We start from the raw sequence: 288358 nt of genomic DNA on the forward strand, positions 1-288358 counted from the left end.
TCTATATATAACGGACACTGCAATAAGTAATGGCACAGGTCCTTGACGCAGGGTTGTCCACACGAACAGAGTCTCTCTTCGTAATGTACTTTGCCATACAGTCCATCCAACACCACCGAGGGCATCAATTGGAATCGTAGTTCTGTAAAAGAGATTTGTAGTACAGCAACTGGGAGCTTTGACAGGTATCTTGCTTGGGCACGCTCCATTTTGATAAATGAGAGCCATGGTGAGCTCTTGGTAGAAGCAATCATGGTTAGATCCCTTTCTGCATCAGACCTAAAGAGACAGTCTCTTAAGTGCCTCTTATCCATCTTCATGGTCACCTGAAGATCTTGTAATTGATATTGGGACAAGAGGTGTTGGATGCCAGCCTTCCAGCATTTGGTCTGTTCCCATTCTGTGTAAGACATAGCAGGGAATCTGTCCTCTGAAAGAGATTGAAGTCTTTTCACATAATTTAGGCACAGGTAATCAATTCTAGCCTGTATTGTCATCACGTCAGCTTCAGCACGAAGAAGCGCAGCCGGGGGCCCGTTGGGGAGTGAGAGCACTTTCCTGAGGAATTTGTTCTGCACTATTTCTAAGGCTTTGTTAGCATTTGGGTCCATGCCACAAATGGAGCATCTGGGAAACCACTTTGCTGGCAAAGATCTCTTAGCAGACCACAAGCTTAACATGAGTCAGCAGTGGCATGCAACAGCAGCAGCAAAACAACAACAACAACCCTAATGCAATTCTAGGCTGCATCAACAGAAGTCTAGTATTCAGGGAAGTCATGGTCCTTCTCTATTCTGCTTTGGTCAGGCCAAACCTGCAATACTGCGTCCAGTTCTGGGTACCACAATTTAAGAAAGATGTTGGCAAGCTGGAATGTGTGCAGAGGAGTGCAGCCAAGATGATCCGAGCTGTATGAAGAGCGGTTGTGGGAGCTGAGAAGATATGATAGCCATCTTCAAATATCTCAAGGGCTGTCACATGGAAGGTGGAGCAAGCTTGTTTTCTCCTCAAACCAATGGATTCAATTTACAAGAAAGGGGATTCCAACTAAACGTGAGAAACAGCTGTTTGATAGTGGAACAGATTCCCCCAGCAGATTGCAAACTCTCCTTCACTGGAGAATTTAAAGCAGAGCATGGATGACCATCTGTCACGAACGCTTTAGCTGAGATTCCTGCTTAGAAGGATCCCTTCGAACTCTACAATTCAATTCTAATGCCACTATTCTAATCAGGGTAGTTTTGGCAGTGGCTGTGGCAGCTTGTGTGTGGGCACAGAACATAGTGCTTGCCTGCTACTGAGCAGGGAAGGAAAGGGGTCTCAAGCCTTTATCAGCAGACGCCACTAGGAGGAAGCAGTGGCTGGCAGTGCAATTTCACGCATGCAGATTTTGAGGAGCAATTCCGGGTGCTACTGGTCACTAAACTGCCATACATCTGGACAGTGCAGCCCAAGCCACTGTCTGCTTCCACTACAGCTCTATGGTGGAGGCTGATAAAGACACACCCACAAGCCTGAGCAGATCATTGCCTTCAATTTGGGTCTCATAAGTCTGTTCCATCCCATTCTGTCTGATTAGGTGCTGCTGTTTCCCATTCCGTCCCATATTGTGCATTTTTATGTGCACCTTTAACATAGAACGTACATCTTTCGACACTTGTACGCATGTTCAAAACACATGGATCACACAGCTGATGCTCCTAATTCATGCAATTTGTGGTCCATGCTATTTGTACACATGAAGGCACAGCTCAGATGATCTGTCCCTACATGAGCAGGATATGTGGAGGCAGAAATAGCAGACCAGGATGAGGAGCCATGAACACCTCTTCCCAGTAGGACGTGCCATTATGGGGTTGAAACTTAAGTTTTGCAATAATAATAATGATAATAATAATTCAGTGAGGGGTCTTTAAAATATGTTTTTGGGTGTGAGGAATTCAGATCTGCTATTGGACAAGATTTAGCTTGGTAAGTCTATGTTAGGGTTGGCATACTTCAAAAAGTGAAAATCTGGACACAAAAGTTGTTGACATTTTTTTGCAATTTTTGAGCTTTTTTTTTGCAACATCTTTAAAAAGATACATTTCCCCGAAAATTCTGATTTCCAGCTGGACACAGGTTTCAACGGCCAAATCCCTGCAATGTCCAGGAAATTCTGGACGTGTGGCAGCACTAAGATGATCAAGCACATAAACTGCTTTCAGAATACCAAAGAATTTAGATTTCTGAAAATGTCAGGTAATGCTTAATAATTGATTGATTGATTGATTGATTGATTGATAACTGCAAGTACTTGGCAATCATTTTCATTGATTTCTGTGCAGTTTTAGAGACATTTTACTTGCCAAGCAAATCTAAATTGTATTAATTTAATCAAAATATATTTTGAATTCCTAAGTCATGTTACATTTTAGTGTCCCTCATTTTTTGAATTTGAAAGTTGAAAAATTCAACACGCCCTATTCTCCCAGTATTGAGATGTGAGGTGAGCATTGTCCAAATTGGTCCATTAAGTCTACCATGTCCTGCCACTCCTGGGTTCTGCATGAAGTGGACTGTGGCTGTAGAACTGTACCTGTAATCCCACCCACCTTTTGACCAACATGTCCAACACCCTACTGACGTACCTCACCCTACCCCCACCCCCAATCCAACCAGATGAAGTACTTTCGGCTATGCCTTACTGCTCATAAGGAACATAATAAGTTGTTTTATACTGAGTCAGACCACTGGTCCAACCAGCTCAACATTTACTAGTGGAAGCTCTTCGGAGTTTTAGTCCCTGTTAATTTGTTTGGCTTTGCAAGAAGCTACAGGTCTATTCTAAAATATTATGGCAACGGCCTCCCCCCCCCCCACCTCCACCAAAAAGGGAAAAAATCCTGGAGTTAAGCACGTTAGATTAAAACGCACACAAATCATCATCAGCACTACTTTGCATTACTTATCGGAAGCTATAAGCTAATGACAAGACTGTGTAGGCTGGGGAATGAAACAACTGCTTTGTGAATCGGAGGTATTAAGTACCGATCCTTTTAAGGTTATTCTTTTATTACAGTTTGTGCAGCCTGAACTCTGTTATTTTTTTTTAATGCAATTACAGAGTACGTCTTGCTGCTTTTCTGAAGAGCTCCCAATTAAATATGATTTTTAAACCTCGCACAGATTTGTGGTTTTTTGCGTGTGTGTTATTTCTAAAGAGAGGTTTAGAAAAAGAATACCTCTACAGTAGCATCATTTTAAGGAGGTTTCGGTAGCACAAAAGCACAAAACAAAGCAGGCAGGGTGGGAATTGTTAACTGTGATATCATGCAGTGTCTGTTACCAGCCTTATTGTTTCTTTATCAGGTGCTGAGGCTGTTGCAATACCATGCATGTCATCATTCTGTAGCTGGGAGTGCATGGAAGTAGTTCTAGACCCTCCAAGCTGAAAGTCTGCTCTGGTATAGATTTTGGCCCCTCTCCAGTAAGAGAGAGGAGTATTAGATACACAGTGTTTGAAATTCTGGAGAGCTGCTAACAGTAATGTGTATGCATTACTGAGCTGTTCCACATTTTCAATTTACAAATATTATTGTGTCCGATTGCATTTTCCTTTTTATAAGCAGCTTTTAATTGGGGGTAAAAAATGATTCAGGAATATATCATCAGCTTGCAAATGTATTAGGAAGCAGATTTTGTTTTGCCATCAGGTCAAAACCTTTTTGTTTGTCCAGGCACTCTAAATTAGGGCATTGCTTCAGCTGGTTGAAGAGTTTTGTTCGTCTCAATTTTATTGTAGCGTCATGCAATGTTCTGTCTTGTTTTGATATTGTATTAATGATACCTGTTCTACTTGTGGGTTGAGCACGCTGCTTTATGGAAGTGAGTTGTGGGCAACTTACAACAATCAGGAATGATGCGTCAATGCCTTCTGGGTGTGCTGCATCAGGAAGATTTTGGGCATAATGTGGCAGAATAGAGTTTCAAACAAAGACATGCTCTCCTAAGCCCACAGTCCCAGCATCTTCACACTCCTGTCTCAGTGATGTCTATGCTGGCTTGGTCATGTTCACAGAATGGAAGATGGCAGGATCCCCCAAGGATGTGCTTTACAGGGAGCTGGTTTCAGACACCAAGCCCGTTGGCAGATCAACTCTATGTCACAAAGATGTCTACAAATGCAACACGAAGGCTGGAACCATCAGCCCAGCCATGTGGGAATCCCTTGCAGATGATCGCAGTGCCTGGAGACAGACCGTAAGGTCTTTTCCACAGCAGTGACCAGAGGAAGCATGACCTCTGGGAGGAGCAAAGAGAGAAGACACACCATGATGCATCTTCAGCAGTACAATCAGATGCCCTCATCTGCCCCAGTTGCAACAAAATATGTCTCCCTGTATCAATCTCTACAGCCACAGCAGGCACTGCAATCTTCCAACAGCTCAACTTCACCCCCAAAAGGCACAATCCTCCATTTTCTCCTGAGACAGACAGATGCCAACAACTAGTCAGGGCCAGACCCAGGGTGGTAGTCAATTAAGTTTTACTCAGAGTATACCCATTGAAATGAATGAGCATGACATTTGTTGTTGTTGTTGTTTAGTCGTTTAGTCATCCATTAAATTGAATGGGTTTCTTCAGGGTGAAGCTTAGTTTAATACCACCCCTTTTAGTAGCCCACCATCAGAGATTCATAGTTGGCCAAGCTTTGTCGTTGCTTAGTTGTTTAGTCGTGTCCGACTCTTCGTGACCCCATGGACCAGAGCACACCAGGCACTTCTGTCTTCCACTGCCTCCCGCAGTTTGGTCAAACTCATGCTGGTAGCTTCGAGAACACTATCCAGCCATCTCGTCCTCTGTCGTCCCCTTCTCCTTGTGCCCTCCATCTTTCCCAACATCAGGGTCTTTTCCAGTGAGCACTCAGGGCTGATTTCCTTCAGAATTGATAGGTTTGATCTTCTCGCAGGGACTCTCAAGAGTCTCCTCCAGCACCAGAATTCAAAAGCATCAATTCTTTGGCAATCAGCCTTCTTTATGGTCCAGCTCTCACTGGCGAAGCTTACCCACATGTCAATCATCTGACGTCAAGCTAGAGCCGCAAAACCAAGTTGTAGTCCACTTTCTTCCTTTACATCCCCAGCTTGATTTCAAGTTGCACCTGCAAAGGAAAAATAGGAAGCGCACTCTGAATAAATAGAAGCACAGTCCGCAGGTGAAATATGGTGGAGGTCGATGAGAGAAGGTACTAGGTCTTAAAAGTGCTGTATTTAGTCTGCAGTGGAAGAAACTGAGGTAAACTTCTGATTCTTCTTCCTTCAGCTGTGGCTTGACGTTTCAAGCAGCAGGTTGGAATTTCCTGTGCCTGACATTGTATATGACATCAGGCCCAGGAAAAGTAGGGGTGCCATGGCTGACAGCCATGATTTAACAGTGGCACTCCCACAAATACAGAACCATCTCAGCTTCTGATTTGATCTGGGAATATTCCAGAAATGGAGCAGGGTCTGGACTGCCTGGGTACATGCAAGGTTGTGAGCAAGGGTTTATGGGGCGTTGGGAAGGAGGTAAGAGAGTCTGCATTTCCCTATTTCACCCTATTTTCATCTGCCCCAGTGCTATATTTAAAATGGCCTGGTGGCCCAACCTCTGAGGCCTAGCAGGCCTCATTAAACCCCACCAGTAAAGTAGTAGCAGCAGTGTAGGGGCTGGAGGTAAAAAATAATAATAATGAGATGCTACTGCTCATCTTTTAGTGGGACGCGGGTGGCGCTGTGGGTTAAAGCCTCAGCGCCTAGGGCTTGCCGATCAAGAGGTCGGCGGTTCGAATCCCCGTGGCGGGGTGCGCTCCCGTTGTTCGGTCCCAGCGCCTGCCAACCTAGCAGTTCGAAAGCACTCTCGGGTGCAAGTAGATAAATAGGGACCGCTTACTAGCAGGAAGGTAAACAGCGTTTCCGTGTGCGGCTCTGGCTCGCCAGAGCAGCGATGTCACGCTGGCCACGTGACCCGGAAGTGTCTTCGGACAGCGCTGGCCCTCGGCCTCTTTGAGTGAGATGGGCGCACAACCCTAGAGTCTGTCAAGACTGGCCCGTACGGGCAGGGGTACCTTTACCTTACTGCTCATCCTTTGAGAAAATGGCCGACACAAAATGGCTGCCATGGACAGCAAAAGGAGATGTACCAGTGAATACTGTCACACACACACAAAAAGCCCTGAGGAGGTATAATATTTTCTTGATGGAAAATTGATTAAAAATGTGGAGTGACTTCTTTCATTAAGGACAAATGCTTACTTCAGCAGTTTAAAGGTATTGACAGTTCTTCCAACAGTAATAATGACTCCCGTGACATTGAAGCATGCTATCCCTGCACTACATGGTCCCGGAATGTCGTCATTGCTTCCAGAGGTTAAGCACCTCAAAGCTCCTGCTGTGCAAATGCCCTGTGAAACATGGCAGCTTTGGGCCATTCTGACGCCCTAAACTAGAGGAGAGAAAACATCTTCAGTCAAAACATTGTGTTCCCTCAAAGACAACATGCTAGGGGCCACATGTCAATGGTGGACAGGGCAAGATGCAAAAGCAAGGGGAGCCAGGACACTGGAAGTCACAAACCTCCCAATGGAAATGAGTATGCAGAATACTGCATTTGTAATTTGGTTTTTCCTGTTACTGAAAGGCTGTAGATGCAAGGATAGGCAGCTTGATTTCCTCCAGAGCCAGTGTGGTGTAGTGGTTAAGAGCGGTAGACTCGTAATCTGGGGAACCGGGTTCGATTCCCTGCTCCTCCACATGCAGCTGCTGGGTGACCTTGGGCCAGTCACACTTCTCTGAAGTCTCTCAGCCCCACTCACCTCACAGAGTGTTTGTTGTGGGGGAGGGAGGGAAAGGAGAATGTTAGCCGCTTTGAGACTCCTTCGGGTACTGATAAAGCGGGATATCAAATCCAAACTCTTCTTCCAGATGTTGCTGCATCAGCCCCGACCAGCAAGGCAAATGGTCAGGCATGATGGGCATTGCTATTCAACATCTGGAGGGCCACAGGCTCCATATCCCTGCTGCATACTATGAGGACAGAGGAAGTGCAATGTGGGAAATGACAGCCCCTCTGATCTTGATAACTCAGACCTAAATCAAATTAAATATCAGAAAGTATAAAGAGAGTGTGCCCCATACGCGAGGAGGGAACAGTATGGATGAGCCACATGAAGAAAATTAAAGTCAGAAAATTCACTAGGGAACATTCGCTGCATTGAATATGGAATTGTATTTCAAATGTAAGAGCTTAAGTTCATAATTACCCATGATTACTGAAATATTACACTAATGGCATGCAAATTTGAATGCACCATCTTATTAAAGGCAATCATTACAGGAGAAAATGTCTTCTATTAGATTTGTGAAGATTTTTTTAAAGTTCTTAAATAAAATGGCATGCAATCTAAGCAGATAAGAAGTATGGATTCCAGCCTACATATGCAGGTGACATGGATTTAAGTTCATTGGCGGAATTTTCAGCACACTGTATTCAGTCCCATGGATATTATACAGTGTTTGTAGGCAGTGAAGTATCTGAGATGGTTCGGTTGAGCTGTTGTGGTGCAATGGAATGTTCAGGGGCATTCAAATTGCTCAAGATGCCGGAATGTCTGCAGTCCAGCTTCTGTGCAGAAAGGTCCAATTGTCTGGTCTAATCTAAAATAAATTTGTATTAGGCCTGATGCCTCCAGGTGCTGGAGTAGCATCCCGGCACCACAAGGAACTTTGTGCACCACAAGGAATTTTGTGCACATTAGCTTCAATCTAGGATAAAGAGCCTAAATGACCACTTAGAAGTAAGTATTGGGCTCTTATGAGTGCACGTGTAGCATACACTAAGAAAAGAAAAGTACAATTTATGCCAATACACATTGTCAACAAACCACCCGCGTGGGACTGAACAACGGGAGCTCACCCCATCGCAGGTATTCGAACCACCGGCTTTCTGATCGGCAAGTCCTAGGCTCTGTGGTTTAACCCACAGCGCCACCCGCGTCCCAAGTAGAGGTGCCACTGTATAAATCTACATATGGCATCCAAATGTCTGAATAAACACTCAAAGCAAAATTGGTGTTTATAAAAAGTGCCTTCAAATGTACCAAGGGCGTTAACCTCCTCAGTCCATTTTTATAATAGTTGGGAAATATTTATCCTTCCAGACTTGAAGTACAGTGGACTTTGGGTAACGTAACTTTCGGGTTATGATAGTTGCTTTATTTCCTTGGCATCTGATGGGAGGGTATTCCACAGGGCAGGCGCCACTACCAAGAAGGCCCTCTACCTGGTTCCCTGGAACCTCACTTCTCACAGTGAGAGAATGGACCTCAGAGTCCAGGCTGAACGATGGGGGTGGCGACACTCCTTCAGCAAGGAACCTTCGCTATTGTTTAGTGAAGTCTCCCCAGGTGATTTAGATTCCTGATGATGCAAAGTTCTAAATCATGCAAAGGCCTTCATGTAGGGTTCTAACTCATGCAGGGAGCTTCCATCGGTAGAGAGCAGCTGTCTCCCTGCTTCAAATGTCTGCCTTCCAATGTATTGAGGCTGGCAGGGCAGTGTGACAGAGATGTGAGCAAGTAGGTGGGGCCAGTAAGTGTATCCCCACTCTCCATTTCATAAGGGCAATAAGGGCAATTTGTTGTTTTTTAGTCGTTTATTCGTGTCCGACTCCTCGTGACCCCATGGACCAGAGCACGCCAGGCACTCCTGTCTTCCACTGCCTCCCGCACTTTGGTCAAACTCATGCTGGTAGCTTCAAGAACACCATCCAACCATCTCGTCCTCTGTCGTCCCCTTCTCCTTGTGCCCTCAATTTTTCCCCACATCAGGGTCTTTTCCTGGGAGTCTTCTCTTCTCATGAGGTGGCCAAAGTATTGGAGCCTCAGCTTCAGGATCTGTCCTTCCAGTGAGCACTCAGGGCTGATTTCCTTCAGAATGGAGAGGTTTGATCTTCTTGCAGTCCATGGGACTCTCAAGAGTCTCCTCCAGCACCATAATTCAAAAGCATCAATTCTTCACCGATCAGCCTTCTTTATGGTCCAGTTTTCACTTCCATACATCACTACTGGGGAAACCATAGCTTTAACTAGAGGACCTTTGTTGGTAAGGTGATGTCTCTGCTTTTTAAGATGCTGTTTAGGGCCATAGCTCAGTAAAAAAAAAAAAAAAGTATCTGTGTTTCATGCAGAAAGCCCCAGCATCAGTCCCTAGCATCTCCAGATAGAACTGGGAGAGAACTATGTCTGAAATCTTGGAGAGTCACTGCCAGAAGGTGTAAGACAATACTGCGATGGATGGGCCAACAGCCTCACTTGGTATAAGGCAGCTTCCTCTGCTCCTAATGTCTGAACAGAGCTTTTGTTGAGCAGTTTCCTGTCTGCCTTCTTGCAGTCTAACAATGAATCACTTTCACCTTGCTGGAAAAGTTCCAACGGCTTTGTTTAACCATGGCTCAATGCTTAAGACTCACGTTTAGTTCTTCCACGGCTCTGACGCAATTATCCATGCAGTAGTAGTAAGATTTAAGACAGTTTCCTGGAATGACCTATAGATAACCCAACAGAGACAACTTCCACAGTGCACAGCTCAAAGATCGCTCTCCCCTCCCTAGCCAGCCCACCAAAAAACCAGACCACCTCACACCCCGTAATATATGACACCTTCTTTACTCTGCCTGCCTGGAGAGATTTGTAAGCATAATTTGATCTTCCCATGATGGTATGATGGCACACGTTGTTGATCATGATGAAATCTCAGGTTCCTTTTCTTGTCATAAATGTAACCTATTCCCACCATGCCATCATGGGGATATTAAATTATGCGTACACATCTCTGCAGCCAGCCAAGGTTAAGAATGAATTGCATATCCTGTACGATGGAGTTGCAAAGAGGTCTAGCTGTTTAGCTAGGGAAAGGGAGCAGGCAGAGTGATCATAACCTATATACTGCTGGAATATTTCTGTTCTTTTTCTTGGCTTATATTTAAGACACTTGGCTTTGTGTTTCAGTGCTAAGAGTATGCCCAGTACTAAGAGCAGTGCTCTCTTTTTTTGAGAAAAAAGGGGCAGAAACTCTCGCTTTTTCTGAGGTTTTCTTAGGGTGCCATTAAACTTGTTGAGCTTTATTTTAGGAAGCACTGAAGTTGTTGAGCCACCGAAAACACACGCCTCCCTTAAGAAGATTCTTTCCGAAGAGAAGGAGAAGGAGAAGGAGAAGGAGAAGGAGAAGGAGAAGGAGAAGGAGAAGGAGAAGGAGAAGGAGAAGGAGAAGGAGAAGGAGAAGGAGAAGGAGAAGAAGAGTTTGGATTTGGTATCCTGCTTTATCACTACCCGAAGGAGTCTCAAAGTGGCTAGCATTATTCTTTCCCTTCCTCCCTCACAACAAACACTCTGTGAGGTGAGTGGGCCTGAGAGACTTCAAAGAAGCGTGACTAGCCCAAGGTCACCCAGCAGCTGCATGTGGAGGAGCGGAGACGTGAACCCAGTTCCCCAGGTTGCGAGTGCAGAAAACGTGCAACACACCAACTCCCGCTCCATCCAAATTTCAGCACCCAGAAAACGCACTGCCTGCTGGAGCCCTCAGGAGACATGCCAGAACTATGTTCTGGAGTGTTCCAGCTGGGGTAAAAGCCCTGACTAGGAGGCTAAGTGAACATCTGCACTATACATTTAAAGCAATATCATGCCACTTCAAACAGTCACACAGAATCCTGGGAACCATAGTCTGTTAAGGGTGCTGAGAGTTGCATGGGAACTCCTGTTCCCCTCACAGAAATCCCATAGCCCTCTGGGAAATACAGCTATGTGAGGGGAATAGTAATTCCAAATAATTACTGCCGTTTTCTTTGGTCTGCTATTGTTATTACTGAAATCTGTAGAACTGACTTTTCCAATAAGGAGTAACATAAAACACTAACAAGCAAAGTGCATAAATGCATGCTGTCAAATGCTAAGATTTTATCTCTGATTCTTTCCCTTAGTTCGGATTAGTCTCTTTGCCCTGCGGTACATGAAAAACAATCAGTGTTTGGGAAACGTATTGAGCATATTCCTAACATCTCTTTTGTCATTGTAGCTAAATACCTTGCAGTCCTGAACCCAATATATCCACAAAAGGGTGGATATATTGGGTCAATTTCTGTTTCTGTCTAGGAAAAAGAGCTGCACAGATAACTGAGAGATTGAACAAGAGAGAATTTTTGCATCCGAATATAAATGTTGGGAGGCAGGTGTCTATTCGCCCTCCTTAGAACGGAGGATGGCATAACGGAGGGGAGGAGTGCTAAAGGCAAGATGGCAACTAGACAAGTAGCACAACAGATGGCATAAAACATTAGTGGAGAAATATTCCAAAGCATAAAAAACAAATACATGGGCAAAACATAGCCTTTTCTTATTTATGTACTTAGCATAAGGGAAATTCATGGAGGACAAGGCTATCGGTGGCTATGAGCCAAGATGGAAATGTTCTATCTCCACTGTCAGAGGCAAGTAAAAAAGGTAAAGGTAAAGGACCCCTGGATGTTTAAGTCCAGTCAAAGGTGACTAAGGGGTTGCGGCACTCATCTCATTTACAGGCCGAGGGAGCCGGTGTTTGTCCACAGACAGCTTTCTGATGTCATGTGGCCAGCATGACTAAACCGCTTCTGGCACAATGGGACATCGTGATGGAAACCAGAGCGCATGGAAACACCATTTACCTTCCCACCGCAGTGGTACCTATTTATCTACTTGCACTGGCGTGCTTTCGACCTGCTAGGTTGGCAGGAGCTGGGACAGAGCAACGGGAGCTCACCCCGTCACAGAGATTCAAACCTCCAACCTTCTGATCGGCAAGCCCAAGAGGCTCGGTGGTTTAGACCACAGTGCTACCCCTGTCAGAGGCAAGTATGTTTCTCTGAATACAGAGGTACCTTGGTTGCCAAATTTAATCCATTCTGGAGTCCGTTTGACTCCCAAAACCATTTGAAAACCAAGGCGCTGCTTCCAATTGGCTGCTGGAGCTTCCTGCACTCAAGTGGAAGCCATGTTGGACGTTCGGCTTCCGAAAAACATTCGCAAACCGAAACACTTACTTCCGGGTTTGGGAGCCAATTTGTTCAGGAGCCAAGCCGTTCAAGTACCAAGGTACCACTGTATGAATTTCTGGGAATCACAAGGAGGGAGAGTTGTCATTTCATTCAGATTCTTCTTGTCAGCTTCCCATAGGCATCCGGTTCGACACTATAAGAAAAGGCTAATTGTTTGGAATGTTTGCTATAAGACACTTTGGGTGCCGCTCATTGTGGAAAAGTGGCATATAGGTTTTTGGTGAAAACAGCCTGCAAAAGAGCACAAAAACAGCAAAATGGTGCAGAAACAGCATCTAGCAATCCCATGAGCCTTTGCAAGTGCAATCCCAGGAGTGCTGCTGGTTTTTTTAAGGGTTTTTCAAGGGTTTCCAGTGTCTTAGAAGGTATTTACAGGCTTTCTCAGTGGAGTTCCCAATATACATGATTTCACTTAAGCGTGTGGTGCCTTGGAATGTAATCCCCATGTAAATGGGGAGTTGCCTGTGTAATGGCATTCTTCCAGAGGTGAAAACAATAATATATGGTTAGTCTTTTTCTTCTGAGCTGGGCTGAACTAAAAAGCTTTGAATGTAGAAAGCCTGATGTCTTGTTCATGGTTTTCAAAGGCAAATCTTAGATATAGGGCGTCAATATCACTTCTGTGGTGTGATAATGAGGAACATTAGAGCCAATTCTCACCCAACTGAAACATCACTTGGGAAACTACAATAGCTGTTTTTAAGAATAATGGGGCTTCATAAGATTTGCCTCCAAAATATCCCCTCCAGTGGACATCAAAATTAGTGCGGCAGTTCCACCCAGGGGAACCATGAGCTGACATTCTGAGAAAATATAAATAATGTTGTGATTATTAGGTACACTTGTTGTTTGTACACCTGTAAGTAAAAAAGGATTTTCAATATGTTATGTATTGGATGTTGGAGGGAATGGGTGATGATCAACTGTAATAGACTGGAACAATTGAACTTGCTCATATGGTTCTGATGTTCACACACACACCCCACAGTAAATGGGCTTTTATGTCAGTACATGAGAATGGGGACCATTCACTGATCCAGAGAATGTCCAGCTTCACAGGCTGTGGCTTCATATTGGTGCAATGCACACTTTGTATCACTATAGCTGTGCATACGTCTAAGGGCAGGCTAGCAATCCTTTGGGTTACTCACTGTGACTTGCTCACTGTGACTCTTCAGCGATTTGGGGATTTACACAAAATGATCCGGGTTGTTTCGCCAATGTCAAGGAGAACTTTGGCTTGCCAGACGCATGAAATCAGAGAAGGTTCCTATCTTGATCTCTACTGTTAGCATCAGTAAAACTTAACATGCTAACTATGTTTACTTTGGCACAGTTGTCTTAGCTGAAGTCAATGCAGCTTTCTTTAAAAGCCCGTAGAGAAACTGGCTCTTTATTAATGTCAAAGAAACCTGAGCAAACAAAGAAATTAAATATGTCTAGGGCCCTGATCCAGTGCTAGACGTACACAGAAAGCGAGATGCAACACAACTAATGAGCCAAGAATTGGGTGCACATCCTAAGTTGTATCAACAGAGGGATTCGACTCAAACTACGTAGCTGCTGTGATCTTGTATATTTTCTGTTGATTGCTAGTAAATTCACCCTGGCCTGAGAAGGAAACTCAAAATGAGGTCCCTACCTGCTGCTATAGCGCCTTCTGGAAGTTTGGAATGACAACATCCCTGAGCGCTCAGCAGCACTTAGGAGTTGTGGTCCAAAACATCTGGAAGGCATTGGGTATAGGAAGATCTAAGACTTCTCAATAGCTGGAGGGTGGGATAATATGCAGCTTAATATAGAAACAGCAGCAGCAGACAATGAGTTTGGGCAGCATCACCTATTGGACCACTTTGTTGTTGTTTAGTCGTTTAGTCGTGTCCGACTCTTCATGACCCCATGGACCAGAGCACGCCAGGCACTTCTGTCTTCCACTGCCTCCTGCAGTTTGGTCAAACTCATGCTGGTAGCTTCGAGAACACTGTCCAACCATCTCGTCCTCTGTCATCCCCTTCTCCTTGTGCCCTCCATCTTTCCCAACATCAGGGTCTTTTCCAGGGAGTCTTCTCTTCTCATGAGGTGGCCAAAGTATTGGAGCCTCAGCTTCAGGATCTGTCCTTCCAGTGAGCACTCAGGGCTGATTTCCTTAAGATGGATAGGTTTGATCGTCTTGCAGTCCATGGGACTCTCAAGAGTCTCCTCCAGCACCATAATTCAAAAGCATCAATTCTTTGGCAATCAGCCTTCTTTATGGTCCAGCTCTCACTTCCATACATCACTACTGGGAAAACCATAGCTTTTACTATACTGGACCACTAGTCACCTGCATTGCTGTTGCATCATAGGATGGAGAGGGGTGGGGAGGATGCAGCAGTGAGGTGAGCGCAGGGAGGGAAACACAGGTGAAACCAGTCCGGTGCTTCCACAAGTGCATTTGCACTGTGCTGGCCTCAACAACGCCTTGCCTTTTCCCCTCTTCCCCCTGTTATGCAGCAGCAATGTAGGCAACTGGAGGTGAGATGAATTATACTGCCCCATCCCCCCAACTACTACTGGTCATGTACAACACTAGGCCTTTTTCGCCCTCCCATCATGACCCCAAGCACCTCTCATTTTTTGCTCCCTTTGTCTCACACAATATCCAGCCTGGAGACGAGTCTTGCAAAGCTTTCTGAACGGAGTAGATGAAACGTTGGTCCATCTAACTCAGTATTATCTACATTGACTGGAAGCAGCTCCCCACGATTTCAGACAGGGATTTCTCTTCTTGTCCTCCCTGGAGATGCCAAAGTTTGAACCTAAGATCTTCTGTGTGGAAAGCAGATGTTCTCTTCTTCTTTGGCGATCACTCGTAGCTGAGTAAGATTGTCTTCCATAAACACAGTTTTAACAGTGAGTCCGTAAGTGACTGTGGAGGCCAATTCTGGATCCACACGTCCTTCCACAGTGGGGACATTGGCTTCCGGGCGGGAGTTGATCATGGTGAGGGTTTGCCAAGCCTGCCTTCCTCTTAGCTTGTTTCTCCCTTTCATCCTGAGTTCAGGCATCTTCAAAGCCCATGGCACCTTTGGTAAAGGCTGTTCTCTCAAGCCAGTGTTTCCCCATTGTCAGTGTTTACATTTTACAAATGTAACAATTCATTTTAGGGCTTTATTTTTCTGAATTAAAGTCATGAATTAAGTACTGCTACCTGCCTATTTTTTGAAAGCATTAGCCTGGTAGTCACATGATGTAGCTGTTGCCACAGATAAAGGGCCTTTATTGAGATTATTTTCATATTTGTTTTTGTTCTTCTACTTCCCTAGATAAAGGTAAAGGGACCCCTGACCATTAGTTCCAGTCGTGACCGACTCTGGGGTTGCAGCGCTCATCTCGCTTTATTGGCCAAGGGAGCCGGTGTACAGCTTCCGGGTCATGTGGTCAGCATGACCAAGCCGCTTCTGGCAAACTAGAGCAGCGCACAGAAACGCCGTTTACCTTCCTGCCAGAGTGGTACCTATTTATCTACTTGCACTTTGACATGCTTTCGAACTGCTAGGTTGGCAGGAGCAGGGACAGAGCAACGGGAGCTCACCCCGTCGCGGGGATTCGAACCGCCGACCTTCTGATAGGCAAGTCCTCGGCTCTGTGGTTTAACCCACAGCGCCACCCACGTCCTGTACTTCCCTAGATAGCGATCTGCAAATTGACCCAACTCTTTTTGGGGGGATGGGAGAAGGTAATTTGTGCATGTGGAAAATGCTCCCTAGTATTGGGGAAGACGCAAATTTATAAGAATTACATTTGGGAAATGATGTGGCATCTGCTCTTATTTTTACCCTTTTAAGAAATCCTCATCAGGTATCATTTCATTATTCCACCCCATTCATTCCAATGCAAAGTAAATGCAATGCAAATGTGTCATTTGTGGACTGAAAGTAACGACAACAGTGAATACTGATTATATTTAATGAATTGATTTCCATTCCAGACATTAGGCAAATAAGTGAACATCATCAGTTTTCGCTCCTGTTTCCATTTTTCACCAGAATTTCCCAACATCCCAAGGCTGGACTAGATTGCTACCAAGATCACTTCAAACTGTGATTGTATGATTCCTCTTGACCATATGCTCTCACTCCTTCCACAGCTGCTCTGATCCCATTAATTATCAGTTTGCATTTTCTTATTTTTTATTTTTTAAAACCTTTCCCTTAGTTGCAAAGACTAAATGAAGGATGGGACCTGTATTTTTTTGTGTACTTACTTGTTAAATGCTGCATTGTATTGTATTCTTGGTTTGTTTTTGAATAGTTTAAATGTTTTGATTGGTTTTATATTAGATTTTTATTGTGCACCTCTGCAGCACTTAGACGTTTTATAGAAACATTAAGTGGTTTAGAATTCTTTTGTCAAATAAAAAACTATCTAAGCTGGGCTTGCAGACTGCGGAATCTTTCTTTTCATCCACTGAGCTTATTTGGCAAACTGGGGGACAGGATATGTGAATTACTAGTACTTTTACAGAGATTTTTTTAAAAAACAACAACAACAAAACTTTAAATATTGTGAATAAAACATCCACAGCAACTTCAGTTCTTGAAGTAGAAACCCATCTATTATTTGGAGGGAGAGAGACTATTTCCATTACAAAAACAATGAAAAGATCTGCCATTCACAAACACTAAAGCCAATGAAACCCATCAATGCAGGAAACAATTTTCTGGGGGGGAAATAGTATGAAATACAATCAACACAATGAAAGGCAGTGTAATGTAAACAAAAGTAAGTCTGGCTCCAAATGTTTTATTGTTTTTGGAAGGTTCCTTGGTGAACATATATGTTTCTTCTTTCAAATATGAGAAGTGATGTATATATAAAATTGCAGGTCAAAATAAATTTATCTTCCCAGCTGTGGGCCCCTCTGTTGTTGATAATGAGTGAGGGGTCATATCTCAGCAACAGAGAATCTGCCTTGTAGGTAGATGTTTCCAGATTCAATCCCCAGTATCTCTAGGTAGGTCTGGGACTGGGGTAGCCTTAAACCCTGAAAAGCTGTGACCAAACCCTGTAGACAATACTGGGCTTAGTGGACAAATGGTGACCAAGACAGATGCTTTAAAAGTTATGTATGACATGGAGCAAGAGATTAAAGTTTTTCTCCCTCTCGCATACCATTAGAACAGGCTTCCTCAAACTCTTCCCTCCAGATGTTTTGAGACTACAATTCCCCTCATCCCTGACCACTGGTCCTGCTAGCTAGGGATCATGGGAGTTGTAGGCCAAAAACATCTGGAGGGCCGAGTTTCAGGAAGCCTGCATTAGAATCACAGAAGTAAAGAATTGTAGAATCATAGAATCATAGAGTTGGAAGAGACCACAAGGGCCATCGAGTCCAACCCCCTGCCAAACAGGAAACACCATCAGAGCACTCCTGACATATGGTTGTCAAGCCTCTGCTTAAAGACCTCCAAAGAAGGAGACTCCACCACACTCCTTGGCAGCAAATTCCACTGTCGAACAGCTCTTACTGTCAGGAAGTTCTTCCTAATGTTTAGGTGGAATCTTCTTTCTTGTAGTTTGGATCCATTGCTCCGTGTCCGCTTCTCTGGAGCAGCAGAAAACAACCTTTCTCCCTCCTCTATGTGACATCCTTTTATATATTTGAACATGGCTATCATATCACCCCTTAACCTCCTCTTCTCCAGGCTAAACATGCCCAGCTCCCTTAGCCGTTCCTCATAAGGCATCGTTTCCAGGCCTTTGACCATTTTGGTTGCCCTCCTCTGGACACGTTCCAGTTTGTCAGTGTCCTTCTTGAACTGTGGTGCCCAGAACTGGACACAGTACTCCAGGTGAGGTCTGACCAGAGCAGAATACAGTGGCACTATAACTTCCCTTGATCTAGATGCTATACTCCTATTGATGCAGCCCAGAATTGCATTGGCTTTTTTAGCTGCCGCGTCACACTGTTGGCTCATGTCAAGTTTGTGGTCAACCAAGACTCCTAGATCCTTTTCACATGTACTGCTCTCAAGCCAGGTGTCACCCATCTTGTATTTGTGCCTCTCATTTTTTTTGCCCAAGTGCAATACTTTACATTTCTCCCTGTTAAAATTCATCTTGTTTGTTTTGGCCCAGTTCTCTAATCTGTCAAGGTCGTTTTGAAGTGTGATCCTGTCCTCTGGGGTGTTAGCCACCCCTCCCAGTTTGGTGTCATCTGCAAATTTGATCAGGATGCCCTTGAGTTGGAAGGGACTCTGTGGGTCATCTATAGTCCAGCCCCTGTAGAAATCTCAACTACAGCATTCATGGCAGTTGGCCACCCAACCTCCGCTTTAAAAACCTCCAAGAAATGAGAGTCGACCACCTCCCTAGAGAGACTGTTCGACTGTTGAACGGCTCCTACCATCAGAAAGTTCTCCTGATGTTGAGTCAGACTCTCCTTTCTTGTAACTTGAAGCCATTGGTTCAGGTGCTGCCTTCCAGAGCAGGAAAAAACAAGAACTCTTGAATCTGTTCCGTTCCTTTACCGCATCCACCTGCATTTTTTTAAAAAAAATAATGCGTGGAAATTTGCACTTACATTCATATTCTACGTGTTTCACTCAAAATACACATTTCTAAACACATTTTCATTCAAAATATGCATATTTGAATGTAGCTTGGTTCTTTTTGAGCCCTGAAATGCACAGCCAACATTTGGATATGGGTGAAATTCAGTGGATAACATTCTGCTCTGCTCCTATCAACATTTGCAAGGACTGGGTTCTTCAAGTACTGCCGCTTGTCGCATACTAACTTGGTTTCTCTTATTCCACATACTTCATCTGCCGAGAGGTAATGCACAAATACTCTTGGCTAGAAAAAGCATATTTCCTACTCTGCTGGCAGTCCCACGGAGCTCCACGAGCAAATATTGTTATTAAATATTGATTTTTAAATTGCTGGCTGGATCTGACCCTTAGGTCCGTGCAAATCATTTGCTTTGTATGCATCGAATTGTTATTGCTTAGTCCGAAACATTTAAGACTGTCGATGGATTGGCTTTTTCTTTTGTTGAGGTCATTCTGCTTCAGTATAAGCTATTCCTATTGTTCCAAAACAAGTTGTGACCAGTCAAGCCAGACAGAGCCCACGAACCCAAAAACTCTTTCCCACCTCCCTTTTTACATTCTCAGAGAAGCAGCATGCTCCATGTTCCTTCCTCTGCTCTAACTGAGCCTTCTTCCTGAATCCCCTGCCTTACTCATGAGTAGGCTCTCCTTTTGTGGTTATTATTGTGCTGATGCTGATTGCTTATTAGATATCTTGCCTGCCTTTCACCGCAAGCTGCCAGAGCGGGTTGCAGGACTATGAAAAATATCTTATCAAAATCTATGAAAACACCTAACGATCAGAAGAACAGGGTCTTCTTTGGCGATCACTCGTAGCCGAGTAAGATTGTCTTCCATAAACACGGTTTTAACAATGAGTCCGTAAGTGACTGTGGAAGCCAATTCTGGATCCACACATCCTTCCACAGTGGAGACATTGGTTTCCGGGCGGGAGTTGATCACGGTGAGGGTTTGCGAAGTGTGCCTTCCTCTTAGCACATTTCTCCCTTGCATCCTGAGTTTGAGTGTCTTCAAAGCCCATGACACCTTTGGTAAAGGCTGTTCTCCAACTGGAGCGCTCACAGGCAAGTGTTTCCCAGTTGTCTGTGTTTATACTACATTTTTTTTTTAGATTTGCTTTGAGACAGTCTTTAAACCTCTTTTGTTGACCACCAGCATTACACTTTCCATTTTTAAGTTCGGAATAGAGTAGTTGCTTTGGAAGACAATAATCAGGCATCTGTACAACATGACCAGTCCAATGAAATTGATGTTGAAGAATCATTGCTTCAGCACTGGTGATCTTTGCTTCTTCCTGTACATTGGCATTAGTTCGCCTGTCTTCCCAAGTGATATGTATAATTTTTCGGAGACACCATTGATGGAATCTTTCAAGGAGTTGGAACAGGGTAGTTCCTATCTATTTATCTATCTAACAGCAAAGTGGTCTGATATGTCCCCCTTGGGACAAAAGCGTGCCAAGTATCAGGACCGGCCCAATCATTAGGCAGAGTGGGGAAGCTGCCTCAGGCAACGAGTGCTATGGGAGGATTGTGGCAGCTAGATGAGTGAGTAGCCAAAAATGGTCGACAGACAGAGATGTGTGTTATGTAACGTTTGCCCTGAGCATCCTAAGTTAACTCTCTGTTGTTTCTCTAGCAGGGACCACTGAACCCATAGCCAGTCATAAAACAAGCTATTCTGTGGAGTAGAAGACAACGAAAACACTCCCTGTTTTGTGCTCATGTTGTATAGCCCTAAAGTGGTAGCCATCTTGGCTCACCATTGATCTCATCTGCATTCCAATTAGTGGCTAAGGAGTCTCAGTAGGCCATTTACAAACCCCCTGTGCCATCTAGTCACTAGAAGGTATTTTGTTTATAATGGCTTATTGATCCGGCGGAACATAACAGCTTCCATGGCCATGTGTTAATCTAGCTCCAAAGCATGCCCACTTCTGGTTTTAAGGTTGTTGCGTGTAATACTTATTAGCAATAATGAGAAGTATGTGCTCACACAGAAGGGAATGGTAGTTCTGAGGTTGCATGCTGCTAATATAAATCCTCGGCCCACCCTATTTCAGTTATTGAGGGAACATTGAGGATTTATGAGCATTGACTGGTATTGTTGTCTCAATGAATCAAGAGTTGTTTCCTTGTGAGGAAATGTGAAAAATACTTTTTTTTGGAAAATTTTCTTGATTTGTTTTAAGAAGCCTGCCTCCATTCCCCCTCTGATTTCTTGAAATATACTCGGAGTCGAGAGTGGATTTCATGCTCTTTATTCAGCTCATAGGGGTGAGGAGGAATGGAAGTTTCCCCAAAATGTCTGCTTTATATACATTATTTACACAATGGGCCCCACGTGATAGGCTAATTCCAGGATTCTCCTGTAGGCCAATCAGGTTGCGGATTCACTTCCACCAGGAGCTGGATTGGGTGGCTCCTGTGGACGAATCAGACTGCTGCATTCTGAATCCTACTCTTCTAGGACCAATCAGACTGCTGCATTCTGAACCCTATTGTTCTAGGACCAATCAGACTGCTGCATTTTGGATCCTATTCAACTCAGTACATAACATTTCTGCTAGAATTCAAATCTGCTGTTATGGGAGAAGCAAGACCCTCTCAGAATGTCAATGCTGTGAACCCCTCCATTGCAGGCACAGGTTGTATATGTGTGGGAATAAGTCATATATCATAAAGACGCCACAAGCTCTGCTGCGTTTCATCCCCAAAAGGAAACATGGATTTTTGAGTAAGCCGCTGGAAGCCCTGGGATCTCAACCACTCAGAGATTGGGGTGGCAAGCAAAAATACTAAAATAGTGGGTGGCAAGGAGGATTTCTCAATACCCTGGATTCTAAAACCTCTTTAAAGTAGCAGTCTGCCGACTCCAGCGCCTTTACAGTACATCGTTTGATTTCTAACTTCTTTAATTTAACAGCTTCCATAATTGGGAACAGAAGAGAGGGATTGAATTAGTGGAATATAAACTATGCTGTGTGTGTGTGTTTAAGCAAGCACATTTGAATTAGGTTAATTTGATTCAGAATAATTTCCTCAAATTTGTTGCAGGTTACCCCTCTTAGAAAAGTAAATACAAATCATATTCCTATCTTTAGGTAATTTACTCCTTCCCCTGCTCTGAGAATCAGGGAATTTTGAATTAGAGAAAGGATTGCAAGCGGGTTGGACTACAAGAGCTTTTAGGTGCCTTCTAGCACTGTGAACTGCTATTCACAGTCGTTATAACTAGGAGTGGAGGAGAAATTTGATGCAGTTCCCATTTAAGGAGCAACATACCAAACTGCAGGAGGCAGTGGAAGACAGGAGTGCCTGGCGTGCTCTGGTCCAGGGGGTCACGAAGAGTCGGACACGACTAAACAACTAAACAACAACAACAACCTAACTCACACTCTCCAAAACAAGATGTGACCCTAAACACCAACCAGTCCTTTGAAATGTGCATTTCTGTGAATTTTGTTATGTAGTTCTCCCAGCCATGAGACAAGGTGAAAATAAGAAGTTTTTTTTAAAAAAAATGCACTGTCCCAGGAAAAAGTGTTTTGCAAAAATGTGTCTATTAGGCAAAATTGCCTACAGATGTGGATATTAAGAGAAATTTGCACCAAAATGCTGATGGATCTCCATGGGGACTTTTGTTTAATTTCCCTCTTTGTTCTTTTGCAAAGTTGAAGTGGAAATGTAGAGAAATGGATTTGAGATTGGAAACAGAGAAAGTGAAATTGACAGAACTGCCTGTCCCTAACAGAAACTAAATGGAATCTCCATGTACATATGCAAAATCCTTCTGCATACCAGATGCTGGGGGAAATAGTGTATGACTACTTTCTTCCTATCCTGCTGGTGAGCTTCTTGGTGGCATCTGTCTGGTTGGTCTTGGCTGAAAACGAGTTTCCTGCACTATGTGGACCTCTGAATTAACCCAGCAGGGTGAAACCAGATTATTACTCAGAAAACATTGCTAAGCATATAAAACAATGCTTGTTTTATGTTACTGGATAAGAGGGGGAAATGAAAACCCCCAGCTCTGTGGCTTTCTTTCCTTTCTCTACATCTAGATTTCATCTTCTGCGTCAAAATCGATAGTTTTTCATTGATTTCAATAAAAGTCAGACTGAGAACTTAAACAACAGGCACAAAGAAGGAGCTCTAAACAAAACCCCAAATGTGATTCTTGACCCGTTCTGAAACACAAAAACCTAGGCATCGCTGACACCATCTTTGCCATGCTTTAAACTTTTTGAACCCTAATGGCAGATTTTTATTGGCACGCTGTAAACGGCTGGGGAAATAGCAGGAATAATAATGTGAATATGTTGCTGGCACATTCTGAGGCAGATTTTGACCTCACAGAACAGCAGCTCAGCACAAGATTATGGGCGATATCCTACACAGTGTTAGCACAAAAAAGTATTAGGGTTTGCACTGCTCTGCTAGGGGTTTGTGTTTGTCCTAGTTTTTTCACAACTGCTAGCTTACTATGGGGACGCGGGTGGCGCTGTGGGTTAAACCACAGAGCCTAGGACTTGCTGATCAGAAGGTCGGCGGTTCAAATCCCTGTGACGGGGTGAGCGCCCGTTGCTCGGTCCCAGCTCCTGCCAACCTAACAGTTCAAAAGCACGTCAAAGGGCAAGTAGATAAATAGGTACCGCTCCAGCGGGAAGGTAAACGGCATTTCCGTGCACTGCTCTGGTTCACCAGAAGAGGCTTAGTCATGCTGGCCACATGACCCGGAAGCAGTCTGCAGACAAACGCCGGCTCCCTCGGCCAATAAAGCAAGATGAGCGCCGCAACCCCAGAATTGGCCATGACTGGACCTAATGGTCAGGGGTCCCTTTACCTTTTACCTTTTAGCTTACTGGGGTACATTCAGACATAGTGAAACTTGTGTTAGATTTCCTTATTATCATAAAATTATAGAGTTGGAAGGGGTAACCAAGGATCATATATTCCAACCCCCTGCAATTCAGGAATCTCAACTAATGCAATTCTGACAGGCGGCCATCTAACCTTTGCCTAAAAACCTCTAAGGAAGGAGAGCCCACCACCTTCTAAGGGAGGCTATTCCTTTGTTGAACAGCTCTTACTGTCAGAAAGTACTTTCCTGGTGTTTTGTCGGAATCTCCTTTCTTGTAACTTGAAGCCATTGTAACTTGAGTCCCACCCTCCAGAGCAGCAGAAAACAACCTTGTTCTATCTTACATGTGACAGCCGGAGAAATATTTGAAGATGGCTGTCATATCTCCTCTCAGCCTCCTCTTTTCCAGGCTAAACATACCCAGCTCCTTCAACTGTTCCTCATAAGGCTTAGTTTCCAGGACTTGATTATAACGCTGACACTTCTGTGTGCTAATGTTCCTTTCATACTACAGTACCTGCTGTGTTATAGAACTGTAGCGAAATCTCATTCGCACCAGTGGGTGTGGTGTGAAATAGCAATGAGTGACATTGAACAATGTCAATACAGTGGTACCTCGGGTTAAGCACTTAATTCGTTCTGGAGGTCCGTACTTAACCTGAAACTGTTCTTAACCTGAAGCACCACTTTAGCTAATGGGGCCTCCCACTGCTGCCGCGCCGCCGGAGCACGATTTCTGTTCTCATCCTGAAGCAAAGTTCTTAACCCGAGGTACTATTTCTGGGTTAGCGGAGTCTGTAACCTGAAACATATGTAACCTGAAGCATATGTAACCCGAGGTACCACTGTACTCCCTTTCTGCACACACATGCTTCTGTTCCCCCATGAAAACTGTAGGCCGGTATACTGCAGCCCAAATTTCATCACTTTACTCCCGTGAGATTTTCCGGTTAAGGGGGATGCCAAAAGACTTTCTTCTGGTATCAAATATCATGGAAACGAGCACTAAACATACTCCATATTCCATTAGTTTTTCAGAAGTGCCTTTTACATCATGTGAAAGATTAAATATACTGTGGAAATTAACAGTTAGGGAAACACAGGAGAAATGGAATAAACTGCCATACGACTGGAGCAGAAATTCAGCAGAAATAGCATACCCTCCAACATCCTGGTGATCCAATTCAGATGCTTGTTTTTCGGTCAGCCGCTCTGGCACAAACCAGCGGTTTCCCACCACAGTACCTAACCAAAAAATGAGTGCCTTTTGGTATGGTGCTCTGGCACAAGTCAGCAGGATTGCACCAGAGCTCCAGACCAAAAGCTGGGATAGCTTCTGTAATTCCAGGATGCCACACTTAAACCAGGGTGGCTGAGTGGTATGTAATAGCGCTAGTTCCACAGCTGTCTCCTAACATAATGAAGTTACAGGAAATATTTCACTATGTGCCAAGAAGCTAGCGGTTGCCAAACACCTTGCAGAAGCAGAAATCAGTCACTGGGTGACCAGTTGCTATGAATTGAGAGCAAGGCCCAGCCTTGTGGGACAGGTTTGTGCTAATGGAATAACACCACTGGATGTGAACCTGCGCTTGCAATGTATTTCCAGTGAATAGTTGTGAGACAGGGCTTAATTTCTGCCAGGACTCACCAGGGCTTCTATGTTCATATGCCCTGGGACCATATGACGTAAGCATGGATTAAAGCATGGATTAAAATGGTCTGAGCAGGTGCAAAGATGTATTTTCTTCCCTCCAGAGGGTCTCCACTTATTAGGGATTAGAGGCTTCCAGATCAGACAGTGGTGTTTGAAGACAGAACTGAGCGCAAATATCTCTTTGTATCAGATGTAGTCACACGGTAGAAGTGTAGATATTTCAGGCCTGTGGTGCAACAATTTGTATTGTTATAGTTTCTCAAACACAGTGCCTGTGCCTGTATGTGGCCCAAAGTGAGTTTTGATCTGGCTGCAAAGCTTCACAATACAGAAACCTATTATTCTTATGTTATAATTTTGACGGATACTCCTTCTAGCTTATCAGAACATAAGATCGTCACTGAATCAGACCAAAGGCTCTTCTAGCTCAACATTAATATATCACTGGTTTGATTTCCATTCCAGACATGAGACAAAATACACAAACATGAGCCATTTCATTTTCTGTTTCTGTTTCCATTGAAATTATCCAATATCCCTGCTTGTAGCCCAAAACATTTGGAGCATCCAAGGCTGGGAAAGGTTGTCCCAGTACAAATGAGGTAAATTTTGAATTTTGCTTTAGGATCTATTAAAAAAACCAACCAATCAATAGGAATTTCTGTTACTCTTCTTGAATTTCTTCAGCAGCAAAACTAGCATGCTTCCTCTTAAAAATCCCTCAGATATTTTAATTTTTACTTTAGGTAAAGCTGCTATGATAACTGTAGTTGATTTTAAAGGTAATAATAATAATAATAATAATAATAATAATAATAATAATATATCCCACCCATCTGGCTGGGTTTCCCCAACCACTCTGGGCAGCTTCCAGCAGAATATTAAAATGCAATGATTCATCAAATATTAAAATCTAGAAAGAACCTTGGACTCATTCAGTGTGAAAACCTACTATATTGATGAAAGAAGGCCATTAGCATGGAACCACCTTGGCCTGTTTGTGATTTAAAGAACATCATTGACAGAATCCACCAAGGTGGATTTCACCAGAACCTAATGCGCCTTTTGTCAACACATTCTACTTAGCAAGTGACCTTCGGTTCTTTGGGGGATAATTAACATCAGTGATGAAAGACGTTCATGTATCCAGAATACTATGAAAAATAGGGGGAATGTGAGTTCCTGTCTAGATGTACAGGAAGAATTGCTGAAGGACCGTTACGTCTAATCTTATCCAGATTAGATTTCTTTCCTTGCTAGTCTCTGGCACACACTGCTGGCTTAACAGGGTTGTGACTTAAATGTTTCTGGTGGGATTCTAGGTTTCCTAGTCAATGAAAGGTCAGTCTTCAACAAAAGTTGAGTGATGGGTACAAATGGGGTAGGATGTGTGGAGTTGTCCTTTTGCCACACAGGAAACCAGCACCTCCATACAAGTAATTACCAATATGAAAGTTCCAACATGGATTCCAGGCAACAGATCAATCACAGATGACAGGCCTTTTGTCTGATATTTTGTTGTAGGTGGAGAACGTGCGAGCATTGCTTTCAGAAGCATAGCAAAAAAAAAAAAACCAACAAGATGATTATATCTATGAAAGACATGCTTAGAATAGCCGTCATTTTTGAGGTAATGTAGAGGCAGGGTAGCTAAATGATCAACTTGCTTTTTTATTTTCACGTGAGTGTTACAGATATAAAGGCTGTGTTTCCTGTCATGCCAAAGGCTTGTTTGCAACGTATTTTCTAGAGTGCTTTACACTGCTGGTTAAATTCTTTTACTTGCATGGATTATGTTTGATAATTACACAGAGTGGGTATGATTGGGACACACACGATGGGAACAGAGGGGAGAAACAGGGTGTTGTTGAACCCAATTTTTCTGCATGTGGGGAAAGACTATAGCAAATGTGTGTGCAAGAGGGAGAGATGAGGGAAAGATATGCACATAATTTCACACATGTTTGTAGAAGGGCTCCGTGTGGCCTCTTCTATCTGATTTGGGCCTGATCTGGCACTTTCGAGCAGTCCAATCTGACCTGATCCAGGGCTGACCTGACTTTGATCCAGACCCCAAACTGATTCAGGAACCTTGCACAGTCATGCAGTCAGGAGTGGAGGGAGAATTCTGGGCACCACAATTTAAGAAGGATGTGTGGGATGTGAAACACAGAGCAGTCAAGTACAACATCCCTAGAGTGGACATAAAAAGAGGGTGTCTGGACCAGCGAGTTAGAACTTCCTGTTTCTTCCTGGGCTGGGACAGACTTCCTCTGCATGTGACCAGAGGTGGGTGTGGCCTCACCTGTGCAGGTAACAAAATACCTCAGCTGAGGCTGCCATCTCTCTCTCTCGGACTACATTCGTCGAAGAAGCAACATCTGCTTAGCCTAAGATGCTCTCTTGGCTTCCAATCAAGAGAAGACAAAGGGACTACATCTTTATGGGATAGATTCCAGGTATATTACTTTCGTAACTTAAGTCTGCCTTCTGGGATCCATCTGTGAACAGAATGAGTGAGTGAGTAAACTCTTTTTATACTTTTATAGAAGACTGTGCCGTGTCTATTTCTTTTATGAGGGACTAAAGGGGAAATTAGCAGGTAACTTGTTTTAGAGGCCTTAGCGAGCCTGAGCAAACGCATCCGCTGTGCAGGTTTAAAATGGGGAATGTTACTCTGCTAAATTGTAGAACTTGTTAACAAAGGTTGGAAAGGATATAATCAAACAATATATCCTCCCCTGCATCCTTGAACATTCCCACAGGATGTTGACAAGCTGGAATGTGTGCAGAGGAGGGCAACCAAGGTGATCAAGGGTCTGGAAGCCAAGTCTTAGGAGGAAGGGTTGAGGAAGTTAGGTATGTTTAGCCTGGAAAAGAGGAGACTGAGAGGAAATAAGATGGCCACCTTCAAATATCTCAAGGGCTTTCACATGGAAGAAGGAACAAGGTTGTTTCCTCCTGCTCTGGAGGGTAGGACACAAACCAATGTCTTCAAGTTACAAGAAAGGAGATTCCAACTAAACATACGGAAAAAGCTTTCTGACAGTAAGAACTGTTTGGCAGTGAAACAGTTTTCCGTGGGAGGTTGTGGACTCTCCTTCCTTGGAGGTATTTAAACAGTGGTTGGATGTGCCGGGGATGCTTTAGCTGAGATTCCTGCATTGCAGGGGGTTGGACTAGATGACCCTTGTGGTCCCTTCCAACTCTAAGATTCTATGATTCTATACCTCTCCTGCTCCCTACGACATACTTAATTGGAAGCGAGGAATAAGGAATATACAGTGCCTATGTGTCGTCTCCTCCACCCTCAACACTGTCAGATCGCTCCCCCCATTAGACAGCGCTGGATTGCACAGGGCAGACCTGGTCTGACCCCCCCAATGATCCAGGGCTGCCTCAACCCAATCCAGCAGAATTCTGAGTCAACCCAAATTAGGTACAGGATCTAGGATTCAGGCAGATCCCAGAGCACAACTCTAGTTTGTAGTATAAAAGTACCCATGCACAATCCATCTGGCGTCAGGATGAGTAAATCAATCTGTTTCGGTTTCTCTCAGTTTCTCATTTTTTCCAAACCTCAATTCTCCACATTTCCAGATCAGTGTGCAAATTTTGTTTTTAAAATCCTCATGAGAATTCATCAGGAAATTTATTGCAAATTTCTCCTCATGTAGACATATTTGTACTTATTTTTGCCTAATATAAAGCATTTTTGCAAAACAAATTTGCCTAATATTGATCAATTTTTTACAAATAAATGACATTATTATTATTAATAATATTATTATTCTACCCCACCCATATGGCTGGGTGGCCAGTAAGATAATCAAAAGTTCTCAAATACAGACCACATGTGAATTTTGTGTGTGTGTGTATGTGTGTGTTACACATTCGTCTTAAGCACTCACCTCAAGGAAGTGTGCTTATTTTTCAAGATATGTGGAAATGCTGGAAAAGGATGTGCAATTATGGCATCTTAAGAGAGGCAGGTTTAATTAGGCAGTCAAACACAAAGCTGTTATTAATATTTCCATGAAAACCTATCCGATACAAACTTCACAATGTAACCACAAATACCGAGACAAGGTTATCTACACGATCACCTCGTCATGGGGGGCTGGGGGGGTGGAACCTTCAAAACACTTTAGCAACCTAGACAGCTGCTGGCATGCATTGCAAGGCTGAAGTAGACAGCATGTTTGTAGTAAAAGTATGAAATTTCAAGGGGTGTATTGTGACAGCCTATAGTTAATTATTGCTCGCAACTTCTAACTGCAATTGCACAATTAAGTACCATTCCACTCTAAGTCGATCTCCAAGAATGTCGAGTCTTCCTGACAACGTGTGTGTGTTTCTAGTGTGGAATTCTGTGAAGGCTCAGCAAAGAGGTTGAAGGATTCCTAATGTTTAAAACGTGAGGGATTTTATCTGAAAGCAGAACACGTCACTTCATCCCCTTTCATGGCTCGCTCAAGGGGGAGAGAAATACCCCTCGAGGAATCAGTCAAAGCGATTTTTCCGTAAACCCTCAGGAATGTTTTAAGCAGCAGTTGCGAAAATGTCGTTATGAATAGTGTCTGAAAAACATGCAGGATGTGGATCTGAACCGTGGCTGCAACAAGGGCGATGATGCATGTCTGGACCATAATTGTAATTCATGGCCTTCCTGAAGGAGACACATGCCTTAAGTCAGGAATGGAAGAAACTCTGGGCTTCCAGATGTTGTGGTACTCCATCTCCCATCATCCTTCACCCCTGGCTATATTGGCTGGGGCTGATGGGGGCTGGAGTTCCAACAACATCTATAAGGATGTTAAGAAGTGTGTAAATAAGATTTTTTCAAATAAAAAAGCGGCAGTGGGATGTGTACTGTTTAATCATAAAACCATTAAACAGTTTGCATAAAATATACATTATAATTATTGGTAGAAGTTAAAACAGCCTAAAAAAAAAGGAATTGTTGAAATATGCACACATATGCTTCATAGAATCAGAGGAAGGATATTCTAGTTGAATCCCCTGCAAAGCAGGATCGAACCTGCAACCTTGGTGCTATCAGCACCATGCTCTAGCCAACTGAACTATTACATAGAAGAGGAAGAAGAGTTTGGATTTGATATCCCGCTTTATCACTACCCGAAGGAGTCTCAAAGGGGCCAACATTCTCCTTTCCCTTCCTCCCCCACAACAAACACTCTGTGGGGTGAGTGGGGCTGAGAGACTTCAGAGAAGTGAGACTGGCCCAAGGTCACCCAGCAGCTGCATGTGGAGGAGCGGAGACGCGAACCCGGTTCCCCAGATTACGAGACTACCGCTCTTAACCACTACACCACACTGGCTCTCATACATATGTTATAGTCCACTAATAGGCAAACTAAGGCTCAGGGGCCAGATCTGGCCCAATCGCCTTCTAAATCCAGCCCACAGACAGCCCAGGAATCAGCGCGTTTTTTCATGAATAGAATGTACCTTTTTATTTAAAATGCATCTCTGGGTTATTTGTGGGGCCTGCCTGGTGTTTTTACATGAGTAGAATGTGTGCTTTTATTTAAAATGCATCTCTGGGTTATTTGTGGGGCATAGGAATTCATACATATATTTTTTTCAAAATATAGTCCGGCCCACCACATGGTCTGAGGGACAGTGGACCGGCCCCCTGCTGAAAAAGTTTGCTGATCCCTGTTATAGTCTTTCCCCACATGCAGAGAAATTGGGCTCAGCAACACCCTGTTTCTCCCCTCTGTTCCATGGAAGTAAAATAATTTAAGCAGCAGTGAAAAGCCCTCTAGAAAGTACCTCACGCATAAGCCTTTGGCAAGACAGGAAGCGAAGTCTTTAAAATACTGTAAAATACGAATACAGATCAATATGACCTCAACTCTCTTAGGGCGTGGGTAGGCAGGTCTAAACAATAATGTTTTTAACCAGTACCGAAAAGAGTACAGTGGCCATGCCTGCTTGATCTCCATAAGCAGGGAATTCCAAAGTGTAACCACTGCCATATTAAATGACTGAGTTATTACAAATGTGGAATGGGTATTATGTGGCACCTATTGAGAGCCAGTGTGGTGTAGTGGTTAAGAGCGGTAGACTCGTAATCTGGGGAACCGGGTTCGCTTCCCCGCTCCTCCACCTGCAGCTGCTGGGTGACCTTGGGCTAGTCACACTTCTTTGAAGTCTCTCAGCCCCACTCACCTCACAGAGTGTTTGTTGTGGGGTAGGAAGGGAAAGGAGATTGTGAGCCGCTTTGAGACTCCTTTGGGTAGTGATAAAGCGGGATATCAAATCCAAACTCTTCTTCTTCTGTAATAGATCCAATTTCACAGATCAAAGCAGATGAGAGGGTACCTGATGGTCCTAAGTTGTTAACGTTCCAACCCCCTGCAATGCAGGAATCTCAACCAAAGCATTGTTGAGCTGGTTTTAATCTTCCATTTTTATATTGTTGCAACCCTCCCTGGAAAATTTGGATGAAAGGCAGGCAAGCAATCCAATGGACCACAACATCTGGAGGGCCACAGGTTCCCAATCCCTGCTGCACAGCGTAGACCACTGCAGAATCCCTTTTCTTCCATTTTGGGTAGCTGCCTTGGGAACTTATAGGGACAGAGAAGAAGGAGAAGCCATCAGATTTCATAGCACACACAAAAAAATGCACTTAAGGCAAGGCCCATTATGCTCCTGTTACGGTTCCAAATGACTTCCAAAACTCATGTCTGATACCGGAGAAGTAAAGAGCAGGCGGGGGAAACATACACATCCAAGAGTATTCCATTTTTAGCAGGAATTCTCTTTCTCGCCTTTGTGAATACGCTGTCTTCCTCTTGGCAGAAGGAAAAAATTAGGACTGTCCAAATGGGGAGGTATAAATTCTGCCTCGCAGCAAGATCAGTGCACGATGTAGAACTTGGCAACTCTGCGGGGCCGTTAAGTAGATAAACATGCGGCGATTCTGCCATAGCATCCATCAGCAGAAGCCGCCTCCTATTTAGCGATGTTCTGTCAGCCGGCTCAATGTTTGTAGCAAAAGAGGAAGCCCTGAGAAAAGACCCAAATGAAGTAAATTATAGCCAGTGTGGCTTTTCTCTTCCTCACCACACCCTTTCTTCTTCCCCCTCCTCCCCCTCCTCCTCCTCCTCTTCTTCTTCTTCTTCTTCTTCTTCTTCTTCTTCTTCTGCTTTGGGCAGGTACAAACACCAAACTTTCACACCATCCAACATCCCATCTGCATTAGACATTTGAAGCAGTATCATACCACTTTAATGCAGCCAAGGCCAGAGGCAGGTGGTACCCAGTGCGGAAAATTTCTTTGTCACCTCCCCCCACAGTGATTTCTTTTGCCTGCAAAAATGGATTTTAAGTTATTTCATATTTTCTTACAAAGGGATGTGGATTCTGGGCCTCTGATAACAAGTAGGCGGCTGTGGACAGATACTTAAATCTACAGGATGGCTTGTGTTTTGGCTTGTGCTATTTTATTTATATTTATTGTTTATTTATTTAATAAAATTTATTTTTTAAAACCTGCAAAGTGGTTCACCAAAACAAAAAACAAAAAAACCACAGCAGTAAAATCAAGAAAAAATAACAATCCTACTTTAAAACATACAAAAGCTAAAATATTAAGATTGAAATTACTTCAGCTTCCTAAGCATCTAAGAATGCTTGCCGAAAGAAGAATGCTTTGAGCAGCTGCCCGAAAAGAGTCTAGCAAAGGCACGCGCTTTGTTGCAATAGGTGGGGAGTTCCAAAATGCAGGTGCTGTCACAGTAAGTACAGATATTATGCATATATCTTGACCCTGCTCCACTGAATTGAAATTTCACCCTTCACGACATAGGAATACGGCCAAGTAAACAGCTATTTTCGTGGAGGAGGGTCAAGATATTAACTTGTATGCATGAAATTTCATATATAACTATATAATCCCTAGTGGTGTAAGTGTCAGGAGTGCGTGCAGGAGCCAGGCCCTGTGACCAGTAGGGCTTCGCAGGACTGGGGCCTTCCTAAGTTTGTTCTGGAGAGGCAAGATGCGGCCGCACAGGTGAGGCCGCTTGGTAACCTGGTGGCAAGAACCAGGAAGGGTTATAAGGCCAGCATTTCCCTTTGGCTCTTTGCCACAACATCACGTTTCCTGCCTTGTTGTGTTTGGCTTCTTGCTTCCTGATCCTCGGACCTAGGCTTCTTGACTCCTTGCTTCTCGACCCTCGGACCCTTGACTTCATGACTCCTTGCTTCCTGACCCTCGGACTCTTGGCTTCCCGATTCCTGGCTTCTGGACTCCCATTCCTGCTCCCACCCCACCATCTTGCCCCCAGTCCCAACCTCATCAGCAGGGACTTCGATCACCCATAGACCGGACCATGACAATAAGACCTTTGAAACAGGCATTTTTTTAAAAAAAAGTTTTTCATGAACTGCCCTAGTAGGGCAGTAATTGTTCCTTGATAATTTGTCACCCCCCTCCATGGTGATACTTGGGGCACCCCCCGCCCCCCTTCCTACGCCCCTGGCCGAAGTCTTCCCCCCACCACCACCCAAGAATCCTGAGAGCTGCAGTTTGTTAAGGGTGTTGAGCGCTGTTAGGAGACCCCTGGTCCCCACTCAGGACTGCGATTCCCAGAGTTTGCCTGGGAAGAAGGATTGATGGTTAAACCATGCCAAAGGAAAAAGAAATGGTGAATATTCAGGGGAAATGCAATAATAATACAGTGGTACCTCAGGTTACATATGCTTCAGGTTACAGACTCCGCTAACGCAGAAATAGTGTTCAGGTTAAGAACTTTGCTTCAGGATGAGAACAGAAATCGTGCTCCTAAAGTGGTGCTTCAGGTTAAGAGCAGTTTCAGGTTAAGAAAGGACCTCCAGAAGGAATTAAGTACTTAACCCGAGGTACCACTGTAGTAATAATAATAATAATAATAATAATAATAATAATAATAATAAAATTTATACCCCGCCCATCTGGCTGGGCTTCCCCATCCACTCTGGGCGGCTTCCAACAAAATACTAAAATACAGGACTCCATCAAACAGTAAAAGCTTCCCTAAACAGGGCTGCCTTCAGATGTCTTCTAAAGGTCTGGTAGTTGTTTTTCTCTTTGACATCTAATGGGAGGGCCTTCCACAGGGCTGGTGCCACTACTGAGAAGGCCCTCTACCTGGTTCCCTGTAACTTGGCTTCTCGCAGTGAGGGAACCGCCAGAAGGCCCTCGGCACTGGACCTCAGTGTCTGGGTAGAACGAAGGGGGTGGAGACGCTCCTTCGGGTATATTGGACCGATGTAGGGAAGGTTCATAGCTCAGGGGCCGCAGGTTCAATCCCAGGTTCAATCCCAGGCATTTCCAGGTAGGGCTGGGAATATTCCCTTGCCTGAAACCCTGGATAGCCACTGTCAGTCAGTGTGGACAAAACTGAGCTAGATAGACCAATGGCTGAGTTGGTACTAGACACCTTTCTGAAGGGGCAGACTTTGGTCTTTCAAATTTCACCAGCACCCTATGCAAGGCCAAAATTCGGGGCACCCCTTGCCTCTCACCTTCTGTTCTGCTCAAATCACTACATCGTATTTGCAGCGCCCTGCAGCGCCCCCTAGGCTCTGCACACAATGAGGAGGAACCGGTTGCACTGCCCTAAATTCACCCCTTCTTCCTGTATTCCTATATTTCTTTTTCTAGGGAGGGGGCAGGAAGAAAAAAAAAGAAATGATCCCAGAAAAAGCGTCTTTTGAAAAATGTCTGCTCAGCTCTAGTATTTTAAAAAAAGATCCCGATCTTATCCCTCTCATGAGACAATGTGTTTCTTCCTTCCCGAACCTCATACAATTGTAAAAAGCACCATTAACATTTGGAAATATATTAGCCGGAGGGCTGGAAAAGGTGTTGAGTATGCGTGTGTACATTTGTGTGTGTGACGCACCAAGCATTTTTGCCTTTCTCTATAACATTTTCAAATGTTTGGCAATGACTCTAGTGGGGGGGGGGGGAACGATGTTAAGATATCAGAGTGGCTATGAAAATAAACCAGTGGATGAAAATTGTGATATGAAAAGAAATCCATCCCAAATGATTGTTGTTTTACAGCCCACTAAACTAATTGCCTCTATTGGAGACGCACACACATAAGCCACACACAAATATATTCCTCTCTCTCTCCTCCGAACAGTCGCTTTTAAGTTTTCTTTTGACCTAGTTTTCACTGAGGAGATAAGCCTACGTCTGGGCTGTACCTGCTTTGCTGTAAATGTCCCTCCTTACAAACGTACGTGTCAGGAGAGAGTTCAGGGTCGCACCCACAACATACATTTAAAGCCCCTCTAAACCATTTTGAAAGTCGTGCCTTCCACCTCTTGCAAAACAAGAAGCCCACGCCCTCCAACATTCCTCAGGTAATAACAGGGACATCCTGACCTACACCAGAAAGCTTCCCCTGAGTTTGACCTCCCGCACACATTGACACCATAGACACACATACATCGGTCACTGGAGCCAATGACAACCTTTCTGCCAAACTGACCACACAGAATTGTCGTCAATAAAATATCTGTAGCACCTTCCACAGATCAATGGGAGGAAATAAGATCTTAGCAGCAAGCTGCCTTGAGTCCCTGTCAGGGATAAAGATGGGTGGGAATAATCATCATCATAGGAGCCAACTTCTAGGGGCCTAGGGAGCTTTGCCCCCCAATAAAATATTTGAGGGAACTGGGCCCCCCAAAAAAGTTGATGGCCATTGCCATTCAAATAGTGTATGTGCACTGTATCATGTGATTGATTCTGTGGGGCAGGAATTACCTGCCCCCCCCCCCAATATTTTATTCAGGTTGGCACTGATGATGATGATGATGTTGATGGAAATTTTGAGTGATTAAGAACATAAAAGGTAAAGGGACCCCTGACCGTTAGGACAAGTCGTGGCCGACTCTGGGGTTGCGGTGCTCATCTCGCTTTATTGGCCGAGGGAGCTGGCATACAGTTTCCGGGTCATGTGGCCAGCATGACTAAGCCGCTTCTGGCGAACCAGAGCAGCGTACGGAAACGCCATTTACCTTCCCACCGGAGCGGTACCTATTTATCTACTTGTATTTTGATGTGCTTTCGAACTGCTAGGTTGGCAGGAGCAGGGACTGAGCAATGGGAGCTCACCCCGTCGCAGGGATTCGAACCGCCGACCTTCTGGTCCAAAGTCCTAGGCTCTGTGGTTTAACCCACAGCGCCACTCGCATCAAGAACATACCAGAGAGTAAATCCTGTCGAACTGAGTGAGACTTAGTTCTTAGTAAAAATGCTTGAGATTGCAGTGTAAGGCCTCCCAGTCTTTACCCAGTTACCTGCGAGTAAGCTCCATTTAATACAGTGGGACTGCCTTCTGAGCAGACAGTGTAAGTCTCCATGTACAATAAAGGAATAAAAACTCCCCCATGTTTCCTACGAAATGGCTGGCTGCTGAAGCATTACAGTGAAAGATTTAAAGAGGATTGGTGACCCTTTTCTTCAAAATTATAGGAAGGGCTGTGCATGCCAGTTTCACCATTTCCTTCATTCGGTGCAGGTATTTTATTTCCAGTATAAATGGGCCTCCTTTTTTTGCACCTACACACGCATTCAGGGGCTTACGAAGGGGGGCGGAGGGGGCGGTCTGCCCTGAGCACCACTCGGGGGGGGGGGAGTGCAAGATGGCCCGCTGCCTGCCCCCAGCTATAGAGCGGCCAAGGACGCATGCAAAGTTAGCATGGGCTCTGCTCACGCAGCATCCCTATGGGCTGCCACACGCATGCGCCGTTCATACAGGGGTCCATACTGGCTGCCTCTCACACGGCGACCTCAAGGCTGCCGTGCATGCACAGTCCGTATGGGATGCCACATGTACGCAGTCCATAGCTTGCACAGTCCGTACGGATGTCATGCATGCGCCACTGGGCAGTTCGCCCCTCCCCTCAGCATCCCGCCCTGGGTGCCAGAGAGGGTTCCTCTGCCACTATGCATGCTTTTAATTGGTCTCTGAGACATGGCGGCGAGGAAAAATGAGAAGGTAGGGCATTCCAGAATCAGATCAGAAACCGAGACGGCTTCTACAATACCAGGACTGTCCTTGGAAAATCAGGACACTTGGAGTGTATGGAAACATGGGGACGGTAGTTTGTTAAGGCTTCTGAGATTAAATAGGGGATCCCCAATTCCCCTTCAGGGAGCTACAATGTTCCCCGGAAAGAGGGACTGATTGCCAGTGAAGTTAGCAAGGATGTATAAAGGATGTAACAAATGTTGGAAATGTAAAGAAAAAGAGGGTACATTCTGTCATATGTGGTGGGAATGTAAGAAAGTAAAAAGCTTTTGGGAAATGATATATAATGAATTGAAGAAAATGTTTTAAGTACACTTTTGTTAAGAAACCAGAAGCGTTTTTACTTGGTATTACAGGGAATGAGATAAACAAGAAAGAAAGGAAGCTATTTTTATATGCAGTAACTGCAGCAAGAATACTAATGGCTCAGAAATGGAAGCAAGAGGAGCTACCTACGTTAGAAGAATGGAGAATGAAGATGACGGACTATGCAGAACTTGATAGACTGACGGGAAGGATCCGAAATCGACGAGATCAGAGATTTATAGAAGATTGGGAAAAGTTTACAGAGTATATGCACAAACTAAGTGAAAATCAAATAACGCTTGTAAGCTTTAATGAAGCTCTGTAACAAGAAACGTTAGAATATGAGTAAAATAAGATTTAATTTATAAAAATATTAGAAGTAAGGTTTTAGAAATGTGTAAGAAATTAAGAAGGGAAGGAGTATCAGCCAAGTTGAGGGAAGTCAAAAAAGAGAATGGATATAAAAAAAAGATGTATGAATTGTATAAATTTTATATTGGGAAAATTGAATAAAAATTAGTTACAAAAAAAAAAAAAAGGAAAGAGGAACTGATTGTTGAACCACTCTGGGCATTTTAGCTCTGTGAGAGGAGTAAAACCTTTCCAAAGACAGGAGGAATGTTTTCAGAAGTCCTTTGGTCCATTTCCATGCTGCTGTGTGATGCCTGGCTTCTCAAACTTTGTTGGAGGCAGAGTGCTGTAGGGTTGGGTGGGCAAAATATTGGTAGTCCAAATATCTGGAGGGTGCCAGATCAGTAAAGCCCGAGATAACCTCTTGTATGTGAGATATTTGCACCCTGGCAGTGCCCACCAGAAAAGGCCTGATCTGGAGCCACCTAGCAATGCTTTTTCATGTTCTCTGACCTGCACTGGTTGGGCCAGCTCAGGGCTTCACAGCGCCTACATGAAGTGCATTGTGGGAAATTAAAATGGCAACCCCTGCCACCTATCTACCTGGTGCTGGCTATAGTGCTTCAATGGTCCATTTAGCTCAGTATTTTGTACACTGACGGGTGCTGGCTCTCCAGGATTTCAGACCCGACACATTCCCAGTCCAACTTGGAGATGCTGGGAATCAAACCTGGGACCTTCTGCATGCAAAGCACATGCTCTGCCACTAAGCTGCAACCCTTCTCCTGACAGGAGACCCTCTGATGTAGGCAGGTCCTGCTGGAGGGCCCTTTGCCATGGGTTCCCTCAAACCTGGATCCAGCCCTGGCTTGAAGCCTTTTGCTTCCCTCTCTGTGGTTTGTTATCCAGGTCTACAAATACCACCATTTCTGCTTCTGCATTACCATTTCCTCATTTAGATTTACCTCAACACATTTTCCTCCTCGAGCTCACAGTGCTTATTATATATATTCGTATCTCAGCATGGGGTGATTTAAGCTCTCATTAATGCTAATTGGTGTTGTGTATTATTTGAGTGTCTATAGGAAATGCGCATTCGGGATAAGACTGCCTTGCCGGTAGTCTGCTCAGTAAAATGTGATAACCTCTGCTAATGGCTTCTTGGTTTGGAGGAGAATCTTTCAATGAAAACTTTGGGGTGGAGAAGATGAGTTTGAAAAATCAGCCCTCTGGGGTTGTGGTGGGAACACATTGCACCAATGCTCTGTCAGGTCACATGCCTCAAGGCTTGATGCTGTGTGCTTAACAAACAGATTTGGGGTGTTTAGAGATGGAGAAGAAAAAAAATTCAGTCCGTTTTTGGGGAAGGCCCATTACTCAATGGCAGAGCATCTTGCCGAGTGCCAGAGCACACAGAAACACCATTTACATTCCCGCCAGAGAGATGCCTATTTATCTACTCATACTGGTATGCTTTCGAACTGCTAGGTTGGCAGGAGCTGGGACAGAGCAATGGGAGCTCACCCCGTCGGGCAGACTCAAACTGCCAACCTTCCGATAGGCAAGCCCAAGAGGCTCCGTGGTTTAGACCACATCGCCACCCGCTCCCGCGGGGGTTATGACTTAATCCAAGCACTACCACCAGGCAAGATTAAGAAATCAGTCCCCAAATGTTTGGGTTAAAAGTGGGTTGTGGGTCTAAAAGGTTGAAGATACCTGGTGTAGACAGTACTGAAATTATTATTATTATTATTATTATTATTATTATTATTATTATTATTTTATTATTATACAAGTAATTTATTAATCACCTTCCAAACCACCATGTGAAGGTGATTTACACCTAACAATAATTAAAAAGTTGAAAACGCACACAAAAAAACACATGCATTTAAAACAAGGCGAAAACCCTAATAAGTGGATATTCAGTAAAGACTTATATATCTTGCTCAGAAAGCAAACGGTATATGCAGTATAAGGCAGCCCTTAACAGAGCTCAGTAGGGGAATCCTGCCCTTTGTCTTCTTGTTTCCAAACCCAGCTAATTCTGCCTTGCCTCCTGGCCTGCACCCATTTCACAGGTGAAAATGAGGACACGTATAACAGCCCTGTTCTCCCATTAAAAAATGGTGAAATCATTAGTTGGGGGAGGGGAAATCTCATGATTTAACTTTTGTAACTAGGAGCTTTAGTGGGGATTTAAGTGCAAAACAAAGACACATTGCTGAGCATTAAATGGCTCCATTTTTTAAAAAAAAGAACCTTGAAGATTGCTTTCTCTGTACTTTGTGTAAAATCGCTTAGCTCATTTTGATAATTGTCTTCCAGTCAATAAATGCATGCTGGTTCATCATGCGCTGAATGCTAAAAGCTTGGTGGTGTGAAGGACTCATCACTGTCAAGAACTTATGTATCCCCTCACAACTTCTCAATGATGCTTTAAATAAGGGCCAAGCATTGAACAATCCTTTCTGGTCCTTTCTGATATTAACTTAGGGGTATGGGAACCATGAGTAGCCTGGATTTTACTTGGTGGTGGAATCTGAAACCATGCTCAGGACAGGACAGTAGCTGGGTCCCAAGGTGTTTAGGACTTTATACCTCAAATCCAGCACCTTGAACTGCAGATCTTTAAGGACTATAGTGCTATATGATCTCACATTGCCTTGATGAGTCAAAACTCTGTTGGCTGCATTTTGCACCAGCAGCAATATATATACAGGAGCAGCCCCATGCAGAGCACATCATAGTAGTCTAATTGGGAGCTCACTTGGGCATGGAGTGGAAATATGCACTCCAGATCATTGAGGCAACTTAAGTGTCCAATGTCAAAGTTGAATCAAGGAGTACCCCAGACTACATACCTGGTCATTGACAGGAAGAACAACCCCTTCCAGAATAGGTTGCTTACCTACTTCTGAGATCCAGAGTCCCCCGATTGATAATCACAGAATTGTAGAGTTGGAAGGGACCCCAAGGGTCATCAAGTCCAACCCCACCCCACCTCCCACCTTATAGCATCCATGACAGATGGTCATCCAGCCTCTGCTTTAAAACCTCCAAGGATGGAGAGCCCACCACCTCCCAAAGGAGACCATTTCACTGTCAAACAACTTTCAGCATCAGAAAGGTCTTCCTGATGTTTACTTGGAATCTCCTTTCTTGTAACCTGAAGCTGTGGATTCAGGTTCCACCCTTTGGGGCAGAAGAAAACAATCTTGCTCCAGCTTCCAGCTTCAACTCAAGCTCTTGTCCAGCTTCATCGCTTGAAACTCTCCTGGAAATCAATGAGACAGCTGAACTCCATAGAGCTGGAGAGGGTCTCAGGACGATCCACACTGATAGCTCTTCTCATCTCACCATTCCATAGTGAGATGAGGGTATTGGCTGGGGTGCCTGCCATGCTAACCAGAAACCACCACAGGGCATTCAGGAACCCCTCAGATTCCAATTTCTTATTAGCCTCTCCTAGGGTAATTGCCATCCAAGCAGTCCAAGGAAGACACATTCCACAGAGTGTTTGTTGTGGGGGAGGAAGGGAAAGGAGAATGTTAGCCGCTTTGAGACTCCTTAAAGGGAGTGAAAGGCGGGATATCAAATCCAAACTCTTCTTCTTCTTCTTCTTCTTCTTCTTCTTCTTCTTCTTCTTCTTCGGTGGCTTCCAGGCTGCTCAGTTAAATTGGAAAATCAATGGTGGAAATCTGAAGAAAATATATGGGTGAAGTTGTTTGCACAATCAGACACTGTGCAAAGTATGAACTGGTCTCAGTTAAGGAAAAATAGCAATGACAAAGCAGAGACATCACCTTGCCAACAAAGGTCCGTGTAGTTAAAGCTATGGTTTTCCCAGTAGTGATGTATGGAAGTGAGAGCTGGACCATAAAGAAGGCTGATTGCCGAATAATTGATGCTTTTGAATTATGGTGCTGGAGGAAACTCTTGAGAGTCCCATGGACTGCAAGAATATAAAACCGATCCGTTCTGAAGGAAATCAGCCCTGAGTGCTCACTGGAAGGACAGATCCTGAAGCTGAGGCTCCAAGACTTTGGCCACCTCATGAGAAGAGAAGACTCCCTGGAAAAGACCCTGATGTTGGGAAAGATGGAGGACACAAGGAGAAGGGGACGACAGAGGACAAGGACAGTGTTCTCAAAGCGACCAGCATGAGTTTGACCAAACTGCGGGAGGAGGTGGAAGACAGAAGTGCCTGGCGTGCTCTGGTCGAGGGGGTCATGAAGAGTCGGAGACGATTGAACAACTAAACAACAGCAAGGGAAAATAGCGTATGTGTGAACAGAAGTAAAAAACAACAGAATTATCTATTCTTTCTTTTACTGTCATTTGTCCCGGCATCCTTGGAGGCAAAATGTTATGTTGAGACACTTCCCAAAGTCTTTGTAACACACATCAAAAGTTTAACGGGGTTTTGAAGTCCTGTTTTTCCCTTAAGTAAATCAAGGTTTTCATTGCATTTTCAGTGTTCAAAGCAGTGCCTCTTCAGCTGCCATTATGATCACTTTCAAGATGGGCCGATAAGTGTGCCCTCAAACACATATGCAGAAATCCTTTCCAACAAAGTTCTTGGCTGCTCCAGGATCAGATTTCTCCCATTTTACAGGTTGCTGTGGCAACTGATCAGCTCTGCCGACATTTTTATTATTACTATTTTCTGAAGGCACGTTTAAATCTAATGCAAAGTGCGATCCATAGCATGAAAGGAGGGAACAGCTGGGGGCTGAAGCAGTGTGTAAGCTGACATGTCAGACAGTAGCCAGACAAAGCGACGCAGGCTCCGTCTGAGCAAAAAAAACCAGAGTAACAACTGAACGCTGTCAACAAAATCCACAGTACAAGCCAGCTGTTCACTCTCATCAGAACTAAAAAAAAAAGCAAGACAAAAATCCCAGGGCTGGGAATTAAATTTATGAACAGAACAGAGAAAGAGAGAAGAAGAAAAAACTTTCTGTGGAAAGACTGAATAGGATTTCAGGCAAAACGGAACCATGCAAGGAGGCCTTAATCGGAGATGCCTTTACTCCGTGTTCTGGATGAAACACGCCTTGGCAGCATAGATGCAAACATTGGGATGGTGCAGGTTGACACAGCCCCTGCCCAAGGATGGCAGAAAAGTTCATGAAGATAACTAGGGTTGAAAGAGAAAATCAATTTGGCTAAAAGGTGATCCTACCTAATTCACACTTTCTGAAGCAATCTGCAAAGTGAAATCCAGTTTGCACTTTTAATCCCTGGCAGAAACATACATGGAAGGGCTGCCGTTTGTGGTGGAGCAACTTTCATGCATGCAGAAGACCCCAGATTCAATGCCTGGCTGCGAGAGATTCTCCACCTGAAATCTTGGAGTGCCACTTCTAATCAATGTTGGCAGGACAGAGAAAGATGGAGCAATGATAATAACAATGATGATGATAATTTTATTATTTATACCCCACCCATCTGGCTGGGTTTCCCCAGCCAGTCTGGGTGGCTTACGGCACATAAAAATGGTAAAACATTAGACGTTTAAAAATTTCCCAATACAGGGTTGCCTTCAGATGTCTGACTCCGTTCAAGGTAGCTTTCTTAAAGCAGACAGAGATAAGTCCAATGAATCATGGTAGGGTGGGAGGAGAGGAAGACTGGATACAAGAACAGATATGAAGCCATTTAGCAGAGGCAGACAGTACTAGATGATGTCTCCAACAAAGAGTCCTTTGCAAACAAGGGTCCTTTAGAACATAGTGGGGGTCCTATAGAACATGAAGGTGCAATATCTCAATGGTGGAGCACACACTTTACATGCAAAAGGGTTCTAGTTTCAATTCCTGGTATCTTCAGGTAAGGCTGAAACCCTTGTGCAGAGTCTAGACTACTGAGCTAGTTGCACCAATGTAAACTAGGAACTGGCCCCTTCCCTCTACTTCATTGAACCACCGAGCCTCTTGGGCTTGCCAATCAGAAGGTTGGCGGTTCGAATCCCCACGACGGGGTGAGTTCCCATTGCTTGGTCCCTGCTCCTGCCAACCTAGCAGTTCAAAAGCACATCAAAGTGCAAGTAGGTAAATAGGTACCGCTCCGGCGGGAAGGTAAAAGGTGTTTCTGTGCGCTGTTCTGGTTTGCCAGAAGCGGCTTAGTCATGCTGGCCACATGACCCGGAAGCTGTACACCGGCTCCCTCGGCCAATAAAGCGAGATGAGTGCCGCAACCCCAGAGTCGGCCACGACTTGACCTTTACCTTTACCTTTACCTGAAGGCAGGCTTAGGTTACATAACAAGCAAATAAACTATACCAGAGGGAAGTTGGTCCTGAGGAGACTGCAACTGAGCAGTTATCTTTCTTAACTACCAGCAACCAACAAACTGGTTGTCGCAGCAACCGGTTAGAATATGGAGGCCGTTAGTCCTCTGTCAGAATGTTGCACTTGGCTGCAACTTTACATCCCACATAGTCCTGCTGGCCCGGAAAGCTGTCTGTGGACAAACACCTGCTCCCTCAGCCTGAAAGCGAGATGAGTGCTGCAACCTCATAGTTGCCTTTGACTGGACTTAATCTGTCCAGGGGTCCTTTACCTTTTACCTTACCTCATTCTCCTTTCCCCCCACCATCAGCCCCCCTTAAGCAATATCATCAGCATGCAGGTTGAATGAAGCAGGTTCAACAACAAGCAAGATGATTGATTAGCCGTTGTGTGAAAGATAACCGTGGCCTGGGTGTATTTTCATTCGTTCACGCCCGCATCAATAAGGAAGATATAAATCGCAGGCGGAGAAACACGACGTGCCCAGGGAGAAAACATCCTACATAATTCTTCAGGTAAAACCAATTAGCAGAGTGGAATTCATTAGTGACAAAAAAAGGGGGGGAGCTCTGAAGGGTCACTCCACCCGTTATTCAGGCCTGTCGGTGAGCAGTGAGCAGTGAGAGGATTGGCAGTGAGCATTCTTCACCCTTGATAAATAGCAATTAATAGTGCAAAGCATCTAGAGCAGCCGGGGCAACCCAGTCAGATGGGTGGGGTTCAAATAATAAAATTATTATTATTATTACAATCGTACTTTGGTTTTCGAACAACTTAGTTCTCGAAGGTTTTGGCTCCCGAACGCCACAAACCTGGAAGCGACTGTTCAAAACAGTTTGCGAACTCTTTTTGGAAGCCGAATGTCCGACAGGGCGCTTTGGTTTCTGAACGTTTTGGAAGTCGAATGGATTCTGGGATGGATTCCGTTCGACTTCCAAGGTATGACTGTATTATTAACTGACAGGATTCTTACGATGCACACTCAGTATTTTACAAAACATTCCAACAATAATAAATGGTGTATATATTGGTGTCTGTACAAGGAAGGAAGGAAGGAAGGAAGGAAGGAAGGAAGGAAGGAAGGAAGGAGTGTGCTTTTCTTTTTGTAAATCTACCAAAGAATGGAATGGAATGGAATAAGGATTAATGGGTTTTCTCAGGATGATGGAGGGTGTGCGTGCTGTGTCCTATTAGTGGTGGAAATATTCTGCATGGGAGAGGGACAAAAAATGGGGGTAAGGGAGGGTCAGCTGAGGAATGGAGTGAGCAATGTCCTTATTTGCATCTGAGGAAAGTTGAAGGATATGTGAGGTCTGGGTAATAATAATAATAATAATTTATTTATATGCCACACCTTGGCTTGAATCAGAGATGAGGGCCGCAACCACATAGTCGCCTTTGACTGGACTTAACTGTCCAGGAGTCCTTTGCCTTTACCCTTACCTATTATACAAATGTGACACTAGATGGCGATGGTGAGCTATGGCAAGTTCAATATATTTTTCAAAACTTTTTTTTTTAAGAAACACCTTCACAACATTTTTTAATGTGTCTACATTCCACCTTAATTGTGACTTGTTAAAATTTCTAACCCTGGAGTTAATAAAAGAAAATCTCTTGTTTTTCAGGGAAGGACGTATGAGCAGATGATCAGCACAATCCTTCCACACGCTCACAGATTATCCGTTGTGTTTGGAATGGAGGGCTGCTTCAATACATTTATGGCAGCCCACTTTAGCTGGCTGAATGAACTGATCCTCAGCTTCATTGAATCCTAGAAACAGGCCCATTTCCCCCCGAAAAAACTTCAGTCCGCACACAATGAAATTCGTCCGAGTATCAAGGTCAGCTGGCCATGTGTCAGATAGCAATTCCATGCTCTCCAAGCTAACCCAGCAGTTGGAATCAAAACACTGGCCAGGCATCCAGTTAGATAGGGAAGTGTGAGCTCTAGGGAGATTTCCCCAGTGTGTCTCAATTACAGTACCACATGTGCAATATTTCATGGTGAAAAGTTTTGAGCATTCAGAATATCTCAGTGACACCTGTGACCGGCTAAGCCAGCCTCTGAGCTAAATTACACACTATTGCCTGTTGCCGCGCATTCATTTACGGGGCCTGAGCAACAGGCAATTGTCAAAGTCCACAACCTGACTTCCCCCCACTTGTTGGTTTGGGCAGCTCAAACAACTGGGATTCTCTGCAAAATCCGGATCCAAGTTTTTTTCTGCCCATCTCAAAATCCTCTCCATACTTTCCCCCAGACTCAGGACAATTGTGGCAGGAAGAGTTAGTAACCTGAGACAAACTGAGAGCTGCTAGGCAAGTGTATTCCAAACGGTAGGGGGCACAGCCAATCTGTTTATTTTAACCACATGAAAACGAACATGTTTGCATTACACTGTCAGAAGCCCAATCTACCGGTGATGGACAGGCTGCATTTAGTCTTTGAATGTTCTTATCAGGATTCACGGGAAATATTTCACCAACCAACTTGGGAAGTGGAATATATATACAGTGGTACCTCAGGTTACATACGCTTCAGGTTACATATGCTTCAGGTTACAGACTCCGCTAACCCAGAAATAGTGCTTCAGGTTAAGAACTTTGCTTCAGGATGAGAACAGAAATCGTGCTCTGGCGGCGCAGCAGCAGCAGCAGGCCCCATTAGCTAAAGTGGTGCTTCAGGTTAAGAACAGTTTCAGGTTAAGTACGGACCTCTGGAATGAATTAAGTACTTAACCAGAGGTACCACTGTATGTGTGTGTATATATATATATATATATGATATTGAACTGAGGCCACAGACTCACCATATAGCATTGCTTCTTCTTAACCCTGATGAACAATGCAGGTCAGCTGGAACTCATGGAAATTACCTGAACCACTGGGGAAACCATCATGTCTGCACAGTTTTTCCCCACCACGTCCTTGAGCAGATCAGGGTTCGATCCCGTTCAGAGTGTTTGCCAGTGTAAAAGCATCCTAAAGGTCATTTCAGCCAGTGTGCAGAGGCAGTTTGGCTTATACCAGGCATAGGCAAAATCGGCCCTCCAGATGTTTTGGGACTACAACTCCCATCATCCCTGACCACTGGTCCTGTTAGCTAGGGATGATGGGAGTTGTAGTCCCAAAACATCTGGAGGCCCGAGTTTGCCTATGCCTGGCTTATACGCTTCGTAGAAAGCTGCTGCAAATCAGTTTCTCTAATGAATGCACCTATAATGTAAAGCTAATGCACAGTTTTGTGTTAGTGACGTCTGCATTTATTATCATACTTGGTTATCCTACATCACATGGCAAATCTGAAAGAAACCTTTTCTATTAGTTCGTGAAGACGTCTCTTTCTTTCTCCCCGTTTTCCGTCTTCTAACTCAGCATTTGTGGAATTTCACTTGTCCCTCATCTTTAGGGAGCCAGAGACATAGAATCATAGAATTGCAGAGCTGGAAGCTATCCAGATATATATGTTAGCCACTGTCCTATTTTTTCTTTTCTTCATAAAAAAGAGAGCTTCTGACATTCCCCTGGGAAAAACTAAGATGAAGTCTCCTCTCTGCAGTTTTCTTTAAAAGATTGTTAAAGGTTGGCAAACTTATCCAGTTCTTGACCTCTTTCCCTGCTGAGAGAAAAAGCCGACATTATTAGTTCTATTATTTCACTGATGAATCATTTGTGAATTAACAATGGAAACATCCACAGTACGTACCTGCTTTAAAACCATTTCAAGCCCAGTACAGATATAGACTGGGAGGAAAATTTCCGCTTAAAGGACTTTCTGGAAGAGGAAGGTTTTTAGATGGTGCTGAAAAAGAAAACAGAGCCTGACTGATACGCTGCATAAGGGAGTTCAAATGAGTAGGTGCTGCCACACTAATGGTCAAATGCTTATATCGTATGGAGCAGACCTCCTGTTGAGATGGTATTTGCAGGAGGCCCTCTTCTGCAGAGCATGATGGTTGGGTATATTCTGCTAGTCTAAGGATACAGGAGCTTGCTGCAATCACATGGAAACCCTAAAGCAAACGCTCCACCACCAAAACCACAACATGAGCTCTTAAAGTAGAAGTGGCAAGGAAGTATGGGATGTAATCCATTGGAACAGCCAAATGCAACATTCCTTATTTTCCTAGAGTGGGCACAGGCAGGGGGATGCTTCTCCAGTCAGTGTAACTTCTTGTTCTACTGGTCTGAAGCCCCCTCCCCCTGCATGTGACCTGGGAGATGGGCGTGGCCCTGGCTGACTCCATAAAAGAGGCGAGATGCAGCCATTTTCTCTCTCTTGCTCTCCATCTCTTGCTTGCTGCTCGCTTGCTGCCACGCTGGTCTCCTGCAGCCATTTTGTTCTCTTAATGTAATTTTGCTGTCTGCTGGCTCTCATCCAGCAGCACATGAGCTCAATCGCCATGTGAGATGAACTCACAGTTTGCTATGTAACTACTAAGTAAAGCCTGCCTTTCAGGGATAAAATCGTGAACTGAAATGTGAGTAAACTTGTTGTTACTTTTAAGGAAAAACTCTTGTGTCTTTATTCTTTTAAGAGGGATGAAAGGGGACACCAGGAATAATCCAGTCTGATCAAGCCAGATTGGATTACTTAACTAAAGAGATTCAAATGAATCTGCAAACTAGCTTCCTGCTATATTGAGGGGAATCTGCTCTGCTACATGACTCACTAGCATGAGTGAAGTAAGGACAATACTTATTCAGTATATCCTTTCCTACCATCCTTAACATTCCCACAGGAAGAAGAAGAATTGATATTGTACAAAGCAGAAATAAACTTGTCCTCTTGTCTTGCGTGCCTAAAAGGATAAAGCATGGGAGGGGAATCTTCTGGACCTCCAGGTGTTCTTGAACTCAGACTCTCATCAGCTCCTGTCAGCATGGACCCTGGTTGATGGGAGCTGAAGACCAGCAACATCTGGACGGCCACGGTTTCCCCACCCCGGTCTAGAGGAAGTCTTGAGGACTTATTCTAGCTAGACTTCCTCCTTGTCATTAGTGGTGTTTGACCTTGAGTAGCCGGCGTACTCCTAATTATTTGGCCAACGCCTGAGAGAGCAGAAGAGTCATCCATGTGTTGCAAACGGACAAAATCTGCTGATATTCAGTGAAATGTTTTGGCCTTTTCGACCCATATCACGAGAAGAAAAACTAAGGAGAAATAATAATGTACTACAATTGCAGAAACCTTTCAGTGGAGGGTGGAATTAATTAGGGCTTCGCTGCCATGAAATTACACTTTTTTATTAGTTTCCCAGCACTAACCGTCTCGGCGTAATTTCCCTGGGGGAATTTCTCTGCATGGCAAGGGAAAGGTTGCTCTTCCCAGTAGAGAAAGAAGATCTAGTTGTTCTAGTCTGAAGAAGGTGGGATATGGAATGATCGCTCCTTCGGCTACAGACAGGTCATTTTCCTATCCACAGCATGTCTCCATTTCGTATTCAGGTTTAAAGATTTCATCTCCTCCGCTAACCATATCCCATGTATCCTTTCACCTCTGACCAACCCCTTGCAGCAGTGATTGGTGTTGAGCCTGGAGCTGATGGGGCAAGCAATAATAATAATAATAATAATAATAATAATAATAATAATAGTTTATTTATATCCCACCCTCCCCAGCTGAAGCTGGGCTCAGAGCGGCTAACAACTATAAGTAAGTAACACAGCACTTTAAAATCAATATTCTAAAATCAATTCAAAATCAAATTAATGGCAACCATTGGGTCAGAGTTCTACGAGGATCACCAAAGGAAGGGGTCAGGCTGTGCCTTGGCCAAAGGCCTGGTGGAACAGCTCTGTCTTGCAGGCCCTGTAGAAAGATGTCAAGTCCTGCAGGGCCCTAATCTCTTGTGACAGACCATTCCACCAGATCGGGGCCACAGCCCAAAAAGCCCTGGCTCTGGTTGAGGCCAGCCTAACCTCTCTGTGGCCCGGGACCTCCAAGATGTTTTTGTTTGAAGACCGTAAGGTCCTCCGTGGGACATGCCAGGAGAGGCGGTCCCATAAGTACGAGGGTCCTAGGCCTGTACTCCACCAGGAGCCATTGCAGCTGGTATAGCACCGGGCGAATGTGATCCCGCGGCGAGGACCCTGTAAGGAGTCTCGCCGCGGCATTCTGCACCCGCTGGAGTTTCTGGGTCAGTCTCAAAGGCAGCCCCACGTAGCCCAGGTTGCATTGGGACAGTGGTCTCCAACAGGTGACAAGCCAACTCAACCCTCCCTGCCTCCAGAATGCCACACTTTGAGGGCTTTGGTTTTCGGCTGTGAGCAGCGACTCCACTGACAGCTCTACTCATGCACACATTCATGAGTAGAAAGGGATGCCCTACATCAACAGAGGAATCAGTGGTAACTGCTGGGAGGTACCAGCTAAAGGGATGCCTCTGCCTTAACCACACACCCTCGTCCTGGTGTGTGAGCCAGGATTGGATCCTTCTTTCAGTCAGTTAAGCATCTTCCAAAAAACTAGGGTTGAAGGTAGTGTGCAGAAGAGGGGGAGAAATAAAAACACATGGAAAATGGGGTGGGAAGTCTGTGGGGGTAAGATAAGTTTGTTATGTATTGAGGTTAAACTTTTGAAAACTTAATAAAAAATTATTACAAAAAAAACTAGGGTTGAAATCCACCATGGGGTCACCATTGGTTGCAGAGTTGACACAGAACAAGAGTCACATCGTGGTTATCTTAAGTACAGCAGCAAACAGTGCCCCCAAATTTCAGCCACTTGTCATTGTAAATGTTTTGAATTGCAAAAGCTGGGACAAAAAGTACCCCATTAAATCAATCAACACACACCACAGAGGTGCTCTTTGTCTCATTCAATGCCAACCATTTAGAGAATTGAAAAGAAAAAAGTACCATGTGGTTTTTCTAGCAAAAACTAACTCCGAGAAGCAGAAAAGTGCCCTTCTTCTGAAGCAACAGATGTGGGTTTGCTTGGCAATGTTATGCCAGCCCGAGACACATTTTGATTGACTTGGGCCAGAAAAATCCCCCATAAAACTCCCATATGTCAGTTTCATACTACTGTATATCACTTTTATACTACATCAGAAGCCACTCTGGGTAGCAAACTAGCTATGTTTCCTTCCTCTCAGACCTACTCAGAATTATCTGAAGCAGTTGGTGCTTATCTTATTTTTTAAAAAAATTCAGCTTGGGTTGAAATTGTGATCTATGCCTCTTACATCATAGGCAAACATCCATTTCAGTTTCCAGAATAATCTTAACTTGCATCCCTATTTGGTACCAAAGAAGTGTGTGTGTGTGTGTGTGTGTGTGTGTGTGTGTACTAAAATAAAGTACCTACGGTATAATTACCGGCAAGAGCAATATATGGCAGGATAGTGTGGGAAACCGCAAAGAAGTTTTACATTTGCAGAGAACGCTGGTTTAGATGACTTCCATATGCTTATAATTCGATTTTGGGACATTCAAAGAGATTTGAGGGCTAGATTTAAGCAGAAGTTACATGTTCTTGTCTCAAGCTGAGCAGTAGTGCTACCGAGCACACCCACAGGAAACAGATAATGAAATAAACAGTTGTGGATCAACGGAGGGGCAGTATTTGAAGAATATGGTGGGAGCTTTTGGGTTGCGCTGCTATCTGCGAAATCTCTGGATAGGCTAACAAACATACAGAGTGATCTTATGCTAGGGCCCTTTTAACCTGAAGTTCAACAATGTGCCCTTGATTGCTTTCAGACCCATTCGGAGACTTCTTCCATTTGTTTGTTTTTTATTTATATATAAACCAAGGACGGCATTCAACAAAATAGTGGTGCAAGCAGAATAGCGCGCGCCAGGTTTCCTTCTCTCCTCCCCCCACGCATGCATTGCACAACCCCCCAATTTGCTCCTGGGGATTGGGGGGGAACCCAGAACAGATTTTGGAGGTGCACAGGGTGATGAGAGAAGGGGGAGTTGTTGCCCAAGTTGTTCCACTTGTGCAAAGAATTATTTAGCACTCCAACCCAAAGTCTAGCTAGTGGCTGTCACATCATGTGATGGGGAACTCCATATACAGACATACCTCTGGATATGAATGGGATCCGTTCCGGAGCCCCGTTTGCATCCTAAAGTAAACGTAAGACGCGACTGTGCGTCTGCACGGGTCGTGTTTCACCGCTTCCGCGCATGCGCATGATGTCATTTTGAGCGTCTGTGCATGCGCAAGCGGCGAAACCCGGAAGTAACACGCTCCGTTACTTCTGGGTCGCCGTGGAGTGCAACTTGAAAATACTTAACTTGAAGCTACTTCAACCCAAGGTATGTATGTGATTTGGGAAAGTGCTGTTTTCTGTCTATGCTCAGCTTCTGTGGCATGATGGCCACCTCAAATGGCATATTTTTATCTTCTTTAAAGGCAACATAGTAGGAAAGGGGATGTGGGCCTAATCCTTGGGGCATCAGGCATGGATAAATCTGTCAATTCTGATTTCTTATTTTCCAGCCTTCACTTCACCATATTTCCCAGTCAGGCTGCAAGCTTTAAAAAGTCTTCTTAAAAGTCCATATTTCCCCCAATGGCCAAGACTGCATACAATTTTGGTATGCAATTTTTTCTAATACACAATTATTTTTTTGCAAACAATATGCCCTTCATCATGAAGAAAGCCCAAGTTTTCCCTGACCCATAAGACTGGACTCTGCTTTACGCACTTCAGTATTCTGAATTTCTGTTTTATTTGCTTTTGTGTGTGCTTATAGTGCTGCTCTACTGGTTTTAGGTCATTATTTTAACGATAACATTGTTTGCTTTCAGACTATATGCAGCTTAGAGATTTTTGAAATACTCAGCTGGACAGAAAGGCTTTTAAATAAATAACAATTGTAATCGATTTTGTATGCTGTTATCACTAATATGTTTTTGTTATGCACTCTAATACATACATTTGTGTACTCATTATTTAGTTGGTGAGCTCCCTCACAAAATTCAGAGAAGTGCTCAGTTTGAAAGATAGCTAGGTTTCGCTTTGCATATTGTTTTGGGAAGCGTGAATTAGGCCTGCATTTTAAAAAGTGGAAGAAGAAGAAGAAGAAGAAGAAGAAGAAGAAGAAGAGTAGTTTGGATTTGATATCCCGCTTTATCACTCCCCTTCAGGAGTCTCAAAGCGGCTAACATTCTCCTTTCCCTTCCTCCCCCACAACAAACACTCTGTAAGGTGAGTGGGGCTGAGAGACTTCAGAGAAGTGTGACTAGCCCAAGGTCACCCAGCAGCTGCATGTGGAGGAGTGGAGACGTGAACCCGGTTCCCCAGATTACGAATCTACCATTCTTAACCACTACACCACACTGGCTCTTTTAATTAAGTGGACCAAACTTAATTTCTTCTCCCTCCCCCCACAACCTGCATCCATAGCCCTCATCTGTCAGGAACTTCTCATGGGCCATCTTCATTGAACATGCAGTGCTGCCCTTGCCTAGGAGACATTTGCAGGAGACCTTCCCATGCAGACAGTGCCCCACATAAATTAGTGAGTCCCATTGGGAGATTACACCTCAGGCATCAAAATGTTTCAGGCCGATGTCACCGGAAGGCTTTGAATTCTAGTATTCACTTCTCCAGGGACTTCAAAATCCTGCCCACCTGGTGATAATTTCAAGGTAAGTTCCATTCAAGCCGTGTTGGAATCCTGTAGAAAAAATGCACTCCCTTCCTCTGTCAAACAGGTGGCTGTGGCTTTATTTATTAATTTTCCAAAGGTCTCGCCCCCTGCAACGTGTCATGTGGAAGCTAGCAATCATGAAAGCGCCTTGTTCCCCAGGGGGGTGCTGTCAGAAGATGCAAGGAAACAGGTGCCTGCCATTCTCCCTCATTTCCCTTCCTCCCCGTCGAAGGAGGACTGTGTTTTTCAAGGAAGGCTCAATTAGGCATTCTTGCTTACGTCCCTCCCTCATTTCCACCGTGTCTTTCTCTGAGGAAACAAGGCTCTTTAGTTCTTAATTTGAAAGGGGAGGGGACCAGCAATGACGCAACCCCACCCCCATTATTGAGACTTGCCACCCACCATGGGAGCTGGAGACCACAATGGCCGTTTCTGCAACTGTTGCCGTCAAATATTTTCCAAGGCAGCTGCTAGGATAAGATAAAATACAGCCTGGGCCTGACGCTGCAAGCAAAAGGAAGGAAACTGGAGCTCATGAAAACAGATGAAAAGCCTCCGGAGTCCTGCCCTGAAACTGAGTTTTTTTGGCTCGGTGCCACAAAAGCTGAATGACAAGAGGTCCAAAACGAACACAGTCATCTGAGAGCTCCTGGCTTCTGAAAACTTTTTTTAAAAAGTGAATTTAATGGTAACCCACATTATTAGAGCATTCAGGGAAGACCCCTGAGGGGGAACCAAGGGTCAAGACCATGCCAGTTTGGCTATCCAACTTCGGTGTAGTGAACACCAATAAGGGATCGATCGTATACCCAAGAAGCTGGTGTAAAGCAATGCTCTGTGTGCATGTGTAATATGTTAACATTCCAGAATGCTACATTCTTTCTGCTGCATGTTTAGACCAGACCTTAAAGGACTGAAGCAGGAAGCATATTTAAATGCAAGAGAATCATGTGATAAAGTGTTGTGGTTTTTTGTTTTTGTTTTAAGTCTCTTCCATGTTGGAATGAAGACTGTACGTTCAAATTCTAGCCTACCAAACAGGAGAGAGGGAGAGAGACCTCCTTGCACATAAAAAAAACCCCAGTCGAAATAAATTAAAAAATTGTCCAGTAACACCTTAGAGACCAACTGAGTTTGTTCTGGGTGCATGCTTTTGTGTGCATGCACACTTCTTCAGATACCAGTAAACCGTCAGACCAACACTGCTACCTATCTGAATAAAAAACCCTAGTATGTTAGACATAAAAGTTCAGTCCTAGCTTCTCTCCTTAAATTTTTGGGGATTTTTAAATATGCAGGAAGTTTTTCTTTTCTTTTTCGGGGGTGAGCACCCAAGCATTTGATTTCCCCCCTCGCCATTTCCCATGCGGCGGAGACTTGCAAAAGCTGAGTCACATTTCTCCGGCATATATAGGTTTGGCACCCAGTTTACCAATATATCTGCAGAAGTTTCAAGACTTGGTTAGAACGGAGCTCAGGTGGAACACGATGTTGACCTTTCTCTCAAGTGGAAAGTACCAATCCGTGCCTTGATCTCTTCCAATAAAGCAATGTTGGGTTTTTCATCCTGAGCATGAAAAGCAATTGTATTTTCCTTCTCAGTGTCTCAGATGCTTTTTTTATATATTTTTAAATCAAATCTTCACTAAAGAAGACTTATTCTCTCCTCCAACTCGCTTTCCTCCAGCTTTTTCTTTCTTTCCTTTTATTTATAGATCAAAGTTTCAGCTCTATCAAACCTCAAAGGCACATTGTCAAGTCCTGTTGACCCTGCATGTAACCTAGCCTAAGTCTATCACTTCCCCTTTTAGAGTTGAATATAGGGCTCTCGCGCCTACTAGCTATAGATCTCCTAGGTTCAATAGCTCCCCTTCTGAGTAATTAAAAGAGAAAAATACAAGCGTGAGGAATATATGGCTGGCAGAATCTATACGTTGCCTGCCTACTCATAATTATTTAGCAAGTGATTAGCAGTTTTGGATGCTCAACATTAAAGGCTACATAAAGCGACTGTCCTGATTTAAATCCCCTTTCATGCCCCTTGTAAACTTTGCTTGTGTACCAGCCTAACTTTTGCCACCTTTGTATCATAGGAATCACCAACCTTTCCAGGCCCAGGGGCACTTTTTTGGGCGGTGGGGGGTGAGCAACAGATCTATAAAGATCAAGCTTACTAGCTGCTTTGCTTCTCAATCTTCTCTGGTTGGCCTCTTATTTTCTCCTACCAATAGGGAACCTATGTAAGGACTGTACATGGGCTCTTGGATACCCCATAAGGGGAAAAGGGCAGATTTTTGTTTACAACAATATCATGGGGAACTTCATCAAAAGCCTTACTGAATTCAAGGGCATTTACCAGGGAGGCAGATTCTAAATGTTTCCAGATGAAGGATCTTCGAATTCTTCCTGTACAGGATTCATTCAAATTTGTGTAAGCCCTGTAAAAGGGGCATGGTGGGAGCATGACCAGAGAAAGGGGAACTTGGGCTGGATCCTGAGTCCATTCAGCTCAGACATGTGTCCTGGCAGCCCAGCAAAAGGGGTGGTGCACCCAAAGCATTATTTTGAAGACTTGTTTTCCATTTTCCAGGCTTGGACAGCAGTAGCCCTGCTCCTGAACAGAGTTCGGATCTCAGCATGTACTTTACATCAGCTTAAGTTAATGACGGGACGCGGGTGGCGCTGTGGGTAAAAGCCTCAGTGCCTAGGGCTTGCCGATCAAAAGGTCGGCAGTTCGAATCCCCGCGGCGGGGTGCACTCCCGTTGCTCGGTCCCTGCTCCTGCCAACCTAGCAGTTCGAAAGCACCCCTGGGTGCAAGTAGATAAATAGGGACCGCTTACTAGCGGGAAGGTAAACGGCGTTTCTGTGTGCAGCTTTGGCTCGCCAGAGCAGCGATGTCACGCTGGCCACCCGGCCTCTTGAGTGAGATGGGCGCACAACCCTAGAGTCTGTCAAGACTGGCCCGTACGGGCAGGGGTACCTTTACCTTTTTAAGTTAATGACAATTTGCTTTACATCAGCTTCTTGTCCAACTCCAAGTCCTTCATGATTGCAACTAAGGAGGATCTGCCACATCCAAGGCAAGAGGGAACAACTGCAGCCTCAGCTGTAAGTTGTGAGCCACACAAAAATATGCTGACCTAACACTGGAAGACCATTGCAATAACACAGCAGCAACATATTTCAAAGTTGTTCTTATTGAATTCTGACCATCTAATTTGTTCTCCTTGACCTTCTGCGCAACAGATTTCATTTTGGGGCTTGTTGTTTCTTTAAGGGGGGGGGGGAGCTGATGCTGTTCAATTTTTGTAGATTTCATTTCTTTTCATGCTTGTCCAGTCTGCCAACTGGCAGTGGATTCCCAGGTGCTTAAGCGATAACAGCAAAATATGTGCAGCAAGAATGTATTAATTTGAAAATGTTGGGCAGGGAGAGGGACTAACTGGCAAGCTTCACTCTGGTAAGTACTGAACTTCCAAAACGAGTGAAAAGGGAACTCAATCAATTGAAAAAGACTGTGGGCATATTCACGACACAGACATAAACACTGTTTTCCTCTGCATTGGCCCCATCTGCATTATAAAAAAGGTAAAGGGACCCCTGACCATTAGGTCCAGTCATGGCCGACTCTGGGGTTGCAGCACTCAACTCGCTTTATTGGCCGAGGGAGCCAGCGTATAGCTTCCGGATCATGTGGCCAGCATGACTAAGCCGCTTCTGGCGAACCAGAGCAGCGCACGGAAACGCCGTTTACCTTCCTGCCGGAGTGGTACCTATTTATCTACTTGCACTTTGATGTGCTTTCGAACTGCTAGGTGGGCAGGAGCAGGGACCGAGCAACGGGAGCTCACCCCGTCGCGGGGATTCGAACCGCCGACCTTCTAATCGGCAAGCCCTAGGCTCTGTGGTTTAACCCACAGCGCCAGCGACACTTCAGTCATGGTTTCCCCAGAGAAACCTGAAAAGGGTAGATGGACATGCTTTCAAACTTTCACAAGAGTGAGGAGTAATTTTTGCACCCGATCCCACTTGCAGAATATTGTGCTGCTGGCACTGGGTCCATGCTGCCAGGAACATACCAGGTAGGAAACATGCAGAATGTATAAAATGAACTATAGTGTTGAGAAGAGGAAAGAGGTTATCCCTACCATTGCAACCTTCTGCTTCTTAATGTATGAGGAAAGGACTCATTCAGATGTCCTACATGCCAAGAAATGAATTTCCTGCAAATCTGTTGTCTGAGGTTGTTAGCAGAGAACAACTTAAGGTACAGCGTTTGCAATTGGGTTGAACCACAGGTGCTACAGGTTACACGGAAAGGGGGAGGATGTTAGGATGTAGTTCCGTTCCACCTTTAGTACAGGCATGTGGAGTTGTTGTATGTCACATGTCTGTTTACTTCCAGCACATCCTGCTGGGAACTTCCGCTGTACCTAGGTTTTGTTTGCTTGGACACGAAGGGAAGCAGACATGTTTTTCCTTTATCCTGATGTTGAATAAAATGCTTGTAAATATGCTTACATATGCCTCTGTCCGCCCTTCTGTTGCAAAGACTTCTTATCTCTGCTGGCTTGCGTGCTCAGTCTCTAAAGGCGTCTGGGGCTTGAGTCACAGTTTTTATGCTGTTCCGAGAACTGGGGTTTGCCCGGCTGCCGGATGGTTGTCTGGAGCCAGCTGGGGGCCTGCCAATTGCCCCCATCTCCCCAGACGCATCCCAACAATAGCTCAGTGGTAGATCATCTACTTTGCATGCAAAAGGCCCTAAATTCAATCTCTAGCATCTCCAAGTTGGGTTTGGAAAGGCTCTTAGTCTGCAACCTAGGACAGCAGCTGCCAATCAGTGTAGACAATACTGAGCCTGATGGATCAACTGCCTGACTCAGTATAAACCAGCTAAAGCTATTTTTGGTCATCTGCATACTATCCCTTGCTTTTTCCTGTAGGACAAATTGCAGTTGTTAACAGTCGTCAACAGGTTTACCATACCTATTGAGTCAATCACCCATCTCCTACTAACCTTCTGAGAAAACTCCACCCCACCCTCCCACTATATATAAGGGTCTGGTGTCTTCTGTTTCAGTGTATCTGCAGAAGTGTGCATGCACACAAAAGCTTATACAGTGGTACCTCGGGTTAAGTACTTAATTCGTTCCGGAGGTCCGTTCTTAACCTGAAACTGTTCTTAACCTGAGGTACCACTTTAGCTAATGGGGCCTCCCGCTGCCGCTGCACAATTCCTGTTCTCATCCTGAAGCAAAGTTCTTAACCGGAGGTACTATTTCTGGTTAGCAGAGTCTGTAACCTGAAGCGTCTGTAACCTGAAGTGTCTGTAACCTGAGGTACCACTGTACCCAGAACAAACTTAGTTGGTCTCTATGGTGCTACTGGACACTTTTTAAAATATATATATATTTATTTTGCCACCTTCCTATATTCTATTAGTTTGAGCTGCGGATGTTGCAGATGCATCCCCCTATTTACTTTCTCATCCAGCACTCACGCACTGCTGGAGAAGGGATGATGGGCCACCAAAGCTGCCTCATGTCACAGGGAATTATTCCTCCTGCTGCTTTGCTGCAGGAAGCGGCTTCTTAATGAACCTGACACCTCCAGAATCCCCGCTGCTTTTCAAGGTAGCAGAAGAGCATTGTCGATTATTGCAAGCAGGAGACTGGTTGCGTTCCAAGTGTATTGTCTTGGTTCTTGGGTCGCTTTCCTTCTCTGAAAAGGCTGCGTTGTGATAAATGTCATAATTAAAGCAGCACGGCAGATCGCACAGCGAGCTTCCAAATCAGAAGTCTCTCCTCCGTGTTAATTGTACGGTGTCATCAGTTCCTTCTGCAAAAATTCATTTCCCCGGAAAGCTCAGGCTCAGTTCTAAACATCTGCACTAGGCATCCTGTTCCATTCACTTCATTTGGAACGGCTTCTGTGTATTCATGCAATGCATTGGCTACATGAATGTCTTCTATGGCTTGCCTACCTCTTGTCCTTTGTTTTGGGAGAGGGGTGAAGCACCTGAGCCACCTGGGGCAAAGAGGCCATGTGCCCTCCAGGTGGGGAAGGGCTGGGGAAAGTTTTCTTACCTTCTGAGAGCCACATGCCCATGGCAGGAGCAGCCAAAGGTAATCAGTTGGTAGGCCAATGAATCTGCATTTTGCCTTTGTACAGCAGGCTCCAATACTTTGGCCACCTCATGAGAAAAGAAGACTCCCTGGGAAAGACCTTGATGTTGGGAAAGATTGAGGGCACAAGGAGAAGGGGATGACAGAGGACGAGATGGTTGGACAGTGTTCTCGAAGCTACCAGCATGAGTTTGACCAAACTGCGGGAGGCAGTGGAAGACAGGAATGTGTGGCGTGCTCTGGTCCATGGGGTCACGAAAGGTCAGGCATGACTAAATGACTAAACAACAACAACAACAACAGGCTAGGTTCTATGCAGACACACTTACCCATCTCTATCCCACTTCCAGGCAGTCAGGAGGCATTTTCCAAATTTAATGCCATATTCCAGGCAGACGAAAATACTCAGGGTGAGAAGTACAGTGGTACCTTGAGTTACAAACACCCCAGGTTACAAATGCTTCAGGTTACAAACTCTGCTAACCTGGAAGAGTTACCTCGAGTTGAGAACTTTGCCCCAGGATGAGAACGGAAATTGTGTGCCAGCGGTGCAGCGGCAGCAAGAGGCCCCATTAGCGAAAGCACGCCTCTAGTTAAGAACAGTTTCAGGTTAAGGACGGACCTCCGGAACGAATTAAGTTCGTAACTAGAGGTACCACTGTAAAGCCAGTCAGAGGTGTGGCCTGAGGGAGTTCTGAGGGCCACATTTGTCCCCTAGGCCTAAGGCAGTGTTTCTCAAACTTGAGTCCCCAGCTGTTGTTGGACTATGACTCCCATCTTTCCTACCAGTGGTCGGGGATGATGGGAGTTGTAGTTGTTAAGTATAATTGTTTAATTGTACATTGAAACAGAAAATAACTCTGTATATGTCTGTATGCATACTACTGAAAGCATGGTCTGGAATCTTCCACTGAGCTAAACAAAGCTCTCAGAGTGCCTAACAAAGTAATGATTCGGTGAGAATAGATCTCTACTAGCTCTTGCGAGGTGTTTAACCTAGATCACATGAAGTATTCAATTATAAAGTCTCCATTTTGGGTGTGTGAGTTAAGTAGCTTTTTTCTGAAGCACAAGAGAAGAAAGGATGTGCAAATGAGTCTCTCCCTAGGAAAACAGCCCAAAGGCTAATGGAGGCCGTTTGGAGAGGCGGAGCTTTGCTTTCAGCTATGGGTGAAGTTATTTCATATTTCTATGATGTTTTGCCAGTGCTGGGACCAGCACATGATATTATAAATTATCTGGATGTAACATTAATTGTTTAGCATTTTGTTATGGAGCAAGTTCTGTTAGTAAAGCTTTTGAACCATATTTTTGGACTGGACAATTTTTATTTCAAGACTAGTCAGTTTTTATTCATCTACATTGTTTCCAAATGTGCAATAACCACAATAGTAGTCCCCAAGTTTGAGAAACACAGGTTCGCAGTCCTTCTGTGGAGGCTACACTGTGCAAAGAACTGTGAGGTCTAGAACTAAGAACCCACAATGTTCATTAGGCAAGACCTAGTATGGATTCAAGTCAGAGAATCTCCCGGGGTGGTGAAAGATTCCTAGGGTGCCCATTGGCTCCCTTCAACAGTACAGGGAGTGAAGTATTCTGTTTCTGGGCAAGATTGGACAGTGATAATCCAGCAGAACTCGCTTTATGTTCTTATGGGGGGCAAGTTCCCTCTCAATTTGCCACCTGCACCAAATCTGCTACCTGAGGCAATAAGCCTTTGTCCCATCGCCAGGCCTGAGGCTCCTGGCCAGTGCCTCAAGAGAGCACAGCAACTCCTTGGCAGTTTTCGCAGCTGGTGTGGTCCATTTGATAGAGTGTAGGGGATTTCAATACAATCCAAATTCCTGCTCAATCACAAAACTGACAGGAGCCCTAGGAATATTAATGTCATGTCCCAAAGGGCCCCTTGCCATGATGGATGAAGTGCAAATTTTAAGACTTTTCACCTAAACATGACTGATAATCTAGAGCTGATTAATAATAACATGGGAACACAGATAAGGTAGAAATGATTGATAATTTCAAGCCATCACAGGGGTGACATTGTAACTGGATGGATTTGCCAGGGTCAGTTTAAGAGACTCTCAGAAAGAACAAAACTTCAGCACAAGAAGTATTTGGAATTATTTATTACATAAAGGAGATAAAGACACAGAGGGCCTCTTAATTGTCACAGAGGAGATTAGAGGGACTAGACTGAAGAGAGCTAAGTTGTTCTTTCAACAGGGAATGGAATGTCCTTATTTTCATGCAGAATGTTAGAGAGTGTGATGTCATGTCTACTCAGAAGTCAGCCTCACTGAGTGCAATATGGGTTACTTTCAGTTAAGTGGTTATAGGCTTGCAGCTTGTGTCTTGTATAATTTCTGCGCACAAACACACATGCTCCTGTGTGACCACCTTGGCTGTGAGTCCTGGAGGATCTGCTCACTGCCTTGAAAACCTTTTTGACTGACTCCAGCTACAAAACCTGAGGCTGCTGAACAGAACCTTGGGCTAGGCTATTGTTTATGGGGATTGCTGTGGGGCGGGGTCGTTGCTGTTGTTGATGTTAATATTTTGTACCTTCATTTTCAATCTTATTATTTATGTGAAAATTGTTGAATTTGGTTGTGCTTTTTGAAGTTTTGTTTATTGATTATGATTACTTTTGTGGGGGGTTTGTAGTTATGTAATTTTTTATATGCTGTAAGCCGCCTTGAGCATGGTTTTAACTTAGGGGAAAAAATAGAAGTCCCGGCAAAGGAAGAATGGATACAAAAACTTATGGAATATGAGGAAATGGCGAAACTTACTGGAAAAATAAGAAATCAAGATAACAAACTTTTTATAAAAGAATGGAAATGGTTTATTGAATATTTACAGATAAATTGTAAACAGATAAGAACATTGGCAGGATAATTGTAGTAACCTGCAGTTTCATAAGAGTATATATTTAAAGTAGATGAATAAATGAACAAATAAAGTCAATTTGGATATGCAGACAATATTAAAAATAAATTTAAGGAACCGCAGAAAGAGGGGGAAGGAAGTCAAGTTTTGAAATGTTAAAATGACTGTAAAATTATTGAAATATATAAACCTGAAAATCATAAATAATTTTTTTATTTAAAAAAAAACTTAGGAAAGACGGTATACAAATAAAATGATTGATTGATTAGTAGAACACCACACAGATATAGTCTTGATGCAGCCTTATGTGTAATCAAACATAACATACGAAATTACCTTTATCTGTCATAGAATGATAGCAGTAAGTTTTTTTTGTATTATAAATGTACCAAAAATGTTTGTTTGTTTTTTGTATTATAAATGTTTTTTGTATTATAAATTTATATAGAGGGGCAGGAGACAGAAATGAATGGAAGGCTATGGGCAACTGCACATGCAGCAACACCTTTTACAAAATTCAGATTTGAAGACAGAAACATGTAGGATTCCTAAGTCACAAGGCCAGTCCATTGAGAACTCTAAAATCCACTGAGAAATTAAAATAGGGAAAATAGCAGGAGCATCCCTCATTCTAAGCATGCAATCATCAGGAACGGGCCAAAGGTTTTCCTTTGAGAATTTTCCGCCAATTTGGAGGTTGTGGAATCTCAGAATGCAGTCCTCTTTACCTAACCCTTGTGTTTATTTTTGAAGCCACAAGGGTTAGGTAAAGAGGACTGCATTCTGAGATTCCACACCCATGATTTAAACCCTATTCCAGGGGTAGCCAATGCAGCCAAGACCCACAACAGTTTCATTGGTTTGTAAATGAGCCCATGGACCCCTAAGGTTGGAGACCCCTGCCTGGTCAAACACGTGAGTAGTGCTGGTGTTTTTTATGCAACTTCCATCACCAAGAGTACCAACTTGACTAAAATATTGGGTGTCCCAGGGAAGCCTCACCTCATATCATTGATCACAAGATGTGGCACACACATACAATTTGAATGGCAATGCCCATCAACTTTGGGGGCCCCTGGTCCCCTCAAATATTTTATGGGGGGACAAAGGGATATTGGCCCCTAGGAATTGGCTCCTATGTCAATCACATTTTAGAATGAATGCTGCCTCTACTTTGCCATTCACCCAGAGAATCTTAGCCAGTTGAGACTCACCATAGCCGCTAGTCACTTATTTATAAAGAGAATAATATTAAAGGGTTATACAGCTACCCTGAGTATTGTGCTTGCTTAGTGTTACATTAAGTGTTTTCTCTGCTAATTCTCTGTGAGTTATTTGACTGTTAGTCGCCCATTCTAGCTGTTGCGTTTTAACCCCATTTCATTACTGGCATACCCATTTGGTGGCAAATTGTTATTTAGCAAATTAATTTTCACTGTTTATCCAAAGGGGATTGTTGTTACGTTCTTCTGCTCTCTGCAATTGCGATGAAAATAGCTGTTGCGGATCTAAAAATAAATGCAGAATCTCCAATAGTCATAATATTTCCTCAGGGCTGCTTGGTAAGCCATAATAGCACTGCAGTCGCTACCAAAAATATACTTCTGCATGACAGCTGCTGTAATGTATGCAAGAGGCTCTTGGGTGGAACGGCTCTGTCATGTGGAAAGCCAAAATGCCTGCAACAGCTACATAGAAAGAAAACTGTCAACCAAACTCAGAGGTGGCTCACACCCCCTAGAAGTGGTAGGGAAGGAGGCAAGACAACCAACAGTAGGTAGAGTCCAAACCAGGTAGTGTTGTCCCCGTTCTCCATCCCCTGCATGCAAAGACAGGCTACAATGGGTTGAACAGATGAGTGGGTCCAATGTCCAGTTTCTACACATGTTGTAGAGGGGCAGGTGGGGCTTGTCAACTTGGGTACGTAGCCCATCTAGGAGAAGGAAAACTCTGATCCTAAACTTCCACTGGCTTGCAGCACATCTTTGGAAGAAGAAAAGACTAAGGAGTAAACCCTACACAAATCTGGGGTGGAGTCCCTAAGATGGTTAGATGGCACCTTGCACACCTCTTTCTGGCAACTCCTGCAGCCAAGTTGGTGCCAAACGTATTGCTTTACTTTCCTTTGGACCACATCAGTGAGGCCGAGGGGTGGTGGGTCTTGTCACCTGGCCAGTCCAGGACCTCCATACACACTGCCCAGGCTTGCACCCCTGGGAGGTCACTTTGGTGCTGCTGACACAGCAGTTAGATAGATAATAGATAGATAGATGATAGATAGATAGATGATAGATAGATGATAGATAGATAGAAAGATAGATAGATAGATAGATAGATGATAGATAGATAGATGATAGATGAATGATAGATATAGATAGATAGATGATAGATGATAGATAGATGATAGATAGATAGATAGATGATAGATGAATGATAGATATAGATAGATAGATAGATAGATAGATAGATAGATAGATAGATAGATGATAGATAGATGATAGATAGATAGATAGATGATAGATAGATAGATAGATAGATAGATAGATAGAGTGGTGCCTCACAAGACGAAATTAATTCGTTCTCCGAGTTTTTTCGTCTTGTGAATTTTTTCGTCTTGCGAAGCACCACTGTGCATTGACGGTTTCCCATAGGAATGCATTGACGGTTTTAAGAAAAAGGCACAAGACGTTTTCGTCTTGCAAAGCAAGCCCATAGGGAAATTCGTCTTGCGAAGCAACTCAAAAAACAAAAAACTCTTTCGTCTTGCGAGGCATTCATCTTGCGAGGTACCACTGTAGATATAGATAGATAGAGAGAGAGAGAGAGAGAGAGAGAGAGAGAGAGATAGATAGATAGATGATAGATATAGATGATAGATAGATAGATAGAGTAGATAGATGATAGATAGATAGATAGATAGATGATAGATGATAGATAGATAGATAGATAGATGATAGATAGATAGATAGATAGAGATATAGATGATAGATAGATGATAGATGGATATAGATAGATATAGATAATTTATTACCGTCAGAGACCAGTTTATAAAACACACTTGGGGGTACAGTCACAGAAGGAAAACAAACAATTAAAACAATGTACAACAATAAATTTAAAAACAATGTACAACAATAAACTACCGCAGGGAGCTGACCCAAAGTCACCCATAATTTGGGGATTTTCTTAACAAACTAGTTTGAGTTGGGAGATGGTCTGTGACTACAGATCTGTACACAGAATCTGGCGACCACCTGGGTCGTCTTCTGATCTTTGCCTAACAAGAAAAGGTCAAATTTTTGCTTTTCCGGTAGGTCAGTGAGCCTCACCAGCAGGGGATCAATGGTCTTACTACGTGCCTTTTCATAAAAGGGACATCTAAAGAACAAGTGCTCTGGGCTTCCTATCTCCCCCAATGAACAGGTGCAGAGTCTCTGAGCGTATGGGACTTTTTAAAAGGCTCCTTCCGGGACCGGCGAGGGCAGGGCTGAGCTTCTGGTGAGTGTAAAGGCCCTTCTTGCATTTTTTTACACAGCAGTTTGACTTTGCCCCTGGAGGTGTCTCTCAAGACAGACGATGCCAACAACCCCATTCTCCTCACTGCTGAGTTTTACAAGGACATTGCTGAGGCTAGGAAGGAGCATGTTGACAGCCCATGCCATCCCTGGATTCAATGCAAGTAAGAAAGCAGCTAGGTGGGTGTTGGCTGAAGGCCGACTAAGATTGATGGGGCAGTGTCTCATCCACCCAAAAGGACCACCTCCCGTGGACCAAAGTCCATGTATAAGCACAGTAATTTCACCTATTTGTGGTAAGAAAGTAAACTGCAAGCTAAGGACCTTGTCACCCCTTCCCAGAGCTCCTCTGGGTGTCTAGCAGCCAACTTCTCCTCCCATCGCAAAACTCGCAATGAACCAAAAACATATAGGGTTATACCCCTCCAGTGTCCACCCACCCACCACCAATGAAGTAAAGGTTCTCATCAGCCACATATTGCTCCTTGACATTAATCTGAGAAATCCTAAAGTCCATGGTCTCCTCTTTTTCAAGCTGTTTGTTTCTCTGCCTCCCACAACTACAACTGTCTGCCCTATGTGTCAACTTGAATTTGTTGCACGAGTTGGCCAGGGTAGATTGTGCAAGCCACTCCAAATTCCACCAGAGTTTGGTGGGTCATAATATATACATTCCTGGCTGTTTTTGAAGCTGCTTGGTTCCTCTCAGCATTTCTCTCAAGAGTGGCTTCAGTCTTCTCTCCTCGGAGTATTTCCTTAACTATTCCACAGTCTCCAGTCTGGAGGATTTTACAGCAGAAGGTAGGGATACCTTCAGAACATAAGATGAGCCTGCATGCAAAGTGAATTCTCTACCACTGATCTATGGCCCTTAGATGCAAGTTCCATCCTCGGGGCAGAGGGAACCCTTAACTGCACCCTCTGCATTTAAATTTGGGGTACGGGTGGTTCTTCCACTCTTTGCCTCTATAACTATGTCTGCAGAGCTATTCAGTGTTTTGTTGTTCTCCCAAACCTTCTGCCTGTGCATGCATATACACAAACCCCGTGCAAGGTAATGAAATTCCAGTGAGTCTGGTAGCAGAATTATATGAATAATGCAGCATGGTATTCATTTTTCTCTCTCCCTCCCACCCAATCCGGTCCCCCATGGCTTCTTCTTGTGTTTCTTTCACAATGCCAACTGCCGGCTTTTAGCTGTCAGTGCCACGGCCCTGAAGACTGAGTTGGATTATATAGTCAGGCATTTCTGATTAATAACTGGGGGGAATCAATAGGAGATAATATTTTTGGTGTTGTCTACCTGGGAAATAATAGGAAGCTACTGAGTTCATAACAGCTCAGTCATTCAACGTGTTTGCGTGTGTGTGGTGTGTTTTTTAAGGGACTTTAGAAGGAGTGTATCTCAAACCTGTCTGAAATTCCACAGATCACAAACACAGATTTGCTAAGGTTTCATATTCTGCCTCAGCAGTTTAACGCAAGTCCCAGAAAGCATGGATATATAGAGTCAGCATATTGTCAACAGTGAAAAGATTCCGCACAAACATACATCTCAACCATCTTGACTGTCTCTTAGTGGAGACCCAGGTCACTGAGCCTGACCTTCCACAGCCACTGCCTGCCATGAACCATCATTGGCAGGGTGGGCAGCAAAAGCAGCAAATATATTCTATGCTTCACAATAATATTTAATCCTCTTGCTAATTATGCTCTTTGAAATGTGCATTTTGTATTTGATTTCCTTTAGTAGTGTTTTGTTTTGAAATGTGTGTGTGTGTGTGTGAGAGAGAGAGAGAGAGAGAGAGAGAGAGAGAGTTAATTTTGCTGCGCTAAATGTGCATTCCGTAGCCGACTTCCTTTGTAATGTTTAATTTTGAAATCTCTAAGGTAATGTTTTAGGTTGCTTTAAATGTATACAGTGGTTCCTCGCAAGACGAAAAGAATCCGTTCTGCGGGTCTTTTCGTCTTGCGGTTTTTTCGTCTTGCGAAGCAAGCCCATTGACGGAGTAGCGCTATTAGCGCTATTGGCGATTTAAGGGCTAAAAACGGCTTTTTAAGGGGTGGGGGAATAGCGGTTTTGCTGCTAAAATGCTTTTAGCAGCTTAGCGATTCAAAATAAGGGGTTTTGGAGCAAAAAAAAATAATCAATTTTTTTCGTCATTTTTCGTCTTGCGAAGCAAGCCCATAGGGAAATTCGTCCTGCGAAGCGCCTCTGCAGACGGAAAACCCTTTTGTCTTGCAGGTTTTCCGTCTTGCGAGGCATTCGTCTTGCGGGGCACCACTGTATTTGCTATTTGCCTTTCTTCAGTAATGATGAAGGGTGGTATAGAATCTAATAAATAAATAAAATAAAATATTCTGGATTGTTTTTTAATGTGTTGTAAACAGCTTTGAGATTTTTTCTTTAAAATATAGAGAGGTATGGAAATGACAAGAACAGCAGCAGCAGCAATAATAATAGGGCTGCTATACATCTGGAATTTCCCGGACATAGCCAGGATTCAAATGATGTCTGGGCGCAATTTTCGGAAAGCAGAAAAATGTCTGGGAAAACCAGGGAGTATGTTGTTTCAGTGATTCTCCTAAAAGATAGGTAAAAACTTCATTGGGGAGATGATCAACAACTTTGCCCCCTCCCGCCAAAAAAAGAAAGAAAAGGTCAACAACTTTTGTGCCCAGATTTTCACTTTTTGAAATATAATAATATATGCAGGCAGATTTGGAAAGAAAGCAAAACACACAGAATCAAGGATGTTATAGCAGGGGTTGGTGATGTGGATGTCACAGGACTACAATTCCCATCAGTCTCAGCTGGCATGATTGATGGTCAGGGAAGATGGGAGCTATAATCCAGCACCATCTGGGCAGCTTCACATCAGCTACCCTTGTTACAAAGATAGAAGACTCTTAATAGTATTCTTGTTAGTGAAATTGTATCGCACCTATCTCTCTATGCACCAACGAGACTCTTTTGTTTCCTAGTACGGCTCTTCCACTCCCAACCAACTGGAGGTCTCCATCTGGCCCTTGGGGCAAAGTCCCCTCCGAGGCCACACCCCTTTTCACCAGGATATGCCTGTTACCGTGCCTGTTCTGGGCCCTGCTTGAGTGCTTTTGCTTGCATGCCTTCCTGGGCAGGGCATTCCACAGAAAGGGGGCAACTGCTGAAAAGGCCCCATTCTCATGTGACCATCCTCTGTACTTTCCTTGGGTGGAACACGCAAAAATGCAAAAAAATAAATTGGTGCTACACACAGACACTGCCGGTGGTGAGGCCCCTCCCCAAGAAACTGTTATAGGATGTCTCCTCCCCCCGGGAGAAATTCAGTGCAATGGTCCCCTGCGATCTCTCTGCTCGCAAATTCGGGACAGACAATTCCGTGAGGCCAGATGCACACGGCTCTCTCTCCTTTGAACAGCTCATCTGTAAAATAAAATAAAATAAAATGGCAATTAATTATCAAAGCTCTCCAAAGAGGAATAAAACTTCTAGAGCCATCTTTTTCAGTTTGCAACTTGATTGCATCTTTGTTCTCTGGCATTTGGTGATCTAATGTTCTGTAACAAACGTCTCCTCGTTGCTCGGATTTCAAAGGCTGCCTTAACCGTTTTACAAGCGTGCTTACGGAGTGAGCAGGAGAGAGCTAAGTGGCCCACTAAAACTGCGCTCTCTTCTTTGGAGATTTTGCACCTAATTGGAGATCTGAAGTTAATGAATTAAACAGAATTAAAAAAAGAAGAAGTGTGTGATGGGGAGAGAGATTTGACAAGGTAGTTCAATAAGAATCTGGCAAGCACATCCTGCTCTAACCTAACTGAGATGTTACTGCTTCTCGTCCCTTTTTATTGAGTGGCCATTAGCTTTCCCCCAAGGTATGGAGAGGAAGAAATCCCCCAGCGATAGGTCAATGTACAGGTTCTAAATTAGCAGTTAGGCTTGTGGCCTGTGGGTGTTTTTTTTCTCCCCAGTGGCTTATGCTGCCAGAGAAATTCTCTGTGTTTTCACCTCAGGAGTAGGATGCGCACCAAAATTTCACGGTCACCTTCAAAGTCTGGCACATGCCCAGAAGAAAAAAGCATGGATATATTCTGTTTTATGGAGGATATAAACAGTTCATCATTGTAGTCTCGGGGTTTACTGCTGTATCCTGTTCTGATCTTAACTTCCAGTGCCCAGAATTCCTTTTGACTAGCTCTCTTCGTTCTCAGTCATAGGTGCCAATTTATGAAGGATCCTCGTAGAGCAGTGATTCTCAGATGAGAGGCCATGGTGAGGCCATGTCCGAGGACCAGGGCTCAATGGTGTAGCCATTGCTGGACCCTGGAGCCAAATCCAGGGGCCTGCAGTCTTGAGGGAGAATGATCACCCAGAGAGCAGCAAGTAATGGAGGCAACAAGAAAAAGATGCCCAAATATTAAAGATATGTAATCACTTGAAAGAATCAATTAGGCCTAGGACTAAATTGGGATTAAATAAATAAATAAGAAAATGTACGGTAAGAAAAGTTAGGAAATATGATTATGACTGTGATATGGTTTTATGAAATAATGATATTGGAAAACTGCTACATATAATTACTAAGAAATTCAGATGGAAGAGATTTGAGGAAGTCAAATGATATGTTTATGAAGATGGATTTTAATTAATTAAGTGTTAGTGTAGTGATGATTTGTTCTATTTTATGTTCTATATATTTTTTTCTTTTTCCTTTATTATTGTCAACTTTCTTTTGTTATGTCTATGTATGGAAAATAATAAATATTATTATGCAAAAAGAAAGAAAGAAAGAAAAAGATGCCCATCATGATTATAATATTGTGGTTATGATTTAGTAGACAGATGATAGGGTGCAGCAGAAGGGGAAAAACACCAAATGCATGGAAAACTGGTGTGTAATCAACAAGAATAAGAGAAAAGACAAAATTATGTTTCGATTGTACATATTAAAACTTAATCAAATATAATTGGGGAAAATGAAAAAATGCACAGTGTCAACACCTGGGTCCACATAGGTTTGAGGACTAATGCTGGTCACTGCAGCATCAAAATTTGTTTTGTTTTGAAAAACGTAGAATCGTACAATTGGAATGGGTCACAAGGGTTATCTAGTCCAACCCCCTGCAATGTAGATGAAGTGTACGTGGGTTCCCACAAGGCAAGACACAGTGACAACAGCATGAACTTTTTTTGAGCAAACAGAACTGGACAACAAGGGCAAAGTAACTGCTTATATACGTTTCTGAAGGCCTGGGCCACTCCCACTCCCAACGTGATTGGCTGTCCAAACTTCCAATCTGTGAATCATAAGTTTAAGGGCCAATGGCAGAGGCCCAAATCCAGAAATGTTCTGCAATTGGATATCATGTATCGAATCAGAACACAGGGGCTCAGAATCCATAGTCCAGACAAGCTCAGGCAAACACAGACCACTGAATACATAACAACAGGAATCTTTCAACCAGCATGGGGCTCAAACCCATGTCCGTCCCAGAGATTAAGAGTCTTATGCTCTAACAACTGAGCTATAAAGTTAAAGTGTGGATGACCAGGTTACAGCTGCTCCTTTTGTTATATTTATGCTCTTGGCCTCCATGATCACTGCAGATGGTGACAGCAGTCATGAAATTAAAAGACGCCTGCTTCTTGGGAGAAAAGCAATGACAAACCTAGACAGCATCTTAAAAAGCAGAGACATCACCTTGCCAACAAACGTCCGTATAGTTAAAGCTATGGTTTTCCAAGTAGTGATGTATGGAAGTGAGAGCTGGGCCATAAAGAAGGCTGATCGCCGAAGAATTGATGCTTTTGAATTATGGTGCTGGAGGAGACTCTTGAGAGTCCCATGGACTGCAAGAAGATCAAACCTATCCATTTTGAATGATATCAGCCCTGAGTGCTCACTGGAAGGACAGATCCTGAAGCTGAGGCTCCAATTCTTTGGCCACCTCATGAGAAGAGAAGACTCCCTGGGAAAGACCCTGATGTTGGGAAAGATGGAGGGCCCAAGGAGAAGGGGGCGACAGAGGACGAGATGGTTGGACAGTGTTCTCGAAGCTATCAGCATGAGTTTGACCAAACTGCGGGAGGCAGTGGAAGACAGGAGTGCCTGGCGTGCTCTGGTCCATGGGGTCACGAAGAGTCAGACACGACTAAATGACTAAACAGCAACAATCGTTATAGTCACAGAGCTATGATTCCCAGAGTTCCCTGAAAAGAAAGATTGGTTCAGGGCTTTCACATCTTCCCAGGAATTAGAGAGTATTGGGTTTAGTATCCAGAACCGCTTGAAAGTATCTCCAGCCTACATCAATGTACAATCCTCTTTGAAGGGCAGGCACTTTCTTCCAAGGACAGATATCAGAATTCACTGAAGCAACCATGAAGAAAACGAAAGATAGGATGCTTGGAGGCTACATTACTGGGGCTCTCTGTGGGTGGATGCCTGCCCATTGTTTCTAGAGGGTGACTGAGAAAGCGCACGCCTACAGTTTTAAGTGTAGTGGGGGTAAGCATGCCTTCAAATTTAATGCAGGAAATAAATCATGCCCCCCGGGTACCAAGGTTTTGGAAAGCACTGTCTTGGAATCATATTCCACCCCTCAGCAGTAAGGAAGGGAATGGAAATGAGGCACAGATGCCAAAGCTCTTACCTGAGCAACCTCATTGGCCATCTGCTATGGTTTAGGAACCACCTGCAAGGATGGGTGAATTCAGCTACGTTGCCAGCTGTTTGGTCTCCTGAAATCATGGCGTTGAAAGGGGTCTCAAAAGTCATACAGTGGTACCTCGGGTTACAGATGCTTCAGGTTACAGACTCCGCTAACCCAGAAATAGTACCTCGGGTTAAGAACTTTGCTTCAAGATGAGAACAGAAATCGTGCTCCAGGGCCACAGCAGCAGCGAGAGGCCCCATTAGCTAAAGTGGTACCTCAGGTAAAGAACGGTTTCAGGTTAAGAACGGACCTCCAGAACAGATTAAGTTCTTAATCCAAGGTACCACTGTAGTTTGTGTGTCTAGAAAGAGGCAGGACTCATGAAGCAAGAAGGAGCAAGCTCTGGAGGGCAGGACTGGAACCAATGGCCTCAAGCTGCAAGAAAGGAGATTCCAACTCAACATCAGGAAGACCTTTCTGACAGTGAAAGCTGTTTGACAGTGGAACGATCTCCCCCAGAAGGTGGTGGATTCTCCTTCCTTGGAGGTTTCTAAGCAGAGGTTGGATGGCCATCTGTCTTGGATGTTTTAGTTGAGATTCCTGCATTGCAAGGGGTTGGGTTTAGATGACCCTTGGGACCTATCACCTACCAAGGGTGGTCAGTAGAAAACCTATTGCACTAGGAACTTGTTTATGTATGCTACAACAGCGGCAAGAGTCTTGCTAGCACAAGGATGGAAGAATGAGGAAACCCCGACGAAAGAACAGTGGCAAGAAAAATTGCTGAGCTATGCGGAACTGGCCAAATTGACATATAAATTGCATGAAAAGGACAACAGTGACTTCAAGGAAGAATGGGAACTTTTTACAAATTACTTAAAAAGACAACAAAACGAGCTGGAGTCCTTGGCAGGTTTTGAATAAACATCCACAAATTTATTAGCTGAACATACGATAGATAAAGCAAGGATGTGCACAATTTTATAATATGCAGAGAACAATATGTGCAAGGAAATCAGAGTGGGGAGCTGAGGGAAGTCCTTGGTGGGGGGGGGAGAGGGAGGGATGGGAGGGCGAAAGGGGGGGAAATAATGTAATTGATTATGTGGATTGATATTTTGTTATGCTGAAATTGTTTAATAAAAATATTTTTTAATAAAGAAAAGAAAACCTATTGCACTAAAAGGGATAGGACCCCTGAATGCTTGTTGTTGTTTAGTCGTTTAGTCGTTTAGTCGTGTCCAACTCTTCGTGACCCCATGGACCAGAGCACGCCAGGCACTCCTGTCTTCCACTGCCTCCCGCAGTTTGGTCAAACTCATGCTGGTAGCTTTGAGAACGCTGTCCAACCATCTCGTCCTCTGTCGTCCCCTTCTCCTTGTGCCCTCAATCTTTCCCAACATCAGGGTCTTTTCCAGGGAGTCTTCTCTTCTCATGAGGTGGCCAAAGTATTGGAGCCTCAGCTTCAGGATCTGTCCTTCCAGTGAGCACTCGGGGCTGATTTCCTTCAGAATGGATAGGTTTGATCTTCTTGCAGTCCATGGGACTTTCAAGAGTCTCCTCCAGCACCATAATTCAAAAGCATCAATTCTTCGGCGATCAGCCTTAACCTGAATGGTTAAGTCCAGTCAAAGGCAGGTATGGGGTATGCCGCTCATCTCGCTTTTCAGACCCAGAGAGCCAGCATTTGTCCACAGATAGCTTTCCGGGTCATGTGGCCAGCATGACTAAACTGCTTCCGGCGCAATAGACCACCGTGACGGAAGCCAGAGCTGCATGGAAACGCTGTTTACCTTCCTGCCACACTTGCACTGGCATGCTTTTGAACTGCTGGGTCGGTAGGAGCTGGGGCAGAGCAACGGGAGCTCACCACTGTCACGTGGACTCAAACCGCCAACCTTCCGATCCATAGGCCCAAGAGGCTCAGAGGTTTAGACCGCAGCGCCACCCACCTCCCAAAAAGCTGCACTACATGCAGCCTGCATAGCTATGTCAAGTGGATCCTGGGTTCCCAACCAGTAGTAGAAATGCTGTCCCTGCTTCGTTGGTAGAGCAGGGGGCATCAATAGGTGGAGCCAGTGGTAAATTTGCACCCACCTCCCTCCTTGTTGAGTTCTGCAATATCAAAGGTGAGACTTAGGAAGAAGCTGACAAGCAATGGTGTTACCTGGAATGGATGTACCGTATTTTTCGCCCTATAGGACGCACTTTTTCCCCTCCAAAAAAGAAGGGGAAATGTGTGTGCGTCCTATGGGGTAAATTCAGGCTTCAGGAAGCTCTGTGCAACCCTCGGGAGACCGGCTCAGAGGGTTGCGCAGAGCTGCCTGCAGTCCCGGGCTCAGCGCACTTCTCCCCATCGCCAGCCGCACAAGCTCGGGGGAGGCGGAGCATGCCTTCCCGCTGTTCCCGGACCTGGTTCTTCCAGCCCCGCACCTGGGGGGGACATAAAATATTTTTTCTTTATTTCCCCCCAAAAAAACTAGGTGCGTCCTATGGGCCGGTGCGTCCTATGGTGCGCAAAATACGGTAAGTAAGAAGGAAGGTGGGGGTGGGGTTGGTTGAAGGCAGATCAAGGCTGGTGGGGCATCACCCCAGTTGCCCTAATGGACCAGCCTCCGCTGAATTAAATAAATGGCACAAATTATAAAACATCTGTTAGTTTCAGTGCTTCATGAGAACAAATTCCCTTTCTATTTGTGGGGGCAGATCATTCATCCACATCAGGGAAGCAGCAGGTTCCATGGACCAAAGAAGTAGAAATTTCATCCTGTTCCTCTAATGTTTAGCTGAAAATTGCTTTCTTCAGCTTTGGTGTAGCATGAGACATATTAGGCTCAATACCTGGGCAGGGGAAGTGCTCTAGGAAGGCCTTACAACTCCCTGGGTTTTATCACAGGGAGGTTTATTAGTTGATCCATATGTTCTGTCTACTTGTTTATCTGCAATAACAAGTTTGGAAGTGTCTTTACACTTCAGGTGATTGTCCTTTGGTGCCACTTCTGCTGAAGTCATAATGATCTTTTATGCTTCATTAGCGCTTTTTATGCCCTTTTAGATATTCTTGCCTACTGGCTATTCCACGTACGCCAAGTTAAATTTTATTTGTGCCTCTATGACGTTGGCCTTAGATCATGTGCTATTGCAGAACCAATAAAAGAAAACACATAGAAATAAACCACTTTTATGTCGCCTCCCATCTGAAGGCCCTGAAGTGCTTATTTAATTTCTGAAAAGAGAGATTATTTTGGAACATCGGGAGCTGGCTCATCCTGAATCAGACTACTGATGCATCTAACTCAAGATGGTATATAATAGACATTCCAAGCTACTTCCATTCCTACTTTGAAATGCCAGGTTTTAGAAATTCTGGACTCCAAACAGGTAGCTTTCTCCTTAAATTTTCTTACACACAACCCCCCATTTGTTTATGTGAAAATGCCACGGTTGCAGGTTTAATCTCTGTATGGGACAGCTGCATATCCCTGCATTGCAGGGGGTTGGACTGGATAAATCTCAAGGTTTCTTCAAATTCTATGGCTTCTTCCTCCCTCCCTCCCTGATTTTATTTCTGAGGTGGCTAAATGTTGCATAACAAGGAAGACAAGATGTAGCAGAGAGGATTGTCTACCATGCAACACAGGGCGAGACACACCTGTCACCGTCTTCAACAATTACCTGTGTGAGGTGGGCAAGCTTAGTGAAAGGGGAACCATAGTTATGCACACATACGCAAACACACACACACACACGCAACAACCCCACATGACTTCCTCTGCAATCATCCTCTGCCATGGGGTTCTAAATAGTGCATCAATAATCTCCATGCATCAAGTAAGTTCCCACTTCAGACCTTATGTCTCATCAAGGCAGAGGGAGCTGTGCAACACTGGGGGACAAGGCTAAAGTGTGGAGCCACTGTGGTGTAGTGGTTAAGAGCAGTGAACTCATAATCTGGTGAACCGGGTTCGCGTCTCTGCTCCTCCGCATGCAGCTGCTGGGTGACCTTGGGCTAGTCACACTTCTCTGCAGTCTCTCAGCCTCACTCACCTCACAGAGTGTTTGTTGTAGGGGAGGAAGGGAAAGGAGATTGTGAGCCACTTTGAGACTCCTTAGGGTAGTGATAAAGTGGGATATCAAATCCAAACTCCTCTTCTTCTTCTAAATGACTGCCTCTTTCACCTGTCATGATGGGAGTTATAGTCCAGCAGCCCTATTTAGGGAAGCTTTTAATGTCTGATGTTTTATCACTTTATCATCATCATCATTAATTCTGTTGGGAGCTACCCAGATTGACTTGGGAAACCCAGTCAGATGGGCGGGGTATGTATGTATGTATGTATGTATGTATGTATAAATAAATGAATGAATGAATATTGAAGGCCATAGATTTTTTTTCCTGCTCATCTTTTAAACTCATGGTGAAGATTGCTGGGTATTGAACTGAACTACTCAGCCAGTTTCTTGGGTCTAAAGGAGATAGGAGGAAAGAATACCTTGCAGGAGCAGATCCCTGGTGGCATGATCACCTCCTCCAAAACTGATCATTCTCAACATCACCACAGTTTTCACTTGTTATCGAACAGTTTGCAACATCCATTTCAAATCTTTGTTTGCCTTGTGTTTTGTTTTGTTTTTGATTTTTTCATGTCAATAGAAAACTCAGTACTGGAGCAAGAATTCAATGGTTGCTAGGCATGGTGGCTATATACTATCTCCAGGATCAGAGGCAGTCGGAATGCCCATTGCATAGGAATACGCAGCGTATTGTTAAACTATGGAACTCACTCCCACATGATGTGGCAATGATGCCCAATTTGGACAGCTTTAAAAGGAGATGAGATAAATTCATGGAGGACTGGGCTATTGATGAATACTAGCCATGATGGTTATGTTCTACCTTCACTGTTGGAGACACTATGACTCTGAATGCTTCTTGCTAGGAGGCACAAGTGAGGAGAGTGATGGCGTGTTCAGGTCCTGCTTGCAGACCTTCCATAGGAGGGCCACTTTGAGCAGTGGCATAGCGTGGGTTGCCAGAGGTGTGCTCAGGTTCTGCTTGCAGGCTTCCCTTAGGAGGGCCACTGTGAGCAGTGGCATAGCGGGGGTTGCCAGAGCCCACAGGGTACGCATGCACATTCAACTGCCTAACGGCTTCTGCGTCACCCAGGAATCACAGCTGCAGAGGTAAGAAAAGAAGAGTCATTTTGTTTTCTGGAGAGGTCACTTCCTAGTTTGCACAGAGAAGCCATTTTCAACAGAGCCCAGTGACAGAGCCATGCAGCTGTATTGAGGCAGCACCAGTTGTTGAAATTTTGTGCCCCCTAACAATTTTGCACCCGGGGCAACTGCCCCTGTGGCCCTCCCCCATGCTACATCACTGATGGTGAGGACAGAATACTGACCTAGATGGGTCTGTGGACTGATTTCTGCTTAAAGGGAAATCTCTCAGACATGAATGAGATTTCTTACCATGAAAGCTCACAGGCACGATAAACTGGAGGCTTCCCTCCCACCAACCCCAAATCAAAAATAAAATTAGTGTTTCCTAATGGAGGGTTGAGACCAATTTTTTTTTTTCCATTGCAGGAGGGAAGCAGGGACGAGACGGTCTCTCTCGCAGTATATTCCCCAGCAGAGAGAGAGAGAAATCAGTGCAGTGTTTTTGTTTCAACAGCAGCTTAGAGTGTCTTAACAAATGGCAGCACTTTAACATCTCTATAAAAGCCAACCGTCAAACACGGTAACAGGATCTTTTACAAAGGCAGGAATGTCACCGTAAAACTGGAGCATCTGTTCATTATCCAGGGACCTCAAAAACTGTTTCATGATGCGATCCTTTTGCTGGGAAAGCAGTGTGGCACTTAGTGAAAATAACAAAACAGGTTTTCTCGGAATGGGAAGAGGGCTGTTCCGAGTGGGGATTTACAAATTTGTGCCCTCATGGGCACGGCAACATTTGCTGAAGGTGAGAAACTGCTCATGGAATCTTTTCCACTTTTAAAAAGAAGGGAGAAATAATATTCATTCGGCTCAGCTTGCTTTGTTCCAACTCTTAGCAAAGGATCTCTTTGCTCTATAGAGGCAGCTATCTTTTTTCCACACAGTATACAGTGGTACCTTGGGTTAAGTACTTAATTCATTCCAGAGGTCCATTCTTAACCTGAAACTGTTCCTAACCTGAAGCACCACTTTAGCTAATGGGGCCTCCTGCTGCCGCTGCACTGCTGGAGCACGATTTCTGTTCTCATCCTGAAGCAACGTTCTTAACCCGAGGCACTATTTATGGGTTAGCGGAGTCTGTAACCTGAAGCATCTGTAACCTGAAGCGTATGTGACCCGAGGTATCACTGTACGTGGTATGGATGCAAAATATATTATTTATTACATTGGTATACCACCCATCCAAGCAAGTTCTCTGGACTGTTTACATGAACCAGGGCTCAACAGCCCTTTAGTCCAATGGACCTACAGTGGTACCTCGGGTTACAGACCCTTCAGGTTACATACGCTTCAGGTTACAGACTCCGCTAACCCAGAAATAGTGCCTCGGGTTAAGAACTTTGCTTCAGGATGAGAACAGAAATCGTACTCCGGCGGCACAGTGGAAGGCCCCATTAGCTAAAGTGGTGCTTCAGGTTAAGAACAGTTTCAGGTTAAGAACGGACCTCCAGAACTAATTAAGTTCTTAACCCGTGGTACCACTGTATTTGGATTTTTGAGTAAGTACTGTGGGTGCCAGCCCCTCTCCCACATCAGATCCTCCCCTGTCTAGATCTGGACCCTGCAAATGTCCCACTTAATTCAATAGGATTTGGTCGCTTGGTTGCCATCTATCTGTCTCGGGAGACAATGGAGCAATGCGCCTTTGGGGGTGAAGTCAAACTGTTGGAAGGTTGCAGCGCCTGCTGTGGCTGGAGAGACCGATACAGGAGAGACATGTTTTGTTGCAGCTAGGGCAGATGAAGGCGTCCAATTGTGCTGCTGCAGATGCAACATGGCATTTCTTCCCTCTGTACTCCTCCCAGCGGTCATTTGTCCTCTGGTCACTTCTATGGATACAAGGCCTGATTGTCTCCAGGCACTGTGGGATTCCCACAGACAGGGTTGGTGTTGCCAGCCTATATCTCACATTTGCAGAAATCTTTGTTACACAGAGTTGTTCTGCCAATGGGCCTGGTACCTGCAGCCAGCTCCCAGTAGAGCACGTCAATTGAATTTACTCCCTGGAAAATAGGTATAGGATTGCAGACTAAGGTTCTATGCATCCTTACTAGAGATTACTCCACTGACTATTGTGAGAAGTACTTTTGAGTAATGAGTAAACATCTATTGATGGTTAATTATTATTTTTTTGTTTTAATTACTTACTTATTTAATTTTTATGATTTTATTGTTTGGTTTTATGTTTTTATATTGTTGCAAGCCACTCTGATACATTTTACAATGTAGCAGTGTGTGTGTGTGTGTGTGTGTGTGTGTGTGTGTGTGTGTAAAGGACCCCTGGACAGTTAAGTCCAGTCAAGGCGACTATGGGGTTGCAGCGCTCATCTCGCTTTCAGGCCAAGGGAGCCGGCGTTTGTCCACAGACAGCTTTCCAGGTCATGTAGCCAGCATGACCTAAACCATTTCTGGTGCAATGGGACACAATGACAGAAACAAGAGCTCACCGAAACACCATTTACATTCCCGCCAGAGAGGTGCCTATTTATCTACTCATACTGGTATGCTTTCGAACTGCTAGGTTGGCAGGAGCTGGGACAGAGAAATGGGAGCTCACCCCATTGTGCGGATTCAAACCACCAGCCTTCTGATTGGCAAGCCCAAGAGGCTCAGTGGTTTAGACCGCAGCGCCACCTGCATTTATTTATCAATTAATAATAATAATTAATAAATAAAACAGGCCACAGGGTTGCGTTTTTAATTAATGACAGCACACTCGGTATCTATTCTAAGCTAAGTTCTGAATTACCTTTTGGATTCTTTACTTCTTCCTTTCTGCATGTAAGTGATTACAGCCACACTTATCTCAATGAGACACTTAATTAAAGAATGAAAGAGGCTTATGGAAAGGAAATTGCTGCACTTTGGAAGTTCTTCTCTGCAAGAAAAAAAAGATAATGAAAAGAATCGCTGCACGTTTGATACTCACAAAAATGCTGGGGACTTTTGGCTGGTGAGAAAATTGACTTTTCCGCCTCTTCAGCTAAATTGCTCTGCCAATAAGGTGAATATATTGATGAGGTAACCCCCAAAATAGGAGTGTATGCGATTCACACAACATTCAAACATCGCTCCTAATTAATTATTTCTCAGTTGTTGCTTGCTGGGTTTTTAAAATCTAGTCTCCTCTACTAAGCTACAGAAAGACTCTCAATCTGTCTTTTCCCCGCTTCTAGCTTTGACGAGTTATTTAGGGAGAGCACTCATATGAATATTTTGGAATGAAAGGTGGAATCCAATTTTGAATATCTGATTCAAATTAATGTAGATCTCATGACAGAGAATGCTAAAAAGAAACCCATTTTTGAGAGTTTATTGAGAATGGTGAGGACTGCGAAGACTGGAGATATACCTCTTTCAAAGGGGGCGGCAGAGAAAACACTGGGAGAACTGGCCATATTGACTTCTGTGTCTTGGATGGTAATGGAATGAGAGTATCCTATATTCCACTTGTACCACTTGATAGTGTATAGAGTACCAAATAAGGCTGCATAGACCCCATTTGCCCAGGCAGGCACATTATGTGACCCATGAGAGCAGCAAAATAACATGACTGTACAACGGTGATGGGATAAAATCAGGCCAACTCTTCGTTGACAGCACCAGGAAGGGTTAAGGTTCGCATGGCATTGGGCCCCGGGATCAGTTCAGGATCAGTTCAACAAGTCCCATGCTGATGGAATGGATCTGCCGGGTTTAGACTACCCCAAACCCAGGACCAGATTTAGGTTTGATGGGGCCCTAAGCTACTGGAGATAATGGGGCCCTTTATATGTCCAGCTGTCCTTTGTCAACAACAAACTGTCACTGTTTTTTGTGTTGAATATATGCTATATGGTGATTTATGGACCTAATAGGTATCTAAAGCCATTTGCACATAACAAAATATGTGATATTTTAGGGAGCAGGTAAGGCCCATTACTTACATCATAGGAGCCTACACAACACAAAATACTGTTGCTGTATGTAGGTTTTATATTAATTCTTTTTTATCTTATATTTTGGAAATGTACATCCAGGTTTTCTTTTCCTTTAATTTTTTTTGGGGGGCCCTCAAGAGGGTGGGGCCCTCAGCTATAGCTTGTTTAGCTTATACGTAAATCCAGCACTGCCCAAACCTGTTCCATGAGAGTTGGCCAGTGTTGAACCTTGCCATGGTACAAGTTAAGCAAGCAAGGTCTCATTGGGCAACCAGATTCCTACCAGGCAGGTACCCCAACACCGAACTTGGGGTGCCATGGTCAATCCTCCCCTTAGGCCCCTTGTGGGCCTCCCCCTATACTATGTTGATCCTGCCCAATGCCATTTTCACCCTCAAACAAACAACGTTCCTTGCCTAACAGAGGCAGGCCATAATTTCACTGAGGGAAAGGCGAAACAAAACTCAGCTAAATACCAATCAGGTTGAGAGAGAGAGAGAGATAAATCCTTTCCGGCCCTGTCAGCCAGCGACCCAAAATTGCTCGGTGAAGTCTCCCGGCTGAGGGCTCTTGGGACAGCTTTTTCTCATGAGTCCACCACACAAGCAAGATATGGGGACAAACCTTGCCTGGTATTTGGCTGCAGTCTAGGGGCCACAGCACCACCGGGCAAAAGGTTTCCCACACTAATTGGGCACAGAATGAGGTTTTAAGCACATGCCCTCCCCTCAAAGTATCATGGGATCTGTAGTTTTGTTAGGAATGCTGGGAACCACAGCTCTGTGAAGGATAAGCTAACATAAGAACTTGAGATGAGCTTGGAGAATCAAGTCAATGGCCCATCTAGTCCAGCATCCTGTTCTCATAGTGGCCAGCCAGATACCTGTAGGAATCCACCAAGCAGGAGTTAAGCACAAGAGCCCTCTCTCTTCCTGTGGTTTCTGTCAATATACAGAGGGCTGGGAGGCCAGCTGGCAAGCCCCAGCTGGGCCGTTTCCTTCCAGCAGTCCTGCTGCAAAGACCATCGGCCTCTGCTGTGACGTAAATCAGTGACCCAGGCTTCAAAGCCAGGGCACACTATCAGCAGAGCGAACTGCACACACAGAATAGGCGTGAGGATTGTGGAAGCATACAACAACTACGGATTTATTAATCATAAATCAGGACAAAGAAACATGTCATCTCTCTCGTCTTCTCAGAGAGAACGGAAAAAGCAAAAGCTATACACACAACGGTAGTTCCCAGCAAGCTGTGCTGGAATGTAAACAGACTTGTGACACGCAACAGTTCCACACATCTGCTCCTTAAGGTGGAATGGAAATCTCAACAGTTTCCAGCAGCTGCTAGTCAGAAGCAAACTGTCTCCAACTGTGGAGGCAGTTATCACGGCTAGCAGCCACTGAAAACCTTACGTTCTGCGAATTTGTCCAGAGTTACAATTCTCAGAGTGGCTTAACATTCAATCCCTCTCCATAGGGACCTCTGAGAATGGTAGCTCTGTGAGGGGAATAGGGGGCCTCGAACTGCTCTCAGCACCCTTTGCAAACTACAGCTCCCATAATTCTTTGGGTGGAAGCCACGGCTGTTTAAAGTGGTACCATAGGGCTTTAGATGTACAGCATGAATTTGGCCTGTTGTTGTTGTTTAGTCGTTTAGTCGTGTCCGACTCTTCGTGACCCCATGGACCAGAACACTCCAGGCACTCCTGTCTTCCACTGCCTCCTGCAGTTTGGTCAAACTCATGCTGGTAGCTTCGAGAACACTGTCTAACCATCTCGTCCTCTGTCGTCCCCTTCTCCTTGTGCTCTCAATCTTTCCCAACATCAGGGTCTTTTCCAGGGAGCCTTCTCTCCTCATGAGGTGGCCAAATTATTGGAGCCTCAGCTTCAGGATGTGTCCTTCCAGTGAGCACTCAGGGCTGATTTCCTTCAGAATGGATCGGTTTGCTCTTCTTGCAGTCCATGGGACTCTCAAGAGTCTCCTCCAGCACCATAATTCAAAAGCATCAATTCTTCGGCAATCAGCCTTCTTTATGGTCCAGCTCTCACTTCCATACATCACTATTGGGAAAACCATAGCTTTAACGAATTTGGCCTAGAAGCATGTTAAAAAGAAAAGAAAAGCCAGTGCAGCTCCATGCAGCTGCCTCTCGGATGCTGTGATTCAATACATAAGGTTCAAGTATTCTGGAAAGAGCGTCTGGATTCCTTCCTGTTTCCTTCCGGCGTGAAACGAAGCTGATTTTCCAAGCGCGCTTTCTCGTCCTATCCATGTTAGGGCAGACTTTAACGCAGCCTGTCTGACTGATCTTGGAGCGCCTTATCCTGCCTCGCTACATCTCACCCCCTGCAGCGCAGCTAAACAGGAGAGACGGTGACGGGGAAGCCGATTAATGTGCGATGTGCGATATGTCATTCTTGTTATTCCAGCGGTGGAGGAGCAGAGATGAGGATGTGCTGCATTAAGAGCATCCAGAAGGAACAGGGAGTTTGGGAAGCCTTTCCCCACCCACCCTCTCAAGTGCTTGTTCCTAACAAGATACTTTACAATGGATGTCTCCCCACTGGCTCATTTCAGCGCCATTAAAAGAAAAGAATACAATAACACAAAGTAGGATAGCAACATTTCCCTAATGAGAGAGGACAGGCGCTGAACATGGGAATCTGCTTCACGCTGAGTCATAGAATCACAGAATTGTCGAGTTGGAAGGGACCCCAAGGGTCATCTAGTCCAACCCCCTGCAATGCAGGCAGACCATTGGTCCATCTAGCTCAATCATGTCCACACTGACTGGCAGCAGCTCTCCAGGGTTTCAGATCTAGGACATTCCCAGCCCTGCCCAGAGATGCCAGGGACTGAATCTGAGAGTTTCTGGATGCAAAGCAGATGTTCTACTGCTAAGCAACTGCCTTTCCCCTGCATTGAATTTGTTCTTGTTCTCTCTTCCACGAACCAACACCTACCTTCCTTCCTTCCTTCCTTCCTTCCTTCCTTCCTTATGTAATAACTTATAATAATTTATTATTTATACCCCGCCCATCTGGCTGGGTTTCTCCAGCCACTCTGGGCGGCTTCCAACTGAATATTAAAAACAATACAGCATCAGACATTAAAAACTTCCCTAAACAGGGCTGCCTTCAGTTGTCCTTTAAAAGTAAAATAGCTGTTTATTGCCTTGATATCTGATGGGAGGGTGTTCCACAGGGAGGGCACCACTACCGAGAAGGCCCTCTGCCTGGTTCCCTGTAGCTTTGCTTCTCGCAATGAGGGAACTGCCAGAAGGCCCTTGGCGCTGGACCTCAGCATCCGGGCAAAACAATGGGGGTGGAGACGTTCCTTCAGGTATACTGGTGGGGCATTGCCCCATTCACCTTAATGGACCAGCCACAACTGGGAAAACATCATGGATTTTGAAGGAGGAACCAGGATATGTACAGCAAAATTGTATGGCTTCATGCTTGGGAGGAACCGTTCCATTATTTATAGCAAAAGATCTTACTTTTGATGTTGTTGGTTTCCGAATTCAGGAGAAGCGGGATTAATCACCATAATAACATTTCCCAAAGATAAAATAGTTTTTATTGGGTCAAAGATGAGGGTGGTTGTTTTTTAAGCAGGAAAGCCTTGTCTTGTCAAACAGGACTTTCTGCCGATGCTCAACAGAGCTAGATTCCCAAACGGTGGACATTGCTACGGTTCCCATTGATTACAGCCAGCTTTGCTATTCACCACCGCTGAACATCTGGCTCGGCTCATTTAATTGGATTAAAACGGGAATGCAAAAGAATAGCCAGAAGAAATCAAGCTAGACCACTAAGTGGGTCCTTATTTGCAAGGTATTTGTAGATGCATGGCTGTGTGTTTCCCGAGTCCACCTCAAGACTTAGACATTGAGACATGTTCCAAATTCTGCCTTCTTGGGAAGGAGCAAACTATCGTGTGGCATGCCCTACTCTCACCAGGAAATCATGGCTTCTGTGCCATGATCTGAATCAGGGATGGGGATTGTTGTCAGTGCCACCATCGGACAGGTTTCAACAAAGGAATATGGAACCTGTGCCCCCCTCAGAAGTTGCTGGACTCTCAGTTTCCATCATCATTAGGATGAGATCTGCACCATTCAATGAAGGAGCATGTTGGAAGATACAAGGCACATGAAATGAAGTACCGTATTTTTTGCTCCATAGGACACACTTTTTTCTTCCTAAGAAGTTAATCTTTGCGTCTTATGGAGCGAATGTGTGGTCCCTGGAGCTGAATTGCCCAGGGGCAAAAAAGCAGATCATGCTCTATTTTTTTAAACAGGGAAGTGGGTTTTGAAACAAAGCCACTGATCCTTTGCCGATCGGGGAGAGTGATAAGGGACGCTAGAGATAAAGGAGGCTGCCTGGGAGGGGGGCGGTAAAGACAGCAAACTTGCAAAGGGGGTAAACAGGAAGACTAAAACAGGAGAGAAATTAGAAGAAAAGGAGGAGCAAAAAAACTGCTAATGCTAAAGAAAAGACACTAAAGCAAACAAGAGGGAAGGGAGTGTTGAAAGGAAACAGCTGATCGGTGAGATTGGAAGAGAAATAACGGATGCTTGCAGAGGCTGCGTGAGAGGGGGGAGGTAAAAGCCCATGGATCCTCAGGATTTTTATATTGGGTCACCCCAATTTTCTCCCACAAGAGGCAATAGTTAAACAGTTTTACAGAAGATAAGATTATCACTGGCAACTAACCACAATAGCTGCATCCTATCCGAACTGATGGAGGCAGAATGCCCTTGAATGCATCTTGCAGTAGGGAGAGAGCTGTTACACCCAGTTTCCACTTGTGAGCTTCCCATGGCATCTGGTTGACCACAGTGAGAACAGAATGCTGGATTAGACGTGCCTTGATCCTGATTCAGCAAAGCTTTTTCTTCCGTCCTTTGGTAGGAACGTAAGGGTCACAGGTTCCCCCCTCCTCAAAACATTGTCATTCATGTCGCTGCAAGCCTGAATCCTAAAGCACTGTCAAATCTGAAATCCACACGAAGGTCCATGTACTTGCTCGCGCATGGATTTTAAAATGATGGGCAACACTGCCTATATTATCAGCACACTCATTATTGCGGCATATGGCACATTGCTTTTTTTGCAGCGCCACTTCTACCAGAGCAGCAACTTCTTCTAAAAACTTTGCTATAAATACAGGCGCTGCACTGCTTTTCAAAATGTTCATTCTTCTAAAAAGGAGCTTATAAAAGGAGCTGCTTCTCTGATATATTTAAACGCCGAGGAATGTCACAGTTCGACTTTGCACGTCCCGTCAACGTCATCGGGTTTCTCCTTTTGTTAAAGGTTTTGGGAAATGGGCTGCTGCCATCTGGAAGAGCCGAGAATTGCATATGCTGCTTGTTAATAGTTTGAAACTTCTGCAAATAGTTGTGGTAATTGTTCGAGGGAATTCAGCAAGAGGCTTTGTCTGCCTCTCGATGACTGTGCTAAAACATTAGTCGAGGAGCTAGCAGTATTTGAGATATTTATTTTTTATGAATTTGCTGGGAAGATTCTACATATTTTAAAGGCTTATTCTCTGCACAGGTATTGAGGACTGAGTTCCATTGAGTTCAATGGGGTTCCCCCCCCAAAAAAAAAATAAGTATACATAGGGTTGCAACTACACAATCCAACCCTATGCATGTTTACTCAGAAAGAGGTGGGCATGATCCAAACAAACTGGCAGGAGCACCAGTTTGCAACCTGGCAAACTTCTTCTGAGTTTTATGCAATTTGCACTCAAGTGAATATGCCCAGAATGCTTTTTTATTTAGAACTTTCCACTCCCTTGCAAAACTGGCAAAGAAATCTTGGGCATTTTCATGAGCAACTCATCAGAACCTTTGTCATTCTAGGGCAAGCTGTGCTTCTGAATTCATATGAGATTAGACTGTCCAGTGATTAAGATTGTGCTTTCGTGAAACCAAACCTGCAATCCTATCCACGCTTGCTAGGAAGTAGGTATCATAGAATTGCAGAATTGGAAGGGACTCCAAGCATCATCTAATCCAACTCTCTGTGGTGTAATTCCCATTGAAGTCAGTGGAATTTGCTTTGTATTTTAAAAAGTTTCAGCTGCGATCCTATGAATGCTTACTTGTAAAGAGGCATTGTTGATCGCTAGGAATGGAAGGATCTGTCCATTTTTGTTCTCTCCATTTCAAGCCCCCTTTTCTTCCAGCTATTCTTTCCTCAGTCCAATACCTGCTCTGCTCTCTTCCATCAGTTATCTCCATTCTGAACACATAAGTATCCACCTCCTGCTCAACCTCTCTCTGACCTCACTGCAGTTCAGCCAATCACTGCTGGAGGGAAAGTGGGGTACATTGCTGAAAGATGAGTAGGTAGGGCCAATGGGTGTGATGCCAAGTCTCGACATTTTGCAATAGTTATGAACACACGATCCACGATCCAGTTTCGTTCCTTTTAGCTGCCTCGGGGATCACACCTTCCAAGGAATGACACACGTCCTAAATAAAGCTTTCAAGCTTTGCATTTGAGCATATTATCATACAATCTCTGGGCAGATCACTATTTTCTTCACACATTTTTTCCCCCACTCATAAAACAATCTTGCATGCCTGACACTGCAGACAGGTATTATTTCTGGAAACTTCTTGAATGCCAGGCATATGTTGAACATTTCCAGGCACCAGGCATTGGGCATTCCCATTATGGAATGTAAATTATTTGCACCGATTTCCCCCACCCCATATAGACGAGAGCTGTTCTCTCTGCCTGACAAAAGACTATAGCTCATTTCAGAGGATTTCCCACCCCCATCGCCTGTAGAACTGTCTTCTGATGTAAAAAGGTAAGCTGCTTTCCATTGTCAATAATTTAGTGTGATGTGTTTGTGGGTACCAGACTCCCCTAAATTCCTGGGTCTAGTAAATGTTAAAATATGAACCAGGTCAATTTCCTGACCAGGGAATCGCCTGGAGTGATGAGTCATCAGGAGAATAAAATGAAGGTGATGAGGCATTTGGAAAACCAGACCGCAAATGGGAGGGATTAGCTAGAAGAGAAAGAGAGGGTTTAAAGTAGAGTTGAATTTGCCGTAGTGTGACCCGGGGGGAAAGGCGGCAGGCTGTAAAAGTCAGCTGAGCTCTAGAACAGGATTTCCCAGACCATGGGTTTTCAGCTGTTTTGGGACTACAATTTCCTCCATCCCTGACCACTGATCCTGCTAGCTAGGGACAATCGGAGTTGTAGTACAAAAAACAGCTGGAGACACAAGTTTGGGAACCAATGCTCTAGAGGTTGATGGCTGATGTTGGTTGAATCCAGGGCTGTGCCTGTGCTGAAACCATGAACCCCTCTATTGTAGGCTCAGGTTGCATAGATGTGTAAATAAACCATATCTCCCACAGACACCACAATCTCCGCTGTGCCTCATTTCCAAAACGAAACGCAGATCCTGGGTAAGTACCCCTGGAACCCCTGGAATCCTGTGCTGCTCAGAGATTGGGGTGGCATGCAACATTATATATATGGGAGGAATGTGTTGTCAGGCAGCAGAGGAACCAACCCCCAGGGCAGGTGCCAGGAACGGAAAAGACAAGGAAAAGTCCTTACCATCTGCTTTTTATTCAATATTTACAGAGAGGGGCTTGGGAATTCAGCCTCTTGAAATAATGGCATTGTCCAGAGTAACCCCCCCCCCCTTCTCTCCCACTTCTTCATTTTTCAACAGCACACACACACACACACACACACGGTTGCTGCTTAGGGCCATCTGTCTCCAAGCTCTTTGCTCTCCTACTTCTAAGGCTCGCTGGGTTCTGGGAGATGGTGGGTCTGGAATGCTTTCTAGTGATAACGTGTCAGCCGGCTGCCCCTCCTCTGCCTCCTCCTCCTCTCCCATTATTTCCCAACTTCCCCCCTCATCTTCCTCTGAGCTGTGACCTCCCTCAAACCCCTGTTGTGATTCTGAACTATCTTCTTCTTCCCTGGAAGGGTCAGACTGGGGAGGCAGTTGTGACGTTAACATATGAGAGTGCTGGAGGTGAAATAGTTAAACAGGTTACCCAATCAGAACCCAGGGGGGTGGAATCAGAGGGACTATAAAACCAGCTCTGGGAGGGGTGAAGGGAGGAGTTCGTTGGGAGTTGGGTGATTGGTTGGAGTGGGAGTGAATTGGGATAGAGTCTGTGGGTAGGTTGAGTTAGTGTCGTGAAATAAACTGAGTCAGGAACAGTTAGGAGCTAGGAAGACAAGTAAATATCTGAGAGGTGGTTTACTGAGTGAGAGCAGGTAGCAGAAGTTGTAGGTCTGGATAGGCACCCTATGATTGTAATTGACCGATACCGTTTATGAAACCACACGCTTGTTAAACTGCAATAAATAAATAAAAGTTTATGTTCCAATTTAACCCTGACTGGACTCAGTATTGTACCAGGTAGGGCCTGGGTGGTGGCAGCGAGAAATAAAGTGGTGGCACAGGGATCAATAGACGGTGAAATGTCTGGGGCCCCGTATAACCACCACAGCGGTCTCCACCATTCCTCCTCTGCCCACTCCCTGACATATGTATTCCGAAGATGCTGTGGGCAAGAGCCAGTGTGGCATAGTGGTCATTTTTTTGAAGTATGAAGTATGGAGTATGGTTGTGACAGAATGTTATTTTTTTATATACTGCCAAGGCTCAACCACCATGTTGATTCTCTGAGTCTTTCTTTTAAAAACCCACATTTTTTCTCAATAATGTTGTGTAGGTGCATGCTTCTGGTCTCAGGAGGGTTTGGAGGCACACACAGAGAACCGTGTACACTAATATTTCATCCCACCATGAACACTGTAAGGAGCATCCTAGCAAGACAGATACCAGGAAGCCTGGAGATAGACAACTGTGTAGCCTTATTTTTCCTTCCTGCACTCCTGACCCAGAGCAACTATACTGCAGGATTCGTGGGTCCCTAGAGACCATGTGTCTCTTGGCATAAAGATCTTTGCCTTAGCTGCTGGGTCTGGCTGCTACACAGCCAAATACAAAATTATTTAAACTACAAGTTCCTCTTCAGGCACAAGATGGGTGACCTTTGCTATCTTTCTCTGTTTTCTAGGAGCAACATAACTCCACTGCTTTGTTTTCTTCTTTTAGATTAGGGCTTCTTATTTTTTACAGAATCAGGAGTGTGGCTGTATTAATTGTAAGCACTGACCCACAGATCTCTTATGTGGTCGATTTCACATCAGTTCATGCTCATTTAGATCTGTGCGCATTTTCCCTTGCAATAAACCAAACTTTCCCATAGAACAGTGTGAGAGTGTTCCTTAGATTAAAAAAATGTATGCACTACCAGACACACATTTAGAATGTTACATGGTTGTTTCTCCATGAGAAAGGTCTGACCTCTACAGGAAGCGTCTTTCAAGAGACATGTGTGCACATGCATGTTCTGTAACATGCATGAGGCCACTACAGTGGGGCCTCGGGTTAAGTACTTAATTCGTTCCGGAGGTCCATTCTTAACCTGAAACTGTTCTTAACCTGAAGCACCACTTTAGCTAATGGGGCCTGCTGCTGCTGCCGCACCGCCGGAGCATGATTTCTGTTCTCATCCTGAAGCAAAGTTCTTAACCCGAGGTGCTATTTCTGGGTTAGCAGAGTCTATAACCTGAAGCGTATGTAACCCAAGGTACCACTGTATCTGAAACTGGGTTCAAAACCCCCAGGTTAACATTCCCTTTTGGATGTTTGTCCAGAGTGACTACAACACTGGTTCATCTTGAAACAGGGTGGTCTGGCGACATGCCACACCTTTAAGAAACAAGAGAGAGAAAGTCCATGCCTCCTAACAGGAGGCTTTTGTTTGGATTTGTTGGTACAGTATGTGTGTGATGCCCACCCAGTCCCCTCTCCCTTCCAGCAAAGCACAAAAGAGAGGGCATACAATGAATCAAACCTGGGAGTTTTTGACTGGTTGGCCACCCAGAAGAGCAGTTAAAATCTCATTCTTGCAACGAGGAAAGGTGAGGTGTTGGAGTTCCTTGCTAACCGAAAAGAGGGGGAGGGGTTTGTTGCATGTCTTTAAAAATAAACTTCAGTAAATGTTAGCAGTTTTACCCAAAAGAAGGCAGTGCCAACTGTTGCCACAGATTATAGCCAGAAATATACAGCCGAGATAGGACAATGAGCCCACTTATGGAGACAAACAGAGGTTTTGTCTGTGTGTGCTTCTCTAAAGCACGCAAGAGGCTAACAAGCCCGACAGCCATGCAGACCTCAAGGCGTCTGCCTGGAGCGCTTGCCAAATATGTCCTATAGAGCGAGAGCTGTTAATTTAGCATGACTTTGTGAGTAAAGTCTAAAACGAGTGGACTGGTAGCATCTCTCTTGCCAAGAAAACTCCCTCCATTTGTTTGCAGATCTCCCCAGAGCCTATGAAAACAAAACTCCTGGAAGCTGTCCGACTCATCCCATGATTGATTCAGAACGGCTTCTCACGCAGCACAGACTTTCCAAGGAAACACACACTCAGAAAGTTGGATCTTCAAGCGGTGCAAGATTGCTTTTTTTATTATTATTAAGATGTTAACCAGCAAGGTGGGCTGGAACAGGCACAGTGCTATGCACATATAGTTATGGTTCATTTAAGGCCTCAGGAACTAACAAACAGGATGATAATTTATTCTGAATCTTGCAGCGCATTTGCAAAAGCTGTTTTTCTTATCAATTCCACCTATTCTAGTAATGGTGGGGTCCCCCCCCCCCTTTAGTCCTTGTGAGGGATGGGGATGAAATCAATTCAGCTTTCGTTTAAAAGTATTCTGAAACATGCAACACCCTTCAAAATTTGCACTTCTCCTAAATTTTGCAGTGCAGTTTTGCAGTCAAGTTGTTGTGAAGAAAGATGCATATGCTAGGTTGCATAAAGGTAAAGGTAAAGGGACCCCTGACCATTACATCCAGTTGTGGCCGACTCTGGGGTTGCGGCGTTCATCTCGCTTTATTGGCCGAGGGAGCTGGCGTACAGCTTCCAGGTCATGTGGCCAGCATGATTAAGCCACTTCTGGCGAACCAGAGCAGCGCACGGAAACGCCGTTTACCTTCCCACCGGAGCGGTACCTATTTATCTACTTGCATTTTGGCATGCTTTCGAACTGCTAGGTTGGCAGGAGCAGGGACCGATCAACAGGAGCTCACCCTGTCATGGGGATTCGAACCACCGACCTTCTGATCGGCAAGTCCTAGGCTCTGTGGTTTAACCCACAGCACCACCCACATCCCTACTAGGTTGCATACATACATGCAAATAACTTACAAAACTCCCCAGAAGATTGGCCATTTTCCTCTATGGAATGGAAGAGCACTCCCCCTGGGAGAACAAGTTCAGAGTTTAGGGGTACTCCAGAGTTTTGTCACTGGAGGCTCAGGTGGTTCAGTGGCTAGGAGTGCCTTTTAGCAGCTATGGGTGGTACACCAACTATGCCTGTTCTAGGACATGGATAATCTGGGACCAGACTGAGTTTATGGAGTCTTGGAGCTGATGTTACTGGCAAAGACCCATGGCCTGGAATCCATTTGGCTTCCAAGGTACGACTGTACTCTAAACCCTTAGGGGAACTTGAGTCTGTTTAGCCTGGGGAAAGGACTGAAAGATTAGGGCACTGTATCTATACCAAGGGAATAAATGCAATGAAATTCCTGTACTTTAGAGTACCTTGTCCTTCATTGAGGCTCCCATTTCATAGGGGCTCCAAGACACCACTCACCCCAGGACAGGCTCCCAGGTGGGCTATAAATATACTGAATGAATAAATAATTTGGATTCTGTAATCCAAATCACAGAATCGTAGACATGTAGAAGGGACCGCAAGCGTAATCAAGTCCAACTCCCTGCAATGCAGGAATCTCAGCTAAAGCATCCATGACAAATGGCCACCCAACCTCTGCTTAAAAGCCTCCCACTCGCTGGATCATCACCTTGTCGTGGTGAGTGGGCTTGCATTTTCCTATGACCCTTGTAAGCGAAGCCGTCGGGAATCTCATACTCCCAGCAGGGTCACCCAAGGTGGTAAGGTCAAAGGGAAGGAGCTGGACAAAGAATGATCCAAGAAGTCCTCAACGGCAGAACAGGCGGGTGATAACAAGTGGTATCTTACAACGGCTGTGAAGGTGGATGAAGGCTGCAGCAGATAGGAATCTACCAGTTTGTCGTGACTACTTCATGCCATTGGAACAGAGCAGAATGCAAGGGAGAAATGTGCTAAGAGGAAGGCACGCTTGGCAAATCCACACCGTGATCAACTCCCACCCAGAAAGCAATGTCCCCACCGTGGAAGGATGTGTGGATCCAGAATTGGCCTCCACAGTCACTTATGGACTCATTGTTAAAACCGTGTTTATGGAAGACAATCTTACTCAGCTACGAGTGATCGCCAAAGAAGAAGAAGCTTAAAAGCCTGCAAGGAAGGGGAGTCCACAACCTCCCAAGGGAGACTGCTTCACTGTCAAACAACCCTTGCTGTTAGAAAGTTCTTCCTGATGTTTAGTCAGAATCTCCTTTCTTGTACTTTTAATCCATTGGTTTGAGTCCTACCTTCCAGAGGAGGAGAAAACAAGATTTCTTCATCTTCTATGTAACAGCCCTTGAGATTTTTGAAGATGGCTATCATATCAAACCTATGGCTTCCTGATTCTATGATCTCCTCTTGGCCAAGGTATATCTGTAAAATTTGTGACCTACGAAATAGTCCACTGGCTGTTTATTGTGCCCTGCTAGGTGCCTATCGTTGAAGCCCCAAAAAGCAAAAAATAGGAAGCTAGTATTTCAGGTCCCCAGGAAGATGTAAAAAAGGGATGGAATTCAGTTCAATTCATATTTGCAACATGAACCAAATCCACTCATGAAACAATGCATGAACCAAATGCCGCTGTCATTCAAAATTTGTATTTCTCTGAAATTTGTGATGAGGTTCCCCAATGGAAAAAGATATTTGGGGAACGTGTGGATGAAGTCCCTGTCAAAGTAAAAACAACACTGCGAACATGTGTATATATAGGAAGAAAATGTGTACTAAAATGCTGGCGATTTTTTGCAAAGATTTTTTTTAAGAGAGAGAGTTGTACGCTGGAGCAGAAATGTAGCAATCTCCACTTAAGACTGGAAACAGAAGAAATGAAAATTGACCAATTCATCTATCCTTAGTGAGATGCCATACATGTGTGATGAATTGTGTTCACTGTGAAATCATTCCATGTTTGCCTCAAATCTTGGTTTGGGTGCCAATCTACTAGTTTATTTGTTTCAACTAGAATCGGCCATTCTTCATCCCTTTTCCTTCTTCCTCTGTTGCACACGCACAAAATGAATATTCCAGTGCAAACACATGTTCTATATTTGAGGGCCGGAAGAAAGGAACCCTATTTGGAGAGAAAATTAGAATGTAAATGGAGGTGACAGGATCCCTTTCTCTTACTGCAGAAGTTGGGGAAACTTCAGGCAATAATTACTGCCATCTCCTCATTCCACTTGCAGTGTTTCATGTTAAATTCTATGTTGTTCCTTGCAAAGTTTCTTTTTGCCCTAAAGAAATACACGATCCTTGTCATCGTCCCCCCGCCCCATATGAGAATTACTTTTTATTTTAAACACTAGAAACCTTCATTATTGCACAAGGCTTTTAAAAACTGGGAGTACAGTTTTTAGCCAATGAGCTGGGGAAATAACATGTTAATCCTAATTTCCAATTTGATTCAGCAAGCGCCAGAGACTATGCCCTAGATTTCAGTGAGATGACAAACCACCATCTGGGTTGCACCGCTTCAAAGTGGAAGAATGTTTCACATGGAGGAATGCTCTCCTCTGGGTAAGAAATGACAACTGTACAAACAAAACTGCCCATATGCTACCAGTCCAGATTCAAGGCTCTTATGTTGATATACAAGGCAAAGTAAGGTAAAGGTAAAGGACCTCTGGACAGTTAAGTCCAGTCAAAGGTGACTATGGGATTGTGGCACTCATCTCACTTTCAGGCCATGGGAGCCAGCGTTTGTCGGCAGACAGCTTTCTGAGTCATGTGGCCAGCATGACTAAACAGCTTCTGGTGCAATGGGACCGTGACGGAAACCAGAACACACGGAAATGCCTTTTACCTTCCCGCCTCAGTGGTACCTATTTATCTACTTGCACTGGCATGCTTTCAAGCTGCTAGGTTGGCAGGAGCAGGGACAGAGCAATGGGAGCTCACTCTGTCACAGGGATTCGAACCACTGACCTGATCAGCAAGCCCAAGAGGCTCAGTGGTTTAGCCCACAGTGCCACCCACATCCCTAGGATGATATACAGAGCCTTGGGTCACTAACAACCACTATCAAGATGAAGGTCTACCAGGCTTGCATGTTGAGCACGCTGCTTTATGGAAGTGAGTCATGGGTAACTAACAACCATCAGGTGTGAAGCCTCAATACCTTCCACGTGCACTGCATCAGGAAGATTTTGGGTATCATATGGCAGCACAGAGTCTCAAACAAAGATGTATTGCATGGCAAGGTCCCAAACCCTCCCAGGAAGTGGAATAAAGACACATGAAACAGCATTTTAGGTTAATGGGCAAAAAAGGTCACAGCTTCATTGGTTATAGAATGTGAGCGGCATTGGCTTAGGCATTGGAAACCATATGACTATATCTGACTCTTGCCTGTCCGCAGGGAGTCTTGGAAGGGTTAACCACCAGTAGGGGGAGCCCTGCTGATGCACATCAACTAGGAACTCCCCCAGGGTCACTGCTAGGGGTTGTGCCATGGCCCTCGGATTCCTTTAACAGAATACCCTTGAATTAGGAGGGGTAGGTGATGGCCACTACCTCCCCTCCCCTCCAACCAAATACTCCAATGCCAAACCGCCAAACCTTACAAAGTTGTGACGATTTGCTACAAGGTAGGTGAAAAACCAAAAGCCAGTGCCAATTAGCCAAGTGGAATACATCTCCCAAGCCCACATTCCCAGAATGTCCACACGCCTGTCTCAGCAACATCTATGATGGCTTTGCCATATCCACAGAATGGAAGATGGAGGGATCCCCAGGGATGTGCTCTATAGGGAGCTGGCTTTAGGCACCAGGCCCCATTGGCAGACCAACTCTGTGTCACAAAGATTTCTACAAATGTGAGATATAGGCTGGCAACATCAACCCTGTCTGTGGGAATCCCACAGTGCCTGGAGACAATCAGGCCTTGTATCCACAGAAGTGACCAGAGGGCAAATGACCGCTGGGAGGAGTACAGAGAGAAGAAATGCCATGTTGCATCTGCAGCAGCACAACTGGGCGCCTTCATCTGCCCCAGCTGCAACAAAACATGTCTCTCCCTTATCAGTGTCTACAACCACAACAGACCTTGCAACTCTCCAACACTTTGACTTCACCCCCAAAGGCATGTACCCCTTCACTGTCTCCTGAGACAGACGGTTGCCAAGAACAATGGGTCTACAATACTATAAGGACCACCTTAGCCCTTAAATCCCAGCAGAATCACTGAGATAATCCAGAGGATGACTCTTAGTTGACCCCTGTGTTACAGAGTCCTGACTCAAGCAGAAGTCAAGCATTTAGACCTTCCAGTCCAACGCTGTGGACCACTCTTCCAGCAGAGATTCGACAGGAATCCTCACATTTGACTTTCAGGAGTCTCTTGTCAACAAGTTCGGAGCAATGGATCCAAACTACAAGAAAGAAGATTCCACCTAAACATTAGGAAGAACTTCCTGACAGTAAGAGCTGTTTGACAGTGGAATTTGCTGCCAAGGAGTGTGGTGGAGTCTCCTTCTTTGGAGGTCTTTAAGCAGAGGCTTGACAACCATATGTCAGGAGTGCTCTGATGGTGTTTCCTGCTTGGCAGGGGGTTGGACTCGGTGGCCCTTGTGGTCTCTTCCAGCTCTATGGTTCTATGAAACCTGTGCAGCTGCTGAGTGGCCAATCTTTTTAATAATCGTTCTGTGCTCCTTTTAAAGGTTTTTATTTATGTTACTGTTCACTGTCCTGATGCTTTGTGAGAGGGCAGTATATAAATATATAAAACAAATGAACTTTAGGGCTGCCATGCGTCCGCTTTTTCCAGGACACGTCCTTTCTCAGGGGTAAAATTTCTCTCCGGGTGGACCCAAAATGTCTCTGGCTATACTGTCTGGATGAGACATAGACATCACTGGTGGCTGAAGACTTGCTTTCCGCTTCTCTTCTCTTGCCCCTCTCAGCAATATATCCCAGCTTCTATAGCCTACACATAGCAAGGGTATTTAAAATGAGAGTCGTCATAGCGTCCTCTCTTTTGCTCTTCAAAATATGGCAACCCTAACTAAATGAAATGAAATAAGATGACGAAGAAGAAGTCCTGAAGTGCTAGCTTTCCATCTGCAAGGAACTCCTTAAGCAGCAGCAACTGGGGCCCCAACCCCTTGCAGAAAGTTGGTTTTGTTTTATGCTTTAAGAGCACGATTAAGCCATGAACCATAACATTTCACTCCCGGTTTGTCCGCCGCCCCCACCAATACTGCCCCCCGCTCTGGGACTAGACATGCCAAATACGTTAATATATGGCCTGGATAAACTGTAGAACAAGGAATGTGAGATTCAAAGTGCATAAAAAGCTGTGCGTCTGACTTATTCAAAACACCTGTCTATGCACTTAAACGAATAAAGGCCAAGAAAGAAGGAGCAGGAGGAACATAAAAAGAGCGGCTTCCCATTACATCACCACCTGATGTTTTACTTTCTAGGTAAGAGGATATTACAATTCACTTAATAAAACATCTGTAGTATCAAATTAAAGTAGCAAAAAGGCAGTCAGCTGTTGGGAATGCGCCTTCGCCTTCTCCCTCCCTCTCCCTTTTTTTTTCGGATCAGAAGAAAAGAAAACCATCTCGCTCGGCGTTTCTCTCGCAGCCTATGAGTCGGCGCAAAGTCCCAGCGGACAAGCATCTTCCTCTTTGTAATGTGTGTTGTTGACTTAGGCCAGGCAAAGAGTTATGGCTACAACTCCCTTTTCCTTTTCCTCTCCCCCACCACTCCACTTTTCGAACGAGAGGAAATTTTAAGCCAACTCTGTCTCCTTGGCAGTTGTTGCTGGGCTCATTTCTGACGAGAAAAAAGAACTGCAAGATTAGGTTTGACCGTCCCCATAGGTCATCTGTAACCAGTGGCGTTGCAACCTTTGCTGGCTCCCAGGGCATGCATGCACATGCGGGTGAGCCGAGCCGGACAACGGGTGGGGCATGATGAGTGAACAAAACCAGCCACACCAGAACAGAGCTCGCTGTCGACACCACCAGGCAGGCATGGGGCACGGATAGTTCAAGGTCTGCATTATGCCCTCTGTCCACCTGCCCCCACAGAGAGGAGCACGGCTGGCTGGTGTGGCCCTTGGCTGGTACTTTCCCCCATCAATGCCGGGGGGAGCATTCGGTGAGGTGGCCAGGGTGCAGCTGCAAGGTCCGGCTGGGCTCTGGGGTCCTGGCAGCAGGCAGGGCGGATGAAGATCGCTCTGTGGGGACTTCTAGTTTGCATCCCCTCCAAATCATGTGCCTGGGGCTATGGCTCCCCTGGCCCTCTCCACACTCGGCCCCTGTCTATAACCCCAAACCTATACAGTAGTACCTTGGTTCTCAAACGCTTTGGTCCTCAAACAACTTGGAACCCAAACACTGCAAACCCAGAAGTAAGCGTTCTGGTTTGCGAATTTTTTTGGAAGCCGAACGTGCTCCGTTTTGAGTGTTACACTTCCAATTTGAGTGTTACGCTGAGGTCTGTCTGTTTTTGCTATTTGTGTTGTGTTTTTGTGGCTCTTTTTTGTTTTGTTTTTGTGACTGTGTGGAACCCACTTTAGCTACTGATTGATTGATTGATTGTGAGACTGCAGTACATTGTTTATTGCCTTCATTTTATGTATCATAGGTCTCGTTAGATGGTAAAATTCATGTTAAATTACTGTTTTAGGGTTTTTTTAAAAAAGGCTGGAATGGATTAATCCACTTTGCATTACTTTCTATGGGAAAGCGCACCTTGGTTTTGGAACGCTTTGGTTTTGGAACGGACTTCCAGAATAGATTAAGTTTGGGAACCAAGGTACCACTGTAGCTTGTGCCAAGTCAAATCATTGGTCCTTCTAGCTCAGTATGGTCTGCACTGGCCATCAGCAGCTCCCTGGTCTTCCCTGGTCGAGCCTGGAGATGCCACAGACTGGACTTTGGATGGATGTTCTACCACTGAGCTAATTGCACCACTTGTAACCAACCTGGCCAAGCATAGCCTACCAATTTATGTTTTGAGGGCCCAGGGATGGGGGGGTGCTTTCTTGGTCAACTTCCTGAAGGGGAGGGATTCAGCCCTTTGGCAGACACAATAACATGAGCCCGGTGAGTTACATGTATCTTGGAGAGCCTTGGTGCTTGCAGATGACCTGTTTATATTAAGCATTCCTTCTGATTTGTTTGTAGGGTGATGTTGGCTATTCCATGAGTATTTGTCTGCAGGAAGGTTAGAGGACGTTGCATCAAAGCAAGTGTTATCCTGCACTTCCCAGTACATTTCCCCCATTGCTTTCCTTATCACAAAGAACTCAGATCCTTTGGGGAAGAGGGTTTGTTGCACAAGAGCACCCCATCAGCTATAATTGCACGTTCCAGTTCTATTTTCTCCTCATACACATTTTTTGCAAAGCAACTTTATGCAACAGAATGCGTTTCTGTATGTCATTTCCATTAATACTTGCATTATTGTGCACGCTTGGTATATGAATTTTCGCACGCATTTGTTGGCCAGAGAACCTGCCTCGTGAATTTCGATGGATGGCTGTGTTTCAGTTCTCGTATTGTTTCAGGAAATGTGAATTTGGTAGGTCAGCCTTTATGTGAACAGCGTTGAATTTCTCCCCATCCCCGTTTCCAGATTTGGCATCAGCCGCCACCACATTCACCCACAGAGAGCAGCTCTTGCACCTCGTTCAGAGTGGAAAGGAGGGAGGGTGTCTAATCCGAGCATCCAGTCAAATGAATGCCTGTTTGCAGGGACGGAGCCAGTGCAAACAGGAACTAAGCAGGAAGAGCAAATAGTGCTGTGGATTTTTGAGGGACACTTTTTTTCAGGGGCTGAAATGAGGTGCTGGCGGGCACACTGACATTTGTGGAAATTCCCTCTTCAAATGCTCTAAAACTCCCCATTTGGGGGGCCGTAAGAGCATACAGGGCGCCTCTGAATTTTAATTCAGGAAGCAGCTCGGCTCTCAGAAGTTTGGGGAGCCTTGGCCCAAAGTCCTGCAGCAACTGTCATTTATAAATCAACTTCCAAGGCGGCCTTCAGAGAAATCAGTACCGCACTCCAATTTAAGAGAAACAACTCGATGGCTTGACAGCCAGTGCACCGCTTGAGTGTGAACAAGACACATTCATTTGCTGACATGTTTTGGCAACTCGTCACAACTGACAACTGCGTGCGGTAGGGGGAGGGATTGTAAACACTACATGTGTCTGGGTCAAGGATAGCCAACTGGCAGTCTCTGGGCCAGATGCACCCCCTTCTCTGCCTGAAACTCTTTCTCTGGCTCCCGGTGACCCTAATACACGCACACTGAAAAGTTTCCATCAGAAAGAAAGAGGAAGTCACTCTTTGCTATGGCAGCCTTCCCCTGGAAAACCAGAGAGAGAAAACTCTGCAGAGTGTGTCCAGATGAAAAGCAAGCAGGAAAAGGACAGAGGTCTTCCTTTCTCCCCACTGTCTCCTGGGCACAGCTATTTAAGAGCCATTCTGAGTTAAGTGTTAAGTAAACGGGGAGGTTGTGTGGGTGCTTTGTGGATGAGGAATGTTGTTGTTTAGTCATGTCTGACTCTTCGTGACCCCATGGACCAGAGCACACCAGGCACTCTTGTCTTCCACTGCCTCCCACAGTTTGGTCAAACTCATGCTGGTAGCTTCGAGAACACTGTCCGTCCATCTCGTCCTCTGTTGTCCCCTTCTCCTTGTGCCCTCCATCTTTCCCAACATCAGGGTCTTTTCCAGGGAGTCTTCTCTTCTCATGAGGTGGCCAAAGTATTGGAGCCTCAGCTTCACGATCTGTCCTTCCAGTGAGCACTCAGGGCTGATTTCCTTAAGAATTGATAGGTTTGACTCTCAAGAGTCTCCTCCAGCACCATAATTCACCATAATTCAAAAGCATCCATTCTTCGGTGATCAGCCTTCTTTATGGTCCAGCTCTCACTTCCATACATCACTACTGGGAAAACCATAGCTTTAACTATATGGATCTTTGTCGGCAAGCTGAGCTCTCAGCTTTTTAAGATGCTGTCTAGGTTTGTCATTGCTTTTCTCCCAAGAAGCAGGTGTCATTTAATTTCGTGACTGCTGTCACCATCTGAAGTGATCATGGAGCCCAAGAAAGTAAAATCTCTCACTGCCTCCATTTCTTCCCCTTCTGTTTGCCAGGAGGTGATGGGCCCAGTGGCCATGATCTTAGTTTTTTTGATGTCATATGAAGAATAGTAGGGTCATTCCCTGGTGTCTCCGAATTGGTTTAGGATTTTTTCAGAAGTGGTGGAAATTGACTGTTGTCTCACAGCAAGCTAAGTGATCTCATCTACCTGTGCACACATTCCCACCTGCAACTGCACACCTTTCTTCCGCCTTCCTCACAGGTATCTGGCTGGCTACTGTGAGAACAGGATGCTGGACTAGAATGACCATTGGCCTGATCCAGCAGGCTCTTCTTGTGTTTCTGGTGACCAATCCAAAAGTCATCCGGTGAGTTTTACAGCCCAGTGGCGATTTGAACTCTGGTTTCCCTGCTTGCCCATGTCCAACACTGGCTGGCTCATATCTAAACACCTATACAGTGGTACCTTGGTTGTCGAACTTAATCTGTTCCGGGAGTCTGTTCAACTTCCAAAATCGTTCAAAAACCAAGGCATGGCTTCCGATTGGCTGCAGGAACTTCCTGCACTCAGTTGGAAGCTGCAGAAGCCGCATTGGACGTTCAACTTCCAAAAAACGTTTGCAAACGGGAACACTTACATCCCGGTTTTCAGCGTCCGGGAGCCGATTTGTTCGGGAGCCAAGCCATTTGACTACCAAGGTACCACTATAACTCAATTTCAATTCCCACATTAGTCCAGGATGTACCCAGAGGGTCAATCCATGCCAGAATTATCAAAGATTGAAGTCCTTGACAATCCTCATTGCTCCCCTGAGCTCCTGGAGTTCTCTGTCCTCATAATCATGTTATTTTACTGGCCTCGTGAATTTTGCTGTAACGAACCAACCTAGCTACCTGCCTCTGACCTTTTCGCTGAATTATTTCTACCCTGCACCAACCTGATTCTGTTTTTAATCATTGCATGGTGTTTTCTTTCTTTCTTTCCTTTTTGCTTTTCTCAGCTGTAAATCACCCAAGTGTTTATAATAATTATATTCAACGTGCAAGACTGTGTGTGTGTGTGTGTGTGTACATTTCCAATCATGCCATAATTCCCCCGTGGAGAAAGAGCTGCTAACAAGCCGTGCTCCTCTGGCATAAGAAAGCAGTCAGGAAGCTTCTCCTAATCATCCAGCACTGCCTCATCTCTTCCGCACTGATGTGCAGGGATATGGTTATGCGCTGGCTTCCTTTCCCAGGAGGCTGGCATGTCATCTCAATCCAGCGGCTTTGACTAAGAGGAACTGTCCTGACAAATCAACTGCATCTGCTTCTGAAAGAAGCCTGTGCGTGTGTTTTAACCATACACTCACATGCCTTGGTGTACTTCAACCGTAAGAATGGTGTTGCGAGAGCTGCTCTGTCTTCCTGGCCAATATGCTGCACCCACCTGCCCTGGTCCTGAATATTCTTGTGCTACAATGAAGACCTTGTGCTTGAGCTTGCTCTCCCCTCCTCCCTCCTCTTCCGTTTTCCTCATGCCTCCTCTTCCTTTTTCCTCACCTCTGGTTAGCTTGCGAGCCTGTGTTTTCTTGCTATTGTAAGCCGCTGAGAGATCCATAGAATCATAGAATCGTAGAGTTGGAAGAGACCACAAGGGCCATCGAGTCTAACCCCCTGCCAAGCAGGAAACACCATCAGAGCACTCCTGACATATGGTTGTCAAGCCTCTGCTTAAAGACCTCCAAAGAAGGAGACTCCACCACACTCCTTGGCAGCAAATTCCACTGTCAAACAGCTCTTACTGTCAGGAAGTTCTTCCTAATGTTTAGGTGGATTCTTCTTTCTTGTAGTTTGGATCCATTGCTCCGTGTCCGCTTCTCTGGAGCAGCAGAAAACAACCTTTCTCCCTCCTCTATGTGACATCCTTTTATATATTTGAACATGGCTATCATATCACCCCTTAACCTCCTCTTCTCCAGGCTAAACATGCCCAGCTCCCTTAGCCGTTCCTCATAAGGCATCCTTTTTTGGCTAAAGGGTGGGGTATAAATGCTGCAAATAACCAAACAAATAAATAATATCTTGATAGCTGATGGTGTTTCCCTTCGTGTCCACTTCACTTGAAAAAGTGAACATTCCAGATTTTTCCACATCTGCTTCTTTCTTGCCTGTCATTAAGCATAGGACATCCATTGACTGATGCAGAGAGACCATGAGTAGGCAAACTAAGGCCCGAGGTCCAGATCCGGCCCAATTGCCTTCTCAATCCAGCCCACGGACGGTCCGGGAATCAGCGTGTTTTTACATGAGTAGAATGTGTCCTTTTATTTAAAATGCATCTCTGGGTTATTTGTGGGACCTGCCTGGTGTTTTTAGATAAGTAGAATGTGTCCTTTTATTTAAAATGCATCTCTGGTTTATTTGTGGGGCATAGGAATGTCGTTATTTATTTATTTTCAAAATATAGTCCGGCCCACCACATGGTCTGAGGGACAGTGGACCGGACCCCTGCTGAAAAAGGTTGCTGACCCCTGAGAGAGACCATCAGACATGGCTTTAGCCCAGGTCAGATTATTTGTCCAACTAGTCCACTTGGACTGTCAGGGTGTCTTCCCTGGGGATGTCAAGGGTTGAACTTGCAAGTCAGAAGCTCTACCACTGAGTTGTCATTATTAATAATAGTAGTAGTATTAATTACCCACATTCCTGCTTCCCAATTATCTCTATGGAGGAGTAGTGCATGAACCTGGCCATAGACTTCCTTCTGTATTGTGTCTGAGGCCTCTAAGATCAGAGCTGGGGAAACTGTGGTCCTCCAGATGCTGTTGACTCCAACTCTCATCAGTCCCAGATTGCACAACTAATTGTCAGGAATTATGGGAGTCGGAGTCCAACAACGTCTGCAGTGAGCGCATGTTCCCCACCCCATTCTTAGGCAGGTCTTCCCATCTGACATTTTCATGGCCCTCTCTGCTGCAGAGCACAATTGGCTCCATGCTCTCAATATCCTTCTGACCTCTACGCAAGTTCTTCCATGCCCTCGGTCGACCATCGTTGTTAGTGACTTCCCTCTGAACTCCTTTCCGCTTCTCCTAGGAAATGTTGCCAGTCAAAGCACATCCTCTCCAAGTCATAAAGAGTTTAAGGGGACATTGCAATGTCAAAAGCGCAGCTCCTTGCCTGGCTAGATGTTTTAAAATGCAGGCGTTTCATCGTGACATCTCTCCTCCAAGGGCAGCCATTGCTTTGGCGTTAGAACAACTCAGCTAGACTGCTGGAGAGGCAAAGTAACACGGCAGGGACTGGTGGTCCCGGTGGAATTGGTTGAACCTGGAGAATGAGACTTGCACGGCTGGAATAAAATGGATGTCATTGGAAGAGTAAGATGTGGGAAATGGACCAAAGCCAATAATCAGAGCATTAAGGACGAACAGTTCAATCTAATTCCATCTTACTTCATTCTTGCTGGCGCTCTGTCATAGAGTTGCGTTCCTCTCATTTTGTGTGGATTTTTGGAAAGAGTGCATGAAAAATATACTTTAAATTGTAGGAACATGAGACAATAAGAAGATCTTGCAGGATCAAGCCATTGGCCCATCTAGTCTATCATCCTGTTCTCACAGTGGCCAACCAGATGCCTGTGGGAATAGCGCTCAGGACCTAAGCACAAAAGCACTCTTACTCCCGTGGTTTCAAGCAACTGTTTATCTGCTGGAAATCAAACTCGGCCAAGAATATAAGGAAGATGGAGCGAGCTTGTTTTCTCCTGTTCTGGAGGGTAGGACTCAAACCAAAGGATTCAAGTTACAAGAACAGAGATTCTGACTAAACATCCGGAAGAACTTTCTGATGGTAAGAGCTGTTTGACAGTAGAATGGTCTCCCTTGGGAGGTTGTGGACTCTCCTTCTTTGGAGGTTTCTAAGAAGAGGTTGGATGGCCACCTGTCATGGATGCTTTAGCTGAGATTCCTTCATTGCAGGGCGTTGGACTAGATGACCCTTGGGGTCCCTTCCAACTCCACAATTCTTTGATTCTATGAACTGGTATTCGAAAGCATTTCTGCCCCCAACTGTGAAGGGGCACCATAGCTTCCATCATGGCTATTAGCCATCAATAATCCTTTCCTCCATGAATTTGTCCAACCCTCTTTTAACGCCATTCAAGCCGATGGCCATCACTGAATCTTGTGGAAATGAATTCCACAGTTAATCTATTCACTGTGTGAAGGAGTGCTTCCTTTCGTCTGCTCCGAATCTTCCAACACTCAGCTTCATTGAATGTTGATGCACTCTAGTGTTCTGAGAGATGGAGAAAAGCTTTCCTTTATCCACTCTGTCTCCTTGCCATGTATCTTATAAACCTCTATCATGTCACCTCTTGTGTGTGTGCATTATTATATGCATGTTAGTACACATTTCCCCCAAAATACCATTTTTTTCCAATGCACTTTTCTGTAAACGACATATTTTGTGTATGATTTAACCATTAAAAAGCATATTTTGGTGTGCACTTCTTGCACACTGAAATCTGAAGAAGTGTGGAATTGGGATGGCAGTTGCATTCCATTCCACAAGTTAGTTGGGGACCAGTGAACTGGGTCAGCCCATTGCAAAAAAAACAACCAGCTCATTCCTCCTCCCAGCGCCACTATCCCTGGTCCCCTCACTTTGCAGAATGAGGGGGAAACAAAATGAATCCGCTGGTTTTGGCAACCTTCAATGCAAACCTGCCAATTAAAGAGAAACAATCACTATGGATGAAAAAGAAAAGGGAGCTCTTGTTTGGTGTGTGGTTTTTTTAAAGGGCTCTTGTGGGGGTCAGAAGAGGACACGTATAAAAACAGAAGAAGACGGGAAGAGAGAGAAAGAGAGACCCACTGACATAAAGAGAACATAAAGAGAGGTCCTAAACATGTAGATGCTGTTAGAATGCATTAACAATGGCTTGAGTGTCCTGCCTGATTAAACTATAAAGTGTAATGAGCTCTTGTATGGGTGGTCGGCCCCAAAAACCAATGCAGTACAATGGCTGGAGTGTTGCATTTGAACACGGAAGACCCAGATTCAAGCCCCTGGTCAGCTATGATGGTCACCAAGGAAGGCACCATGATTTGCTCAATCTATGGAGATGGGGGACTTGGAATGGGAAAAGAAGAGCGCATATCTTCTTGGATAAGCTTTATCCCACATGCTCCCCACTCTGGGGCAAGTCTCAAATCAGTTGGTTGTTAAAAAGATGCCCTCCTCAGCTGGTTCCACCCCATTCACCTGAATACCTCTATTACTCCACCATGCCAGTTGACAAGGCTGTGTACAAACACCCATCTGGGCAACCACCCCCACCACCCACCACTTTCTTGTAATCAGCTCATCTGAGTTGCCTGCCCCTTCCACTGTTTGTTCACCTACAGGTGGCCATACAAACTGTAGTATGACAACAGCCTTACGTTTCTATTTCTATAGGAACAAATATAGCGCACAAGAATGTCAGCATTTTCTTTCCAAACGTAAAAAGACCTGCTGAGCTTTAAGACAGGAGTAAAAATTAAGCTATGGTTCAGTTTATACGCTGAGCCAATAGACTACAAGGGTGTTTTGTCCTTAAAACTGCTGCTACTCCCACCCTTGTGAGTGAAACAAGCACACACCATCCTCAAGCACCCATTTCTTACATCATTGGCACTCTTATTCGCTTTATTGGCTCCTTATTCACTTCAGCAGAGGAAGCAAATTCACATGCCCTTCGCTCTGTGTAACATTTGCACGGTTCCTTAAATTTACACCACTTTAAATAGCTAACGTTCCCCATCCTCTCTGGCCTCAGTTTTAAAACCCAGCCAGCGAACGCCAAGCCAAAAGAAAATTGTTTCAATTTAGCCAGATTCATTGTGCTAACTAAATAATCACTGTGCCTCTGCAACCACCGTCTTCCTGCATCCAACAACATCTGGCAAACAAGCGTTGATATATTATAATGTTTGCAAGACCATATGGCAATACGTCTTCAAGGTCATCAGCAGGTGTGAGCGGGAGGGAGGAGCTGCTATTGCGATCCCTTTCTTTCTCACACCGGAGAACAGTCATACTATTAACTCAGTCATCAGCAATGGAGACGTGTGCCTAATAATTTGGTGCTGTTTCCAACAACTCCTGCTCTGAGTTCCAACACAAGATTTGGCAAACATCCCTCCAATGACATGAGTAATGGCCAATGTATTCAACATTTCCTAAGGAAAAAGCATGGTCGCCCCCATTTCCAGTACAATCCTGTTCTGACAGTCTATGGATGTGCAAATCAGTCTACTGGGAATCACAAGTGGGGAGAGAGCTGTTGTGTTCAGGTCCTGCTCATAGGCATTTGGTTGCCATTTGTTTGGTGAGAACAGGATACTGTAGTAGACGGACTTCTTACCTCGTTCAGCAGGACTCTTATGCTCATAATCTGTTCCTGACCCATATCAGCCTTAATTTCTGCTTCTTCTTTGGCGAGCACTCGGAGCTGAGTAAGATTGTTTTCCATAAACACGGTTTTAACAGTGAAGGCCAATTCTGGATTCACACGTCTTTCCACAGCAGGGACATAGGTTTCCGGGTGGGGGTTGATCATGATGATAAAGGTAAAGGGACCCTTGACCATTAGGTCCAGTCATGACCGACTCTGGGGTTGCGGCACTCATCTCGCTTTACTGGCCAAGGGAGCCGGCGTACAGCTTCCGGGTCATGTGGCCAGCATGACTAAGCCGCTTCTGGCGAACCAGAGCAGCGCACGGAAACGCCGTTTACCTTCCCACCGGAGCAGTACCTATTTATCTACTTGACTTTGATGTGCTTTTGAACTGCTAGGTTGGCAGGAGCAGGGACCGAGCAACAGGAGCTCATCCCGTTGCAGGGATTCGAACCGCCAACCTTCTGATCGGCAAGTCCTAGGCTCTGTGGTTTAACCTACAGTGCCACCTGCGTCCCTAATGGTCATGGTGAGGGTTTGCCAAATGTGCCTTCCTCTTAGCATGTTTCTCCCTTTTGTCCTGAGTTCGAGCATCTTCAAAAACCCATGACACCTTTGGTAAAGGCTGTTCTCCAATTGGAGCACTCACAGGCCAGTGTTTCCCAGTTGTCAGTGTTTATACTACATTTTTTTTAGATTTCCCTTAAGAGAATCTTTAAACCTCTTTTGTTGACCACCAGCATTACGCTTTCCATTTTTAAGTTCGGAACAGAGTAGTTGCTTTGGAAGACAATAATCAGGCATCCGCACAACATGACCAGTCCAATGAAGTTGATGTTGAAGAATCATTGCTCTGAGACTGGTGATCTTTGCTTCTTCCAGTGCACTGGCATTAGTTCACCTGTCTTCCCAAGTGATGTGTAACAATAATACTGCATGGAGGGGATAGTTTTTGTTTGTTACTATGTTGTGTATTTTTGTGTTTTTATATTGTAAACCGCATTGTGATCCTTGAATGAAGGGCAGTGTAGAAATTGAATAATAAAATAGTAACAAATAATTTCCCATGCATTCATTCATAAGTCCATTCCATCTCATTTCCACACCAATCGATGAAAATTCACACCCCAGTGCATAGTTTATCACAAAATGCAAGACTGTTGAAACACACATTTTATCGCAGAACCTGTATTTAAATGCATACTTTATCTCATTGCATGCATTTCCATAAATAGTTTGTCCTAAAATACATATTTATTTGCATTTTGGCATCTCTCTCTCTCCATATTGCAGAATTTGGAGAAGTATGAAACCCAAATAATAATAATGTTCTTATCTATGTATTACTTGGGAATGAGAGAAATAAGTCAGTTTGCATAAAAATGTGAACTGAATTTAATTCTCCGTCTCTTTGCCCAGCCAACCCCAACTAATGATGGGCAGGCGGACGGAAGGAAGGAACTTGTTCAAACAAGTGCAAAGCAGCCAGAAATCAGCACTCATAAGAAGAGTCTGCTAGATCAGGCCAATTGCCCACCCAGTGCAGTATCTTGCTCTCACAGTGGTTGTACTGGGCTCAGGGGTAACCCAAGTAACACAGTCCAGGTCCAGTCCCGAATCCAAGGGTTCCGCGAGGACTCAGTCCAACAGGGCCAAGGCAGGAAACCAGGCAAGGTCAGTCACGGGACCACAAGCAGGTTCTGGCAAACAGCAACATTGCTCCCGCAACCTGGGGTGGGGTCCAGCAGCCTTTTATGTCTTTCGGGGTAGCAGCCAGTCCTGATCCCCCAGTGACTTACCTCCCTGTCTCACCCAAAGGCGAGGACTCCTCCTGCGAGTACTCAGGTCTCTCCTTCTCTCAGACCTCAGTCTCTGCAGCTCAGGAGTTGTCGGTGGGTTACTAGACCCAGGGGTCGCCTCAGTATCTCCTGACCCAACTGGTAGTGGAGCAGCTGTGAGTGATGGCCCAGCTGAAGGCAATGAGGTAATCCCTGCATCTGGAGCCAGGGCAGGCTCAGGCCCCTGACTCGGCCCAGTTGGTGCTTGTTGCAGGGGAACCTGTGCAGACTGGGGCCCTTTAGAATCAGGCCCCAGACTAGGTTCAGATGGTGTCTGAGGCAAAGGATCCGGTGCAGACTGAGACTCCTCTGGCTCCGAGTCTGAGCCCAAGTCCCAGGCCATCACAGTGGCCAACAAGATGCCTCAAGCACAAGAGCACTTTCCCCTCCTGTGGTTTCCAGCAACTGGTATCTGGAAGCATTGTTGCCTCCAACTGTGAAGGTAGACCGTAGCCTGTTAGTTTCTGTTTCTCTCACTGAGCAGCTGCTACAGTCACAAGACTGTGTTTACATTCCATGGAGTCCATATACTGTTGGATTCTCACAGGAAAGGGAGACTGGATGTGACGTTCACTGGTTTCCTGTTTCTTTGTTCTGTCGTCTCTTTGTTGGGAGTTGCTCTCTGCTCTCACAGAGGCAAGATGTACATTTGTGTGTTCTCGGTATAGCTTAGAAATAAAGCTTAGCAATGTAGCACCATACCTGCTTCATCCTTTCATTTGCGGACTGGGATTAAACTCTGCTAGGCTCAAGTCAAGATGAGCCATATCAGCTCGAGGGCCGGAGCTGAATAAACTAATAACCAGTAGCCATCAATAGTCCTCTCCTCCACAAACTCAAAAAAAGATATCCATAAATCACTGTCATTTTTTTTCCTGAATTGCTCCACCTATCATAATCAACCCACTCTTTAGTGGAAGGATAGGGAACCTGTGGTCCTCCGGTTGGACTCCAACATCCATAAGTCCCATCCAGCGTGGCCAAAGGTGGGAGGGATGATGGTAGTTGTAGTCCAGCAACTTCTGGAAGACCACAGGTTCCCCATCTGTTCTTTGGCAGATAAATCATTCAGGTGTTCAGCCTAGCATTCCAGGATGATAATGGGCCAGTCACAACTTCCCAAAATAGCAGTGCAATTCCTCTTTTTCCACCCGCGATGTTCTACCCACTAAGTAGTTGGAAAGGCAGCGCGTTATTACAGAGACCAGCAATATCAGACTATTTAAAAAGAACTCCACGAATAATGTGCCTTTGTTTCTTTGTAGACAGCAGTCGAGAAATGGCACTGGTTTTGTAACCGTTAAAAGCATGAATTATATGTGGCTGGCTTTCGATTGCATGGCTTGGAGTAGGCGGACAAAGAACAACCAAGGTCAGCCTGCAGGGTAGGTAGATGTCCACAGAAGAGTTGCTTTTTTAAAAGGAGAGAGAGAGAGAGAGAGAGAGAGAGAGAGAGAGAGAGAGAGAGACTTTTTTCAGTTCTTCTTCCAGAAGGCTCCTTTGGAATATCAACTACTTTATCCTTACACTTGGGATTCTCCATATGTTTCCTTCCAGAACAAGGACACTTGGAAGTCGTTTCAATCTTCGGTTAGCGTGGTTCGTGCTACAGAGGCTCAACTATTTGCTTCCAGAAGTCCCCATTCCATGGGGGCTTAGGGGCTATTGGCACAGGACAGGGATAGTAAATCGAGCTATTTCTTTTGATTATACATCAGGGAAGGTTTTTTTCCCCCTCCCTGCTCATTGCCTCCAGCAGCCAAAGAGGATATGTCCCATTATGTTTTTATCAACAAAAATCTTGCTTATCTTTAAGTTTTTGAATGATTTGTGGTGTACATTTTGGAGACTGAGATTAAAAGTTTTTATGGATCAAACATATGTTTAGGGCTATAAGATATTTGTTTTCGGGGGTCTGTATCGCACCTCATGAGCTCTGCCGCTTTTCATATTTTAAGTGCTCACCGGCCAAATTAATACACTATATTACCACGGGAAACTCTCTATCTGCAAGAGAGAAAATTAAACTATTTGTCATTTATCGGAGCTCTTGACTTTCATCCCAAGAATGTAAAAATGGCACAAATGTGCCTTCTTCCACAGCACCTTGCTGCAAGAGATGGCACTTAACTAAAATGTTGGACTTTCTATATGCATTAAGAAGGTACAGAGTTTGTGAAGCTAAATATGCTTTTTTAAAACCCTGACATTTTCCTGCTTGATGCAATGTTGGACTGTATTGTGCGGTTCTGGTTATTGTTTCCCTAATTACCATTTAATTTTCACTTTGTTTTCACCAAACGAGTCTTTAAAAAATGTAAACGAAGGAGCAATTAGGAGATGGAAAGTGACGGCAGCGTGGCTCTTAACCCTGAGCAAAGAGTGGTATTCAATTAAAGTTTACTGGCGGTAGACCATTAAATTCATGAACATGTCTTTAAGTCCATTAATTTCAATGGGTCTCCTCTGAGAAAAACTTAGTTGGATATCACTAAATGCTAGTGAACACATGAACATTATAAATAACTTAGCAATACTAACATTTGGTAAGCTGTGTTTGTTTGTTTGTTTGTTTGTTTGGTCATATGTAGGTATGTATGATTGATTGACTGACTGACTGACTGTTGTCTCAATCTATTTCATGGGCTCATGGCAGCTGATGGCAGTTTTCCCTAAATTGTAATAGTTTTGTCCCCAAGTGCATCACAGTCATAGGAAATCAAATGGTTAGTAATAATAATAATTTATTATTTATACCCCACCCATCTGGCTGGGTTTTACCAGCCACTCTGGGTGGCTCCCAACAGAATTAAAAGCATAATAAAACACCAAACATTAAAAACCTCCCTAAACAGGGCTGCCTTCAGATGTCTTCTAAAAGTCAGATAGTTGCTTTATTTCCTTGGCATCTGATGGGAGGGTGTTCCACAGGGTGGGCACCACTACTGAGAAGGCCCTCTGCACGGTTCCCTGTAACCTCACTTCTCGCAGTGAGGGAACCACCAGAAGGCCCTCAGAGCTGGACCTCAGTGTCTGGACAGAACGATGGGGGTGGAGACGCTCCTTCAGACATACTGGACCGAGGCCATTTAGGGCTTTAAAGGTCAGCACCAACTCTTTGAATTGTGCTCGGAAACGTACTGAGAGCCAAATAACCAGGCTAAGGATAGGGACATGGGAGAGAGAGAGAGAGAGAGCGCACCTGCTTTCCAGGTTTAATCCTCAGCATCTCTAGGTTGAGCCAAGAGAAACCCCTGACTGAAATCCTGGAGAGCCAGTCTGTGTAGACAACATTGAGTTAGATGGACTAATGAGTCTGACTCAATAGAAAGCAACTCCCTGTGTTCCAAAAGCACCATCCAAAGCTCAACGCTTTGTACAGGCAGTCGCATGCCAAATGTCAAATTTTTTGAAGAGGTGCTGGGAATTGGGCTGGGAATTTGAAGGATCAAAGTTCAAATGCAGTGGCGTCTCTAAATGCTGTGTAGTGGTTACAGCGTCATACCTGGAACTGGGGGAGCAGGGTTCAAATCCCTACTCTGCCATGGAGCTCACTGGGTGATCTAGCACCAGTCGCTGTCTCTCAGCCTAACCTCCCTTACAAGGTAGCCGTGGAAATTGAATGAGATGGGCGAGAAACCATGCACACCATTTTGAGCTCCTTGGAGAAAAAAGGCGGGATAGAAATCATAGAATCATAGAATTGTAGAGTTGGAAGGGACAACAAGGGTCATCTAGTCCAACCCCCTGCAATGCAGGAATCTTACGCTCAACATGGGGCTTGAACCCACAACCCTGAGATTAAGGGGCTCATGCTCTACCAACTGAGCTATCTGCTCTGCAATAAATAAATAAATAAAATGAGGGTGTCCCTCTCTTCCAGCAGCAGTAGGAGTACCTGTCAATGCAACCATTAGAAAAGGTGTTGTGGAATTGAGTGGGTGGGGTGAAGATTAGTTCCCCATCCCAAGCTAAGGAAGTAGGTGGATCTTCATTCCCAAGCCCTCTTCCACTCCAGCAGTGATGCCAAATATTAATAGTTTCATTGGGGAATGTGCTGAACAGACAGGAAGGACAGGAAGCTTAATCACAAGCTTAACACGAGTCAACAGTGTAATGCAACAGCAAAGAAAGCTAATGCTCTTCTAGGCTGCATCAACAGAAGTATTGTATAAAGGGAAGTAATCGTCCTACTCTATCCTGCCTTGGTCAGCTCACACCTGGAATACTGTGTCCAGTTCTGGGCACCACAATTCAAGAAAGATATTCACAGTGTGTGCAGAGGAGGGCAATCAGGATGATCAAGGGTCTAAAAACCAAGGCTTATAAGGAACAATTGAAGGTGTTGGGCATGTTTAGCCTGGAAAAGAGGAGACTGAGAGGAGATATGATGGCCACCTACAAATATCTGAAGGTCTGTCACATAGAAGAAGGAACAAGCTTGTTTTCTCCTGCTCCAGAGAGTAGCACAGGAACCAGTGGCTTCCAGCTACAAGAAAGAAGATTCCAACTAAACTTCAGGAAGAACTTTCTGATGGTAGTGGGTGTTCAACAGTGAAACGAGTTCCCTCGGAAGGTGGTGGATTCTCCTTCCTTGGAGGCTTTTAAGCAGAGGTTGGGTATCCATCTGTCATGGGTGCTTTAGCTGAGATTCCTGCATTGCAGGGGGTTGGACTAGATGACCCTCAGGGTCTATTCCAACTCTACAATTCTATGATTCTAAGCATAATTCTGTTCCAGGTGAGTTGCCAATTGTATCTTCACTACAACCTTGTCCTTATTCTCACAAAAAAATGGGGAGAGCACCATGTAGGAACTAAGGCTGCAACTCTAACTCTGCTTACTTGGGAATTATCCCCACTAAATCCAACAGGACTTACCACTGGAAATATATTCAAAATAGCACAAGTCGGAATGTTGTTTCAGTGCAATCATTTCTCCTTCTGCAGCGATGCAATGGTGGTCACGATTTTGTCCCTCTTGGGAACCTTGTTTCGCCTTCTGGCATTGACTTCAGCTTTTGAAATCAAATATTTTCAGTAGAAAGCATTCCAGCAAGGAGCGCCGTGCTGGCATCTCCGACTAGAAGGGTCAAGCAGCAATGCTGTAGTCCTTGAACAGTCTGAGATTCACTCTCTGCTATATGCAAGGCAGTGATCTGTATCTAGGGACGTGCAGACAAGTTTCTCTAAAGGACTACACGGTATGTATCCAATTAATCACAAGGAAGGGAAAGGAGGGGGAACAGGAACCGCTGCAAGGTTTTAAAATGATGACTTTACCGTTCAGCTTAACAGACCACCTCTGAAACATGTGGGTGGCTGAGACTTGTAGGGAGGGTAGACCTGGAAAATGTTGGTGAAAAACCCAGTGGAGACAGCCGGGGGGTGGGGAAGGTGGTGGTCCTGCTTTCCTGCCCATTCATCCCTATTTAATTTTGGCAGAAGAGGAGAGGAGAAATTCGTTGAAAATCGCTGCTCGGCCTTCAGTCTTTGCTTCCAGCGTTTACCACTAGATGGGGAGCTCGAATGATCAATAATAATAATAATAAATTACATTAGAGCAAAGGTACATTGGAGGATCAATTGAGAGGTCAGTGGAGGAGTGGGGCTTCCTTTGGCAAACTGGGCATGGAAAGATGTCAGTTTTTAACTTCATTCGTTTCTTATTTTGCACTGCATGGAAAGGGAGAAGATCTGAGCCCTGGTTGAGGTGAAGGCTTTTCTTTGGTCCAAACATGGTGGCTTTAGAGGTAGTGCCAGTTTTGGCTTGTTCATGTCCACAGAATGGAAGATGTCAGGATCCCCCAAGGATATGATCTAAGGTAAAAAGGTAGAGGACCCCTGGAGGGTTGAGTCCAGTCAAAGGCGACTATGGGGTTGTGGCGCTCATCTCGCTTTCAGGCCGAGGGAGCTGGTGTTTGTCTACAGACAGCTTTCCGGGTCATATGGCCAGCATGACTAAACTGTTTCTGGCACAACGGGACACATGACAGAAGACATATGCATTTACTCTTCTCCAATTGTTTATCTTGAGCAATGCAACTAGGACCGCGATCAGAAGCGGCGTCAGGGAGAGCCAAAAACTCACTCGAGGGCTTTCCGTCCAGTGCCCCCACCCCCTGCTTCTTTCGAACTCGGGGGTGGTTTATAGGCATCCACGGACGAGGCAGCATTTTCCCATCCCCTGGGAAAACCCGGGCGGCTAATTGCTCCCATCATTAGCCTCTTAATTACCTCGTGTGAGCTGGAGAGATGGTATTGTCGGCCATCTTCCAATGTGCCCCTAGCGGCCCCCTTCCAGGGTAACACCATTTACCTTCCTGCTGCAGCAGTACCTATTTATCTACTTGCAGTGGTGTGCTTTTGAACTGCTAGGTTGGCAAGAACTGGGACAGAGCAACGGGAGCTCACCCCGTCGTGGGGATTCAAAACGCCAACCTTCTGACTGGCAAGCCCAAGAGGCTCAGTGGTTTAGACCACAGTGCCACCCACATCCAGCGGACATGCTCTACGGGGAACTGCCTTCCAGTACCAGGTCAATTGGCAGATCAACTCATGATGATGGAGTGTGCATGAAATGAATAGATGATAGATAGATAGATAGATAGATGATAGATAGATAGATAGATAGATAGATAGATAGATAGATGATAGATAGATAGATGATAGATAGATAGATAGATAGATAGATAGATAGATAGATAGATAGATAGATAGATGATAGATAGATCATAGATAGATGATAGATAGATGATAGATAGATAGATGATAGATAGATGATAGATAGATAGATAGATAGATAGATAGATATAGATATAGATAGATGATAGATAGATAGATAGATAGATAGATGATAGATAGATAGATAGATATAGATAGATATAGATAGATATAGATAGATGATAGATAGATGATAGATATAGATGATAGATAGATGATAGATAGATGATAGATGATAGATGATAGATTAGATAGATAGATAGATAGATAGATGATAGATAGATAGATAGATAGATAGATGATTGATAGATAGATATAGATATAGATGATAGACAATAGATGATAGATAGATAGATGATGATAGATAGATAGATAGATAGATAGATGATAGATAGATAGATGATAGATAGATAGATAGATAGATAGATAGATAGATAGATAGATGATAGATAGATAGATAGATAGATAGATGATAGATATAGATAGATAGCTAGATAGATATAGATGATAGATAGATAGATGATAGATAGATAGATAGATATAGATAGATAGCTAGATAGATATAGATGATAGATAGATAGATGATAGATTAAAAATAACATGCAAAATTGCATTATATTATATCAGGGGACCTTGCTGAAGAATTTCAAGGAATGATTTTAAAAGAAACATTTAAAATTGCTGCAGATGCCTGGAGAACCAAATTCAAAAGGATGGGAAACCGCGAGAACCAAGACTGACCAATCCTTCCATCCCTAGCTGAGACTTGTATAGCAATGTCTCTGTAGGTCAGCTGAATGACTGGCAAGAGTTTTGTGATGCTCTGCAAGGCTGCATCGCATCTCTGCACGGCTCCCACTAATGAACTAATGAATTATTAAGTAATGACTAACCAGCTAATGAAAAAGACTCTGTATCCATTTTAAACACACACACACACACACATGATCAGTATTCAGATTTCCGTAACGTAAGCAAAAATTACAGCCACATTTTAGTTCTGCACACAGTCTCCTTCCAACATCCACAAACAGCAAAGCAAGATAGAGATACATTTGCATGATGAGAATCTCAAGACTTGAGTCTGTCCTCTCCTCTTGGTGCTGGTTCAGGTTATAGATAACTTTGTGTAAGTCACCGCTGAGGAGGCTATCAGTTTTTGGAAATCTCTTTCAGTTTGCCAGCCTGTTAAATGTAAAATGAAAGCATAGAGAACATGTATCAACATAGTGTTTGAAAACCAAGGTACCACTGTAGATAGACGATAGATAGATAAATAAATAAATAGGTAGATGATAGATCGATATAGATAGATGATAGATAGATAGATAGATAGATAGATAGATAGATGATAGATAGATAGATGATAGATAGATAGATAGATATAGATAGATAGATAGATGATAGATAGATAGATAGATAGATAGATGATAGATAGATAGATGATAGATGATAGATGATAGATAGATAGATGATAGATAGATAGATAGATAGATAGATAGATATAGATAGATAGATAGATGATATAGATAGATAGACAGATAGATGATAGATAGATGATAGATAGATAGATAGATGATAGATAGATGATAGATGATAGACAGATAGATAGATAGATAGATAGATAGATAGATAAATAGATAGATAGATAGATGATAGATAGATAGATAGATAGATAGATATAGATAGATAATAGATAGATGATAGATAGATGATAGATAGATAGATAGATAGATAGATAGATAGATAGATAGATATAGATAGATGATAGATAGATAGATAGATAGATAGATAGATAGATAGATAGATAGATAGATATAGATAGATATAGATGATAGATAGATAGATATTGATGATAGATAGATAGATAGATAGATGATAGATAGATAGATAGATAGATAGATAGATAGATATAGATAGACAGATAGATGATAGATAGATATAGATAGATGATAGATAGATGATAGATGATAGAGATAGATGATAGATGATAGATAGATAGATAGATAGATAGATAGATAGATGATAGATAGATGATAGATATCTTGTTCTTCAATTTATTTCAAACCATTTATTTCAAACCCAGTGCATTAGAGGCTGAGGGTCATTCATTAAAACAAGTAAATAAAAGAGCAGAGTTTGCCCCACATGCTTGTGAACTGGAAGACCCACACCTGCACTGTGTCAGCAACCAGCTCTTCAGGCTGTGATCTGGGGAGGCACAGAGTAAAGGAGAGGTGAGGGGTCACAGCTGACTTTGCGCAGCCTGCCACTCACGCCACTGGCATGCAGGTCATGCAAGCTGCATCCTCCACAGTTTCCTTTCACTCCTCGTCCCTTCAGGGTTAGTAAATAACAGACCGTGTTGCTGCTGAAAAGCATCGCAAAGGAGAGGTTATGTCAGGCTGGTGTGACTGGCGATCAACCCGGCTGTACACTGCCTGGCGCACGGTGCTTTTATCCTGTAAGGCACATGCAAGACACTGGCTGTTGCTGGTGGAGGAGAGGAATACTGGGCATGTGGTTAATGATGCCTGAGGAATTCTACCTGCCTGCACACTGTCTCGCCAGAGTGGTACATGCAACATGCTCTATGTGGGGCTACCTTGGAAGGTGACTCAGAAACTGCAGCTAATCCAGAATGCGGCAGTGAGACTGGTGACTGGGAGCAGCTGCCGGAACAGCACCGGTCCTGAAAGACCTACATTGGCTCCCAGTATGTTTCAAAGCACAATTCAAAGTGTTGGTGTTTGAGTTGTTGTTTTTTAAAGAAAGGCTCACCTGTAAATGGCCATGCCAAATTTAATTGTTGCCTCTGAAGCAGATTTTTTTTATTATTATTAATTTGAATTGAAATTGCAAGACCTCTGGCTTTTCCATAGGGCAATGTGGGTCTCACAGGGCAGAAACAGAACCTGCCGCCCAGTGAAGTTGCATAAACTCTCTGTCCATCCATTTCCTTCTGTCTCCACCAAGGCAAGAAAAGGTTGTACAGCTGAGCATTTATTTATTTATTTTTGCTGGTTCCCAGATTCCTTCTGCAGCCTAAAATTAAGCCACAGACAGATTGTTTGGGAGAATCGAAATGGGGGAGAAAGTCCCATATGCTGGGGGGGGGGGGACTGGATCCGAGCCAAAAAATTAATAGAAACAGTTTAGATGCTGCCTTGTTACCATCCCTAATTAATATTTATACGCCAGTTCCAGAGAGATTGTTGTTTATTTAACAGCATCTCTGCAGTTCTTAATACAGCTGTGTTCTTGCGGAAGGTTCACTTAGCATAGCTTTTAAAAAACCCACACAACTCTGTTTATGATACTGAATTGTTTTAAATGAGATTTGAAAACAAAAAGCTAAGGTGGCTTTGTACACATCCTCAACATGTTGCGCACACCATTATTGTTGCATTTCTAACCCCGCCGCCCCCAGAGTGAGGCTCCTGCTATAGAAAGAAAATGCTCATTTGAAGCTGTTGTCGCATGTTGCCACGGTAACATGCTCTTATGCACTGCCCAGGTGCCTAGGCAAATACACCCTATATAACAGCTCTTGATCCCATGACTTGTGCATCCAGAAACATGGGCAGGTCATAGCAGACAAAAGAAAATCCTAATGAACACAGGTAGAGGTAAAGGTAAAGGACCCCTGGATGGTTAAGTCCAGTCACGGATGACTCTGGGGTTGCGGCGCTCATTTCGCTTTCAGGCCAAGGGAGCCGGCGTTTGTCCACAGACAGCTTTCCAGGTCATGTGGCCAGCAGGACTAAACTGCTTCTGGCGCAACGGAACACCATGACTGTTATGTATTGGGTTTAACACATTTTATGTTACAAGGCACGTTCTAACCAATCGTAGAAGCGTTGGTAGACGAACGTTCTAATGGCAAGTAAGCGCAGGCTCTTTCAACTGTCAATGGTCAGTTCATGCTTGTGATTACTATCGTGTTGTCCACTCAGTTTGGTTCTTGTGTTCCTATGAGTGAGCTGTTGTCACTGACAAATGTTGAATAAACTTAGTTGAGGAACCTATACTGCCTTGGGCTTCTGACTTTTTCCAAACTTTTAACAGTGACGGAAACCAAAGCGCACGGAAATACCGTTTACCTTCCCACCACAGTGGTACCTGTTTATCTACTTGCACTGGTGTGCTTTTGAACTGCTAAGTTGACAGGAGCTGCGACAGAGCAACGGGAGCTCACCCCGTCGCGGGGATTCAAACTGCCAGCTTTCTGATCGCCAAGCCCAAGTCCATTCTTAACCTGAAACTGTTCTTAACCTGAAGCACCACTTTAGCTAATGGGGCCTCCTGCTGCCACCGCACCGATGGAGCACAATTTCTGTTCTCATCCTGAAGCAAAGTTCTTAACCTGAAGCACTCTTTCTGGGTTAGTGGGGTCTGTAACCTGAAGCATATGTAACCCGAGGTAACACTGTATTCCACAATTTTGGAAATTCCTGCGTTGCGAAATTGACCAATGTTCTGAATCAATACAAGGAAGCTTTTAATGGTACCATTTGGACCATTAACTAGGCTACCACCATTAAAATGTTCAACCTTTCCTCCACAATCAATATTTGTGTTTAATTTCCAAAAACAATAAGCATCTTCTCTATAGCACGTTGTCTGCTGGGCTTTAATCCACTTGTTCAGAGACATGTTAGCTGAGCCAAAGTTCTGTTTCAAATCAATTAGGCCAGAGGTGGAAAAATTTTTGCTTCTCAGCTGTTGCTATATGACAGCTTCCTTCATCCATGATCATTGGTCATGCAGGCTGGAGCTGATGCGAGTTGGAGACCGGGACCACCTTGAGGGTCACAGATTGTCAATCCCTGATTTAGGCTTAAGTTCGTCGTGATGAATATTCCCCCTTGTTTTCAGCCGGACCTCAACTTGACTAACTTTCTTTTTTTTTTTTTTTTATAAGTATTTTATTGGGTTTTACAATAAACATAAAACAACAAAAAATAGGACACAACACAACAGAAAATTAAAGAATACAATGACATAACATATAGACACAAAACAGTAAAAAAATAAAAAATAAAAATAGAAAAAATAAAAACAATCTTTATCTTCATTATATTCTTAGCATTAACTTGTGTCTCCGACCTCCCCAGACCTTCCTTCTCTGTATTCCAGATCATATATTCTATCAGCAAATTCCTTCCCTCTGTCTTAATTTAGTTTTGTTATAATTTTGATATCTTAGTATAACCACATTTTATATCTTAAAATATTTTATCTTTCTTAATCTTTAAGCTTTTTACTAATAACCTTTTGCATTCAATCTGGTGTCATCAAACATTCATTATCTTATGGTGTTTCTGTAAATAGTCTTTAAATTTCCTCCAATCTTCCTTCACCGTCTCTTCTCCCTGGTCTCTGATTCTGCCAGTCATTTCTGCCAATTCCATATAGTCGATGCTCAACTTGACTAACTTTCTCTGGATCTGACCCCTTAAACTTTTTCAAATCAGATTCCCTACCCCTTGCCTGAGCATTTTCTCATTTGTCTAAGTCTTCAGGGAGGCACTGCGCTCATAATAAAACATAGTATTTCAATTATTGACTCAGCAGTGCTGTGGAGAGCAAAATAATTATCTTGCTTGGCTTATATGCACCATACCCATCTTCCTCATCTTTCTTGTCACTGGCCTAGAATGCAGTATCTAAAATCCATGTAACATTTGTTCCAGTTCACATTAAGGCATAATTACTTTCTGAATCAATTGCAACCCATTATTTATGAAAACTCCAAACTTACTTATGCTGGAGTTCTTCTCTGGTGCAATGCAACAGGTGTCAGAAGGATACCCCTTCACCTTCCTTCTTCCATAATCCAGCCTGCCTTCTGAACTCAACCTAATTCAGCCTCTACAGTAGACATAGGCAAACTCAGCCCTCCAGATGTTTTGGGAATCCCATCATCCCTGGTCCTGTTAGCTAGGGATGATGGGAGTTGTAGTTCCAAAACATCTGGAGGGCTGAGTTTGCCAATGCCTGCTCTACAGGAATAAACCATAGTTCTGTTGCTGAGATTGAAAGGTAAGAATTCTTGAGTCCTCCAAACCCAAAACACATCTCTTTCCTTGATTCTTATGTCCCATCATAGTCTCTCAAAAAACTTCTTGATGTCATAATTCACAACCTTTACTATAAATGTTTCATTTCTCCTGCTACTTGTACAGAGCATTCCTCTGCCAAAAGGAACATTGTCTGTAGACGGTTGCTTCATCTAGCTCAGTATTATCAATGATGGATGCAGCTCTCTGGCGTCTCTGACTGGAGGCATCCCCAGCCCTATCTGGAGGTGTCAGGGATTGAACCGGGAACCTTTTGCATGCAGGACACATCACCTACCGCTGAGCTATGGGTCTTCCCAGTGGCACAAAGCAGAGACCGCCTCTCATATCACCTGCTATCCAATCTTTTCAACTAGAGATTATTGGGAACATAGGAAGCTACCTTAGACCAAGTCAACCCCTTGGTCCATCTAGTTCAGTATGGTCAACATCAACTGGCTGTGACTCTCTGGGGTTTCAGACACGGGACAGTCCCAGCCCAACGTAGAGATGCTGTGGACTATTACATGTGTTCTATTACAAAGCTATGGATCCTTTCCAAGGAGGTCCTCCTGCTCACCCTTCCCCAACTATGTCAACTGATTTGTCTCGATAGCTCAGATGGTTAGAGCATGGGACTCTTAATCTTCAGGGTTGTGGGTTCGAGCCCCACATTGGGTAAAGGATTTCGGCAATGCAGGGGGTTGGACCTTTGTGGTCCCTTCCAACTCTACAATTATGTGGTTCTGTCTTGGCATGATGCACCTATGTCTTACCTGTACGAGCAAGCCTATCAGTACATCACAAAATATCACCTTGATGCAAGAAACCCTTTGATGATCTCCATTGTACATTTCTGCCGCTGCCATCAGTCTGCCTCAAGGAAAAATTAGTTGTCTTCCATGCTCTTCCAGGAAGAACGCATTTTAGGTTCTGAAAGGTTTCCTGGCACATCCATTTACTCTTCTTCCCCTCCCTCTACTACCATCATCTCCCTTCCATGGGGAGGAAGGGATGACAACATACCATAGGCATGAAGAGACATGTCAAAAACTCGCATTAAGAATTAAAAATGAATCAGACCTGCTTAGTCAATAAGCAGATCCACGAAACATTACAGTGATATAGTACCTTGCCTACTGGGTAAGCTCAACTGCCCCTCAGGTATTTATCCTCATAAATTTTCAGTGGGCTGGTTAAAAATTAATAATGGTACTTCTTTCCACTTTGCTTTTTGACTGCACTGTAGGCCTCGGTGCACTTTTGAGACAGGAGGCAGAGCTGGATTTTCTGAATAACAAAATCTAAGCCCACATTCTGTAGGACGAGATGCAAACTCTTCGGGGATATAGCCTGAATAGGGCAGGCCACAACTAGCTGAACAGGTTCACTCATATCCATGGATCTTATCTAGAAATCCTTCTCCTAATTTTTCTTGTCCATCTCAGTCATGGCTCCTCTTCTCTCTCACTCAGGAAGAGCCTGCCTTTGAGGCTTAGTGGTTTGGCCTCCTCTGACGCTCAATATTGGGGGGGGGGGGAGGCTGAGCCCCCTGCTAAAGAATATTGAGGGGGCAGGTGACACCTCCACCCCCTGGAGTTGGTGTACGTCTTAGTAGCCACAGTTATTTCAAACTGTGTTTTAATGCTCTAAAGATTAAAGGTAAAGGACCCCTGGACAGTTAAGTCCAGTCAAAGGTGACTATGGGGTTGCGGTACTCATCTCGCTTTCAGGCCAAGAGAGCCAGCATTTGTCCGCAGAGTTTTCCCTGTCATGTGGCCAGCATGACTAAACCACTTCTGGCACAACAGGATACCGTGATGGAAACCAGAGTGCACAGAAACGATGTATACCTTCCCGCCACAATGGTGCCTATTTATCTATTTGCACTGGCATGCTTTCGAACTGCTAGGTTGGCAAGAACTGGGACAGAGCAACAGGAGCAAACCCCGTTGTGGGGATTCGAACCACCAACCTTCTGATCGGCAAGCCCACATCCAGCAGACATGCTCTGTGAGGAACTGGCTTCCAGCACCATGCCAATTGGCAGACCAACTCATGTTGATGGAGTGTGCATGAAATGAATACACACACACACACACACACACACAGTGGTACCTCGGGTTAAGAACTTAATTTGTTCTGGAGGTCCGTTCTTAACCTGAAACTGTTCTTAACCTGACATACCACTTTAGCTAATGGGGCCTCCCGCTGCCGCCGCCGGCAATGGCACACGATTTCTGTTCTCATCCTGTAGCAAAGTTCTTAACCCGAGCTACTATTTCTGTGTTAGCGGAGTCTGTAACCTGAAGCGTCTGTAACCTGAAGCATCTGTAACCCAAGGTTATATATAATAACAGGCTCAATGGTTTAGACCACAGCTCTACCTAATTTACTTTTTTTACCTTTTAATCCACCCTGAGACCTTAGGGTGAAGGGTGGCACTACAGATTTTGGCACTGCAAAAAAACTGGCTTTGCAATGAGATGTGGCAGCAGCAGACAACAAATATGGACAAAAGATATTTGCATCCTTTTCCTAGACTTCGAAGATGTCGTGCAGAGTGGGATCAGGTCATCCCTATTAGTAAATCACAGAAGCACATCCATCTGGATGCATCCATTTCCTTATTTCCTTATTGTGCATTTCCATATGCACAAGCCCCGCATCCCCCCCCCCCCAAAAAAACCCACTTGGGAGTAACCATGCAGGTGATTTGGGTGCTCTTTATCACATCTTCGGTATCACATGTGAAGCAGCTGCGGATGACTGCAGCTCAAAGTGTGCTTTTCCATAAGCAACATCTCCTCAGATGAAAACGGCAATAAAGATAATGTATACCAATTGCCTTTTAAGGGAGCAAATAAATGTCTGTTAAATAAACTCTATAGCATAAAAAAAGAATATTTGTTATCAACAGCTGGCAGACAACATGTACGCTCATGCTTGCAAATATACATTGCATTCCGAAGGCTCATTTGCACAGCTTATTTCTAATTTTTAATTTGCAAAAGCTGTTGATATTTCCAGTACCTCATTAGCATAGACTATATGCTCTGTAAATTATACAGGCTGTGCTACAGAGAAAAGAAATTGTTCAAGGACATTCTAGAGGGATGCCGGGATATAAACAGATATTAAGCATCAAGGCATCTGAATGCCAGCCTCAGCCTCCACCAGCCAACCTATCTTCTGCTGCACTGCGATTAGGAAAACTTTGAAAAATCTACAACTCTCAGGGTCAGGGGAGAATGCATGAGAACCTTACATCACTAAAGTACACAGGAAGGTTTTGAAAGCATGCAATTCCTAACCACCACCCAAAATCCACCCTAATCTGTATTATAGTTGCAGCAATGGTCTCCCAAACTGAGATCTGGGGAGGGGCAAGTTTACAAGCCCTCCAAATCCTCTCCAGCTTGGATTAAAATCTGAGATGGAAAATTATTTTCAGTTTCTCTCTTGGCAATTCCTACCTACCCACTCCAATTGCTCCATAGCTACGTGTCGTGGTCTTTCCTAAGGATGTGCAAATCTGACAGTTTCAGGTCCACTCAGTTTCTCAGTTTCTCCAATCTCAAATTTCCCACATCTTTTTATGGTTATTTTTTAAGATCCCATGAAATTTCACCAGCATTTTAGCGTAACCTCTCCTATCATACGCTTTGCAATTTTGCCAAATACTACATCTTTTAAAAAAAAAAAAAAACCATGTGTGTTTTTTGTATGTTGTTTTCATGAATATATGCATTTTCATGCACACTCTGTCCCAGGATATGCTTTTTTTGGGTACACATTACTTTAGGGGAAAAATTCAGGTATTTAGAATATGTATGCTTCACCTCTCAACATAGCTGTCAACATTTCCCTTTTTGTAAGGGAAATTCCCTTATTCCGAATAGGATTCCTTGCAAGGAAAGGGAAAAGTTGACAGCTATGCCTCTCAATCGAGTGATTCTCAAGGCAGCTTACAAACAGGTAATAATAATAGCAATAAAAGGCAAACTCATGGTAGTTCCCACCCCCAATAATCCTCTGGTTGATGAGTAAAGACAGAGCATTCTTGTTCTACAGTCCAAGCTGCACATTTTTCATGATTTCCTCCTAGCAGAGGTGGGGAACATTTTTCAGCCTAGGGTGCCACATTCTCTTGTGCTCAACCTTCTGAGGGCCAGTGGTGGATGTGGTGAGAGGAACAATGGACACAGTTCTTCCCTTCTGTCAGGCATATTCCAGCCACGCAAGAGCCAGAGGTTTCTAAACACACGTAAACACTCCTCACCACTCAGCCAAGGAAGAGAGGCATGATTGCTGTCAAAGGACATATTTGGCCCAGGCAAGAACACCCAAGGAGGCTTTGGAGAAGAGCTGGTGACAGGGGGCATCCTGTTAACATTACTTGATTGTTGTTGTTGTTTAGTCGTTTAGTCATGTCCGACTCTTCATGACCCCCTGGACCAGAGCACGCCAGGCCCTCCTGCCTTCCACTGCCTCCCGCAGTTTGGTCTAACTCATGCTGGTAGCTTTGAGAACACTGTCCAACCATCTCGTCCTCTGTCGTCCCCTTCTCCTTGGGCCCTCCATCTTTCCCAACATCAGGGTCTTTTCCAGGGAGTCTTCTCTTCTCATGAGGTGGCCAACGTATTGGAGCCTCAGCTTCAGGATCTGTCCTTCCAGTGAGCACTCAGGGCTGATTTCCTTCGGAATGGAGAGGTTTGATCTTCTTGCAGTCCATGGGACTCTCAAGAGTCTCCCCCAGCACCATAATTCAAAAGCATCGATTCTTCGGCGACCAGCTTCTGTATGGTCCAGCTCTCACTTCCATACTTGAGTAGATACCTCTTTTGCAAAATTCGGAGGAGTGCGAATTTCAAAGGCTCACATATTTTTGCAGGTCCCTTACTGTTATGTGGGTCCACCTTTAATGAAATCAAATCTCTCCTTCCACCCTTGTCTCTCCTTAACGAATTCTTCAACCTACACCGGAATGGTTCTGGTAGTAGGTAGCATTAACAGGGAGTTTGCTTCCAAGTAAGTTCTTAAGTCTTGAGATGAGGTTGCACTTATTGTTTTTTTTTAAAAAAACCCTGAGCTTTTTATAATATAACCTGAGTGGTTGTGGGAGCAGCTAAGCCTTGTGGTAGGATATGAAAGACAGGAGCTTACTAACATCTTCCCTGAGTCTGTACAGACCCCACTTCTCTGCTGTTTTACATTTTTGTTTGCTGTAGTAAAAAAAAAAAATTTAAAAATCATCCTGTGATCTCATTTGAGCAGAATGCATTTTGTTCGTTGGAGAAAGTCCAAAAGCAGGAGACCAACATTGCTGATAAGCTTCAAACTGCCTTAGAGATTAAGAACATCTCAAATGTCAGGCTGTGAAGTTTGGGATTTGACCCCTTGTAGAAGCTATAAAAACAACCCACTGCTTGAAACAAGGGTGGAGAACCTCACATCCATGGGTCAAATGCAGCCCTAAAATTCTCACTGACTGGCCCCATGCCACACCAGCTCAGGCCCCCACCACAGGTACACAGCATGCCCAGAAGTTTGCTCGTGAGGAAAAATGACTCACATAGAATCATAGAATTGTGGAGTTGGAAAGGACCCTGAGGTGACCCTAGTCCAACGCCCTGCAATGCAGGAAACACCCCTGAGCACTGGTCCTGCTAGCTAGAGATGATTGGTATTGTAGTCCAAAAACAGCTGGAGACCCAAGTTTTGGAAACCTTCTCTAGACTGAGACATGACTGAGTAAGGAACAGTTGGACTCAGCAAAAGGAGACAAGTAAAATAAGCCACTGCTCAAAATTTCTGCATATCCCACAGGGGAAGTTCAGGTTGCCTCATGAGCACCGAGTCACAACCCAATTGATCCAGTTTATCCAAACTGATTGTTTCCCGTGTCTTCTTCCTCGCATCCCTTTCTAGCCAAGCAGCCCAGTGTCAAAGTAATATTCTACAGCTAACACCCCTATTGAGAAGCTGTAAGTCTGTTTTGAATTCTTTTAGGCCCTGCAGATAAATGAGGTTGTAGCACATTGTGACAGAGATTTTAATGAGTTTCTATTTACACCTAGACTTTCATTGTTGTTGTTAGGAGACTGAGAACAATTGTACAAGCCAAGACATGATGCAAGCTTAGCACTTGGAATATATTAATAGAACTGGAATATTGTGGAAGTGTTAACAACTTTTATTATCTGTAGCATAATAAGGGGGAGGACCCGATACCATCAATGTCATTTTGTCTTCTGTTGAAACTTAATTTGATACGGTTCTTCACAAATTATCCTTCGACTTTGCCCATTCTCTTTGTATCCACCTCTTCTCATATTTGAATAATGTAAGCGTTTCTTCAAAGGCTATGTCCACATGGCAGCTTATTCCATTTCCCTGACGTTTCCCTAATTGTTAATTTCCACGTAATGTTTCAGCTTTCACATGACATAAAAGCCACTCCTGGGGTGAAAAAATGGAATATAGTGCATGTTTGGTCTTTATTTCCATGCCATTTGATTCCGGGGGGGGGGGGGGACACACACATCTGTTTGCAGCCCCCTTAACCTAGAAAATTGTTGGGAGCAAAGTGATGAAAATTGGGGCGGTATATCAGTAAACAGTTCTTCCCTGCTGTTTTCCTGGAAGAATCAGGGGGGAACAGAAGCAAGCATTGAGTAACAGTGTTGTCCAGTGATAGCTGGTTAGAGTTTGGTGCTGATAACACCAAGGTTACAGGTTTGATCTCCATATAGGACAGCTTCATAGTCTTGCATTGCAGGGGGTTGCACTAGATCAGGGGTGTCCAACAGGTCGATCCCAGGATGATCGTGGTCGATTGTGGGATCCTTATCGCTCACGTTGTTTAGAATCATGTCTCCGCCCCCCCCCCAATCTTTCCTTGCGTCGCGTTTAGTGTGCATTCCTTTGTTGCCGGCTGTAGCGCTGCATTCATCAGTTAGCGGCTGCATTATTGGTGAGCGATTTGTTTTAATTAAGCACACTTACTGTTTAAAAAGAGGGACACAGGTGGCACTGTGGTGTAAACCACTGAGCCTAGCGCTTGCCGATCAGAAGGTCGGTGGTTCGAATCCCTGCAACGGGGTGAGCTCCCGTTGCTCTGTCCCTGCTCCTGCCAACCTAGCAGTTTGAAAGCATGTCAAAGTGCAAGTAGATAAATAGGTACCACTCCGGCAGGAAGGTAAACGACGTTTCCGTGCACTATTCTGGTTTTGTCAGAAGTGGCTTAGTCATGCTGGCCACATGACCCGGAAGCTGTACTACACAAGCTCCCTTGGCCAGTAAAGCAAGATGAGCAACCCCAGAGTCGTTCGTGACTGGATTTAACTGTCAGGGGTCCCTTTACCTTTTACTGTTTGAAAAAAGTTCAACAACTTTGGCTTGCTCCCCCCCCCCCCAAAAAAAGAACCACTGCCAGTCCCCCCCCCCCCAGGAGTAGATTGCAGTCTCTTGGGAGTTGGACGTCCCTGCGCTAGATGATCCTCAGGGTCCCAACTCTAGGATTATATGACATTATTGTCACACTCCACCAGAGGCACCACCTTCTCAAGATGATTGAGGGGGCCCAACACAAAATCTTGTCACACATACTCGACATTCTGACGTCTCTGTTGCAACATTCTGATGTCGCAAGGAGCCAGGGGGAAGAGCCAAATGCCCTCTGAACATTGAGGGGCCCCAGCCCCCTTAAAATAATGCAGGGGCCCCAAAGTGCCTTGGCCCCCAGGAACTTATACCCTCTGCCCGCTGGTGTGAATGAAATTTAGCTCGACAAGCTGGTATTTCAGTCAAAAACCACAGTTGCATAATGCAACAGGTAATGGTAAAGGGACCCCTGACCATTAGGTCCAGTTGTGGCTGACTCTGGGGTTGCGGCGCTCATCTCGCTTTATTGGCCGAGGGAGCCGGCGTACAGCTTCCGGGTCATGTGGCCAGCATGACTAAGCCGCTTCTGGCGAACGGAAACGCCGTTTACCTTCCCGCCAGAGCGGTACCTATTTATCTACTTGCACTTTGACGTTGGCTAGGTTGGCAGGAGCTGGGACCGAGCAATGGGAGCTCACCCCATCGTAGGGATTCAAACTGCCGACCTTCTGATCGGCAAGTCCTAGGCTCTGTGGTTTAACCCACAGCGCCACCCGCATCCAATGCAACAGATACTGCGGTGCAAAAGGAATATTAGCAAATGGGACAGAATTGTCTGCACCATAATTAGGGGAACTAATGAAATATTCCCCGTGTCTGAATGCACTCAAAGACTCTTGGGTCCAGGGGCACGGTTTTTCCTGTTACTTTTCCATCTATAAGAGAAATGCTTCATGTAAAAAGCCAGGAGTGGGGAAACTTCAAACGGCAGTGCCAAATTAAGCCCTCCGAGGGTGCTAGACTAGATGGTCCTTTAGTCTGATGCCATGGGGCCGTTCTTATGCCCTTACATTCCTACTGCCACCAACATTTAAAAACCAGTTTCTTTCCTTTTCCATTGCAGGCAAGGCAGCAGAATGGCCCAGTGTCTTCCCTCACCGTATCGTTGTAAGCCAACATGTTTATTCCACTTTTGACTTTTATTTTCTTTACCGTTGGCTATTTAATTACATTTGCTCCATCTTTCTGAGCCAGACACTCTGACACTTCAAAAATATGAGGTGTTATAAATTAGTATGATTTCCCCTCCCCCCCCCATCCTGAACTTGTCCTAACCTATCTTTAACTGACATATAATTCCTTCTAATGTATATGGGCCAAGCTGTCTCATCTCGCAAGTTGTCACATCGGCTTGTTATAAGTGGCATAACAAGATGTTTTACAACCTGGAGGTGTTTCTGTTTGCAAATTAATATACGGCTTTAAAAGGGGGGGGTGAGTGGGGAAAGGAAGATTAATCAGATTAGGCAACTTTTTTTTTAGGGCAAAATAATTTACCAAAAATAGAACAAAAGTGTAACTTGCTGTTGCTTGCTGCTTTTGCAAAAGGGCTCAGAGGAGCTAACTAATTGCCCAGAACAACAGATTGCATCACTTTTCATGTCTGGATGCCATTCTCAATACCTCCCCCCCCCCCCCACTTTCCGTCCATTGTATTGTCAAAAGCTTTCTGGCATACATCCCTTGCACCAGAGAGCTCCGCTGGGTACCTGCCCAGGCCACCCAGGCTGCGTCCAGTACTATGCTAAGTAACTACCGTATTTTTCGCTCTCTAAGACGCACCAGACCACAAGACGCACCTAGTTTTTGGAGGAGGAAAACAAGAAAAAAAATATTCTGAATCTCAGAAGCCAGAACAGCAAGAGGGATCGCTGCGCAGTAAAAGCAGCAATCCCTCTTGCTGTTCTGGCTTCTGGGATAGCTGTGCAGCCTGCATTCGCTCCATAAGACGCACACACATTTCCCCTTACTTTTTAGGAGGGAAAAAGTGAGTCTTATAGAGCAAAAAATACTGTATTTCCACTGGTGAAAAGGTTGATGCTTTCACAACTAAACTTTCCTCCCTCTCCTCCCCCCGTGTGTGCCCCCCAAAATCTGCTCCGGAGACTCCCCAATCCTCTGCAGAAGATTTGGGAAGGGTGCTGGAATGTGGGGCAGGAGAGGGGGGACGAGTTCTGTGGTGCAAGTGTAAGTATTAGTGCATTGGATGCCTTCCCCTCCACCTTTTCTCCAGTGAAAATAGAGACGCCCTAAAGAAAAGCGGGACATTCCAGGATCAGATCAGAAACCGGGACAGCTTCTGTAAATCCAGGACTGTCCTTGGAATATACGGACACTTGGAGGGTCTGGAATACCAACACTGAGCCTCTGAATTTTAGTCCCTTCAATCTCCCATTTTTCAAGGAATGTAGTAATCAGAGTCCAGTGTGGTGTAGTGGTTAAGAGCTGTAGACTCGTAATCTGGGGTACTGAGTTCGCTTCCCCGCTCCTCCACATGCAGCTGCTGGGTGACCTTGGGCTAGTCACACTTCTCTGAAGTCTCTCAGCCCCACTCACCTCACAGAGTGTTTGTTGTGGGGGAGGAAGGGAAAAGGAGATTGTTAGCCGCTTTGAGACTCCTTTATCACTACCCGAAGGAGTGTCAAAGGGGCTAACATTCTCCTTTCCCTTCCTCCCCCACAACAAACACTCTGTGAGGTGAGTGAGGCTGAGAGACTTCAGAGAAGTGTGACTGGTCCAAGGTCACCCAGCAGCTGCATGCGGAAGAGCAGGGAAGCGAACCCAGTTCACCAGATTATGAGTCTACTGCTCTTAACACTGGCTCTCTCTTGTGTTATGGTTCGTAACACTCTTTTCATTGGAGTCCTCGTTTCAGAGGATTTATCTTGCCGTGAGAACCGCGGTGTCTAATAAAGCAGGATGGAGAGCTCTGAACAAAATAAATAAATAAACCGTGCCAATCTCAGGCCAAGCCAGGAATATCCTGGGGGATATTTCATGCAGGTGCATTCATTTCTTTATGAATTCCAAATAACGTTATTGAATAGACCTGCAAGCTAACCCTGGTGCACATCACTTGCCCTGGCCCCAATGACATCGACTCGCAGAGGATGTCCTTGGTTCGGGCGTGGAATTAATGCATTAAAGTGGTTAAGGCGCTTAGACGTTTAACGGTTCTTTGGGCTATGTGTGTCCCCTAAGATGGATAGAAGGCCCAAGGTTATGGACAGCTGTTGAAAATGCAGAGCCTGTCATATTTCTCTACGGCCTCAGTCACTTGGTACGCTATCGGTATAGAGTTCATTATTCCGGAGTGCTTTGGGACACCTTGAAAATGAAAGGCACTAGATCAAACCATCTTTCATTCTGCCGAGACATTGTAGAACAAACTTTCTTCTCGGGGAACAATCCCTGCTGGCCTTTTCTCTGTCTGTTGAGTAAATTCGGTGGCTAATGTATCTTGTGTGCATTGACAGAATCAACACAGAAGCTATTGTTTTCGCCTTCTCTAGCATGAACTCGGCTCCCCCCCCCCCTTCTTTCTATCTAGGCAATCACAAAGAGCTGGACATGAATAAAAATCGCATATCAAAAGCCGATCCCTCTCCTTTCTACACAGGCAGGATTAAAACAACATCAGTAGAGGTCCCAAGAAAGAACATTCATTCGCTGGAAAGGTGGCAAATTAAAGCTTTAAAAAATCTGGATGTTGGTTTTAAAAAGAGAAAAGAAATGATGATAATAATAATAATAATAATAATAATAATAATAATAATAATAATAAAAACAGTAAGTGCTACACGCTTACCTGGGAGAAAGACATTCTGAACTTAAGAAGACTTGTTTCTGAGTAGATGCACTTAAGACTGCTGTGCAAGAGCTTTGTTCCATTAAGGCATCTCTTAAACATAACCAAAAGGACAAGATAAATAATCGTATGTACCCATATATGTTCCTGTATTGTAATTTTTGTGAAGCTGGTGCTCCCCTCCCCAATCCAGATGCTTTGGACTTTCACTCCGAACACCCAAGAGCCAGTGTGGCCAATGGTCAGGGATGATGGGAGTTGTAGTCCAAAGCAGCTGGAGAGAAGCGGGGTAGCTTAGTCCTGCACTACATCATGATTGCTCAAGGCATGATGGTTTTTGTTGCATGTCACTAAACCTAGTCCTGGTTATGTCTACACCAGAAGTTCCCAAACTGTGCTCCATGAAGCACCTGGTGCTCCCCAGAGCATCGCCAAGTGCTCCGCAAAGAGATTGGAAATGAATAAATATGTGCCTTTGGCGTAAGGGCTCCATGCATGCCGAATTTCTCTCCTGAAAAGTGCTCCAGAGCTCAAAAAGTTTGGGAACCACTGGTCTACACTATGGATTTACAGAGAGGTCCTAGATGTCAGGAGTGCTCTGATGGTGTTTCCTGCTTGGCAGGGGGTTGGACTCAATGGCCCTTGTGGTCTCTTCCAACTCTATGATTCTATGATTCTATGTGAGGACTCAGAAGCAAGCCTAGTGTGTTCGATGGGAATTTCTCCCTATACAGATATATATAGCAGACTTCCCCAACCTGCTGTCTTCCAGATATTTTGGGTGGCAACTCCCATCATCCCTCTCCATTGGCCGTGTTTGGAGAAGGCTGCTCTAGTGGGAAACTTGAGGAATCTGACACGTGTGCATTTCTCGTACTAACCAACTTGGTCTGCAAGTCAAGAATTCTTCTCTAGCTTGGACTGGAACCCAAACCAGAGAGGAACAATTGCAGGAGTGGCACATAGTTTAGAATGCCGGTGGGCACTGCAAGAGTGCCGAATCGATATCCCAAATCGGGTAATTGTGAGTTTTGGTGACATCGCAAATAAGATCTCCGCTTAAACCAGAGCAAAGCCGCTTTGGAAAGATTTCCCAAAACCGTTATCTGATGGAGAAATTGGAGCCTGCTGATCATGGTGGGTGCTTTTATAACAAATTCAGAGTTGGAAACCTTAGTGATTAATCACCAGCGGATAATTATGCCTAAAGTCCTCTCATTAGCTCTCATCTAATCGGCACTAAATCTCTGTGAGATTTTGATATCACGCGTTTCTCAACCAGATCGTGTTCCTCAGCCCTTGGCTAGATTTTCCCTTTCATCCATCATGTGCTTGCAAAGCGCTCCTAACTTTGTCAACTTTTGTTTTTGGTTCTTTATGCTGTGACTCATATAGACAATGCACTGTAATTAGTACATGCATCCCCCCCCCCCCAAACCATCACCTCTGGAGAAACAAGTAGACTTTTTGAACTATTAGCATTCAAAATAGCACACAATGTGGCAAAAATGTATAAATCTAAATCAAATAGGTGTTGGAAATGTAAAGAGAAAGAAGGTTCTTTTTATCATATGTGGTGGTCTTGTAGTAAGGTTAAAGCTTACTGGGAAATGATATATAATGAAATGAAAAGGATGTTTAAAATAACCTTTGTAAAAAAGAAGAAGAAGAAGCTTTTCTTTTGGAAATTATAGGGACAGAACTACCAAAAATGTATAGAAACTCATTCATGTATGCTACTACAGCAGCAAGTATGTTACCTGCCCAAAAATGGAAAGAAGAAGAAGTCCCAGCAAAGGAAGAATGGATACAAAAACTTATGGAATATGCAGAAATGGCGAAACATACCAGAACCATAAGAAATCAAGATAACAATTTTTTAAATAAAAGAATCGAAATGGTTTACTGAATATTTACAGATAAATTTGAAACAGATGAAAACATTGGCAGGATTAGTGTAACAACCTGCAGTCTCGTAAGAGTATATATTTAAAGATGGATAAATGAGCAAATTAAGTTAATTTGGATATGCAGAAGATATTAAAAACAAATTTATGGAACTGCGGAAAGAGGGGGAAGGAAGTCATGTTTTGAAATGTCAAAATGATTGTATAAACTTGGAAAGTATAAATAATTTTTAAAAACAAAAACAAAAGAGCACTCAATGGGCACAATCCAAAGCCCAGCATATGTAAACCTCATTGGTTTCAGTGGGAGAAATGCGTATGCCTATTTCACTCCTGCACTGAAAGCAGTCACAAAATTAAAAGACGGCTGCTTCTTGTGAGAAAAACGATGACAAACCTAGACAGCATCTTAAAAAGCAGAGACATCACCTTGCCAACAAAGGCCCGTACAGTTAAAGCTATGGTTTTCCCAGTAGTGATGTATGGAAGTGAGAGCTGGACCATAAAGAAGGCTGATCGCCGAAGAATTGATGCTTTTGAATTATGGTGCTGGAGGAGACTCTTGAGAGTCCCATGGACTGCAAGAAGATCAAACGTATCCATTCTTAAGGAAATCAGCCCTGAGTGCTCACTGGAAGGACACATCCTGAAGCTGAGGCTCCAATACTTTGGTCACCTCATGAGAAGAGAAGACTCCCTGGAAAAGACCCTGATGTTGGGAAAGATTGAGGGCACAAGGAGAAAGGACGAGATGGTGGGACAGTGTTCTCGCAGCTACGAACATGAGTTTGACCAAACTGCAGGAGGCAGTGGAAGACAGGAGTGCCTGGAGTGCTCTGGTCCATGGGGTCACCAAGAGTCGGACACTACTAAACAACTAAACAACAACAACAGCCTTAGACCGGGGAAGCCAATATTGGACTACAACTCCCATGAGACCCAGCCTGTAAGGCCAGCATGAGGGATGATGGGAGCTGTACTCTCCCATCTGAAGGGCACAGAATTGACAGCCCCTTCCATAGACCTTTGCCTTGACGGATGTATTTATATCTGCAACGTCTAAGCCAAAAGAAAACAGCCCTGGATGTCAATTGCAACAACAATTTATTTTTTAAAAAAAATCCTTCAAATGTCTAATCTGCCTTTTCAACTAGAGGAGCAGTTTAGAATGTCAATAAAAGCCATCATATTAAAACGTAATTAAAACCCAGTTAAAACCATCACAGTGGTAATACCAAGGACTTAACCGTTCAAGCGATTCACAGTCATCATTTCTGCAGCTCTTGTCGTCAGCAAGTTTTAAGGAGACCTTGTTTGTTTATTTATTTATTTTAATCCCTTATCTTCTTTTTACAGCGTGTGTATAAAACAGGATCAGAACCCGTGGTGTGGCACCACCAAGCTAATTTAATTCATATTATGTATACATAAAATGTGCATGGTATGGGCTGGCTGCTGACTCCCCTCGCAGGCCTGCGAAATGACTTCTCTGTGCTTTGGCCATTGACTGAATTCTGGACACAAGCGTGAATGAACTGGAGGTAGGAGGTGGGAGATTGATTCAGACGCTGCCTAGAGTCTAGAGATGGAGGCACCTGTCAGTTTTCATTTCTCATTTTCCCCCTCCTTCCGTTCGCTTCTCCAGATTTCCACACCAGTTTGCAAATTCTTTTTTAAACCCTGGCGGAAAAGTCATCAGCATTTTTTGTTGGCTTTCTGATAGTATAGATACTTTGTATGTACCGTATTTTTTGCTCTATAAGACGTAGTTTTTGGAGGAGGAAAACAAGGGGGGGGGAATTCTAAATCTCAGAAGCCAGAACAGCAAGAGGGATCACTGCGCAGTGAAAGTAGCGATCCCTCTTGCTGTTCTGGCTTCTGGGATAGCTGTGCAGCCTGCATTCGCTCCATAAGACGCACACACATTTCCCCTTACTTTTTAGGAGGGAAAAGTGAGTCTTATAGAGCAAAAAATACAGTAATTCTTCATAGCGTACCCTTTTCTTTTTTTTCTTTTTTTGCAGATCAATTTCCCCCAAATATAACTCATTTTTGTAAGTTGTTTTCGCTAACATGTGCATTTTTATGGACACAGCGTGCATTTTTTTGTTCACATTTAAGTGGCTGCATTGGCACAATATTGGAAGACGGAAGAAATACCGTCAAAGGAACAATGGCAAGAAAAGCTGATGAACTATGCAGAATTGGCTAAGCTAACAGACAAACTACGAGAGAAGGACAAGAAGGACTTCAAAAGAGTCTGGGAACCATTTACAGTTTATCTGCAGAAACAACATCATGGACTGGATTCACTGGAAGGATTCGAATAAACTTTCACAATTTCATTTGAGTAACAGATATTTCAGAGAAATGGTAAGGGATTTTATTTTTGTGTAGGAAAAGCAGGATACGATAAATAAAACAAAATAACTCAGCAGAGGGGGAGTTGAGGGAAATCCAGAGGAGAGGAGGGAGAATAATTGTAAATAACACGATGAATGAGATTTGTATCATTGATATAAAATTCAAAAAATATTCAAAATAATAATAATAAGTGGCTGCATTGGACTCTCCTTCCTTCGAAGTTTTAAAGTGGAGGATGGTGGCCATCAGTCATGTATCATCTAATCGAGATTTCTGCATTGCAGGGGGTTGGACTAGATGCCCCTCAGATCCACCCCAACGCTACAATTCTATGAAGTGTGAAAGGAATCGAATTTCTCCTCCCAGTCCCTGTTGTAGTCACAGCCCTTGGGTAGCCTAAAAAGAATTCACACACCTCTCCCAAATCTAGAAGCATCTCAGCAATGCCCAGGATCTGAAAAGGCTTAGAATTATAGAATCATAGATTTGGAAGGGACCCTTAGGACCATCTAGTCCAACCCTCTGCAATGCAGAAATATGGAGCTGTCCATTATGGGTATCGAACCAGCAACCTTTGCATTATCAGCACCAGGCTCTAGCCAATTGAGATCTGCACAGGAACAGTTCAGCCAAGAGAAATCTTACTATAATGAAAAGATGCAGGCAGAAGATGTGAAATGTGTTATTCAGAGCAAGCATTTGAAAAAAATAATAATCCTGTTTTCAGTTTGCAGACCATAGCAAACTCAAGCCGCACTTGAGCAAACTCATTGGCTTTAACAAAAACAACAATAACCATAATTTGGTTGTAGATTCTGCAGGTCATTTAACTCCTTTACATCAGGGATGAGGAACCTGTGGCCGTTCCTGATGTTGTTGGGATCCCAAAAGCCATCTGTCCCAGCCAGCATGGGCCCATGATCAGGGATGGTGGGAACATAGGAAGACGCTTTTGAGACCACATCCACACCATACATTGAATGCACTATGACATCAGTTTAAACAGTCATGGCTTCCCCCAAAGAATTATGGCAGCTGTAGTTTGTTGAGGGTGCTGAGAGTTGTTCAGGTACCCCTATCCTCCTCCCAGAATTCCAGTTCCCAGAGTTCCCTGTGAAAAGGCATTGACCATTGAACCACTCTGAAAATGTGGTTCAGAGTGGTTAAGTGTCTTAACCTCCTGTTTATTGGTAATCAAGGCAGGTTGATTTGATTTCATTACTGGTGACACACTTGGCTTTCTGCAACGCATGATGTTTTGACAATAGTGATTAATAATCGTAATTCAGAGAGAGAGTAGAGTTTTATGTTATCCGGGTGACAAAGACATCATCTGAGCATCTTGAAATGACAAATGCTAAATTAAAGCTTAATTTGAAAAAGACGTTTATGCGCTGGGTGAGTGAAGCAAAGTACTTGCCCCCTCCCCTCTGTCTGCTTTTCACAATTGTACGGCTATTGTACTCAAAACAGAGAGGCAAGACACGTGGAACTGAAATAAACAAGGACCACAACTTTATTCATTATTACGAATAATGCCATAGATGGAGAATCTGTGGCCCCAGCTCCCCATGACGTTCCCTGTATCAGAACAATAATAATATTGATAGCAGTTAAAATACAGATAAAAGACAGCTGAAGGCAGCCCTCTTTAGGGAAGTTTTTAATGTTTAATGCTGTATTGTCTTTTTAATATTTGATTGGGAGCTGCCAAGAGTGGCTGGGGAAACCCAGCCAGATGGGTGGGGTATAAATAAATTATTATTATTATTATTATTATTATTATTATTATTATTATTATTATTATTTAGATATACAGCCTGGCAAGCTGCAATATACAGCAGATAAACAAACTGCTACTCCTTCATTAATCTAGGGACCTCCCAAGTTTCATCTTCCAGCCTGTCTTGCCCCAACAAATGCTAATAAAATAACAGGGAAAGGGAATTCTTTTCCGGCACGGCTGATGAAAGTGTTAAGGACCAAGAAGGTGAGCATTATATCCAGCAGCTACAAATTACTAGAAACGTATCAAGTGTAATAAAGGAAACAACAGGAAACACTGTCAATTGCATGCATTAATATTTTTATTAACCTGTAAATTCTACAATAGGCAACAAAGCTGCTGAATTAGTATGTAGGGGGCAGGCCTGTGGTAATATCCACTGATATGAGCGGCAAAGCATGCAGCAGGTCCCTGGTGCGGCCAGGCTACCCTGGCCCAAGTCCCCAAGCCCAGAGCAGCCAGAAACAACACCGCTGGCTGCCCACCTGTGGATCCAGGATCCAGCCAGCCCATCCAAGACTGGTGGATCTGAAGCTGGCACAAGCCCTGAGGAGAGGGCATCCCAGGAGTGTGACAAGAGAAAGGTGGACATGCAGTGCATCCAAAGCTCCTTCATTGTAGCCACAGGGCTCCAGGCACCCAGCATAATTTGCGCTGGCAAAAAGGCGGGTCTAAGGAAAATCCTAGGGGAAGCGGGTGGCAATGTGGGTTAAACCACAGAGCCTAGGACTTGCTGATCAGAAGGTCGGCGGTTCAAATCCCCACGACGGGGTGAGCTGCTGTTGCTCGGTCCCAGCTCCTGCCAACCTAGCAGTTCGAAAGCATGTCAAAGTACAAGTAGATAAATAGGTACTGCTCTGGCGGGAAGGTAAACGGCAATTCTGTGCACTGCTCTGGTTCGCCAAAAGCAGCTTAGTCATGCTGGCCACATGACCCGGAAGCTGTACGCCAGCTCCCTCGTCCAATGAAGCGAGATGAGCACCGCAACCCCAGTGTTGGTCACAACTGGACCTAATGGTCAAGGATCCCTTTACCTTCACCTTAAGGAAAATCCTAGCATAGAAGTCAACGGGGCGAGCCCAATGCTCAGAACTCAGGCACAAACTCACCAGGCAGCCCTACCAACCCCTGGCACTCTGAATGGGATGTCAGGACAGGCTATCTCTGCATGGCCTTGCAGTGCATCTACTCTCAACTGGGCTTGGGAAAGCTTCCCTGTAGGCCTCAGTTGCCATGGTGATGCCAGGTCCACCATTTTGTGTTGCTGCTTTGTAAATTCCTGCTCTGCTTTCTCCGCTGGTGTTTCCCTGGTCTTCTGAACGGACTCAGAATCTGATGTGGCCTCACGCTAGCATCTTTTGCACTGACATGCACCATGTCAGCTCCGTATGGGTAGTATTGCACTGTTGTTGACGTTACTTACAGCTAGGCTAGTTTGAGAGCAGCCACTGGTAGGCTTTGAGAAATACGGTTATTTAAATTATGGGATACGGCAATAACGTCGGGAATTTACCACTTGTGCGTACGTCAAGGAAGACAAATTGCAAATACGCATAACGATAGATGCTAACTTTTTATTTGAAACTATTGGGATAAGAGAAGTAACGTGGCCATTGTGAAAAGCAAATTGTCTCACTTTATTGTCATTATCTGCAGCGTATATACGAGGCATCTAATGCACTCTAAGTGTACATTATGACCTACCGACTTCATATTCTTGTTATTTTCATAAAAATCTAATAAAATGGAAATGGATAGTACATGATTGGTATCTGATTGATAGAGAACGGTGCTCCCGAGTGTCGTAAATGCGCGTAGTTTCTGTAATATTTCCCAATGTACTTCTCAGCACGGTGCAGCATTATGGTATCAAAAATTACATTTGCCGATGGGGGTCATATAAATTGGTAGACAAGGTTTATGAGCCTGCGATGGATTGCATGGTGGTTACAAAGCAGGAGTTGAAAATATTACAGACACTTTACGCTTGCAATTAAATAGATCATGAGAACATGCTTTGTTTTTTTTTCTCCAGACCCATGATAGATTATGGGTAGCTGATGAAAAACCAACAAAGAGTATTGCAGCACTTTAAAGACTAAACCATTTATTGCGGCGTAAGCATTCACTGTGTTGAATCCACATCATCAGATGCAAGTAGACTCTAGAAGCTGATGCCATGATGAATGTGTTTGGGAGTGATCCAAACCCAGGATCCACAAAGGTAAGTGAGCTAGGATCTCTTGCTCAGCTGCCTAATTTCATGCACAGCTGGGCTATGCCACACATAAGCCACACATCCCAGGTGGTAATAAGTAAGCAGACTGGAAGATCATATGCCGGCGTAAGCCCTGAATAAATGGACATTTGGTGGGAATGGAACTCTAACTATACTTTGGATTGCTCTGCCTGTCTTGAAAGTGCAAGAAGACTCTCTGTTGGTTTTGCAGCAAGAGAATGACAAGGGTACCCTTGTGAAAGTGGGCTGCTAAAAGAACTGGTACTCCACTCTTAAAGATGTGCTGAGCACACAACAGCTTGCGTCAACATAGCCTCAAAATTGAGGCAATAGAGATGGCTGCATTCTGCTAAGCTGCGTCAAAGGCAAATTGAAGGGAACGTGTAATCAGCCCTACTGGGTCTTCAGGGACTGGAAGCAATACTCCATCCAGTTCAGCATCGTGCCTCCTACAGGGTCTGGCCAACCAGATACCTCTGTGGAGCTTATAAGCAAGGAGGAAAGCAATTGCCGTTGCTTGATGTTGCTCCAAGCAGCTGCATCCAGCAGAATGCTGCATTTGAACATCTCCCACCCTCTGTAGAACTCATACCTAGGGATGTAAGAAAGCATCAATTGCCATTCCAGTCCATGTTTGTCGCATGCAGCACTGTGTCTGTTCTGCTGCAGTTCAGCTTCCAACAAAGCATGATTTGGGTTGCTGTCCACCATCACAGGATTTTACATGATGACATTATAGATGTATGATCTGTATTGTTTTATTGCTGCTGTTGCTGCAGGTTTGTCATGGCCTTTAGAGCAATAAACTTATATTAATTGACTTGTAGGGTCTACTGTACCTTCTTTTCTTTTTTTAGTAGGTCTAGCTAGCAGAATCAGCTGCAAGATGGTGGCTCAGCTAGGTAGACATCCTCTAAGTATTAAGGAACATGATGTCTCTGAACACATGCTCAGCACATGGATATTTTATTAGTACCAGAATCAAGCACACAAGTCCTTTTACACAAAAATCCACTCCTGGGTTCCCCCCCCCAACCATTTATTTCCAAGAACCTAATTTAATTTTCTTAATTGTTGCCATTGCTTGACAATTCTTGACGATCTACTGCAAATCACTCAGAGATCTACTACACAAGATCCCAAGCCACCTTCTGCCCAGGTCTGTCCTAGATCAACAAGACAGATGCATGAATAAAAGTGTCTCATAGCACGTTAATCCAATATCAGTTCCTCCAGCTTCTGTAAATTGTGTACTCGCGCTTTCAAAAAGCTTTCAATAATGTCCCTCACCAAGGCATCTGGAGTAAGCTTAGCAGTCCGAGGATAAGAGTATAGGTCCTCTTACGAGGGTAAGAGGATAGGTCCTCTTATGGATCAGTAACTAATCTAAGGATGAGAAAGCAGAAAGTAGCAATTAGTGGAGTGAGTGACAAGGTTTATTGAGAACACCATATTGTCAGAATGGTAAAAGAACAACGAAACTGGGAGGAGCTCCAAAGACATCTTTGCAAGCTGAATGGGCAGGGAAAACGGCAAACAATTTTCAATGTTAGCAAATGCTAAGTGATGTACATTGTACACTTTCCCCCATAAAACACAGTGTTTGTGTGTGTGTGTGTGTGTGTCCCAGCCAAAACTGCATGGCGAAATCAAAGACATGTGCAATCTGATTGACAGCGGTGTTCTCATCCACATATAAGTCCAGGCCTTTGCAAATGAGGTCGATTCCCTTTCGGAATGCATTCCCAATTTTTCTCCTCCATCCCTACTGTAGAGTAGACAAACATAGGGGTTTTTTAAAAAAATAATAATAAAATATTTGCACTGTGCTTGCTACCGGAACGAAAACCTGCTTGGCATGCCTAGATGAAACATTTCTCTATCAATAGCTAGAGAACACACAAACAAATTCTAAGGCCACGTCTACTCCAGGGAAATCCACACAGGTCAACTGCACGCTGGCTGCCTTCCCTACCATTTCAGCGCCTTCCTTTGTGGATTCCGGTCACATCTCCGCTCTTTTGATAACTCTCTCACTGAAAAGTCACCTTGCATGCTTCTTTCAAAACCTTGCTGCTTGATTCTCCCTTTTCAAAAAAAAAAGAGCCCCAAATAAATAAATAAAAATCCCAAATCTATTGCTAAGCTCATCTCTAATTTTTTTTCCCCCTTTATTTGTTTGCGGACGAATTGTGCTGGCACCCAAAAATACGGGCGCGTTAGGTCTATAAAGAAGTCCGCCGGCTATTTACATGACAAATCTTATGAGCCCTGAGAAATAGCAGGGAAGAAATAACCAAGGGATTATGTCAGATGAATGGCTAACCGATATACATTGCTCAGACAAGGAGCGTCCATTTCCCAACCCCTCCGGTTCATTTCAAATTCATTTTGCTGATAAGAAACATGAGTGCATGAGAGTCGGTGGGAATGCGGCATCTGCTTTTCATCCAGACAAAAGACACTGGGATGAAAAATGCCGCACGTTAGCCACAGAACAGTAATCTGTTATGCTAATCGTTTCACCACTGTCCTCTAGAAATCCGCTGTTTGTCAGCTCCTAAGCACAGCAGTTAGTTCTCTCCTTGCCATGGGTATGTTGGCAGGCTTGACCCTTTAGCCCACATTAAGCCCGTAAATTTATTGGACTACTGATTGTCTGGATACGCTCAAAGTCCAGCCTTCGTTTTTGTTTGTGCTTCTAGAGAAGCACAGCCCTCTCATAAAGGAATCCATCTTGCGATTCCAGTATCTTAGGTCAGGTTCTATTATCCCTTGCTGCCCCAGGATGGAGGGTTAAGTATTAGATTATCCAGGGGTCAGCAAACTTTTTCAGCAGGGGGCCAGTGCACTGTCCCTCAGACATTGTGGGGGGCCGGACTATATTTTTGGGGGGAGGGGAGAATGAATTCCTATGCCCCACAAATCACCCAGAGATGCATTTTAAATAAAAGGACACATTCTACTTATGTAAAAACACGGTAATTCCCAGACCATTCGCAGGCCGGATTTAGAAGGTGAATGGGCCGGATCCAGCCCCAGGGGCCTTAATTTGCCTGCCCATGGATTATGCAGTGGTTACTTCAAGACTGGGGTGAGACCCTGCCAGCATATAACACATGCACTCAGAGACGACCTGCACTGGTTACCAGGAAATGAAATTCCTGCAGATCTGTTGTCTAAGGTTGTTCACAGAGAACAACTTAGGGTTTATGTACAGCGGTTGCAATTGGGCTGAACCACAGGTGATGCAGGTTACACGGAAAGGGGGAAGATGTTACGATATTCTGTTCCACCTTAACAGATATGTGGAATTGTTGTATGTCACATGTCTGTTTATATTCCAGCACAGCTTGCTGGGAACTTCCATTGTGTGTATACCTTTTGCTTATGTCTGCTTGCTTGGACACAAAGGGGAGAAGACATGTTTTCCCCTTTATCCTGATGCTGAATAAAATGCCTGTACAGCCTCTATCTGCCCTTCTGTTGCAAAGGGTTGTTTTTTCTTTCCTCTGCTGGCTTGTGTGTTCAGCTTCTGAAAGTTTCTGAAGCTCGAGTCGCATTTACATGCTGATCCAAGAACCGAAGATTAACCGGCTGCCGGCCGGTGGGCTGGAGCCAGCTGGGGGCCTGCCAATTGCCCCTGTTCCCTTGGACGCATCCCAACAGTTACTTGGGACCAGTTTACCTGTGAGATTTGCTCCCCACCCCCTTGACCACTGTTACAGATGCCACATAATACCCGTTCCGCATGAGCACTGACTCATTTAGTGTGGCAGCACCTGCACTTTGGAACTCCCTGCCTATTGACATCCAGCAAGTGCCCAAGTCTCCCTCCCTATTTTCCAGGGACAGTCCCAGATTTACAGGCGTCATCCCGGCAGTGGCGGAGGAAGAGGAGTGTGGGGGAGCGCACCGCCCCCGGCAGCACAATCCCTGTGGGGTGCCATCGCCGCTGCCCCCTCCTGCCCACACTGGGCGCCACGCCCCTGCGGGCAGCGCACCACACCCTCAGGATGCTCGTCACGCCCCTGTGGGCGGTGCGCCATGCCCCCGGGATTCATGCCAGACCCACCCCGCCTGCTCTCCGCCCCCCGGTGCCAGAACATGAAGCTCCGCCATTGCGTCCCAGTTTCTGATATGATCCTGGAATGCCCCACTTTCCCTTAGGTAAAGGGGGCCAGCGCCGGGGGCCAGCGCTTTCCAGAGACACTTCCGGGTCACGTGGCCAGCGTGACATCGCTGCTCTGGCGAGCCAGAGCCGCACACGGAAACGCCGTTTACCTTCCCACCGCAGTGGTACCTATTTATCTACTTACACTGGTGTGCTTTCGAACTGCTAGGTTGGCAGGCGCTGGGACTGAACAACGGGGGCGCACCCCGCCGCGGGGGATTCAAACCGCCAACCTTTCGATCGGCAAGCCCTAGGCGCTGAGGCTTTTACCCACAGTGCCACCCGCGTCCCCCTTTCCCTTAGGACTTTCCCTTAGGACGTCCCTATTTTCATCGGAGAAAGTTGGAGGGTATGGAGTTATCCGACCCCCAAGCCATCTGAAGCCAGACCTGTATAGGGCCGTTTTCTTATTTTTTAATGTTTTATTATGTTTTTTATACATGTTGGAAGCCGCCCAGAATGGCTGGGGCAACCCAGTAAGAAGTGTGGAGAAATAGTAAAATTGTTGTTGTTGTTAAATAGGTTGTCCCTATTTTCATTTGAGAAATGTTGGAGGGCATGGGCGCCTTCAGTACACTCTTTTCAGTGTGTGCTAAAGAAAAAATCTGTTTTACCAAGCCTTCCTAGACATGTAGAATGTTGACACGTTCTTTAATCAATTTTCTTTTCACTTATTGTTGATTTTAATTTTCTGAAAGTTTTACTTTCTCATTGTCTTTTTGTAAACCACGTTGAGGTTTTTTTTTAAAAAAAACAAGCCATCTACACTAATAAAATTATTAGTAGTAGTAGCAGTAGTGTTGAGTGGTTTGAGTTAGTTAATTTGGACTATTGGTATCCTTGTTGGGAGTGGGGAATCCCATAAATTGAAAATTTCTAGGGGGTCTAGGAAAAAAAGATGGTTTGATTTCTTTTCAATTCTGAATAAGGGGGTATATGGACTGATGGTCCTCCCAGTTTATGCTAAAGTATGGGGTACATGAAAATACAAACATTAAGATACTACACACCCATGCTCTTTTGTTTTATTTCATCATATTTTATTTTAATCCTATTTTTGTCGTTCGTATGGTGTATACATGATAAGAGACCAGACATTTTTGTTTGATCCACCATGCATATTGGTAATTACCACGGCCTTTTCTTCTCCAGATATGCAGAAATATTTGTCCAACAATATTTTGCAGTGCTCATGTTCCATGTCTGCAATGATACTGTATAATGCTTCACTTCTGGAATCTCCTCCCTCTCCTCTCTTTTTCTGTAATGTTTCTCTTTCCTTATATCTTTAAAACTTCCATAAACATATATAAAAACAAAACAGTAAGAAACCGGGACCATAAATTCGACCATTTTTCTGTCAATTGTTCTCTCACAGCAACTTCCGCATTCTCCAAAGGCCTTGCATTGCTGAGTAGTTTATTCAGGAAAGCCTATTTAAAAAAATAAAAAATAAAAAGTCACAGTAGATTTAAATGAAGTCTTTTTTATTTATTTTTAAAAAAACACACTTGAAAATTAAAATATAAATTATTTAAAGTGGTTAATAATTAACTACATTCAGCGCTTTCCAGTTGCACTAGATCTGCTTATTTGAGAGAGCTGAAAATCCCCTTTAAAACATACAAGCCACGTCCACCAAGGTTGTAGATGCAGAAGGCTTTGGGAAGCAGCGTGGTACCCAAAGGAACAATGACACGCTCCCACCTTCTTATGTTCTGATCAATGAGGGTAAAGGCCTGGGAGCAAGGGCAATGCCAGTTTGCTCCATCAGTAGGGTAAAGCTTTGTTTCGGACTGTACCATTTCAGGGGGAGGACTAGCTGAAGAGGACTAGCTGCCACTCTGGGTGGCTCCCAACAGAATATTGTACTACCAACTTTACTATATGCTTGTGAAACATGTACCACTTATAAACACCATCTCCAACTCCTCGAAAGAATCCATCAACGGTGTCTCTGAAAATTTTTCCACATCACTTGGGAAAACAGGCAAACTAATACCAGCATACTGGAAGAAGCAAAGATCACCAGTGTCAAAGCAATGATTCTTCAACATTAACTTCGTTGGACTGGTCATGTTGTGCGGATGCCTGATGATCGTCTTCCAAAACAACTACTCTATTCCGAACTTAAAAATGGAAAGCGTAATGCTGGTGGTCAACAAAAGAGGTTTCAGGACTGTCTCAAGGCAAATCTGAAAAAACGTAGTATAAAGACCAACAATTGGGAAGCACTTGCCTGCGAGCGCTCCAGTTGGAGAACAGCCTTTGCTCAAGGTGTCATGGGCTTTGAAGAAGCTCGAACTCAGGATGAAAGGGAGAAACATGCTAAGATGAAGGAACGCTTGGCAAATCCACACCATGATCAACTCCCACCCAGAAACCAATGTCCCCACTGTGGAAGGACATGTGGATCCAGAATTGGCCTCCACAGTCACTTACGAACTCATTGTTAAAACCGTGTTTATGGAAGACAATCTTACTTGGCTACGAGTGATCGCCAAAGAGGAGGAGGAGGAGGAGGAGGAGGAGGAGGAGGAGGAGAAGAAGAAGAAGAAGAAGAAGAAGAAGAAGAAGAAGAAGAAGAAGAAGAAGAGGAGGAAGAAGAATTAAAAATGTGATAAAACCTCAAACATTAAAAAACTTCCCTAAACAGGGCTGATCTCCTCTCTCGCCCCATCTGGATTGCTCTGCCTCTTGTTTATGTGTGTGTTTTTAAAAGATATTGCTTAATAGTATAACTTTGATTGTTAGTCATACCTTTGGAACTAGAGGGTGAGGCATAAATGCTTTAATAAATAAACAAACAAATGCATTTGCTAACCTTTCAACAAGCAAGCCCTCAAATCTAAATTACTGTTGAGATGGGCTTTCATTACTTCCTTTGTTTATTTGTTTGGCTTTTAGAAAATAAATAAAAAAAATGCTCTTCCTTGATTATAGAAAATAAAGCAATTAACTCTTGTTATTCATACCTCTTGATTAAGAAAAGTAATGTACAGTTGTATAACAGCTTGAAAAATATATCACCACGTATTATTTTGAAGCTTTCCTATTGGGGCCCACTTAATTAAAGGCATAAATCCTCTAACTGATGTTAATGCTCATAATTAAATGGGACAATAGGAAAAATCAATGGGCACTCAAACGTCAGACAAATGTGGGAAGAAAACTATAAATAAAAGTGCTTTTTCTACTGTAAGTCCCAATGAGTCACCCTTTTGGACTAGTGTGGGAGGGAGCTTACAGTCTCGACTTCATAATGCATATGAAAATTCAATTAAACTCTCAGCCATGAATTACTGTAGGACAAACATCTCCATCAGACAACATGACCTAGTTCTTCCAAGATTTCTTTTTCTGTTTTTAAAACAGGAAAAGTCCATGTTCCAGATATTAAAATTTAGTGGAGAGGTTGTTGTAATGCCATTTACCCCCTTGTTCGTATACTTAACACTGCCTATTACACATAGCAAAAGATTGCAGAAATGCTTTCAGCCTTAAGAAAAGCCCATCCCACTCCACCCCAATGGGTGTGACAGTGTCAGGTCAACTCTCAAAGCTTGCCAGCTAGAGCACCTGCCATTGTTGTAGCTATATTTGCCTTAAGCCAATAATTAGCAGGTACTGTAGTAATCTAGGGACGCGGGTGGCGCTGTGGGTTAAACCACAGAGCCTAGGACTTGCCAATCAGAAGGTCGGCGGTTCGAATCCCCGCAACGGGGTGAGCTCCTGTTGCTTGGTCCCTGCTCCTGCCAACCTAGCAGTTTGAAAGCTCGTCAAAGTGCAAGTAGATAAATAGGTACCGCTCCGGGGGTTTTGTGCACTGCTCTGGTTTGCCAGAAGCGGCTTAGTCATGCTGGCCACATGACCCGGAAGCTGTACGCCGGCTCCCTCGGCCAATAAAGCGAGATGAGCGCTGCAACCCCAGAGTCGGCCACGACAGGGCCTAATGGTCAGGGGTCCCTTTACCTTTACTGTAGTAATCTAAGCATTAAAGACCTTTGAAAGAACTCTTTGTCCAGTCTTTGTTCTTCAACAACCGGGAGCAATAGAAGACACAGAATTCAGGCGTCATGATCCAGGAATTGAAGAAGACAGCAATATGGTCAGAACTGGACAGAAGCAATGAAGATGTCCACCCTCCTTGTTGTGGAACCTGCTTCTAGTGACGATTTGGCGGACATCCTCAATTTGACTTTCAAGGCAAAGGGCTTTCAGACTGTCTTTCCTCTTCTGCCCTCCCTCCCCACCCGCCATGTTGCAAATGGCTCTTTCCAACTCACATTTATTTTCCCGGAAGACAAAGATGTCAGGAAAGGCAAGCAATTAAGGTGCTATAACGTGCAAAGCTCCGGTTATGTGATAGAACAGAAACTCTCCAAAGCCTGGTAGATATCTTAAGTCAGCTTCCAAAATGGATGGGCGATAACAGCCAACTGACATGGATAAACAATCAATCCCACTAATGCAGGCCATACGTACCTTGTGGTGTTGCTGACTTGAAATATCTGGATCGCCTAATGGAAAATGCAAGGCTGTAAGAACTTTGACAATAAATGAAGTGATAAAAAAATAAAATCCATGATGGTTCTCAGACGTATTGTTAGCGTCGAGCAGCTTAGAGCTGTGGCTGACAGCTTATCTCCCATTTTTGATGAAGATGATGGCTCAGCGAGGTTTTTTACAGGCAGAGGAGAAACTGCTTTGCTGGAATCGCACCTTATCAGATGCTTGGCCAGCTCTAACGTAACCCTTTGTAGTTCCATCCCCTTTCCTCCGTCCCCAGGCAACAATAGCTCAAGCAAAGTGTGATATCATTGCGTCTCTAAGCCATGCACATATTTTCAGATGTTAGAGTTTTGCAGGGTCAAGCGAGAGTGCTGATCCAGACCATATTCACCCCTCAAGCAATCTCTGAGCGTGCTTCCGAGCCAAAATTTAAAGGCCTAGATGATCCGGTTGCATTGTGACTCTTGGGAAGCTCTTGTGCTGATTGGATCATATCGCATATCTGCATTAGAAGATAAATTAGCCCTCTTCCAATTTCCATCCTGGCTGTGAAAGTGCTGAAAGGAGGGAGGTGAAGCAGGGGGGCACAAAGTATCATCCCAAACTGCGCTGGGTGTGTGAGCTCCACCACCAATTGCCCAACACTATTAGGAAGGTCTGAAGTGGCCTTGCTGAGAGCAAGAGTTCCCAGCTCCTAATGGCTTAACATTGCTGACAACCAAAAGGCTTCTCCCGATCCCTCCTAAATTAAGCTGCTGAAATCAAGAAAGCTGGGAGTGGGGGAGAGAACAGAAATAGATGTGTGAGAGAGAAATGGTTTCTATGTGCACTCTTCAACATTCCTGGGCTGAGCATGTGCTCAGAGCACTTAATTCCTCAAATCTATGATACTGATGCGGGTGGCGCTGTGGGTAAAAGCCTCAGCGCCTAGGGCTTGCCGATCGAAAGGTTGGTGGTTCGAATCCCTGCGGTGGGGTGCGCTCCCATTGTTCGGTCCCAGCGCCTGCCAACCTAGCAGTTCGAAAGCACTCCCGGGTGCAAGTAGATAAATAGGGACCGCTTACTAGCGGGAAGGTAAACGGTGTTTCCGTGTGCGGCTCTGGCTCGCCAGAGCAGCGATGTCACACTGGCCACGTGACCCAGAAGTGTCTCTGGACAGCGCTAGCCCCCAGCCTCTTGAGTGAGATGGGCGCACAACCCTAGAGTCTGTCAAGACTGGCCCGTACGGGCAGGGGTACCTTTACCTTTACCTTATGATACTGACAAAGGAAGATGCTTTATACAGAATCAGAGCACTGGTCCATCTAGCTCAGAATAATCTACACTGACTGGCAGTGGTCCTCCAGGGTTTCAGACAGAAGTCTCTCCCAGTCCTGCCTGCAGATGATGCCAAAGACTGAACTTTAGCTATGCTCTGCTACTGAGTTATGGCCCATCCTCGTGTCTTCCTCCTTGAGTCGCTGTTTTGGATTTGGCTGCTGTTGGTGGACCTTCTAGTGAAAGACAAACTAGATCTTCCAAGCCAAAAATCTTGTTTGCTCCTGGAACAGACAATGGCAAGCCAGAGGATGCAGTGGTTTGTCTTAGACAGGGCCAGCTCCAGAGTTGTGTTGGGCTGGTGAGCCTGTGGCCCTGCAGATTTTGCAGAACTGAAACTCTCATTGGCCCTAGCCAGCATGGCCAATGGCCAATTTTATCACCAAGCTAGATTCTAGATTTGTGGTTGCATCATGGTCAACCTCCACTCTCAAAGCAGGACATTGTTGCGTGTTTGATTTGGTATGAAATGCCACTGTCTTTGGCTCTGACTTTAGTTCTTTCATCACTGATTATTATTATTATTATTTAAAAACCCACCTTCTCAAGATTGAGAGAGCGCCATAGCTCAGTGGTAAGATGTCTGCATTGCATGCAGAGGGTCCCTCGCTCAATCCATAGCACCTCCAGGTATGTCTCCCATCTGAAACACTGGAGAGCCATGGCAAACCAGGACTGAGCTTGTGAGACCAATGTTCTGACTTGGTATACTGCAGCTTCCTAGGCTCACATGATCCTTTCTTGAAAGCTCATAGCATGACCACCTTTAAAAAAGGTAAAACTAGCATCTCAACATCAGAGCTCTTTGGATGGCCATTGCATGGTTCTGGTGAGGAGAGAGACTCTATCAGGCAAGGCCTCCTTCCATCTGCCTTGCCTCACCCTCTGGCCCTAGGAGTCCTCATAAGGGAGCTGTTCCTGGAGGAAGAACTGTGAGGGGAGAGACTCCATCAGGAAAGGCCTCCTTCCACCTGCCTTGCTCTACTCTCTGCTTCTCAATGTGTATTGTATTATTTTATGTACGGTGGCTTGCCATTGTTTTATTGATTAGAGTTTAGATATTATTGTAACTGTTGAGTGGATTTCTGTTTAGCTTTTATCTGTTGTTGATATTATTATTTTATACTATTCTAATGATTGTTGAATGTTACTTTTTTGATGGAGGTTGCCTATTTTAAAGTTTTGTTTTATTATCACATTTTTGTATTGCATTAGATTGTTATAAGATGTACATTTTTTGTTTCTTCAGCTTGTAAATTGCCTTGAGTATTGTTAGATAGAAAGGCGGTATACAAATTAAAAATGCTGCTGCTGATGATGATGATGATAGAATCATAGAATCATAGAGTTGGAAGAGACCACAAGGGCCATCGAGTCCAACCCCCTGCCAAGCAGGAAACACCATCAGAGCACTCCTGACATATGGCTGTCAAGCCTCTGCTTAAAGACCTCCAAAGAAGGAGACTCCACCACACTCCTTGGCAGCAAATTCCACTGTCGAACAGCTCTTACTGATGATGGCTCTGTTTGTTTGTGCCAGTCATAGCCATTCACTTCTGCATGAGGCCAGATGTGCTGTAGGGCTGGCAGAAGACCTCACACAGCCCTGAGTTATATGCACAGAGGTGCCATGACTTATTATGCCTCCCATACATCACCACTGTTCAGCCCCACATGTTGGCTTGGCCATCTAGGTTCAAACCACAATTGCAGTGGTACCTTGGTTCCCGAACAGCTTAGTTGACAAACAAATTGGCTCCCAGACGCCGCAAACCCGGATGTAAGTGTTCCGGTTTGTGAAAAATTTTCAGAAGCCAAACATCCGTTGCAGCTGTTGGCATTGTTTCTGGAGCCAATCAGCAGCTGCGCCTTGGTTTTCAAACGTTTTGGAAGTCAAACAGACTTCCAGAATGGATTGAGTTCAAGAATCAAGGTACTACTATATTCATGAAGGGGATCTATGTGGTTTGCAGGCATTATGTGGCTGATGGTACGACTACTCCAGAAACCTATAAAAAAAAACTGTACTTGGGTATCCCTCACATGCTGTGTTTGAAATGCAGAACAAACTGTTTATTGATCTGCAAACTGATCAGGACTGCAGGGATGGGGTTGTTTTTAGTGGCACTACTAATCTCGTTTGGGGTCCAGAAGCTTTGAAATATTTCTGCAGATATATTCCCCTTTGGCTATATATATATATATACACACACACACACACACACACACACACATATATATATATATACATACACACACACACACACACACACATATATATATATATATATATATATATATATACACACACACACAGTGGAACCTCGGGTATAATCCGTGATGGAGACACGTCCGCAACCCGCAGCATTCGCATCCTGAAGCACCGCGTCTGTGCAGGCGCCGGTGCAATTTGGCGCTACTGCACATGCATGAGCAGCAAAACCCGGAAGTAACCCATTCCAGTACTTCCAGGTTTTCTGCAGTCCACAACCCAAAAACACGTAACCTGAAGCTTCCGTAACATGAGGTATGACTGGGGGGGGGGGGCATTGTGTAAATCAGACTCCGAGACAGGAGCATGCTGTTGATGAAGTCTTGCAAACTACAGAGAGCAAAAGTCATTCTAAGGAATGCCTGGCACTTCGCGCTCATTATACAGTCAGTTCCTCGAAATCTTGCGTGTTACGTTTGTGCACCAGTAAGCAGCAAATTGCACTGTAAATAATTGGCAGAATGCCTCTGCACAGCTGCCGGTCGGAGTCATCCACGATGCGTTCTGATGTGCACCTGCCCCGAGGAATGCGAACTCTGCCCCCATCATCTATATTTTAGTCAAGGTCAGCGTGATCTGCGCACCACGGGAAGCAAGCTTATTGAACGTACACATTGCATTGATGATACCTTGGAACTCGCAGCACTGCTGGAAGCTGCAAGAGCTCCAATGAGATTATGTCTGTCCTGGGGGCCTTTTTCAAAACTGGCACTCATTGCCACCAGGCAGCTGCTGTTTTACAAAAGAACAGCCTGCTAGATCAGGGCTGCAACCCATCTTCTACTACTTACTACTACTACTATTATTATTGCTTTTATTTATCCTGAACTCACCAGAACTGAGTTCCGGCACCTCTCAGGACATTGCCATTGCCATTATAAGAGAATTCATGTTTTGTTCCAGCACCTCTTTTTTTCTAGAAAAATGGTACTGATGATGATGATAATGATTAAAATTTCTATACAGCCCTTCATCCGAGGATAACAGGGAGGTTTGCAATATAAAAAACACAGAACATGTAACATAGTAGCAAACAAAAACAATACTCTCCAGTTTAAAAGATTGTAGAATGTTTAATCAGCCAAAGGCCTGGTGATAGAGAAACATTTTCTCCTGGCGCCTAAAGATATATAACTAAGGCAACAGGCGAGCTTCCCCAGGGAGAGTGTTCCACAAGCGGGGAGCCACAACAGAGAAGGCCCCATTCTCATTTTGCCACCCGATCAGAAGGTCAGCAGTTCAAATCTCCATGATGGGGTGAGCTCCTGCTGCTCAGCCCCTGCTCCTGCCAACCTAGCATTTCGAAAGCACCCTTAAAGTGCAAGTAGATAAATAGGTATCGTTCCAGTGGGAAGGCAAACGGCGTTTCCGTGTGCTGCTCTGGTTTCGCCAGAGGCGGCTTAGTCATGCTGGCCACATGTCCCAGAAAGACTGTTGTGGACAAACACCGGCTCCCTCGGCCTGTAAAGCGAGATGAGCGCCGCAACCCCAGAGTCATTCGTGAGGGGACTTAACTGTCAGGGGTCCTTTTTAAGAAAATTTGGGGAAAATATTTCAGGATCAAATCAGAAACCGGGACTTCTGTAAATCAGTGACTGTCCCTGGGAAATAGGGACACTTGGAGGGTTATGGAAGCATTGCTGCCTCCAACCGTAAAGGTGGAACATAGCTATTGGGGTTAGTAGCTATTGACCGCCTTAACTGCCACTTGTAAGAGCGAATTCCAGGGTCTAACTATGCATTGTGTACATTCTTTTGCATTTTCCAACACTTGATTTCATGGAGTCTCTTCTCAGCCCACACACCCTTCATACCTTCCTGGAGTGCTTTTGTGTGGCTGAAATGTGTCCTTGAGCTCTAGCGACGCTTCCTGCTTGCCTCAGTGGAGGCTAGAGAAGGGTGTGTAGAAACTGGCTTACTGTACAAGGGTAAAAATGGCATCCACTGCTTTGTCCATTTTTGCATCTAGCTCCACCCACCACTTGCATGTGGCTCCCAAAAGGTTGTGCAGATGAGAAGGCAGCAGTGGTGTAGCATGGGTTGCCAGAGCTCAAGGCTGTGCAGAGGGTTGGGAGGGAGGGAAACAGACGGTGTACCCATCCCCATTCAACTGCCTAACGGCATCTGTGTCACCCAGGAGATCACAGCTGCACAGATAAGAAAAGAAGAATCATTCCGTTGCCTGGTTTGCACAGGGACGCCGTTTTCAACAGGGTACAGTGACCCTGGACCATAGGTACAAGGGTCCATGGCCTAGGACCCTCGTACCTACGGGACCGCCTCTCCCGGTATGCCCCACAGAGGACCTTAAGGTCCATAAATAGCAACACCCTAGTGGTCCCAGGCCCTAAGGAAGTTAGATTAGCTTCAACCAGAGCCAGGGCCTTTTCAACTCTGGCTCCAGCCTGGTGGAACGCTCTGCCTCATGAGACCAGAGCCCTGCAGGATCTGATTTCTTTCCGCAGGGCCTGTAAGACAGAGTTGTTGCGCCTGGCCTTTGGCTTGGAGCCAATTTGATTCCCTCCCCCTCTTTCTTTTCCCTTCTCCTCCTGTGAGGCTGCATTTTAATATTTTAATGTTGTATTTTAATCTTGTTTTTAAGTTGTATTCATTCAACTTGTTTTTATTATTGCTTGTTAGCCGCCCTGAGCCCGGCCTTGGCTGGGGAGGGTGGGATATAAATAAAAATTATTATTATTATTATTAGCATGCAGCTGTATTAAGGCAGCACCGGGCACTGACATTTTTGCGCCCCTAACCATTTTGCACTCAGGGCAACTGCCCCTGTGGTCCTCCCCCCCTCCCCGCTATATCACTCAATCTGCAAAAGCTCCCTCCCCCCTCTAAGACAGAATATCTCACTGAGTGACCTTGCACTCATCACAAAATCTCTCAGCTTAGCCTACCTCACAGGGTTGTGGCGAGGGAAAAGATTGTAGAGAGCTATGCTTGCCCCCCTTGAATTCTTTGGAAGAAAGCTTGAGTTTCTACGTACTAATTAAAAGAAAACTAAGAAAAGAAGAATTGGTATGTAAGATATGTACACACGTTACCGTGAACTCCTTAGGAAAAGATAGAAAGCAAATGAGAAAAGAAAAGAAGGGAGGAGACCTCATTTGAGTCTCATGCTTGCAATCTTCCTTCCCTCTTTTTTATTATTATATATTTTATTATTCTATTTTTTATTTATTATAATATATATATTCAGCAGATGACTCTCTCTCTCTCTCTATATATATATATATATATGAATTATCAACTATAAAAGAGAAAATACTGAACATAGAACTTTATTATCTCTGTACTTATCATTTCAGTATATTATAAAAATCGACTCTCTATACTTCTGTTAGCTATTTGGTTTCCTGCTCAAGCTATAATGTAATAGATCAATTTCCCTATAAATTACATGGGGTTTTTTTACTGCTGGGGAGGCAGTATATACTCCCAATATTTCTGACAAGTTCAAGATATTGAGAGTAGCTACTTTTTTCAGTTAGAAGCCACAGCCTAAATATCTTCCCCTGCCCCAATATGCTCCATGAGCACCACATAGTTAAACTGTGGAACTTCCTCCCACTGGAGTCAGTTATGGCCGCCAACTTAGATGGCTTCAAAAGATTGAACAAATTCAGGGAGGACAAGACTCAAAGACTACTAGCCACAATGGCTATGTCCTATTTCCACTGTCAAGCCACATGTACTAAACAAAAATGAAATAGCTAATTCAGCTTCAGGAACGTTGCTGTATTTTCTCAGCTACTGGAGTCAATGGTCCCTTTTCTGAAAGCCTATGTTTTATCATGCAGAAAGGGATGTGTGAGGTATAGCAATGCCCCTGTAATTTTTCTTTGTCCTTAAAATAACAACAACAACAACAACAAAATCCGAATTACTATTCCAGTGTTTTCTCCATTTTATATTTCATTCTGTTCTCTTATAGCGGTTTGGTTGTCAGTACAGCAATAAACCAACACTGACTTTCAAAAGCCTTTTTAATACTATAAAACTGCAAGTATCAGCAATAATGCTTTCACAACATTTAATAGATATTTTGCTTCCGTAAGTTCTGTTAAGTGCACAGGCTGGGTGACCTGTTCCCGGCCAGAGAAATCACTGCTGAGAGAGAGAGTATAAGCCTCATTTACACTATACATTTAAAGTTTCACGATAGCACTTTAAACGGTCAGGGCTACTCCCAAAGAATTCCGGGAGCTGTAGTTTGTTAAGGGTGCTGAGAGTTGTTAGGAGAAACACACACACCCCATTCCCCTCACAGTTCTACAATTCTCAGAGTAGCTTAACAATCACCTCCTCTTTGCAGGGAACTCTGGGAACTGTAGTTCTGTGATGGGAATTGGACAGCTCATAACAACTTCACCCTTCACAAACTGCAGCTCCCAGAATCCCTTTGAAGAAGCCATGACTGTTTAAAGTAGTATCACAGTACTTTAAATGCATCATCTGAATGTGTCCTATGTCTACATACATATATATCTATCACACTTCCAGGCTGTCACTATTTTCTTGCAGTGGGATTCAATCACATTTTGGCAAATTCACGTTGCACGATTAAAACTGATCTGGAGCAGTTGCACAGCAAACCCACTTATCGAAATGATTGGACTGTTTGCAATAAGGAAAGTGATGGGGAAATGCACTGCTAAATGTGGAATAGCACTTGCTTTGGTGCAATTTTAATCTGATCTGCCTGCAAACAAATCAGAATAAAGGCTCATTAAATAGCCAATGTCATCTGATCTGAAGGCAAAAAAATTGTGGATGAACGTTTAATAACGAGATCATCTGGAAGCAATCCAAGAGAGGAGCGGGTGAAGAAACAATAGTAATTCCTGGATGAGGCCAGTGTATTTAGAATATTCTCTGAAATGCGGTCACCCCCAATTCACCATGTTGGAAAATCGAAAGGAACGTCTTTATAAGCGTCATGTTGAACCATAGTTCTCACCATCTCTAACTATTGACCATACTGGCTGGGACTGATGGAAAATACATCCCAAAACATCTGGAATCCACCAGGTTGGCTTAATGGATGCTTGGATCTGATGTGTCAGAAAACTCTGGTTTGGCCAATTAATTGATGGGGAGCCATTAGGCAATGCATTAATCATAAGTGTCGAAACTGCAGAAGGTTATAGAAATAAACATGGCTAGGAGTGCCAAAATCATGAATAAAATATTTAAAGAGTGTGTGTGTCGGGGGAGGGGTACAAATAGCAGAGTTCTTCAACACGTCCACCTGGTTGGTTTGCATCGAAGGTGATTTTCTCGGCACTCGTGTTGACGCAGATGAATGGTGCTGATTAAAAAAAGGAGTGAAGAAAAGATTATCACCTTGACGCAAACTGCTGGAATCATTATCAAGGATCAACCAAAGCACACTGCAAAGTCTTTAGAGTCCTCGGTGTGAAATTGGAGGTGTCACAGAGCAGTGGGTTTTTATTTTTATTTTTAATGTAGGCAAGACACACACACAAAAAGGGAAGATAAACTAGAAAACACACACACATTATAGCACAAGCACACTTGAAATGCAGTTCTGGCCACCACACCTGGAAAAGTTTCAGAAAACATCGAGCAAAATGATCAAGGGGACAGAGCAACGGTAAAGAAGAAAGTCACAAGAGTTGCTCCTATGCCATTGCTCAGTTGGCTTTCCGTCTTTCCTAACCTCTGAACTCCTGAAATAAATTCCTTCTTGTAAAAGTAACAGGTAAAGGGTAAAGAAACCGCTGACCATTAGGTCCAGTCATGACTGACTCTGGGGTTGCGGCGCTCATCTCGCTTTACTGGCCGAGAGAGCCGGCGTACAGCTTCCAGGTCATGTGACCAGCATGACTAAGCTGCTTCTGGCGAACCAGAGCAGTGCATGGAAACGCGGTTTACCTTCCCGCCAGAGTGGTACCTACTTATCTACTTGCACTGGCATGCTTTCGAACTGCTAGGTTGGCAGGAGCAGGAACCGAGCAACAGGAGCTCACCCTGTCGCGGGGATTCGAACCGCCGACCTTCTGATCGGCAAGCCCTAGGCTCTGTGGTTTAACCCACAGCGCCACCCGTGTCCCTCTCTTGTAAAAGTAGCTGCAGGGAAACCCAAATTGGGCCTGGGCTGCAGGGAGATGGCAGGGGGTTCAAGTATTTATGCCCATATGTTTCATCCCGTCCTGCTAATAGCAGCTTCAGGGGTAACCTGCATCAGTGGTGGTCATGGCATGAGGAAAACTGGGTGTGATTGCATCAGGCCATACAGGCCACTCAGTTCAGGAAGGCCGGGGCTTGGGAGAGAGCTGGTGCTTCAGAAATGAAGTAGCTCATACTGGGAGCTTCTACAGGAGCTCACCCCTTCCTGACTCTCAGCTAGTAGGTGCTTCTGTCAAGTAGCATCCTGTTCTGAAACTGCTGCTTGGCTCATCATCTCTTCTGGTCCTGTGAACATGGGGGACCTGAGGAAGGCCCCCAGAGCTGGCCAGGAATCCAGCATCCCTTCAAAGTCACTGGCAGAGTGAAGATCTGTGGAGTGTCCTCCTCCTTTCAAGAAGACCCAGTTTCCATATCTGGACAGGGTTGAATCCTGACACCAGTCTGCAGCCCTCAAATGAGGCTTGTTCACATGTTACATAGGTACCAGTTGTCTCTACATAATCTACACGTGTTTGTGCAAAAGTGGGGTATGTTTGTTGACTTCTGCAGCTCAGCTATTGTATCCACAGGTACACAGATGGTATTCTCATTGAACATTGCATGTGAATAACCGTATGAGGCTACAGCTCAACTATTTGAGCGCACAGGTTGATCGATTGCACACTTGCCAAGCGTAATGTAGGAACACCCCTATGGAGTTTGGGCATGAAGAATTATTGTGGGGGAGGACTAACTTTTCCTACAAGCCTAACCTTGTAGGTGGACATTTACAATAAAGCTTATTCCTGGGGAATGACCAAGAAAAGCTACTTGGGCATATCTACACTGCAAAACTATTTTGGTTGCTCACCAAGCTATCTGGACCCTTAGATCTTCATCAATTGCCTTTCTCCACATACTTCCTCTGAGAGAGGCTTAGAGGGTGATGACAAGGGAGAAGGTCTTTTTCCCCCCACTTGTGGAATGCTTTTCCCAGCAAAGTTCAACTGGTGACATATTTTCGGCACCAAGAGAAAGCTTACATTTTTTTCTCCAAACCTTGGCTGAGCTAATTTTGATCTAAAGCTTTCTGCTGTAACTGGTGTGTGTGTGTTGTCTGTTGCATGAAAATGTTAATGCCTTATATGAAGTCTCCTGTTTCTCTATGTTATAGTGTATCTAGGTTAGGTTTATGTTTCTAAATGTGGTCATTTATAGACCTTTTAGGTACTAATGGGCAAATCAATAAATTAATATCTGTTAGGCTGTCATGGCTCCTTGCAATGTTTCTGGGGCTCAAAGTCCGGCAATAGCGCCAAACATCTGCTAAGAGATTCTCAGCTTCCTGAGCAGAAGTCCAGCTCCCAGAATTCCCTGGGCCTGCAGAATGGCTCCTAAATCATCTGTAATGTATAGCTATGTGCTAGGTGGCAACTTCTTCCGTTATAGATTATTGTATAACCTTCGCCTGAGTCTAAAGGGACAAGAAATTACTTTCACACAGGGAGCATTTCTCAAATCACACCCTCTTAGTTCTGAAAATTAACTGGAAGGTATAGCTCCACAATTGCAAACCCAGATTGGAATAACCGCTTCTTCTGTTTTTTAAGGTTTCGTTTACCAGGATTGCTTACTTTGCGTTGAACTTGATATTTTTTATATTCTGCTACGCTTTGCGTTCCCCACAACCATCTTTCTCTTCAGCTCCCCCTCAGGTAATTTCTGCTTTTTTATGATGTGTGGGAAGGCCTTGGAAAAGCTGTGGGGAAAATGTGAGGCGAAAGAGAGAAGGAGGAGGAGGAAGAGAAGTTATACACAATTGTTCCTGAAAACTAAAATGCGGTTGACGGACTTGGAGGAGCCTCAGGGCTCTTGGAGAGATTAAAGGATCTTGACAGTAGATATTTGTGAGAGAGTTTTCCTCTTTCCAGGATTCTCCCTTAGGCTTGCTTTTGATGATAGATTGAGCACAGGCGCATTTGATATTTGCCTTATAAGATGCTCAGCCCTTTCCAGTGTAGGCTCTTTCCACAAAACAAAGCATTTGATGCTTACAAAGATTCTGGGTGAAGAAACTGCTTAGCTACTGGCAAAAAAAGGTCTGGTTTAGGAAACATGGGTGGGGGTGAAATCTTCCTCCTTATATTTGCTATTACTTCAGTACATACTTCAGTGTTTGGCCCCTTCTCCAACACTGAGACACGATGGATGCACTTGATTGATTTGTGACAGGCAAATTAGTCTCTACGTTGAAAGTGCCTGTGTGGTCTCTGGTGGAACATCATCAGAAGGAAACTTACTCTGCGTGATCTCAGTGGGGTCAACATTGTTAGAATTCCTGCTCCATGATTGCAGTCATGCGATTGTTGTCTACCACGTGACTGTATGTGTTTTGACTCCATAGAGTGGGAAGTAACGAAGACAGGATGTTTGTGTTACTGTGTTCCATGAAGTGGGACTATTGTCCTTTGTTCTTTTTCTCTTTGCTGTCTGATGCTGGAGAAAGAGGGAGCCATATTGCAGTGCTCCGTGTGTGTTTATATGTAAATAAAGCCGATTAGCCAAAATGCTCAGTTGCTGAGGTATGTCACGCAAGGTGTGCAAACTCTGCGGATCCCTAAGTGTGCCGGTGTCTGTTAGCATCAGTTGCTGTGATGTTCAGGCTGAAGAAAGCTTTTGAAGCTCCTGACCAGGAGGGAGAGAACATGCCAGTCGGGCATGTGTCCTACTCAAGTGTAGGCTGAGCTCCTGACAAACTTAAACAGTGTATATGTTAACCCATTGAAGCTAATGGGGACTGCCCCACCACTCTCAGCCCAACCTCAGCCATCCCTCAGCGTGTTGGCGATTTGGTGTGTGATTAGTGGCTGCGACAAAGGAGGATTTGTATTGGCTGATGCTGCGTTAAAAGGGTGTGTGGTTGGTTGTTGCGTCAAGGACAGTTGTTGATTTGCTGCAGCTTCAGCAATTGGGCTTGTGATTTCCTTCTGCCGTTGGCGATCAGGCAGACGCGTTTTGCAGAAGGAGCGATTGTTATCAAGCAACACAAGCAATTGCAACCGTCTGGATACTGGTTTACTGCATTTCCTCCCCCAAAAACCTCAACAACCTTTGTCAATCCCCCCCAAAAAAGCTCAGCAACTCTGGGCCATTTTCTTAATTTGGAGTCCCCCCAAATAGGGGGCGTCTTATACAAGGGCGCATGTTATACATGGAAAAGTACGATAACTCTTTATTCAAGGAAACAAGCCACAGCCCAGGCCTAGTGGTCTCACCAATGCTTTATAGGAGGTCTTGCCCTGATGAAGCAATCGCAAGGACTGAAGGCCTTCCCAGTGCCCACTAGGGGCTCCTCCTCTCCAAGGTCTTTCCTACCAGCCTCAGGCTGCGTCTACACACAACCACCATCTGCTCTGCTTGTTTAATTTCTATGAATGTTCTAGGAGACCAGCAGAGAAGGGAGCTGGTCGCAGGAGGAGGGGAAGACTCCCTGGCTTCTGCTTCTGCCTCAGAGTCTGAACTATGCTCTGCCACAGCCTCTTCCTGTTCACTAAACCCTGTCAGCTCTTCCGCTTCTGCCACCTGCTCCTCCTGGTCTGCCCCTTCTCTTTCTGACCACTCATCATCATCCCACCACCAATCCCCTGGCTCTGAACCTTCTTCCCGTGTGAGTTCCCTAGGGGGCTCCTCAGCTGGTGCCTCCCACCGTTCCTCTGCACCCAGCCAGTCAACGACAGGTGCCTAGCCAAGGGGGCGCCTTCCCACCTCCTTCCCTGCTAATCTGTCACTAACTCGTAAGCCTCATTATCGCCTCATTCCTTTGCCAGAGCAAGGGATGCCCATCAGTTAACATGAAGAGCTTCGATTTGATATCCTGCTTTATCACTACCTGAAGGAGTCTCAAAGCAGCTAACATTCTCCTTTCCCTTCCTCCCCCACAACAAACACTCTGTGAAGTGAGTGGGGCTGAGAGCCTTCAAAGAAATGTGACTAGCCCAAGGTCACCCAGCAGCTGCATGTGGAGGAGCGGAGACGCGAACCTGGTTCACCAGATTACGAGACTACCGCTCTTAACCACTACACCACACTGGCACTCCAGCAGATGTGATCATCACCCTTGCTCTGAATAAAGTTCCAAGGATTCACTTCTCAGCGTGCCCCATCCAATGCACCACTGCAGTAAGTGCAATTCTGATCCCTGCGTTTGTATTTACTGAATGCATGGCTGTTGCACTCTTTGCATTTAACTCCTTAGAAAGAACAAACTAGCACAGTGGACTAAAACCATCCTCTGTGATGTGCTAATGTTAAGAGGAAGGTAAGAGGAGTGGTTAATATGCATAATAACCTGCACATCCACCAACTTTCCAGGACTTTAGGCATTGGTCTAACCCCATGTGGAGATCCCCAAAAGTGAACCTGGGACATTTTGCATGCACACAGCAGATGCTTTCCCCACCTGTAGCCTGAAGAGGTGAGGCCCATTCTATTGCCTCCTTCCCCCCTCATTCTACTTCTTTTGCAGAGCCAGCATTAGTTGGGAAAACAACTCCCTGGCACAATGTAGAGGTCAAGAGGAAGCTTCAGAAAGATCTCCCAATCCCCTCAAAATGGCCGCAACTTTGACAGAACTCACTTCCAAATACTTACTCCATCAGTAACTAATGGCTCTCTGCAGACGGAGTCCTTTCTTTTTTAGCCTTCAGTCAGGCTGGTAGATGCCTGAGATGTTACGTGGCCATCTTCAAATATTATTGAGAAAGATACCAGCTGCAGCAGTAAAAAGACAAGGGGGTGGGGGACAGATGAACATGCATTAAAGCGCTAGGAGTGCAACACAATAAGGTTCATGAAAACCAGGGGGGAAACAGCCGAGCTTAAGCCGAGGTAAAGGAATAGCCTGTGAGTAATGGCGCTGAAAGCAGCCGAGGTACCCAGTGACTCTCTCTCCCCCTTTGATCCCACTTTAAGATCCCTCTCTCTCCACCCTATATAAAATCATTGTCAGCTGGGGGACCAGTTGATCTGGCTCCTCCTTGCTTTGTGCAGCCAACGGGCAACACCTAAGTTGAAGTGGTTCGCCAACAACCAGGAGATCACACGGTGAACGCAGGTTCAACTAACCTGCAGCTCTTGCTCCAAGGTGCAGGCTGGGGGCCCCAAGGAATGGGGTTCCCAAGTGTCTTCTTCTCCTTTGAAAAGTTCCTCCAGTTAAAGCAGAATTTGCCAGTTGTTTCCGCAGAAGCAAGCCATTGGTGACTCTTAAGGCCTGTGATGGCTTGGGACTCGGACTTGGAACCAGAGGAGACTCAGTCTGCACCAGATTCTTTGCCTCAGGCATCATCTGAACCAAGTCTGGGGCCTGATCCTGAAGAGTCCCAGTCTGCACAGGTTCCCCTGCAACAAACACAAGCTGGGTCGAGTCAGGGGCCTCAGCCTGCCCTGGCTCCAGATGTGGGGATTACCTCGTTGCCTTCAGCTGGGCCATCACTTACAGCTGCTCCACTACCGGTTGGGTCAGGAGAGGCTGAGGCGGCCCCTGGGTCTAGTAACCCACCGACGTCTCCTGATCTGCAGAGACTAAGGTCTGAGAGAAGGAGAGACCTGAGTACTCACAGGAGGAGTGCTCGCCTTCAGGCGAAACAGGGAGGTGAGTCACCGGGGGATCAGGACCGGCCGCTACCCCAACAAAAATAAAAGGCTGTCGGACTCCATCCCAGGTTGCGGGAGCAACATTGCTGTATGCTAGATCTTGCCTGAGATTTTGTACCTGTCCTTGCCTGGTTTCCTGCCTTGTCTCCTGCCTTGGCCCTTTCGGACTGACTCCTAACGGAACCTTCGAATTCTGGACCCGTTCTGGACCGCGTTTCACGGGTTACCCCTGGGCCCAGCACAAGACCAAAGCACTCATGTCACTATGATGAGTTACATCAGGAAGAGCCCCTGCTATGTCTGAAGAACGCAAGAAGATCCCCAATGGATCAGACCAAAGACCCACTTACTGCAGCCCTCTGTTCTCTCTGTGGCTGCCCAGATGCCCATGGGCACCTGTGTGTCTCATGGAAAGCACTGGACTTGAGCTGGTCATGATTTAACTTGTTTTACTAGTTTCGACGGGACAAACTTAAAGTGGATTTGATGTGTGAGTACAGGCAATTCCCCACTCTCATGTGATCTACTTCTGCATGACCATGAACATACGTGGGGACAGGAACACAGAAGTGAGGAGCACCGTGGAGAGCCTTTGTGGCTTGTGAGGAGACCCTACCCACAGCCTGAAGACCCCTTATTCCCCTCCCGGAGCTACCATTCCCAGAAATTCCCTGGGAAGAGGGATTGATTGTTAAACTCAAGCCTTTTTTTCCAGGTGGGTGCCATTGCAATTCTAGGAGGGAGGTGTTCATGGTGAGCTCCAGCAACTCTATTTTCTAGAAAAATAGCACTGGTTAAACCACTCTGGGAATGGTAGCTGTGTGAGGGGAATAGAGGGGGTTCTCCTAACAACTCTCAGCACCCTTAACAACGACCTGAGATTTATTCTTTGGAGGAAACAGCCATGACTGTTTCAAAGTAGTATGAAACTGTTTTCAATGTATGGTGCAGATGGGTCTCTAAACTCTTGCCCCAAATATGGCATTTTGTACACCCTCCAAACAGATTCATCACATTGAACGATAAATTTGCAAAGAGGTCCAAGTGATGAAGGACGTTGCGTAAAGAAAAAAGACGCCACTGTCAATGTGATTGACACATATTGGCTAAAACCCGTCAGGATGAAAGGGAACCACATGTACATAGAAAATCCTCGCAGAAACTAGTAGTGGGGGGTGGGGGAGTCTGTCCATTTTGGTTTCTCCCCATTTCCCGTTTTTACTGCTGCAAGTTTAATTCTCTACATTACTGCTTCAGTTTGTAATCATCATCATCATCATCATCTCATGAGAAAGCATCAGCATTTGAGTGCAAATTTCTCTCGATCTACAAATTTTTGTTTGCAATTTCACATTTTTTTTCAATAGACACATTTTTCCTTTGGGCCATATCAGTGAGGCTGAAAGGGGCAGTCTTGTCATCTGGGCAGCCCAGGATTTCCATACCCTCTGCCCAGGCTTGTGCCCCAGGGAGGTCACTTAGGCGCTGGTAACTCAGTGGTTTGGCTTCACCCCCAGAGGCTCACTCCATTGTCTCTTGAGACCAACTAATGCATTTTTTCCTGAACATAAAGAGGTTTTGTATATTTTATTTTCATTAATATGTTGAATTTTATGCACGCTTCACCCTAGGATAAGATAAGGATAAGGATATGATAAGGATATGATAAGTGGGTGGCGCTGTGGTCTAAACCACTGAGCCTAGGACTTGCAGATCAGAAGGTCGGCGGTTCGAATCCCCGTAACGGGGTGAGCTCCCGTTGCTTGGTCCCTGCTCCTGCCAACCTAGCAGTTCGAAAGCACATCAAAGTAGATAAATGGGTACCGCTCTGGTGGGAAGGTAAACAGTGTTTCCGTGCACTGCTCTGGTTTGCCAGAAGCGGCTTAGTCATGCTGGCCACATGACCCGGAAAAACTGTCTGCGAGCCAACGTCGGCTCCCTCGGCCAGTAAAGCGAGATGAGCACCGCAACCCCAGAGTCATTCACGACTGGACTTAACTGTCAGTGGTCCTTTACCTTTACCTTTTACATGTGGTTTGGCTGGAAAGGGGCGTTGCATAATTCAGAGAAGTGTAAATTTTCAGCTTGTGCACAATTTCAGGATATATGAACTAGGTAGGTTTGCATTAAAACGTGAACTAAATCAAATTTCTCTTCCATCTCTAACCCAAGGGTATAGAATCCAGGAGACCTTCCTTCTTCTCCTTCTGCTTCTTGACAAATGCATATATGAAGCATCTATTTCCGGTTTGATCGTTAACGCTTCTTAAGCTTTTCCAGCACATCAATACATCACTTTAGCGAATCGATAAAATGCTTTAGAAACCCAGATAAACAATGCATGGAGAATGGCTGTGTCAACATGCAGGAAGAAATTAGGGGAGCCTTTATAAGAGATAGATTTGCCAATGAGTCATCTTTACAGGATAATCCTAACACAGTGGAATCCTTTCAAACAAACTTCCCTTTGACAATACGTTAGTTATAGTAATATGAGCCGCAAAACTTATTTCTTGCATACATGCGAGGAAAAACGTGTAGCATAAAGGGAGGAAAACAAATAACAGAATTCAACATTCATCATGGTTTTTTTAAATAAAAAGATACATATAAAAGTTACAAAAATAAACTCTTTTAAACATAAAAGTTTCCAAGTACAGATACAATTACTAGCAACGGATGACATTTGGAAAGAAGAAGAAAATCAAGATCAACTTGGCTGTTGAATGGATTGTAGCCAAAACAGGACCACTGAAGAACAAGGGGAGTATTGCTGGGTGGGTGGGACTAACAGGACAAAAAACCCCGCCCCCCATCGAAAGAGCCAATGAGGAATAGGCATGTTCAGTGGCCACGGAATGCTGAGAGTCTGTTTGTAGGAGGGGACAGAAAGCCAGTACGGATGGGAACTGGATTAGAACAGGCATGCCCAACCAGTAGATCACAATCTACCGGTAGATGCCCAGCTGATCATGGTGGATCGCGGGACCCTTATCGATTGGGGGATTAAATAAAGTTCACCAAAAGTTAACAAATAAAAGCTGAAGAACTCTGGGCAATCCTACTCCCAAAAAGCTCAACAACTCAAGAACTCTGGGCTCAAGAACTCTGGGCAATCCTCCACAAAAAAAGCTCAACAACTGTGGGCAATCCACCCTTGGGAGTTGGACGTGCCTGGATTGGAACATGGGGAATATGGCAGGTGTCTGGCTTGCGTTCCCACTCGCACAAGAAGAGCTGTTTCTGCAGCAAAAACAGGAGTAGACAATATGATTCCCACCAAATGTTGCTGGACATCAACTCCAGCATGGTATAGTGGTTAAGAGCGGTGGACTCGTAATCTGGTGAACCGGGTTCGCTTCCCCGCTCCTCCACATGCAGCTGCTGGGTGACCTTGGGCCAGTCACACTTCTCTGAAGTCTCTCAGCCCCACTCACCTCACAGAGTGTTTGTTGTGGGGGAGGAAGGGAAAGGAGAATGTTAGCCGCTTGGAGACTCCTTAGGGTAGTGATAAAGCGGGATATCAAATCCAAACTCTTCTTCTTCTTCTCCCACCATCGTCCTCAGCCATCGTTGGCCATGCTGACTATGATTCATGGGAGCAGGAGTCCAAGAACTTCTGGAGGGCACCATGTTGGCTGTCTCTGAGCGAGGACTTCTGAAGGTCTGGGCAGGGTGGTCTTGCTGCTGGCCCCACCCACTCTGAGGAGCTGCCAGTTCTCTTAAAGGGCCACTGCCCTGTTCTTTGGCATCAGCACCTGCAACATGGAGGCAGTGAGGACTGCAATGGGAGAACGTCATCCAGTACCTAGTTGTTCAATGATCCTGCATCTTCTAGCTTCAAATGGCATGGAGTAGATGTGGGGCTCCCTAAGAAGCACCTCTTTCCCCACATGCCTTCCATCAAGCATGATGGGGGTTAACCAGACCGGTTAACTACAATAGCAAGTTCCTCCCTCCCCTTTTCTGTAATGTACACAATATTATTATTTTTCTGTTTTGTTTTTTACATGGGTATTACAGTGGTACCTCGGGTTAAGTACTTAATTCATTCTGGAGGTCTGTTCTTAACCTGAAGCACCACTTTAGCTAATGGGGCCTCCCGCTGCCACCACACTGCCACTGCGTGATTTCTGTTCTCATCCTGAAGCAAAGTTCTTAACCCGAGGTACTATTTCTGGGTTAGCGGAGTCTGTAACCTGAAGCGTCTGTAACCTGAAGCATATGTAACCCGAGGTACTACTGTATTCCTTGTTCCTTTGTGTGTGTGTGTGATCTTACTCTCTTACTTGTCTCTTCGTACTTTTTATTTTTCAATAACGGTAATTTTAATAAAAATTTTATTATTTATACTCCGTCCATGACAGCTGTGGGGGGAGGGCGATGAGGTCAAAGAACATGGAAAGACTAATGGAGAAAGCTGCAAAGTCTATAGAGGAGCAATGCTGTACAAAAAAAGGTGGAGTATTCAAACCTTAACTCAGACAAGGACAACATCTTTTGGAAAACAGAAACTATTGAGATGAGGAAGGAGGGGGGGAAACGAACCCTCCGCCCTCCAACAAAAAAAGCAACCCCAATCTGCTCCTGTTCAATCTCATTTAAATTTAGACTATCACACGATTATCTCTCGCACACATTTTGCTTCTCACCTATTAAATTACATTCGCCGGGAACACAGCCAAGCAAGAACTCCTGGCAGCGTCACTCCCACTAAGGAACTACATTTCTTGCATTTTGGGAACATCGGTGCATTCTTCCAGTTCGGAGAGGGAGGGAAATAGCTTACAAGCAATTAAAGAGATGACATAGATTAACAGGGAGCCAAACCTGTAGCCATGTCTTTGGGGATCGGATTCATCCGAAAGATGTCGAGTTAAAACCCGCAGAAGAATTCCTTTGGATGGCTGGCAAACGGTGGGAGAGGAAGCTTTCTCGAGAAATCTAAAAATCCCCCAGCTAAAATGAGCACCTTCTATGAAGCCATCTGTTCTTCGCTGATGGCATGCAAGGGGAGGCTCTGGCGGGGGGGGGGGGGCCACGGTGGCAGGGGCTAATTGTTGTTGTTGTTTCTATACCACCCTATACCCGAAGGTCTCAGGGCAGTTCACATAAAAGATCACATACATAAAATCAAAATACAAACAACAACCCAATAAAAGAGCCAGCCTTTTTAAAAGGGTATGGGATGTCAAACAGATCAACCATAGCCCTGGTTGGAACACTTTTGCCTGGCTAAAGGTGTATAGTGAAGGCGCCAGGCAAACTTTCCTGGGGAGAGCATTCCATAGACGGGGAGCCACTGCAGAGAAGGCACTGTTCTCATGTTGCCACCCTCTGGACCTCTCGAGGAGGAGGCACATGAAGAAGGACCTCAGGAGATGATCTCAGGGTCCGGGTAGGTTCACATGGAAAGAGACAGTCCTTGAGGTATTGCGGTCCTGAGCTTTATAGGTAAAAACCAACACTTTGAATTGGGCCCGGAAACGAATTGGTAGCCAGCGCAGTTGCTCCAGGATCGGTGGAACATGCTCAAACCGTCTTGTTCCTGGCCGCTGAGCAACCTGGCTAAGGACTCCATGCCAGCCCAGAAGGAAAAAGAGAGACCACATTAAGCATTCTGGAACGCAAACCTCATTATCTAAATGAGATGGAAGCCACTAGACTAATTAAGGCGGATGACAGAAGTACCTTTAAACAGGAACTTGTGCTGCATTGGCGGGGTGGGGGGTGAGGTCCCATGGAAGAGTGCCAGTTTCCACCCCACTTTTGCTACACATTCTATAATATATATCTGACATGTCAAGAGTGGGGAGCCGAAGTGCTCAGTGTTGTGCACAGCCAGGTTGTGGGGCACACTGACAGAACCAGTCTCCCAAATGCTTGGTCTTCGACATCCGAAACAGCTCAGTCAGCTTGAACCATGTACAGTGGTACCTCTAGTTACGTACTTAATTCGTTCCAGAGGTCCGTTCTTAACCTGAAACTGTTCTTAACCTGAAGCACCACTTTAGCTAATGGGGCCTCCCGCTGCCGCCATGCCGCAATTTCTGTTAGCATCCTGAAGCAAAGTTCTTAACCCGAGGTACTATTTCTGGGTTAGCGGAGTCTGTAACCTGAAGCGTATGTAACCTGAAGTGTATGTAACCCAAGGTACCACTGTATACCAGCCTTTCTCAACCTGTGGGTCCCCAGATGTTGTTGGACTACAACTCCCATCACCCCTAGCTAGCAAGGCCAGAGCTCAGGGATGATGGGAGTTGTAGTCTAACAACATCTGGGGACGCACAGGTTGAGAACCGTTGATGTATATGGTAGAAGCGTGCGAAATGCTCCCAGAATGCAAAAGTTCACAGTTGGCTCAAAGACAACGATCCAAATTTTACTGTAAAATGTACCCTAATCATCATGCAGTTCAGCTACCACAAATGGATCCTTTCACAATTTGACAGGTCCCTGGAAAGTGGTCCCATTGACAAGGGTGAAGCAGCAGCAAAAAAGCTAATGCTATTCTAGGCTGCATCAACAGAAGTCTAGTGTCCAGATCAAGGGAAGTAGTAGTACCACTCTATTCTGCTTTGGTCAGACCATACCTGGAGTACTGTGTGTCCAATTCTGGGCACCACAATTTCAGAACGATGTTGACAAGCTGGAACGCCTGCAGAGGAGAGTGACCAAGATGATCAAGGGTCTGGAAACCAAGCCTTATGAGGAGCGGTTGAAGGAGTCAGAGACGTTTAGCCTGGAAAAGAGGAGACTGAGAGGAGATATGATAGCCATCTTCAAAAGACAGCCATCTTCAAGGACAGTCACAAGGAAGACGGAACAAGCTTGTTTTCTCCTGCTCTGGAGGGTAGGATTCGAACCAATGGATTCGAGTTACAAGGAAGAAGATTCTCACTCAACACCAGGAAGAAATTTCTGATACTAAGATTTAGTGGACTCTCCTTCCTTGAGGTTTTTAAGCAGAGGTTGGATGGCCATCTCTCACAGATGATATAGCCGAGATTCCTGCACCTTCCCGCTCTATGATTCTATTGTTCTAGGTGTGTTTAACAAAGCGGGAGAGAAGCTCCAAACAGAGCTTTGCTAAAAGGGGTTGGGTGTTGGGTGAGCTTTTAGGAAAGGCACTTGCGATATCCGTGTTTCAGTTTGTGTGTTGGTTGATTCGACTGATAAAGAACAGCTGAGCTTTTGAGTTAGAGGGTACGACTGTCTGAAAGGCACAGACTCTGGCCCTATCCTTCTGCAAACAAAGTATTGAGAATACAGCATGTGTACGGGGCCTTAGCTCTTTGGCCCAGTTTAAAACAAGACCCAGCTCCCAAACAGTCCAATGCAATTATCTTTGAACCCAACTTCATTTTTTTTTACTGTGAACTGCAATCTGGAAGCGGGGATGTTTTGATATAACCAACACTTGTTTGCACAGCAGTGCTCCTAATTAAGCTGAAATGTCACCACATTCGTATGTCTGTGTAACATCTTCTATTCACCTATTTTTAAAGGTCACTCCCCACAGGAAGCAACCTCATTTGAAACTTAACCAAAACGGCCTTTCTGTGGCATCTTTCCGATGAAATGGTATCAGACATAGGAAGCTGGCTTAGACCGTTGGTATATTCGTGGGACATGGGTGGCACTGCAGTCTAAACCACTGAGCCTCTTGGGCTTGCCGATCGGAAGGCTGGCAGTTCAAATCCCCTCAATGGAGTGAGCTCCCGTTGCTCTGTCCCAGCTCCTGCCAACCTAGCAGTTTGAAAGCAGGCCAGTGCAAGTAGATAAATAGGTACCGCTCTGACTTGCCTCCTGCTCCAGCAAGCAAGCTTTTCCTGGGAAATGACTCTCTCTGCATTCTGCATTTTTCTTAAGCAGAGCTAAGCAAAGATTTCTTCCGAGAACTTCTCAAGTATGAAACTGGGTTTGGGGGAAAGGGTTGGAAGTTTGATGAAGCCAGTCCCTCCCATTTGACTGAGTGAGGGCAGGATTGGGAAATAACTATTGCATGGGCATTTTCTGAGGAGGTAGTATTGAGAAAATATAGCACCAGCAGAAGTGTGGTGCTGGGAAGTGGAGTTGGGGTGCATTTTCGCTCAGCACTACTGCCTAATAGTTTGGATGCATTGCTCTAGAGAAGCCAGAACAGCGAGTCTCTTTCTGAACCTCGAAGTCGAGACCTTAAAGAGGAGGGAGGGAATACAATCTTCCAGCAACTATACAGAGCGCCTCAAAAGCAGGAAAATAAATAGTTTCTTCACTATTCTGCTGACTTCATAATAATTCTTTTTTTGGGAGGGAATTATGCACATTGCAAAGCTATGCAAAAAATGCCTTCTAGCCAGGACAAGCTTAGCAGAGATCGCAATCATAGTTTAACCTTTCCTCATTGTGTCAGATTTGCCAAGTTAGGCATATTTGGGATTAGTCCCCAAGCGTCTGTGCGAAATGCAATGGCAAATACCTGTATCACAGAGTTTCCATGCTGAAGTCCCGGAAATATAGAACAGGGGAATGCTTAAGATCTATTCCAGCAGGGTAGGACCTCCTGCTCATAGCTCTAACCTGCTCAGATGTCAGTAGTTTTGTCCGTAAGAAGCAGAACAATTCTCATGGGCTGAGTTTACCCTAGGGCTGGCAGCAAGGGGCAGCATGGTTGGCACCTGTCTGGTGCCCATCAGTGGAGGATCTTGGGCTCACAAATGTTAGCGGAGCTCTGTGCGACACCAAAATCTGGTGCTCCCCGTTTTTGTGCTCCCATTCTAAATCATATTTGTGGTGCCGCCTATGGTGTCAAGACTCTACACCCCTTCCCCTAAATCTACCATGCTCTACGTGGGGCTACCTTTGAAGGTGACCCAGAAACTACAACTAATCTGGAATGCAGCAGCTAGACTGGTGAGTGGGAGTGGCCGCCGAGACCATATAACACAGGTCCTGAAAGACCTACATTGGCTCCCAGTACCTTTCCGAGCACAATTCAAAGTGTTGGTGGTGACCTTGAAAGCCCTAAACGGCCTTGGACCAGTATACCTGATGGAGTGTTTCCCCCCCCCCCCCATCGTTCTGCCCGGACACTGAGGTCCAGCACCAAGGACCTTCTGGCGGTTCCCTCACTACAAGAAGTGAGGTCACAGGGAACCAGGCAGAGGGCCTTCTCGGTATAGGCACCCACCCTGTGGAACACCCTCCCATCAGACGTCAAAGAGATAAACAACCACCTGACTTTTAGAAGTCATCTGAAGGCAGCCCTGTTTAGGGAGGTTTTTAATGTTTGATGTTTTATCACTATTATTATTATTATTATTATTATTATTATTATTACTACTACTGCTGGGCTCATCCCTCAGCCAGGGTTGAGTCAGACAGGCCCCCTGGACTTGCCGCAGTGAAGTTGTAAACTCATTGTGCAATGGCAGAATTGTGCATCTCAATAAACGTCGAGTTTTTCTTTTGCTTCCAGAAACATGTTTGAAAAAGGAAGAGGCAATGAAGGGCACTAGCAATTACGCTTAAGGAAGGAAGGGGGAAAAAAGGAGCCAACTAGGATATATTGTAAATGACACTATTTTGTTTCTCATTAACTGCTCTGAAACTGCTATTTCAGATAACAAGGGGGCGTAATGGCCAGAAGCATCAGTGCCTTGTTTTGCTTCCTGTCTCCATATTTAACCGTTAAAATAATTTAGGGCTGAGCGAAAGAAGTTTTCCAGAAGAGGATGTTCAGCTTGCCACATCAGTTTGCATTTAGAAAAGACCGTCATGAATATTCACCCACATTTTGGCGTGATTTTCTCCTAATAAAAACATAGCTGTGTGCAATTTTGTCCAACGTGCAGGTATTTGCAAAGCAATCTTGCTTAATGCAATGCATCTTTGTATATTATTTCCCCTAATACAGGCATTTTGAGGTACACTTTACCCTAATACATGCATTCTTGTACATAACACTTGACTGGAGAACTGCATTGTGAAACCCAGAGTAGTATGTCTTTAGAAGGACGGCTGTGCTACAGTTCTCCAATTGTTTGGGAAAGTAAAAATTAGGTAAGTTTGCTTTCTTTTGAATTATGGCACTGGAGGAGACTCTTGAGAGTCCCATGGACTGCAAGAAGATCAAACCTATCCATTCTGAAGGAAATTAGCCCTGAGTGCTCACTGGAAGGACAGATCCTGAAGCTGAGGCTCCAATACTTTGGCCACCTCATGAGAAGAGAAGACTCCCTGGAAAAGACCCTGATGTTGGGAAAGATGGAGGGCACAAGGAGAAGGGGACGGCAGAGGACGAGAGGGTTGGATAGTGTTCTCGAAGCTACCGGCATGAGTTTGACCGTACTGAGGGAGGCAGTGGAAGTCAGGAGTGCCTGGCGTGCTCTGGTCCATGGGGTCACAAAGAGTCAGACATGACTAAATGACTAAACAACAACAACAAGTTCACTTTCATATGTGATCTAAATCAAATCGCACACACCCCAACTACCTGCCAGCATGTTCAGGTAATTCATGGTGATCTTTATGGGAAATTGCCCTTTCTGTGTTCCAGAGCCTTGATTTTCAGACTTTTTTTGTAAGCATAAACATGCAAGGGATTTCAAGATGCATTTTTGTAAAATTAATGGCATAAGGTAAATGTATGATACACCTGGAACTTGCGGGCCTCTGTTTACATGTGCTTCCCCTCCTCAAAGTAGCCTCTGAAGCAACAAGCCAAGTGCTTCATTGGCAGCCCTGAAACTCCAACCATCTTCTGTGCAGCTCACCAAATCCTCACAGTGAGAAAAAGGAAGCCCGTAAAACATCAGGGGGGAAGTTCTGGCTCCGTCTGCTTCCCACTGTGCTAGTTTTTACTTGCTGGCAATTATGTTACATGGAGAGCATTCAAAAGTAGGGTTCTGCCCCCCCCCTCCCTTTGCCGGAATGGTACAAATCCATTCTGCCAAGTTTCCCTCTTGTTTGAGTTCAGATTGTAACCTTTGTGGGGGCAAAGGCCTTGTCTTCATGCACTCTGCAAAGCGCCATGAGCACTGATGGTGTGATAATGCTAGAATCATTGGATCGCAGAGTTGGAAGGCACCCTAAAGCTCATCTAGTCCAACCCTCTGCAATGCAGGAATCTCAACTGAAGCATCCATGGCAGATGGATAGGCAGATAAATCCAATAAGATGATGCCATCCCTGGCTCCTTAGGGAGGAAGGGCGGGTATAGGAATTCAACAAACAACAACAATGGGAATGATAATTGATCCCATGTAGCGGTCTCAGGCTGTTCAATGCAACCCGCTTTAAAGATGGTTCTTTCTGAAAGTTCTGGTTCATCTTGTTCCACTTACAGGCAATTTGTTTTTGGAACCTGAATGAGTTATATGACAAGTTTGGAACCTTCCTGCAGAAATAGGTCATTTGACTTCTGTGTTTCAAAGAGGATTTGTTTTATATGACATAGTAATGGTAATCCTGCATGTTTCAGGGCCAAGCTTGATGTCATGTTTTCATTTCTTCCAGAGATTGCTTTTGCAGTGATTCAAGTATATCTATGACAGAGAGAGAAAGAGAGAGAGAGAGAGAGAGAGAGAGAGATATTGAGAGAGGGAGAGAGAGAGGGAAACCATGAACAGAACCTGCTGCCAGGGACTTTGAATGTGTTGAATGGGATTTACTCCCTCGTAAATATGCTTAGGACTGCAGTCTCTTTGACTAATTTCTGTGAAATCATATATGTCCAAGGAATGATTCCAAAAAATAAAATGGCTTACAATCTGGAAGTGCTGGTGATACTTTCAAGGAGGAATCCTGATTCTCATAGGAATTATTTAGGTGCAACACTGCCAGAGGTTGGAGAAGACATGTTGCAAAGCAGCACCAATATATGCAAAAATTTATTGATATAGGGAAAAGGGAAAAGGGAAAGGGCTATGGGGTGACTATGGGGTATGGCGCTCGTCTCACTTTTCAGGCCAAGGGAGCCAGCATTTGTCCACAGACAACTTTCCAGGTCATGTGGCCAGCATGACTAAACCGCTACTGGTGCATAGAGGACCGTGACAAGTGCCAGAGCGCACAGAAACACCACTTACCTTCCCGTCACAGCGATACCTATTTATCTACTTGCACTGGTATGCTTTTGAACTGCTAGGTGGGAAGAAGCTGGGACAGAGCACCGGGAGCTCACCCCATCGTGTGGACTCAAACTGCTGACCTTCCGATCAGCAAGCCCAAGAGGCTTAGTGGTTTAGACCACAGTGCCACCCGCGTCCCTATTTATTTATATATTGCAAGGCTAAGGAACCTGTGGCCCTCTGAATGTGGTTGGACTCCCACCAGGCCCGGCCAGTCAGGATTGTTGGGAGCTGTAGTCTATCTATTCCCTGGTCCTGAATGGGATAACTGTGCCCCTGAAGGACCAGGTGCGCAGCCTGGGAGTCATTCTGGACTCACAGTTGTCCGTGGAGGTGCAGGTTAATTCTGTGTCCAGGGCAGCTGCCTACCAGCTTCACCTGGTACGCAGGCTGAGACCCTACCTGCCCGTGGACTGTCTTGCCAGGGTGGTGCATGCTCTAGTTATCTCCCGCTTGGACTACTGCAATGCGCTCTATGTGGGGCTACCTTTGAAGGTGACCCAGAAAGTACAACTAATCCAGAACCCGGCAGCTAGACTGGTGACTGGGAGTGGCCGCCAAGACCACATAACTCCGGTCCTGAGAGATCTGCATTGGCTCCCAGTATGTTTCCGAGCACAATTCAAAGTGTTGGTGCTGACCTTTAAAGCCCTAAACGGCCTCGGTCCTGTATAGCTGAAGGTATACAGCATCTCCACACCCATCGTTCATCCCGGATGCTGAGGTCCAGCTCTGAGGGCCTTCTGGCAATTCCCTCATTGCGAGAAGTGAGGTTACAGGGAACCAGACAGAGGGCCTTCTCGGTAGTGGCGCCCGCCCTGTGGAATGCCCTCCCTTCAGATGTCAAGGAAATAAGCAGCTATCCTATCTTTAAAAGACATCTGAAGAGGTTCAGGGAGGTTTTTAATATTTAATGCTGTATTGTTTTAACACTTGACTGGGAGCCGCCCAAAGTGGCTGGGGAAACTCAGCCAGATGGGTGGGGTATAAATAATAAATTATTATTATATCAACATCTGGAGGTCCCTCCTATATGTGTAGAAAAACCACAGAACTCTACTTCCAAGCTGGGGTATTATGAGTTTCAGGGAGTTCATAATGCTTGCCTCACAGAAGACTTGAGACTATTATGACCCCTTAATTCTTCCCTGGCTCAGACTAAGGGTAGGTGAATCTGTCTACTTGCGATCTGTGTTGCTTTCCCTGTTTTGTTTTTTACCCATAGCTCTGTTCCATTTCTCCTGGCTCATCTCTGCCTATGAAGACACAGCTCGAGCACACTGCGCAGGGCTACACAGACAACTGATCGCTTCATCTGCACCTATGGAAGGAGACTCTGGTGGCTGCAGCGTAAGAACTGTCCCAACTTCCAGGCTGTGCTTGCCACACATGTGAGAGGCTTTGTATAGCTTCGCACCTGCACCATGTTCCTGTAATAATAGCTGTGAGAAACAGACAGAGTGAGAGCGCTCAGGACAGCACATGACTGTGCTGCTGACTGCACAGCAACCGTGGGGACATAGGAAGCTGCCTGACACCAACTCAGTCCATCTAGCTCACTATTGTCTACACAGATTGGCAGCCAGTCTCCAGGGTTATAGGCAGGAGCCTTTCCCAGCTATACCCGGAGATGCTGGCAACTGGACCTGATATCTTCTGCATGCTCTACCACTGAGGTATGGTCATAGAATCAGAGAATTGTAGAGTTGGAAGGGACCCCAAGAGATATCTAGTCCAACCCCCTGCAATGCAGGAACAGGAATGGGGAATCCTCCCAGTCCCCTGGGCTGCAATGGTCACCTCAGTCTTGGTGGCTGCTGAGAGTCCCGTGCTGTGCTTTGCAGCCCCGGAAAATCAGCCTTGCCAGGGGCTTTACAGGTGCTGTCGATCAGCCGATCAAAGGTACCCGCAAACCCCTCTTTGGCCCAGCTGCAACTAAACTCGTCCCAAACGGGATGTCAGGTGTAGAGCAGGTGGGTGTTGCTTGGCTCAAAATGCCTGGTGGGCCTAATTAGGCCTGCGAACCAGAAGTTCCTAACCCCTGCTTTAGAATTCGAATTCAGAGCAGAGCATCTGTAAATGGGAAGCACTGCCAAGACATCGGGGTTGCCTCCTTATGCACAGGGATCAGCTGAACCGTTGCACCGCCTTGGGGTGGGAACTGACAGATGGATGACGTTCGCTGCATGTGGCGTATGATGTTTCTCCCTTCCTGCTTCTGGAGGGCACAAAACAAAATGATTAAAAGCAATCTGGAGATATTAGCTGTATAACAAGAGACGAATCTGGTGTCTCGTGTCCCCGGCTCTGATTTATGTTGGCTAGGTGTGCATTATATTCCCTGCCTCATCAGCTTTGCCAGACTCTCAACCAATAAATCTCACAAGGTGTTGCAACTTGTAATTTTTTGAGCTGCGTGCCTTTATATAGACAACTCAACCGTGGATGGCATTGCTCCACCGGTGGGAGTCTTGGCCACGTGCCTCGCCCCGGAGGTCGAAAGAATGTTGTTTGCACAAACTTCTGTCTTCTTTTACTTACATCCTTTGCATGTATATTAATTCCCCACCCACCCCTCTTTCCCCTTACCCCACCACTACCGTAGATTCTTAATTGTTTTTAAGAGATGCACTTTGAACGCTTGTTTAAAAAAAGGAGCGGAATCTATCAAAGGGACAAGATGGGAGATATCCGCAGAGCTTAAACAACAATCAAGCGAGCTGTTTTTTTTATCATCTTTCGCTTGTAACATACATCTGATCCAATTATTGCCACAGAGGTGCTGGCAGAGTGCATCTTCGCTATGCAGAAAATATTGAGACAGCAGCAATGGAAAGAGAGCGGGAGAGAGAGAGAGAGAGAGAGAGAGAGAGAGAGAGAGAGAGACCATATGCCATTATGTAGCAACTGTGCTTTGAAGCAACCTCTCGCTGAAACATCACAAGATCAATACTGCAGAGAGTTCCACTCTCCTGTATTATTACGGGGAAGCTTCCTGCTGGCGGCTGGAGGCCCACATCCCATTTAATTGCGCTCGCATTTAAAATTCTGCTGCACCTGCAACGTCTGCCGTTGTTTGCAAGCCGGTTATGAACAATGAAAACTTTCCCCCAAAATGTCAGGCGAGAGGCAACGGCCATAAATCATCCGCCGATAGCATCACGTGAACCTGGCTCCCAAGGCAAATGGCCCTGAAGATGGAGAGTGCCGGGTTTATCAGACAGGCAGCATCATCCACTGACGCCAGCACAGCGAACCACAAGCAGAAGACAAGACATGGGTACCTTTCCTTCCTGCTATTTTCCAACGCTAGGGCCGAAAAGGTTCCCCTGCCTTTATGGATCCTTTACTGTTTTGCTCTGTTTTTGTTCTCCTTCTTCTTCATTTTTAGTGTAAATTAAAAAATATTTATATACCACTTTTCATTTCTTAAAAATAAATAAATCAGAAAGTGGTGTGAAGCACAATGCAAAAATACAATAAACCAAACCAACCATAAAAAAGTTGTAGGAATGTTCAGGGAGGCAGGAGAGGATATATTGTTTGATGATATTCTTGCTAACTTGCGTTAGCAAGTTCTGTATCTTAGCAGAGTTTAAACATTCCCCTTTCAATCGCACAGTGCTTAGCTTGTTGCAGGCTCGTCTGAGCCTCTCAATATAAGATTCCTGATAAGATACCTTCTTGTCCCTCTTGAAAAGAATAGACACAACACTCTTTTTAAAGTCAGTATAAAAGTAGTTTACTTACAATCTTTCAGTTCACAGTTAGATCCGTGAAGGTAGACTTAGGTTACAAAAGTGCATATCTACATGAACTATCCCATAAGGGAGTTAGTCCCAAGTGAGTGCGACTGAGCAGTGACTGAGTCACTTCTCCTCATACACAGGAAAACAAAAATGAAGGAGAAGAAAAAGAAGCACATAGAGGAGGTGTGCTCCGCTATTCTGAATAGGCCACTCCCACTTCAAGTCACATGCAGTAGAAGTCTGTCCCAGCTCAGGAGAAAACAGGAAGTTTTCTCTCAAGTGGTACAAAACATTCCCTAACATGTCCACTGTAGGAATGTTGTAAGGTAAAGGTAAAGGGACCCCTGACCATTAGGTCCAGTCGTGGCCGACTCTGGGGTTGTGGCGCTCATCTCACTTTATTGGCCGAGGGAGCCGGCGTACAGCTTCTGGGTCATGTGGCCGGCATGACGAAGCCATTTCTGGCGAACCAGAGCAGTGCACGGAAACGCCGTTTACCTTCCCGCTGGAGCAGTACCTATTTATCTACTTGCACTTTGACGTGCTTTCAAACTGCTAGGTTGGCAGGAGCTGGGACCAAGAAACGGGAGCTCACCCTGTAGCGGGGATTCAAATCGCTGACTTTCTGATCGGCAAGTCCTAGTCTCTGTAGTTTAACCCACAGCACCACCCGCATCCCAGGAATGTTGTACTTGACTGCTATAAGTTTCACATCCCACAAAAGTAAATCCAAAACAAACAGATTAAAAGCTAGACTAATAATTAGTTTGATAGGTTGGTACATATGGTTCAATTTGCACCGATTTGTTGTTTGTTTGTTTGTTAGATTTATGTACCACCTTTTCCTCCAAGCAGCTCAAGGTGAGGATACATGGTTCTCCCCTCCCAATTTTATCCTCACAACAACCCTGTGAGAAAGGTCAGGCTGAGAGACAATGACAGGCTCAAGGCCATGCAGTAAGTTGAGTGAGGATTTGAACCCCAGCCTCCCAGGTCATAGTCCAACACTCTGACCATTACACCACACTGGCTCTAAAAGAGAGAGCGCTCCTGAGCTCGTGCAGAGTACCTAAACACATGGCGCAACTTCAGACTTAGCTTCCTGGATGGCAGGCTTGTGTTTCTAACAGAGCTACAGTTCCCAGACTCCACTGTGAAAAGCGGTTGAATGTTAAGCCACTTTGGAAACTGTAGCTGGGGGGGGGGAGGGAATTGGGGTCCCCTCACAACTCTCAGCACCCTTAACAAATGGCAGTTCCCAGAATCCTTTGAGAGAAGCCCTGACTGCTTAAACTGGCATCGCAGCACTTTAAAAGCTTTGCGTGAATGTGGCCCAAATCTCATTCTGCGGCCAGCCCGGCCAGTCTTTCTGGGCTGAAAAGAGTGCTCTCAAACTGCAGCCTGTATTTATTATTTAGTTTTTAGTTAAGTATGCCTTATTCTCTGTACCAGTTAGTTTTGCACAAATAATTTTGTGTTGCTCGTTTTAAAGAAAAAAACAGCAACACAAGAAATCTCTCTTGATTTCCCATGATCCTCCATGCTGAGACATTACAAATCAAAAATAAAGGATTTCCACGCATAGCTGGCTTCCGTTCTCGATTCCCCTTCAAGCTGCCTGCGCCGGTATATGAATTAAATGACCCTGGAGCCAGACAGGCTGCGGAGATCTGTTATTCTTAACTGCCATTTGCAACGGCTCCGAAAGCTCTTTTTTCCTTCCCAAAAAAGGGAAGTGTGTAAGAGCACAGAGGGATTCCAACTGTTTCAAGCGGCCGTTCGCTGCTGCTCTTGTTGCTCTCATTATTTGCAAAGGAGATTGACAGCTCTGGCAATAACAATAACCTTTAGCTTTGCATTTACGACAAGACACTAATGATCTTCGCCAAGGGTGTAAAGGAGAGCCCACTGCAGCTGGGAGAGGTCATCGTTGGTTATTGGCTCTCATTTTATCCGTTATGCATTTATTTTAGTTGACACAGCCGTGGCGGGCATGCCAAATTGAACATGGGCATAGAAGAACAGGGAAGATTTCTGCATAGGCCTACAGAGAGAACTTTGGCCTTGTGGCAAACTCGTTTTGAGTTCCCTTCTCTGCTCCATTCTACAATTCTGGGGTGAGGAACCAGTGGCCCTCTGGCTACCATTGGACTACAGCTCTAGCATGGCCAATGGTCAGGGATGATGGGAGTTTAATGTCAATATTTGGAGGGTCACAGGTATTATGTACTGAAGTTCTCACCCTGGGCCAGCAGGGGGCTACTGTAGATAGTTTTCACTCAGGTCCCCGTCAGGTATTTTAGGCGGGAAACCCTGGGTTGTTGTTGCTACAATGTTGACAGCCGGCTGCCTATAAAAGCAGGCCGGCTGAGCTGTTTGCTGTTCAGTTCTGTTCCAGCTTACAAAATAAAGAGCTGCTTTGGAGAAATCGCTGTGTCGTCTGCCATGTCTACCCACAACTTAACTACAGGTTTCTCTTTCTTTCTTTCTTTCTTTCTTTCTTCATTATATACTGTAAGTATCTTTGCCAGAAAGGGACATGGATGGTGCTGTGGTCTAAACCACAGAGCCTAGGGCTTGCCAATCGGAAGGTCGGCAGTTCGAATCTCCGCGACGGCGTGAGCTCCTGTTGCTCAGTCCCTGCTCCTGCTCACCTAGCAGTTCGAAAGCTCGCCAGTGCAAGTAGATAAATAGGTACTGCTCCAGCGGGAAGGTAAACACCGTTTCCGTGCACTGCTCTGGTTCTCCAGAAGCGGCTTTGTCATGCTGGCCACATGACCCGGAAGCTGTCTGCGGACAAACGCCGCCTCCGTCAGCCTATAGACTGAGATGAGCGCACAACCCCAGAGTCATCCGCGACTGGACCTAATGGTCAGGGGTCCCTTTACCTTTACCTTTGCCAGAAACCACTGAAGAAGACCTTAAATCAAAATGCATTTGTGTTAGTTTTCATTTTAGGGTTTTTGTCATTTCATTTTAAGAACACCAGAAAAGCCCTCTGGATCAGGCCAGCGGCCCATCTGGTCCAGAATCCTGTTCTCACAGTGACCAACCAGATGCCTGAGGGAAACCCAAAGCAGGATTTGAGCGCATCCTGTGGCTTTCAACAGCTGGTACTCAGAAGCACTACAGACTCCAACTAAGGAAGCAGAGTATAGCCCTCCTGGCTAGGATTTTGTGTGATTTGGACATCCACATCTCAGCTTGTCTGCATTCATCTTACAGCTATGAGTCATAACGTAAGTAAAACATCAACACAAAATGAAATCCAAAAGCTATATTTACAGAATTGCAAGAACTGTCATGAGATAAGTAAGTACTTTAAAACCAGTGCTTTCTTCCTCTAAAAAAAAATAAAAAATTAGGGGTACTCTCATTTTGACTCAAGAAAATCACCATTTTCTAGTTCAAATCGGGGAAAATAAATACAGTAAATGGACAAAAGTACAAAGAACATGCATTACCTCATATTACACAGCTGACAGCTCACAGTAACTTCCACATTGGCATGAGGTTGTGTGCACTAACAGCTTCCCGATTCCTCTGTTTGCTGTTGGCGTCTGTCGCCAGATGTCGTCCTTTCAAAAACCATACACTGAAGGCTTAAACAAACACAAAGGAGGACGTACCAATTTTATAAACATTAAGTTGGCTACAGTGTTTAGATGCATTCCACACTGCTTCACACATTAAACGCTCACTTCCAACTGAAACTCAGGAAACACTGGGAAAGGAAATGAACCCGCCATCGGAGGCGGTAACAACAAAACTGACCAATCACCGTGCTAGATTCCAACTCCTGCTTCACACATTAAACATTCACTTCTGTCTGAGACTTAGGAAACACCATGATAAGAAATGAGGCCACCATCAGTCGTAGCAACGGAACTAATGATTCACCGTGCTAGAGAAGAAACTAAAAATTTTATTTTATTTTTTTAGTTTCATTTAGTTTAGTTTTAGTTTTTTAGTTTCATTTTTTTAGATTCACAAAATGTTTAGGGGTATGCATACCCCTGCTTCCCCCCCCCCCCCGAAAAAGGACTGCTTAGAGCAACCTATCAAAGTTGCCGACCTGGATTGCGACTGTTGCCTTTCTGTTTGGAAAATGCGGCTTTTTCAGGCAGCCATTTTGAACATCTATGTCATTTCTCCCCATTGTACTTCCTCCTGTTCCTTAAAAAAAAAAAGCAAGCTTTGGTATAATTCCCTCAGCCTCCCCTTTCATTCTCTTCAAGAGTTCCGAGAGGTATTCTAATATTAATAAAAGCCGAGCACAGGCAAAGTCGCCCAAGCAAGATTATTCACACAGAACAATGTGTCAGTAATGTGGGTGTACACGGACTGTAAATTCAGCCTGCGACGCGCAGGAAAATAGATTGCGGTGTCAACTTAATCAATGGTTCATCCCAGTACTTCTCCAGCAGTTGGCCCTTATTGCAATCACGGGACTGGCCTACCATGGTGGGGAAAAAATCAATCAGCTGCATTTTCTAAGCCCTGAGAATAACAACAGAAACGTAGTAAGAAATACCAATAGCAAATAACCATATTACTCCACCAAATAGCAGAGGTGAAGTGTGTTTTCCACACAGCAAAAATGCCCAGAAATCCTTTCAGGACATTATAGCAGATGTTTCAGGCAGACGAAAAGAGTGCAGCGGTTGTTGTATGCCCAACATCATTAAACACTCGTACCCGTGAATCTGACATTTGTTATCGTCAAAGTGAGTGGGGCCTGCAACAAGACATTGCAGCGTGGAATGCACTGTCTTTCAGGGGTCTGGCTGGCTGGGTCCTTTTTCATGCTTCTGCATTCCATTCGTCCTCCGTTAGCCTTTTTGTTCTCTACCCACAATAGTCAGTCATCCTTTCAACAGCCAGATCAAGAGCATTTCAGGGTTCTGAAGGGGGGGAAAGCCACAAACAGATAAATAAATAAATGTAACAGCCACGATTCAGCAGATTTCCTATTTTGGTTCCTTTTGCCTCTGAGGCTGCCGTTTTGCGCCTACGTCTTTGGGATCAAGCCCTGCTGGTTTCAGTGGAGCTGACTTCTAAGTAAACACACAGACAAGGATGGGCAGGCCTGTTGTCTCTCATTCCACAATATGTATTTCACCCTCTAATAGCTCTGCAGGCTGTTTAGCTTGATTGTTTCTCCTGCTGCCAGCAATGCCACATTCCATCTATTAACCGCATTCTGTGCAAGGAATTCCACTTAAACTCTGCGAAGCTCTTGCACTGTATCTGAAGTGCACATCCCTGCTGCTCCCGTATTTGACGTGAGCTAATAATAACCGAGGTAGCGTTTATCTTTTCTGCTCCCCTTATGAAATTTTTGTTTACCTTAACGAGGTCCCTCTGTTCAGCTCTCGGTTTTCGAAGGCTTTGCTGTTGGGATTCCTTTGCTCCCCTCTCCATCCTTCCTGAAGAACCAAAGTCTCTCTTTCTATGTGTGTGTCTTCTTCTTTTTTTATCCTACTGGTTGCCTTCTGTTCTGTGCTTTCCATTTTTAGCACGCCATTTGTCAAACGGAACGGCACACAGGATTTCAAGCTTGGCCTCTGTGCATCCCCTTGCTTCGGCAGAGCAGGGCAGCGCCTTCCAAGTCGCACGCAAGACGCCGCTTTCTGGTGTTAGACTATGGAGAATCTGTATCTGTGCTGAACGATCTGAGAGGTTCATCTGCCAGTCCTTTGCCAGATGGCTTATGACAATCCACACGCTGTTCCTTTCTCTCAAGGATCTTTGAAATCAGAAGTCGCCAAGATGCAAAAAAAGCTTGGTCAATCAGAGCTTTGAGGGTGGGTTAAAAACCTAAGAAGAGCTCTGCTGGATCAGACCAAAGACCTATCTATTAACAACAACAACAACAACAACAACAACAACAACAACTTTATTATTTATATGCCACCTATCTGACTGGGTTGCCCCAGCCACTCTGTGCAACGCCCAACAAAATATTAAAAATGCAATAAAACATCAGCCATTAAAACCTTCCCGGAACAGGGCTGCCTTCAGATGTCTTCTAAAAATCAGTTAGCTGTTTAGCTGTTTGTCATCTGATGGGAGGGTGTCCCACAGGGCGGGCACTGCTACTATGGCCAACCCATGGGAAACCAAAAGGCCTTTGTAACTGTTGTTGATTATCATTATTGACAACACACACAACGTAACAGGCTGTTTTTGACTAAGTAACTTCTATTTCAAACACAATTCAACATATAATATCTCACAATGTGTAATTCCATAGACCAACACATCATGCAAACAGAACATAGCCTGAGAAATTAAAGTCCAATGGATGGTCAGGAGATAAAGTCCATTCAGTTCCTAAATTGGCATATTGGCAATAACCACAATATGGTATGCTTACCATATTGTGGTTATTGCCAATATGCCAATATTTAATTTCTCAGGATGTGTTCTGTTTGCATGATGTATTGGTCTATGGAATTACACATTGTGAGATACACATTGTGAGAGATTATGTGTTGAATTGTGCTTGAAATAGAAGTTACATAGTCAAAAACAGCCTGTTATGTTGTGTGTGTTGTTACTAGGATTGTATTTACATAACCTAAGGTTTAGTAGTGTTTTGATTATTATTATTGAAGCAATCCAAACCCAACACACACACACACATACCTGACAAGTAAGAATAACTATTCTTGAATCTGGAAAAGTGGGTTCTAGTTCCTGAAGGCTAATGGCACAATATGTTTGTTTTTATTTTTTAAGGTGCCACAAAACTTGTTTTCATAGAATCACAGAACTGTAGAGTTGGATGGGACCCCAAGAATCATCTGCTCCAGTCACCTGCAATGCAGGAACCACTGCTAAAAATTGCATTTTATGAGTTTGTGTCTGGCTGCTCAGAGGAAACCTATGTTGAACATCTTCTTGCTGACAAAGACCCAGATGTCAACAGGGCTGTCAAGAAATTCTGTTTTATGGCAATGAGGACAAGACAGGCCATGTGACAGCGATGGTCAATGAATGAATACTGACTCTGCTACTTTAGCTGATAAATAAGTATACAGTGGTACCTCAGGTTACATGCGCTTCAGGTTACAGACACTTCAGGTTACAGACTCTGCTAACCCAGAAATAGTACCTCGGGTTAAGAACTTTGATTCAGGATGAGAACAGAAATCTTACAGTGGCAGTGGGAAGCCCCATTAGCTAAAGTGGTACCTCAGGTTAAGAACAGTTTCAGGTTAAGAACGGACCTCTGGAACGAATTAAGTACTTAACCCGAGGTACCACTGTATAGGAAATTATCGATTTTGTCTATTGCTTCTGCCCCTTGGTGCGGATGTAGGTCTTTTTTTCAGCTGGAGCTCTCCAGAGCTCAGTTCTGGCATCTCTCAGGTGGGCGCCCTTGCCATTATAAGAGAACAAGGGAGATGTTCAGGTTGAGTTCCAGCACTTCTTTTTCTAGAAAAATAACACTGTTAAATGTATGGTACTAATGTTGCCCAGAACTTTCTGCAAACTTATACCCACTTACCTGCTAGTGAAATCTCATTGAACACAGTGGGTTTATTTTTTAGTAGACATGTATACATCTCTATTCAAGACGTAAGTCAGGAGGTGAGGCTTCAGTGCTGATATCCCCTCTGGCTAGCAGGAGGAGAATAAATTATACAAAGTAAACAAACATGGAATTGAACTTACTTTACATGATTTATTCAGCTGCTCTTGGCTCCGAGTTTGGGTTTGTTTGTTTGTTTGTTTGTTTATTCATTTTAGTAATAATCTCTGCCCATAAAAAAAAGGATTGTGATACTCTGGGGCACAATATTTTGGAAAATAAACTGGGGATGATGAAATTATTATTATTATTATTATTATTATTATTATTAATTCTATATCGCTTTTTTTTTTTAAGGAAAAAAACCTCAAAGTATTTTACAGCATCAGATAAATCAATCCAGAATAAAACATTAGTGAAAAGAAAGTCAAATATAAAGCACACATTCAAAGCAAATTAATTAACAGGAAGGTAAAATATTATCTTCAAAGTTTTCAAAAGAAAACAGTACAAAGGAGGTCAACTATAGAATACATACTTAACACAGCAAAGCTACCCCAAACATTTCTTTTTTCAAAAGAAAACATTACTAAAGGATGTATAAAATGCACATTTGAAATAGCATAACTAGCGAGAGAATAAAAGATCATCTTAGGCATAGGACATATCTGCTGCTGTTGCTGGCAATCTTGCCAATGGGAGTTCATGGCAAGAGGCGGCTGTAGAAGCTCAGGCTCAATGACCTGGGTCTGCACTATCAGACAGCAAAGGTAGAACACAACATGCCCCCAGACGAAACACAGTACAGTTGTACCTTGGTTCTCAAACACCTTGGTACTCATACTTTTTGGCTCCCGAATGCCACAAACCCAGAAGTGAGTGTTCCAGTTTGAGAAAGTTCTTTGGAACTAGAACGTCCGACTCGGCTTCCGCGACTTCCGGTTGAGTGCAGGAAGCTCTTGAAGCCAATCGGAAGCTGTGCCTTGGTTTTCGAATGGACTTCCGGAACAGATTATGTTCGGGAACCAAGGTATGACTGTACGTGCCCTAACTATGGCCAAAAGATTAGTATTGATGAACTGGAAGAACAAAAATATCGTCCCCTTTAATCAATGGATTAGAGGTGTGACAGCACTCGCAACATGTGAACGGATTGCTTATAGGCACAGACTTTGTTTGGATAAATATATTGATATTTGGAACGAGTTTATACAGAATATAGTAGGTTATTAATAATCACATACAGTGATACCTCGGTTTACGAACTTAATCGATTCCAGAAGTTTGTTCTTAAACCAAACCTGTTCTTAAACCGAGGCGCGCTTTCCCTAATGAGGCCTCCAGCCGCTGGTGCCCTTCCACTGTTCAGTTTCCGTTCTTAGACCGAGGTAAAGTTTGCAAACCGGGATGCTACTTCCGGTTTTGTGGAGTTCGTAAACCGGATCGTTCATAAACAGGGCTGTTCTTAAACCAAGGTACCACTGTATGTATTAGTATATATAAGAATTCTACATATAGTAGCATATACAGTGGGGACTCAGGTTGCGGACATGATCCGTGCAGGATGCACATTCGCAACCCGCAGCGTTCGCAACCAGCGCCTGCGCACACGTGGGTTGCGATTCAGCGCTTCTGCGCATGTGCAACCACTGAAACCTGGAAGTTATCCATTCCAGTTCTTCCACAAGCCGAAAAAACGCAACCTGAAGCGGCTGTAACCTGAGTTATGACTGTATTACACTTTCTTCTTCTTCATTTTCACATTATTTTGTATAACTGAAAAAACTTTATAATAGTAATGATATTAAAAACGAAACTGGAGGTCAGCGCCAGAGTTCCAAGTGGGTTTCTAAGGGGGGGAAACCATTTCAATTTAGTCTGAAATCCCGTTGGCAGACAGTTCCAACAAGCTCCACCTGGAAAAGAGTAAACATGTTTGGATCTGGTTGCAAAGGACTCTGTATAGCTTTAATATGGAAATCTTCCGCTGATGGTTAATTCCACATTGAATCCAGTTGAAAACATTTTGATCCTCAGTCCACATGCATTCTGCCAGTGCAAACAAAGCCTAGTATTTGTGAGTCATATTGGGGCATGCTCTAGACCAGGAATGGGGGAATGCTGCTGGTTTCCAACTCCCATCAGCCCAAATCATCATTGCAAAGCGTCAGAGATACTGGGAGATACAGTCTAGCAACACTGAATATCCACAGGTTCCCTGTCTCTTCTGTAAACACATGCACCAAGGCATTGTTCTGGACACTAATGTTAATTTCATGGCAAACATATCTAACCTTTTCACTCAAAGGCAACATTCTGTGGCCGCTCGCTGTATGTGGAATAATAATAATAATAATAATAATAATAATAATTTATTTATACCCCACCCATCTGGCTGAGTTTCCCCAGCCACTCTGGGCGGCTCCCAATCAAGTGTTAAAAACAATACAGCATTAAATATTAAAAACTTCCCTAAACAGGGCTGCCTTCAGATGTCTTTTAAAGATAGGATAGCTGCTTATTTCCTTCACATCTGAAGGGAGGGCGTTCTACAGGGCGGGCGCCACCACCGAGAAGGCCCTCTGTCTGGTTCCCTGTAACCTCACTTCTTGCAATGAGGGAGCTGCCAGAAGGTCCTCTGTGCTGGATCTCAGTGTCTGGGATAGAATCATAGAATCACAGAATTGTGGAACTGGGGGTCATCTCATCCAACCCTCTGCAATACAGGAATATGCAGCTGTCCCATACGGGGATCGAACTTGCAATCTTGCCATTATTGGCGCCACACTGTAACTAACCGAGCTATCCAGGCTGACATTTTGAAAAAAAAGGACGGTATGTAAATTGAATAACCAATAATATTCACCCTTGGTCAACCCTCCAGGAACCACACACCCGTGGTGAGTGTGACCATGCCACACGAACTCTCACACACTCCTATTCTTTGTTAAGGGTGCTGGGAACTGTAGCCGCCTTAGGGGTAAAGAACAATTCCCAGAATTCTCTGGAGCATGTCATGTGCTTTAAGTGTTCTTGAAAGGCATGGTGTATGGCATGGATGCGACCATGGAACAGAAATAGGGGGGGGGGTTCCCTCCATCCTTATCCAGATGTACCATGAGTCTAAATGCAATCCTTACATAGAAACACCCCAAAGGTAACCATCCTGAGGAACAGTCCTTGGGTTCGTGCTACATAAACTGCCCCATCCTCAACTGTGAAGAAAGCTTTGATGGCTCTGGTATCATAATTTATCAGGTACGACAGTTGTTGTTGTTTAGTCGTTCAGTCGTGTCCGACTCTTCGTGACCCCATGGACCAGAGCACGCCAGGCACTCCTGTCTTCCACTGCCACCCGCAGTTTGGTCAGATTCATGTTTGTAGCTTCGAGAACACTGTCTAACCATCTCGTCCTCTGTCGTCCCCTTCTCCTTGTGCCCTCCATCTTTCCCAACATCAGGGTCTTTTCCAGTGAGTCTTCTCTTCTCATGAGGTGGCCAAAGTATTGGAGCCTCAGCTTCAGGATCTGTCCTTCCAGTGAGCACTCAGGGCTGATTTCCTTAAGAATGGATGCGTTTGATCTTCTTGCAGTCCATGGGACTCTCAAGAGTCTCCTCCAGCACCACAGGTACGACAGACCTTAATTTAATTAATGAGGTTTTAAAGACAAGGCTGATTCAAAAACAAATGTACAGTTTTAATGGAACTGTTTTTAATAATTGCATTTTCCTATCCTGTAATGAATGCTACCCACGCAAGCCTAAGCACAGTAGCAGTGTTAAACAAGTAATACATTATTCATAACACCGCCAAATGATAAGCAGTTAAAAACAAAACAAAAAAACCCCTATTTTTCTTTTTTCGTGTTTAAGTTGCCAGCCTTAGCTCTTTTTGTCCCTGATAGTAACAGTGTCTTATCAAGCACCTACTCTTTAGGATGCAGTTCCCACCCAGACGATGTTCACGGTTTGGCCTCGACCAGCTCTGAGGCTGCTGCTGAGAGACTCAAAATTTGCCCAGGGCAGACCCAATACTTTATGGTGCTTAGGGGAAAACCTGCCACAAGAGACAGGGGACAAATGTGATTCTGTTTACGTTGAAAGGTGACCTTACCTAATCTTCACTTTTCAGAACAAGACACAAACAGGAATAAAGCTATCTCTCGAAATTTGCACTTTTCCCAATCTAGCAATGCAGTTCTGTGTGTGTGTGAACATGAGATACAAAAATGCACAGGGTCAGGTCAGTTCATATCGGGAGAGGCAGTCCTTGAGATATTGCGGTTCTGAGCCATTTAAGGATTTGTGGGCCTAGAACCCTCATACCTGCGGGGCCGCCTCTCCTGGTATGTCCCACGGAAGACCTTACAGTCTTCAAACAAAAACATCTTGGAGGTCCCAGGCCACAGGGAGGTTAGGCTGGCCTCAACCAGAGCCAAGGCTTTTTCGGCCGTGGCCCCGATCTGGTGGAACGCTCTGTCACAGGGCCCTGTCACAGGACTAGGGCCCTGCGGGACTTGAAATCTTTCCGCAAGGCCTGCAAGACAGAGCTGTTCCAAGGCACAGTCTGACCCCCTCCTTTGGTAATCCTCACAGAACTCTAGCCCAATGGTTGCCATTAATTTGATTTTGAATTGATTTTAGAATGAATTGATTTTAGAATGCTGTTACTTTTATTCTTGTTAGCCGCTCTGAGCCCAGCTTCAGCTGGGGAGGGCGGGATATATATAAATAATAAAATAATCATCATCATCATCATCACCATCATCATCATTATTAAAAACCAGCATCTTGAATTGGGCCCAGAAACTAATTGGCAGCCAGTGCAATCAGGTCAAGATTGGCATTATATGCTCAAGCTGTCTTGCCCTGGCAAACAACCTGGCTGCCAAATTCTGCACCAGCTGAAGTTCCCTGACCGTCTTCAGAGGCATACAACACATTGCAGTAATTGCACTGTCAACCAGCTAGCTTCAAAAACCCATTCACTTACGCTGTTGAACATTTTCTATCTGGCATGATTCCTTTGCGTGCTCTCCGGAGTAAGATCCTGCACCTTTCTTCTCACCATCTGTCCACGGGGAGTCTGTAGGTGGGGCTCCTAGCTGGGACCCCACAACATGTGGCAGAGCATTGTTTTTCAAGCTGTGCTCCCAGGAGCCCTTGGAAGTTTGACATGGGTTCCTCAGGGAGATGATCCCTAATAGCTGGCAAGCATCACTGAAAGGCAGTCCGCCTACTGCTTTTGAGTCTTCCCTGCAGTTTGCAGCCCCAGGGGAGTTTTGGACACATTCCAGAATGCACTCTCAATTCTTCTGGGGCAATACTTAGGCTTGGCCCACACTCTGCATGAAATGACTGTGCATCCTAGAACAGGTTCCGGATTTCTTCCCAGGGGTTCCACAGCATGTGTGGCAGAGCTCCAAGCTGGCAGCGATCAGTTGATACGGAAAGGTTTCCTTGAAGATGGAAAGTATAAAGAACTCTCTGCATGTGGGGTGCTTCTCAGTTTTTAACTGAGCATATTAACTAAAGAAAGGAAAACAATACAGAAAGAATGGTGTGCAATCTGTAGCTGGGCCAAAAAAAAATTCTGATAAATTTTCTGATATTTTTTTTCCTCAACTCATATTCCCTGCCTTCCTGACCAAAATATAAAGCTTATTTTTTTCTCTGACTGTAGCATTTTCTTCTGTGGCGGCTAACATTTCATGCCAGGGCTGGAGGAGAAATTCAGCAAAGTTCCAGAGCAATGTGCGAACGGACATTTGAAATTTGCTCTTCTCTGAATTTTCCAGTGCAGCTCTGCAGTCATGGATTGTGTACAAAAATGAATGTAGCAGAGTAAAAGCTGTGATCTAGGAGAAATTTGCACTAAAATGCTGGTGAATTTTCGCAAAGACTTTAAAAATGTGAGGAAATGTGGAGAAGTCAAATTAAAATTGGGAAATGAGAAGCTAAGAGAAGCTGGAATGGGAGATTCACCCATCTCTCTTTTGCTTACACACAAAATGCCCTGGAACAACAACAACAACAACAACATCAACAACAACACCCTTCTGATTGGATTGCCCCAGCTACTCTGGCCAGCTCCCAACAATTATAAAACCACAGTTGTGCACAACACTAACAACCACCCTCACCAAGGGCAGGGGAACCAATGGCCCTCCAGATATTTTGGGACTACAACTCCCATCATCCCTGACCATTGAATGGGGCTGATGGGAGTTGGAATGCAACAATGGGTGGTGCCCATTGCTGATCTAGAATCAACAGAGAACAAAACAAATAAAGAATAAGATAAATTATTGCCATAAAATGGACTAACATGTCTTTGAAAATAGATATATCTATCAGGAAGAGGTATCAATCAAGACCTCAATTATAAAATAAGTCAAAGTAAAAAAAGAAAAATCCACTTGGGTAAGACTTGGGTATTTACCTTGATTTGAGGAAACTTTGCATTCCAGCACTGAATAAATAAAGACCAGCCATTTGCAAAGTTCTTCGTTTTTCCCTGTCCAGCATTTGTTTGCACAAAAAGTCAATCTCCCAGATATTATAAAGCCTCTCAGTAAATTCTGGGATTTTTGGCTGGTTTCCAGTTCTGAGCAATTAACATCCCAGCAGCAACAAATATAAGCCCTCTTCATCTATTCAAAACAAAATGTGAAGGCATAAAGTGTGCAGGAGTTCCAGAGGGGGTACTTGCTGGCTCTGCTCCTAGCATCTATGTACCCTGGTTGAGCCTATTCCACTTTTGACCTTCCTGTGTTGAACGGAAAAGTCTGGAGAGGAGATCCCAAAAGTGTTCTTCTGAAGTTGACAACCAGGATCCCTGACAATGCAGATTTCCCAGTCATATGTTTGGATAAACATGCTTAGAAGCCATCTTCAGGCATTCCCATTTCCCCTAATATAGTGATAAAAGGTAAAGGGTAAAGGGACCCCTGACCGTTAGGTCCTGTTGCGGACAACTCTCGCTTTACTGGCCAAGGGAGCCGGCGTACAGCTTCCGGGTCATGTGGCCAACATAACTAAGCCACTTCTGGTGAACCAGAGCAGCGTACGAAAATGTGATTTACCTTCCCACCGGAGTGGTACCTATTGATCTACTTGCACTTTGACATGCTTTCGAACTGCTAGGTTGGCAGGAGCTGGGACTGAGCAACGGGAGCTCACCCCGTCGCGGAGATTTGAACCAGCGACCTTCTGATCGGCAAGCCCTAGGCTTTGTGGTTTAGGCCACAGTGCCACCCGTGTCCCTCCTAATATAATGATAACATGCAAAAAATTAAAAAGGCTATATACTGTATTTTTCTGTGTCTAACACGAGTTTTTTTGACCCAAAAACAATGTCAAAAATTGGGGCTCGTCTTATACATGGGTAGTGGAGTGCTGTGACGTGCAACTGATTGCAGCTGGGAGCTGGAGATTGTCAGGGGCGTTTTGACAGTTGATTGGTGGCTGTGGCAAGGGCTGCTGCTGATTGGCTGCCCCTGCGGCAATCAAGTGAGTGATTCAGGACTGCTGGCAGCGAGCACGCAGTGAGAGGCTGCTTCTGCAACATGTGCAATTCCCCCCCCCCCAAAAAAGCTCAACAACTCTGGGCAACTTCCCCCCATTTTCTTAAATTTGAGTCCCCAGAAATAGGGGGTGTCTTATAAATGGGGGCGTCTTATAGACGGAAAAGTATGGTAAATATAATCCATAATAATATGCAATACAAAATACTATGCAATTGATAATAAGAAGCAGCAACAAATTATTATCAATGCCAACCCAGCAATTTAAACCATGGGCAGATGGATGTGAGCCCATCCCACACCTTTTGGGCCCTTCCCAACAGCTGTTTTTCTTCCAGATGTGCTCGATTCCGGGGAGAGGGATTAACTCAGGGATACAGTGGGGTGGTTGGGAGATAAATGAGGGCCATATTCAGCCTTCTTTCCTGCAATACAACTCCCTTTTAAACTGCACCCTCTCACATGCTATTCTGCACTGCAGATCTATCCATATTTAGAAGCACATCTCTGCCACCATTAGATATAGAAGAGGTTGCCGATGTTGTTCTGCTGTTGTTGTGGCTCATCATCTGATCAGCATGACCAATGGTTAGGGGTGATGGATGCTGCAGTCCAGCAAAATCTGGCAGGTGCTACATTGACTTCACCAGAAATATAGCTTAGCCCCGGGGCAGCTATTGCACCATTAAAACAAGCTAGTCCATTCTGCTTAAAGAATATTTGCTAGCACCCACTCCAAAGCTCATTCACAGAAGACGAGGAATAATAAACCGTATCCATTTGCTCTGAATATAAACATTTCATAACAAGACATCGCAGCTTGCGTTCGTCTCCTGAAGCAAGCTTTGATGGCCGGCGGTTGACCTAACATTTTCAGAAGGATGCTTTTTCAAAAAAGAAAAAAAGGAGAGGAGACAAATAAATGCTGCTGAAAGCAATCACATCTTACCTGTCAATGAAACATAGCAATGAAACATGGGCTTGCCAATTACCTGCGCATCTTCTTTAAAAAACAGGAATCTTGAAAAGTGACGTTTGCACAAACAATTAGAACTCATATTCCCATCATTTGGCATTCCAATCTGTTCTCTCAGTGCTTGGCCAGATCTCAAATAAAAAGAAGTCAAAAGTCTAGTTGGATTCCTTGCATACTATGTGGTACATCGCAGCTGGCCTTCTTTCATGGTAACTACCGTTATTTTCTCTTTTGCCTTAATTAGTAATGGATTAAAGCCTTTCCTCCCATACAGTCCCTCGAAATTATTCTTCATCCACTCTGGTCTTTGAAATGGGAGAAACAGGTATCCACCAATAGACTTCCCATAAAATCTCTACACCAAGAAGCTGTCATAACCTTTGGCATGCAGCTTTGCTAAAGGAAAATACAAAGATCCTTGCACTGGTTTGCTTCCTGTCTTCACTCTCTCTCTCTGCTCTTCCATGTTCTTATTCACTCCAAGAATCTTAATAACCATCTGCTTTTTTTAAAAAAAGGGGATAAATTTATAATCAAACGTAGATTTGTATATCTAACAATGAGTTGAATGCATGCAAGTTCTGCTCAAGAGTAGACTAAAATTAATGGACACAAGTTAGTTCTGTCTAGTCATTTCAATGGGTCTACTCCGAGCAGGACTCACATTGGTTACAAACCCTTATCGTTACGATCAATATTATAAGAAACAAAATGCATACAAAAATTGCAAGCAAAGACAAATGAAATGAAGTTTATCGCTGACCATGAGTAAAACCGGAACACACACGTCCGAGTTTTTGGAGTCTAAGAATCAAAGCGTTGAAACCAAGGTACCACTTTATTTATAACATGTCCTCTCTTGATCTCCTTTCCCCTGGATGAAGTTTGTCACTTGCCACTGTCCTTCAGAGATGGCAGCTCCTCAAATCCCACACACTCACGCACTTGACAGTGCTGGAGTGTGGTGCAGTAGCAGACGTGTTCCTCTTAAAAACCGGCTTTTTAACCTGGGTATTTTGAGCTGCTGCTGCTGATGATGTGTTTTACTCTGGTCCTTGTATGCCTGTAGAAGGGCTTTTACTCCTCAAGGGGCTCATTGCATCTTGACCCTCATTACTGGATCCTGCCCTGTAGCTGTCTCCTTCTGCAATATCATTTCCTTTCTGGAAATTGAGGCAAAATTAATTAGACAACTCTGCCTGACTTGGCAACCAGCAGCTACCGTTTTAACTGCTGTGATGTAGACCACCAAGATCTCGTTCCTGGTCAGTCAGTCGCCGAGTCAGACTCCATGAGCATGTATATGAAATTAAGGTCTTTTGGTCCCGGCATGCATCACGGTGCACTTGTTGATGCTGAATCACATTTGTCATTTAACCATCTATCAACTCGCTTTGCAGAGGTCCTTTGGGAGTGCTTCGCAATCTCTTTTTGTTTTAACAACCCTGAACCATTTAGTATCACCAGCAAACTTGGCCACTTCACTGTTCACTCCTAACCAGTTTATGATCTACGGGGTATTCACAATCTACATTAAATGGATAGTTCAGGTGGTCAGAACATGGTGTTGATAATGCCAGGGTTGCAGGTCTAATCCCCATAAGAGACAGCAGCATATTCTTGCATTGCAGAGGGTTGGACTCTATGATCCTCAGGGTCCCTTCCAACTCTATGATATCTCTCCATTCAGAGAACTGCCCATTTATTCCTATGTTTTGCTTTCTGCAACTTACCCAGTTCCTGATCCAGAAGAGGACCTCCCCTCTTATTCCTTGACTGCTAAGCTTACTCAGGAGTCTTTGGTGAGGTAGTTTGTTGAAAGCTTTTTGAAAGTTCAAGGGCACTCTGTCAACCTCTATCAATATACTTGGTGTCACCCTCAAATAACGCTAATAGGTTTGTGAGACAAGACTGGCCCTTTCAGAAGCCATGCTGACTCAGCTTCAATAAGGGCTTGTTCTTCTATATGCATGGCTATTTCATCTTGAACAATGTTGTTTAGTCGTTTAGTCGTGTCCGACTCTTCGTGACCCCATGGACCAGAGCACACCAGGCACTCCTGTCTTCCACTGCCTCCCGCAGTTTAGTCAAACTCATGCTGGTAGCTTCGAGAACACTGTCCAACCATCTCGTCCTCTGTCATCCCCTTCTCCTTGTGCCCTCAATCTTTCCCAACATCAGGGTCTTTCCCAGGGAGTCTTCTCTTCTCATGAGGTGGCCAAAGTATTGGAGTCTCAGCTTCAGGATCTGTCCTTCCAGTGAGCACTCAGGGCTGATTTCCTTAAGAATGGAGAGGTTTGATCTTCTTGCAGTCCATGGGACTCTCAAGAGTCTCCTCCAGCACCATAATTCAAAAGCATCCATTCTTCGGCAATCAGCCTTCTTTCTGGTCCAGCTCTCACTTCCATACATCACTACTGGGAAAACCATAGCTTTAACTATACGGACCTTTGTTGGCAAGGTGATGTCTCTGCTTTTTAAGATGCTGTCTAGGTTTGTCATTGAACAATACTTCTCACCAATTTTCCCAGGACAGATGTTAAGCTGCCTGTAATTTGCAGGATCTTTAGCTACTTCCCAGTCCTCAGGTATAGAGGCTGATCTGAGGGACAAGTTACATATTTTTGTTACAAGATCAGCAATGTCACATCTGAGTTCTTTGAGAGGTCTCGGGTAGAATGCCATCCGGACCCAAGATTTGCCTGTTTGTATTTTGTCTATAGTCTATTATTTAGATGGCCCACAGATTTGATCCAGCAAGCCGCTGCTTACGTTCTTTTGCCTCATTCAGTTTGACCCTTAGATGATATTTTAAATTGGAAACAGAATGCTTAGACTATGTTGACCTTGGTCTGACCTAGTAAGGCAATTCTTATACACTTCGCTAATGCATTTCCAAGCTGGCTATGGAACCACAAAGGCTAAAAATGTGTTTGTGCGTTTTAAAGAGTGAATAAAAAGTGGATACACAGCTTGTATAAACCTTCATTGAAAGGCTTCCCCTTAACTCAAGGCTGCTACCATTTTAAGCGGGCAAGCCCCACGGGCACCTAAGTCGTATGACCTGGCAACCTAGCATAGAGACTCTTTTAAAGGCTTGTTTTCCTTCTGCCAGGTTTAGGCAAAGCAGAAGCAGTCCTGCTGCTGAACGGGGTTCAGATTTGATGTAACTTTACATTGGCTTAATTTACACCAACTTACTTTACGCTCACTGGAAGGACAGATCGTGAAGCTGAGGCTCCAATGCTTTGGCCACCTCATGAGAAAAGAAGACTCCCTGGAAACGACCCTGATGTTGGGAAAGATTGAGGGCAGAAGGAGAAGGGGACGACAGAGGACGAAATGGTTGGACAGTGTTCTTGAAGCTACCAACATGAGTTTGACCAAACTGTGGGACAGGAGTGCCTGGCGTGCTCTGGTCCATGGGGTCATGAAGAGTCAGACACGACTAAAAGACTAAACAACAACACTTTACACCAGCTTCCTGTACACAGGATTGCTCCCTTAATCCCAAAATTCAGAGAACTGTGGATTTTTAAGGCTAGCTGGGTTTTGGTTCACCTATTAATTCAGGAAGTAGAAATCTGGTCTATTTGCCTTAAAGTGCTATCCAAACTCAATTTCTCCCCCAAACCTACTCCCAATAAAGGCATTGCCCACTTGTGGACTTTGGATTTTTTCCTTATGGAGTAACTCAGTGATTTGTCTATGTCTCGCATAGAAGACTCTCTCCATGTCCAATCAAGATCTGCAAGTCAAAGCTATTTCCTGTCCATCCAGGAACTCAAGGCACTGCTACATTAATAAAATAAATAAGTACGGCAATCACAATAATTCCCTTGAATTGGAAGAGCAGGAATTAAAACGTGGCCTTCTTCATTAATGCCTCGACTTTCCATCAGCAGGGGGAATGTGTATACACACAGCCAGCCGCCCACAACTCCAGTAGAGCTGCTCTTAATTATATTACAAGTGGAACCTTCCGCAGGTAATCAGAATGCAGGACTAATATGTAATTATTCCCCCCATCAATATATAATAGACACTATTAATCAAATATAGAGTTTCTGGTGTGCAATGATTATTTTCAAGGGGGGGAATTATTCACTTTTTAAGGAAGAGAGAATTCTGTTTATCATTCGGCAAATGGGCTTCTCTTGTTTATTAGCTACATAATTTAACAAAATTATTTTTCCGAAGCAAGCTGAATAATGTGGTGTGTGTCTGAGATGAGCTAAGTATAGACAGCTCTGAGTTGTTGTCAGAACTGCAGGCAAGATCCACTGCGGCTCTTTGTCTCCAACTAATACACCCAGTACCACAAACTTCTATAGTTTGCCCGTGTATGGATTTGGTTCCTCTCGGCCCTGAGTGCCAGATCTGCACAGCTCAGCTGAGGAGAGGGCCTGTGTGTGCCTCTGCAATTCTGCATGTACATCCCATGTGTGTGTATTACAGTGAAATTGGCCACGCCCCCTTTTGGCCACGCCCATTCCTGACCTGTGACCCCTGGAGGGTTGGCCAAGGGTGGACATGGCCCTTGAGCCAAAAACTGTTAGCCACCCCTGGTTTCCATAGCGCTATCAACATGCACAGTTCTTGCAAAGTATAAAATAATCAGTTCCTATCTTGGTGACTTGTCACAGAGGAACGTGTGATGTTCTGTTGCGGGTGCTGCTCAGGAAGGAGCAGACAGAAACCCTGGGATTGATTTTGGTACATCTTATGTGACTGTTATCATTAGCATCAATTAGTGACATTAACTGCAACTGCACTTTACAGCTACTAAATTCCATTTACACACAGCTCCCACTACCCGCCTGTTCACTATACAAGAATTCACTTATCCAAACATAAAGAATTATGCTCAAGCCTCGCTATACATACCACAGATTCAGATATAGTGGTACCTCAGGTTACAGACGCTTCAGGTTACAGATGCTTCAGGTTACAGATTCCGTTAACCCAGAAATAGTGCTTCAGGTTAAGAACTTTGCTTCAGGATGAGAACAGAAATCGTGCTACGGCAGCATGGCAGCAGCAGGAGGCCCCATTAGCTAAAGTGGTGCTTCAGATTAAGAACAGTTTCAGGTTAAGAATGGACCTCCGGAACGAATTAAGTACTTAACCTGAGGTACCACTGTACTGAGTTTTCCCACTTCCTTATTTGTTTGTGCTTTTTTGCGGCAGCAACTCATGCCAGATCCCTTCTCCAGCCACACCTCTCCCAAGGCCACTCACAATCCTTTCTTCACACCCCCACTGAGTGTGTGTTTTCTGGCTGGGATGTGCCCTTGAGCTCTAATAACATCTCTAGCTTGTCTAGATAGAAGTGTGTGAGAGTGTGTAGAAACTAGCTTACTGCCTCTCCCCATATAAACCTACCTAGACCCTGCAATAATCATCTGAGGCCCTTCTTCACATGCCTCCTCCACGAGAGGTCCGGAGTGTGGCAACATGAAGAAGGGCCTTTTCTGCAGTGGCTCCCCGCTTGTGGAAAGCTTTCCCTAGGGAGGCTCGCCTGGTACCTTCGTTACATATCTTCAGGCACCAGGAGAAAACATTCCTCTATAACCAAGCCTATGGCTGATTAAACAATCTATGGCCTTTTCAATGTGCTTGTGAAAGGCAAGGTTATTGGTTTGTTTGTTTCTTTGTTTGGTTTGTATTTTGTACTCACTTTGTATTTTTATGCTACAAACTGCCCCATGATCTTTAGACGAAGGGCATTATATAAATTTAATAAATAAAATAAACAGATAAAAGGGCAAACTTCATCATGTCTGGAAGGTCACAGACTGGCAATCCCTGGTTTAGGCCAAGCAGATAAAAACCACGTACAATGGTTATTGCTTTAAAGTCTGGCTAGATAGAAATGCTTTCACTTCATGACATCACAGTCACTGTTAGGGAGACACACACACACACACACACCCAGTGAGGAAGTTCTATTGTGTCGAACCAAAGGCGGAATGTTCTGGAAGGCCTGCCAACGCCATCTTGGTAGTTGATACGACCTCAAAAACTAATTGGCAATTGTGGCAAGAATGAGCTCATAAATTATATTTTCACTTGCTTTGATGTATGCTAATTGGCTTGTTTTGATGCTATGCTTATCGCTGGGCCTTGGGATGTCGGGCTCTAGGCCCAGAAAGGGAAGAAGCTTTGGTTGGTTTCCCTCCTAGGTGTGCTGGGAGGCTGTGGGTAAACTGACTCATGCTGCGTTGTGCATAAAGGATGTACAGTGGTACCTCACGTTACAAACTTAATTCGTTCCGGAGGTCCATTCTTAACCTGAAACTGTTCTTAACCTGAGGTACCACTTTAGCTAATGGGGCCTCCCGCTGCCACTGTGCCGCCACTGTGCAATTTCTGTTCTCATCCTGAAGCAAATTTCTTAACCCGAGGTACAATTTCTGGGTTAGCAGAGTCTGTAACCTGAAGCGTATATAACCTGAAGCGTCTGTAACCCAAGGTACCACTGTATATGCTTTTGCTTGGGTGTGGTCAAGTCACAATGACCTCTCACTGCCGTGGTACCCATCCTGCGTCTGTAAAGGCAGTGAGACTCTGCTCGCTGCATTGCAAATGTACACCTTTCTTTAATAAATCACTAGAACTGGCCATTCCTGCACTTAATTTTGTGTAATGCTCTCCCCAGGAAGGTTTGCCTGACGCGTTCATTATACATCTTTAGGCGCCAGGTGAAAACATTCCTCTTCAACCTGGCGGTTTGGCTGATTAACATTCAACAGCCTTTTAAATGTGTTTGTGTGAGGGGGCTTATTGTTTCTATTTTAACTGCCCTGAGATCTTGTGATGAAGGGAATAATAATAATAATAATAATAATAATAATAATAATAGAATAATTTGCCCAATAAACTACAGTATTAGGCAGCTGGTGTATATATATACAGGGATGACTTTGCACATCCCTGTTTTTTCCTCTACTAGGGAAAATACGGGACGCAGGTGGCGCTGTGGTCTAAACCACACAGCCTAGGGCTTGCCGATCAGAAGGTCGGCGGTTCAAATCCTTGCGACGGGGTGAGTTCCCATTGCTCGTTCCCTGCACCTGCCCACTTAGCAGTTCGAAAGCACGTCAAAGTGCAAGTAGATAAATAGGTACCACTCCGACGGGAAGGTAAACGGCATTTCCATGCGCTGCTCTGGTTCGCCAGAAGTGGCTTAGTCATGCTGGCCACATGACCCGGAAGCTGTCTGTGGACAAACGTCGGCTCCCTCGGCCAGTAAAGCGAGATGAGTGCCGCAAGCCCAGAGTCATCTGTGACTGGACTTAATGGTCAGGGGTCCCTTTACCTTATGGAAAATATACAAGCGCCCATAACATTTCCACAGCAAGCGAGGCAGAGGGCAATTTTCAACAGAAAAACAACACATCAGCGAAAGCTTCTGACGAGCCCTGTACCCGCCTGTCCCCATGCCAGCCTTCCACAACAGCCTGCACCTTCAGGGACCCCACTAGATTTTTAGAACATATCAAAGAAGAACCACAGAACTTCAAATAATGATTGAATATTTGATAGGGCGATATATGAGGAGATTTCACCCCTCCCATATCCAAGAATCTCCTAAGGAGTCTGCTGATTCTGCAGAGAGGAGGAGGCATGTTCTGCTCTCTACTTATTCTGCTCCAGCACCACATCAAAGAGTCGGTCAGTGAGTGAGTCGGTCAGTCAGTCAGTGTGTCGGAGAGAGAGACTGAGTGTTAGAGATCGTGTGTATAGATAAGGTTGCTGCTAAGAGCAGCTGCAGACACTCAGTGCGGTTTAGCATTCATTTATGCTTAGGCTCAGTTAGCTCTGTATATAGTTGTATAATAGTTGTAGATAGAATAAAGAAGATATTCTACAGAGCTGCTCTCCGAGTTGTTTATATACTCTGCTAGACTCTGCTGTACTCTGCTGTGCGACGACTGTCTACTTGTGGAAGTGAATCTGGTGCTCACAACTCTAAGTTGTGAGTCCACAGCACTTTGACCTGTTCCTGTGCAGAAGGTGGTCTCTGGAAGTGCTACCCCAGCTCGCCTGGCCTAGTCAGGGCTGAAGTGGATGAGTCCAGTCCGTGGCACTGGCTCAAGGGCGATGCTGACAATATATGCAGGATGAGGGAAATGGGTAGTCTTGACAAGCCTTTGGAAAGATGTCTTCAGAAGCCTCTCTCAAGGTGCTATTTTGCACAGTGCTTTGAAGGGGGCTTGTGAAGAGCCAACAATTAGCCGAACCAGGGTTTTTTTTACCTGCCCCACCCCTGATGTCATGTGTCGAGCAGGGAGGTGTGGCTTGGCTTAAATGTGGGCCAAATGTGGAGGTCTGGTGGACCTAATTAACCCAGAGGTTCTTCACCACTGAGCCAACCTGTGGCGATGACCTTGGAGGAAGTTTCCAGAATATTTAACAGGAATCATATTTTTGGAAGCTTCCCTTGATACCATCACCACATGTTAAACTTCTTGAAGCCTTGGTAAGGATATCAATTCTTCAGGCTTAAAAAAAAGGAAGTCTTAAAAGCTGGCCTGGTGCAGTTAGAGAGATTGATATTTACGACAAGAAGTCTCATGACACAACTGAGCAGAGCTTGGTGTAATGGAGCCAAACACACATACATACACACACACACACACACACAGAGAGAGAGAGAGAGAGAGAGAGAGAACACATAATGTTAACAGCTCTGGAGGAGAAGAAAATGATGCTCTGTAAAGGATTTCTAAATGATAAGCCCCTTCTGATTCTACCATGGCAGCAGAGACAAGACTTGCAATTAGATTGTTACATGTCCTGTAACCAATTATGTCTGCAGCCTTTCTTGGAAAACTCGGCGTGAAGATATATTTTTTATTCCAAAAGGATATGATTCTGACCTAAAGCGCTTGTTAAATTTCAGCGGTTAATTGATAACGCCTCATAAAATGCCAGCAGCATAATGATTAAATGTCTTTTCTGCTCGGTGCCTTTATATATATCTGAATTATGTTTCCATGCTGTTTGCATTAATAGGATTGTTGGGCCCTTTCGGATTTGTTTGTTGATTCGCATCGAGACCTGAATAACAAGAACCTGATCTCACATCTTCTGATGATGGCCCAGGCCACAACTATCAACTTTTGGAAGACTTTTGATGTCAATAATCTGGATCACTGGTGTTCCCAGACTTGACAAATTGCCCTTCTTGAAGAAAAAAAATCACATAAGATAAATGTGGCGGAGTCAAAGTGCTCAAAATTGCTTCTTTGCCATTTGGTCAAATTTTAATTCATATACAGACATAGCAGCTCAGTAACAGCAGGTACCACAGGTCTATGTGAGTGCTTGGATTAGTATTTGGAATAATAGAGCTGTAGAGTTGGAAGGGACCCTGAGAATCATCTAGTCCAGCAGTTCTCAACCTGTGGGTCCCCAGATGTTGTTGGACTACAACTCCCATCATCCCTGAGCTCTGGCCTTTGCTAGCTAGGGGTGATGGGAATTGTAGTCCAACAACATCTGGGGACCCACAGGTTGAGAAAGGCTGATCTAGTCCAACTCCCTGCAATGAAGGAATATCCAGCTGTCCCATATGGGAATCGAACAAGCAACCTTGGCGTTATCAGCACTATTCTCTAACCAACTGAGCTATGTCCACAAGGTGACATTCTATCTTCTTTTCTGAAATAAATAGAGTGCAATTGTTTTTATTCAGACCATGGGCCCTATGCAAATACAGACAATCAGATAGCTGTATCCTATATTTCCTTCTTGGCAATTGTGACAACCTATCATTGTTTAAAGAACTAATTTTTCTTTTGTTTCCCTCCCCCCCTCCGCAACCTGCCTGTCATTATAAAATTCAATAAAAATATTTTGAAAAGGGTAGGACTGATAGGTCCACGTCAACATCCTCAGCAGTGTGGGACTGGGATAAATTCCAGCACTTAGCTCTTCACATCCAACCAGCTTTGTAGCAACCAAAGTGTAGGGTAAGAGAAGTGAATGTGTTTCCTACCATCTGAATTTACGTTTTTGTTTGGAGATTTTTGACTATGCTATTTATTTAATTGTATGGAAAAAGTATGTACAAGATTTGGTGCTGGCCACCAGCCAGAGTTGCCAAATGCAAAGTAAGGGGGCATTCACATGCCTTTGAGTATCCTGACATGGTAAGGAAGAATGCAATCACAGCTTCTTTCTGTTCCTTCCCTCACCCTGTCATCCAACCCCATCTGGAAACTGCTGTGATTGATCAGAGCAGACCTACAGGTAAAGAATTGTGCTCTGAATGGACCTACCAAATTTCATATCTCAGGGTTCAGTGATGGAATCATGAAAAAACAAAACATACAAATGGCTGGAAAGCAAAGCAAATAATATCAAAGACACCACTTTGTTTAATTCAGGTCCATTAGCACGATCACCTTCATACTAATGCAGTGGTGGCCCTTTTTTTTTTTTTTTTTTTTGATTGGCCGACTTCCAAAATATAAGTTAGTACAGTCATACCTCGTGTTGCGTTTGCTTCGTGATACGTTTTTTCAGGTTGTGTCCTGCGGCGACCCAGAAGTACCGGGAACAATTACTTCTGGGTTTCGCCGCTCGCACATGTGCAGACGTGCAAAGTGACATCACGCGCATGTGCAGACATGACGAATCGCAGCCCACGCACACACAGATGCACAGACACAAGTTGCATTCTGCTCATGTTGCGAACAGGACTCTGGAACAGATCCCGTTCGCAACCAGAGGTACCACTGTACCTCTGTGAGTGAGCCCTTCAGCCTACTGAGCTGAGAGGTGAGCACCTGTGTGGCTCAAAATACAGAGAGGAATGGAAGCTTGATGCTGTCAGAACAAGGTTCACAACCATTCCGATCCTCATATGCCACCAACTTTTGCTACCTAAGCCGCAGGTTGGCCAACTAGGAAGCAAGGATCCTTCCTAATTCACAAAGAGCTGCTGACACATGAAGATACTTTAGAGTAGGGATAGTTGACATGGTGCCCTCTACATGTTGTCTGACTACAACTCCCTTAATTCCAGATTACTGGTCATGTTGGTTGCGACCGATGGAAGTTGTAGTCCACAATATCTAGAGGGCAACACATTGGCTACCCCTGCTTTATGGACAGCTAAGTTGCATTAGACTGGGATCACCTGACAAAAGTTAAGTTGCATTAGACTGTCTCAGCACACAAGCAGGTCACAGCTTTCTTCCATGAGATATGCTGTCCTTTTGCAGCAGAACTAGAGCTTCTTACTTAAGCTATCTGGAGTCACAGAACCACAGGCATGGCCAACCATCTCATTCCTCCTTCAGATCTTTGCTCTGTCCTATCTCCCCACACCTCAAATACAGGTCAGCCTTTTGCCATATTGCAGAGAAAGCTGGTGCTTGTTCCTTCCTGATGGGCCATTCAGATGTCAAGATCTTTCTTTTTTCCTGTAAGGTCATCATAATGAAAGAAAGTGACGCGAGTCTTCTTGCTTTTGGCACTCGGTGAGCATGCTGGGCGAGAAGATAGCCTGATGGAATGACTCACTAATGTTCACAAGATTCTGGCCTACTTTTCTCTCCACCACCAGCTGTTTGATATTCTACAGCTCTTTCTCTCCTCCCCTCTCTACTGAAAGAAATGTACCATCTTTTTCAGATCTCACTCAGTACGCAGATATGTATTTTAAAAAGAACCCAAAAAACTGAGCCGAGCTGAGCTGAACTGAACTGAGGACCTGCTTTCTTCTTCCACCAAGGTCAGCAGTTCAATCTCCTTTTGTTCCAGAGACCAAAAAGCAGCAGTTCCAGATGCAAAGCAGGCCAGCAACAACTAATTCAAAGGATGCTTGGAACAACTTGCCAACTCTCAAAACTAATGTGCATATCAATCTATGTAAGAGACAATTCCCAACATTCTGTCACGCTCGAGAGTGACCAAGAAACAGAAGCCACGATAGGGCTAGGACAAAGGTTGATCCTTAATACTGACTGGGATCACCTGACAAAATAGGGAAGAGATTTAAGCCTCATCCCAATGCTAGGAGAGGTTGTAGTTCAGTGATAAAGCACAGAAGGTCCCAGGTTCAAACCCTGCAGTTTCCAGTTTATAAATTAGGAGATATTGTATTGGGAGATAGTGGAGAAGTGTGCCTTTAGGGGTGAAGTCAAACTGTTGGAAGTTGCAATGCCTCCTGTGGCTGTAGAGACCGATATGGGAGAGACATGTTTTGTTGCAGCTGGGCAGAGATGAAGGCATCCAGTTGTGTTGCAGTAGATACACCATGGTGTTATTCTCTCTGTGCTCCTCTGAGCAAATGGGTATCATTCACTTCTAGGGTGGAGAGGGAAGGTGAAACCTATGATTCTCCTTCCAGCAACACTCTCCTGCAATGGAGAGCCTGCTCTTCGTTGTGATTGCTCATGAAGGCATGTGTGTCTGGACACAGAGCAAGATCGCATATCAGCACATTTCCATGCTCACATTCTTGCCTTTCCCTCTCTCCTTTTGCCCACAAATAAACAAAACACTAGGTAGATGGCTCTGTAAGTCAGTGAGACCCAGCCGAAACCTGCAAAAGGCTCACTACTTTAGCCGCATGGGGTTATTCGAAGCACAGAGGAAGCATTTTTCACTCACACCGAGGAGTTCTCGCAGCCTTCTCAGATGTATCTCCCTGTTACATGGAACTGCCCAGGGCAAGCTGACATTTAGAGATATGTAGGCCAATACACCACTTCTCTGCAAGGAGTAAATAGATAATCTTCCCAGGTAGATATGGTGTTGTCATTTTCTCCACATATGATCACCGAGATGGAAGATCTTGCGAAAAACAAAGACATCTGGCTCCGCTTGCGCTGATCAAGAAGGCTGGCAGCAAAAGGAAACCACTCACTAGTTTTCCTTGAGAAATGGGCCCCAACAGGAAATGACAAGTTTTACGTGGCGGTGTTTAGTGGTGCATGTCTGCTTACGCCCAGATCCCAAAGACCCGTCTGGCTGGAGTGTGTTGACAGCAGAATTGGCTGCCCACCTCCACCTGAATCACTTCTTGTTCGTCTGCCTCTCACTTCCAAACACTGTATCTAAAGAGCTTAAGCTGCAAGACGACATAGTCTCAGTGAACTACTCTTTTTGGTCTGGCGAGAATCAGCTGGCTTGCTCCAGAGTGCTGGATCGAAAGCCTCTCATTATATGGTCTAATAAGACCAAAAAATGAGTGTCTTTTTGGCCTCCTGCCCTCAACCGTGCACAAGAGCTCGAGACCAAAAATGGAGCACCCCGATTTCAAACCCCAGGATGTTAAAGGGTGTATGAACAATAACTGCACCACATGAATCAATGGTTTTATTCAGTACAATGCAGCGTTCTATGTTACCTTCCTATGCATTTTTAGGAATCAGGACCATCACCACCCATTTAACTGTAATGGACTATGATTCGTATTACTGGAGTGCATTCATTGAGTGCTTTTGCCTGTTAATTTTTGTAGAGATAGCACTAATTTTCTACTAATGGTTCCTGAGAATCAAAATGGTGGCATCAATTAATATAGGTCAAAACTGAGCATGTGGCCTCAATGGTTATGTTTTACTGCAGGGATAGGTGCCCACCAGGTGCTGAAATTCAACTCCTATCCATCATTGGCTATTCTGGCTGGAGCGGCTGGGAGTTGTAGTTCACAGTATTTGGAGGGCAAAACATTGCCTACCTCTCTTCTGGTGCCTGAGTCCATTAGGAAATTTAGGTGGTGGCTTTGTATCAGCAGAAAACCCAAGCTGTCTCTACATTAGGGCTATTCCTTCAAGCCTCCAGGTTTGCCTCTGCTCATCTAATCCAGAGTTTCCCTGGTCCCCCCCCCCCCCCCAGTTTTTTTATGTTAACGTTATTTAATGCACTCCAAACATTTTCCATATATGCAATACTGGGATTATACAAACCCCTCAGATTTCCCCCCCGTCCCACCCTGGTTTCCATATTTTACCCTCTTTTCTTGCATATAATTATAATTATCCATTCTATTTCATCTCCTTATTTACTACTTTAATTCATTTTACTTCATAAATGTTATATCAATCCTGCCCTTTACATAGAATCATAGAATCATAGAGTTGGAAGAGACCACAAGGGCCATCGAGTCCAACCCCCTGCCAAGCAGGAAACACCATCAGAGCACTCCTGACATATGGTTGTCAAGCCTCTGCTTAAAGATCTCCAAAGAAGGAGACTCCACCACACTCCTTGGCAGCAAATTCCACTGTCGAACAGCTCTTACTGTCAGGAAGTTCTTCCTAATGTTTAGGTGGAATCTTCTTTCTTGTAGTTTGGATCCATTGCTCCGTGTCCGCTTCTCTGGAGCAGCAGAAAACAACCTTTCTCCCTCCTCTAGGTGACATCCTTTTATATATTTGAACATGGCTATCATATCACCCCTTAACCTCCTCTTCTCCAGGCTAAACATGCCCAGCTCCCTTAGCCATTCATCATAAGGCATCATTTCCAGGCCTTTGACCATTTTGGTTGCCCTCCTCTGGACACGTTCCAGTTTCTCAGTGTCCTTCTTGAACTGTGGTGCCCAGAACTGAACACAGTACTCCAGGTGAGGTCTGACTAGAGCAGAATACAGTGGCACTATTACTTCCCTTGATCTAGATGCTATACTCCTATTGATGCAGCCCAGAATTGCATTGGCTTTTTTAGCTGCCGCGTCACACTGTTGGCTCATGTCAAGTTTGTGGTCAACCAAGACTCTAAACTGTGGTCAACCAGTTTGTCAGTAATATTTCATATCAGTATTCTTCAACATGGCATTAAAGGACGGCAGGGGGAAGTCTGTTCACAATAAGCCCTGGGCCCCATTCAGTGTGAGGACAGCCATAGCAGAGTCAGGGCACATCTGAAGCCCTAGCAGGTGGGATAAATATGCAATTGATAAAAATGTGCAGACAAAAAGGGAACTGCATGCAGAGCCAGAAATGTCAGGGATGTTCCTGCTGCAATGGAGCTCCTTTTCTGTTTATCTTCAGCTTGCCCGTTCAGGTTCGCAAGAGGAGATAATAAAGATGTCAAAGTCGCCTCCTGCCATGTGCGCATCATGTACACATCTCTGCATCATGTACACACGCATCTGCCCTGCGCTGCGTGTATACATGGACATCTGTGGGATGATTTCAGCTTCAAATCTCCTAACAGGTCCTCGCATGGAGCGGCTCTTCCATAAAAGTTTGTAGAAGATGAAAGGGCCTTAATGAGCTGTAAATATTAACCATGGAGGGTCAGTAATCAGATAATGCCTTGCGCTCTTGCTTTCCTCCCCTTCTTTCCCCTTCATGGCAGTCTATCCTATCAAATCGCACTCAGGAAAAACAAACAGCAATCGGAAATTGTTCTGTTTTCACATTCTTGAAACAAAATCCAGACTTTCAGCAAACACTGCCAGATTGCCTTTCAAAAGGGGAAGAAAAATATATCTCTTTGAATCTCTTTTCTTTTGACAGTCTTTTGCCTTGATAAGGTTTTTCCAACTTCTGAAGTGAGGGGTTCCCCCCCCCCGTACTTTTCCCCCTCGTCTTATTTTTTTGCAAGCCATGTTGCCACAAAAAGAAAAAAGAAAAGACAGACCCAGCTATCAGTTATCACTTTCTGATTTAATTATGGTTTTGCTTCTATCCTTGAGGGATAATTTCCTATGATCTACAAGGTTTTTGTTTTTTTGTTTTTGTCCTTTTCTTTTTTTTGTTTAAAACGTTGTTGTCATTCTACAAAGCTATAGAGACACGGCTTTCAAATGCTAAATGCTGTGCAATTGCCAAATGCAACCACCGCCCCCTTCAAGAAAGCGTTGGAATTTAGAAAGCATTTTTAAGTCGCAGATTGGATCTTGTTTTACTTCTTTCACATGTTTGGAGTGATTAATTTTGTGCTGTGGTTCTGGCCAGATCAAAGCTAGATTAGCTGGAAGCCTGGATGAAGGTTGTCTGAAGTACACATTTGAACTTAAGGCCTCCCGAATGCCACAGATTAAAACAGGGACATGATTACAATATCCCTCTTATACCAAAGATCGTTCCATAGTCCCTATCATTTCCAGTGTCTCCATCATTACTCGTTAGTCTGGTTTGAATGCTACACTAAACCTTGGTTTGTTCACATATCTCAAACTAACCAGGCTCATACTAGGGGCCGGCAAACTAGTATCATAAACCACGGTTTGACGTTCCCACGATAACCACCGACTTGGATTGGATTAAAAGAGCATTAGAAATCCTTAAAGTATCAATGACTTCCCTTCTTCACTTTCCATAGTTCATTTAACATATCATAAATCCCTGCATATTTTACAAAAACTAAACCATTCAGTATTCCATTATCTATCAAAACTTATTTACACTGTTAAATTTATCTTTCAAGTGTACAATTCCCCCCCCCCCCCCCCATATACAGTGGTACCTCGGGTTAAGTACTTAATTCGTTCGGGAGGTCTGTTCTTAACCTGAAACTGTTCTTAACCTGAGGCACCACTTCATCTAATGGCACCTCCTGCTGCTGCCGCACCGCCGGAGCACGATTTCTGCTCTCATCCTGAAGCAAAGTTCTTAACCTGAGGTACTATTTCTGGGTTAGTGGAGTCTGTAACCTGAAGCGTATGTAACCTGAAGCATATGTAACCCGAGGTACCACTGTATTCAATAAACATTTTCCAATCTTCTCTAAACATATGTTCTTCTTGTTCTCTTATTCTAAGTCTGCAAGCTGCACATATTCTGTGAGCTTAAGTTGCCAATCTTCTTTGGTTGGAACCTCGCTCGTTTTCCATTTTTGGGCTAACAAAATACGGGCCGCAGTTGTAGCATACATAAATAACCTTTTTTGACACCTGGGAACTTCTGTCTGAATTATCCCCAACAAAAAGGACTCTGGGTTTTTTGGGGAAGGTACTTTCAAACATTTTTTTCAATTCATTATAGATCATTTCCCAGTACTCTTTTACCCTTTTACAAGTCCACCACATGTGAAGGAACGTTCCCTCAACCTCACTGCATCTCCAGCACTGATCTGATTCAGCCTTATACATCTTAGCAAGCCTACTCACCACTATGACTATGTTTGACCTCCACAGTTAGAGGAAGTACACCTCTGAAAACCAAACTGGGGAGAAGAACGCTGTTGAACTCAGAGCCTGCTTGCAATTTCCCATAGGCATCCAACTAGCTGCTGTGAGAACAGGATGCCGAACTCGATGGACCTATGGCAGGGCATTTTTGGATGTTCTTATCATTTGTGAATGGGACGCAGGTGGCGCTGTGGGTTAAACCACAGAGCCTAGGACTTGCCAATCAGAAGGTCGGCAGTTCGAATCCCCGCGATGGGGTGAGCTCCCGTTGCTCCGTCCCTGCTCCTGCCAACCTAGCAGTTCGAAAGCACGTCAAAGTGCAAGTAGATAAATAGGTACCGCTCCGGCGGGAAGGTAAACAGTGTTTCCGTGTGCTGCTCTGGTTCGCCAGAAGCGGCTTAGTCATGCTGGCCACATGACCCAGAAGCTGTACGCCGGCTCCCTCGGCCAATAAATCAAGATGAGTGCTGCAACCCTAGAGTCGGTCATGACTGGACCTAATGGTCAGGGGTCTCTTTACTTTTACATTTATCATTTGTGAATATTGACTTGTGCTGACTGTAGTTTTGTTATCAAGTCCAAAACTTGCTATCCCAGTTTAATCTTTGTTTGTTGCAGTGCTCTGCCCTTGCTGCTCATTTGGCTACAGAGATGCTACAGGTGAGGGACTCAAAAACAAAATTAAGTCTCTCTCGCTGGTGCTGGTCCCCATCCTCCCTCACTCTGTCTGGCTCCTTGCCCTGCCTGTCTTCTCACTAACAAGTCCCCCGGAGCAACCTTGCAATGTGTGTGTTTGTGTGTCAGTGTTTGTGTGTGAGAGAGAGAGAGACAGAGAGAGAGAGAGAGACAGAGAGAGAGAAAAGAGGGTGCCTTGAAAGGGAGACCTGGCCATTCTCATCCATATCTAACCAGGAATAAATCTTAAAAACACAGCTTTGCTCTTAGAAGCTATATTGACAGTTCAAGAGCTGCAGATGCACAGCTGGACCCAAAAACCTCCGCCAGCTCCCACCACCCGCTCATTTTCCAATAAACTTGTTTCTGTGGCAGCCTCTCCCCTTTTGATTTCCTCGGGACCCATGCTGATGTCCTCTCTGATTCTCTTTGCTCACCAGTAAAATGTTCATACGGTGGAATTACTGAAAGAGTAGCCACAGCAGAAAGGCCTTAAAATAAAATAAAAAGCCAACTTCTATGAGAGTTAGAAAGAAGTGGTTAACAGTCCCTCCAACTATCCCTATTTCCCAGGATTTACAGAAATCACCCCGGTTTCTGATTTGATCCTGGAATGTGATCCTGGCAGTGGCAGGGGCAGGTGAGGGGATGCCACCTTGCAGGATTCTGCCAGCCAAGGTGTGCTGTTTCACTCTGCCGCATGGGCCGGCTGACCCTGCCTTGACTCCTAGCTTTGGAGCATACAGTGGCTATAAAGCTCCCCTTTCATGCTGATGGCACAAATCTAGGATACTGGAGACAGGGATGCTAAACGAAATAGCAATGGGTCTCCAGCCTTCCCAACCCCTGGCCCAAGGGTAGGCAAACTAAGGCCCGGAGGCCGGATCTGGCCCAATTGCCTTCTAAATCCGGCCTGCGGACGGTCCAGGAATCAGCTTGTTTTTACATGAGTAGAATGTGTCCTTTTATTTAAAATGCATCTCTGGGTTATTTGTAGGGCCTGCCTGGTGTTTTTCTACATGAGTAGAATGTGTGCTTTTATTTAAAATGCATCTATTTGTGGGGCACAGGAATTTGTTCATTCCCCCCAAAAAATATAGTCTGGCCCCCCACAAGGTCTGAGGGACAGTGGACCGGCCCCCTGCTGAAAAAGTTTGCTGACCCCTGCCCTGACCACTACACCACTGTTTGTCCCCAATTCCCCCCTGCAATTCTATGCTGCACACAAGATGCTTAAATTCCAAGCTGCTTTAATTCAACGACCCTGTTCTTTGCACGACCCTTGTCCATTTACTCTGCTGCCCTTGGCCTCCCTTGTCTTCTCACGGCCACTTGCTCTGTCTCCATTTATTTCCAAAAATTTCCAGCTTTTTCTATCCAAGAGCTGTACCCAAAGGTCAAGATTCCCTTGCAACAAAATGTAAACACACAAAGCAGCACTCTTTCCAACATGCCGTTCATTCCTTGCTTTATGCTTATTCCTTACACATTCTTACGATTGGACAGAATACTCTGTGACATCATAGCAGTTCAGCCAATGGCTAGGGATCAGAGAACCAGAGACAGCTCATGCAAGACTTTATGGTGTGTTCCATTATTCTCCCTATATCGTTTTTATATATCGCACTCAACCCGCCTCTTCTCAAACTATCATATTGCAAAGTTGCACAGGAGTTAGTTATACACACAAAGTTATACAGAACGGTACATCTGGAACCAGATGGGAGGTAGGTGGCAATGGAATCAACAAATAATGCTATTTTTTACCTGCCAACCTGTCGCTAGTACAAATTCAGCAAACAGAGATGTCGGGGAGGGGCAAAGCCGAGGAAAGTGAGATATGTCAAAATAAATTTGTGCCGTGTCAAGTTGGTTTCTGCAAACTTTCTAATTCCAGATTTCTGTTCGGAGCAGCTTTTTAACAATAGAATCTGGGACAAGAGGCAGAAGACAAGTTACGCCTGCTTAAATCTCGCACTGAGAGATGTCTCTCCTAATCTGAGATGGCAGCTACGAAATGAGTACAAAAATATTCCCATTTTGAAATGCATTATTTATGTATGCTTTGGAGGAGCGGGGGGAGAAACAGGTATGGGGGGGGGGCCAAAAGCAGCTGAAAACATGAGAACTCCAAGTAAATTTTCCCAACACCTGGTGACTTGTTACTAATTGTGGGCCGGGAAGGGAAGTTGGAAACTTTCAGCCAGTACAGGACAGCTGGCAAAATCTGCCCTGGTTGTGGTTATGATCCAGACCTTTAGAAACAGGTTATTTCAAAGCAGCTCCAAGCAAAGCCTCTACAGTGGTACCTTAATTTGTTCCGGAAGTCCATTCTTAACCTGAAACTGTTCTTAACCTGAAGCATCACTTTAGCTAATGGGGCCTCCTGCTGCCGCTGCACGATTTCTGTTCTCATCCTGAAGCAAAGTTCTTAACCCAAGGCACTATTTCTGGGTTAGCGGAATCTGTAACCTGAAGCGTATGTAACCTGAGGTACCACTGTATTTCCAAAATCAGAGCAAGACTCGTGTGCAAAAACCAACACAGGCCATACATTTTAATGGACAAGCTCTTGGGCTTTTGCTTTGGAGTTTTGGGGTGATATACAGGAACGTTCTCCATAGAAAGACTTGCATGATTCCTCCTTTTAAATCGGTGGCTCCCAAAGTGGTGCAGGTGGGATTATTGGGGGGCGGCCGCAGTAGGAGTCAAGGGGGTGCCAGGGGGCCCTGGAGGCGTAAACGACTTTCACATACTCCGCAAGTGTCCTGGAAAAAAACGGGACCTCCCATTTTCCCTGCCTGGAATTCTGCATCCAGTTCTGAGCGCCCAATTTAAGAAGGATATTGACAAGCTGGAACATGTGCAGAGGAGGGCGACTAAAACCAAGCCTTGTGAGGAATGGTTAAGGGAGTTGAGTGTGCTTAGCCTGGCTGAGACTGAAAGCCACCTTCAAATATCTCGAGGGCTGTCACATGGAGGATGGAGCAAGCTTGATTTCTCCTGCTCTGGAGGGCCTGAGCCAAGGGCTTCGAGTTACAAGGAAGGAGATTCCAACAACATGAGGAAGAACTTTCTGACAGTAAGAGCTGTTTGACTCTCTCGGGAGGTTGTAGACTCAAAGGGGCTACCTTTGAAGGTGACTCAGAAACTGCAATTAGTCCAGAATGTGGCAGCTAGACAAGTGACTGGGATTGGCTGCCGAGACTTCATTGACTCCCAGTACATTTCCGGGCACAATTCAAAGTGTTGGTGCTGACCTTTAAAGCCCTAAATGGCCTCAGCCCAGTATACCTGAAGGAGCATCTCCAACCCATCATCCCAGCCCAGACACTGAAGTCCAGCGCCAAGGGTCTTCTGGCGGTTCCCTCGCTGCGAGAAGTGAGGTTACAGGGAACCAGGCAGAGGGCCTTTTCGGTAGTGGCACCTGCTCTGTGGAACGCCCTCCCACCAGATGTCAAGGCAATAAACAACTATTTTACTTTTAAAAGACAACTGAAGGCGGCCCTCTTTAGGGAAGTTTTTAATGTCTGACGCTGTATTGTTTTTAATATTCTGTTGGAAGCTGCCCAGAGTGGCTGGGGAAACCCAGCCAGAAGGGCAGGGTAGAAATAACAAATAATAAATTATTATTATCCTTCCTTGGAGGTTTATAAGCAGAGGTTGAATGGCCATCTGTCATGGATGCTTTAGTTGAGATTCCTGCATTGCAGGGGGCTGGACTAGATGACCCTCAAGGTCCCTTCCAACTCTACGATTCTATGGTGGTGGAAGCTGACCCATTAGGGCAAATGGCGCACTGCCCTTTGAAACTCAGCCAGACTCCCCCCCCCCCCGCAACCTGAGGATTGGCTCTGCCTGTCCGTAGTTCTGGCACCAACTGCTATTGGTCTCCCTACTTTCTGCCCTACCAGCCGCAATGGACTCCAGCCCACCACTGCTGCCCAGGTAAGCATCAGCGACGCAGCTCTGCCTCACATACCTCCTGCATGCACAAACACACGCACCTCTTGCACATACAGTGGTGCCTCGGGTTAAGAACTTAATTCATTCTGGAGGTCTGAAACTGTTCTTAACCTGAGGTACCACTTTAGCTAATGGGGCCTCCCACTGCTGCTGTGCCGCCGCCACGCAATTTGTGTTCTCATCCTGAAGCAAAGTTCTTAACCCGATGTACTATTTCTGGGTTAGCAGGGTCTGTAACCTGAAGCGTCTGTAACCTGAAGCGTCTGTAACCCGAGGTACTACTGTATTCCTTGTTCCTTTGTCTCTCTCTCTCTGTGTGTGTGTGTGTGTGTTATCTTACTCTCTTACTTGTCTCTTCGTACTTTTTATTTTTCAATAACGGTTCTTAACCCGAGGTACTATTTCTGGGTTAGCAGAGTCTGTAACCTGAAGTGTCTGTAACCCGAGGTACCACTGTACCCATGTATGAAGATAAGCTCACATAGTCAAAAGCGTATCATCACCCTCTATGGGAGAACAATGCAGGATAACTTACTGGTCAAACTTTGAGACAAGCGAATTGGTGATGTGTGGCAAGCTGATTACCTGTGTAGCATAATCTCCCCGTGTCTTTCCCAAGGCGAAGGATTTGTATTAATGGGTCATTTTCATTATGCAAATACATCCCCACCACCACCACCTCATTCTGAAAAATAGCCGGCCTGCCATGTAGGCAACTCATTCCGCTCTGCTCCTTAAAGAGCCTTTTGCATTAATTCGACATAAAATGTCAGTGTTTCATAATTCATGACACTATGCGGAGATCTTTTTGCAATGGAGCTGAGGAAGGTTCAACTAAGATTGTATCTGAGACCAAGGCGAGCCAGATATTTCCAGGCATGTCCGAAAGCCTCTGTCCTGTCTCAGATTTTAATTTTTTGGGTTTGTGCTTGGTGAACCTGAAGCGTCTGTAACCTAAAGCGTCTGTAACCCGAGGTACCACTGTAATGGCAAAATTTCTCTCGGAGGTAGTAAGAATTAAAAATCCACATGTCGTGGATGAAAGACAGCGACTGCCTAGGAGTCTTTTCCATACAGTGGTACCTCGGGTTTCAGACGCTTCAGGTTACAGACTCCGCTAACCCAGAAATAGTACCTCAGGCTAAGAACTTTGCTTCAGGATGAGAACAGAAATTGTGTGGCAGCGGCGGCGCAGTGGCAGTGGGAGGCCCCATTAGCTAAAGCGGTACCTCAGGTTAAGAACAGTTTCAGGTTAAGAACAGACCTCCAGAACGAATTAAGTTCTTAACCCGAGGTACCACTGTATTTCCGTTGTGCTTTGCTCTCGAAATTGCTTTTGTGGGTCTTTGGACCACAATAAAGAACGTGTGTGCTGCTGGTTGCTGGGCTCCAACTCCCATCAGCCAACAGTCAGGGATGATGGGATCTGTAGTCCAACAGCATTTGGAACAGGCACCCCGAAACTCGGCCCTCCAGATGTTTTGGGACCACAACTCCCATCATCCCTAGCTAACAGGACCAGTGGTCAAGGATGATGGGAATTGTAGTTCCAAAACATCTGGAGGGCCGAGTTTGGGGGTGCCTGGTTTAGAAGGTCCTCGGTTCTCCATCCCCGACTTAAGGGTTTCCTCTCGAGAGCTCTCTTGCTCCTCTAAGCTCTTCAGTATTCCTCAAGCCACACGCTTAACCATATGCAATTACCACACTGTCATGTTAGAAAGTACTTATTGACTATTCTACCAGGGTAGACAGAGATCTGGAAGCGAACATATCCCATAGGCATAGAGAGCGCTGCTGCTAATCAACAGACCCTCCTCTCGGCTGGAGACAGTTCAGAGGAGAGCAGCAGCAGCAACAAAAATCATTACAGGGCCAAGGGGATTGATTAACGAAGAAAACTGAATTAACTACTCCTACTAATAGCATTTATAAACCGTACCTCTCTAAATATACTGTACAGTGAGAAGAAGGGGGATAAAGGCTTGTCTCGGTTTTTTCCTTTTTCTGACCTCAAGTTCAGCTTGCCACCTTTTCACAGTTTGTCAATATATTTGTTTAGAAAGTTCTCACAAAAATAAAACCAGGCTTTCGTTGCATGTTTGTCCTAGCACTCTTTGCTAACATAATGCATTTTCGCTTGTCAATTTCACTAATATGTGCACTTAAAAATGATTTTTTAAAATGCCAGGGGTTCTGAAGCCCCTAGAGCACACTCAAAAGAGATGGAAATAACTGAGGCTCACCAGTCACAAAATGGTGGCATGGAACAGAGCCAGTTTCAAAATGGTGGCAGAGGGAGGAAGAGTCATAAGCTAGCAATGACTGGTTTTGTTGTTGTTGCTGCTGTTTTTTACTGTTATGTAATCCCTCTTTGGAAATGGTTAAATTCTTCGCCACAGTGCTTTCCTTGTGGTAGGAGAATCCTGAATCCGGTGCTTCCAGAATAAAGGAAATCTTAGTTGCCACCAAAAAAAAAAGTTAGCCATCATCGCAAAAGTGATAGTCCTACTTGGAGAAGGCTTGCTGAAATTAATGGATATAACTCATTTAGGCCCATTCATTTCAATGATTTCATTCCTTAGTGGGCTACAATCCCAGATCTAAGGAAGAATAAAACAGACTTTAATAAAAATCATAGGTGTATCGTATGGTGAAAGACTGACTGTTTGCTTTTTCCATGATGCTTTCACATGCTGCCATTGAACTATTCTGGCAAAGCATGGGTATTGCAGCCTGCAAAAGATCTCTTGCTCCCTTCTCCCTCTCTGCAAGGTTTTGGACTTTTCCAAATCATCCTTCCTTCTCTCTTACTTGTTTTCTGTGTGTTTTCTTCTTCCAGGACTTGAGATATGACTGCCTTGCCTTCCATTTTATTCTATTACCTGGAGTAATAAAATATTATTTCATTTGTACTGTATCTCTCAGGGCTGCCCCAGACATCATTTTTTATTGCGCATTGGTCATTATTTGTGCTCATGATGCTGTTAAGGTGGTCATACACAACCCTCTTTTCAGTGCTATCTGCACCTGGAAAAGTGCTGGGAGAGTCAAATTGCTTCGTTTGGTGCATATCCCATATATTCCTGCTGAGCTCCGATAACTTTTTATACTATATATGTTCTGGGGGGTTTTTTGATCCACTTTTGTTGTGCTATAGCCCCTCCGGACAGCAATGGCGTGGTGCAGCATCGCATAACAACTAACAAAGCAGAATAAATTCCGCGGTGACGCACTACTATTCTGTGAAGAACATGTTGTGGAATACACCTCGAATAAGGCACCAGTCTGGATGCCTTTAGCTGACATCATCCTGCCTGACTTCAAATTACAAGAAACGAGATTGTGACTAAACATCAGGAAGACCTTTCTGACACTAAGAGTTGTTCGACAGTAGGGCGGTCTCTCTTGGTGTGATGGCCTGGGACTTGGGCTTGGACTCAGAACCAGAGGAGACTCTGTCAGCACCAGATCCTTTGCCTCAGGCATCACCTGAACCAAGTCTGGGGCCTGGTCCTGAAGAGTCCCAGTCTGCACAGGTTCCCCTGCAACAAACTCCAGCTGGGTCGAGTCAGGGGCTCCAGATACGGGAATTACCTCGTTGCCTTCAGCTGGGCCATCACTTACAGCTGCTCCACTACCAGTTGGGTCAGGAGAGGCTGAGGCAGCCTCTGGGTCTAGTAACCAACCGACATCTCCCGAGCTGCAGAGACTAAGGTCTGAGAGAAGGAGAGACCTGAGTACTCGCAGGAGGAGTGCTCGCCTTCGGGCTAAACAGGGAGGTGAGTCGCTGGGGGATCAGGACCAGCCACTACCCCAACAAAGATAAAAGGCTTTCGAACCCTGCCCCAGGTTGCGGGAGTAACATTGTTGTATGCTAGATCCTGCCTGAGATCCTGTACCTGTCCTTGCCTGGTTTCCTGCCTCGTCTCCTGCCTTGGCCCTGTTGGACTGACTCCCAGCAGAACCTTTGGATTCTGGACTGGTCCTGGACCGCGTTTTACAGGTTACCCCGGGCTCAGCACACTCAGGAGGTTATGGGCTCTCCTTCCTTGGAGGTTTTTAAGCAGAGGTTGGGTGGCCATCTGCCATGGATGCTTGAGCTGAGATTCCAGCATTTCAGGGGGTTGGACTAGACGACCCTTGGTTTCCCTTTCACCTCCACAATTCTGATCCTATGATTTTGCTCCCTGAAAACAGAGGCCAAAATGCTCTGACTGGCAGCTGGTTTGCACCACAGTGTGCTTGAAAGCAAGGTTTGCTCCAGAGCTTCTGAATCTCAGCTTGGCTCCCTTGCTGAAGCGACCTGTGGGTGTCACAACAACCCACAAGCTGATATACTGCAGAATTTGGAATGGGTGACCTTGAACTGATTACAGAATTCAAGGGGGTGGGGAGAAGAATGACGTAAAGCCACATGCTGCATTGAACACCCCCCCCCCCCAATAAATAAATGTATTGCAATTGGTGTCAGAATGTTGGCATTCATCAGTAAGTTTTCAAGACACCCAGAAGGAAATGTTTTGGTTTTTTTAATCATTCGAACATGAACAATAAAATGCTGACATTTACCAGGAAATATCCAAATATTATATCTCTCTCCAGTGCTTTCTGCTAAAGGACATTTTTCAGTGCTACTGCACCGAAATGTCAAAAAAGTGCTTCATGACACATTTTTGGAAATTTCCCACTGGGCCTTCTTTAAAGAAAATAATAATAATGGCCAGTAAATGTCAACATTCACCGCAATTCTGAAATTTGCCATAATAATCTCCAGTGGTGTAACTTTCCCTCTGATCTCCACAACAGTGTTGCTATAAGACAGATAGGAGGACAATAATTAAAATGGAAAAATGAGGCCAAAGAAAGGTTGGTGGGGGGTTGTTGTTTTGTTTTCAGATTTGGTTGCAGGAGAGGGTTGCGGAGGGGAAAGTTTCAGGCACTTCTTTGCTTAGGAAACGCTTGCACTAAAAACTATTTTGCCAGTTTCGAAACTGGCTGCAAAGAAAACATTATTGTTCCACTTTTATCCCAAGCAAGCCAAAGCGAGTAATTATGAAAGACAAAGGAAAGAAAAAAAAGATTCAGCTGAGAAAGGGCAGGTAGGGAGAGGATCCCACAGAGATGACGGCATGGCTGTAAATTACCTCTCTGAACAAAACAGGCAGATTCTTACCCAGTACAAAAAGCAGTAAGCATAAACTAGAGCTGGAAACTTTCCAAGTGTGTTCCAGCACTGCCTGGAAACATTCCTGGAGGTCTCATCATGTGATGTGTAGAAACAAGCTTTCTCGGTACTAATTCTAGTGGGATGCTTGCCCTAACCAAAAAGTACTTCTTTGAGTGTCATATACCGTATTTTTTGCTCTATAAGACTCACTTTTTCCCTCCTAAAAGGTTAGGGGAAATTTGTGTGCGTCTTATGGAGCGAATGCAGGCTGCGCAGCTATCCCAGAAGCCAGAACAGCAAGAGGGATTGCTGCTTTCGCTGCGCAGCGATCCCTCTTGCTGTTCTGGCTTCTGAGATTCAGAATATATTTTTTCTTGTTTTCCTCCTCCAAAAACTAGGTGCATCTTGTGGTCTGGTGCATCTTATAGAGCGAAAAATACGGTATATAGAGGATTCAGTATTTGGGATTCAGGCCTGTTTGATCATAATGTCCTCCTCCTTTTACTTTCCCCCAATACAAGATGTTCAGATTCTGCACACATTGGGTGAAATAAACGTACTCTTCATGCTCAAACACACTATTACTTACCAAACGCAAATCGGAAAAATGTTGTATTACTGGTATTACTTTTACATTTGGAAAATCTATAAATAAAATTTAAGCATGGCTAACAAAACAAAGCAAAACAAAACGAGAACTTTTTTTTAAAAAAAAAGGGATGTATTTGGGATCCAAGTCAGCTTGATAATCATATCCTTTGTCCTGCAGAGCTCACTCCCCCCCCCCCCCCAATAACCCGAGAAGTTTAGGTTCTGGTTGCACATACTGGGTGAGCGACGTGCACTCTGGGCATGCCCGAAACACTATTTTTTATTTTGCACACTATGGGGATAAGAAAAATGTTACGGCTATTATGCTGCAGGCCTAGCAGTTTGCATGAAGTACATTGCAGAAGGACAACCTATTTCCCTCTGAAACAGCTGTTCTGGGTTTTGGACCTGCCCACCTTGTTGCTTTTTATGATAGCCCTCTGGAAATGCTTGGGACCTTCTAACAGCAGCTAAATATGACTGAACATTGGCCCACGTCCAACATCTTCCTTCTCTCCCTTTGCCCTGGAAACATCCTCAGGTTTCTGTGTAACACAGAACAGTCAATGAGAGTCCAAATGCACCATCCAGGACAGCAAAGCATAATCTGGGATGTGGTTGCATCACTTTTCCTTCCTTCAAAGCACTCAGGTGTCAGAAACTATAGGACACTGCCCCATGTAGCGAGCCGTGTTCATGGCAGCTTCTCATGGCAAAAGCTTCATGACTGGCTCTGCCCAGGGATGAAGAAGAAGAAGAAGAGAAGAAGAGTTTGGATTTGATATCCCACCTTTCACTCCCTTTAAGGAGTCTCAAAGCGGCTAACATTCTCCTTTCCCTTCCTTCCCCGCAACAAACACTCTGTGAGGTTAGTGGGGCTGAGAGACTTCAGAGAAGTGTGACTGGCCCAAGCTCACCCAGCAGCTGCATGTGGAGGAGCGGAGACGCGAACCCGGTTCTCCAGATTACGAGACTACCGCTCTTAACCACTACACCACACTGGCTCTCTGGATGATGATGATGATAATGAAAATAATGAAAATTATTATTATTATTATTATTATTATTATTATTACCCCGCCCATCTGGCTGAGTTTCTCCAGCCACTCTGGGCAGCTCCCAACCAAGTGTTAAAAACAATACAGCATTAAATATTAAAAACTTCCCTAAACAGGGCTGCCTTCAGATGTCTTTTAAAGATAGGATAGCTGCTTATTTCCTTCACATCTGAAGGGAGGGTGTTCCACGGGGGAAGGCGCCACTACCAAGAAGGCCCTCTCTGTGGTTCCCTGTAACCTCACGTCTCGCAGTGAGGGAACCGCCAGAAGGCCCTCGGCGCTGGATCTCAGTGTCCGGGCTGAACGATGGGGGTGGAGACGCTCCTTCAGGTATGCAGGGATGGCCATTGTCTCAAAGGAATTTTCAACAACAAAGGTCTGTTGGAACAATGGATTGGACTTGGAGGTGGGGTGCATTTTTATTCTTATTTATGATTATTACTTTGTCAAAATTAATATATAGAGAGAGTTTTAATGTTGTAACCTGCCCTGGGAACTTAGGGCAAACGGTAGGTAATAGATAAAAAATAACTTGCTGGTCGAGAGGTAATGGTGAACCACAAAGCTACCACAAAACAGGAAGGGAAGGAGGAGGGGAGAGAAGGCCCATGACCTTCGCTCCTATAATGCCAAACCACAGCTTGGCTTTATGTCCAAACAGCTGGTATGGCTCTGCCAAGCTCCCTTCCAGGGTTGTTGGCGGGAGGAGGAGATGTGAATCCCAAAAACACATCTGCACTTACTGAGAAGCGCTGTAGGTATTCATAGGACAGAGGACAGGATCACACTTCAAAACGACCTTGACAGATTAGAGAACTGGGCCAAAACAAACAAGATGAATTTTAACAGGGAGAAATGTAAAGTATTGCACTTGGGCAAAAAAAAATGAGAGGCACAAATACAAGATGGGTGACACCTGGCTTGAGAGCAGTACATGTGAAAAGGATCTAGGAGTCTTGGTTGACCACAAACTTGACATGAGCCAACAGTGTGACGCGGCAGCTAAAAAAGCCAATGCAATTCTGGGCTGCATCAATAGGAGTATAGCATCTAGATCAAGGGAAGTAATAGTGCCACTGTATTCTGCTCTGGTCAGACCTCACCTGGAGTACTGTGTCCAGTTCTGGGCACCACAGTTCAAGAAGGACACTGACAAACTGGAACGTGTCCAGAGGAGGGCAACCAAAATGGTCAAAGGCCTGGAAACGATGCCTTATGAGGAACGGCTAAGGGAACTGGGCATGTTTAGCCTGGAGAAGAGGAGGTTAAGGGGTGATATGATAGCCATGTTCAAATATATAAAAGGATGTCACATAGAGGAGGGAGAAAGGTTGTTTTCTGCTGCTCCAGAGAAGCGGACACGGAGCAATGGATCCAAACTACAAGAAAGAAGATTCCACCTAAACATTAGGAAGAACTTCATGACAGTAAGAGCTATTCGACAGTGGAATTTGCTGCCAAGGAGTGTGGTGGAGTCTCCTTCTTTGGAGGTCTTTAAGCAGAGGCTTGACAACCATATGTCAGGAGTGCTCTGATGGTGTTTCCTGCTTGGCAGGGGGTTGGACTCGATGGCCCTTGTGGTCTCTCCCAACTCTATGATTCTATGATAAAGAAGTAACGTATTTTTTTAAGACTCACTTTTTCCCTCCTAAAAAGTAAGGGGAAATGTGTGTGCGTCTTATGGAGCGAATGCAGGCTGTGCAGCTATCCCAGAAGCCAGAACAGCAAGAGGGATTGCTGCTTTCACTGCGCAGCGATCCCTCTTGCTGTTCTGGCTTCTGAGATTCAGAATATATATTTTTTTGTTTTCCTCCTCCAAAAACTAGGGGCGTCTTGTGGTCTGGTGCGTCTTATAGAGCGATAAATACGGTAGTTGCCACCAAAATTTGGCCCAAATCCACATTTGAAGAGACTCTGTGGGGAAAAGCCTGGTGAATTTTGCTGGAAGTTGAGAGAGACTTGCCGTAGTAAACCTGCTGAAATTCCTTTCATCCAGAGAAAGCTAGATGTGGATTTGTAGCCAGGACAAAAAACCTCAGTGGCTGAGCATCTTCCTTGAAGGCAGAAAGTCCCCGGTTCGGTCCCTGGCATCTCCAGGTAAGGGTGGAAAGGACTCTTGCCTACAACTCTATTAAGTATTGCTTCCAGTCAGTGAAGACAGCACAGAGCACAATGGACCAATAATCTGACTCAGTATAAGGCAACTTCCTATTTTCCTACCTGAAAATGTGTTTATGGCAGTCATTTCTTTCCTTCCTTTTTGTGTGTGGAGTGGGCACTGTGTGTCCTTAGATTTAATCCAAAGCCAATTTTAAGACAGTAGTTGGAATTTATAGGGAAATAAAAATCACTTTTGCTAGGCTACTGAAACATTCTCTCTCTCTCTCTCTCTCTCTCTCTCACACACACACACACACAGAGAGAGAGAGAGAGAGAGAGAAATTTGTGCTGTGACATCCCTAAAGTTTGAAATACAGTGGTACCTCGGGTTAAGAACTTAATTCATTCTGGAGGTCCGTTCTTAACCTGAAACTGTTCTTAACCTGAGGTACCACTTTAGCTAATGGGGCCTCCCGCTGCCGCAGCACGATTTCTGTTCTCATCCTGAAGCAAAGTTCTTAACCCGAGGTATTATTTCTGGGTTAGCAGAGTCTGTAACCTGAAGCGTATGTAACTTGAGGTACCACTGTAGAGATCATTCCTTCCAGTATGAGATGACCCAGGACCACTCCAGTTGTGTGGGTTGCCAGGGTGAGTATCAGAGCACTAGGGAAAAACAGGTAGGACATATCTCATCCCTTACACAATTAAGATATATGATATAATAGCGATATATGTATAAGGGATAAAGTGTGTTTTTTAGATGGAGCAGGGAATATACTTGTCTTACAAGTTAAATTTCTTAAACTTTATTTATTTAATTTATATCCCACCTTCTTTCTCCGCGGTGCACCTAGCTCTCCTCTCTCCTCCTTGAATCCCCATACGACCCTGTGAGGTAGGTTAGGCTGAGAGGCAGTGGCTGGCACAAGGTCACCGCAGGGAGCTTTACGCCTCTTTGGGATTCGAACTCTGGTCTACCAGGTCCGAGGCAGACACTCTAACCATTACACCACTTTGGCGCCCTCTATGGCGCTTGGTAGAGTTGCAGCGGTGGCTGGTGCCCATTGAGATTGGCTAGGTGGAATGCAGGGAGCCCACAGTGGGTGGAGCCAGAGCCAGTGATAGGCGGGGCCAACTCATTCTGGTTTTGTCCCCATCCTCTCCGCTGCCAGGGGCAACACTGAGAGTCAGGAGGAGGAGGAAGAGGCTGACAGGTACCGCTACCAACCCCTGGCCTGGCAAGTAAGCAGGAAGGCAAGCAGGCTAGGGCTGGATGAGACCCAGCTGAGGATGTTGGGGGCAGCGCCCCACTTGCCGTAACCAACCAGCCTCCACAGTGTTAAGACCAGTCAGGCTTGGGTTCAAATCCAGATGACCATGACACCCCAAACTTGGCCCTCCAGATGTTTTTGGGACTACAACTCCCATCATCCCCAGCTAATAGGACCAGTGGTCAGGGATTATGGGAATTGTAGTCCCAAAAATCTAGAGGGCCGAGATTGAGGATGCCTGCTCTTTGCTCTAACCTACCCGAGAGGGCGGTTGTGAGCATCGCAAATTGGAGCGCCGAATGGTGGGGACCACCTTGAGTTGCCTGGAGGAAGGGGGTCATTAAACCTCCCCCCCCCCCGCCAAAAAAAAAGTGGGGGATCCTTATTGACTACCAGACGCCGCGTGCGACGGGACTTACTTCACAGCATGCATGACAGCCTGCTTGCCTGTCACAAGCGCGAAGAGCCACGCCGGAGCCTGCCTCCTTCTCGGTTGCAAGGAGCAGCAGGGAATATATTTTATTTTTTGCAGGAGCATTTTAGGCGGCGGTGCAGAAGCCGGGCTCGTTTGCACCGCGTCTGCGTGTGCAAGGGGTTTGTGTGCACGTGAATGTGCGCTCCCTCCCCCCCCCCCCAGCATCCCCGGCGTTGTGCATCCAGCCAGCCTTTTCTCTCGCGTCGCCGCGCCTCGCGCTCTCTCCCTGCTGGGCTGGCGAGCGAGGAGACGCGGCTCCCCGCATTGGCTGCAGCCGCTGGCGCGCTCTGCCTCTCGGTAGGCTGCGCTGCGATCGTCGGCGCCGCGGGCTGGGAATCGCCCCCTTTCCTCCCCTCCCCTCCCAGCACCCCCCCACCTACCCCCACCCCCCGAGTTAGGAGTTGCTACCGAGAGCGCTTCTCCACTCGGCACCAGTCCCGCGCTGCGCGCTGCGCCAGGAAGGCGAGAGAAAAGCAGCAGCGGCGGCGGCGGCGCCGCTTGGCTCCCCGTCTTCCGCCCCCGTCCATGGATACGTTATGCAGAAGGGAAGCTGCGAAGCTCCGGAGCTGATCGGCCTCTTGGAAGGGTGCGTGAGCTGGGCTTTCTTTATTTCCTTGAAAACAGGCGCCTCGCTTTTCATTTGCCTGGATGAATGGGTTTGGAGAGGGGGATCCGCGATGGAGTCAGCGTGGGGAGAGAGTTGCATGCGAAACTTCCACACATACACAGCCAGCCAACCAACCAACCCCGTCCCATCTTTTTGTTGCAAACTTGCCACTGTTTGCAAAAAGCCCAGCCTCTCTCCGGCAGCCGCTTGCGAGCGTGGGAAGCGCCGGAGCCCCGCGCTAACGCGGACCGGCTGGTCGTCTCTTCTCCGCAACGTGTTCGGAGAGGCTTGGTTTGCAACGAGATATCTATTTGCGTTCAAGTTGCAAAAAAAAGAGAGGGAAAAGTTCGTGCTTGTTGTATCTCTTCCCTCCCGAAAAAAGAAAGAATACTCTTTCCCTAGCGCCAAATTTTGTTTTATTTTTAAAGCAGTTCTACCGGGTGGCTAACTTGCTTCCTAGCTCTCTGCCTTCTCCTGCGTTTGGCGCGCGTATGCTTTCCTCGTTGCAAAAGGGGGATCCCCGGTTTAGGCAGTGCAAGGTGCAGAGCGGCGGCGGGTGTTGCAATTGGGTCCTCTCCCTTTAGAAAAATAATCTCTTATTTATTGTGGCGGGCTTTGAGCGGCTTATTTCAAACGCGGAGGGAAGGGGTTTTTTGGGGGGGAAGGGATGCTGCCGGGGGTGGCCAGAGAGCTGGTTTTCACCTGCTAACGCTGGAGTCGAGCGGCGATCTCGCTGGGGAAGGGAGCATTTCTGCCGCGGGCGGGCGTGAGGAGCCGGGGAAGCAGCGGGGAGCGGCGGATGTCTCGCCTGCTTGCAGAGAAAGACGACCGAAGAAGCGCGTTTCTGCATTGCCAAAGGAGGTGTTGTGGGTGGGGAGAGAGACGTGAGAACCGGCCGCTTCTGCTTTGCAATCCTCGCTCGCTGCTGCGTCCCAGGAGCTGCTGGAGAGAGAGGGGCGCCTTGCTTGCATCTTCCGAAGCTGGGAACTTACCGGGGCGGGGAGTTCCGCGGATGTGGAAGCGGAGAGGCTGCCCGGGTGCGGCTCCCGGGGCGAGCCGGTGGGGTTCCTTTGCCGGAGATTCCTCGCCGGGACCGCGCACAAAGGGGATTTGTGAGTGGAGAGACGGTCATAGAAGATACCCCATGGTTGATTCCCCGCCTCCCGCAATAGATCACAATGATCCCGCGCTCTCTATAGATCAGTGCGTGCGTCTGTCACGTATGGTAGTGATTTATGTGGAAATTGTGTGGTTTGTAATGCTTTATGACTGCTTCGGTTATGTTGAAGTTATGCCGGTTTTTTCAAGTTGTAAGCCGCCTCGAGCGTGGTTTGAACTGTGGAAAGGCGGCATACAAATAAAATTATGGATGTATGTATCTGTAGACGGGAGGATAGGGCTTACATCTGCCTAGCCTTGGCACTTTAGGTGGCAGGATTAGTACACTCCTGGAGCAAACCAGGAATAGATGCCACTTTCCCCTGAGCTAGTGCAGAGTGCATTCTCCCTCCCCATACGTGTGCGTATATGTTGGAAATGGAAGGTTTTCCAGATCGGAGGTGGAGCGTCTTCCCAGACCTTTCAAGGGGTCCAGTAGCATTTTCTCTCTCTCCACAAATTAAGGGCTGGCTTGGGAAAGGAGTTTCCCCTGAGAAATACACCCACCACCCTGTTGAAATCAGCGAGGAGCAAATTTTGTGGTGGCTAGGAAACGGGGGTGTCATAGTGCAACCTTATATGTACTCAGAAGTCAAGCCCTGTGCTATTCAGTGGGTCTTAACTCCCGGTTTAAGTGTGTGTATATTGGATTGCATCCTTAGAAACATTTTATCAAAAACACCCAAAAACATTTGGCAGGGAGGCTGGGAAGGGGAAGGTCTTTTTTTTTGGGGGGGGGGGGAGGGAACGGCAGCTGGCAGGTCATTCCTTCTCCCCCCAGCAGCCATTGGGGGGGAGGGATAAGAGACCCCCTGACGCTTCTGCAGCTAATGATTTTAGCAGCTAAGGCAAAGGATCTTGTGAGCTTTGCTTCCAACTTCCTAAACCAATCCCCCCCTCCCGCACGTTTGTGCATTTATTGTTCAACTTGGGTAAAACTCCCATTATAGAAAGGGGTGGAGAGAAACATACAGTTAAAACAAATCTAAAGTAACGGGTTTTCCAGATGGTGCTGTAGCTTTGTTGGTAAACGTTCCCTGGAAAGGTGCAAACCTGCCCCCCTCGCGCGCATTTTCAGTGTGTTTCGAGATCTCTTTTACAAACTTTCTTTTACAGCCGGGCGGTGTGCAATGTTTGCTCAGAAGCAAGCCCCCCCCCATCCCAATTCAATGGGGCTTTCTCCCAGGTAACTGGGGGTATAGGGTTGCAGCCCCTAGAGATGCCGCCTTGTGATTTTTTTTTTAAGGGAGGGGCGGGAGCAAGGAAATATAAGGTGCAAACAAAGACTCTCCTTTAACTACCCACCGATCCTGTTAAGAGATTAAGCTGCAATTGTTGCCTGCTTTTGTGGATCCTTTCTCCTTCCCTTTCTCTCTCTGTTCCTGCTTCTGGCTTTGTTGTTGGGAGAAATTTGTTCCCTCCACCGTCCCACATCCAATTAAAAGGAATGCAAGTGTAAAGGAGCACAAAGGCACCGAAATAGGAATAATAATAATATAAAAAAATTCTCTGCACTCAGGGCAGCCCCCCTGTTCACCTTCTTTCAAAGAAACTGCTTGTGTAGCTGGCTGCTCCTTTCTGTCTCATTGCATAGTGCTTGTTCCTTTCATTGCTATCAAACAACCACGTTTTTTTTTTGCAGCATCCTCTGTTGGCTTTTGTGTACTGTCAAAATCTCTGAACCAGCTTCAATCCCGGCTTATTCTCCGCAGGCACAAGGCATTGAACTTCCTTCAGCGTTTAGCAAGTGATTCTTTTCCTTTATTACACACACAGACACACACACACACACACACACACAAGCTGCCCCGGCTCTTAACTTTATGAGCGATTGCTCAGGTTGCTGCTGGTATAAGAGACTTGCAAAGAGAGAGGTCTGCTGGATTTAGAAAGGGGGAACGGATCAGCTGTTCGGTAACAGCTGAACTGAGAGCGTTTCCTTGGAAAACCTGCACTCTCATTCACACACACACACACAGTCCCTGAGAAAGAGGCATTGAAACATTAGCAGAGTCTGGCTGGAATCCTCAGCTCCCTTAGATGGAGGAAACCTTGTTCAATTCAACAAGACTTGCTTTTGCATGGATGCGGTTAGGATTGTGCTGTACCGGTGGTGGTAAGAGTGCCTGGCTGGGACCTTGCAGACCCAGGTTCAAATCCTGACTCGGTTGCATAGCTTGCGGGTGACCTTGATGCTGCCTGAGTCTACCTTGCAGGACTGTTGCAGAGCATCAAAAGAGCAAGGAAGCACCGTGCATGTTGCCCTGATCTCTTTAAAGAGGGACGTTGGGAAAAGCAGACGTTTCAGAGATTATGCATAGCGGCTTTTGCAGGGAAATGAAGGCACGAGCAAACATTTTGAGTGTGTTCCTTTAAAAAAAAAGTTTGTTAACATAACTGCATTTGTTATTATTTTTAAAAGTTTGTTAACTTAACTGCATTTGTTATGAGAACTCATTCCAGCCACTAACTCACTTAGCCTTAGACAAACCGTTAGCCTCAACACGTTTCTCTAATAGGAGGAGGACAAAATTCACTGGACGTCTATGGTTGTTGTAAAGGTCCCCCCCCCCCCAAATCCTGTGCAGAATTAGGTAGTGGGAAGATGCACTTGGAAAGGCAGTGCTTAACCCACCCTGGGTTTGCGTAAGGGAAAGACACAGGCAGAAGGCTCTTCAACCTCTCGCCTGCTAGTGTGGATTGCAAGTCACAGATGCTCCACACAGTGACTCCTGCATAAGACACAGGCAAAGGGCTCTTTAACCTTTCATCTACAGTGGTACCTCTGTTTAAGAACTTAATTCATTCTGGAGGTCTGTTCTTAACCTGAAACTGTTCTTAACCTGAGGTACCGCTTTAGCTAATGGGGCCTCCTGCTGCCGCCACCACACGATTTCAGTTCTCATCCTGAAGCAAAGTTCTTAACCCGAGGTACTATTTCTGGGTTAGCAGAGTCTGTAACCTGAAGCGTATGTAACCTGAAGTGCCTGTAACCCGACGTACCACTGTACTAGTGTAGATTGCAAGTCGCAGATGCTCCTGCATATGACACAGGCAAAGGGCTCTTTAACCTTTTATCATCTAGTGTGGATTGCAAGTTGCAGATGCTGCATACAGTGACTCATGCGTAAGATGCCCTGTTCACATCCTGAAGCGAATGCAACCCGTGTCTGCACGTGTGCGGGTCACAATTTGCCACTTCTGCGCATGCGTGTGATGTCATTTTGAGCATCTGCACGAGCGGCGAAACCTGGAAGTAACGTGTTCTGTTACTTCCGGGTCTCCATGGAGCGCAACCCGAAAACGCCCAACCTGAAGCAACTTTAACCTGAGATATGACTGTACAGGCAAAGGGCTCGTGAAACTCTCATCTCTTGGCGTGGATTGCACAAAACCCCACATTTGGCGCTGCCCTACAGACCTCCTCAGGTGTTAAAATTGACAGAGCCTGGCCTCTTGGTACTCATACACCCCCCCTGAAGCTGGGGGGGTTGCTGGTGGGCCAGGAGAGGACCTTCTTTGTGGAATTCCCTCCCCACGGAGGTGTGTTTGGCACCTTCACTATATAGCCTTCCTCATATGCTGAAGAGACACCTCTTTACCCTGGACTTCTTATTAAGTATTATTATTTATTAAATTTGTGTACCACTGTTATACCTGTAGATCTCAGGGTGCTTCACAACTTGAGAGGGGTAGTTTTAGAACCCACTCAGATTGGGGTGGGATGCGGGTGGTGCTGTGGGTAAAAGCCTCAGCGCCTAGGGCTTGCCGATCGAAAGGTCAGCGGTTCGAATCCCCGCGGCAGGGTGCGCTCCCATTGTTCGGTCCCAGCGCCTGCCAACCTAGCAGTTCGAAAGCACCCCCGGGTGCAAGTAGATAAATAGGGACCGCTTACTAGCAGGAAGGTAAACGGTGTTCCGTGTGCGGCTCTGGCTCGCCAGAGCAGCGATGTCACGCTGGCCACGTGACCCGGAAGTGTCTGCGGACAGCGCTGGCTCCCGGCCTCTTGAGTGAGATGGGCGCACAACCCTAGAGTCTGTCAAGACTGGCCCGTACGGGCAGGGGTACCTTTACCTTTACCAGTTTGAGGTTATCGTCACAAAATGTTTTTATTGCTACATTTTGCATTGTTGCCCTGGGACCTTACGGTGAAGGGCAGGTAATAAATAAAACCAAGCAACGATTGTTCAGTGTCGGCCATCTTTGGTGCACAGTGAAGCTAAATATTTGAATAGTGGTTCAAAAATAGAGGAAACCCCCCCCCCCATTTAGTCAGTGATTCTGGATGGATGAAGTGCACCATTAAATCCATATATTGTGAGTGCAGGGCCAGATGTTCGTAGGTATTAATCATACTAATAAAAAGATATGTGGAGCTTATTTATTTCCTTAACGAAATATTTGTACTTCTTCCTTTGGACAACAGCCCTCTGGGCAGCTTACATTATTATTTAATAAACAAGTTAATCAATAAAGTGACACAAATGGGTTTTTTTTAAAAAATGTTAAGCAGCAGCAGCACAAGAAAAAAAGAGGGTGGAATTAATTGAACCTAGTAAATAAATCTGCTTTCATCTGATGCTTAAAAACAGGCAAACAAACAAACAAACAAACAGGATGGTGTGGTTTAGTGGTTAGTGTAACAGGCTGGGATTGGTAAGGCACACATTCGGTTCCCTTCTCTACCATGAGCCCCACTGGTCGATGTTGAACCAGTCACTATCTCTTGGTCTAGTTCTACATTGCAGGGTTGTTGTGAGGATCAAATGTGAATAAAATTCTATATATGTTAACATCAGCACCTTGGGGGGGAAGGATGGGATTGTAAGTGTAACTGAAGTCAAAATATATTCGTATAGCAATCACAGTGCTTCATAAGATGGGGGACACATGGCTTGCCAGTAGTGCATGTGAAAATGATCTCATGGCCCGACCTGGCCACAGTGATCCATGCAACGGTCATCTCCAGGCTTGACTACTGTAATTTGCTCTACGCGGGGCTGCCCTTGAAGCTGTCCCAGAAACTCCAGCGGGTGCAGAATGCTGCAGCGAGGCTCCTCACGGGGTCTCTGCCTTGGGAGCATATTCACCCAGTGCTTTTCAAGCTGCACTGGCTCCCGGTGGAGTACAGGGTCAGATTTAAGGTGCTGCTTTTGACCTTTAAAGCCCTTCACGGCCTAGGACCCTCGTACCTACGGGACCGCCTCTCCCCGTATGCCCCACGGAGAGCCTCAAGGTCCATAAATAGCAACACCCTAGTGGTCCCGGGCCCTAAGGAAGTTAGATTAGCCTCAACCAGAGCCAGGGCCTTTTCAACTCTGGCTCCAGCCTGGTCGAACGCTCTGCCTCATGAGACCAGGGCCCTGCAGGATCTGATTTCTTTCCGCAGGGCCTGTAAGACAGAGTTGTTCCGCCTGGCCTTTGGCTTGGAGCCAATTTGATTCCCTCCCTCTCTTTTTTCTTTTCCTTCTCCTCCTGCGATGAGGCTACATTTTAATATTTATTTTAATATTATTAGATTATTATTATTATTATTAATATTAATATTATTATTATTACCTAGGGGTCTTGGTGGATCACAAGCTTAACATGAGTCATGAGTGTGATGCAGCAGCAAAAAAAGCTAATGCTATTCTAGGCTGCATCAACAAAAGTCTAGTGTCCACATCAAGGGAAGTAATAATCCCATTCTGTTCTGCCTTGGTCAGACCACACCTGGAATACTGTGCCTAGTTCTGGGTACCACAATTTAAGGAGGATGTTGACAAGGTGGAATGTGTTTAGAGGAGGGCGGCCAAGATGATCAAGGGCCTGGAAACCAGGCCTTATGAGGAACGCTTGAAGGAGCTGGGTATGTTTAGCCTGGAATAATAATAATAATAATAATAATAATAATAATAATAATAATAATAATATATTTATACCCTGCCCATCTGGCTGGGTTTCCCCAGCCACTCTGGGCTGCTTCCAACAAAATATTAAAATACAATAGTCCGCCAAACATTAAAAGCTTCCCTAAACAGGGCTGCCTTCAGATGTCTTCTAAAAGTCTGGTAGTTGTTTTTCTCTTTGACATCTGATGGGAGGGCGTTCCACAGGGCGGGGCGCCTACACCGAGAAGGCCCTCTGCCTGGTTCCCTGCAACCTCACTTCTTGCAGCGAGGGAACCACCAGAAGGCAAGGCCCTCATCGCTGGACCTCGGTGTCCAGGTTGAACAATGAGGGTGGAGACACTCCTTCAGGTATACTGGACCAAGGACTGAGAGGACATAAGATAGCCATCTTCAGATATCTCAAGGGCTGTCAAGTGGAGGATGGAGCAAGCTTGTTTTCTCCTCCTCTGGAGGGTAGGACTCGAACCAATGGATTCAAGTTACAAGGAAGGAGATTCTGATTAAACATCCGGAAGAACTTTCTGGTGGTAAGAGCTGCTTGACAGTGGAACGGTCTCCCTTGGGAGGTTGTGGTCTCTCCTTCCTTGGAGGTTTCTAAGCAGAGGTTGGATGGCCATCTGTCATGGATGCTTTAGTTGAGATTCCTGCATTGCAGCGGGTTGGACTAGATGACCCTCGGGATTCTACGATTCATATGCACTTGTAAGCAGCTTGTAATCCTCCCAATAACCCTGAATAGTAGATCAGCATTATTATTGGCATATTATGGCTATCATTTCCTGGTGGGCTGTTGGAACTTGGGCAATACGGCGTGATTTTTGTACACTGTGAAGTATATATTTAAGCATGTTTATATTATAGCTAATTAGAGCTGAATAAGAGCCTAGCTGGCATCTTCTGATCAGAAGGATGCATAGTCTTATTTGGGACTTAACTCTCATTCCATGGAGCCTTGACAAAATTCTGTTGCAATGCACACGGAGGGAGAAATGTTGCTTTATGTTATGTGCAAGAGTGCAGAATTCGTGTGGATTTTGCAGGAGCGAAGCAAGAGGGGAAAAGCAGCAGATTGTAGCCTGTTTCTGTGCAGCAGTCTTTTCCTCCCAGAGCCTCTGTGGGCATTGCACATCTCAGTTAACACACTTCGCAGGTATTCCACTGTGCAGGAGAAATGTTGCTTAGGAGATGGCTCTTTGGGGCTGTGCTGTGTTATTTACTGGCAGTAATAACAGGGAAGATGGCTGCAGTGCTGTCCTTAATGCCACTCACCTCTTTTGCCCACGCCTTCCTTGTTTGCTACTCTGCCCCTCTTTCTCTCCCTCCATCTTCACCACAGACAGCATCTGTTGTGTCGGAGTCCTCTTCAGTGCCATTATCCAGGATTGCAATATGACCCGCCGCAACCCTGTTTGATGGATTGTGTCAGGGTGATAACAGTGGACAGGCCAGTTGTACAAGAGTTTTGGGCCTTGCAGCTCTGCCTGAACTGGCACGTGGCTCTCTATCCTGCTTCTAATGGAAGTTGCCTTTGGAGTTTGTTCAGCACAGGTGAAAATTCAGCAGTGAGAATCTGCTTGCTTGGGATTATAGGGAGATTTCCACACCCCACTCCACCCCATTGCATGAAGGCAGGTGCATCGTTTTGTGCATCGTGCATCTAGGCGCCAATGAGCCCCATTCTCTATGCAACTGAACACATGCTCAGCAGGGGTCTTGGTTGGCAAATGTATTGCTGGTTCAGCAGGGTGATAGCCCGTGTAGACCCAACACTGCCTTAATGTGTTCGATGGACGTGTGTGATGGGTTGTGTTAACGCCCACCCCCACCCCCATCCAATTACGACTGGAGTTGCCAGCCTTTTTTGGAGTACGCTCGGGTTGCAAACGTGATCCGTGCGGGAGGCACGTTTGCAACCGACAGTGCCGTGTCTGTGCACACATGGGTCGCGATTCAGCGCTTCTGCACATGCGCAAAGTGCAATGAAACCCGGAAGTAACCCGTTCCAGTACTTCCAGGTTAAGCATGGTGCACAACCCGAAAACGCGCAACCTGAAGCGTCCATAACCCGAGGTATGACTGTATTTGGGATTCTGAGGAAGCGTGGTTGGTGCCAGGCACAAAATGGCTGCTGTGGGGACAAGTTACGGTACAAAATGGCTGCCACATCCAAAGAGACGATGAGGCTGCCTATTATCAGCCCCCTTACCCAGTCAGTGGGGCGGGGGTAGAAGACATCTATACTGGGAGGGTATTGCTTTTGTTGGTTCGTTTGTTGTTTTGTTACGTATTCTGTGCTTTTATACTGTAAACTGCCACATGATCTTTGAATGGAAGGCGGTATAGAAATCTTATCACACTAATACCAATTGCACAGCAAAACCCTTCGCTCCTCTCCTCTGTTCAGACTGGATAAGGGGGGTGGGTGATCAGTCCTGGCATCCAAGAAAACGTGGCCATATTTAAGGGGGCATGCTCAGCAGGTGGATTTGATTTAAATCAAATCGATTTAAATCACGTTTTAAATCACTAGCCAGTAAGACCTGATTTAAATCACGAGTCAGTAAGAATTTATTTAAATCTTTTTTTTTTCCAGAAAGACTCATTCTTGTTGATATAATCTTAATATTTACAACCCGTTGAAGGTTTCATTTTTGGAATAATAAATTTTCAGAGTGGTTTTTACAGCTATATCAAAAATTACTGATTTGCTTATACTATTAGAAACACGTAGGCAGATAATTATGAAATTATTGTGAGGTTTAATAAGTTAACTGTTTATATTTGGACAACTTTTCTGCTGTACCTTATTGGAAGGAGAAAAATAATCATTTCTTTGATAACAGTTTAAACAATTTATTTAACTAAACCAGTAACATTATAGCATATGTTCCATGTTTGTTAACTGATGTGATTAAAAGGATTTTAAAAAACAAACAACTTAGGCTGAGTTTTAGCACACATGAAAAACTTAAAACAAACCCTTATTTCCTGATGAATACCCTTTGGACTATAATGTAACTTAAATAGAAAACTATCTTTAGAAAGATTTTTCCTCCAAAAGCATTTTATTTTTTTTAAAAAAACTGATTTAAATATTAAAAAATCTGATTTAAATTTAAAAAACCATTGATTTTTATCCACCCTGGTGCTCAGTGAAGGAAGGGCCAACCCAATGTAAACAGGCAACGAGCAGGAATGCTTCTTAAACGTTTTCTGAGGGGAGGTTGGCACCGAAAGCCCAGTATTGAAAAGTCGGCAAAGGTGGACAAAGCGAGTCGTTTATAGATCCTGAAATGATGCCTCAAATGGTTCCTGCCCTATCTCTAGTGGAGAGGGGATTCCGAAGTCTGGGCGCCATCTTGGAAAAGGCAATGTGAATCTGTGCAGGTGGTGGAACAACCAGAAGGCCTTGTTCTGCAGATCTTCAGGAACAGGTAGGCCTGTGTGAATTTTCGGCCTTCACCAACAGTCCTTAGGGATGAATCCAGGCATAACACAGCTTTCATCCACCTATGTGCACATAGGATAAACGGTGTATGTTTGTGTGTTTTGCTTTGTTGGTGGGCATCCATTGTTTATCCCTCCATTCCCAAAACAGTGGTATTCGTCGGCGGTTGAGTCTGATTCTGGGACGCTTGGATGCAAAGGGGATTTTATTGTGAGACAGTATTGGATTACCGCCGGCTGGTAACTTCAAGAATTCTCATGGTGGCATCAGCAAAATCGGGGATTTCCCCCAACAGAAGTATTTGTTGGTATCTAGTTACGCGTGTGCAAGTTGGGTGGGGCAAGCCAGGAGTTCTGTTTATTTTTTGAAAAGCGTGAGTGAGAAATGATGTTTTGCATGCTGGTGTTGAAAATATATAATAAAGCTTGCTGGGACTTGCCCGGTGTAATCCGATTGCAAGTAATATTTCACTCGTTTTGACCGTAACACCTGCTACAACACCTCCTTTTTCTTCCCATGCTTCAAAGATTGCCTCAGCTGCTGAAAAGTAGTATCATTTGGAGTGGGGTGGGGAGGAATGGTGAATTTTAATTGTAGCTTCAGGACTAAGTGAATCAAATTCCAAACTGACTGATAGACTGCACCCACTTGGAAGTTGTAAAGAAAGATTAAACACAGGGATGGGGGGAAGAATACATTTGCTCTGTCTTTTGCAGTGGGCCAACTTAATTCTCTCAAACTTGCTAGCGGATTGGAACATGACTTCTGGTCTTTGGATTTTGGAACTTGACTTCTTATCTTTGGATTTTGGAACACGTTTTCTGATGCATACAGAAATATGTATGTTGTGTAAAAGATGCATATAAAGTGTGCTTTTTTTACTGACGAATGCACTGAAAAAAGTGTGCGAATTTACGTGAAAAGTGCACACAGTGTGTACACAATGATGCAATGGTATGCAAGGGGTTGGACGGAATGGAACAGATCTATGACTGAGATCTGCTGAAAGTGAAGCGGGATGGAATTAGCTGTTCAGCCCATTCTTAAAGGGTAAAGGGACCCCTGACTGTTAGGTCCATCGCGGATGACTCTGGGGTTGCGGTGCTCATCTAGCTTTATTAGCCGAGGGAGCCGGCGTACAGCTTCCGGGTCATGTGGCCAGCATGAGTAAGCCGCTTCTGGCGAACCAGAGCAGCTCACGGAAACTCCGTTTACCTTCCCGCCGGAGCGGTACCTATTGATCTACTTGCACTTTGACGTGCTTTCAAACTGCTAGGTTGGCAGGAGCAGGGACCGAGCAACGGGAGCTCACCCTGTTGCGGGGATTCGAACCACGACCTTCTGATCAGCAAGCCCTAGGCTCTGTGGTTTAGGCTACTGCGTCACCCACGTCCCATTCTTAGTTACACACAATCTCTTTTTTTGTATATAACAATTTATTGTTTTTCCAAAGTAACAAAAAATAGAAACAAGAACAATACCAAAACAAAACAAAACAAATTGACTTCCCTCTAGTCTCTTCCTTGGTTCCATTGTTTGTCAATATACCACATGTCCATTGTTTAGTTTATAAGTTGTTTAAATTACTTTTTATCCATCGCATAACAAAATTACAAGTAATTTTTAAATCCCTGCTAATGTATTAACCTGTGTACAGTTCTTCTGTATATTTGCAATAAACGTCTTCCATTCTTCTTTAAATTCGTTGTCATCTCTTCCTCTTAGTTTCATTGTCAGTTTTGCCATTTCAGCATATTCCATTAATTTAACTTGCCAATCAGGTTAAATTCTTTCCAATATTGTGCTAATAATGTCTATGCAGCCGTAGTTGCATACATAAAATTAGTTATGCACAATCTCTTCCAGTTATTTATTAGCATTCAAAGTTTCATAATAAATGGGCATTTATTAAAATATTAATTTCTAATTTAACACCATATCTTGCCTTAGAAGCACCTGAGCACATACAGGTGAGGATTAAGTGCGAAGTGTGAAGTGGATGTTATGAGAGTGTAAATGCCAGTTTTGCCTTGGGATACGAGGCTCTTACACACTGGGCTCTTCAATGACATCTCGCTTTGCATATACAAATTGTTATGGCATTCAAGCGCTCTCAAAGAAGGAAGAGCTAGGCAGTGCTGCAGGGTGGAACATTTCAACGGCTCTCTGATTGAAATGCGTCCTTGACGCTGTTTAACACTGAGGTTTTGGAATCCATCTTCCACGGTGTTAGGGTTAGAATCAGAGCATTGTAGAGTGGGAAGGGATCCTGAGGCCCATCTCATCCACAGTCCTGTAGTGCTTCACGTGCAACTTGTGGGGTGGGTTTTAATAAGTAGCAGGGGGCATTAATTGCAGTTTATCCCTCCAGTCGCTCTTGTGTGTGGGTTCTGCGTTGACTGTTGCAGTGCATCCCCAATTGCGTGGCAAGGTCCTGAACCCTTCCCCATTGTAGAATAAAGACACTTGACACCAGAATTTAGGTTAATGGGCTGAAAAAAGGCCACAGCTTCATTGATTACAGAATGTGAGTGGTATTGGCTTAGGCATTGAACCAATGACTATATCTGACTCCTGCCTGCCTGCCGGGAGTCTAGTAAGGGTTAACCACTGATAGGGGGAACCTTGTTGATGCACATCAACTAGGAATTCCCCCAGGGTCACCGATAGGGGTCATGCTATGGCCCTGGCCCCCGTCTGGGCTTCGGACAGAGGACACCCCCCCCCCCCCGGATTCCTTTAACGGAATACCCTTGAAATAGGAGGGGTAGGTGATGGCTGCCACCTCCCCTCACCTCCAACCGAATACTCCAATGCCTAACCGCCAAACCTTACAAAGTTTTGAAGATTTGCTACGAGGTAGGCGAAAACCCAAGTGGCTGGTGCCAATTTGCCAAGTGGGAAAAAAAAAATTCCTACCAGGCCTCCAGGACAACCAAGGCGACCAACCGAGGTCCATAGCAAGGTCAAAGGATAAAGACCTAACCTTAGGGAGGGAGGGAGAACAGCGCAAGTGGGAGCAAGGTAAAAGAGGGCACAAGCTTGGTTGCAGCTTGTTTAAATGGGCTAAGCCACGCCCCCTTCGGCCGATCGGACTGACCAATATGAAATGACGCAGCCAGGAACTCCCTGTGACGCGGAGCTACCTAAGCTCATGATCTGCCAAGAACGTTGACTTCCTGCGAGGGGAATTGGCTTTATTATAATTGTATAAAATTACAGTGGTACCTTGGAAGTCGAATGGAATCTGTTCCGGAAGTCCGTTTGACTTCCAAAATGTTTGGAAACCAAGGCGCAGCTTCTGATTGGCTGCAAGAAACTCCTGCAGCAATCGGAAGCCACGTCGGACGTTCGGACATCCGCAAACTGGAAAAGTCACTTCCAGGTTTGTAGCATTCAGGAACCAAAACGTCCGAGTACCAAGGCGTTCGGGAACCAAGGTATTGTAGAATTTTAGAAGGTTGTATCATCATAGAAGGGGGAATGGCTGTGATTCTCATGAAGGCACTCTGCATCTCTTCTTTTTTCCTAACCCTAACAGCTCTGCACCTCTGCACTACTTCCAGCTGCCATCCCTGCAGCAGATAAAGGTGTTTTCCCCACACACCTCCCTCTATTTTTCTCTTTTTTTCCGTCTCTGGCAATACTGGAGGGTATTGATGCTTTTGAAGTCAATGAAGAAGGAGGAAACCCAGCCTCCATTGACTGATGGGTCAATGTCAGGGCCTAGATTAGCCATGGATCTTTCCGGGATTAGTCATGATATGTGCCAAACTGCATTAGTTTTAAACACACATTTAAACCAGGGCATGATCCACCTTCAGCTAAGCACTTTTAAAGGCCTACTGACACCAACCGGGGGGGGGGGGGATTTGGGGATGTGCTTAACTGCCCATTGAAAGGAAAGGGATTTAGAAATGCTTAACTTTTTGACTACATCTTGCTCTGAGAAACCAAAGCATGTTTGACATTTCACAGCCATAATAGTTAAACAGATTATTTCAGCCCTGTCAACATGAGAAATAAGTATGCATGTACTTTAAAAATAAACACAATCATAATCTTGGTATCTTCAGAGACTGGGAGGGGGAGAAAGAGAGGAGGGTTCACCTGCTTTCTCAAATCCCAGTTGACTTCTAAGTTTTGAATGAGTTAATCCAGATGAAGAGAACATTTTTCTGCACCTGGGGCGGGGGAGGGAATAAGAAAACCCGTGATGCCATCCTGCACAGATTTAAGGTTGCTTAATTCACATTGAAGATGCTGGAATATAAGATGCCTAATTATGTGCAGGATTGCAGCCAAAAGCTGGATTATCACTTCAGCAGGGATGCTGATGGAAGACTTCTGCCACTTCAGTGGTGTGATTTTCCTTAACACCTCATTAGCAATGTGCACCTCATGACTATTATTGGATACCCACGTTCTCCCAACCTCTTTTCGTTGAACATTTCAGCATCAGCTTCTTTGCTGCACCACCAAGGCCTGCTCTCTGCAACACTTTGGCAGAACCACTGTGAGGAGCCCAAAATAGGGTATTGCAACTAACAGTTCCTGCCTCCTTCGTCTGAGGAGCTTTTTTGCTTTTATGTTTATTAGTTTTGTTATTATTGTTATATTTGTATACCACCCTTCATTCTTTCTTTTTTCAGTTTTTGAGAGTAAGTCCACCAGTGGCTATTACTTATAATGGCCTAATAGGACCTCCATATTTAGCGGCAGTGCATCACTGAACAGTGTTAGTAACTCAGCTATATGAAGATGAAATGATGAAGATGAAATACTTTATTGTCACTTGTACAACTTGTATACATTGAAATTACACGAGCACTCCCCACTCAGCTCTCTTAGTCTTAATTCCCCTCGTTTACTGACGCACAACCACCAAACCCAAAAGACAGTTGCCATGTTGTTATGTTTTCATTCAGCAGCCTAACAGCCCACGGATAGAAGCTGTTCTTTACCCTGTTGGTGCGACTAATCATGCTTCTATATCTTCTGCCCGAGGGCAGGAGGTCAAGAAAGTGCCAGCCGGGGTGTGAATCATGCCTGAGAATTTTCCTCACTCTCCTGAGGCAACGTTCTCCCGCTATTTCATCCAGTGGATTCACAGGACAGCCCATAATATCTTGTGCTGTATTCACCACCCTCTGTAGGCACTTCCTATCAGATGATGTCAAACCAGCGTACCACACTGTGATGCAGTATGAAAGGACACTGTCTATTGTTGACCGGTAGAAGGAGATCATCAAATGTTGATTGACACCATTCTTTCGCAATACTCTGAGGAGATGGCGTCTCTGTTGGGCTTTCTTGGGTCGAGAGCCAGTGCGGTGTAGTGGTTAAGAGCGACAGACTCGTAATCTGGGGAACCGGGTTCGCGTCTCCGCTCCTCCACATGCAGCTGCTGGGTGACCTTGGGCTAGTCACAGTTCTCTGAAGTCTCTCAGCCCCACTCACCTCACAGAGTGTTTGTTGTGGGGGAGGAAGGGAAAGGAGAATGTTAGCCGCTTTGAGACTCCTTCGGGTAGTGATAAAGCGGGATATCAAATCCAAACTCTTCTTCTTATTATTGATTTTCCAAGTAAGGTCTTCACTGAGCTAAGTGAAGCTAGGTGCCAAATGGCTCCTTAAACCAAGGCTGCAGTCGCCAAAACCGAATGTCTAGTTGCTGTTTTGGGGCAAGACGGCTGCAATGTCTTGTTTTTCAAACAGTGGACTGACTGTGATTGATTCTCAGTTAAGCATCTGACTAGTTCAGAAGACAACCTTGAGCTTGGTTCAGAACTTAAAGAGGAAAAATCATTTTGATCCAGGACCAGTCTACATATTTATCCGCCCATTCCGACCTCTTTTTCTTAATGGTGACGTGGACCATTCATAATGCAAGGATATTCTTCACAACTGTGAGCAGGGCAGTGGGGTGGGGTAAGTAACGGCAAGCGACAAGAGAGAACCGCGTCGTCCGCATAGAGGAGCACTGAAATTGATTTTTCGGCCAGTTTGGGGGCATGGAACTCTGGGGATGTTAGGTGTTTGACCATGTCATTGATATATAAGTTAAATAAGGCTGGGGCTAGAATGCAACCCTGCTTGACTCCTTTGGTGGCTGGTACAGGGCCAATTAGTTGCCCATTTACTGAGGCTCTTACATATAACTTGGAGTCTTTATATAGGCTTTTTATCAGGAATAGTAATCTTTTGTCAATGTTGGTAGCATTGAGTTTCGCCCAGAGTTTGATTCGTGAAATCGAGTCAAAGGCTGCCTTTAGGTCAATAAATGCTGCGTATAGAATCCCACGTGTTTTGTTGACATATTTGTCAATGAGATGTGCTAGTACGAAGCAATGGTCTATTGTTGTTCTGCCCTGTCTGAAGCCGGCTTGCTCCTCTGCCAGAACTGCCTCAGTTTCCATCCAGTCGATTAGTTTAATGTGGAGGTGTTTGGCGTACAATTTGCTGGGAATGGGGAGGAGGCTGATGGGTCTGTAGCTCGCTGGATCTGCCATAGGACCCTTTTTATAGATTGGGATGATTACTGCCTCTGTCCAGCAACCAGGGATTATGCCTGTTGAATCAATGTATGTAAATATTGACGCCATTATGGGAGCCCACCAACTGGTATTGTTCTTCAGGAGCTCTGCTGGAATGTAGTCTATGCCCGGGGCTTTGTTGTTTTTCAGTTGGGCAATTAGTTTCCCCACCTCCTCTATGGAGACAGGAGGCCAATATGGTAAATTCTCAGAGTAGGCACTTGGATCGTTGTGCTGAGCTTTGTCATCATAGAAGAGGGTTTGGAAATATTTCATCCACTCCTGGGGTTCTACAGTGCATGTGGGACCAATCTGTTCTTGGCCCAGGATCCCCCTAATGGTACGCCAGAAGGAGGTTGAGTCTTTGTCATTCGAGGCCTTCACTAGTCTACAAGTGTACCGTTCTTCGACAACAATTAACTATAACGTCGTTCACTGTTCCTGCTCAAGCTGCACAGAAAGAGCATTTTGGACCCTGAAGTTCAATTGACTTGTGCAGATGAAATACAGCTGATGGAATTCCAGAGGGTGTGCTGTTTGTGTGTGAAAACAGTCCGGATCCCCAGGCATGCGCCTCCAAATGGTGGAGTTGCCAGGTGCCATCCTGGCACCCGGACATCTTCACTTGGTTGCACGTGGTTGAAAGCCAGGTGCAAAATGCGCCTGGCTAATTTCTAATGCTGTCACTGAATATCGCTTGGTGGGGTTGCAGTCATTGAACAGAGGGCTGTTCCTTTAAACCATCCTTGTGCGTTCCCCAGAAGCATTAAGTTGGCCCTTATGGAAAGCAGGATGCTGGCCAAAGTGCACATGTGGTATGATGCAGCAGGGCTTCTTTTGGCAGGGTTCAGGCGGCCTAACTCTGCATTTGGCATTTGCATTTTTCTGTGTTGTGAGTTTGCAGCTTCAAACATTCATCCCAGTACATTTCCGAGCACAATTCAAAGTGTTGGTGCTGACCTTTAAAGCCCTAAACGGCTCGGTCCTGTATACCTGAAGGAGCGTCTCCACCCCCATCGTTCAGCACAGACACCGAGGTCCAGCGCCGAGGGCCTTCTGGCGGTTCCCTCATTGCGAGAAGTAAGGTTACAGGGAACCAGGCAGAGGGCCTTCTCGGTAGTGGCGCCTGCCCTGTGGAACGCCCTCCCAGCAGATGTCAAGGCAATAAACAACTATTTTACTTTTAAAAGACAACTGAAGGCAGCCCTCTTTAGGGAAGTTTTTAATGTCTGATGCTGTACTGTTTTTAATATTCAGTTGGAAGCCGCCCATAGTGGCTGGGGAAACCCAGCCAGATGGGCAGGGTATAAATAATAAATTATTATTATTACAGTGGTGCCCCGCAAGACTAATGCCTCGCAAGACGAAAAACCCGCTAGACGAAAGGGTTTTCCGTTTTTCTATGTGCTTCGCAGGACGAATTTCCCTATGGGCTTGCTTCGCAAGACGAAAATGTCTTGCGAGTCTTGAGATTTTTTTTCGCTCTCCACCCCCTTTTTCTAAGCCGCTAAACCGCTAATAGCCTTTTAGCAGCTAATCCACTAAGCCTTTAATAGCCGCTAAACCGCTAATAGCGCTAATCCGCTAATAGGGTTGCTTCGCAAGACGAAAAAACCGCTAGACGAAGAGACTCACAGAACGAATTAATTTCGTCTTGCGAGGCACCACTGTATTATTATTATTACTATTATTATTACTATTACTATTATTATTACTATTATTATTATTACCGTGCACATGTCAAAATAGCCTTGCTATCATTTTAAGGACTCTTCTTGCTTTTGCTACTTCTCTTCCTCCCGCGCCTTTCAGATACCCTCGCGCCTGCATTTCCTGATGTATCACTTACTCCTCTGAAACAGACAGTCCGCTCTCCTACTGTCGCATAAGTGCATATTAGCGGATCATTGTTGATGTTGCTTCCCCCTATCAGGACCCAGGCTAACAATTTTTTGCTTGATAGGGTTTCCCCCCTCAGTATTCAATTTCTTCCTTGTATGCTCTATTCTTCAATTTGCCTGCTATATCTACTATAGCCTGGACCGGACCACATCAGTGCAGTGTGTGTGTGTGTGTGTGTGTGTGTGTAGATTTTGCTGCATAAGTAACAACCCGGGCAATTTTGTCATCAGCTTTAAAAAAACCAAAAAACGACCATGCACGCACAGACGTGTGCATTTTCGCACTGATGGAGAAAGGACTTTTTGTGCTGTTTTGAAAATGTCGATAATATACTGTCTGATACAGCTTTGGCTGGCACACTGGTATCAGCCCATAACTCTGAAATTGGAGACATTGAGGATGATGGACATTTAGAAGCCGGCGTGTCTGCTATGGAGCCTGCAACAATCTTTTCAGTGCAGTCACGCGTACTCATTTAGTATTAGTAATGCAACGCTGAGCACTCCCATATAGGCATGCAGAGATTTGGGATCTGACACTTTCGGATTCTGAATGCTCCTGTCACATCATTTTCCAGATGTAATTTGGTCTGGGATGGGCGGGAGAGAACATGCAATGGTTGCCGTACTGGCACGTGATGTTGCACTGTGTGCACAGTGCCCGTTACTTATTTTATTTTTTATTTAATTTATTGCATTTATATCTGATGCAAGGAGCTGAAGGTGGCATATGTGGTTCTTCCCATTCATTTAACCCCAAAACAACCCGACAAAGGAGCTTAGGCTGAGAGATGGGGACTGGTCCCAAGGTCACCCAGTGAGCTTCATGTGGGAATTTGAACCCAAGTCCTTGTCCAGTTTCTCTGGTTTGCACTTGTGCCAAAAAAAGGTTGCGGTGTGACCCCTTTGCTAGGCATAGGTTAACTCAAATCCGTTTGGATTGAGCTCATGAATCATGAACTTTCTGGGCAAGTCTTCAGAATGTTGCAAGGGGCTTTTCAGTGAATTTTTTTTTCTGATTTCCACATTTGTTCTTAAGAAGTACCACCATTTCCCAATGGGTTTTCCACTCAAAACTCCCACCCTTCCTCATTCCCTGCTGCTAAGTCCTGCACAATAGTCCCAACAGTTTAAAAATTCCAAAGGCTGATTTTCCAGGCTCCAGTGGACTTTGCATCCCTCATCTTATATACAGAGCCCAACTGAGGGAAGTGCCTGACCCTTTGGAGCAATCCCTGAGCTTGATCTGAATGCTTGGTTTTGAAAACCTTCCGTGTAGTGGGATGGATGAAACTGTCGACTTTGGTTTCTTAGCTTCTCGTTTTTCCAGTCTCACGTCCCATTCACCACATCAGTTTCCTATTTTTTAGACGTCATGAAATCTGTTCTAGTGCACATTTGCCCTAATGATGCTCATGTTCCCCAGCAATGTTGCCTAATCCTATTCATTCATTCATAATTTTGTTTGTACGGGCAGCTCCCAGTTTACGTCGGGTTTTCTTTCACGGCACTGTGCGCTTAAGTGAAATTGCATATATTAGAAATTCTTTTGAAAAAGCCTGCAAACACCCCGTTCTGCCCTTTTTTGTGATGTTTCCATGTCACTTTTGGATTTGGCATGGTCACAGATATATCGGACACGCCTAAAATGGCCGCTGCCTCCATACTGTTTTTCCGCAGAAGGATCCACACTCAAAGCAGCTTACAGCAAATTCATGTTTTGTATATTATTGCCACAGATGCACACGTTTTTATGCACTCTTTCTCTAATAGGTGCATTGTTGTACCCGTGTGTTTGTTGGTGAACTGCATTGCAAAATCTGGAGAAGTACGTATTTCAGAGGATAGCTGTGCTTCATTTTGTGCATTCAGGTTATGCGAGTTGGGTAGTTTGGGTAGTTTTGCTCCATCCTGAAACTTCCCATCCATTTCTTCTAGGAAGAACTCTTCTTCCCGCTCTAACAGCAGACACATGTGCTCTCCTTGGACAAAGTTAATGCAACCGGCCAAGGATAGTATTACAACTACCATCTTAGTAAGGGGAGTTTGACATGACTGTAAGCTTCAATAGGATATCCCATGGCTTTAGAATTTCCTGGATTTGGCTTGGTTCTTTAGCCCGAACAACTCATTGCTCAGGCAGAGATAGCATGTGAAGTGCGTTTAAGACGCACAGAATATAATTCTAAGCATGTTTACTCACAAGGAAGTCCTGTTGCATTCAGGGGAGCTTACAGTGCAGTTCTGTCCATACTAACTCAATAAATAAAAAATTGTCCAGTAGCACCTTAGAGATCAACTAAGTTTGTTCTGGGTATAAGCTTTTGTGTGCATGCACACTTCTTCAGATACCCTGAAACAGAAGTCACCAGGCCCTTAGTGGGAGGGTGGGGTGGGGTTTTTCTCAGAAGAGTAGCAGGAGATGGGTGATTGACTAAATGGGTATGGTAAACCTGTTGACATCACTGGACCCAACAACATCAAACATACCATCTCAGGCCTATTGAATTGCTCATCTTCTAACACTGTGTATGCCATCAAATGCCAGCAGTGCCCTTCAGCTCTCTATATTGGACAGACAGGCCAAACCCTACGCCAAAGGATAAATGGAGATAAATCTGACATCAGGAATCACAAGACAGAGAAGCCAGTAGGGGAACACTTCAATCTCTCAGGACATTCAATACAGGATCTCAAAACAGCTGTCTTATTACAAAAGAATTTCAGAAATGGTCTTGAAAGAGAAGTTGCTGAATTACAACTCATTACTAAACTGAAAACTATGGAGAGGCCTGGTCTGAATAGAGATATTGGATTCTTGTCTCATTCCATATGCTAAAGCATATATATAAGGGTCTGGTGGGTGACTTTTGTTTCAGTGTATCTGAAGAAGTGTGCATGCACACAAAAGCTTATACCCAGAACAAACTTAGTTGGTCTCTAAGGTGCTACTGGACAATTATTTATTTATTTTGACGGCGTCAGACCAACACGGCTTCCTACCTGAATCTAGATGCATACTGACTCAGTTAGCGGGGCTTACTACCATCTTGGCTGTGAGTCCAGGAAGAGCTGCTCCCTGCCTTTTCCCCCACCTGACCTGGGAGGGTGGGGCCCAGACTGACTCCAGCTACAAAAGTTGAGGCTGCGGAAGAGGCCAGAGAACATCTTGTCTGTTCTTATTTCAGACCCAGTTCACGGAGCCTGAGCTTCCACATCTATCACCCACCAGGAACCACCATTATTTTGAATACCATAAAATAATATTTTAGCTTCCTGTTCATTTTGTTGCTTTGAATGTATACTTGACTTAGTTCAATAATGTTCTATTATGGATTTTTTTTTGGGGGGGGTGTTTTAATATAGATGGTAAACAGCTTTCAGATTTCTCTTCTGAAAAATATAAAGCGCTACAGAAATGAAATTATTATTCTTAATATTAAAATTAATACTAAAATATTCAGTTCAGTCCTCTACCTAATTTGCACTTTCTGAAACAATTCAGCTGTCCATCAAAATTCTTGTTTTTTTCTGGATTTTTGCAACCCAGTTCAATAACCAGAAATGTATATATTGGGGGAAAGGGTGCATAATGCGCAGTTGTGCATAATTGTAAAGCAAAAATGTGTTGCATTACGGGAAATCACTTGCAAAAATTCATTTTTAATCTGTTATTTTATTTTTATTTATTGGTGGAAATGCATAATAAAGTTCTGGTGCATTTTCATAATGACTTAAAGAACAAAACAAAGCTCCAAGCTGATATGGAAATGTTGATAATTGAATTTAAGCCTGAAAGAATGAGAAACTCGGGGAAAGTGGAATTGACAGATCCGGCCCATCCCATCAGTCCCGAGTAAGGATTGCAGTCTCAGTCCCTAGTAAGTGTGTTTAGCATTGCCCTATAAAGTGCTAATTAAATGCAAAACATTGTTACTGGTTTATTAAAATTCAGGCATGACCTCCTTAAAAGATGGTGCAGGTAGCTTTTAAAAAGTGCGGAATAATAACTGCTACTAAGGAGTAGGTCCCATGAGATGCAAATCGATATGACATAATTCCATGCTGAGAACAGTGTTGTCAATTGAGACAGGCAGCCTTTATACGTTTGTGTGGGGGGGAGCCCTTTCAGTTCAGATAATAGGTGAGGTAGCCCATATGTAAACAGAGCCAAAGCAGATTTTTTGTGTGCATAATTGGTTATTTTCCCGCAAGCGCTTTCAGAAAACAGCACACAGCCTTCCAGTAACAAGGCTCATAGCTTGAGGTATTGGAGGCCAATTAGACCACCTTACTCCCTCTGGTTTCTAACAGAAATGCTTAGCAGGTCTCCAGTTTTAATTAAAAACGAGTAGCATACTCAGAAGGAATACTTCGGCTTCACTTTCTTTTTACATTTCTAGTAGCTGAACACAATCAGAATGCTCTTTGATTGGAGGTTTTTAAAGCAGAGGTTGGGTGTCCCTTTGTCATGGATGCCTTAGTTGAGATTCCTGCATTGCAAGGGGGTTGGAATAGATGACCTTTGGGATCCCTTTCAACTCTACGATTCTGTGATTCTATGCTTTGCTTCAGAGCAAATGTTCCAGTTACCTTCCTACCATTATCACTTAGCTGTTAGAGCTTCCATCATACTGGCAGGGCTCCCTCAGAAGGATATTTCTTCCTGTTCCTATACACATGATTTAGCATGCCGCTAGCTTCTTTAATCTTGAGATTTACACACAGTGTCTTCGTATTTGTGTAGTTACTCTCCCAGTGTTTCAAAACCTTACCGTTGACCTTCTGCGCTTTTAATGCTGCTCTCTGTCTTGCCGAGATTCTTTGCGGGCTTCTGGCTCAGATTTATGTGTCCGTGTCATATTTTTATGATACCCCCAGGCTTGACCTTACGCCTCGCCCTCCCTCCTTTAGGTTTTTTTTTGTGATTCCCAAGCAATTTGCTCCCTCGGTAGAGCTCTTCCTCCCCACCTGCCGCTGCAGGAATGGATGGGTACTTTAAAAAATACAACGGAGAGTGGGAACCATCAGTTGAGCGTTGTCAGGTTAATGGTGGCTTAGCACAAAGCAAACTCGCTTCATGCAGTATTCCGCCTTTGCTTGCAGCCATATTTGATCTGTCGTGTCATTTTGAAACTCTTCATTGTTGTTTAGTCGTTTTGTCGTGTCCGACTTTCGTGACCCCCTGGACCAGAGCATGCCAGGCACTCCTGTCTTCCACTGCCTCCCGCAGTTTAGTCAAACTCATGCTTCGAGAACACTATCCAACCATCTCGTCCTCTGTCGTCCCCTTCTCCTTGTGCCCTCCATCTTTCCCAACATCAGAGTCTTTTCCAGGGAGTCTTCTCTTCTCATGAGGTGGCCAAAGTATTGGAGCCTCAGCTTCAGGATCTGTCCTTCCAGGGAGCACTCAGGGCTGATTTCCTTCAGAATGGATCGGTTTGATCTTCTTGCAGTCCATGGGACTCTCAAGAGTCTCCTCCAGCACCATAATTCAAAAGCATCAATATGCAGTCTCTGAGTTAGGCCTGCACAACTTGTGGGCTGCCCAATTATGTACAGGTCAGCCAGCCAGAAGGTTGGCAAACACTGTGCCTGTTTTTAGACATAATGGTGAGTCAGTCTTGCCCAGCCTGCTGCGCCCTTCAGATGTTGTTGGACTGCAGATTGCATCATGCCTGAAATTTGGCTGTCCTGGATGGTGCTGATAGGAGTAGTAAATAACAGCTGGAGGGCACCAGGTTGGTCAAAGCTATGCCAAACAGTGGTTTAGCACTACATGGTTTAGCTGTGCAGTAGGGCTGGCCACATGACCCGGAAGCTGTACGCCGGCTCCCTCAGCCAATAAAGCAAGACGAGCACCGCAACTCCAGAGTTGGCCACAACTGGACCTAACGGTCAGGGGTCCCTTTACCTTTAGGGCTGGGCAACGCATCGCCCAAGAATGGTTTGAAATCCATATCATGATGCAGGCTTCATAATTTTTTACCTGGCAACATTTCACAAATCATGGTGTGTGTTAGGGCCGGGCGATTTATTGTCCAAAACCGGTTTCAAGTCTATACCATGATACTGGCTTCATAATCTTTGACCTGGCAATATATTGCAAATTATGGTGTTTGTGTGTGTGTGTGTGGTATACAGTGGTACCTCGGGTTAAGAACTTAATTCATTCTGGAGGTCCGTTCTTAACCTGAAACTGTTCTTAACCTGAGGTACCACTTTAGCTAATGGGGCCTCCCGTTGTGGCCGTGGCCGCCGCGCGATTTCTGTTCCCATCCTGAAGCAAAATTCTTAACCCGAGGTGCTATTTCTGGGTTAGCGGAGTCTATAACCTGAAGTGCCTGTAACCCGAGGTACCACTGTATTTAAATGTTTAGTTGGAGATATATGTCAATGTTGAAAACCAGCTCCATCCTTATTTCAGACATTGCAGTATATCAGTATATCGCAATGTTTAGCTGGTGGTCTATCACAAAACCTAAAACCAGATATCGCCCGGCCCTACTTTGCCTCTACATAGTTCCATCATTATTTCAGACATTGTGATATATTGGTATGTCGTGATGTTTGCCTGGTGATATATCACAACGTTGAAAACCAGATATCACCCAGCTCTTTTCTGCAGCTGCCATAATCCCTGCTAATACTGGCTGGGGCTGATGGGAGTCATAAACAAACAATGTCTAGTGGGATACGGGTTGGGGAATACTGTGAATGAGCCTTGCCTCCTTCATTTGTGTGTGACTCACTCTCATCCCATGTGGCTAAGAGGAGGAGTTTGCTTCTAGGTTTGCTTCTTCTTTTAGCTAACCACAGGTGGCTGGTCTGTCTGAAGTGGGGAAATTTGCGGCTACCGCTAACTACATTTAGGTTAAACAAGCTGGCATCGTAAAACCCTGAATCAAAGCATAAAGCATCTCTGAAATTTTAAGTGCATATAAAACATACCAGTAGTTCTGCTGGCAGTATCCAGTTCCAGGGTCATCTGTTTAAGCAATCGGTTCAGCAACAAAGGTGTGCGTTTGGGATTTTTGCTGTATCTGCAACTGTCTCACTCAGCATTATCTGTTGTGTGCCAAGACCCCGCAGTGGCTGGGAAGTGAATAACCAGACAGAACAACAGCATGTTGGTTTATGGCTTCAAATAGGCTACAACTTTATTGGTTACACATCTGATGAAAAGACAGAGGAAGAGTGCCTGGCAGGCTGCGATTTATGCCCCCTTGGAGCGGGCCCAAGCGCTGCTCATTGGACCTGCTCCTGGGGAATGCCCACCTAAGCCTGCCAGCATTGGTCAGTAGCTGGCTGCTCGGCGATCCGGCCTGCCATTGGCCAGATCACTGGCGTGGCCCAAGGCCTGGCCACAACACCACCCACCATAGAAGGTGAATGGACTTCTCAGAAGAGACACATGCACAACAGTAACTCATGGAGAAACACAGGGTCCCCTCTTACAAATTCTGTGTGAAGGGGGTACACCTAGGTTTAATTCAGAAAAAAAGATAAATATGCTTGGATTATCAAAAGTTCAACAAACAGTGCTCAGTTGAGCCTGGATTCTGGGCTTCCTTCAGTTTGCTTATTGGAAAAAAATGCCACGTCCTGTTTTTTTGAGCAACACAGTCACTCTGGTGCCCCCACAAGAAGGGAGGAGACCACCTTACCACTTAACGATACACCACAGCCTAAACTTAATAGTGCTACGTCAGTAAGACTTAGGAGCATTGTCAATTCCAGAAGCTATTCCAGCATGTAATTCCTTCCCCCGCCTTCCCTTTCTCCCTTGGCTGCAAATGGAGTTTCGTCAGGGTGGGTGCTCTTGGTCGTCGGCAAAATCTTATCCGTCATTTCTTCACGACTTCTCCCTGATCCTGATAGTTTTTGCTGCTCTCTTAAGTACACTTCACTTATCCAGGAACGCCATTGTTGTTGTTTTGTTGTTGTTGTTGTAAAAAAACACAAATTGAGGCATTCCATCATTCCCTGCCAACCTAGATCATCTTTCACAGGAGCACACAACTGGGTTACGAAGACGCACCTGGGACGGCTGTTTGGAAACTGCCTCGAAAGGGAAACTGGCACGAAAGTCAATCAGAAATGTCCTGCAACGATCTCTCTGTGAGCGTGCCATTCGGCCACTGCGCACCTCCGTTTCTGGTGTCACCTTTTCCCTTTGATCTGTTTTAATGAGAATTCTGAGGCGGGAGAGACGGTATGCCGATATGGAAGACAAATGTCCGCACGCATTTTAAAAGCAATTTGGTCCTTCGTTGGGAAAGGCTCCTGGGAATGATACTCATTTGCTTGGCTTTAATGGGAGGCGGGTGAGGGCAACTTCCTTAATGGGCTGAAGTTTATTAAAGCAAGGAAGCTCCGCGGCATACAGTAGTTCATAGGGAGGAGCCAACAGCTTGGTGCAAGAGACCCTGGTTTCATCTTGATGCTCTGAGATAAGGGTGCCAGGTTCACTGGGTTACCATAGCAACACCAGCGAGGTTGAGTGTTGAGTTGTTCGCCCTACAGTGGTACCTCGGGTTACAAACGCTTCAGGTTACAGACTCCGCTAACCCAGAAATAGTACCTCGGGTTAATAACTTTGCTTCAGGATGAGAACTGAAATCGTGTGGTGGCGGCAGCAGGAGGCCCCATTAGCTAAAGTGGTACCTCAGGTTAAGAACAGTTTCAGGTTAAGAACGGACCTCCGGAACAAATTAAGCACTTAACCCGAGGTACCACTGTATTAAATATATGGAAGTTTATGTAATATTTTTATTAAATCTACTTATTTACATTTTAAGGGCCACCACTTTGTTACTTTGAACTGTGTGGGAGAGGCGTTTCCCCCTTAACTTGGGGACTCTGGAAGCAGCCCCTCTGCTGAGAGGAGGAAATATTTGAAGACTCTGCTGTGCTGATAAATCACACCGGTTGACGTGTGGTGAACGGACTTCCCCAAGTCTCCAGCAAGCTATATTGTGGCCTTCTCAATGTTTCTGGACTCCAGCTCCCATCAGTCCCATGGCCAGTGTTCAAGGATTATGGGAGTTGTAGTCCGGGAACATCTGGAGGATTGTAGGTTAGCCACTTTCGGGTTACGGAGTTGCACTTTTTGTATGAGCCTGGGGAGGTTTTTGGATTTGTCAGGGACAGTGCAAAAAGGCGTCACTGATAGAGGGATTGGTGCAGAATAATGGGTGGCCATTCACTAGGGTCAAAGGATGGAGATTTGAGCTGTGGCATTTTGTGTCGCCTTTCTTACTGTGCCTGAATTGCTCTGGCTCTCCTTACGCTGTTTTAGTATTATGTCTGACTGATGGAAATCGTAGTTTCAGGGCACCTCAATGTTGGTTGTAATCAGGACTAAAATAGTTTACGTGTTGATCATAGCTCCACAGTTAGGGCAATACTGATATAGACCATTTTTAAAAGATCATTTAACTCTGCTAAGTTTGTCTGCAGCAGCCCTGAATTAATGAGTACATCATATCCACTGCATTATGGCACACAGATTGACTTTCTTGCATGTCTTTTTCGGATTATAGATTTCTTTTCTGCTGTAGAGTTCCCTTGAAGCCTGAACCATCAACGTGCCTAGACAATGTACAAGTCTCAGTTTCTCCAGGCTTTTGTAAGGTGGGATCCCAGTGGGGGCCACCCAGATCTTATGTCTTGGACGTGGCATTTGTTATTGTTATCTAATTGTGCTTAGATGCCGTCCTAAGCCTCTGAGATAATAAAATACGTGTGTGTTATATATGGATGTATGCATGTATATATGTGTGCGACAGACATTATTATACAGAAAAACCAAAGGTGGCTGAAACAATGCGGATCCTGTTTTCCAAAAACCCAAACACACTGTTGGATTCTTACCCGCTCTGACTGTAGGGTGTATGTGGTTTCTGAGTCATAAATATTATTACTGCTTCTAAGTCACAGCTGTAAAATTTAAGTGAAGCCGCACTTAAATGTTACTACACTTTTAAAAGCTGGTGTCAATGCAATCTGAGACACACTGTCTAGATTATAGAGAATTTTTCCCTTACCCTTATGTTACTGGTATTAATGACAAGCGATTAAGAGTAATACTAGTTATGTGCAGAATCTTGGGTGGTAAAAGTCCTAATCACCCTGTGCTACCTCCAGATCCACAGAAGGAACATTTTATGATTGATGATTCATCTTATTCCCTTGCTCAGTTTGGAATGGGTTGGGGCAAGACGCTATAAACCTTTGAGTCCAATCAAAATGGCATTTTGTTTGCTTTATTTCCACCCCCCGTGTCCCACTTATTTTTCCAAGTGACTAAAGGAGGCTTAGAAAGAGTAATTGAACCGGGATAAAGTATGCACAGTCCTCTTAACCCCAACCCAGATGCTCAGACCAGATGCCCATTGAGACCATCATCACACTCTCACAGCGGCCTACAGGAAACCCACAAGAAATAATGGCTGGGCCAAGCACTCTCTCTACTTGTGATTTCAAGCAACTGGAATTTTGAGAAATGCGTTTTGCTGGACACCGGGCATAGCCTTTGTGGCCAGCAGCCATCAATAGCCCTCTCTGCCACGAATTTGCCCCATCCTCTTCTAAAACCAGCAACGATGGTGGCCGTCGCTGCTTCATGCAGTGGCTGGTTTGTGGAGGGCAGAGTGGGACCATGCAAGTGATCCCATCTTCATTGTTGCGCGGCCGCTCGCAGTGGAGAGACGCAGGCTGGGCTAGCATTAGGGATGATGGAGAAATCCACATTTAGAGGGGGAACGTACGCAATCCACGCTTTCTGAAACCGTATGCAAACAGAAATGCAGCCATCCTTTTGACATTTGCACTTCTCTGAAATTTGCAGTTCACTTCTCCAGCCAAGAAGTGTGTACCCAAAAATGAATATGTTAGGGTGAAGCGCTGATAGCAAGCCAGCTATTGGTGAAACTACCATACAAAAAAAAGCATTATATTTTCCCCATCAGGCAAAATATTGCATGCAAACTTGTATATTTTCATTAGGACTTCTTTTTTTGAAATGCAAATGTGGCGATGCGGAAGATTGGATTTAAGATGAGGTGAATGAGAAACTGAGAGAAAGCGAAATTGATGGATTTCACCCATCCCTAGCTAGCATAGAGGCTTCTGGCCTCTCACGTTTTATCTGTGTGCATGGTAACCTTCCAGCGTACATTTGCATCTTTTCTAATAATTACCGAGATGGAGGAATTGCTTCAAAGAGAACCAAGTTATCTCCCAGGAGCTGCTTAGTAACTAAGTTGTGTGGCAGTACAACCTCATTTTTCTTAAACGTAGTGTCAAATTACATATTTCGGGGAAAACAACAACAGAAAATAGCTTAAGGCTGCAGCATACATTATTTTCTGAATGTGGATCCAACCCATTTCATTGATAAATTGCTTTGCAAATGCTGCGTGACTCGTGTTGCGCCCCAACAAAATAAATCACATTGATCAACTTTACACAGGGGGAGAGAAAATAAGTTTCCATATTCCCATTGTGCAAAGGTTTTCAAACTTCATATTTTTTTGTGCTCCTTTATTTCTTTTACAGTTGTTGTTTTCCAAGAAAGATATGGCCATAAGTGTGTGTGTTTCTTGTTTTTCTTTACCCCAAGACCATGCTCGTGGCTTTCAATCTCTGCCCAGTGATCTGTTTTGTAACTTCCCCCTGGTGTTAAAGTTATTCAGGGTTCTGTAAAAACCTGGTATGCTCAGTCTTGAATGAATATAGAACCTTTCCCCCCCCCCCCTTTATCACACAGTATTGCCATGCAAATGAGGTGCAGGAAAGGTCATCTGTTGCAGTCTGCAGCACAAAACTTGCTCAAGTTAACTATTTCACTCCCCATTTCTGACTCCTGGGGTACGTGAAGTATTTCAAGTTTTGGAAGCACTGTTGCTGTCACTGTTTTTGCAGTTGGCATGCTTATTGTTTGAATAAATAGTATCACAACTACGAGACTGCAGTACACACTTCGAATTACGTTCTGGGTCTTGTTTCTGTTCGTATGATAGCACTGTTCTTGGTGATGTGGGATCTTTGGAGAGTCAGAAATGACCTTTTGTTTACCATTGTAGAAGCAGGGTGAAGTATTTATGCCAGAGGTCAAAACCACTGCAAGCCTATGTGGGTTAAGCCAGAAGCAGAATTTGAGCACCAGATTGTTTTGACTATGGGAGCTAAGCTGTAGCCAAGAGTGGTACCCAAATTTCCCAGCGCATATTAGAAAGTACTTATTATGTGTTCCCGTTTCATCTTTTCTCGCCTGTGCCGTTTGCCTGACATCTTGTGATGCTGTATGTCAATAGTTTGTTTGCACCCTGGAGGAGATGGCGTTTTGTTTGCACCCGGATGAGCGCTGGTGAGACCCCCTTCATCTTTGCATCACAAGGGAGCAAAATAGTTGCCAGCAGTCGAAGCAATGTGAGGGGAGGTGAATTTCCAAACTGCATTTCCTTGCTTTAAGCAAATGAGAAGTTTAAACCAGATCTCCCAGCATTCAAAATTTGGTCTCAGCTGAGCTTGAGACTAGGCTTCTGGGCATGAGAAAGATGTGCAGGCTCTCCTTTTCATGACTTTTTCCTCCCAAGATGCACTGCCACTGGGTTGCTATAGTGTCAAGAGGTTACCCTATACAGTAAACAAACAAACAAACCACGTTCCCCGTTCCGTCTGTGAAAGCACTAATGCAGAAGGGAGCCTAACTGTCTTAAAATTGGTGGGCTTGAAATATTTATGGAAGCGTCTGCTTCCTTCAAAATGTTTATGCGCACGGAAGCTGTGAAAAATAGGCCACAGAAAACAGGGCACACATCTGACAACCTGAAATCGAGAGGAATTCTTAAGACCTGTTAACATACACTGGGAGAGAACTGGCTTGCAGTGAATCTGGCCTAGCTAATTCTGTACTGTAGAGATCCAGCCAAACAACACTTTCCAGAAGAAGAAGAAGAGGAGGAGGAGGAGGAGAAAGAGGAGTTTGGATTTGATATCCCACTTATCACTACCCTAAGGAGTCTCAAAGTGGCTAGCAATCTCCTTTCCCTTCCTCCCCCATAACAAACACTCTGTGAGGTGAGTGGGGCTCAGAGACTTCAGAGAAGTGTGACTAGCCCAAGGTCACCCAGCAGCTGCATGTGGAGGAGCGGGGAAGTGAACCCGGTTCACCAGATTACGAGTCCACTGCTCTTAACCACTACACCACACCAGCTTCAGGTTTTGAAGTAATTTTAACTTTAGCTTGATATGTGGGCTCCCTCCTTTCAAAATATTGTGTTGGGAATGATGCTGAGTAGTTCGAAAGCTCTGGATGTGGCCATTTAGTCTCCAGGTAATCACCTGGAAGTTGCAGTACACAAGCGAAGGTGATGCTTTTGTGAATTCGCCTCACAAAAGGGGGGGGGCGGGATGGAGTTAAGGTGAGGCGAGGAAGAAAACCAAGCTAGGGAGAAGATGTGGAGAGCTTTAAAGGAAGGGAGCAGAAACACATGACATCTTTCTTGTTGGTCAATCCCATTGTTCCACGTCACAACCAGATATATTTTCCCGCCCTCCTCATCCAGTCTGCAGACTATGAGCCAAACTCTTTGTAGCTGAGAGAGAGAGGCAATTTGTTCAATCTAATTCCAGTTAAGGACGCGGGTGGCGCTGTGGGTAAAAGCCTCAGCGTCTAGGGCTTGCCGATCGAAAGGTCAGCGGTTCGAATCCCCGTGGTGGGGTGCGCTCCCGTTGTTCGGTCCCACGCCTGCCAACCTAGCAGTTCGAAAGCACTCTCGGGTGCAAGTAGATAAATAGGGACCGCTTACTAGCAGGAAGGTAAACTGCGTTTCCGTGTGCGGCTCTGGCTCGCCAGAGCAGCGATGTCACGCTGGCCACGTGACCCGGAAGTGTCTCCGGACAGCGCTGGCCCCCAGCCTCTTTGAATGAGATGGGCGCACAACCCTAGAGTCTGTCAAGACTGGCCCGTATGGGCAGGGGTACCTTTACCTTTTTAATTCCAGTTAAAATAGAAAATATATACTAGGATGTGGTACTAAAATAGGAAAATGTGGTACTAAATGTGGTACTAAATAGGAAACCAAAGCAACGCTTGAGCCAAGAGCATCAATGTGCATGAAGGGCAAAATCTTTCCCTTGCCATATTATGCTGGTGAAGTGGGGGGGGGGGGGAAGGTTGGCAATTTTGGGCGAGCTACCCATTTACACCAAAAGCCTCCTCATTTGAAGACTCGTTCAGGCTCCAGGCATTACAGGCCAGCTGGCTTCTTTTGGTTGCCTTGTATGTACGATAGCGTCAGAAAGGCCCTCAGTCTTTGGAGAGATTTGTCCTGATATTAGGTAGTTCACATCTCAAGCATGCTGGCCCTTTCAGGGCAGGGCTGTAGCTCAGTGGCAGAGCATTCTGCCTTACATGCCCCTCTCTTTGGCTTTCCTAATGGTCTATCACCTTCCTTTTGTTCTCCTGCTAGCCCCTGGCAATTTCGTGAACATGGGAAGCTTCGCCTAGCTTAATTAGCTATTAACATTTGCTGATTCCAGGGGATTAGAGGTGTCTAGCACACACTTCAAGAAGAAGTCTTAATGCACCCAGTTTCAACACTCCAAGCGTTGATTCAATTCTAACGCTTACCAGACCCAGGAATTTATGTGGGTTTGGCGCCTACAAACTCATAACAGTATGCACTCTTTTCTCCAAGGAAGATAATTCTGTCTCAAGGATGGAGAGACGTTTTCAGTCTGAGGTCTGCATTTTGTTTTGGGTTGCATCTAGGCGAAAACATTCATGGAGGGGCTGAAATTAGGGCGCATGGTTGTAGGGAGGGGGGAGGTGTGGCCAGGAGAGAGCTTGGGGTGGAGGTCTCTTCTGGACATAATATGGTTGCCTGTTGATGTTCTATGGCTTCCTTATGTGGTATATATCCTATTCCCTTACTTCAGTCTGCTTTTGGGTAGTTATTAGAGCATAGGAATCTAGCCTGTTGTCTTTGTCCATGGGGTTTATTGGCAGGGATACTGGAATGGCTTGCTGGTTCCTGCTCCAGGTGGATCATGTTTGATCAAAAGTCTCCACTGTCCATCTTGGGTGGCATTGCACGGCATAGCTCATAGCTTCTCTGAGTTATAGTTAAATTTATGGTTTTCCCAGTAGTGATATATGGAAGTGAGAGCTGGACCATAAAGAAGGCTGATCGCCGAAGAATTGATGCTTTTGAATTCTGGTGCTGGAGGAGACTCTTGAGAGTCCCATGGACTGCAAGAAGATCAAACCTCTCAATTCTGAAGGAAATCAGCCCTGAGTGCTCACTGGAAGGACAGATCCTGAAGCTGAGGCTCCAATACTTTGGCCACCTCATGAGAAGAGAAGACTCCCTGGAAAAGACCCTGATGTTGGGGGAAATGGAGGGCACAAGGAGAAGGGGATGACAGAGGATGAGATGGTTGGACCGTGTTCTTGAAGCTACGAACATGAGTTTGACCAAACTGCGGGAGGCAGTGGAAGACAGGAGTGCCGGGCGTGCTCTGGTCCATGGGGTCACAAAGAGTCGGACACGACTAAGCAACAACAACAACAACAAGAAGGAATCTAGCTCTCTGCAAACAGATGATACAAGTCGGAACTGGGTTCAAAACTGTGCTGCCATGTCCTAAATGATCATTGTATTATAACTGTTATAGAGTTGGGAGATCAAGGCCATACATTTAAAGCTGTATGACGTAGTGACAGCTTGCCCCAAAGAATTCTGGGAGCTGTAGTTTGCTCAGCGTTGTTAGGCTACCCTATTTCCCTCAGAAAGCTACCATTTCTAGCATTCCCTGTGAAGAGGAATTGATTGTTAAAAGCACTCTGAGAAGCTGTGGCTTTTTCAAGTGGCACCATAGTGCTTTAAATGTGGAGCGCAGATGGGGCCTAACTTCTGCGTTAGTTAGATTTAGTTAGATTTAACCCACATTTCCTTAACCTTTAGCAAGGCTCCCCTGCTCCCAGTTGAGTCCAGCCGTTGGGGATCCCTAGAGCGAAAAGTCAGCCTATGCATTTTTCAGTGTGAGAGGGCTGAGGCGGCGAGGAGAGAAAATGAAGTATTCACCACTCTGTGCAGTAGAGTTTTCCATAATAACCTTATCTCGGGCTGTCATGTTCTAATAGAGTTTGCAAAGAGTGAATTTTGGAAGCACTTTCTCTTTCCTTCATGCTTCCAAACTCGTTGTATTTTTATTTTTATTTCAAAAGCTCTTAATGTGCTACACTGGGAAAACCACATAAAGGTCATATCCTACAATCAGCAGTTATTTTCTTAAGAGGTTTGCCAAACCAGATGAATATATTAATAGTGATGCCCAAACTTTCCGGCGCAGCTTAGAATTGCAGTTGGCTAGCTTGTTTTTTTCCAGGGAGATGAGGAAACTTGGGATGCAAATATCTCTGTGCCCCTATAGGAGAATCCTCCTGTGTCCATTTTAAGCTTTTCACCTTCCGCTATAGAATGTCACTCTGAATGTCACTGGGGAGTACGAATGGGAGAGTGAGGTCTTGCAGTTATGTCCTGCCATCACGGGTAGTTCACAAGGAATGAGGGGTAGGTTCACCTCCTCCTCTGGCAATTCCAAGGGTTGTTCAGCAGGTCTCACCCTGGAGGGGTCCTCAGGAGCCTCAGCATATGATTCAAGGGAACCATGCATGTTCCTCAACCTCTGAAGTGTGCCTAGTTTGCCCTTCTAGGACTCTTTGACCAGTACTATATCAAGGGTTAGCAAAGAACTTGTCAGCATCCAGATGTAGTAGTAGTAGTAATGATGATGATGTTGGACTCCAACTCCCATCATCCTTGGCCATTTGCCATACTTCCTGAGGGCTGATGGGAGTTGGAGTCCTACAATAGCTTGAGGACCAAGGGGTCCCCAGTGGAAGTTGCTGTCTTACAGACTGACAGTGCCAATTCCTGATGCTACTCCAACATGAAGACCTGGTGGCTAGGGCTTGGCGATATATTGCCCCAAACTAGTTTGAAGTCCATATCGTGATACCGGTTTCATAATTTTTGACCTGGCAATATGTCACAAATTGTGATGGTGTGTGTGTGCTATGGAAAAATCACAGTGTGGAAAAACTGAAGCTAGCCATTACCTCTACATAGCTCCATCCTTATTTCAGACATCATGATATATCAATATACAGTGGTACCTCTGGTTACAAACTTGATTTGTTCCAGAGGTCTGTTCTTAACCTGAAACCGTTCTTAAACTGAGCTACCACTTTAGCTAATGGGGTCTCCCACTGTCGCCGTGGCACTGTTGCACAGTTTCTGTTCTCATCCTGAGGTAAAGTTCTTAACCTGAGGTACTACTTCCGGGTTAGCTGATTCTGTAACCTGAAGTGTTTGTAACCTTTGGTGTTTGTAACCCGAAGTACCACTGTATTGCGAAATTTAGCTGGTGATATATCACAATGTTGAAAACCGGATATCGCCCAGCCCTACTGATGGCTTCCCAAGTTCTACTCCTGAGAAGTTTACACATGGTGATAGACTAGGCCTCTGTGACTTCAGACTCACCCAACTAAACACAGCCCATGAGCCATGTATGGCAGCCCACCTTGAAGAACATCTTCATCATTTTGCTGCCTGCAGTGCAGAAAACCAAAAACCTGTGTGGGGGGTTAGCCAAGCACGAGGTAATCCATAACCCAAGGTGTTTTGAGCTGTGTTTAGCTTGGTGGGTCACAAGTGCTGTTGGTTTGAGATAGGCAATCATTTTGTAATGACGGTTACAGTAAGACGCTCCTGCCCGTCAGGAGGTGACATAGTGATTTAGATGCTGACAACCAGCCTGTGTCCAATTTACTGCCATTACCCCGACACCCTCGCTTCTGCAGTTTAACCCCTTTTCTCTTGCCATTAGCAAAGAACACGTGTGGCATTTGCTGGCGCGAACATCTTAGATAAATTTTCAGCAGAGATCTCTTTCACAGCTGTCTGCTCCGTTCGAAGTAGAGCTGAAATGATTAATCTGGTAGTTAGATCAGAGATGTTCCGTCTCAGACATCAAGACAGTAGATGTGTCAAGCTGAGCTGCTTGGAAAAGACACACAAGGGACTGGATAGCAGCTTAGCAAAGCACCGTGTTATGTTATCAGGTCATTAAAAAAAAGAAGAAGTTAAAAGTTTGCCCTATCAATAGGGCACTTGGATATATAAATGTGCCCCCCACCCTGCAATTCATTAAGTTTTATGTTGCTTTAAATTGTATCAATGTGCATCCTTCAGAAATGTTCTATACCACTGTATTCCATCATACACAGTAGTTACCTAAATGCTGAAATGTTAGAATAAATGAACATTGGTGGGTGCTACCCTGCCTCCGCCAATTTTCTTACACGTGCCTTACCTCTTTGGGGTGCGTGAAATTTAGGGATGGGGTTGAAATCCAATGCAGTTCGCAAGGTGCAAACCCGAAACACAGTCACCTTATGACCTTCTTTGAATATCTCCAGCCAAGTATTGTGCGTGAAAATTTATATGCGAGGATAAAGTCTGCATAAAAATGCTTACATTAGCGAAAATAACATGCAAAAATGTGTTTAATCAGGGGAAAGTGGTTTGCAAAAATAGGCAGAGTTTCATACAAATGTGTATGTTAGGAGAAATTTGCACTAAAATGCTCGTAAATTTTCACACGAACTTTTTAAAAAATCCCAAGCTGATGTGGAAATGAGAACGGAACTGAAGAGTGGAAAAATGAGAAACTGAGAGAAACCAAAATGAAAATATTCCCCCGTCCCTAATTGCGGAATCCTGTGAAGTCAGGCAGGGCAAAGCAGAGAGGAAACATGAGGATTCCATAGTAAAGCAGGTGATTCACTGTGTGATCAGTGTCCTGCGAACTGTGCTGGGTGGATTGATTTTAAGTTTCCAAGGCGATGAAAGTTGATTAAATCAAGTTTCCAGTTTTCTCATCTGCGTACTTCCTAAACAATATGAATTGGTTGCTATAACAGTAGGAACATACCACTTTGCAACTAAGTTTTGTCTTTGTGTTACTTTGTGCATAGAACAGTGGGAGGGAACCTGTCACCTTTCAGATGTTGTACTCTAAGTCCCATCAGCCCCAGCCAGCACAACCAATGCAGACGGACGATGAGAATTTTAGTTCATCAATATCTGATGGGATAGGGCACTGATCCAGAACCTGTGGCCTTGCAATCCACATGTCTAACATCTGCATAGCTCATTTACACAGCATCTGCTTTGAATGCAAGAGGTTCTGGGTTCAGTCACCAGCATCTCCAGATGGTATTTTAGTCTCAGAGTTGTGGGTTCGATGCCCACATTGGGCAAAAGATTCCTACATTACAGGGGGTTGGACTAGATGACTCTTGTGGTCCCTTCTAACTCTGCAGTTCTGTGATTCTGTCAGGGAGAGACCCCTATCTGAAATCAACTGCTGCCAGTCAGTATAGAAAATACTGGACAGACCAATGGTGTGATTTGGTAGAAGGTCGTTTTCTGTGCTCCAGTGTTTTAGAGGCATGGGAGCTGCTGCAAAATTACGGATTTCTGTTTAGTGGTCTCATGCAAAGATGGTAACTGGACGTCACAAAGGAACAGAAGGGCAGGGAAGTGCTCTCACACACACCCCGCGCCCAATTTAAGTCTTTTGGGTTTGGTTCTGTGAAATGTGCTACCAGTGTTAATTCAGGAAAACAATGCCTGTCACTTATAGGTTGTTTTGGAAAGTGTTGCTCTGCTGCTCAGACTGCTCTGCTCTTGGTGGCGGCGATTTTGCATTGATCACCGTTCAGAGGGGGAACAATAGACAAAGCAAAATCCTGCAAAAGTATCAGCCTGCGAGCTCGAAGTTGACTCTGTGATAGCTGTTGTAATGCCATTATTGTTTCCATCGAGCAGCGCTTTCGGATCAATCCTAGTGCCATTGTGCAACTTAAATCCAATGACGGTTACACAATGACACAGTATCAAGCGCAAAAGTTTTTTTTAAAAAAAGTACAAAGGAATCGATGCCAGTCGTAATCTCCCCAGTCTCTCTGGGACTTGCTTGCTTGCTGCAGTGTACATTTGCGGAGGTCTAGCAAAGGAGGGCAAGATCCCCGAGATCCCTCAAGATCCTAAAGTCTGCCGTGTGAAGGGAAATAATCATAAACATAACGATGCAAAGAGATGGCTGTTTGGCTCATAGAAATGCAGTTCTCACTTGGCAACCAGGGGTATCTTCTAAGTTGCAAGCCAGGTATGCAATGCTCAGGTGAAGACAAAATTCACAGCTGGCATAATTCGTTTTCTTTTTCAGCTGCTTGCAGATGGTCTTTCGCAATTCTCCACCCTGTTTTTGGACAAAGGAATTGGAGGTGATCAATATCCAGCAGTTGCAGGTTGGGAGGGAGTCCCACCATTAGCAGTGGCAGCTACTTTAGGAAATAAAGCTTGTTGTTTTTTGGTAGGAGGCGGGTGTTGTTGCAAACGCCAACAGCAACCGCGTTATTAGCCGGGCCATCATGTCCTGTCTTCCACCATATGCTGGATTTAGGGGTGGAAATGTTGGCTGCCACCCAAAAAGTGGGGAGGAGAAGATTGAATAATGCGAAATTTGGAATTCCCCTAGGAATCAACCTGGCAAAAAGTGTTATAAATGGGGTGAAGAAAGGTGGGTGGGGGAGAGAGATAGAGAGGGAGAAATGTATAAGATATCTGAATTGATATGTGAGATGCACTACAGTTCAGGTATAAATAAATATTTGAAGGGACGTTCTCAGAGGGAAGCAAATGATCTGGAAGTGTGATGGTAAAATGAAGTTCAAGGAGCAAGAAGCAGAAATTGGGAGTGTTACGTGGGTGAGATTTCATTGCAGATGATTGCATCTGGTGAAATATTGTCTTACATGAGCTGGTAAGCCTTTTCATTTCCAAGTTTCCTGGGTTATTTTAGAAGGTCAGGTTCTGTGTAAAGTGTGCAGCAAGTGTCACAAAGCTTGCCGTGGCCGTTGCTAATGGACTCATATAAAATAGCCTTCAGTGTTATGACTTGTAAGTACAGCAGCGTTGGCAATAATCGAGCAATAAATGGAAAGGGTATTCTGTAGGAATGTCTCTGTGAACAAACAGGGAGGAGCTGATTGCAGTCAGTAGGATTCTTCCACTGCATTGGTGTTCTCCGTGTTGGTGCTATTGCACACCCAGCTCAGTGAATCTCTTTGCATAGTCAAAGCTGCCAGTTCTGGCCCCATCATCTATGCCACTGAAAAGCCTAGGCCATAGCAAGTGACCATAAAGCTGGAACACCACACTAGAACTCATAGATGTTCAATGAAGATGAACTTCGGAAGATTCAGGAAATACGAAAGGAAGCACTTCTTCAGACAGCCCATAGTTAAATTATGGAATACACACCTATTATTATTATTATTATTATTATTATTATTTGGGGGGGCGTGGGGAGGCAAAATGTATTAGAACTCCACAAAGGTCCATTGGAATGGCAGCCAACATTTCCAAAATTGCTCATTGCAAGGGATATTGTTTTGGTGGGAGAGGGAGTGATGAAGGTCACTACAAAAATAGCAGCTTTTCGAAAGTTCAGTGTAGCACTTGTGATTCCCTCCCCTTTGGAGCCGAAAGGAATAGAAGCAAGAACAAAAGGAATAATTTTTATATTTAAATACATTTATCAGTTTTCCCCCTCTGTCTTTTTGATATGGGGTGATTTCCTTTAACAAATTACTAAGTTTAGTCTATGAATAGCACCTCACCAGATGTACGGTCTTTGCTCTTCGAGCCACAACTAATAGGCTGTCATTTGAAACAGAATCAATATATGGGATGGGACACGGCTCTTAATAAAGGCAGGATCGTGAGCGGCTTCTGCATCTCCTTTGCTAAGTCCTGTTTGTGGCCTGTGCTGGCGGCTTCCTTGATTGGCAGCGCTGAATTACAGTGCTGCCTTGTATTTGCTAAAACCTCTAGGTAAGCTTTCGGCTGTTATCTTTGTCAGTGTTTGCAAATGAGAGAGCACGGAGAGGCTATGCAAATCCAGAGACTTCTGTAACCACGGGCAGCGAAATGGATCTTCCCTGTGAGGAGATGCTTGAAGGGGAAGAGGGTTATATAGACTGTGTAGACCTTTTTGCAAGCTCCCTGCCTTCGCTGAAATGCTTCGTAGAGAGCAAAATCGGTGCTTAGGGTAACTGAAATGCAAAGGAATCCTTTACGTTCAAAAAACGGTGTGGAAACAGTAGAGCTTAGAGAGAGATGCGAACACCCCCAGCCCTTAGTGGTGGGGCTTTGCAGAGTAGTGGTGCTACGTTTCCACCCTTCCACAGCAGAAGGTGGATTGGGCCTGATGCTAGCCTTCAAGGGCTGAGATTTAGTGGGTCTTGGGCAAACTCAGCCCTGCCCTTGGAACACACTGTTTCAGGGGTTTTGTATTGGGGCTGCACGGCCAGTTGTAGTGCCAATGTTCAGCAGGTTAAGAGGGAACAAAATCACACTTATTCCCCTCTGTTGTTAGCAGGCAGCGAGAGTTCGGCTCGGCCCAGAGAGAGTTAAACGAAGGGATCTTAACCCAACCCCCCTCCACCCACAACTGGGTATGTAGAAAATAAGGAAGTCAAACAAGCAAACACAATAATAATACCACACCGATCTGTACATGCCCATGCCCTTTATTTCTCACCCCCTGACACAAAATATAATTTACAGTGGTACCTAGGGATGCGAACGGGATCCGTTCCGGAGCCCTGCTCGCATCCCGAATGGAACGCAAGACGTGACGGCGCATCTGCGCATGCGTGGGTTGCGTTTCGCCGCTTCCACGAATGCACGTGACGTCATTTTGAGCGTCTGCGCATGCGCGAGCGGCGAAACCCAGAAGTAACGCGCTCCGTTACTTGCGGGTTGCCATGGAGCGCAACTCGAACGCGCTCAACCCGAAGCACATTCAACTCGAGGTATGACTGTACTTGCTCTTACACAGTCCCATTGACCCCGAGGGCGGGTTCTACATTGACCACTTTGGGAAACCCTGGGATAACATGACACGCTTTGAACCAATTGGAAGAAATACAGAATAGTATGGCATTTCAGTTGTTATATTTTTCGTACTAATGCCTCCGGGTTCTTTGCAACACCAACAGCAGGGTTGAGAGCCAGTGTGGTGTAGTGGTTAAGAGCGACAGACTCGTAATCTGGGGAACCGGGTTCGCGTCTCCGCTCCTCCACATGCAGCTGCTGGGTGACCTTGGGCCAGTCACACTTCTCTGAAGTCTCTCAGCCCCACTCACCTCACAGAGTGTCTGTTGTGGGGAAGGAAGGGAAAGGAGAATGTTAGCTGCTTTGAGACTCCTTAAAGGGAGTGAAAGGCGGGATATCAAATCCAAACTCCTCCTCTTCTTCTTCTTCTTCTTCTTCTTCTTCTTCTTCTTCTTCTTCAGGGGATGGTGGGGTGGGGAGCTCAGAGCAGATATAAAAGGGGCTCTGGGCAGCAAGACACCCACACTGAAGCCTTGCATTTGCAATGGCTTCTGGGAAGTCTTCTGCGACACGCCATCAGGTTGGCCAGACTTTCCACCAGCCCTACAGGGACTGCGAATTTTCAGCCCTGAAGGTGGATAGATCGAAAACTCGCTAGCGTGCACGAAAAATTACACATTCATAATACTTTTGCAACCGCTTCTGTTCCTTTATTGTATTATGGCATGGGAGGCCTCTTTTTTTTATGTGTCTGGCTGTAGACAAAGATAAACACTCTTGACAATGTGTAAACATAGCATTAGTGGAAAGAGAACAAAAGCTCTGTTGTGCCGTGACATGACAGGGCCAATATATTTTTTTACTGGGGAAGGGACAAAATTATCTCCACAGATTAGACAGGTTAACAATTTTCTCGCTGTGTTCCCTGAGTCACAAGGCTAGCATTAACTATAAAAATACCATCTTATCTCTCATATGTTGGCCATTAAAATAAAATAAAAAGCCTTCCATTTCCTAACGGCAATTAACCCCTCCTCTGGGAAAGTGAGAGATAACAGCGGGTATCTCAAATTGTACTTGGAGAGGAAGCCTAGTGTTTTTTTCTCAAGCCAAACTTCAAGGTGAACATGGAAGCCCCTGGCAACTGCAAACATTCAGAAGCATGTGTGTTATTTCCACTGTTCTGTGGCTGTCATTAAATCAGAACCTGTGTCTGTTTGGCGGCAGTGGGAAGGAAACTTGTCTCCTTCTGAGGTTCCTGTATGACACCAATTTTACAAACTGTTCTGGGGAATTTTGAAATGCCTAAGAAGCTTATTAGACAGGGATGGGGAACCTTTAGTCCTCTCAAATGCTTGCTGGACTAGAACTTCTGTCATTCTGGACCACTGGCCATGCTAGTTGGGGATGGTGGGAATTCTAGTGCAGCAACATTTGGAGTTGTAGTTTCCTCATTCCTGCTGTAAGATATTATGTCCACCCAGCATCCCTTAAAAGACAACTTGCTCTAGCATTACGTTTCCTAATAGTGTTCTGGCAACAGAGGGCTAATGTGTGTATTCTTGGGTGCTGTCTCGTTCGTGGTGGAGGCCTGATTGGCACAGCCAACACCCCAGGTGAAGCATTCTGGCTGCACCCTGAAACATTTCCCAGAATCCCCTGCAAAGCCTTCTAAAGTCAACTGCAACATGTGTTTCTGTGAACCATCGTTTTGAGCCGTCTTTGTTTCTTATTCCCAGCCAGTTGGGAGAACTCCTGGAAATATGTGATAACTTATACTTCGACGGAAAATGCACAGAAATCACTTAGCTTTTGTATTAAAAAAAAAAAGAAAAAGACTTGTGGGACCTTTTGGTACAGTCATACCTCAGGTTGAAGTAGCTTCGTGATGAATATTTTCGGGTTGCGCTCCACAGCGACCCGGAAGTAACAGGGCACTTTACTTCCGGGTTTCACTGCTCGCGCATGCGCAGACGCTCAAAACGACGCCACGTGCCTTCGTGGAAGCAGCGAATCGCCACATGCGTGGACGCGGGTTGCGTTTGCTTCAGGATGCGAACGGGTCTCCGGAACGGATCCCATTCGCATCCAGAGGTACCACTGTATTATGTATACCACACACAGTTTTAATCACTATGGACATGGGAAGCTACTGTATAGGCCACATCAGTCCATTGGCAATATCTGGGGCTCCCGTCTACACTTCTACTTGCCCTGTTCCTGGAAAGCATGGGTCTGAGCAGTTTCCCCTTTGTGCTCCCCCCCCCCCCCAGCTTCTTGGTAATGTACTCTACACAGTCTGGGACGGTCTCTTTGAATTTTAGGCAGGGGATATTCCCAGTCTTACCTGGAGAAGCTGGGCATTGAACCTGGGAGCATCTGCATGCAAAGCAGGTACAGTGGTACCTCGCAAGACGAATGCCTCGCAAGACGAAAAACTCACAAGACGAAAGAGTTTTTCGTTTTCTGAGCTGCTTTGCAAGACGGATTTCCCTATGGGCTTGCTTCGCAAGACGAAAACGTCTTGCGCCTTTTTTTTAAAACCGCCAATGCATTCCTATGGGAAACCATCAATACACAGTGGTGCTTCGCAAGATGAAAAAATTCACAAGTCGAAAAAACTCGCAGAACGAATTAATTTCGTCTTGCGAGGCACCACTGTACTCTGTCACTGAACTACCACCCTTGTTTCCTCTAGGCATGGTTTTCAGGGAATTTTAGTGCTGTGACCGCGTAGCTTGGGATTTCTAGCAGAAACTTCCAGCATCCTCGCCAACTATAATTCCCAGGATTCCTTTGGGGAAATCGTGTCAGTTTGCCTGTTCTAAAAATGATACACTTGGAATGTTGATAAGGACCTTTGAAGGCAAGACATCCCTTAGACATCCTGCTGAAGAAGGAAGGAAATGTGGAGGAGGACGAGAAGGGGAAATAAAAGGTGATGGACTTCCCCCCCATTAGAGGTCTTTAATCCGAGACTGTAGCAGCACCTATGTTTTGGCAGCGGGGTCAGACTAGATGAGCCTTTGAGGACCCACTGTCATTTATGAATGAGCCCCAATTTTTCATATGCAGCTCAGGCCTTGGGGAGCTTTATTTTTTCCCCTCCCTCAGTGACGTTGGATTGCCGTAATTTCGCCCGGAGAACTTGCGCCATGTGTGTGTTCACACATATAAAGGCTGTGGAATGAAGCGGAACGGAATTAGTATCTCTTGGCACCGATGCCTTTTTTTTCTCCCGGGCGAAGATGACAATATATAACCCTATGTATATATAGTGGCATATTTCTGACTATACGGCAGCTGTTGCCGAGTCTATAAAAGGATATCTCTGAGAGTTTATGTCTCCCAGAGCGTTCTGTGAGAGCTGTTGTCATGCTATCAAATCCAGGGCGCATAACTGGGAGGGAGGGAAGGGGAAGTTCGCTGCTTTTGTGCGGGGGAATCCTGAATTTGACAAAGTTCTGCTAGCGCATCTTAGGTCCTGGAACGGTGAGAGAGCTGAGAAGCAGAATGACATTTTCAGCAACACTTTTCTGATCTTGCTCAGGAAGAGAAACAGAATTGTTGCATCCATTCCAATCTCTGAGCATTGAGAGGTTCCAGGCGCTTACCCACGGTTCAGTTTCCTTGGAATGGGGGACAACGGAGTCTGTCTTTAGGATATATGGTTTATTTACACATATATGCAACCTCAGCCTGCGATGGAGGGGCCCATAGCATTATCACCCAATAAGGCATTGCTTCTCCCATAGCCATAGCCTTGGATCCCATTAGAAATCAGGCATGGCTCTGTCTCCCAGCCTGCTTCTAGTCTCTAGCCTCTCTCACACACCTCAACTCTGGCTTTCCCCCTTCTAGTTAACAGCTAGTTGAGGGAAAGGTGGCCAACCCATTTGCCCTCTGGCTCAGAGCCATAGCCTTTGCTACCTGAACGACCCATACTTAGGGGGCCATTACCAAGAAGCTGGTGGGGCAAAGGGGAAACTGCTCAGACCCGTGTTTTCCAGGAACAGGGCAAGTGGAAGTGTATTGCCAAGACCATCACAGCAACAACTTTAAGCTGAAATTCCTTGGGAGCTGAATTCTGTGTAGGGCCGAGGCAGAAAAGGGTCTGCGTTTGCAAATACAGTGGTACCTCGGGTTACAAACACTTCGGGTTACAGACTCCGCTAACCCAGTAGTAGTACCTTGGGTTAAGAACTTTACCTCAGGATGAGAACAGAAATTGCGCAGCAGCGGGAGGCCCCATTAGCTAAAAATGGTACCTCAGGTTAAGAACGGTTTCAGGTTAAGAATTAACAAACGAATTAAGTTCATAACTAGAGGTACCACTGTACTTTTGGCCACTGTGGACTGTGATATTTTTCCCCCACCCTCAAGTGCTTTGAAGGTGAGGCAGTGGGTTTGCTCATTGTTTAGTGGCGAGGGTCAAGGAAGCCCAGTGACGTGTTCCCACTTGAAATGGGAGGAGTAATGTGTGTTTCTAGCTGCACCCTTATTCTCTCTCTCTCTCTCTCTCTCTCTCTCTCTCTTGCTATGCTCAGGAGCTGACAGCAAGTCAGTGTAGCAAAGCCACCAATTCTGTGCAGCCAGATAGAAAAAATTGGTCCAGTTTCATTGGACATAGGGACATGTTCCTTCTCCCGGTCATAGTGTTGGGAATGTGGCTTCTATTTGCTCCACAGTGATGTCAATGTATGTTCTGCCCCATTTAATGTTTTATTGTGTTTTTATATCTGTTGGAAGCCTCCCAGAGTGGCTGGGGTGACCCAGTCAGATGGGTAGGGTATAAGTATTACTGATTCAAGTACAGCTGCGCATACTTGCAAGCTGCGCACTGGTTCTGGGTTCAAAAAGACGGCATCGGACATATCAAGGGTCAGGTGACAGGTGGTCCTCCAGATGTCAATGGACCACACAGTGTACCTCAGGCTACACTGTTTTCAGAGTTTTAAATATATATATATTCCTTTCTCCCAGCTGATGTTTGTGTGGCCAAATCTTCCCCTCCTCCTCCTCCTACTGATTAATACTTCCCCTATTTCCCTAGGCCTTTGCCAAAGGCAAGTCTGCGTAGGTTCAAGAATGGTACTGATTACCATTTAGAAACATAGCTAAAATTCACCCTTTTGTAAGTGTGTGGAGTCTGACCTGCAATTTTGCTCTTTTGAAGAAAGGGGTGGCTTGTGTTTTGCGAGAGCGGCCGTCATTACCAAACGTTTTGAGTTAGCTCTGAAGTAATTATGTTCCGGGTTGTTCCCACCCAGCTCTCGCCATCCCTCTCCCTTAATTCCACCCCCCTCTCCTCCTTCTCCCTCCTCCCAAACAAGATCAAGACTCAAAGACATTGATTATAGAGTCTTTTATGTGAGGAGCCTGGGATGGAATGTAAAGTGTGCCTCCCCTGGCCCCCTGCATTCTCCCGGGGTGGAAAAATAGCCGTATCTTAAATAGCCTTTGCTTGCAGCACATTAGCTGAATAATTCAGGACTTTGAAGTAGGTGAATTAAAAGAGATTTGTACTGGACTCGGGGATCAGCAGTTAAAATTTTGCACTGCTACAGAATGATTCAGAATATCGAGAGAAAGAGAGAGAGAGAGTGCCGGGGGTGGGGGGGGGGAGAGACCACACATCTGTAAACAGTTGGTTAATTCACTAATGCACGGTTAGTGGGTTGTCTGCCTAGCCTCCCGCTCCCCTCACCTTATAGTGACCTGAATTCAAATGAACCTGCCTCCTCTCTCTGCATACCAGCTCCTGACCTGTGCACAGAAATACGTGTGAAATAAAACTTGCCACTTCGGTGGTGGTGCCTTTTATTGCCCTTTCCAAGCAGAGTAATTTTAGCCGACGGGGTTCAAGAAGCTGCTCTGTGGAGATGCACACATATTTTTTTTAAGGCTGCCTCTTCCTGCAAGTAAGCCAGGCTGGGTTTCGAGTTCACTTTAAGCAGGGGAGAGTAGGGTTTTTTCCTTGCTGGTTTGATTGATCTGCAAATAGCTTTGATATTCCCTGACATAATGTTAATAGAGTTTGTGGCATAGAGTCGCAAGGAAAGCAAGCGGGAGGGGCGGCGGCGGTGGTGGTGGAGGGAAGCTTTCCTAAAAATAAAAGAGCATTGATTTCCTCTCTGCCGCTTAAAATGAATGTGAAGTGTACAGAACAGACAATTAAAGAGGGATCACGAGCTGGATTTGCTCAGGGAGCCAGTTCTTTCTCTCTTCTCTTCTCTCTGCTCCCAAGAGGAAGGAACTTTGCATTGTGTTGTGGCCTGCGTAGTTGGACTTTACTGGAAAGAAGAAACCAAACCACGTGCCTGCACAAGTAAGTTTGCTGCAGGCTCGCCTTCCTCGCTCCAGAGAAAGTTAAGAGTTGTAAAATGCGCAAAGGACAATGCTTTTCATTGGAGCATTGCCGGTATGAAAGCTTTAAAAGTTGCACAATGTTCTTTGCCTCAGCCCAGTATACCTGAAGAAGCGTCTCCACCCCCATCGTTCTGCCCGGACGCTGAGGTCCAGCGCCGAGGGCCTTCTGGCGGTTCCCTCACTGCGAGAAGTGAGGTCACAGGGAACCAGGCAGAGGGCCTTCTCGGTAGTGGCGCCCGCCCTGTGGAACGCCCTCCCCTCAGATGTCAAAGAGATAAACAACTACCTGACATTCAGAAGACATCTGAAGGCAGCCCTGTTCGGAGAAGTTTTTTATGTGTGACATATTAGTGTATTTTTGGTCTTTGTGGAAGCCGCCCAGAGTGGCTGGGGAAACCACTGTGTAACATGTTAGAAGCAGTTGAAAATTCACATCACTGTCCTAAAGTAGCAAGGAATTTCCTTGGCTGTCACAGGTTGGGATTGTCACGAGGCTTAATGGGTCTTGGAATGCATGTGACTTGGGAATCTGATAAAAGCTATGGCCGTATAGAGCCAGAAGTTGTCATGTTTTTGCTATAGGATTGGGAAGGGTTGTGGTCTGGGTGCCATCTTTGAGAGGCTCCTCCAGACCTGTGGCTTTATGATGGGGTTTTGTAGAAAAATACTGGCAGAGTGGTTAAACAACCCTCTTTGCTAAGTTAATGGCTCTTACCAAGTCGGTTGATTACCTTTTTGCATGACTAAAGCTTGCAGGTGTCTGGTGGCCACACAAACGACTCACTGGAAATGCTTCCAGAATGTGGACCAAAGGGGGAAGCGCTGTAGCTCAATGGCGGAACATCTGCTTTGCATGCAGAAGGTCCCAGGTTCAATCACCGACATCTCCAGGGAGGGTTGGGTGAATTCGGTGTTGGAAACCCTGGAGAGCTGCTGCCAGCCAGTGTAAACAACAGTGAGCTAAATACAGTAGTACCTCACGTTGCGTAATCCCCAGGTTACGGAATCTTTGGGTTATGGCTGCAGCAAACCTGGAAGTGTATACTTCCGGGTTTTGCCGCGCACGCATGTACAGAAGTGCTCTGCACGCCACATGCATGCGCAGAAGTGGTGCCTCTAGTTACGGATTTTTGGGGATGTGCACGGCACCCCGAAATGAATTAAATCCGTAACTAGAGGTACCACTGTAGCTCAATGACCCGGCTCAGTATAAGGCAGCTTCCTATGTTCCTAACATGTAAGGGCCACAGGTTTCCCTTCCTTGCTCCATGTCACAATGGCACAAAGTAATAATAATAATAATAATAATAATAATAATAATTTTTATTTATACCCCGCCCTCCCTAGCCAAGGCCGTTCTCAGGGCGGCTAACAAGCAATAATAAAAACAAGTTGAATGAATACGACTTTAAAAAAATATTAAAATACAACATTAAAATATTAAAACATTAAAATATTAAAATGTAGCCTCATCACAGGAGGAGAAAGGAAAAGAAAAAAGAAAGAGGGGCAGGGAATCAAATTGGCTCCAAGCCAAAGGCCAGGCGGAACAACTCTGTCTTACAGGCCCGGCGGAAAGAAATCAGATCCTGCAGGGCCCTGGTCTCATGAGGCAGAGCGTTCCACCAGGCCGGAGCCAGAGTTGAAAAGGCCCTGGCTCTGGTTGAAGCCAATCTAACTTCCTTAGGGCCTGGGACCACTAGGGTGTTGTTATTTATGGACCTTGAGGCTCTCCGTGGGGCATACCAGGAGAGGCGGTTCTGTAGGTAGTGTTGTGAACTGCCCTGAGATCTACGAGTATGGGGCGCTATACAAATTTATTTATTTATTTAATAATAATAATAATAATAATAATAATAATAATGTTTTGTCGTCATCCCCCAGCCAATGACAGCCAGTGATATGAAGCGGGTGGTGGGAGAACTTTACGTGTTGACTTCATAATATGGGAGCAAGTGATGCTACATGAGAGCAGGTGACTTTTTGTGGAATCACTGTATCTTCTGTAAACAGATATAGTTCCTGATTTGACTTCAAGTGATGTCCTTGAGATGCTGAGAACGTCCTGAAAGTATACGAAACGCCTTTCGGCTCCTTATCGCTAGATCCAGGCAGATCAAGGCAGATCTCTGGTGACTTTTGAGATAGTTTTAAATTTAGCCAGAAAACTCATAGAAGTCTCACTTTGAGTGACACCAAAGAGGGAAGGAGAATTAATGGAATTAATTCAGCAGTTGGGAGCTATTATAGCTTTTGGCCTCTGAAGTGTACGTAAGGGTTTTGTTGGCTTACCGGGGAAGAATGGAAAGTCTTAGCTGCTCCTTCAGAGGAAAAGGCAATTAATATGAGATTTCAAACGGGGCACGCAGCCCAAAAAAGCCCGTGAATGGGAGAATCCACTTGCAGTTCTGTTTGTTTTGGTTTAATGGCATGTGGCTTACTTGGGTGGGATCGTTTAATTAGTGCAAGACACTACCTTTTTTGTTGTCCTTTAAATGAAAGGTGTTCATTCTTCTCTCTGCATGTGCATCGCTTTGGGCAGGTGTGCACTTGCTCCTAAGTTCTAATCATGGATAAAGATTGGGAGTGGACCATGAAGTCAGCCATAATCTTTCCACTTCAACCTCATTCCCAGCCTCCATTCTCCAGAGGCTTTAGCAATAGCTAAGTGCCAAGCTCACACTGGCCATACAAGGGTTTCCAGTGTAATTGGCCTTTGGAATCAGAGTAAGGCATCACTCCGAAATCCTAGTGCGGAAGGAACTTAGTTAGCACTTAAGCCTGGTGTGCCCTTTAACCATGACTAAGTCTCTTTGGGAAAGGGTGTTAACTTGTGTTACCGAAGGGGAGAGTGAATATGATCCTTCAGTTGCTGCAGCAGGGAGTCTACTGCACTCAAGTAAGCTCCTTGGGTGACTTAGAACTCCAGTCTTACAGGCTTCTAGTCATGTAGATGCACAGGGAGTGTACATGTGTAGAGAAGTCCCTGCAATGAAGGGACAAGGGCTGGGGCCTGTGGGCTTATCCTGCCCTCTTCCTTCTGATTGGATGAGACTTGAGCACTTGAAGATGACTTCAGCTCTATACTGTTCTGCTGTGTCAGGGCCACCTCTGGAGTACTGTGGCCGGACCTGGCTGCCCAAATGCAAGGGTGAGTCCAGAGGGTGGCCGTTGTAGGGTTTCCCTAAGCATCTAGATGGCTACTCAGAACCTGACTAGGTGGGCCTCCTCCAATGTGAGGTTGACCAGGATGATGTGTGGCCTGGAAACCAAGTCCATTGATGTGGAACAGTTGAAAGATCTGGGTATGTTTATCCCAGAGGAGAGAAGATTAAGGAGAGACTTAATGTACTAGCATTCCGTAGCTATTTGTTGCAGAAGATGGAGCAGATTTGTTCTCAGTTGCTCCAGAGAGTGCAACTGGACACATTTGGGTGGAAATAGCAAGGAAGCTGATTGTAGCAAAACATTACTAGAGACTTCCTTAACCTGCCTTGAAAGAGGTGGTGGACTCTCCTTCGTTGAAGGTATTTAAGCATAGGCTGGATGGTTGTCTGTTGGAGATGTCACACGCTGCATTGTAGGTCCTTTATTAAAGAGCAGGGTTGGAACAGACTACTTCTAAGTTCCCATCAGACTTTGGCTTTGTTCCCCACTTTTCTGAAGACTTTGTTCCCCACTTTTCTGAAGGACACAGAGGAGTGGGGGCTGCTTGCAAAACCTCACAATCTGTGAATCGAGGGAAGAAGACCTTAATGGGGTGAGGGTTAAGTCTTAATAGGACTATACAGTTTGGGAAACTGGTGTTTCCAGCTCACACATTTAGTTCCCAAGATGCTGTTCCAGCGAAAACCATGAATTAAAAAAGCAGTGAAGGGAGGCATCATTGGAATACTTGCATCAACAGAATGGGTGCCTAGGAGGGAATTCCTCACATAAAACACATGCAGCAATTATTTAGGCTATAAAGTCCCCCAGATATTTTAGGATTTGAATTATAATGAAATGAAGATTTGTGACTAGCTGCGCAGCCACTTAATGCGAGGCTGGGATATTGATCTAGCAATAAATTTATCCAGCAGAGATGGTTTGCAGCGAGTGGGTCATATTCTTGCACTTTATAAAACAATAGTAATGTAAAAAGTGCCTGTGTGGTTGGATATCACACCTTGTAGAAAATAATCTGAGACGAAGAATAGAATGGAAAGGATGGGGTGGCTTTTTGGGAGGGGTTAAGGGAGGTGAAAGTGATGTGGGTGGCGCTGTGGTCTAAAGCCTAGGGCTTGCCGATCAGAAGGTCAGCGGTTTGAATCCCTGAGATGGGGTGAGCTCCCATTGTTTGGTCCCAGCTCCTTCCAACCTAGCAGTTTGAAAGCACACCAGTGCAAGTAGATAAATAGGTACCGCTCCGGCGGGAAGGTAAACAGTGTTTCCATGTGCTGCTCTGGTTTCGCCAGAAGTGACTTAGTAATGTTGGCCACATGACCCGGAAAAACTGTCTGTGGACAAACGTCGGCTCCCTTGGCCAGTAAAGCGAGATAAGCGCCCCAACCCCAGAGTCGTTCGCGACTGGAATTAACGGTCAGGGGTCCTTTACCTTTACCTTTAAGGGAGGCAAAACTAATTTTGACCACAAAGTAAAAAGTAAAACAACAACCAGAAAACTTGCGGAGTTTTCCTAATGAATATAAATGGGGGCAGAACACCATTACATAGATCCAGCCATCCTGGCTTGGTATGATGGGAGTTAGAATCCAACAAATGTGGATTGTCAGAGGTTCCTTAGGCCTCCTACATTCCCTTGCTGACAGTTTATTGACGCAGGTTCCACAAGTATTGCTCTTGTCACCAAAACCCTCTCTACCCGCCGCCTGGGAAGGCGTGCCTTCTGTTGCATGCAGAGGTCTTTGGAAAGAAGCAGGGAATTCTCCTATTTGTGGGGTTGGAAAAGGTAGGTAGCTGTAGGAGTCTGTCCTCTTCCTAACCCATATCAACACTTCTGCACAAACATGGTAGGACTTCCCTTGGAGCCTTCTGATAGAGATGGGTGGAGATGCAGGGTTTTTGCAGACTTTGTGTTGCAGATCTGCAGGGGTCTTTCCCACGGTTGGGAGTGCCGTTGCTTCCATGTCCTGCTTGTAGACATCTCAAACTTGTGGGATAGGAAGTTGCTTTATACTTGGCCCATCTAGCTCAGTTTTGCCTACAGCAGGGTTTCCCAAACAACTCCCATCATCTGTAATTAGCAGGACCAGTGTTGGTGGGATTTGTAGTCCAAAAACAGCTGGAGACCCAAGTTTGGGAAACCATGGTCTACACTGGCTGGCAGCGGCTCTCCACAGAATTTCCCAGATCTACGTGGAGATGTTGTTGTGTTGTTGTTTAGTCGTTCAGTTGTGTCCGACTCTTCGTGACCCCATGGACCAGAGCATGCCAGGCACTCCTGTCTTCCACTGCCACCCGCAGTTTGGTCAGGTTCATGTTTGTAACTTCGAGAACACTGTCTAACCATCTCATCCTCTGTCGTCCTCTTTTCCTTGTGCCCTCCATCTTTCCCAACATCAGGGTCTTTTCCAGGGAGTCTTCTCTTCTCATGAGATGGCCAAAGTATTGGAGCCTCAGCTTCACGATCTGTCCTTCCACTACGTGGAGATACCAGCATCTGAACCTGAGACTTTCTGCATGCATTGCAGATGCCCTGACAGCAGGGCTGACTTAAGGTTCTGAAGCAATGTCCGTTTGCCACCTGAAGAGCACCCCTTCCCCGCTAGGATCACCACGTCCAGAGATTTGTGTGTACACCCATTGTGACTCATAGGGTAGAAGGCAAAGGAAGGCCAACAGTTGGCAGGGCCAGAGCTAATGTCAGGCATAGCCAGCGAATTCTAGTTCCAGCCCAATCCACCTCCCTGAAGGAGAAGAAGAAGAAGAAGAAGAAGGAGTTTGGATTTGATATCCCGCTTTATCACTACCCAAAGGAGTCTCAAAGCGGCTAACATTCTCTTTTCCCTTCCTCCCCCACAACAAACACTCTGTGAGGTGAGTGGGGCTGAGAGACTTCAGAGAAGTGTGACTGGCCCAAGGTCACCCAGCAGCTGCATGTGGAGGAGCGGGGAAGCGAACCCGGTTCACCAGATTACGAGTCCACTGCTCTTAACCACTACACCACACTGTTCTTCAACAGGAACAATGAAAATTAAGGAGGAAGAAACTGTCTGGCAGCTCCAGCAATGGCTGTAAGTAAGAAGGCAGGCAGGTGGAGGCTGGATATGGGAGACAGAGCTCCGTAGGAGCAGCCTCTCAACATGTCAAGAGTCTGAAATTGCCATAACTGCAGAACCACTGGAAATAGGCTGCAGGTGGTCACCTCATTGGCCATCTAGGAGGGACGCTTCCAACTCCTCTCTCCTGCCTCCTTCCAAGAGGGTGACGGATTCTGGCAAACGGCGAGAGAGTAGCAGTGCTGGCAGCCGGCAGCTGTGGATGAAGTTGGGTAGGGGATTGAGCGACGGGCTGCTCCATTCTCTGGTGCCTGAAGGCTTCCCACAGTTCATTCTTTTATTAAAAAGAAAATCAAGAGTATTTGTGGCATGCAGCATCAACTGTCCTAATCTGTCTGCAACTCTGGAGGTTGGAGCAAGCCCGGGAACTCTGTTTTTACTGATCGCTCTCTTTAAAATCCTCATCACGTGTCAGACTTCAGTTCCCAAGCTTTCGAGAAATGGCCATTTGCCATGTAGACATTCTTATGAATCAGTTAAGTTACACTTATTTTAATGAGAACTTCCTATTTTTTAATTATTATTATGTGTGTGTATGCATGTATATGTATATGCATGTATATAAATCCGATTAAGTCCCAGAGCTTGGGAATCAAGCTTTATTGTTTTATTTTATTTAAAACCCTTTTAATTCAAGTTTCCTTCCACATTCTTCCTTAATACTTTCTTAATCTGCGTGGCCTGGTGCTTAGTTTGCAAGGAACAATCGGATATCGTGAAAGGGAGAGTATTTCTCCTGTCCCTTTTTCTTTTCTTTAAAGAAGCCTTCCATTTTCAATACCAAAGCACTTATTTCAATCTCCTTTTGATCTTTGCATTTTGCAAGTCGCTTTGAGTTCATTTTTTGGAAAGAAAAAGAAAGAAAAAAGACTAATAAATCGTCGTCGTCTCGCGTTCCCTCTTTCTCTTAAATTAGATTCCTTTGGCCAGTTGATGTCTGAAGCAAGAGAATAATGAAGGCTGTGCCATTCTGCACATTTCTTTAAATGCACGGGCACGGCATGGCTGCCGTCGGAAAAACGAGTGCCTCTCATGCTTTATCTCCCTCTCAGGGTGTGTGAACATTATGGGTACCAAGTACACACCCGGCATGCCCATTAATAGCTGACACCTGCTTTGAAGCAGACTTTGAATACCTTTCGTTTTTGTTTGCCTCTTTCAAAAGCCAGAGCTGTTTAAAGTAACGGCTTTTTCTCACCTGTCTGAAAAAGCTTCTGGGGCCCCATTGCTAAAGTATTCTTCAGTGCAAGTCTCTCTGCATGAATCCTGCACATTACTCTGGCCATGTTTACATACCTGGGATGCTTTTTAATATGGGGTGGGAACTTTTAAGGCTCAGGGACTGGATTCTGCCTTCCATGTCTCTCTGTCGGTCACTTTGGGCTGGTGCCCAAGCCCTCAACACTCACTGACTGGGTTAGAAGGCCACTCCCAGGCCTGAGGTTCCCCACTCCTGCTTTATGAAATGATTTACGACAGCCTCCCACCATCCCAAATAAGTGTTTGAAACTCAGATATATACCGTATTTTTCGCTCTATAGGACGCACCAGACCATAGGATGCACCGGACCATAAGAGGGGGAGAACAGGGGAAAAAAATTATCCCCCTCTCTGCGCAGCGCCC

At 44.9% G+C, this 288358-nt stretch overlaps 1 protein-coding gene and 3 long non-coding RNA genes across 5 annotated transcripts in view; 2 read left to right on the forward strand and 2 right to left on the reverse strand.

Moving 5' to 3' along the window:
• Positions 1 to 31880: 31880 nt before the first annotated feature.
• Positions 31881 to 44345, reverse strand: LOC310675876. Its single transcript, XR_014510272.1, has 2 exons — positions 44234 to 44345; positions 31881 to 32265 (listed from the first exon to the last, which is right to left on the reverse strand). It is a non-coding gene; the product is annotated as an uncharacterized lncRNA (long non-coding RNA).
• A 2728-nt stretch (positions 44346 to 47073) lies between these two features.
• Positions 47074 to 188960, reverse strand: LOC310675857. 2 transcript variants are annotated; one of them, XR_014510250.1, is made up of 4 exons: positions 188454 to 188960; positions 186569 to 186706; positions 185999 to 186024; positions 185580 to 185626 (listed from the first exon to the last, which is right to left on the reverse strand). It is a non-coding gene; the product is annotated as an uncharacterized lncRNA (long non-coding RNA). The 2 variants fall into 2 exon arrangements; XR_014510249.1 differs by lacking the exons at positions 185580 to 185626; positions 185999 to 186024 and adding an exon at positions 47074 to 48047 and having other exon boundaries at positions 188454 to 188959.
• LOC310675890 lies at positions 131291 to 134783 on the forward strand. Its single transcript, XR_014510286.1, has 3 exons — positions 131291 to 131467; positions 132134 to 132177; positions 134621 to 134783. It is a non-coding gene; the product is annotated as an uncharacterized lncRNA (long non-coding RNA).
• Positions 188961 to 231965: 43005 nt separating the features above from the next.
• Positions 231966 to 288358, forward strand: part of FAT3 (FAT atypical cadherin 3) — a 462771-nt gene continuing 406378 nt past the window's right edge. Inside the window, exon 1 of the mRNA XM_083439019.1 lies at positions 231966 to 232141. The gene's annotated coding sequence lies outside the window, so the exon portion shown is untranslated. The remainder of the gene's footprint in view (positions 232142 to 288358) is intronic.

Source organism: Podarcis tiliguerta (assembly GCF_965153285.1).
Source record: "Podarcis tiliguerta genome assembly, chromosome: 4".
NCBI classification, from domain to species: Eukaryota; Metazoa; Chordata; class Lepidosauria; order Squamata; family Lacertidae; genus Podarcis; species Podarcis tiliguerta.